The 282331-nt window shown below is 50.1% G+C and overlaps 9 protein-coding genes and 1 non-coding gene across 36 annotated transcripts; 4 read left to right on the top strand and 6 right to left on the bottom strand.

Moving 5' to 3' along the window:
• Positions 1 to 7817: 7817 nt before the first annotated feature.
• LOC122707875 (migration and invasion inhibitory protein) lies at positions 7818 to 25951 on the bottom strand. Of its 10 annotated transcripts, XR_006344943.1 has the most exons (12): positions 25651 to 25812; positions 23869 to 24052; positions 23298 to 23633; positions 22778 to 22859; positions 19433 to 19541; positions 19293 to 19345; positions 18426 to 18555; positions 18175 to 18271; positions 16965 to 17099; positions 16562 to 16668; positions 11034 to 12666; positions 9694 to 10293 (listed from the first exon to the last, which is right to left on the bottom strand). XR_006344943.1 is itself a non-coding variant. In XM_043923830.1 (11 exons), the coding sequence occupies exons 2-10, from the start codon at positions 23980 to 23982 to the stop codon at positions 16579 to 16581; spliced, it is 1146 nt and encodes a 381-aa protein (XP_043779765.1). In that variant the 5' UTR covers positions 23983 to 24052; positions 25651 to 25812; the 3' UTR covers positions 7818 to 8631; positions 16562 to 16578. The 10 variants fall into 10 exon arrangements, 9 of the variants coding, with proteins under 9 accessions (XP_043779765.1, XP_043779760.1, XP_043779761.1 ...); XM_043923830.1 differs by lacking the exons at positions 9694 to 10293; positions 11034 to 12666 and adding an exon at positions 7818 to 8631; XM_043923825.1 differs by lacking the exon at positions 11034 to 12666.
• Positions 25952 to 38918: 12967 nt separating this feature from the next.
• Positions 38919 to 66268, bottom strand: MFN2 (mitofusin 2). Of its 9 annotated transcripts, none has more exons than XM_043923343.1 (21): positions 66042 to 66267; positions 65321 to 65361; positions 64636 to 64774; positions 64159 to 64243; positions 59743 to 59921; positions 55994 to 56129; positions 52995 to 53157; positions 52233 to 52357; positions 51190 to 51298; positions 50970 to 51077; positions 49489 to 49642; positions 49252 to 49319; positions 48988 to 49109; positions 47418 to 47544; positions 46901 to 47005; positions 46539 to 46641; positions 45895 to 46115; positions 45140 to 45295; positions 43501 to 43697; positions 42318 to 42452; positions 38919 to 41080 (listed from the first exon to the last, which is right to left on the bottom strand). In XM_043923343.1, exons 5-21 carry the CDS (start codon positions 59915 to 59917, stop codon positions 41011 to 41013), a joined length of 2274 nt encoding a protein of 757 aa, XP_043779278.1. In that variant the 5' UTR covers positions 59918 to 59921; positions 64159 to 64243; positions 64636 to 64774; positions 65321 to 65361; positions 66042 to 66267; the 3' UTR covers positions 38919 to 41010. The 9 variants fall into 9 exon arrangements, with proteins under 9 accessions (XP_043779278.1, XP_043779279.1, XP_043779280.1 ...); XM_043923344.1 differs by lacking the exon at positions 65321 to 65361 and adding an exon at positions 65612 to 65680; XM_043923345.1 differs by lacking the exon at positions 65321 to 65361 and having other exon boundaries at positions 64159 to 64226; positions 66042 to 66268.
• Positions 66269 to 73465: 7197 nt separating this feature from the next.
• On the bottom strand, positions 73466 to 104130 carry PLOD1 (procollagen-lysine,2-oxoglutarate 5-dioxygenase 1). Its single transcript, XM_043923439.1, has 19 exons — positions 103740 to 104130; positions 95118 to 95209; positions 94827 to 94957; positions 93645 to 93808; positions 92411 to 92523; positions 90630 to 90693; positions 89584 to 89681; positions 88181 to 88282; positions 87490 to 87621; positions 85452 to 85573; positions 83471 to 83575; positions 82524 to 82649; positions 82083 to 82224; positions 81054 to 81167; positions 79275 to 79340; positions 78536 to 78640; positions 76944 to 77090; positions 75967 to 76092; positions 73466 to 74352 (listed from the first exon to the last, which is right to left on the bottom strand). The coding sequence occupies exons 1-19, from the start codon at positions 103813 to 103815 to the stop codon at positions 74197 to 74199; spliced, it is 2181 nt and encodes a 726-aa protein (XP_043779374.1). The 5' UTR covers positions 103816 to 104130; the 3' UTR covers positions 73466 to 74196.
• Positions 104131 to 109187: 5057 nt separating this feature from the next.
• On the top strand, positions 109188 to 114733 carry KIAA2013 (KIAA2013 ortholog). Of its 2 annotated transcripts, XM_043923894.1 has the most exons (4): positions 109188 to 109502; positions 110101 to 110629; positions 112307 to 113160; positions 114482 to 114733. In XM_043923894.1, the coding sequence occupies exons 1-4, from the start codon at positions 109203 to 109205 to the stop codon at positions 114497 to 114499; spliced, it is 1701 nt and encodes a 566-aa protein (XP_043779829.1). In that variant the 5' UTR covers positions 109188 to 109202; the 3' UTR covers positions 114500 to 114733. The 2 variants fall into 2 exon arrangements, with proteins under 2 accessions (XP_043779829.1, XP_043779828.1); XM_043923893.1 differs by having other exon boundaries at positions 109403 to 110629.
• Positions 114734 to 128478: 13745 nt separating this feature from the next.
• Positions 128479 to 128594, bottom strand: LOC122708425. Its single transcript, XR_006345197.1, has one exon. It is a non-coding gene; the product is annotated as a U5 spliceosomal RNA (small nuclear RNA).
• Positions 128595 to 174276: 45682 nt separating this feature from the next.
• On the top strand, positions 174277 to 175778 carry NPPB (natriuretic peptide B). Its single transcript, XM_043924482.1, has 3 exons — positions 174277 to 174532; positions 174806 to 175052; positions 175587 to 175778. Exons 1-3 carry the CDS (start codon positions 174407 to 174409, stop codon positions 175601 to 175603), a joined length of 390 nt encoding a protein of 129 aa, XP_043780417.1. The 5' UTR covers positions 174277 to 174406; the 3' UTR covers positions 175604 to 175778.
• Positions 175779 to 188540: 12762 nt separating this feature from the next.
• Positions 188541 to 190041, top strand: NPPA (natriuretic peptide A). Its single transcript, XM_043923998.1, has 3 exons — positions 188541 to 188801; positions 188899 to 189225; positions 189745 to 190041. Exons 1-3 carry the CDS (start codon positions 188682 to 188684, stop codon positions 189754 to 189756), a joined length of 459 nt encoding a protein of 152 aa, XP_043779933.1. The 5' UTR covers positions 188541 to 188681; the 3' UTR covers positions 189757 to 190041.
• A 2698-nt stretch (positions 190042 to 192739) lies between these two features.
• CLCN6 (chloride voltage-gated channel 6) lies at positions 192740 to 226311 on the bottom strand. Of its 4 annotated transcripts, none has more exons than XM_043922868.1 (23): positions 226082 to 226311; positions 224955 to 225014; positions 219168 to 219233; positions 218416 to 218481; positions 215772 to 215838; positions 213737 to 213843; positions 213089 to 213215; positions 211961 to 212028; positions 210617 to 210675; positions 209643 to 209775; positions 208488 to 208601; positions 208114 to 208238; positions 207403 to 207529; positions 204684 to 204810; positions 204255 to 204408; positions 203752 to 203911; positions 203556 to 203662; positions 202389 to 202575; positions 201288 to 201445; positions 201015 to 201171; positions 199329 to 199436; positions 199061 to 199186; positions 192740 to 195943 (listed from the first exon to the last, which is right to left on the bottom strand). In XM_043922868.1, exons 1-23 carry the CDS (start codon positions 226166 to 226168, stop codon positions 195863 to 195865), a joined length of 2571 nt encoding a protein of 856 aa, XP_043778803.1. In that variant the 5' UTR covers positions 226169 to 226311; the 3' UTR covers positions 192740 to 195862. The 4 variants fall into 4 exon arrangements, 3 of the variants coding, with proteins under 3 accessions (XP_043778803.1, XP_043778802.1, XP_043778804.1); XM_043922867.1 differs by having other exon boundaries at positions 208072 to 208238; XM_043922869.1 differs by lacking the exons at positions 209643 to 209775; positions 210617 to 210675 and having other exon boundaries at positions 208072 to 208238.
• Positions 226312 to 226428: 117 nt separating this feature from the next.
• On the top strand, positions 226429 to 241533 carry MTHFR (methylenetetrahydrofolate reductase). 6 transcript variants are annotated; one of them, XM_043922873.1, is made up of 13 exons: positions 226429 to 226553; positions 226900 to 227060; positions 229099 to 229344; positions 230761 to 230999; positions 231812 to 231922; positions 235137 to 235330; positions 236326 to 236576; positions 236850 to 236984; positions 237144 to 237324; positions 237581 to 237763; positions 238869 to 238970; positions 239764 to 239883; positions 240533 to 241533. In XM_043922873.1, exons 3-13 carry the CDS (start codon positions 229112 to 229114, stop codon positions 240749 to 240751), a joined length of 1968 nt encoding a protein of 655 aa, XP_043778808.1. In that variant the 5' UTR covers positions 226429 to 226553; positions 226900 to 227060; positions 229099 to 229111; the 3' UTR covers positions 240752 to 241533. The 6 variants fall into 6 exon arrangements, with proteins under 6 accessions (XP_043778808.1, XP_043778809.1, XP_043778810.1 ...); XM_043922874.1 differs by having other exon boundaries at positions 229102 to 229344; XM_043922875.1 differs by lacking the exons at positions 226429 to 226553; positions 226900 to 227060 and adding an exon at positions 227108 to 228817 and having other exon boundaries at positions 240854 to 241533.
• Positions 241534 to 241949: 416 nt separating this feature from the next.
• Positions 241950 to 265263, bottom strand: C14H1orf167 (chromosome 14 C1orf167 homolog). Its single transcript, XM_043922896.1, has 20 exons — positions 265194 to 265263; positions 262930 to 264167; positions 262681 to 262724; positions 262030 to 262237; positions 260820 to 260930; positions 257425 to 257575; positions 253962 to 254150; positions 253299 to 253485; positions 251446 to 251623; positions 251207 to 251361; positions 250339 to 250547; positions 249336 to 249480; positions 247625 to 248012; positions 246821 to 247091; positions 243925 to 244018; positions 243601 to 243707; positions 243040 to 243144; positions 242580 to 242690; positions 242184 to 242290; positions 241950 to 242126 (listed from the first exon to the last, which is right to left on the bottom strand). The coding sequence occupies exons 1-20, from the start codon at positions 265261 to 265263 to the stop codon at positions 241950 to 241952; spliced, it is 4245 nt and encodes a 1414-aa protein (XP_043778831.1).
• Positions 265264 to 282331: the final 17068 nt, after the last annotated feature.

Here is a 282331-nt window from a genome sequence, read left to right on the forward strand (position 1 = left end):
TGCGTGGGTAGTACACCTCTAGGCTAGGTGCTGGGGATATAGCAGCGAACACAGTCAAAACGTCCTGCCTTTGAAGAGTTTCCATTCTAGTGAGGGGAAGGCAGACAACACATAAAATAAATGAGTAAAGCACATGGGATTTTTGAAGGGGAGACGTGCTATAGAGAAAAGTAAGGGGAAAGGACAAAAAGCGGGTATGCTGGGGTGGAGAAGTACACATTTAAATCAAGTGATCAAGAAAGGCCTCACGGAGAAATTGACTTTGAGCAAAGGCATGAAGATTGAGAGGGAGGGAGCCAGGCAGATGGGGTGGGGGTAGGGGGTGGTTGGCACAGAGCAGCCAGTGCAAAGGCCCTGAGGTAAGGGTGAGGTAGCCCCAGCGGCTGGTGGGGTGTGGTCAGAGGCACAATACAGGGTTTTCAGGGCCTGTGGTCACTGTAAGGACTTTGGTTTGCACCCTTACTCAGATGGGGGCTACTCAAGAACTTTGAGCAGAGGAGAAGTATGACTTTGACTTGGGTTCTTCTGGGGTCTCTCTCTGGCTGCCATTGTTGGAAATAGGGTCAGGGGGTGGGTGGAGGAACGGAAGCAGGAAGACCAGGGAAGAGGCCAACCACAGCCTTCAGGGGAGAGGTGGTAGAGACTTAGACCAGGAGGGAGCAGTAGTGGAGCTGAAAGGGGGCCAGTCTCGGAAGGGAGAATGGACAGGATTTGCCAACGGAGGCACTGAAGACAATGTAAGGGAACCTGGGAAACCGGAAGGATGGAATTGCCTTTTGCTGAGATGGGAGAATGGGAAAATTAATTAGTCACCTACTGGTGACTCTTAGGCGGGAAGGCGAGTGCTGCAAGAGCACAAGGCGAGGGCCACGTAACCAGCCTGTGACATGGTGGGCATGGTGGTCAGAGAGGGCTTCCTGGGGGAGGTGACATTTAAGCTATGACCTGAAGGAAGAACGAATAGGCTGGGGTGGACTGGCAGAGAGTGGTGCTGCTGGGAAGGCCTCGATGAGGGCAGTCAGGGGGAACTTTCAGCAGCCCCAAGGGGCCCGAGTGTTGCCAAGGGTGAGGAGAGCGAGCTCCAGACGAGGCCAGAGGTGGGCAGGACTGGCCAGGCTGCTTACTCAGCACCCAGAAGACAGGAGGCTTGGCCTTCGAGCCGCCCAATCAGACCGAGAAATGGAAATGGGTAATAAATAGCCACAGATGAGTCATCTCAAGCCCCAATTCTGAACCCGCTTTGCAGCTCTCCCCAGCCTGCATCCTTCCCGGGAGGGGCCCCTGATTTCAGAATGACCAGGTCAGGCAGATCTGAGCCCCTAGGGCCCCCTTTGCCGGGAGCTCACCCCTGCAAAACCCCAGGTGGTGAGGCAGCTCTTCTTGCAAGAACTGGGTCCCCATCACCATCCTTGGGACTCAGATCAAAATGGAGAGCTGTGTGCACACAGAAAACCCTTCTCAGACCACCAGTGCTTCACATTAAAAAAAAAAAAAAAAAAGGAAAGAAAGAAAATCCTTGTACAAATAAAATGCAATTGGAAGTACTCAGATGTTTGTTTGTTTTGTTTTGTTTTTATGTATTTGGAAAAGTCGGACAAGGCCGAGTTCCCATCCCACCTCTGTCACAGCCACAGCTGAGCGGCCTGGAACAAGTTGGTTAACCTCCTGAGGCCTCTGTTTCACCCACTTCATAGGGCTGTGCAAAGATTAAAGGAGATGATAAATCTTAGCACAGAGCTGGGCACACAGGAAGCTCTTGAATACTCATCGCCCAACTACTACAAAGACAGGGATCTCTTCTAAATATGTGGCCACCTAGTCAGGCCCCAACCACATGAACTGATGGGGCCATTGTTCTCCCCAAAGAACCCCCAGTTCCCTGGGCCTCAATACTGGAGCACTGGCCGTGGCATCTCAAGACCTCGGCTGGAAGACACCATCTCTATGCAAATGTCCTTAAGAAGATTGTCCAGGTCAGAAGCCGACATGAAATGTGCAGAAACGCCAGGGGGAACTATTAATATCTCCCAACAATAATACTGACTACCATCTACTGAGTAATCACTATATGCATGTCAGAGCTCACCAGACTGGCCCTTGGATTCGCTCCCTATTGCTGCTGCAACAAAATAGCACAGACTGAGTGACTTAAACAACAGGAATTTATTCCTTACAGTTCTGGAAGACCCAGATCAAAGTGTCGGCAACTTTGGCTGCTCCTGAGGCCTCTCTCCTTGGCTTGCAGTAGGCCACCTTCTCATCATGTCCTCATATGACCTTTTCTGTATGTGTGCACATCCCTGGAGTCCATTCCTCTTTTTTATTTTTGCCATGCTATAAGGCTGAATGGCATCACTGACTCAATGGACATGAGTTTGAGCAAACTGGGAGATGGTGAAGGACAGGGAAGCCTGGCGTGCTGCAGTTCATGGGGTCACAAAGAGTTGGACACAACTGAGCAACTGAACAACAACAAAGGCTTGCAGGACCTTAGTGCCCCGACCAGGGACTGAACCTGAGTCTCAGCAGTAAAAGCCTGAATCCTAACCAGTAGGCCACCAGGGAACTGCCCATTTCCTCTTCTTTTCAGGACATCAGTCCTACTGAATATGGGCCCCACCCTATGACCTCACTTAACCTTAATTTACCTCTGTAAAAGGCCTGTCTCCAAATAGACTAACACTGGGCGTTAGGACTTCAATATATGGATTGGAGGGGAGCACAACTCAGTCATGTTCACCTGCATGAGCTCATTTATTCTCTCTTGTATCCACAAGGTAGGCATTATAATAGCAAATTTATAGATAGGAAATTGAGTTGAGGACTTCGCTCATGGTACAGGGGATAGGAACTCTACCTGCCAATGCAGGGGACACAGGTTTGAGCCCTAGTCCAAGAAGATTCCTGGACTAGGAGTGGATGCCATATGGATGCCGCAGAGCAACTATAGCCTGTGTGCCATGACTACTGAAGCCCACATGCCAGGAGTCTGTGCTCTGCAACAAAAGAAGCCACCACAATGAGAAGCGCACACATCACAACAGAGAATAACGCCCGCTCACCACAACTAGGGAAAACCCAAGCACAGCAGTGAAGACCCATCATGGCCAAAAATAAATAGTTTTAAAAAAAGAGAGAAATTTATTTTTAAAAAAGAAAGAAACTGAGTTGAGAAGTGAGTGTCCAACAACATATCAGGAAAACACGATTTCCTGTTGGTGGAGTGCATAACACTACTCTGTGCTCCTCCCTCTCTCCCCCCAAATTCAGATAACTCTGAAGAAAGAGTCAGGGAATTTGGGGTCTGAAAACCTCAAAGCAGGAAGAGGCTGACTTCTCCCAGGGACTGTTCTAGACTTCCTGTACTTGCCAGGTCCGAGGCAGTGGGGGAATGAGTGCGTGGCCCAGAGTCCCTCTGCCAGCATCGGCAAAGGAGACTGGAATGCAAGAAGTGTGGGAGGCCAGCTCAGGGACCCCCAAGCGCGATGGCTGGGAGGCGGGCAGCACACCTGCGGCAGGCAGGTGTCAGCACCCCCAGGAGAGCTCTACGATCAGCTGGTGACCCCAGCCACATCAGCGACAACCTCGGAACTCTTTCCCCGAGAACTTCTCATAGAAACTCACAGCTGAGGAGGTGGGTTGACGGCCCTGAGCTCTTGGGGTCCATCTGCACCCCAGGAATCCCATGAAATCACCTCTCTCTTCCCCAGCCGGCCCCACCATTACCACCCACCACTCCCCCAATGGCTGGACAACGGTGGGGTCGTGACAGGGCCGTCCAGGGCCTGACCCCAGAGTGGACACATCGGAGAGGCCCAAAGCCTCTGAGGAGTTATGGGGCGTGAGCCACAGGCGCTGGGCTGTCAAAACCACAAGAGAGACTGAAAAAAACTCCTTCCCAGTCAGAGTGAAAAGTGAGACTGAGAGAAACTGAGTGAGAAGATCTCTGCAAACGAAAAGCCAAAGTCGGCTTCCATGAAAGGAACTCGGCGCAGTGGGTTGTTAAATGACTAAGTGCTGGGGCCACAGTGACATGGATGGGGCCTCCTGCAGCACGTGTGTGTGTGTGTGTGTGTGTGTGTGTTTGAGGGTGTGTGAGGGTGTGTGCGTGAGGCTGTGCGCCCACAAGGTTACACGTGTGCATAAGCACAGAGAACAAATTAGTGATTACCAGTGGGGGGTGGGACGCTATATGGGGGAGTTTAAGATAGGCTTTTGTTGTTCAGTCGCTCAGTCACGTCCAACTCTTTGCGACCCCACGGACTGCAGCACGCCAGGCTTCCCTGTCCATCACCAACTCCCGGAAATTGCTCAAACTCATGTCCATCGAGTTGCTGATGCCATCCAACCATCTCATCCTTTGTCTCCCTCTTCTCCTCCTGCCTTCAATCTTTCCCAGCATGAGGGTCTTTTTCAATGAGTCGGCTCTTCCCATCAGGTGGCCAGAATATTGGAGCTTCAGCTTCAGCATCACAGGGATATGTTATTGTACAGCACAAGGAATAGAGCCAATAGTGCAAAGTAAGTACAAATGGAAAGTAAAATTGTATAAGAATGAAAAATTTTAATTAAAAAAAAAGACAAGAGGTAACAAGTGTGGGGAGGATGTGGAGTGGAGTAAAGGAAACCCATGTGCATTATTGGTGGGAGTGTGAATTGGTGCAGCCACTACGGAAACCAGTATGAAGCCTCCTCAAAAAAAATAAAAATAGTAATATCATACGATCAAAAAAAAGATGATGTGTATTTACATGGATGTGTGAGGTGTGTGGACACAGAGTGGGGGCAGGCGTGAGAGTGTGTGCTCAAGGCTGGGTGAGTAAAGGCGTGTGAGGGGCGTGCAGTCAGCAGAGCATTAGGGACCCTCTCCAACTGCACAGAGGCCCCAGCAGAGACGCCCCCATCACCCAGGGAAGAAAGTGAAGCTCAGGGCAAGGAGGTCACCTGCCCATGTTCCCTGGCCTGGGGACCACACTCAGAACCCAAGCTCAGACACCGCTCCCTACTGAGCTGCCTCTCAAGGAAACCTAGAGTCCATCCCAAAGCCAGCCCCCTGAAGGCAAGACACACAGGGTGTTTGTCCCTGTGGGAGGCGTGGTACCGGTTAGATGCATGGACTCTGGAGTTCATGATGGTCTGAGTTCAAATCTCGACTGGGTCATGTGCTAGCTGTGTGGCCTTAGGAATGTCACTTATCCTCTCTGTTCCTCAACTCTCCACCCATAAATGGGAATAATAACCTTACCTCATAAGGTGGTAAGAACTCAAAGGGTTAAGAGATGCAGAGCTCTTAGAATAGCACCTGGCACATAGCAAATGCTACAGAAATCTTCCTTTTAATATCATGGCAATCATTTCAGTTCAGTTGCTCAGTCATGTTCAACTCTTTGCTACCCCATGGACTGCAGGCCTCCCTGTCCATCACCAACTCCCAAAGCTTGCTCAAACTCATGTCCATCAAGTCAATGATGCCATCCAACTATCTCATCCTCTGTCTCCCTCTTCTCCTTCTGCCCTCGATCTTTCCCAGCATCAGGGTCTTTTCCAATGAGTCAGTTCTTCGCATCAGGTGGCAAAAGTATTGGAGCTTCAGCTTCAGCATCAGTCTTTCCAATGAATATTCAGGACTGATTTCCTTTAGGATTTACTGGTTTGATCTCCTTGCAGTCCAAGGGACTCTCAAGAGTCTTCTCCAACACCACAATTCAAAAGCATCAGTTCTTCAGTGCTCAGCTTTCTTTATGGTCCAACTCTCACATCCATACATTACTACTGGAAAAACCATAGCTTTGACCAGATAGACCTTTGTTGGCAAAGTGATGTCTCTGCTTTTTAATATGCTGTCTAGGTTGGTCAAAGCTTTTCTTCCAAGGAGCAAGCGTCTTTTAATTTCATGGCTACAGTCACCATCTACAGTGATTTTGGAGCCTAAGAAAATAAAGTCTGCCACTGTTTCCATTGTTTCCCCATCTATTTGCCATGAAGTGATGGGACCAGATGCCATAATCTTCATTTTTTGAATGTTGAGTTTTAAGCCAACTTTTTCACTCTCCTCTTTCACTTTCATCAAGAGGCTCTTTAGTTCTTCACTTTCTGCCATAAGGGTGGTGTCATCTGCATATCTGAGGTTACTGATATTTCTCCTGACAATCTTGATTCCAGCTTTTATCATAGCAATGAGCTCCTGCATTTAATAAGCTCCACAGACAGGTGACTCTCAGGATTATAAAATCTGCAGATGTATCAGGGGCTGGAATAACTGGAAACTAAGAGTGGGCCAGGCTGGGTCTCAGTTTGGTGGTGACTGAGGCAGAGGTAGGTGGGGAGCCTTGTCTCCAGGGCTCTCTGCTTACTCACTCCCCAAGTGCCCATCTTTCCTCCTCTCCACCACACATCACCCAAGAGAGGCCCTTTTGTCTGGAAAGGTGACCCAAATTTCCAGGCAGAACAATGAGGTCAGGGTTGCAAAGAGTGGGACATGACTGAGCGACTGAACACAGACTTCCCTGGTGGTACAGTGGATAAGAATCCATCTGCCAATGTAGAGGACACAGGTTTGATCCCTGGTTCAAGAAGATTCCATATGTGTTGGGCCAACTAAGCCCGTGTGCCATGACTACTGAGCCTAAGCTCTAGAGCCCAGGAGCCACAACTACTGAAGCCCTCTGGCCCTAGAGCCTGTGCTCAGCAACAAGAGCAGCCACCGCAGTAAGTCAGCACACCGCAAGGAAGAGTAGCCCCCACTCTCTGCAGCTAGAGAAAACCCATGCAGCCATGAAGACCCAGCACAGCCAAAAATAAATAAATAAAATTTATTTTAAAAAAATGAAGCCCAAGCCAGAACAGCTCTGGGATGCAGGGCTCACAGGTGGGGGCTGGACAGGTTCCCCCAGCTCCTTTCCACCTCCCCAAGCCCGGCAAGGAGTTTCCTGGCACAAAGGGTATCTTAGTCTCCTTGGACCGTCATGACAAAGGCTTACAAACTGCGCAGCCTAAACAACAGAAACATACTGTCTCACAGTCCAGGGGGCTGGAAGTCTGAGGTGTGTCAGCCAGGCTGGGTCCTTATCAGGCCTTTCTCCTGGGCTTGCAGATGGAATACCCCTGCCCTTCAACAGGCCCCCCGCCCAGCAAGGCGAGAAGATCCAATGAGCCCAGCAGGGCCTCACTGAGAGGCACAGGAAGGTTCAGGCCGACAAGCTGGCTCCCTGAAAGCTGGTTTCCAGGGGTGATGAAGGTCAAGGAGAGCCCACAGCCAGGCAGGGAGGCCATGGACAAGTCAAGTTTGCGCAATAATCCCTGAAGGAGGAGGCAGATGGAGGCTTGTGTAAACCCCACACCCACAGCCACTATCTTCCAGGCTGTGTCCCATACCATCCCACGCCCCCAGACTTTGAACCCAAGGATTCCTGGAAGCCTTAATGGTTTCTAGGCCTGTGAGTCTTCTGCAGAAGCATTCTCACCCACCACCCACCCAACCCTCCCAGACCTGCAGGCCCACAGGAGTCCATGCCAGCAGGGACACTCGGGCAGAGATCATCATCAGTCATTCACTGGAGGAAGTCCCTAGAATTTCCCCTCTCACCCTCTCTCAATTCTGTGTTTCAGGCCAGGTGAAGCAGACTGCCCCAAAAACAGGACTCCTATTTTGCAATATACAATGAGCCCTTGTTTTCATATAATACTCTCATATTTATGAAGCACTTACTAAGTGCCAGTTACTGTGCTGAGCATTTCATTACCCCACTGTCTCATTTACTCCTCTACACACCCCTGTATGTAGGTAGCATTACAACCATATATATATTTTTAAATTTTATTTATTTATTTTTGGCTGTGCTGGGACTTTGTTGCTGCGAGGGCATCTCTCCAGTTGCAGCAAGTAGGGGCTGCTCTTTGCGGCGGTGCATGGGCTTCCCATTGCAGTGGCATCTCTTGTTGCGGAACACAGGCTCTAGGGCGCCCAGGCCTGTTATTGCTGCTTATGGGCTCTAGAGCACAGGTTCAGTGGTTGCGGCGCAAGGGCTTAGTGGCTCTGAGGCATGTGGGATCTTCCTGGACCAGGAATCGAATCCGTGTCTCCTGCATCAGCCGGCAAATTCTTTACCACTGAGCCACCAGGGAAATCCTCCAACTTCCATTGTACGGACGAGGCTCAGAGAGGCTCACTGGCTTGCCCGGAACTGCAGGCCTCGGCTTAAGGTCCAGTCCTCTGTCCATGCAGCTGGCACTGACCCCACACAGACCTAGGAGGGTGCGCCTCCGCGCTGCAGGTAGACTTTGGCGAGAGGAGCCAGGGAAGTTTATCCAAGTTTGTTGGGAGTGGGAAGGATGGGCAGCTGGGTCTTCCTCTGGGCTGGGGTCTTCTGATCCTTCTGGTGCAGGAAGGATCCCCCTGCCCTGCACCAGATCTGGGACCTGGAAAATTCTCAAAGCTCTCTGCTTCCCCTTCCCTCCTGCTGAGATGTCACGGCTTCCAGAACAGTCTTGTCAGCTTGAGTGCTGGGTCCTTCCAGCGTTCTACCACACAGTAGGGCCTGGGGATCTCTTGAGTTTCAGGGGCTGTGTGAGGGGGTGTTTCTAGGGAGGGAGGGAGAAGCCTCATGGCCTCTGGCCACAGACAATGAGGACCTGAGGGAGAACACACTTGTGGTAAGGGCTCAGCCTGGTGCCACGACAGGGGGATGTCCCCAAAGACCACCTAAGCCACTGGCAGGCACCTATATTCATCACTGGGACCAACCTCATGCCACCCCCACCAGCCACAACATGATCCCTCGGGGCCTGGGCTTCCCCTCTTGACTTCCTGCACAGTCACAGCCCACCAACGTCACACCCTGGGGCGTCAGCCACGGGCAGGGCGCTGGTCGCCACAGCCCCACAGCTGATTTAAGCCCTCCGCCTCCCTGTGGGCAAAACCCTCAACCTGGAGAGCTGACCACCGGCACATTCGCTGCACGTGCTCTGAGCCCAGAAGGAAGAAGCAGAGGGAAGAGCCAGTCTTTCAATCAACCAACTTGATACTTTATTCCTGATTCCTTCTAACCTCCCAGGGGAAGGGGTGAGCCTGACTGAGTGAATTCAGAGAGGGCAGGCCCCTGTTCCCGTTAGAATGATGTTGGTCTCGTGACAGGGTGGGGTGGGGGACAGGAAGAGCTGATGACAATCATGAATCTTATCACCCTCTTCTCAGGCCAGCCCATGGGCAGCCCTCCGCCTGTCTAATCTCCTGTCCCTCTCTCTCCCTGGGACTATCACCCTGTATGCATGCTGAAATGAGCCAGAGGTGAGGTGAAGTGCCCAAAGGCACACGCTCATTGTTCTGTCACTCAGTCATGTCTGACTCTTGGTGACACCACGGGCTGCAGCACGCCAGGCTTCCCTGTCCATCACCAACTCCCAGAGCTTGCTCAAATCCATGTCCGTTGAGTCGGTGATGCCATCCAATCATCTCATCCTCTGTCATCCCCTTCTCCTGCCTTCAATCTTTCCCAGCATCAGGGTCTATTCCAATGAGTCAGTTCTTCACATCAGGTGGCAAAAGTATTGGAGTTTCAGCTTCAGCATCAGTCCTTCCAATGAATATTCAGGACTGATTTCCTTTAGGATTTACTGGTTTGATCTCCTTGCAGTCCAAGGGACTCTCAAGAGCCTTCTCCAACACCACAGTTCAAAAGCATCAATTCTTTGGCATTCAGCTTTCTTTATGGTCCAACTCTCACATCTGCACATGACTACTGGAAAAACCATGGCATTGACTAGATGGACCTTTGTTGGCAAAGTGATGTCTTTGCTTTGTAATATGCTGTCTAGGTTTTTCACACACAGTTAGGAAGCAGGATTTTCTATCCTTCAGCTTTACTGAATTTGTTCATAGTTCAAACAGCCTTTTTGTGGAGGCTTAAGGCTTTTCCATATATATTCTATAAATCTGCAAATAGACACAGTTTTACTTTTTCCTTTCCAACTCAGATGTCCCAAATGGGAGATGGAGGGGCTGTCTGAACCCCAGTCTCTTTGAAGTCACGCTCTGTGCCCCTCTCCAAGTCAGTCTTTCAATGCAGCTCCCCGGTTGGACCAGGTCTGACCCACAAGACTGGGGCAAGCCAAGTAGGAACTTTGGTTGCAATAAAATGTACATCCTCAGAATGTCAGGATGCTATGCTCAAAAGGCACCTGGAGAAATGATCCTGGAAAATCCTGTGCTTTATGTTTCTTGGGCCATGAACGGTCCACCTCCACAAGGCTGGAGAAGCAGAACTGGTCTCTCACCCCATCAAGGAGAACCACCTCCTACAAGGCAACCAGGAGATGTTTCTGTTCTTTGGGAAGTTGGAAGGCTCCCTTGGGGAGCCAGCTGGGGCTCATTTGTTTCCACATACTCCCTAATCTTCTCACCAAGGGCCTGGGACCCATAGCTGCTGGTGGTTGAGGAATATGTCACAGCTGTTCCCAGTCATTCCCTACCTCTCATCCAGGAGGTCAGAAACTCTACAGGGCTGGGTGGGGGTGGTACTAAGCAAGACCTCTGACAGTCTGCCTGAGACACAGGACAACATGGCGTACAGAAAACCAGGAGCAGTTATAGAAGCAACCGAGCAGCCCTGGAGCCACATTCCTGGGACACTCTCCACGTTCCTGTGCTGCATGGCCTCCGTCTTCCTAAGACCTGGGGACTCATCCACTCATCCATCAAACACCTGTTTACTGCGTGCCCGTCACATGCCACATACCAAGCTCGGGGGGAGCTGAAATCAAGGCAGGCCCTGCTCCTGCCCTCGAGGAACTTTACAGTTGAGCGTAACGGGACAGGATGGGGATGCAGAGGTGGGACCTGACTCAGGTGCCTCGGCCAATCCCGTGGGGTCAGGGGAGGGCTCTGAGGAGCAGACCTGGAAGTTGAGGCCCGAGGAGGAGTTTGGGGGATAGAGAGAGCTCTGAGCAGAGGGAACAGAACAGGGTGGATGAAGGCCCAGGAGAAGCCAACAGGTTTAAGAGCCAGAAAAAAAGCTTCAGCAGGGCTGGAGCCTCACCTGGGAGGGATGTGAGACAGAGAAGGGGGAAGCAGAGGTCAGATCTTGCTCCAGCATTCTTCCTGGCACTTCCTCCATGTGTGGGCTCACTGCAGTCCCAGCACAGGGAGGGGGGCTCCACGGGAAGTGACCCTGTTGTCTGCTTCACCACTGTGTCCTCAGAGCCTGGCACAGCGCCTAGCACAGGAGCTCGATGTATGTGTGGTGAATGAATTAATGAGAGAACGAATGAACCAATGGCCAGTGAGAGTCTGTGTCTCTGCTGTGACACAGCCAGACTCCCCTGTTCCTATTTCTAAATGACTGACGTCAATTTTGGAAGATACAAGGGATCTTCAGACTTCCCAACCTGGAGATCCAGCGAAGGGACTGGGACTCGCCAGGGAGTGTGACTTTGAAATCCTATGTGGGGCCTAGAACCTTCACAACAGCATCATCAACTCAATGGACGTTAGTCTGAGCAAACTCCAAGAGACAGTGAAGGACAGGGAAGCCTGGAGTGCTGCAGTCCATGGAGTCACAAAGAGTTGGACATGACTGAGCAACTAAACAACAAAAAAGATGATCTTGCTTTTTTCCTTTGGGATTTATGCCAACAAACAATGACACTATTATTAAGCATGTAAGGTGTCCAACCACAAGAGTCCTTTGGTTTGGAGAAATGAAAGCATCCTTCCCATTGCCTTTAGGGACTTTCCATGTGGTTCAGTGGTAAAGAATCTGCCTGCCAATCCAGGACACCTGGGTTTGATTCCTGGGTCAGGAAGATCCCCTGGAGAAGGAAATGGAAACCCACTCCAGCATCCCTGCCTGGGAAATCCCATGGACAGAGGATCCTGGCAGCTACAGTCCATGGGATCACAAAGAATCAGACACAACTGAGTACACAACTCTTCTCCTCTCCCGTCACCTTCATGATGTAAATGGGAGACCAGGCTAGAGGGAAAAGCCAGATCCTGAAATACAGTTTAGCCACTAGCTTTGAGAAAACAGGAGGAAAAAAAAAAGTTCCAACTAAGAGGAAAATACCACCTCTGCTTAAATTCTAGCAGGGGAGAGGGAGACACTGAAGCAATGAACTTCATGGGTAGCAATTTAATAACATATAAAGGGGACTTCCTTGGCAGTCCAAGGGTTAGGACTCCATGCTTCCATGGCAGGGGGCATGACTTCGATCCCCAGTTGGGGAACTAAAATCCTGAATGCTGTACATCACAGCATGGCCAAAAAAAATTTAAAAAAGGAAAACACACAAGGGCTGGGATGGAGGAGTACAGGAAAGTGCAGTGTGTGATGGGGTGGATGCATCTGGGGGTCCAGGGGTTCAGGGAAGGCCCTCGTGAAAGAAGAGACTCTCCAGCTGAGATGCACACCTGGAAGGGGTAGAGGAAGGGGGACAAGAAGGGATCTGGACATCCCCTAGGGAGGGAGGGACAGCCTGGAAGAATCAGGAATGGCTTGCCTGTTCCTGGGAGGACAGAAGTGACTGTGCTGGGGTGCAGGTGAGTGAGGCAGAGCTGGAGACGTGATGCTCTGTGCAGGGCCTCTCTCCCTGTGATCTTCATCCTTGGGGTCCCTCAGGTTTGAAAAAGCCTGTTCCCCAGCCTGCTCATTCAGAGTTGATCTGGAGCGGCTGTGTGGGCAAGACAGAAGCCAGAAACCTTCTAAATGTTCAAAGGAACGGTCCTTCCAGAGAAACAACTGGCCCTGATGACTTAACAGCCTAGCACTGCAGTCTGGACTTTTATGGGAGAGAAATATTTCTATCTCATTCAAGCTGTTGCTCTTCTGGGTTGGCTAAACTTAGACGGTGATCTCAGCTGTCTATGTTGTCATTTTGTTTGACAGAAGGTTTCCAGATTCTCTTCTCCCTCCGGCCAAAGTATTTCTAACAAAACCGCTGACTCCCACAGGCTCTCTATTCTTTTTAAATATGATTTATTTTGATTACTGAATTTTCTGGCCCTTTCTTACTTTTGCACCAGATGAGTACCTTACTTGCCTCACTCTAATGTCTAACTCTGGGTTTCACCAGGTGGCATATATGTCTAAGCGCGTGCTTAATTTTTTTTTAAATTATGATTTGCTTATTTATTTGGCTGCATTGGGTCTTAGTTGTGGCAAACAGGATCTTTATTGCATCATGCAGAATCTTTTCATTGCACCCTTCGGGCTCAGCAGTTGCAGTTGCTGGGCTTGGTTAGCCCTCGGCATGTGGGATCTTAGTTCCCCGACCAAAGCGGATTCTCCCCCACCATGGAAATCCCACAGGCTTTCTTGAATTAAAATCACATGTGGGAAAACAAGAACAACAACAAAAAAACCAATCCAACTCAAAACTGGGCAAAGGACTTAAATAGGCATTTCTCCAAATAAGATAGACAAATGGCCTCTAAGCTCACCATCACTAACCATCATCAGGGAAATGCAATCAAAACTACAATAAACAAGATACGTCACACCCACTGGGATGGCTATTATATAAAAAAAAAAAGGCAGAAAATAACTGTTAGTGAGGATGTGGAGATATTGGAACCCTTATGCACTGCCAGTGGGAATGGAAAATGGTGTAGTGGCTCCTCTGAAAACAGTATAGCAGGTCCTCAAAAGATTAAACACAGAATGATCCTACGATCCAGCAATTCCTCTTCTAGGTTTATACCCTAAAGAATTGAAAGCAGGGATTCAGAGAGACATTTGTACACTCATGTTCATAACAGCATTATATATAATAACAAAAGGTGGAAGTGACTCAAAGGTACATCAGTAGATGGATGGATAAACAAGATGTGGTCCATCCATACAACGAAATACTTTGCAGTCTTAAAAAAGGCAGGAAATTCTGACGCTTTACAACATAAACCTCAAGGACATTATGCTACATCAAAGAAGCCAAAAAAGGAACAAAAAGACAAATACTGCATGATTTCACTTGGATGAGGTAACCTAGTCAATTCATAGAGATGCAAAAGAATAATGGCTGCCAGAAGCTGGCAGGCGGGGATGGAGAATGAGTGTTTAATTGGAGCTCTGCTCAGATGATAGAGAATCTGCCTGCAGTGCAGGAGACCTGGGTTCATTCCCTGGGTCAGGAAAATCCCCTGGAGAAGGGAATGGCACCCCACTCCAGTATTCTTGCCTGGAGAATTCCATGTACAGAGGAGCCTGGCGGGCTACAGTCCATGGGGTCGCAAAGAGTCAGACACAACTGAGCGATTAACACTTTTACTTTTCCTTTCTGGTTTTGCAAAAAGAAAAAAATTCTGGGGATGGTTGGTGCTGAAAGCTGCAAAAAGTGTAAATGGACGTTAGGGCCACTGAATTGCACATATAAATGTGGTAAACTTTGTGTTTTGGGTTTTTTTGGCTGCAGTAGATTTTTGTTGCTGCAGGCAGCTTTCCCTAGTTGTGGCAAGCGGGGGCTGCTCTTTGTTGCGGTGCTCAGGCTCCTCCTTGCAGTGGCTTCTCTTGTTGCAGGGCGTGGGCCCTATGGTGGGCCAGCTTCAGTAGTTGCAGTTCCCAGGCTCTAGAGTATAGGCTCAGTAGTTGTGGTACATGGCTTTAGTTGCTCCAAGGCATGTTGAATCTTCCAGGAGCAGGGATTGAACAATGACCCTGGTATTAACAGGCAGATTCTTATCCACTAAACCACCAGAGGGGCTTCCCAGGTGGCACTAGTGGTAAAGAACCTGTCTGCCAATGCAACAGACATAAGAGATGCGGGTTTGACCCCCAGGTCGGGAAGATCCCCTGGAGGAGGGCATGGCAACCCATTCCAGTATTCTTGCCTGGAGAATTCCCATGGACAGAGGAGCCTGGCGGGCTACAGTCCGTGGGGTCGCAAAGTCAGACACAACTGAAGCGACTTAGCACACACACACACGGACCACCAGGGAAGTTCCTGTTATGTTACGTTTTATACAACTGAAAATAAATTTTTAAAAAATTGATTTAAAAAAATTACATGTGGAAGAGACTTCATTTCTTCAGGTACTGGAATCAAGTGGCAAACCATGACCTGCTGCTCAAAGTGCCCACAGACACATATGCATGATCACAGAGGCATTTGGACTTGAAAGTCTATGGAAGGGATATGCGCTGGCCAGGTAGCCCTGTGCCCACCACTCCCAGGCACCTTACCTGCCTGTCTATGGAAGCACTGGAGGTTGGAACTCCAGACGGAGTGAGGGAAGACTCAAGCGAGAGTTTGTATTGCCTGTTATTGTTGCCAATGGCTTGGAAGGTCTGTGTGTCCGTCTTGCAGCGATAGAGCTGGTGAAGTCATGACGTAGAGGACAGTAACACTCACCCAGTATACCATGCGCCCCTTCATGTCCCGACTCCACGTGACTAGTTCTGTCCAATGTACCACAAGCAGAAGTGACCTGTGTCATTTCTGGGCTGAAGCCACCAGTGGAGCCACCACTGGTCTGGGTCCCCAAAAGGCAATGTCAAAACAGAGGCCCCACTGTGACCCATGACAAACAGGTAGTGTGAGCAAGTCAGCAAGAAATAAGTATGTCAGACCACTGTAATCTGGGAATTAATTTGTTGCTGTGGCATAACCTCACTTACCCTAATACATGTGCTGTGACTGACGGGGAAAGGTTTTCTCAGCTTCACAAGCTCCAGGTGGGAGCCACAGACCACAGCCCTAGTTCCACCCCTCAAAGCTAGAAACCTCAGAAAAAGCACATGCCTTCCCTGGGCCTAGGTTCCCCAGCTACTCCATTTTTATCCTACAAATTAGAAAATTCCTATTATTCAACATATGGGGGAAAGACAGGTGCTGCTTACTAATTCAGGAGGGCAGAGGTGAGCTGCTTGCCTCTGACTTGAACCCTCCTGGCCTTTTGTTTCCCCAGGGATCCCTGCTGGGGTTCTGAATCATCCCTGGTTTCTAGGATTGGGCTTGAGATGGAAACAAGGAGCCACTGGACCCAGGAACTTTAAGAGTATCCCTTTATCACTGGACCCCGGTGTCAGGGGTCAAGAGGGGTCAAGTGGGGGTTATTCACTCCCCACTGTCACAGCTTCAGCCTCATCTACAGGGGCTGGCCTGAGACCCCAAGCCCCTTGCTGAGGGGGCCTTTTAATGCTGACCTTGACCCCAGCCTGCTTTGGGGACCCTCACCCCCCAAAAGAGCCACACTCAGTGCTGGATCCACCCCACCCAGAGCACGCTGTCAAGAGGTGTCCTTCCCCAAATGAGGAGGGCCAGGCTGAGGCCAGGGCATCTCCAAGGCTCTGAGGGCATCGGCAGGACAGACCCGGCACATGTGGGAATCTGGGGCTGCAGGGAGCACTGAGCTTTACTTACAAATGTGTCACAGAATCCCCTCACCCCAACCCCAGGGTCCCCTTCTGTGTCCCCAGGAAGGAGACAGGCCGGGGCCCACCCACTGGCCCAGCCTAGGAAGGAAGGTGGGACCTGAGTCCAACTCCAGCGAAGACTGGGCAAGGCTCCCCTCTCGTGGGCACCCCTGCCAGAGGGGAGAAGCTGAAATGATGGCAGGAGCACCGCTCACCTCCAACTGGCCAGTCCTCAGGGCTTCGGCCGGGGTGAGCGGGGCCGGGGCATGGAGGAGGGTTCTGACCAGATCAGGGTGGGGAGTGGGACCCGCGTTGGCACAGCCTAGGGAATGAAGAGAAAGATGTCAGAGGGGGCCTCTTTGGAATGGGTCCCCCCCACATCCAGCCTCATCCCCTTCTGGATCTCAGAGTTGGGGTCAGCTTCGAGGGCACGGCCGGGTAGCCAGCGGGGAGCAATGGAGACTGGAGAGGTGCCGGTGGTCAGGGCCAGGGAGATGGGAGCCCACAGAGAGAGGCTTCCAGGTTCTGACTCCCCCAACCCCAATCCCTCCCTCAGAGACTCTGCAGTCCCCACTCTGCTCCAAGGTGTCTGCCCCTCCCAGGGCACCCTGGACGTACCAGGTAAGGAGAGCCGGTGGCTGATAGCTTCTGATGGTGGGCCTCAGGGGAGACACTGGACCAGAGGTCCAGGCTCTTGGGGGCTGAGCTTTCCTCTGACTTCGGAGGGATAATGTCCCAGCCCAGCAGGCAGTGCTGTGGAGAGCAAGGGGCTAAGGCGCCTGGCTGGGGGCACGGCTCCCCACTAACCAGACAAACCCAGGGAGGAGCTGCACCTCTCCTCCGGGACTGGCAGTCTCCTCTAGGACAGGGCTGTGTCCCCCATGAAGGTGAAGGGACCCCCCCAAACAATCACAGTGTCCCCCACAACTGAGGCTCCCCCAGGGCAGAGGTCTGTATCCACCACTGTTCCCCCAGGCCTCCCTTTCCTAATCCTGTGGACCCAGACCACAGATGGGCGGAGGGAAGGCCATGGATGCTGATGGACCTGGCACATCCTGTGTGCCAGGCTCTGTTCCAGGCCCGACAAGTACTGACGCACTGACCTGGCCCCCGCCCACCCCATAAGCCTGAGGACAGTACACTGGACCCATTTTACAGATGAGCAAACTGACTTTCCTCAGTACTCCTTCTCCTCGCTTCCACCCCAGCATCCCCGGCCTCAACTGGGAATGAGTGGGGTCCCCACTGACCCCTGTCCTACCCAGGAGACCCAAAGGCTGGCTCTATGGGGGAGGCATCATGGAAGTATAAGACCCCAAGTTCCACCTGGCTGATCACAGACAAGGCACTTCCCCTCTGCCTCAGTCTCCTCATCTGTAAACTGGAATAACAGCAGGACCTGCACTCTCTGGAGAAGGAAATGGCAACCCACTCCAGTATTCTTGCCTGGAGAATCCCATGGACAGAGGAGCCTGGCAGGCTACAGCCCATGGGGTCGCAAGTATCGGACTACACCACCACCACTGCATTCTCTGTTGCGTGACCCACAAGGTAACCCCCCTGAGGCTGTGCACACAGCACACAAGGGCATGAGCAATCAGACCCATCTGCGCTATCAGCTCATGGCAGGCGGGGGGTGGGGGGCCTGGCCTCCCCCAGGAAACAGGCACAGCACAGGCGATGCGAGCGGCCTGGTCTGAACTCCAGACTAGGGTCCTTGAGCCCAGCCTCGCTGTGTGGCTCTAGGACAGTCCCTGGCCCTCTCTGGGCCTCAGGACACATCCGAAGACCTGGGCCAGACAGGGGGCAGCCCCAGTCCCATCCTCACCCGGGGCAGCGCCAGCGTGTCGGAGGCGTCGAAGCTCTTCCGCCGGTGGATGCGGTGTTGGTGTGGGGGATCCAGGACGGACAGTGGGAGGCTCACCCTGGGGGCGGTGACAGTGCGGGCACTCCTGCAGGTCTCTCCAGGCTGCAATGGCCCAACCTGCACCCCCTCGAGACCGCGGGCCCCAGGCTCTGCTCCCCTCTGCCGCTGCCCCTGTGACTCCCATGGGTGTCCTGCCCACTCGGGCCACTCACCTGACCTGCACTGGCTCCGCCAGGGTCCCTGCACCCCGCTGGTCCCGTGGCTTCCTGCACAGGCGGCAGGGGGTGCCAGGATCCGCAGGTACCAGAAACAGGCGCCGGTTGACACGGTAACAGTACACGCCTGTGAGACCCGAGAGGAGCAGAAGTCCCTCCTCAGCTGGGGAACCTAGACCCCCTGGACTCCAACAGGCCCACCAACCCCTGCACAGCCCCAGTGGCCACATCCACAGGCCCGCCCACGTGTACACGAAGCGTGCACACATACACGTGCTCACACAGAACCACGCCGAGCACCGCTTTCTACTCAAGCATGACACACATGTGCACACGTGCTGGCATCTTCATACATTCAAATGTCATCTGTGCAAACACAGAGCACTGCTTCATATAGTCACATTTGTGGACATATACGGTGTGTTTATACTTGTAATCACACACACACAGTGCACACACATGTATGTCCACATGAACACGCCTCATACACACAGGTACATACATGGATACAAACACTGTACGCTGCACGTACAAACCCACAATATAGACTCAGATGCTCACGTAACTGAGCCGGAACCCCCCCACCTCAGATGACCCACATGCAGAGAGGAGAGGAAGGGGGTGGGGGGCATGTGGGAAACAAGGCAGCTGGGGAGGCTGGCAGTGAGTGCACAGGGCTGGCCCCACTCCCCATGAGGCCAGGCCTCAGCTCAGCCCCACCTCCTCAGCTCAGCCCACCCCCAGGGGAGGGCTCACCATCCCGTCGGGACACCAGGCTCCCTCCCTGAGTCCTCAACACTCAGCTGCCTCCCCAGGCCCCCAGGACTTGGCTGGGCTCTGGGGTAACCAAGTGTTTACACTCACATTCGTGGTCCCCCTCCACAGCATCACCTTCCTGCAGGCCTAGGAACCGGGGTCTGTGAGGGCGAGAGGGTGAGCAGGACAGGGCGAGAGGGCAAGCCGGCCTGAGCCTCCCTGCCCACCGTGTGCCTGCCCCTGCTCACTCAGGGTCACTGCAAATACACTCCTCCTTGTTGGCTTCCCGGAACTTCTGCAGCTTCGAGAAGAAGGCCTCAGGCTTGCTGGTGACAGGAAAGGTGTTGTCCAGGGACCCTGGGGGGACAACGCACAAAGAAGCTGCTGTGAGGCCAAGACTCAGGGGGTGCTCAGCACTGGCACCCCAGGCCACTGAGTCACGTACAGATCTGGAGGGGTCCCTCAACTCACGTGACACATGCATACCCAATCGTCTGTGCAAAAAGTATCTATAGAGCGCCTGCTACAAGCCAGACACTGTCTCACGTGCTGGGGAAAGAACAGCAACCTAGACAAAGCCCCCGCCCTTTTGAGGCTTACATTCTAATGTGGCCACAAACCAGTTGCTAAAGAAACCTGGGATACAATGGGGAAAGGTGACACCTATCAGGAAGTGAGAGAGAGAGTCAGGAAACTGAGCTTGGAGGGCAGAGGGGACAGAGGGAGCTTCCCTGAGGACGTGACACCTGAGTAGAGACCTGATGAGGGAGGGAAGGAGCCATAGGGACATCCCAGGCAGACAGAAGAGCAAATGCAAAGGCCCTGGGGCAGGTGTGTGCTGGTACACTGGAGTTACACTCAGAAGGTGAAATGGGCAGAGCGGTGAGAGTGGAGGAGATGTGACTGGGAAACCGCTGATGGGTTTGGGGACAAGGAGTGATACGATCACATTAGCCATGTACTTTTAGAGTATTCCTCTTCTTGCTGCAGCAAGGTGAGAAGAAGCAGGCATAGCAGTTAGGGGACTACTGCAGGCATCCTGGTGGAGACAAGACGGTGAATTCTAGAAATATGTTGAAGGCAGGGCTACGAGGATGTATGTATTGGAAAGGAGAGGAAAAATCAAGGCTGATCTCCAGATTATGGCCATTAGCACCATGAACAGAGCTGCCGCCAATAGACATAGGAAAAACTGCGGGAGGGTGGACCAAAAGCTGTGGAAGTCAGGACCTTGATTTTGGACCTGAGATTTGTTTAGGACACCTAGTGAACCAGGCAGAGAAGAAGGTCAGATACACAAGTCTGGAATTCAGAGGAGCAGCATGGGTTAAGTGGGTGAGAAGAGGGCGAGGAGAGTCTTAACACTGATGGGGCCTAGGGAGTTTGGAGGTTGGAACAAGAAAGCAGATCTGGCAGAGGAAACTGGATGTAGCTGCCAGGGAAGTGGGGAAGAGCCAGGGGGGTGCCCAGGTTTGGAAGCCAAGGGAAGAAAGAGCTTCGGGGAGGGAAGAGGGAGTGGCCACTGTGTCTATGCTACTCAGGGGCCAAAAAGTGTGTGGACTGAGAACTCAGCTGGCAGCTGGTAACGCAGTGGTCACAGCTAACCTGGGGTGGTGTCAGGGACTAAAGCCTGATCTTAAGAAAAAGTCAGGGAGAGAAACTGGAGATGGAGAATCAAGATGGCCTTTAGAGTTTCATGATAAAGAAAAGCAAAGAACACGGGTGTTAACTAGAAACAGGAGGGGAAGTCACAGTCTTAATCAGTTCTCATTAATACTCCCAGCTTTACCCCAACCGGATGTGAGACTTTGCTAAGCTTTTCAGTCTCTTGGCCCTCAGCCTTCTCATCTGTCAATGGGGACAGTAACACTACCCACCTGATCAGATGATTGTGAAGAGTCAAGAAGTTAATGGTAGGAAAGCTCTTGGGACAGGGCCCAGCACAGGACAAGCGCTCCGTGAAATCAGTTCTCATTAATACTTCCCTGTGTTCATACGCGGACAGAGCAGAATCATGGTGGAGGGAGGACAGGAGAGAATTACAGGAAGCAAGAGCTTTGGGAATCAAGAAGGAATGGGGCCAAGCACACAAATGCACAGACAGGCTGCAGACAGGAGCTCAGAAAGGAGGAGAGAGGTGCACACGGACACAGGGCAGGGACGGGGCAGGCGCCTCCGCTTTCCCAGAGACAAGAAGCAAGGCGGTGAGCTGGCAGACAGGGACTATGTCCCCACCTCCACAGGGGCCCAGCAGCCACACAGAGCCCCTGCCTTGGCAGGAACTCAGCCTCTCCGTGCGTCAGTTTCCTCCTTCATGAAAGTGAGGATCCAACAGTCCAAGCTCTGAAGACTGTCCACTCACTCCTTCAACCAGTGTTGGCTGAGGACCTACGGTGTGCCGGGCCCTATTCTAGGTTCACGGAACACAGCAACGAAAAGACAGCCAGGCCCTTGCTCCAACGGAGCTCATGAGCCAGACAAGAAACAAGCAAACAAGATGATTTCTGAGAAGGAATGAATGAAGAACACAACAGTAGCTGATGCCACAGGCAAGGATGCAGAGGCAGTGGTCCTACGACCTTGTGCTCGTGCAAGGCGCCTGCCATTTGAACTGAGTGCTCAGTGATGAAAAGGAACCAGCAGGTGTGAATCTGGGGAAGTGCATTCAAAGCAAAGGGAAGAGGGACTTGCATAGCAGTCCAGTGGTTAAGGCTCCATGCTTCCAATGCAGGGGGCATGGGTTCAATCCCTGGTTGGGGAACTAAGATCCCGTGTGCTGCACAACACCGCCAAAGCAAAGCAAACAGCAAGTGCAAAGGCAGGTGGCCATGAGCACACAGCTGGTTCAAGGATCAGCAAGGAGGCCAGCGAGGCTGGAGTGAAGAGTCAGAAGATAGATGGTTAGAGGTTATGTCACCGGGCCAGATCATACCTCAGAAGTCTAGATAAGGATTTTGGATTTTACTCTAAGTGCTAGCTTCCTAGGTGGTGCTAGTGGTAAAGAATCCACCTGCCCAATGCAGGAGACGTAAGAGACCTGGATTTGATCACTGGGTTGGGAAGATCCCCTGGAGGAGGGCATGGCAACCCATTCCAGTATTCTTGCCTGGTGAATCCCATGCACAGAGGAGCCTGGCGGGCTACATGGGGTCGCAAAGAGTGAGAGACAACTGAAGTGACTTAGCGTACACACTAAGTGCCAAGTATTCTGAATGACGTGATCCGATTCCCAGGTTTCAAAATTCATTCTGGCTGTTGAGTCAAAAATGGATGACAATGGGGTTGGAAAGAGGCCAGAGGCCATTCATCCAGGAGGCAACTGAGGTTGCTGGGGGAGTCAGGGAAAACGTAAAGAGATGATATACATACAGTTTCCCAGGGCCTGGCACACAATAAATGCCAAAAAAAATAAGGCAGCTCTCATTCATTCAACAAACACTCGGCGAACACCATCTCTGTGCTTTTCACTGTGCCAAGGGCCGAGGCAGAAGACGTGGTACTGAAGATTCTCCCACCTGGTGGGGGCTCAGGCAGGTGCACAAGCAAGCTAGGGCCCCCCACCCCCAATCTCCAGGCCCTAGGGAGGGCCACACCTGCAATCCAGTCATAGCCCAGGTAGGGTCTCAGGCGCCAGCTCTTCTCAGGCACTGGAGACTCCTTCTTGGTCACTCTTGGCTGAGGAGGGAGGCAAAGAGGGGCAAGGTTGTGCTAGCAGGCCCAGCCCAAAGGAGGCCCCACCTTGACGGGAGGAAAGGGGCTATGTCTTAACTTACACCCTGACGTAGGCCCCAGGGCTCAGCTGAGGACTTGGGGGCTGGAGGACAAGAGTTCGACCTCCCACTCCCCCCACCACGTGTGACTGTGAACAAGTCTGTCCTCTGAACCTAGGTCTTCCCATCTGCACAATGGGGCTGGTCACCTTCTTCCCAAAGTGCTCTCTGAAAAACTAACGGCCACAACTTATCAAGCACTCAGGCCAAGCAGGACATGACTCATAGCACCTCCCAAGAGCCTCTCACCCTGGAAGGGAGGTTGCCTGTGAGTGCATCTGTCAGAGGGGAAATTGAGGTTCGAGGAAGCCCCATCAATGGCTGCCCCACTCTCCCACATTACCTTAGACAACTTGCCCTGTTGAGCCAAGATGGACCTTAGGGCCTGGGCCTCCTGGGTTCCTGGACTGTCCAGCTCTGCTGAAAGCTCTGAGTCACTTGAGTCTGAGATGGCCAGTAAGGGAGCTGAATGGGGCCTCGGAGGGCCTGGGGACTCCTGATGTAGACATTTGGCAGGTGGGAGAGTGTTCATCCCAGAGCTGGCCTCGCCAGGCCAGTACCTATCACAGGGGTCACCAGGGTGGGCATCTTGTGGGCAGGAGGCTCTCGAGGAAACTGAGGACATCTCTTGGGATGATGGCATCTCTGAGTCATGGCTGCTGCTTGAGCCCAGGCTTGACTGGAACAGAGAGGCTGGGTCAGCAGCCATCCACCCAGCTGGCCTGCGTTAGGCATGAAGGCCAGCTCCTCATCCTTGCTCAGCCTCTGCCATACCTTCCCATGCTGGGCCTCACTCAGTTTTCTCATCATCAGTAAAATGGGCGCACTGCATAAGAGGACCTGGAAGGCCTTGATTCTGGCCTGAGGGTTAGGCAGCCCCTCTCTCACCCCAGGGACTTGGCCAAGGTGCTTACCTCTGAGGCTGCCTTGGCCACGGACCGCCGCACGGCATCCTGCCCGACCCACAGTTGCCTCAGGAGCTCCAGGTTGAGCTGCCGCAGCTGAACTAGGTCCCTGATCTCCACCATCCTGGGCTTTCCACAACAGATGTCACCAACTCCTGGACCACAGACTGCCCTCAGGGCTGGGTTCTCCTACCTGAAGCCAAGACAGAGAGCATGACAGCAATGAGGAGGCTGCCCTTCAGAGCCAGAGAGTCAAATCCCCACTCTGATATTCCCTAACTGGGAAACCTCGGGCAAGTTAATTAACCTCTCTGTGCCTCAGTTTCCTCATCTGCCAAACAGATGATAATGGCATCAACCTCATAAAACTGTTGTAAGGACTAAAGGAGGTAATGCATATTATATCTGGTGGTCCAGTGGTTAAGACTCCACACTTCCAATGCAAGGGGGCACGGATGGGTTCGATCCCTGATCAGAGAACTAAGATGCCACACTCAGACCCGCCAAAATATTTTTTAATTAGAAAAAAACCTTAGTATAATACCTGGCACACACAATGAGCACTCAATAAATGCTTATTATTGTTAAACTAGCCAGAGCATGTTTCCTGACATGTCGAAAGAGATTAATCTCTCCCCTTTAACAACCTCAACTATGAAATTATAACTAGTTTAATTTGTAGAAATCAACCCTGAATATTCATTGGAAGGACTGATGCTGAAGCTCCAATACTTTGGCCACCTGATGCGAAGAGCCGACTCACTGGAAAAGACCCTGATGCTTGGAAAGACTGAAGGCAGGAGAAGGATGAGATGGTTGGATGGCATTACCAACTCTATGGACATGAGTTTGAGCAAACTTTGGGAGATTGTGAAGGACTGGAAAACCTGGCGTGCTACAGTCCATGGGGTCACAAAGAGTTGGACATGAATGAGCGACTGAACAACACCTTAATTTGTAGTGGACAATTAGGACAATGTTTTACAAATGTAAAACATTATAACTTTCAAATTCAACACAAATCAAATTTCTGAAGGGACTCGTCCTTCTCTCCTGCCCTCCCTTCTTCTCTGTTTTTTTAAACAACTGAAGAAGTTCAGAGAAATTAAAATACTAGCCCCAAGTCACACTGCTTGTAGTGGCAGAGCCAGGATTTGAACCCAAATGTGGCTCCAGGGTCCATTATGACAACCTTTCCCCAAACAGTGTGGAGGGGGGCCTAGGAAGCCACCTCCTCATTCTCCAGCCTTTGGCCCCCCAGGGATCTGGGCTCAAGGACACACTGATGCCTCTGGAAGAGATTTCTGCCCTTAGGGGAAGAGGCTTCATCTTCTCTCTTGAGCTCCAAGCCCAGATTCCTCCAACTAGAAATTCAGTCTCCTCCAGTACACATGATCCTTTTCTAACACTGGGTCCAGTCAGATACCCTGCTCTCAGAAACCCTGCCCTGACCCCAGTCCTTCCACCCACACTCCTCACCTGTGGACCACACATATCCGGGCCCCCTCCTCAAGGCCCGGCTGCAAGGGCTAAAGCAGAGAGACCCGCCCCCTCACATACACCCACGCAGGGAAGGGAGGACAGTGGAGTTGCGAGTACAGCGGTGGGAGGTGCAAACAAGTGGGGAAGACAGCCTGATCCCGGTTCCCGCCCCCATCTGACTGAACGACTTTGGGCCTCCGTTCTCGCATATCGTTAAGGAGAGAAAACCTCTGACGGCGCTGACGGCGCTCTGGAAAGCCAAAGCTGCGCCAAGGCGACGGGAAGGCAACGTTCAAAAGAGAAACACACTGGGGCAGCGGCAGTGCAGCGGAACGCAGGGGCGGGACGTCCCCCCCGGCAATGGGAGACTCGGCCTCCCTCTTCTTTCCCATCGCGGGACCCGGACGCTCCGTGGAACTGCACGTGGAACAATCGGTCGAACCACTCCTCTCCAACCCCGGGGCCCGCCACTTCCGCACTCACCGATGGGAAGTAGGGGAATCAAGCGGCCTGCCGCATCCAGCGTTGCCCAGAGTTCCGCCAGGCCCACCCAACGCGTCACCAACTGGGGGCGGAACCTGATTCGGGCGCCCTGATTGGCCAGGCGTGGGGCGGAGCCGGGACGCTCCTGGGAGCGTTACTTCGCAGCAGAAGCGGCAGTTTCAACATTGGGGCGGGATTCAACGCTGATTGGTCAATTCCGAGACCAGGTACTAGGGTTCGAAATGGGGCGGGCCCCTAGAGGACGGGCTTCGATTGGTCCGGACAAGGCCTCGGTCTCTTTCTCGTTTGGTTGCGTCAGTTTTAGCTTCTCGACCCGGGAGGGTAAGTGGCGGCCAGTGACTCATGCTTTCATACTTTCTTTCATGTACTTATCTTGCCTGTTTTGTGCCGATAGACACTATACTAATAAGTACTTCAGTTCAGTTGCTCAGTCGTGTCCGACTCTTTGCGGCCCCGTGGACTGCAGCGCCTCAGGCTTCCATGTCCATCACCAACTCCCGGAGCTTGCTGAAACTCGTGTCCATCGAGTCAGTGATGCCATCCAACCAACTCATCCTCTGTCATCCCCTTCTCCTCCTGCCTTCAATCTTTCCCAGCATCAGGGTCTTTCCAGTGAGTCAGTTCTTCGCATCAGGTGGCCAAAGTATTGGAGTTTCAGCTTCAGCATCAGTCCTTCCAATGAATTTCAGGGTTGCTTTTCTTTAGGATTGACTGGTTTGATCTCCTCGCAGTCAAGGGACTCTCGAGAGTTTTCTCCAACACTACAGTTCAAAAGCATTAATTCTTCAGTGCTCAGCCTTCTTTATGGTCCAACTCTCACATCCATACATGACTATTGTTGGGAAAACCGTAGCTTTGACTAGATGGACCTTTGTCAGCATAGTAATGTCTCTACTTTTTAATATGCTGTCTAGGTTGGTCATAGCTTTTCTTCCAAAGAGCAAGCATCTTTTAATTTCATGGCTGCAGTCACCATCTGCAGTGATTTTGGAGCCCAAGAAAATAAAGTCTCTCACTGTTTCCATTGTTTCCCCATCTATGTGCCATGAAGTGATGGGACTGGATGCCATGATCTTAGCTTTCTGAATGTTGAGTTTTAAGCCAGCTTTTTCACTCTCCTCTTTCACTTTCATCAAGAGACTCTTTAGTCCCTCTTTGCTTTTGGCCATAAGGGTGGTATCATCTGCATATCTGAGGTTATTGATATTTCTCCCTGCAATCTTGATTCCAGCTTGTGTTTCATTCAGTTCAGCATTTTTCATGATGTACTCTGCATATAAGTTAAATAAGCAGGGTGACAATACATACCCTTTACGTACTCCTTTCCCAATTTTGAACCAGTCTGTTGTTCCATGTCCAGTTCTAACTGTTGCTTCTTGACCTGCATACAGATTTCTCAGGAGGCAGGTAATGTGGTCTGGTATTCCCATCTCTTGAAGAATTTTCCAGTTTGTTGTGATCCACACAGTCAAAGGTGTTAGAGTAGTCAATGAAGCAGAAGTAGATGTTCTTCTGGAATTCTGTTGCTTTTTCTACAATAAAACGGATGTTGGCAATTTGATCTCTGGTTCCTCTGTCTTTTCTAAATCTAGCTTGGGCATCTGGAAGTTCTCAGGTCACATACTGTTGAAGCCGCCCTTGGAGAATTTTGAGCATTACTTTGCTAGCATGTGAGATGATTGTAATTTGAATATTGTAATATTTGAACATTCTATTGAAAAATTTGAACATTCTTTGGCATTGCTGTTCTTTGGGATTGGAATGAAAACTGACCTTCTCCAGTCCTGTGGTCACTGCTGAGTTATCCAAATTTGCTGGCATATTGAGTGTGGCACTTTCACAGCGTCATCTTTTAAGATTTGAAATAGCTCATCTGGAAGCAGGAAAGAATTATGAGAAGTCTCTGCCTGGAGGAGAGGGAGGTAGCCCGTGGGTAAGATATGAACACAGATAGCTATGATCCAGTCTGTGAAATATGGGCAAGTTTATATGGCATGCCTACTTTATGACAGGTATTTTCCATATACCAATGCATGCCGACCTCTAAATGTGCTTTAAGATGAGTATTATTGTCCTATTTTAGAGGCAAAAAGAAAAAAAAAAGCGAGGCCATGAGAGATGAAGTAACTTGCCCAGAACTTTTAAAAGCAATCAGTATGCTATATTTGAAATGGATAACCAATAAGGACCTACTATATAGCAGAGGACCCTGGCCTGCTATGGTTCATTGGGTCACAAAGAGTCAGACACAACTGAGCAACTACCACTTTCACCTCACTTCATATAGCACCGGAACTCTGCTCAATGCTATGTGGCAGCCTGGATGAGATGAGTTTGGGGGAGCATGGATACACATATATGTATGGCTGAGTCCCTTTGCTGTTCACATAAAACCATTAAAACATTGTTAATCAGCTATATTCTAATACAAAATAAAAAGTTTTTTAAAAAAGCAATCAGTGTAATTCCCCAATTAACAGAGGAAAGGAAAGAAAAGAAGAAGAGCCATCTCATTAGATTCAGAAAAATCCACCAAGTGCTGTCCCTTTTTCTTAGTAGTTGGAAGTGGAGTGCCACAATATTTTAACTTAAAGCAGTATTCCAGCATTTGGCAAAATCTAACATTCATGTCTGATTTTAAAAAAAAAATCTTCCAAATAATCCAATTTAAAAATGGGCAGAGGATCTGAATAGACATTTTCCCAAAGACATACAGATGGCCAACCGGTACATGGGAGGATGCTCAATATCAATAATCATCAGGAAAATGCAAATCAAAAGCACAGTGAGTTATTGTCTCACATGTGTTAGAATGGCTATTATCAACAAGACAAGAAATAACAAGTGTTTGCAAGGATGTGGAGAAAAGGGAACCCTTATGCACTGTTGGTGGAAAATCGATGCAACCACTGTGGAAAATAGTATGGAGGCTCCTCAAAAGATTAAAAATAGGAACTTCCCTGGCATTCCAGTGGTTAGAACTCTACCCTTCAAATGGAGGGGCCACAGGTTCTATCTCTGGTCAGGGAACTAGAATCCCACATGCTGCATGGCATGTGGCCAAAAAAATTTTTTTTAATTAAAAAAAATAAAACTACCAATTTTTCAGCCATTCCACTTCTGGGTATTCATCTGAGGAAAACAAGAACACTGATTTATGCACCTCCATATTCACTGAAGCATTCTTTACAGTAGCCAAGATGTGGAAACAGTCTAAGTGCCCAGTAGTGGATGAATGGATGCAGAAAGTGTGTTATATATGCTAGTAAATGCAAATCATGTGCCTGACATACATTCAGGCCAAACATTACCAAAACATTGGAGTTTAGAGTTATCACTACTTCAATTCAATATTACACTAGAGTCCTAGCCAGTCCAATAAGAAAAATAGAAGACATTTAGAATGGGAAGGAAGAAGAAAAACTGTCTTTGTTCACAGACAGCATGATAATAGAAAATCTCATGGTGTCTACAAAAAAGCCTACTAGAATTCTTAGTTTTGCAAAGTGTCAAGATACAAGATGAATATACACAAATCAGTTCTATTTCTATAAGAAATCAGAAATAAAAAATTTTTAATATCATTTAAAATATCATCTATAAAAATAAAATATTTAAGGATAAATATGACCCAAAAAGTACACATACACTTTAGAAATTATAAAACAGTGTTGAGAAAAACTAAAGACTAAACAATTAGAGAAACTGTGTTCATGGCTTGAAAGATTCAAGCAATCCCAATCAAAATCCCAATAAATTTCTTTGTTGAAATTGATAATTTCTAAAGTTTATGCAGATATGCGAAGGACCAACATATCCAGAGAAGAAAGACTTGCACTACCTTACACTTACACTACCTGCTTCAAGACTTATGGTAAAAGTACAGAAAACAAGAAAGAGCAGTATTGGCCATCAAAGTAGACAAATAGATCAATGGAACAGAATAGAAAGTCAACAAATTGTCCCACACATAAATGATGAATTAATTTTTGATAATGATGCAAAGGCAATTCAGCGGAGAAATTATAGTCGTTACAGCAAATGGTACAAGAACAATTGGATACCCAGATGCCAAAGACAGACATACCACAAAACAAAACAAATTTCTGAAAACCCTCTCTTTGTACCATATTTGTACCATAAGTAAAAATTAACAACTCAAATGAATTATAGATCTATTTGTAAAACCTGTAATACTTCTAGAAGAAACCCTCAGAGAAAATCTTTGTGCTCAACATCACTCATTATCAGAGAAATGCAAATCAAAACCACAATGAGGTACCATTACACGCCAGTCAGGATGGCTGCTATCCAAAAGTCTACAAGCAATAAATGCTGGAGAGGGTGTGGAGAAAAGGGAACCCTCTTACACTGTTGGTGGGAATGCAAACTAGTACAGCCGCTATGGAGAACAGTGTGGAGATTTCTTAAAAAACTGGAATTAGAACTGCCATATGAGCCAGCAATCCCACTTCTGGGCATACACACTGAGGAAACCAGATCTGAAAGAGACACGTGCACCCCAATGTTCATCGCAGCACTGTTTATAATAGCCAGGACATGGAAGCAACCTAGATGCCCATCAGCAGATGAATGGATAAGGAAGCTGTGGTACATATACACCATGGAATATTACTCAGCCATTAAAAAGAATTCATTTGAATCATTTCTAATGAGATGGATGAAACTGGAGCCCATTATACAGAGTGAAGTAAGCCAGAAAGATAAAGACCAATACAGTATACTAACACATATATATGGAATTTAGAAAGATGGTAACGATAACCCTATATGCAAAACAGAAAAAGAGACACAGATGTACAGAACAGACTTTTGGACTCTGTGGGAGAAGGTGAGGGTGGGATGTTTCGAGAGAACAGCATCAAAACATGTATATTATCTAGGGTGAAACAGATCACCAGCCCAGGCTGGATGCATGAGACAAGTGCTTGGGCCTGGTGCACTGGGAAGACCCAGAGGAATCGGGTAGAGAGGGAGATGGGAGGGGGGATTGGGATGGGGAATACATGTAAATCCATGGCTGATTCATGTCAATGTATGACAAAAACCACTACAATATTGTAAAGTAATTAGCCTCCAACTAATAAAAATAAATGAAAAAAATTAGAAAAAGAAAATCATTGTGATACTGGATTAAGCAGAAATTTCTTAGATATGACACCAAAAGTATAACCCCTAAAAGAAAGAATGGATCAATTGGACTTTGTCAAAATTAATAACTTCTATACTTTGAAAGACATTGTTAAGAAGATGGAAATGCAAGCCATAAGACTGGAGAAAATGTTTGCAGATCACATGTCTAATAAAGATTTGTATCCACATTATATAAAGAATTTTCAGGATTTCTCTGGTGGTCCAGTGGTTAAGAATCCACCTTGGAATGCAGGAGAGTTGCTGGGAAGGAGAGTTAGATCCCTGGTTGGGCAAATAAGATCCCACATGCTGTGGGGCAATTAAGCCTGCACAACACAATTGCTGAACCTGTACACGGCAACAAGAGTGTCTGTGTGCCACCACGAAAGAGCCAGCACGTTGCAACTAAGACCTGATACAGCCAAATAAATAAATAAATAAATATTTTTAAAACTCTTACAACTCATATAAGAAAACAACCCAATTTACCATACTGTGTTACTTTTGTACAGTGATGCAGCTATATATGTATATTTTTTCAGATTCTTTTCCATTATCTATTAATATAAGATACTGAATACAGTTCCCTGTGCTATACAATAAATCCTTGTTGTTTATCTACTTTATGTATAGTCATGTGTATCTGTTAATCCCAGACTCCTAACTTATCCCTCCCCGACCCCAACATTTCCCTTTGGGTAACTGTAAGTTTGTTTTCTGTCTGTGAGTCTGTTTCTGTCTTATGTATAAATTCATTTGTATTATTTTTCATTTTAAAATATTTATTAACTTTTTAATTTATTTGGCTGCACTGGGTCTTAGTGTAGCATGTGGGATCTAGTTTCCCGACCAGGGATCAAACCAAGGCCCCCTGCGTTGGTAGCATGGAGTCTTAGCCACTGGACCACCAGGGAAGTCCGTTTGTATTGTTTTTTAGATTGCACATATAAATGATATCACTTCATTTAGTATGATATTCTTTAGGTCCATCCATATTGCTGCAAATGGCAATATCTCATTCCTTTTATGTCTGAGTAGTATTGCTCTATATATAGGAGCCTGGTGGACTACAGTCCATGGGGTTGCAAAGAGTCAGACACAGCTGAGCAACTCACTTTTTCGTATATGTATGAAATGGACTTCTTTGTCCATTCATCTGTTGTTGGATTCTTAGTTTGCTTCCATTTCAGGGCCAAAAATCAACCCAATTTTTAAAATGAGTAAAAGAACGGAAGACATTTCACCAAAGAAGAAATGTATACAGATGGTAACTAAGCACATGAAATATTCTCCACATCACAGAACTCTGCTACTGAGTCTAGTCAGAGAGGCCACACAGCATCCTTACCCACCATGAATACCTGTAGCACCAGCTTTCATCCCAGTCTGGGTTTCTAGAGTCTTCTATTGTTCTAGGCTCCATGCACCAGACAAATGTATTGGGTTGGCCCAAAAGTTCATTCAAGTTTTCCTGTTATATCTTATGGAAAAACTCAAACAAACTTTTTGACCAACCCAATAAAATAAAACCACAATGAGACATCACTGCATAACTCTTTCTGTGTCTAAAATGATGGCATGTGAAATCAAAGACTCTTTATGCCAGTGTTGGCAAAGATGGGGAATAGACCCTACAGGCTCTGCTAGTGGGAATGTAAAATGGTACAACCACTTTAGAAAACAGTTTGGCAGTACAGTATCATAAAAAATTAAATATAAATTGATTGTAAGACCCAGCAATTCCAGTGCTAAGTATCTATCCAAGAGAAATGAAAACATATGTCCATGCAAAGCCTTGTGTAAGAATGTTCCTGGCAGCATTATTCATCATAGTCACAAAAAAAAGGGGAAATAATCCAAATGTCCATCAGCTCACAAATGGACAAACTAAATGTGGAATCCATACAATGGAAGTGCTTCTCCAGTCGCTCAGCGATAAAGAACCCACCTGCCAATGCAGGAGACACTGATTCAATGCCTGGGTCTCGATGGTCCCCTGGAGGAGGGCATGGCAACCCACTCCAGTAATCTCACCTGGAGAATCCCATGGACAGAGGAGCCTGGTAGGCTACAGTCAGTGGGGTCGCAAAGAGTCAGACACAACTGAGCATGCACATGTGCTATGCTGCAACAAAGATCAACGATCTCACACGCTGCAATTAAGAGCTGGCACAGCTGAATAAATAAATTAAAAAATATTTTTTTAATGGAAGATGTGTCAATGATGGCCAGTATGTGGGGGCACAAAGGATTAAATCTTTGTGTCTCACATTTCAGGTCCGTCAGAGAATGTCCACTGCTGGTGAGATGGTCCACAACCAGCCAGAAGGGACTAGGTGGCTGGTAAATGTCAGCCAGCCTCTCTGCTCAGCCTCCCCAATGAGGATACAGAAGCCCAGGGACAGAGCAGGCAACATGAAAGTGTGAATTCACCTGGACTCCTTTTCCTAAAGGCTGGGTCCTGCTGCTGCTGGACACCTGGTCTGAAGGACCAAAGCTGAGCCTTTGATACTGCATCTCCAAGAGACCAGCCAGCCACTGATCTGGTGGTAGATCAAGTACATCAGAACCCTTTGACTCTGAAGGAAGTGATCTGTACTTACTGAAATTGATGCTGTTCCAGATATGGGCTTGCTTGACCTGCATTTGGGGCCATCACCAGCACCACCATCTGAGGGCTTCAGGCTGCCTGGTACAGTGACATGGTCCCCCACACCACCTTGTCTCACCAAGGGACCCATTTCTTGGCAAAACAGGTGGGACAATGGGCATCTGACAAAAGGATCCACTGGTCTTACCGGGTACCTCTACACCCAAGTGGCATGAGATATCAGTCAAGGACCATACCCTGCAGCTCTGTTCTCCAGGAAGTTGACAGATGCTGCTGTGTCTCCCGAAGCTAGATCACATGGGGACAGGAAGCAAACTTACTACTGGTCATAGTGACTCCCTGGTAAAATGTGTGTTTCCTATCCCTACAAACATTGACAGGTTGAGGGTCCCAGTGCCCAGGGCTGGGGAACTTCCACCAGGGGATACAGTTGAGTACCTGGGGTTCCAATGAACTCGAAGACATAACCATCACCTGGTCTTCAGGCCTCCCTGCTGGTGGACCAGCAGGCAAAGAGAGTTTCTATACTGGCAGGGGTGATAGATTTCGATCACCATGAGGAGTCAGAGGGTTTCCCAGGTGGCGCTAATGGTAAAGAGCCTGCCTGCCTATGCAGGAGACATAAAAGGCACAGGTTCGATCCCTGGGTTGGGATTCCCTGGAGGAGGGCATGGCAACCCACTCCAGTATTCTTGCCTGGAGAATCCTGTAGACAGAGGAGCCTAGCGGGCTACAGTCCATGGGGTCACAGAGAGACATAACTGAAGCCACGCAGCATGGCACGGGATGAGGAGCCAGGACTGCATGTACCAAATGAGGCAGAGGGTTTGTTTAGAATCTCCTTGGGTGTCTCTTGGTGTCTGCACATTTACTGATGACAGTAAGTTGCAATTGTGGCATTCACAGCCCTCTCAGGGCAAGACAGTCAAAGGTTCAGACCCCTTGGGGATGAAGGTCTGGATGACCCCACCAGGAAACAACCAGACCAGCTGCAGCTTTGGCCAAGGTAAAGGATGATAGAATGGGGGCAGATGAGGGACTGGCTGTATCACCTTGAAGCGGCTCTGTCCAGTAGGACTTAAACCACCCCTCTCAGGGAAGGGTAGGATGGCAAGAGCAGATCTGAGTGGTTGGAGGGGTGACCCATTCAGACCTCTTTGGCCTTGCCTGTCTTTTATTCTGACTCTGCCTGGGCTGAGTGATCCGGAGCAAACACAAATTGCCAGACCATACTCCCTGCCTGAGCCCTGCCGCTCTCAACTTCACCACTCCCGTGGGCCCAGCTTGGTGCCCAGGTGATTTCATATGCAACCCAGAAATGCACAGTCTCCCATGGGGCAAATCTTCAACCAACTGGAAGAGGGCGATGGCAGATATATTCTGCCCCTTCCTCCCCACCAAGAAATGGTGCTGAGACTCATTACATGGTTCCTCAGGGTCACATTTGGCGGTGGCCAAGGGCTTCCCTGGTGGCTCAGATTGTAAAGAATCTGCCTGCAGTGCAGGAGTCCAGGTTACGATCCATGGGAAGATATCCTGGAGAAGGGAATGGTTACCCACTCCAGTGTTCTTGCCTGAAGAATTCCATGAACAGAGGAGCCTGGTGGGCTACAGTCCATGGGATCGCAAAGAGTTGGACACAACTGAGTGCTTCACACACACACACACACACACACACACACACACACACACACACCCCACCACGCACACTTCTGCTGGCTTTCCCTCCTTCCAACTCTCCTCCAACCCGAATCTCTCTGGGGTCATTCTGTACATTAGGATGAGGGTACACAGGTCCTCTGCATTAGGCTCTGCATCCTGGGGACCCCAGCCAAGGCACCATCACACGCTGACTCCCCAGTGTGCACCTCCGGGCCAGACTTGCCTTGAACTCTAAGTTCACATATGCAACTATGGAAGAGGGACCCAAAGTTCAACAAAATGAAACTCCTGATCTTCTCCCCCAAGCCTGCTCCACTGAAGCTTCCCCATCCTACCACATGCCTAGGACAAAACTTGAGTCAGCCATGACTCATCCAGCACATCTCATCGTTTCTGTCTTCAAAAGGTCTCCAGAACTTCCCTTGGGCTGCCGTGGTTAGTAGTCTGCCTGCCAGCTCAGGGAACACAGATCTGATCCCTGGTCAGGGAAGATTCCACATGCAGTGGGACAACTAAGTCTGTGCGCCCCAATTACTGAGCCTGTGCTCTAGAGTCCAGGAGCCGCAACTGAAGTCCCTGCACCTAGAACTTGGGCTCTGCAGCAAGAGAAGCCACCGCAACGAGAAACCCTCGCACTGCAACGGAGAATAGCTCCTGCTCGTCACAAGGAGGGAAAGCCTGCAAGGGTGAAGACCCAGCACAGCCAAAAAGAAAGAAAGAAAGAAAAAAAAACATTTTAAAAAAGATCTCCAGAAATGACCACTTTTCACAGCCTCCATCACAATGGTCAGGTCCAAGACAGTGTCCTCTTTTCCCTGGAACACTGCACTTTCCTCCTGACCAGTCCCTCTGCTTCCATCCTCACTTTCTGCCGTCTACTCTCCCCACAGCTGCCCAGAACCTTGGCTTGGAACACTCCATGGCATCTTCCTTGCTCACAGGTAAGCCAAGGTCTTCACAATGGCTGGCAAGACCCCAAGCTCCCCTGTCCTTTTCCCAACTTAACTCCGACTACTCTCCACATTCCTCACTCTGCTCCAGTCACAAAACTAGTCTCTTTTTGTTCCTTGAAGATACTGGGCATACTTGCACCCCAGGGCCTTTACACATGTGACTCCATCTGCCTGGAATACCCTGTCCCAGGTAACCCCAGGGCTTCATTCCCCACCGAATTCATTCAGGTCTTTCTTCAAATATCATCTTCTCAGAGAGGCCTACCCCAGCCACACTCTGTTACACCCTCCCTGACCTTCCCTGCCCCATTTCCCCTGTAACTCTTATCTTCTGATACACTATGTCTTTTACACAAGTTTCGCCTGCTGTCTGTCTTCCCCTACTGGCATATGAACTCCACCAAGGCAGGGCTATTTTATCCACCTTATTCACTTGGAGAAGGAAATGGCAATCCACTCCAGTATTCTTGCCTGGGAAATCAATGGACAGAGCAGCCTGGTGGTCTACAGTCCATGGGGAAGCAAAAGAGTCAGACCGATTTAGCAAGTAAACAACAAAATTCACCGCTGTTATCTCCAGTGCCCAGAACCACGCTCAGCACACAGCAGGCACTCAAATATTTTGCTGAATAAACTTCATTTGTACAAAGGGGAAAATCGGTCAATAGGTTTTTGAGAGGATTGGATGCTATGCATAAACATGTCTGACATGCCAGGCCCTCCATAAAAGTTGGCTGTTCCTATCTCAAGCTTGAGTCTGACTCAGAGACAGGAAACCCTGTCCTGGAGGTCAGAGTGAACTTGGCTGACATCTGTGAGTAGGGTTCAGTGCTTGGAACAGAGAGGTACATTCCTGGCTACATATGCTGTGATTAAACGGGGACATTGTTACTGAAGGGCCAAAAATCTCAGGCTTTTGATTCCCCAGAACTCTTCGTGGGCAGATGAGGTAGTCTGAGAAACCACAGGAATAAGTCTGGCCTTTGGGAATAAAGAACTGGGAGGTGCTGACTGAGGCGAAGTGGGTGAACACCTTTTTTTCAAACTACCGGTCTTGACCCAAGAGTGGCTGGTAAGCAATTTAGTGGGTTAGCACTTCTCCGTGAGAAAATACCTGTGTATTGCAAAACAAAAAAAACAAAAAAAACGGGGGGGTGGGTAACGACTGACTTTAAGTTTTTTGGTTTCACTTGCACATGTGTGTACTCAGTTGCTATGAATTTCTAATAGTGCGTCAGGGTAAAACAATGTTTAAAAGCCATTAGGCTTTGAGGAATCAGGACTTGGGCTCCAACCCAGTCCCTATCACCCTCCAGCTGCTGAGGCCTGAGCTAGTTCCTACCTCTCTGAGCCTCAGTTTCCACACTGGAGTTGAAAACGCTCATCGCTAAATACACAACACACGTGAAAGCCCCTAGCGGTCATGCCTACCTATAGGAAGTTTTCAGTAGCGTGTTAGTTCTGTCCACCAGTGCTGAGGGTTGATAAATGTGTGAGACTGTGTTATCAGGACAGGATTTGCTAATTCAGCAAGTATTTACTGAGTTCCGATTCTGTGCCAGGTACTGGTCCAGATGCTGGGCACTTATCAATAAACACAATAGATAAAAATCTCATAGTTTGCTTATGTTTTTAGGGCTTCTGTTCTAGCAGGTGCAGACACAAACAGTATTACTCAGATAATGACTGGGGGGAGGGGTACTCAGAAGTGCCAGAGGAGAGCCCGGGGGACAGGGCTTAACTGAGGAGGGGGGTGGGGGTCTGGATGAAGGTCAGCCCTGGTGAAGGCCTTATGGAGGAATGTGCACGGCAGTTTCAAGGAAGAGCAAGCACCAGTGTGGCCGGGGCAGAGCGAGCAGAGGAGGGAGGGGGCAGTCAGAGCACGGGTCCTGAAAGGCCACTGCAAGGACTTGGGCCTCGATTCTGGGTGGGACAGGGTGCCAGAGCTGTATTTTGAGCAAGGAAGAAACATGAGCTAAGTTCTATTTCCAGCCTCCATCAAGGTCAACCGGCCTGCTGCTTTGAAGCAAGTGTGAGAAGGCAAGGGAAGTGAGAGGCAGTAACGTGGCCCAGAGCCATGATGGAGCAGACCAGAGAGTCAGGGGCGAGGTTTATTTTTAAGACAGAAACTGACAGGTTGGAGGCAGTGACCAGTGAATCCGGGGTCATGCCCCACGTTGGTGACCTGGGAATCTGGAAGGACGAGGATGCCATCCACTGCCATGTGGAGGCCTCTGACGTGGACGAGCTGCGCAGGCAGTGTGAAGCAAAGCCCAGGGGACAGGTGTGCAAGGTCAGCAAAACTGACTAGTCATGCCCAAGCCACTGCTGAGAGCCCTTCCAAAAAAAAGAAAGAAAAAAAAAGAAAGAAAAGGTCACAACCAAATTCTCAGAAGGCAAACTAGGGTGGACCAGTCTGAGTCATTACTTTTTAAGTGAAAAATGAATGGTTTAGAGTTATGGTGAAATCTGTAGAGAAATCACTCTAGATTTCCTGGTTCTTAAAGATCAGTTACGCCTTTTGTTCTTCTGAGAGCATCAGATTCCTTCCAAGAGTCAGGAGGAACCCACAGGCAGGTTACAGTGGGAACTTCCCCTAAGTAAAGTTAAGGTCATTTCAAAAGACAGCCTGTAGACTTTCTCATGTCAGAGAGAGTTTGCATAAGAATAAACTGAGGAGACACACAAACACAAAGGGTTTCCAACTAGGTTTTATTTTAGCGTCCAATATTATCAGCACTGATACAGGAGTAATTCAGGCAAATTTATCACCTTAAATACATCAGAGAAAAAACTCACTGTGTCAAGCACGTCTCGCACTCCAGTAAATGAACATAAAGACAGAGAACAAAGTTAGCAGCATTAAATTAAAGTGCTTTTTGCCACAATTCTTTCAGAGTCTTGCCCTCAGTGGTATAAACTCAATTTTACTTGTTGTATAAGCTCAAAATCCCAGGGGATACATTCAAAAAAAAATTCATGTTTAGTTATTTTAAATAATTTCCCCCCACAAAGCACAAAATTCATTGGAATTGTGCAACACTGATTTCTCCGGACATACTGTGAGGTGACCACCACCCGGGTCTGGCAAAAAGCTGGGCCATCCTCCGCTGTACAACAACCTTGGCTAAGTCCATCACTTTGTTCCACACACCAGAGTAGACTGAGGGTTTGAAGGACCAGTGGGCACCTGGAGAGCACGCCAACTGCATGCTACCCACCAGCAAGCAGAGGCCACTGAGCCGTTTCCCCGAAGTCAGAGGGCGGGTGGACTCAGAAGGGCAGGACAGGCCCCACCTCTCTGCCTAAGCCCGCCTCTTTCTGGGAGAGCAGTGCTGCTGGCTTCTAGGAAGCTCTCTGACCTGCCCGGCAGAGGCTGCCACCTGAAGGCTGCCTGCCCCAGACGGCTAACACCACGGAGACAGGAACCTGCCCCCACTGTAACCAGCAACAATCCCCACACTCAATACAGAAAACACTTCTCAAGTGTTTTCTTGAGAAGGCAACGTGAGGCCCCATATGTCATCTGGAGGCTCCGGGATCAGGAGGGTGGGAGGCTGGGTGCTGGGTTTTCTGCACTGTCTCCTGGCCGTGTGCAGCACGGCTGGCACAAGAGACTTCGTCCAGAGGTCTGGTGGCCAAGGGCGGCTTGGGCCAAGGAGGGGTGAGGGGTGGGAACAAGTTTCTTGTGGAACCTCAAGCTGGTAGGGTGGACTCTCGGACCCCACGAGCCCCTCCCAGAGTGAGGTCAAACAGAAGGCCCTATTTTGTGCCAACTACTGATCCTTCAGCCGTCCTGGATGGGGTCCACTCCCCTCAGCCTGCCACCAAGGTCCCTGTCTTCCGCCATCTTTCCTTCTACTACATCCTTTAACAATCTGGACCAAACCATCTTTCACCAATAAGAAGCCAGACTACAAGGCTAAGGACCGAAAGCAGAACAAGGGACACAACGAGAAGGGAGGCAAGTCTCGCCCCATCGTGGCACTGGCCGCCCGAGCCAGCACAGACAGGACACAGGCTCCACACACCACCTCCGTCCTGGCCACGCACTCCAGCTGCCTCTGCGGTATCTTCCTGCCCCTCATGGCAGAAAGCCTGCCTCCGCCTAAAACCCAAGCCACACTCAGCCCACTGCCAATGCAGAAAGGCTGGTCTGGAAGGCTCTGCAAACAGACTGAAGCATGAACGCCAAAGAACCACACTGACACAAAAGCCACAAGCCTCCTGGGACTCTTGGAATCAGTTTGCATTGGGAAGAAAATGCAGCCTCCCCACAAAGGCGGCCTTTCTCTGCAGGGGAGCTGGGGTGCGTGGTGGGCAGGTGTGCGGGAGCTGGGGTGCGTGGGGGGCAAGTGTGCGGGGGTTGGTGTTAAGCGTTGGCCAGAGGAGGGGGCGGTGTCTGCCTGATACCCTTAAAGGCCCAACCAGGCCTTCTGCAACACTGGCTGATCCCAAGAGCTCATCAAGCAATCAATCAGCAGCTTCTCAATCAAGAGAGCATGACAAAGCAAAGATAAGACTGAACTCCCCAGGACCGTGCTGTCCAGACTCATTAAAAAAAAAGTTTCCTTTAGGGGCACAAGTTGGAAGGTCTTCCTGCAACAGCAGGCAAAGGAGGGGAAAATAACTAGTGCTTTGGGGCTCAACATGGCGGGAGACAGTGGGTGCTTTTGTTCTCACGGTGGCGGCAGTGGACAGGAGCTGCACGCGGGTCTGGTGGTGGGAGGCCCCACGTGCTGGCAGCACTGTCCTCCCCACGGGGGCTCCGGCTCCGGGTGCCCACTATCTGCTGGGCTGCAGGTACTGGTGTGTGAACATGTTGAGTTCGCTGTCCAACCAACCGGCTTTATTCCTGCAGAGAAAAGGTTACCTTGTAGCGGCAAGAGCTGACAACTAGCCGTGGCGTCACCTGCCAAGCGTTGTTCTACTGGACACCTGACTTGTACAGACTCTTTTATTCCTCTAGTAACCTCCGCTTCACAGATGAGGAAAATGAGGCCCAGAGAGGTTAAATAACTTCCCACGGTCACACGACTCATTGGTGGTGGAAATAAACTCAGGCTTTTCTGACCCTTAAGCCCCATGCTGGCTTCACGCTGGGCCCACCGGCAAGGCCCCGATCTGTTGGGAACACCATGTTCTGCCTGTCAGCAAGGGGCTGGGCTGCTGATATGCAGTCCTTGTTGGGTTTACCCTGTCCCTGCAGGTGACGCACAGCAGAGGCGCCCACCCCCGAGACCCACGCCTCGTGAGATTTCCCCTGGGGATGAGCGGTGTATCTCTAGAAAATAGGTGTCCCTGGGCAGTGGGCGGGAGTGCACGTCTGCACTGCAGGGAGGGGAAGGCCCGCGGACGCCCTTGGATGCAGCCCCCCTCCGTGCTGACGTCAGGGCAGGGCAGGAAGCCCCGAGTCCCCATGTGCTGATGTTATCTGGGCCTGAGCAGCCAAGGACTCTCCAGAGCACTTGTGCACGCAGCTCTGTGGCTGTGTCACGAAATCTCACTGCATTTTACAGATAAAAGCAATGAGACTTGGGGAAGCTCAGAGATTTGCCTGAATGTGAGGGCCGGGACCAGAAGCCAGCACTCCTGACTCCGGGGACCCATCCTCTCTCCAGCAACCTGCTGCCCGAAGCTCTGACTTTTGATGGAGACTCTGTGCAGACCGGGGTTCTGAGCCAGGCTCGGCCAGCCACCCGCTACCTGGCCGGCTCCCCCGTGGGCATGGGTGTCAGTGGGCCATCATCCCTGGGCTCACAGAGAAACGGTGGAAGTGAGGGGTGGGTCTAGCCCAGTGTTCCTGCTGACAACAGAGGCCAAACAATGTTGAGGAGGCTCAGAGGGTGCTGGTGCCCAGCAGGCTGGATCCTTCTACTCCCGGCTTAACCACCTACTGTGGGATCCCAGATAAGTTACTCAACACCTCTCCAGGCCTCAGTTTTCCTTTTTATAAAGTGAAGGTGATGACAGGCCCCTGCAGGGATGTTGAAGATTGGGACAGCACATGTCAGGTGGCCGAGACACCGCAGTTAAGGACCTGCCTGTGAGCTGTAACCTCACAGGACGGGTTTCCCCTGCTGCCACCTCACCTGAGCAGTTTGGCTTTGCTCTGAAGTGAATCAAGAACCTCGATTTTCTTGTTCATGGCGGCGATTTCCTGCTCCAGGTTCTCCCGGGTGACGTCAACTTGCTGGCACAAATGAGCAAAAGTCCCGGACAGTTCCCTGAAGGGGGAGAGAGTCAGGATCAACCAGGCTGTGTCAAGGGTAAACCAGACTCAGGGCAGGGCAGCTGCTAGCCTGCCGGTCACCTGCACTGGCCACCACCTGTCCTGGTTTGGCAGCATCTGCCCCACCTCCTGCTGAGACCGTGGACATCACGACCACCACAAATACCAGCATCACCATCGTGTGAGAACCAGGAGCACAGGGCAGGACACCCTGACCTGGACACAAGAGACCAGGACTCAGATCCCAGTTCTGCTGCTGATCAGTCGAGCACAAGAGACAGGGTCGTGTGTGTCCAGCTGCTCAGTCGTCTCCGACTCTGCAACCCCACGGACTGTAGCCCGCCAGGCTCCTTTGTCCATGGGATTTCTCAGGCAAGAATACTGGAGTGGGTTGCCATGCCCTCCTCCAGGGGATCTTCCCAACCCAGGGATCTAACCCACATCTCTTGCATCTCCTGCATTGGCAGATGGGTTCTTTATCACTAGTGACATCTGGGAAGCCTGTAGGAGACACATGATTCCTCTTAAATCTCAATTTCCTCATTTTGAAAAAGAAAGTGTCAATAAGAACAACTACTTCAAAGTGTTTGAGGGGAAAATGAAGTATTAGGTGCAAAATGCCTAGCAGAGGGCCTGCCACGTAGCAATAAAAGGCAGGCAGCCAGCACCTTAGTCACCACCACCTAGATCAAGCAACCAATCCCACCTGCCCAAAGATATGCCATGAAGACTGGGCTGTGGCTTAGAACATCAAAGCTACGCCCACAACGCAAGTCCTTCAAGGTAACCTGCCAAAGATGCTACAAGTAACGCCCTTCGTGTTGCTGTCTTCCTTCCTGGGGGACCAGAGGCCTACTTAGTCCCAGCCCTGGACACCCTGGAGGTGTCCCCAGAGACTCCTCCCCACTCTCAACTCTCCATGTTGTCACTACATAGCTGACGGCCAGAGTCGGACAGCGCTCGGGTCCCACTGGTCTCCAGGTCAGTGTAGGAGGGCACCGCGGGAGCTGGCGCCGGCCCCTCGGGCTGACGGGGACACTCACTGCTGGACCTGGTGGCTGCAGTTGGAGCCGGTGTAGCTGATGATGAGCTGCAGCTTCTCGCTGGCGTACTCCACAAACTGGCGCTTGAAGGCCCTCTCCTTGGCCTTGGTGGTCCAGGTCAGACGCTCATAGACGTAGAGGAGGCCATAGAGGCCAAGGGAGAGGGCGATGAGTCGCCAGCCCACGGCCTTCCACACCTGCAGAGGCACAGCGGTCAGCGGGCGCAGCCCTCTGCCATCCCACCACCCAGCTTCTTAGCCTGTTGCTGCCAGGACTTTCCCAGGAGCATCAAAAGGCCTTTATGCCTCTACTCAGAACACTCCTCTCAACATCTTCTTGGGCCCCACCGAGACCAGAAGGGCAGGGATTCTCTCTAGCTGGAAAATGAGTGAAACAAGAGTGTGGCCCACACAACAAGACTTGTGCAAAGGCAGTGGGGCCACTGCTATGGTTGTGAGCACAAGAGGCACAGATCCAGGCACAAAGACATCTTAAACATAAATGCTGGAGTCCTCAGAAGGGACATTCCGTTCTGGTGACACAGATGACAAGTGGAATTCTGAGTACTGGTCCTCAGCAGATGGCTTCTTTTGATCTGCTTTGTAACACTTTGGCACAAGGCAGCACAGTTAGAGTCAAAGAGCAGTGGACCTGGAGCCAGAAACAGAGGCTCCAGCGCTGCCTGCCATCCTGGCTGTGTGACCCACAGCAAGTCTATTTATACCCGTTTCCTCTCAAAATAGGAATGATGGCTTCCACCCAATTCCCAGGGTGGTTTGGGTAAAATGAGACCCTGATTGTAAAAGGGTTACATAACTGTCAAGTGTCAGCTTCTAAGCTAATGACCCTCTGCCAGGTTACCATCTACCAAAAAAAGAACCAGAGTAGGTACTGTCTACAGGCTGGGAGCAGGGTGCCTCAGCTCCAGCCTGCCCTGGCTTTCCAAGCTGAGAAGTCAACTCCTGGCAGCTTTGTCAGTTACATTCTGCCACCACTCTACAACTCAAATGACCATCGCAGAGAGCAGGTGCCTACATCATCAAGAAAATTCAAAGCACAAGTCACTCTGGCTGCAGCGTGTCTTGGGTCAAAACGTGGGGAGTACCCCATCAAGAAGGCAGCCTGTGACCTCAGGCCTTGGGGTAGAAGAGAAGCGTCATAAAACCACAGCTGGCAAAATGAGGGTTCACAGCCCAGTCCGGCCTCTTTCTGGCTCAAGCCCTTGCAAGTTCTGCTGTTTCCTCACTTACAAAGGAGAAATTCCTGGTCACGCCCACCTCTCTAGAACCCAGGTTTGTCAATTTCTTAGGTTACTTCCCTACCCACAGGACTGGCCCTACAGGGGGAAGAACATGGCCTTGGAGTCAGATGGGGCCAGAGCTCAAATCCAAGCTGTTTATCCTTGGCAAGCCAACTGCAGATTTTTTTCTGTAAAATGGGAACCTCAATGTCACCTTATGTTGAATGAGACTTCCGTCCAGAAATGTACATTTCAGGGCTAAGGCTGCATGGCTCCTGAGACCATAGTGAAAGGTCATCGTGGATGTAAAGTGCCGGGCTGACACAGGGACCCCCGCCAGATTGCCCCTCGGTCCCACCCACCTGCCCCCACCCTTCCTGTGCTGGGCTTGTCACTGACCACTCCTCCAACAACGAGAATGCCCATGGAGGTCCTGGACGTCAGGGAGGCCAGGCCAGTGACCATGGAAACCATGAGCTCCTCTTGGGTGAGGGAGCCCTGGGGCAGTGGGGGCATGCTGGGGTTGGCCGGGGTCAGGGGCATGGGCCGCTGCACCTGTGGAGAGAAACAGGGGGGCTAAGAAGAAGGCAGCAAATCTCCCATTCCATGAAACCCTCGGGAACCCTCAGGGCCAAGAGTCCAGAACAGGGACACGGGGCGTGACTTCACCTTCCAAAATGGAAAATGAGCTCCATGTGTAGCAGACAAGGATTTCAGCTTCCTAACAGACCTGCCAGCCCAAAGGTAAACACCATGGATACCATAGATCATGAGCTGCAGCCACCCTGGAAGGCCTCAGCTTAGGTCCCCAAGCCTGAGACGTGGCCCAAGAGCAGCCCAGGTGATACCTCCAGAGGTACAGAGATGGGGGTTAACATTTAAACATGAAAACGGTGGTATCTGGACAGATAGGTCATCTAGACTTAATAATTACATACTTATAAGCTTAATTAAAAAAAAATACAGCTTGCTTTTGTAATTCCACAAATATTAGTGCCTATGATAAAACTAGGTTGATTTGTGGCAGAAACCTGACTGTGGTGGTGGCCCACACGCCATAGCCATGACCTCCGGGAGCCCCATTCAGAATGGCTTGGATACCCAGGGCGCAGACTAGCCTCCCTCAATGCCCAAGGGTGAGGGACTCCACTTGCCTGGTCGCTATAGCCCATCAAGGCCCGGCGGCTGTTCTTGGGGCCCAGGAACCGGTTCACCAGCATGGTCCACCCGAGGGAAAAGTGAAATTCAATGTCCTCCTGAAAGTCGGCGCACAGCTTGTCACAGTTGAGGTCGTAGCTGAGGGAGAAACACTGCCGAGGGACCAGCATGTCCATCTGACTCCGCACAGACACAGGAAGGAGGGGTTTCAAGCCGTCTGTCAGGAACAGAAGTGGGGAGAAAGCAGAGCGGCTCAGCCTTGTGCCTCGCCAGTGCTGAGCCTCACCGCACCTGCCGCTGGCGAGGATGCTGGCAGTGCGACCCAGAAACCAGGCCCGGATGAGCCGGCCTGTGGGTGGGGTATGCAGACTCAGACTCCGTACCCACTGATATGTGGATTTAAGGAGCAGACCAAGCTCTCAGCCTCTGCTAGTCCCACTGGTAACACAAGACGCCCCCTCCCCTGCTCACCCCTAGTCTATGCGTGGAATGAACTCACAACACATGCCCAGAACCTCAAGGTATGGAGCTGACTCATCACAAAAGAGGACAGACAAGGAAAAGTCATTAGTTCTGCAGGCTGGCCTGAAACTGATCTCGGGCACCCAGAGCCCTGGTCCTGAGCCCCGGCGGCACTGACCCATCATCTCCTGCTGCATGGTTTGCAGGGAGTTGGTGATGGCCGTGGAGCAGCGGTCTGACATGTTTCGGCCCAGTCCTTCCTCTATGTGACGGTGCAGTTCCTGAAGCCAGAAGAGACAGAAAAGGAAGCAGCGCCTTACACCAGTGGTTCCCTCCAGGGAGCCCAGGGCCAGGCATTCAGAGGCTGGTCAGCCCAGGCCCAGCAGGTGACAGTGGCAAGCAGGTGGAATGAAGCCTGAGGCTCAAGTCCCTGGCTGAGGGGCCCTGACTCAGACCAGCAGGGGCTGAATCCCTGTCTCGTGGTGACTCCATCCACAGCCAACGGGAAACAAGGGGAGCCCCTGCCACTTAATGACTCACATTCTTGTAAACCTTGAGGACCACGGGGGAAGGGTGGAAGTCCATCTGGTACTCGTCCACCAACACAGAGAGGCGCCGGATCTCCTCAGCCATCGCGGTCGACACCTGCAGCAAAGGAAGTGTGCTGGTGAGTGGCCCGAGGGGACGTGGCTCCACTCCACAGCACCAGGAGCGCCTAACAGGCTCCAGGAGACTGGGTCTGCCTCCCTGCAAATCTGCAGTGTCCACAGATGGCCTGCAGAATTAAAGCTTTTGAATTCAGAGGTATTAGAGATTGGCTGACCAAAACTCATCTAAGCTGTGGAGGAGGCGGCCCAGAGGAGGAAGACTTGCCCGGGGTCACACGATGGAACAGCAAACCCCGGGAGGCACCACGTTCTTGAATCAGGACTATGGCTTCCTCCTGGAAGGCTGAGGAGCCCCCGAGGAAAAGGATGTCTGTGTTTTCACTTTTCGAGTGCCTGGCCTCTACTTGGAGCCCAAATCTCCCCAGTGTCCTTCCTCCTCCACTTCTCACCTGCCTCTCGACTTCCTCTGTAATCTGCTTAATTCTCAGCTTGTAGTCTTGCGCCAAGAGCTCCAGCTGCTTGTCAATAAACCTCAGCCGCTCCTGCCGCTCTTCACGCGTTTCCAGGCAGTAGACCCTGAGAGAAAGAGCTCTGGTTACCCGACTAAGCTGAGGAGGTGGTGCCGGGAAGTCTGTGGGCCCCAGCTGTGATCCTGGCATTCTGTGCACACCCCTGGAGGCCTGCTCTTCCCCTTCCCAGGCAGGAGGGAGAGACAGTGCCAACAACTCGCTCTTAAGTTTTCCAAATTCGGAGGATGTGGTGGTGACAGATAGGGGAGGGTGCTTTTTCAGGAACTTTAGAACAAGTTCTGCCATTCATATAGAGAAAACTCCACTAGTAAACAAGGAAAAGAGAAAAAGGGGTACAACACTACCCAAAAGCCTGGCTCAAATCACCAAGTCTGAAGTACACATCAGGGTCGGGGAATGGGAGTTCCAGCATATACTGCTGGTGGGACCACAGGCAGGGCCAGATGTTTCAGAAAGCCACGGGTAAAGCTGGGTAAAGTTGAAACGCATACATCCCAAGACGGAACACTCCACCTCCAGGAATTAATGCTAGTCTCTAGCAGATGCACACCAGGGGACACAAAAACTGGTGTCCACAGCAGCAGGGTCTACAGTAGTAAAATAATGAAATCTAAGGATCAATCTACGGGAAACTGAGAACTGCTCTACCTCAACGAAAAGTCCTAACCTCCAACTATAGGCATCAACAAGGACAGAGGATAAAAACAATGCTGAGTGGAAAGCGAAGCCAAGTATTGCATGTTCCCGTACCTGTACATTTGAAACACACACACAGCAACACTGTGCATTCTTCAGGATTTACATAAAAAGTACTTTTTATTGAATGACAGGACTACCCACCAAATTCATGATGGCAGTTACCTCTGAGGAGCAGGCAGAGGGACACTGGGGCAGGGACTGAAGAATCAAAGGGAATTCAATAGTTTTTTTCTGTGTTTTTATTTGTTTTATTCTGACAATAAAACAAATATTGTCAATTGTGGGCAGTGGAAACAAGATATATTATTCTCTGTACTTTCTCATATATTTTAATCTCTCAAAAAAGAGCATCTATTAATTCTCTTTTTAAGGTTTTTTTGGCCATGCTGCACAGCATGTGGGATCTGAATTCCCCGCCAAGGGATCGAACCTGCGTCTCCTGCAGTGGAAGCTCGGAGTCCTAACCAGTGGACCACCAGGGCAGTCCCCAAAAAAGGTATTCTGAAGAAGTGCTTTCTGCTTCCAGCCCTGAGAATGGCTGCAGTGCTTGGCGCAGCACTGGACCAAGGCTGCCAGCTCAGACTTTTGGGGAAGCTCACTGCACAGACCAGGTGGGACAGACAGACGCCCCACAACCTCCTCACTGGCTGCTCCTCGTGGCTCAAACATGGTCTGGTGGAAACCCTGAGACCCTGCTCTGCCAGCTGAGTGCTGGCCCTGGGCCCGGGCTCAGATGGGGGTGAGGGGTCACGGCCACGCTCCCTCTACCAGTCTGCTCCCGCGCTCTTACCGCTGCTCCTGCGCTGCGATGTGCAGAGAGTCCATGATGAGGCGGACGGCCTCCGCGATCTGCTTGGCCCGGACCGTGTGCTGCTCAAACTTGGTCTTCACGGCCGACTGGGAGATGCACTCCTGGAACAGACAAGAGGTGCCAAGGGAGGCAGGGGCCACCAGCCAAGAGCCAGGCTCTGGCATTCAACTGCCAGGGATGTGGCTGGGGAGTGCCAGGGAGGCACAGAATCTCTAGACAACAGGATCAAAGGCTCATGCTCACCTCAAATCTCCTCTCAAAATTCTGAAACTCAAACATCCTCACTTGAAAGCCTTCTGCAAGAGCGCCCCCTAGGAGAAGTGCACCACGTTAGTCCAGAAATAACTCAGGCAGCCAAGAGCTTCTCACCCAGGGCTCCTCTCACTACCTCATTCTCACAACTATTTCTACCAGCTGACTTAGCACAAGACCCAATGTCTCAAGCATCAGGGAAAAGCAAGAAGCTGGTTCTATTGTCACCTCCTTCCGGCATGCCCTGGGCCTTCTGGATCCTGGCGTTGAGCACCTCCTTGGCGGACACGAAGAAGATGCGGTCTCCAGCCTGGCCCCGATCCACCACGCCCAGCTCGTCCACCAGGAAGCTGGTGCAGCGCTCCATGTGCTGCCGCCGCACCTGGAGCCCAAGCAGACAGGTACTGTATGACCAGGTGGGGTGCGAGGGGGCCCTCCTGAGGGAGCCCATGGCCCCCGGTGGCCTCTTTTCTAAGAGCACAGGTAATCTAGTCACATGGCTCAGGATTCAGAAGGTATCAACACACACGCAGCGATCATGTCCCACCATCTGTCCTCCAGCCACCAGGCTCCCCAGGTCCCAAGTCACAGGGCTCCTCGGGGTGCAGCCTGTCCAAGACACCTGAGGTATCAACAAGCAGAAACATTCACACATGCCCCAAACTGCCTTGTTAAAAGCCCACAAAAGTCTCCCTTTGGTGCCCCAGAAGGAAAGGAAGCTGGGGGTCAAGAAACCCACACCTGTGGGGGGGCATACAGGAAGGCTCAAGAGGGAGTTGATATATGTATGATTATGGCTGACTCTGTTGTTGTAGAGCAGAAACCAACACAACACTGTAAAACAATTTTCCCCCAATTAGAAATACATTAAAAAAACAGAAACCCACACGTGGACTCTGTACTGACAAGCTGAGTCCTCCCTGGCCTTGCTTAATGAATGAGTGGGTGCCACCTAAAAATCCCTCCTCGCTCTGAAGCCCTAGGGCTCCACTGCTGGAACTTCAAAGTGACAACAGCCTCCGGTGGACACCTGCCACATGCCAGGCCTTTTCTCAAGGTGAACAGATATCATTCTCTCCACAACTCCATCTATTACACTCAACCCACAGGTTAGGATTTACCTGGGTTAGTTAGGGTAGGTTAGGGAGTTTATCAGTCACACTGCACCGCATCTGCTGACTACACACTTGATCATTGCCCCATAGCACCTGTGACTCCTTTTTCTTTCATGTTACCCATAAAAAGTAAAGCATTCTGAGCTGTCAGTAAGAACCAATTATCCTTTGCTCTTCTTTTAAGCTTTCCTGGATGTCTTTCAAAGCTACGCCTCTGACTCACTCTTCAAGAACTAAGGAGAGCACTGGTCCCAAGCAAGGGCTCGGCTAATGTGGTATGGAGGCCTCTCAGCACGAAGGAAAGCCTTCTGAAGATTAGAGGGGAAGGGGATACACGTATACATACAGCTGATCCACTCTGTTATACAGCAGAAACTAACACAACATTGTAAAGCAGTTACACTCCAAAAAAAAAGAGGAGAGGGGTCCGGGAAAGTGAATGGGAGAAGTGAAGCGGTCCCATAGTGACCCAAAGACCTCATGGGACAACTTTGGTGATGAAATTCATTCAGGGACGCGGCTGGGGAGAGCATGCAGTCTGAGTAGACACATGGGGTGGCAGTCCCCAAGCTGCCGAATAAAAGAGGCGCCCACCTCCTCCATGTACTCAGGCTCCGAGGCAGACGCGTCCCAACGGTTGTTCAGGATGAAGATGTTTGGGCGGGACAGGCGCTCGCTCACCTTGTGGAAGAATTGCTTTTCCTGGATGAGGGGAAAGACCTCAGTGAAGGAGGGGCTGTGCCAGCCAAGGCCCTGCTGGCCCATCCACTCGGCTGGATCTTGGGAGCGTGGGGAAATGCAGAGGATGGGTTACCGTCTGCATCAGAGTGGACTCCGAGTTGGCCACCAGCACAAACACATCGGCGTCCAGGCAAAACTTGTCAATCCAGCTGTCCAGCTCTGTGGTGACATCGATGCCAGGGCTGGAGGTGACAGGGGTAAACCATCATCAGACCCGGGGCCCTATTCTTCCTGCTCTGAACAGACCTGAGGCAGCAGGCAAAGGAAGAGAAAGCTACAGGGGGGAGGGCAATCACCCTTATTGGAGGGATTCTTACTTTTCATCTCATATCCTTCCAGACTGTCTGAAAATGTATTTTTTGTCATATGCATCTATCACTCATATAAAAACCTAAAGATTTGAGTTTTATTTTGTGCATGCATGTTTGCACGCTAAGTCGCTTCAGTCGTGTCTGACTCTTTGCGACCCCATGGACTAACTGTAACCTGCCAGGCTCCTCTGTCCACAGGATTCTCTAGGCAAGAATACTGGAGTGGGTTGCCATGCCCTTTTCCAGGGGATCTTCCCAACCTAGGGATCAAACCTGCATCTCCTACACTGGCAGGCAGGTTCTTTACCCGTGGGAAGCCCCTGCATTTTACTTTGTGGATATACAATTAAGGTGAAATGCTACATTTCTGTGAGTCCAGCAAGCACCCTCATACCAAATTTCTTGGTATAGTTATAGCCTGTTCACAAAGCAGGAGCAAAATGTTGCCTTGAGAAAAATAAAACACAACAGGGACCTCATAAAGAACAAGCCCCACCCCCTCCTCCAATAAACATACTAACATTGGCTTGAGGCTGAGAACCTTCCCCACTTTCGAGCATCCTTCCTATCCCTCTTTACAGACCATCACTGGGAGATCTTCGGGTCGATGCCTGCCAAGATGATACAATAACCAGACCCTGAAGGAAATCCACAAGGCTGGAACATGTGGTTAAGCCGGTTTAAAAAGTAATATACTTCAGCAGAGCAACAACATGACCTTGGGGACACTGGCCTGGAGGACCCAGAAATGGAAACCTGGGGCCCTCCCCGTCTGCACCTCTGGGGGAGGCACCTGCCCTCTCACCTGTCCATCAGCACCAGGTCATCCTTGAGTAGCGGGCACTTGGAGTTGGGCCACATCACACTCACCAGGCTGCCCGCATGCAGCTGTTCGTCCTGGTGAAGGGCGTGCGCCAGCTGGTTCACTGTCTGATGAGGGTGGAGGCAGAGGATAATCAGGGTCAAGGAAGAGCCTCTGGGCTGGAGACCAGTGCAGCCTAGCCCCAGGACAGTGGCCTGGACCGCAGGCCAATCTACTACCCCTCTTTCATTTCATGCATACAAAGTCAAGAGTTGGGAGCTGCTAGCAAGAACCAACTATCCTTCACTCCTCCGTTAAGTTTCTTTCTTGGATGTCGTTCTGCAATAATTAATTCTTTATGAACCAAAATGAGCATCTGGTCCCAACCCAAAGTGCAGCTGGCTCTCAGAAAAATGAAAGCACGTGAACCCTGAGCTAAAACATGGGAATCACGGAGCTAATGCAGGGATGGCTCTCTGGCAACACCCCCAAGAACAAGGCAAACACACTGCATTGCAAAGAGAAAAGGCCTGCCCAGCAATTCACAAGGTCTGTGAATTCCAGGCTCCAGAACCTCCCTCAAGCTCTCACACGCCCTAAACAGCCAGGCTAGGACAGGGCTCCCCAAACTCCACTACAGGGACACTGCCCCCTCCTTAGAGGTGCTGTGGGTCCTGGCATAACAGACCCACTGGTTGGTCTCGGCCCAGACTTGACCCACCAGTGTGACTCGGGCCAAAAGCCAGGCCGGCAGGGCCCTCTCACCTTGACGCTCCTCTTCTCCTCTGAGCCCTCCGTGAGGAGGAAGGCCTCGTGGCCATCTGTGCCCTCCACCCGCAGGAAGCAGTTGGTGGTGTGGCCAATTCCAGAGGGCAGCACTTTGTCCCAGAGCATGGCATTGATCACGGTGCTCTTCCCGTTGCTCGTCCTACAAGGAAACCCAGTAAAGCTACTGCCATCTGCATCTCAGGTTGTCACTAAGAAGGGACAGTCTGGAGGTCCAAAGCCTTGTCCTCTATAGTGACATCAGCGCCCACACAGGCAGAGTGGGTGCTCTGTGCTTATGAAAATGGATGGACAATGCTGGTGGCCTGTGCGTGTGACATGCCCCAGTTCATCATGGCAAACCAACTACACGGGGCTCCTGTGGTGTGATGCCAGCATGCAGACACTACATGCCCTTGAGTGAGCCCCCACCAACATGAGGCTCTCAGCATCATGCACGAGACCACTTGTCTGACTCGGAAGACTAACCACTCCTCCTCTTCTACCAGAAGCCACTGACTCACCCCAGGGTGTCTTCTGTCTAAGTGACCTCAGCTGAATGACCCCAAAGTTTTTCTACAGAAGGCCAATTTTGCTGCTTTTCTCGCACCAGGTTCCTCTCGAACATGAAGCCCCACCCGTCACTCCCAGCTTGTAAGGGCCTGCTACAGGGTAGATTATGGTAGCATTCTGCCTGCCACATGCTTTTCTACCTTCTTTTTCTTTAAGACAGCTCCACTCCGCAAACTCATCAGCTCCAGCTCACCAAAGCCAGGGCCACAGTTCTGAGGCGAGGATGAAAAGACAGCCCAGAAGGCTGAAGGACACCGAAAGGTGATGAGGGGCAGAGGGGCAGAGCGCCGACGCCTCAGGCCGCCGCTGTGTGCAGAGCACCCCACCTCCCCGAGGCCTTCTTCCCCTGTGCTGTGCTTCGTTGCTCCCTCGAACCCATACTGATTGGGCTTTAACTTTTTAAAGGTGCTGTGGTTTAAGAAGAAATATATTTGGTCTTTGTCCCCAGTTCCTGGCAATTCCTTGGAATTTCCTGAGTGATAGGAGAGTCCCTAGTTACTCATAAGGAGCCCCTGCTGAGCACACTTGTTTACACTCATGAGGTGACTAAGGTGGCCCCCCACACAGCCTCAGGATGGGCTGATCACCAGAAAGACCAAGTAGTAAGAGGGTTGGAACTTTCAGCCCCGCCCACCTACCTCCGGGAAAAGGAAGGAGAGGGGCTGTAGATTAAGTCCCATCAATCTCTTGAACAGTGAGATCTGATGAGCTTCAGGGTGGAAGGCGGTGTGCCCTAGTTGACGGGGACAGAGCTCCCATGCTCAGGACCCTCCCAGACCTCGCCCTGGGCACCTCTTCATCTGTATCCCTCACAATATCCTTTGTAACAAGCCAGTAAATCTAAGTGAATGCTGCTCAAGCAGATTAAACTCGAGGAGAAGGTTGTGGGAACCTCTGATTTATAGCCAGTTGATCAGAAGCACAGGTTCGAACGGCATCTGAAGTGGGGCTATCTGTGCACCAAGTTCTTAACCTGCAGCGTCTGCTGCCTCCTGGTAGAATGTCAGAACCAAGTTCACTGTGCAGGACACCAGTCAGTGCCCACTCAGAACTGGAGAATTCCCTGGCACTGTAGCAGACATTCCAGAGGTGCCTACTTGACCTCAAAGCATAACAAAGAGATCTGAAGGCTAAAAGTATAAAACGTTTTTTTTCTTTTTAATATAAAACGTTTAGAAGAAAACATAGGGGGGAAAGCCTCATGACACTGGAATTGGCAGTTTCTTAGATACAATGTCAAAAGTATAAACAAAGAAAAGTATAAATAAATTGGACTATATCAAAATAAAAAACTGCATCACAGGACACAGACAACAGAGTGGAAAGGTAACCGACAAAATGGGGGAAAACATTTACAAATCATATATCTGATAAGGAAATTCAGGACTCCTACAACTCGAAAAACACACACAAAAAATCATAAAACAACCACAAAAACTCCCAAACAACCCAATTTAAAAGTAGGCAAAGGACCTGAACAGACATTTCTCCAAGGAAGATATACAAGTGGCCAACAAACACATGAAAAGATGCTCAATATCACTAAGCATTAGGGATTACAAATCAAAACTGTAAAAGCTACTAACTCACACCCATTAGGATGGCTACTGTCAAAAAAAAAAAAACCAGTAAATAAGTATTGGAAGGATGCAGAAAAACTGGGACCCTTGTGCACTGCTGGTGGGAATTAAAATGTTACAGTTACTATGGAAAACCATATGGTGGGCAGCTTCTCAAAAACTTAAAAATGGAATGATCCAGCAACTTCACTTCTGGGTATATATCCAAAAGAAGTGAAAGCAGGGTCTCAAACAGATATTTGTTCATAGCAGCATTGCTCACAGTAATCAGAAAGGGAAAGCAACAAGTGTCCATAGGGGATGAATGGATAAACAAGATATGGAATATACATGCAATGAAATATTGTTCAGCCTTTAAAAGGAAGGGAATTCTGACAAATGCTATGACATGGATGATTCTGGAGGATATTATACTGACTGAAATAAGCCAGTTACAAAAAGACGCGGTTTCACTTATATGAGGTTCCCAGAGTCAAAAAATTCATAGAGACAGAAAGTAGAGGGGTGGTTACCAGCGAGTGGGGGAGAAGGGACCAGGAGATATTATTTAACAGGTAAATTTCCATTTTCCAGGGAAGAAGTTCTAGAGACTGGTGGTGGTGACAGCTGTGTAACAATGTGAATGTATTTAACAAAGCGAAACTGTACACTTAAGAAAGGTTACAATGGGAAATTTTGTTATGTCTATTTTACCACTGCTAAATTTAAAAAAATAAACGGGAGAGTGCCAAATTCTGGGGTGTGCTGCCTGCTTCCCCGCCTTGGGGTGGTCGGATCCAGCACAAAGAGCATGCCTCCCTCCCTCCCAGCTGGGAAGAAAGAGGGCATGAGGACTTCGAGACTCACCGGCCAAAAAAAGCCACCTTCATGTGCCGCCGGGCCAGCACCTCGCTGATGCCCCTCACTTTGGACAGATAACCTTTGACGTCCACAACCTGTTCTTCTGTCGTAACCGGGTCCAGTTCTGCATTCCTGTAGGTTTCTGCAGGTGTAGATTGAAAACAGTTCAGCCCACCATCAGAGTTTCAGAGTCCCAGTCTGGATGGCGGAACCCACCCCCGCGGCACTCTGTTCCCCGGCTGGAGGTCCAGACTCCTGTGGGCCCCAGTGCAATAAAGAACTTGGCTTAGGAGCAAGACTGCTGGGTTCCAGTGCAAGCGTTGGTTCTTACCTCTTCCTGGCTTTGTGACCTCAGACAAATGAACCTTCCTGTGTCTTAATTTCTTTAGCCTTAAAACAGAAATAACAACAGCACCTACTTCATGTGGCTGGAGAAAGGATTAACTGAATTAAAACACAGAAGTGCCAAGAATGGGGCAGGTATCTGATGAAGACGCAAATGCTGACTGCCATCATTTACTTATATGTTTTGTACTTAACGTACACTCACCAAGTTCTCACTATCTGCCAGGCACTGTTCTGGTCAAACATGGCCTCATTTAATCAGCGTCATGTACCCATCAGAGCTAGTAGACGGCGGGGTCAGGGCTGAGTCCAGGTCACTGTGCACTTTCCCGAGGCCCTGCCCGACCTGGCCCCACTCACTGCTCCAGCTGGGTCTTGGGCACCTCCGCCTTGCATCCTGCCTCACCACATTCCCATACTCACCACCGCTCCAGGCTTTGCTCGGGGCTTCCTCACCCTACCCCTCCGAAGAACTAACATACCACCTCGGGGTGCTCTGGCCTATTCTCACTTAGCCTGCCCTGATCCCACCAACCTGAGTCAGGTCCTCCTGGTTTGTGTCCCCGAGGCACCCTGGACTTCTTGCATCTTAGCCCTTGTCTCAGCATAGGGTAACTGCCCCACTCACCTGTGTGCATCACCTACCACGTGAGGGCCCAGCTGTCTGACCCCCGCACCCCGCACTCAGCAGGCACATGGTGTTTGCTAAGTGAATGGATCCTGGGATCACTGCACTGCTTTTCCCCAGGGCCCTTGCCACGCGGCTGGATAACATGTTATGACAGATGGGAGCAATTGAGAAAGACCCTGCCCCCTTCCATCCAGCACTTGCACCAGGAAGGTCCTGAGCTGGCTGGACTGCAGATGGGTGTCTGCCCCTCAGCACACCCTGGCTGCAATGGACTGAATGTTTACGTGCCCCGTGTGATGACAGTGTGATGGTACAGCTGACCCTTGAACAACATGGGGCTTGGGGGTGCCAATCCTCCAAATAAAAATCAGCATGTAATTTAGTCAGCTTCTGTATGCACAGCCCTTCTATATCCAGTCTGCATCCACGGATTCAACCATGGTCTGTGTACTACTGCAGTACTTACTATGGGAAGAAAACCATGTATAAGTGGATCTGTGCAGTTGAAACTCATGTTATTTGAGGGTCAACTGTACATAGAGATAGAGCCTCATGCCTAGGGTTAGTGTCCTTATAAAGGAAAACCTGAGAAGTAGCCAGCCCCTTCTGCTATGTGATTACATGAGCTGCTACAAAGAAAAGATCGCAGTCTAGGAAGCCAGCCCTCACCAGACACCAAATCTGCTGCTGCCTTGGTCTTGGGCTTTCCAGCCTCCCAAAACTGTGAGAAATAAATATGTGTTGTTTACAAGCCACCTAGTCTATGGCATTTCTGTTACAGCTGCCCAAACAGACTAAGGCACTTGTGAACCACTGGGCTGACAGGTCCCAGCCCTGAGAACGGTCCCAGAGCATGACAGGTGCATTTCAGAGCCGCCCAGTGAGTTTCCCCTACAGCTGGTGCCAACAAGGCCTCCCCACGTCCACCGGTCACCCCTTCTCAGACCATCGACATTCTTCCCTTAAGTGGGCACAAGGGTGTGGCTTTTGGAATGTGCCCCAGAGGAAGCTGGCTCTCCAGCCTGTGACTGGAGAAAGAAAATTTAAAAGAAAAAGCCATCAGCTGACAAGCTCTTGCTACTGCCCTTTAGGGAACAGTCCCAGGCAGTAGCCTTCCCCTCCCCCGGCCGGGACAATCCCAAATACATCTCAGGATCACCCCAATGCTTTTTCCTCCCTGGAGGCCCACCAGTATGAGAGGCCTCCTGTTTTCACAAAAAGAGAAATCAAAACACCCACTCCTGATGCCATCGCACAAACATCTTCATTATGAACCACGTGTTCCTCCACAGAACCATGGGAGTGAGTCAGAGCATCACAGAGGGTTAGTCTTGGCTCCAGAGGGGAGAGCAGCCTGGTCTGTCCCATCTCTGCATGCCAGAACTACTGCTAAACAAACAGATACTAGACTGGAATCATTTCAACTACCAATCCTACACCCCTGAAATTCAGATCTTTAAACTGAACAAATTCTCTGTGAACACCTTTCCTGCATTAAGCACCATGCTGAGGGCAGGGCATGAAGAGTCCATCCTTAGTCTGTTCAGGTTGCTCTTACAAAACACCGCGACTGGGAGGCTTAGACACAACAGAGTGTGTTGCTCGCAGTGCTGGCGGCTGGAAGTCTTGGATCAGGGTGCCAGCCTGGTGAAGCGAGGGCCCTCTTCCAGGTGGGAGACTTCTAGTCATATCCTCATGTGGCAGAAGAGGCGAGGGAGCTTTATGGGGTCTCTCTGATAAGAGCACTAATCTCACTCACGAGGGGCTCCACCCTCATGACGTAACCCCTCCCCAAGGCCCCGCCTCCTAACACCATCACACTGGGCCTGAGGATTCCAACACGTGAGCACAGAGGGACAAACGTTCAGACCCCAGTACTGGGACTACTTCCTTTCTTTAGAGGGAGCCTAAAGGAGCAGCCTGACACGTCACCAACTAGAAGCCAAGCTCCTCCAGGGGAAGGCACCAAGTAGAGAGAAGCATGATCCTGAGGCGTTCCCGCTGAATTTCTAGGGTTCTGCAGACCAGAATTAGGAAACCCCTGGTCTCCCCTAAGCTCCTCTTTCACAAATGAGGAAAGCAAGACCAGTAAGATTCAGCTACTGACTGTTCACTGATAACCCCAGGGCCTGGAGCCAAGGTGTGCCTTCTAGACAGGGAGTCTCAGAAGACAGTGGCTGGAGTTTGTGTTCAGACTGAGTGGGGCCCTGGGAACCGGTCCTTCTCTGCTGACAGAGTGAGGATTAAGGTTGGACTTAAATTAGTAACTAGAGGAAAAGGTGCCAGTGACGCAAGTTTCCTATTCAAAGTCCTGTTATCTAAAAATATCAGAGAGAGAACACCCTGGTCAGGAACAACCAACACCCAGACACAGGGTGGGGGACTGACGGCAGCCAGGCTGGGCCAAGCAAAACACCTGGGCTTTGGAGTTAAGCCCAAGTACAGTCCCGGGTACAGTCCACTGTGTCACTCACAGGGAATCAACGACTCTCAGAACCTCAGTCTGCTTGTCCCTCAGGTGAGGACACGATTCACCCACCCCTTATGATTAAGTGGAGCAGAATCTATAGAATTTTCAAGGATAGGTCCCGGGTTTCCCTGGCCCATCTCCCTGGAGCCCAGTTCCATGTGATTCCAGGAGCAGAGTACCACTGAAGGTGACAACCCACCTGGGTGTGAGCTCGTCAAGGGCAGGGCTGTACCTCCCTGCCCCCAGTTCTGCCCCCTAAATACTGAGGCTGACAGGAGCGGGCGTGGCCGAGCAGGGTGCCCGTCTCACCTTCCAGGAAGGTGGCGCTCTCCTGGATGTAGGCCCCCAGCTGCTCGAAAATGCCATTGATCTTCTTCTTGGCGGTGACAAAGTGCTTGAGCGGGGAAGCATTCACTTCAGCCATGTGTCTCTTATCCTTCTTGACTGTGACGATGGAGTTGCATCGAGAGAAGAGCAGGGACATTGCGCTGCGAGAGAGAAGAGACGTGAGCGAACCCAGGGACCTTTTGCTGGGGTGCAGAAGAGTGTGAGCGGCAGGGGCACCGGGCTTGGCTCGCAGGCCCATCCAGAACATGGGCCCTCCAGGACCAGATTGCGGACAGGGAGATCAGAGCCAGCATCTCAAAACTAGGAAGGGACTGCCTAGCTCCCTCTTCCTATCACACAGTGTGGGCACCCAGGGCCCTGAGCTTGGGTCAGTTCTGGTTGTCCCCTGGTGGGTGAACAAGGACAGGCCTGCCTCACCCACCTCAGAGAAAGATGGGGGAAGCACAAGGTAACATACAGAGATGTCCTCCTCTCAGTCTTAGGCAGAAAAGAATGACAGAAATCACACTTATTTCCTATACATCAGAGCCTAGAGAAAAGGCTCTGAACACTCAGAGCAGTGAAAGCAAAGTGATGCTCAAGGTCAGGCACTTCCACCACCCTCCTTGGCCACTCTGCTGCCCAGCACTGACGGCCCTGAATCGTATCAGGTTTTGTTTCTTTGTTTTTATTTTTATCTTTGGTTGCCAGTGGGGAGGATGGCAAGGAGGGCTGATCCTCAAATAAACGCGGTCTACTTCTACAATTTATACTTATAAATGTTTACTGTTGTCTTTTCATTATAAATGTGTCTACTGTAGAAAATGTGGGAACTAAAGGGAAAAAAATCCATAACCTCACAGCTCTACAACAGGCACTATTAACAGTTGCTTATCACCCCAATCTGTTTCTGTGTGGTAGCTCTTTTGCTCTTACTCAATCCTCAATCACATGCACATCTTTGTGGCCTGTTTTTTGTTTTTTCACATGGCAATAACAAGTTAGGGGCCATGAGGCTTAACTCCAGAGTCCTAGAGGTCTTTACTCAAAGTCAAAAAAGGCAGACAGACTAGAGAAGCTGGTCCCCAGATGAGGCTGGCAGTCCCTGAACCGAAGTTCCTCAGAGTCCCCACCACGCACAGAGCCATTTCTTCAGCAGAGCCCTCAAAACCCTGGCAAGTCCCAGGAAAAAGGCCTTTCCAAGGATAAGGGGCGGTGTGCACAGCTGTGTACGGTTGGATCTGCCCTCCTCAACACTCAGCACTTCCCTGTTGGCCCCTCACTCCCCTGCCACCCTAATCACAGCGCCACCCGCTCTCCACCCAACCTGGCGCGCGCCCTATCTGGGAGATGACAGGGTACTGCCCAGGAGTGAATCTACAGAGAAACTGCCAAAGCAAGCTGAACCAGCTTCTGAGAAGCAGAAAAAAAAATAAACATTCCTAATAACTGAAAACTGGCCCTTAGGAACTAAGCGTCCCAAAGAGTGAGGAGAAAGAGAGACCCATGGGGAAATGGGAACCCACATGTTTTATCTAAACCTACAAGTTATTTTTTGATATTGAAGATTTTTGGAGAGATGAGAGAGAGAAGTGACTGTGTGTCCATTTCTGCCTTCCTCCTCAGGAATATACCACAGCTGTGAGATTTTCTTAGCATGGTGCCTACTATCAAGGGAGTGAGTAAGAAAGACAGGGACTTCCCTGGTGGTCCAGTGATTAAGAATCTGTCTTGCAATGCAGGGGACGCAGGTTCAATTCTGGTTGGGGCACTTCGATCCCACGTGCTACAGAGCAACTCAGCCCACTAGACAGTCCCAGTGCTGCAACGAAGGATCCTGCATGACACACCCAAGATCCCAGTGCTGCAACTAAGACCTGACGCAGCCAAATAAACAAATAACTGTCAAAAAAAAAAAAAAGGAAGAAAGACAGCACATGGGGCTTCTCTGGTGGCTCAGCAGTAAAGAATCCACCTGCCAATGCAGGAGACAGGGTTCTATCCCTGGTTCTGGAAGATCCAACATGCTGAGGAGCAACTAAGCCTGTGCTCCGCAACTACTGAGCCAGAGCCTGGGAGCTGCAACAGCTGAAGCCCTCGAGCCCTAGAGCCTGTGCTCTGCGACAAGAGAAGCCACAGTAATGAGAAGCCCAAGCGCCACAACTAGAGAGTAGTCCCTGCTCGCTGCAACTAGAGAAAAGCCGTCACACAGCAAAGAAAACCCAGCACAGCCAAAAATAAATAAATAAATAGAATCAAGAAATAAAAGAAAGACAGCAACGCTCTGAGAAGGGGAAGAAAATACCACTGGCTCCTCCAAAGCAGAAAAGGAGAGTACACTGATATCAGGCTTCCCGTGGCCCAGCAGGAAAGACTCTTGGAGACATAGGGGATACACGTAAGCAGAAGAGGAAAGTCACCGGAAGGAGAACAGGGTCTCACAAGGTAGCTGGCGCTGCAGATGAGATTCTGGAATCAGAGAGAGCCGGGTTCAAATCGTGATTGTGCTGTTTCTGGGCCGTTTAAACCTCAGAGCCTTGGAGTTGTCATGTGTACAAACAAGATATCACACAGAGTCCATGAGAAGATTAAAGATGACACGGCACAAGCTCAAAGGTAGTTTTACATACTATAAAACAACAACAGTAATAAACTCTACCAGCAAGATCACAGGACTCTCCCTGGAACAGGCAGCCTTCGGGGGCGAGCAGGGGCAATTCCACCACCAGCACGCCCACAGCCACCCCACAGCTGCCACAGGGATCGAGGCACAGGTCTGCTCAGGGGTGAGGCTCAGCAGTGCCCCGCCCCAGAAGTGACTTGCTTGCAGGCAGCAAGTTCCCAGATATCAGCAGGACTTTTAGGAGCAGGCGCTTTCAAGTTCTGCTCGTTCTTTGCAAGCCCAAACGATACGACACCAGAGGTGTTAAGTGCTTAGTAAGTGCAAGATTCAACAGCATGCACGTGAGTTAAAGCCGAGTGCTCTAAGGTCACCTGGTCTGCTCGGATGGCACCCTGTCCAGGGGCTGCCCTGCTTTCACGTTCCCCAGCCTGTAGGTACACGCCTGAACCTCCCAGGTGCACCCTACCACCAACCCCTCCAAACTAATTTCTCTGCCCTTATTCATGCCTGAGTTGAGAGTCTATGTTTGTGTTACACGTGCTGCTTTCAGCCTGGAATCCTCTGCCCTTATTCACCCATTTGGCCTACACCTCCTGTCCTTCTAGACCCAACTCTAGTGTGACCTCCTCCATGAAGCCTTCCTTGACATCTGCATGGAGCCCACGCAACCTTACCAGACTTTCAGGATTTTTTAAATCACACTTTCTCACCATCTAATTTGTGAGCTTCTAGAAAGCCAGCCTAATACAGAGCAGTGACCTATTTCCATTTCTACTTTCCTCCTCCACAACTGAGAGACATGGCTTCAGTTAGTGAGTGCCCCTAAAGGGAATTACCTTCCTACCCTTCTAAACCTGGAATGCATGTATTTACTTTTCTCTTAAAAAGCAGCCTTTGGCCAAGCATCTGTTTCTTAGTATTTGGAGTTCAATGAGTCAAGAGAGTTGATCAAATCTGTCAGATTCCAGGATGTAATCCTTCCGAAGAGTGAGCTGGGCATACATATGTGCACAAACGTACCACAGTTGCAAATACACACACACTCCAAGACTGAGTACCACTATCTTGGGGTTCCACCAGCTGGCTTCCTAGGCTTTCAGAGTGGGGGGAAGCAGCTGGTTCCTGATCCTCCTCTGGAAAGCCCCGATAGCCCCTACTTCATCACAGGGCTCATAGCAGACATGTGGAGCCGGTCCCCCAGGCACAGCTGGGCCAGAGTCAAGCTCCAGTATCAGCTATCCACCAAGTGGCACGCATCAAGCTGTTGTGACCGCCTCAAAGCGCTTCCCGAGGTCATGGTTTCAGAGAATTAACACTAGCATTTTCCAAAGTGCGGTCCACAGAACTCTAATGCAGCCCATGTTCCATATACACAGGGCTCCATAGCAGAATCAATTTGTAAGACACTACATTCTACAGTCCCACACACACACTGTAGCACATGAGCACAACAAAGACTTTAGGAAGGAAGGCCTGTTGTAACAACTCTCACTTAACTGCATTTCACAATGCTGCATTTCACAAACTTCTCTGAAGAAAATAGTCTCCTTCTCCAGTGACAAAAAAGTGCTGGGGGCATAGTAGTAATAGATACTAAACTAAAACCAATTCTAAAATGCTCCTAGCACTCGCAGGTACTGAAAAGCTCAGCCTCAACCTAGGCTATTAGTGGAGGAGGGTTAGGTGCCATGGGTGCAGCGATAGCAGCCACAAAATTCACTCCAAGGTGTGTTTGGATCCCAAGCACAGTCCCTGAGTCCACACCACCTCCTTACCCAGTTTCATGCGCAGCGACTCCTAGCAGAGAAAATAAAATGGATCCACAGATCGTCTGCTAGTACAACTGGAACAGAGGAAAAGCTGAGAAATTGAAACAAAAGAGTATACACAGTAAAGAGGCAGAGGAGACTCTTAGAAGAACTGTGATAAGGAGCCAGTGACCCAACTTCCGGCGGGCAGAGAAGGGGACAGAGGAGCCAGCACAGCAGAGAACAAATGAGGGAGATAGAGACTCGTTCTTCAGGCAGCCCAGAGACCCCAGTCATTTTCTTAACTGTCAACCTTTAAATGGGCTTTCTCGGCAACCAGTAAAATCATGTGAAAGGAGACAGTTTTTTCCAACACAGGTTGGAAAAATCCAGCTCTGTTCAAGAGACCCCTGTCCAAAAGACTCGGCACTAGATGGCCAGCAGAGTACACCCCTTTCCACCCCACACAATTCCAGGGTGCCAGATGTCTCGGCCACCACTTACTTTTCCGATGGTGAGAGACTTTCATAGGGTAGGCATCATGAACACGGGCTGGGTCAAAAAGAGGAAAAGAATTTGAGTTCTCCTCCCTCCTGTCTCAGGTTGAAGACAGCTACTGATTGACTCCGCCAATTCTGAGTTACTAGAAAAGCAAAGGGAGAGGTCAACAGGCAGGGGTAAAAAAATGGTGCCAAACAAGTCTAATCAGGTTTAAAAAGCCAAACAAACTCATGCCCGAGGGAAGTTAACTCACTGAGGTACTGGGGTGGTAGGTGAGGAAGTGCCCTGGGGAAAAACAACCCGTGGGTGCAGGGCCAAGCCTGGGTGTGCACAAACATGTGTTCAGCCACGTGCTGGTGACAAGCAGGGACTCTGGTAAAAGCACATCCAGAGGGACCACAGGAGAGGGCAGAAGCAGTTCAAAGACTAGGTTTGAGGGCTGTGGCACTGAGGATTAGAGACGGGAAGGTGAAGTTGAGACAGAGAAGTGGACCTTACTGAAGGCCTCGATCTGTCAGATGCTGCAAAATGTCTTACTTAACTCTCAATTCCACAGTGCAAAGACAGGCTTGGAATATTTAAAGATTTATGGACTGCCAGCTAAGAGGCCAAGCTCGGAACTGAGATACGGCCTCCCTCCCATTGACTGCAAGCCTCACTTGTTTTCAGTTATGTGGAGGGGCCTCACCTGACTCTTGGGGATGGCAAGGGTGACAGTCAGAGCCCTTTCTGGGAGGAGAGAAAGAGAACAGATAGAGAAATTAAAGAAATAGGGCAACCAAGGCTCACAACAGATGGAAATGGGAATGGGCAGTTTTGGCTTCAAGCGTCCAAGCAGCTAATTATGTACATTTTCTGTCTGCCTTGTGTGTGTGTGTGTGCACGCATGTGTGAGCACATATGTGTGCGTGCATGCTAGGCGCTAGAATTAGCGATGGATAAAAAACATCCGTTGAGAGCCCTTGCCCTCGGAGCTTACCGTCCATCCACAAGCCAAACAAGTAAAGCGACAACTGTGCCAGGGCAGTAAGTGTCCAAATTGGGGCGCCTACGATGATGAATACGGGCACCTATCATGTGCTGAATAAGTGCTGGCAAATATAGAGAAGTGGACAAGAAATGGGGAAAGGCAAGAACAGAATCTGGCGGGGAAGGGTGAGAAAGCGGGAAGGCGGGGGAGTGACAAGACGCCTCAGGAGACCCCACCCCCAAGTCCCGAACCCCGAGTCCCGCCCCCTCCTCCAAGGGCCGCGGAGGGCCCGGCTGCAAGGCGAGAGCGTGGGGACGCCCGCCGGCCCCAATCCTGAGCCTTCGGGAACCCGGCGTCCCACCGGCCCACGCTCGGGTACCCAGGACTCGCCTTGTTGGGCCGGGTCGGGCCCCACCACCCGACACACTCGCCCTCTCACCTTCACCTTCCTAGCTTCCCAGCGGCCATCATACCCCCGACGTCACCAACGAGCGCCACTCCCGGCAGAGGCGAAAGGAGGAGGGAGGACGCGCGCGTCACCAGCCGTCGCAGGTTCGCCGTTCTGGTCCCAGTGAGTCGGTGGACTCCGAGCTCAGCGGGTTCCACCCTACTAACCCTTATGGGTCAGGGGTCAGCTGGCTCAGCTCCAGGAGAGGCGCCTTGGCGCCCTTATTCACCGCCAGGGCGTCCCAAACCGATGACGTACTGTCAGGACTCCCGCTGCATCACGGGGGTCGTAGTTCCGCCAGGCGCCGGTCCGGGCTGGGGTGGGTGGGGCCACGAACTGTCAAGGGAAAAAGAAACCAAGGGCGTAGATTAGAGGTTCCCGCTCTTCTCTTTCGTTTGTTGCCCTAGAGCCCGACCCCAACAGGCAGAGCCTGTCTGCTCTGCAGTCCACGCTTGCGTTTGGTAATTGTAGAGAAGAGCTCTCAAGAGAAATTCAGGAAGCACGCCTGAGCCTGCCGCCCTTCAACTGACTTTGAGGAAGTAAGAATAGCAACAGTCCCTGAGCAGGGTACCCAGGGTATATCGTTCTAAGCTTCACAGCAGCCCCAGCTGGCTCAGAGGGGAGATTACTGCAGCTCACATATGGCAGCTCACTAGGCCTCATTATGTGCCAGGCATTGGGGGCACAGCAGTAAACCGGCTCCTGGTGGCCTCAGCGACGGCAGAGAAGGCTCTAAGGCTGTCTTCTCCAGTATGGTAGCCCCTAGCCATGTGCCACAAGCAAGCTCCTGAAATGTGGCCGGTGCAGACTGAGATATGTAAGACTCGGTAGGAAAAGGAATGTCAACGATCTCATATTTTTATGTTGTGTGTAATGATATAGTATTTTTGGATAAGTTGGGTTAAATGAAATATACTACTGAAATGAAGTTCACCTGTTCCCTTCTACTGTTTAAAATGGGGCTACTAAAAATCTAAAATCACACAACTGGCTCGCTGTGATATTGTGGTTTATAATAGTAACTATTTATTTGGTCTTCATTCACTGTTCCTGCCACAGAGCTCCTAAATACCTGATAATTACCTATATATGAGCCACAGGGGCATCATTTGTTATATTTAGTTTTGTCCTGTTTTTCTGAAATACCTTCAGAGCTATTCAGATAAAAGTGAAATGACTGTCTTTTATGAATCATACCTTTCAGACACAACTGAATTTATGTTAATGAGACAACTTTTGGAATGCTCCTAAGGATGGGGGCTGGTTGCCAAGGAAACCCAATCACTTGATTAGAGGGTTGGAACTTTCAGCCCTACCACCCTCCTCCACCTCCTGAGAGAGGAGTTGGAGATTGACTTGATCACTAATGGTCAATGATTTAATCAACTGTGTCTATATTCCCAGTAAAAGAAAAATTCTTGTCTTGTCACAGAAAGAATTCAGAGACAGGGAGGTTAAGAAAGGAAAGCAAGAATTTATTTAAGCAAAAGTACGCTCTCAAGAAGGAAATGGCAACCCGCTCCAGTATTCTTGCCTGGACAATCTCATGGACAGAGGAACCTGGTGGGCTACAGTCTATGGGGTTGTAAAGAGTAGGACGTGACTGAGCGACTGTCGCTCATCAAAGGGAGAGCAGACACAGGCAAGTAGCTGCCCTGAGTTTTCTTAGCAAGCTGGTTATGTGGTACATACAAATGAAAGGGTGGAATAGTCATTTGGAACTGCAGGCTTGGGGGTCATATTCCCTGATTTTCATCCCAGCTTCTCCTGGAGGGGAGGAGGGATTTTTGTCCTTATTTAGCCTTGATTGAAAGTGTTGTGGCATCAGTGTGTAATGGGTACTTCTTGTCTGCAAGGCTGATTTTATTGTAAGAATATAATGAGCAAAAGGTTTAGACACCAGAGATTCCCGCCTTTTCTCAGCTTTGTCTGCCTCCAGTACACTTATCACCCCAAAATGTGTGGTTTCCTATCAGTCTGGAGGTTCCTACTTTTCTTTGTCTGACCATTACAGATGTGTGGTTTTCTGCCATCCAGCCCGTGCTTCCTCTGCTATCTAGCTACCTGCATGCTTTAATACTTACATAATGAGGTCTTCATAAAAACCCTGAACTACAGTCCAGAGAGCTTCCAGGTTGGTGAACACGTGGAGGTGCTGGGAGGCAGGTGCGCCGAGAAAGAGCATGGAAACTCATCATTCCTGCCCACATACCTTGTCCTATGTATCTTTCATCCAGCTGTCCTTTTTATTAAAAATTTTTATTCATTTATTTATTGAATTTTTGCTGTGCTGGGTCTTCATTGCTGCACAGGCTTTTTCTCTAGTTGCAGCCAGTGGGAGCTACTCTCCAGTTGCAGCGTACAGCCTTCTCATTGTGGTGGCTGCTCTTGTGGCAGAGCACAGACTCCAGGCACAAAGACGTCAGTACTTGCAGCTCTTGGGTCCTGGTGAATGGCCTCAGTAGTTGTGGCACACAGGCTTAGTTGCTCCGCAGCATGTGGAATCTTCCTGGACTAGGGACCGAACCTGTGTCCCATGCACTGGCAGGCAGATTCTTATCCACTGTGACACCAGGAAAGTCCTGTGCTGTGCTGTGCTCCGTCATTTTAGTCGTATCCAACTCGTTGCAACCCCATGGACGCTGGGCTCCTCTGTCCATGGGATTCTCCAGGCAACTTGAGTGGATTGCTATGTCCTTACCCAGGGGATCTTCCAGACCCAGAGATCAAACCTGCATCTCTTGTGTCTCCTGCATTGCAGGCAGATTTTTTTTACCCACTGAGCCATCTGGGAAACCCATGGAAAGTCCTAGCTGTTTTTAAGTGATATCCTTTTATAATAAACCAGTAATCTAGTAGCTAAACTATTTTCCTGAATTCTGTGAGCCAATGTAGTAAATTTAGTCAAACTTGAGAGGGGAGGGATCATGGGAATCTCTGGTTTACAAATGGTTAGTAGTCAGAAGCACAGGTGACAACCTGGACTTGCTATTGGCATTTGAAGTGGGGACAGTCTGGTGGGACTGAGCCCTTAATCTATGGGATCTGATGCTTTGTTGTTGTTCAGTCATTCAGTCGTGTCTGACTCTTTGCGACCCCATGAACTGCAGCATACCAGGCTTCCCTGTCCTTCACCATCTCCTGGAACTTGCTTAAACTCATGTCCATTGAGTCAGTGATGCCATCCAACCATCTTGTTCTCTGTTGTCCTCTTCTCCTTCTGCCTTCAATCTTTCCCAGCATCACAGTCTTTTCTAATGAGTCAGCTCTTTGCATCAGGTGGCCAAAGATTGGAGCTTCAGCCTCAGCATCAGTCCTTCCAGTGAATATTCAGGGTTGATTTCCTTTAGGATTGACTGGTTTGATCTCTTTACAACCCAAGGGACTCTCAAGAGTCTTCTCCAAGACCACAGTTCAAAAGCATCAGTTCTTCAGTGCTCAGTCTTCTTTATGAATAGTGTCAAAATTGAGTTAAATTTGTAGGACACCCTTTCTGTGTCTACTCAGAATTGGAGGATTGCTAGGTGTGGGAAAAACTCAGACACATTTGGTGACCAAAAGTGTCTTAAGTGGAGTGTTGTGTGGAGTTTAAGGAAAAACACTCAGATTTATGGTTCATATTATACAGTTGTTCCTCGGTATCAGCAGGGGATTGGTTCCAGGATCTCCCTAGGTACCACAATCCTCGGATGCTCAAGTCCTTTATATAAAATGGCATAGAACAGCTCCCTCCATGTGCAAATATGTATTTGAGTATGGAAAGCCAACATTGTCTCTACTGGACTGCACTGCTCTAGGGTATAATCTTGCCACAGATACCTCAATAGACAAATTGTTTGCCTCTGGACCAACGTTTTTCATACTTTTCATGGGGCTGAAATGAAAAGACACTTGCTCTTTGGAAGAAAAGCCATGACAAACCTAGACAGCATATTAAAAAGCAGAGACATCACTTTGCCAACAAAGGTCCATATAGTCAACGCTGTGATTTTTCTAGTAATCATATATGGATGTGAGAATTGGACCATTAAGAAGGCCAAGCAACAAAGAATTGATACTTCTGAACTGTGGTGCTGGAGAAGACTCTTGAGAGTCCCTTGGACAGCAAGGAGATCCAACCAGTCAATCCTAAAGGCAGTCCACCCTGAATATTCACTGGAAGGACTGATGCTGAAGCTCCAATACTTTGGCCACCTGATGCGAACAGCCAACTCATTGGAAAAGACCCTGATGCTGGGAAAGATTGAGGGCAGGAGGAGAAGGGAGTGACAGAGGATGAGATGGTTGGATGGCATCATCAACTCAATGGATATGAATTTGAGCAAACTCCAGGAGATAGTGAAGGACAGGAAAGCCTGGCGTGCTGCAGTCCATGGGGTTGCAAACAGTCAGACATGACTTAGCAATTGATTAACAACTGGACCAGCTTATCAGCTCCCAGTGAGGTCAGAAGGAGCTGTTCTGCCCTTTCTGTCGTAACTGAACTAGTAGCCTCCCCTCCTGAGAGTCATCTTTGGACTTTGGACTGTGAGGCCACACCCAGACCCTGCCTCCAAACCTGTAATCCTGCCCCTTAGAGCAGCTGATTGCTTCCTCCTCCAAACTCCCTGGCTAAGGGAACTGTCCGTTCTCCAAGGGCATGAGATAAATTCCATTTCCCTTCTTTGAGGAGGCCTGAAGATTCTCCCTCCTAAGCATATGTCCTGTCCATTCCTTCCTGTGAGCTCTGGCCGAGGTGCTGGTCACTTGCTTGAGCCACTGCAGAAGCCTTGGAATCCTTCCCCAGCCTTCTAGCATGAGCCTCCAACCAGCACCACCCCCCTTTCTCTCTGAAGCATTGCATCAAGCTCTGAGGCCTCCAATGACCAGACTCCCCCAACTTTGCTGATGGTGTGATTGTGGGGGCACACCGCAGGGGTGGGGTACAATTGCAGGACATCTCTTCAACATTATCTATTTCTATTTTGACGGACATTTCCACAGTGGACCTGAATTGCATTTGGCATCGGAAAAAGCTTAACACTTAAAAGCAACCCTACGACACACACTTGTATGGCACAGACCAGTTCAGAAAGGACACTCAAGAAACTGAATAGACATGTCACTTCTGGGGAGAACTAGAAAGCTGGGGGTCAGAGGTGGGACAGAGATTAAGATTTGCACTGTTTGAATTCACAGTGCATGAACTGCATGCATGCTCATTTACTTCATTCATGTCTGACTCTTTGCAACGCTATAAACTGTAGCCAGCCAGACTCCTCCGTCCATGGGATTCTCCAGGCAAGAACACTGGAGTGGGCTGCCATTCCCTTCTCCAGAGTGATCTTCCTGACCCAGGGATTGTACTCTGGTCTCTTAGGTCTCCTGCATTGACAGGTGGGTTCTTTACCACTAGCGCCACCTGGGAAGCCCCTTCGCCATGGGTTATTTTAAAAACAAAAGTTTATTTTTAGAGAGAAGGGATAAATTAAGGATTTGGGATTAACAGATAACACAACTATTGTTGTATACAAGGACTGACTGTAAAGCACAGGGAACTATATTCAATATCTTGTAATAATCTGTTGTTGTTCAGTCACTAAGTCATGTCTGACTCTTTTGTGATCCTACGCTCCTTTGTCCATGGGATTTCCCAGGCAGGAATACTGGAGTGGGTTGCCATTTCCTTCTCCAGAGGATCTTCCCAACCCAGGGATCAAACGTACGTCTTCTGCTTGGTAGGCAGATTCTTTACCATTGAGCCACCAGGGAAGCCCAAAAGCCTATAGTGGAAAAGTATATATAATGGAATCACTTTGCTGTATACCTGAAACATGTCAATGAATTATACTTCAACTTTTTTAATAAAAAAAAAAACATCTCCTCAGGACACATGAAAAATCCCTGAATGACTCCAACTAAATAAAGTCCAACTCTCCTTAGCCACTGAGAATGGGTTTTGCAATCTGATCCCCTCCACATCACCCATACCAGCCAACCTGCTTCTCAGTCCCGCCTATGCCTTGACAGCTCCATCTCCTGACCTGGAGAATGTCTCTACCTATTGGAAACCTCCTCCCCCTCCAAGGCCCAGCTTAAATGGCATCTGCTAGCAGGCTTCTCAGCTTCCCCATGGCTCAGTCAGTAAGGAATCTGCCTGCAATGCAGGAAATCCAGGTTCGATCCCTGGGTTGGGAAGATACCCTGGAGAAGAAAATGGCAACCCACTCCTGTATTCTTGCCTGGAGAATCCCGTGGACAGAGGAGCCTGGCAGACTACAGTCCATGGGGTCTCAAGAGTCAGACACAATGATTAAAGCACCACCAGCAGGGTTCTCAGTCTCAGCACCACTGGTATTGGGGTCAAGCCTTTGTTGGCAGCCAGGATGTCTTGTAGGATGTCTAGGACCATTCCTGGCCCTGACTCACTACTGCCAGCAGCATTCCAACCCCCTTCCCAGGTTGTGACCACCTCAAATCCCTTTAGACATTGCCAAATGGCCCTTAGGGGCAAAAATCACCTAGAAAAACTAAGCTCCCCACAGTTCTTACAGCCATTGTGACATTTATCACCCTGGGTTCACAGTGAACTGCATTTGGTTTTTTTCTGTCCCCATCCATGACTACAGGGTACCTGGGAGGTGGGGGTGGGGAGCACGGACCAGATTTCTGCTGAAATCATATTCAAATCCCCATCCTTACCACTTACTTCTGTGACTTTAGGTCAATTACTTGGCCTCTCCAAGCCTACATTTCCTCATCTATAAAAAGGCAATGCTAGCCCCCACCCCAGAAGACTGCATGCTGAGTGTCTGACATGCGTGATGGCCAGCCCACAGCAGGGATGGACAGAGGTTGGCACTTATTAATAATAAATGGGCTCCCCTGGAGGCTCAGGTGGTAAAGAATCTGCCTGCAATGCGGGAGACCCAGATTCAACCCCTGGGTCAGGAAGATCCCCTGGAGAAGGGAATGGCTACCCATTCCAGCATTCTTGCCTGGAGAATCCCATGGACAGAGGCTCCAATCCGTGGGGTCACAGTCAGACATAACCGAGCAACTAATACTTCATAACATTAATAAATGCCTTGACGTGTTATGGACGCTACAAATCTGCCCAGAGTGTGGCAGGACCACCAGAAGCTCTCTGTTCCCTGATGTTCATGTGCACAGGAAGGGTGGTCAGCAAAGGCTTCGGACCCAAACACCTGGTGTGGATCTTGAGAGATGATACCATGCACTCAAGGTAGCAGAGCCTGGCTCACATGGAGGATTTACGGAATATACAAGTGAGACAGAGACCACATGTGACTCGGTGTGAGACACAAGTCACCCAATCTGCTGACACAGCCAGCCTTCCTTGCTATTAAAACCTCTCCCTGCAGACACCCGCCCTGACACGTGTACACCCGCCTACCCCAGCATCTCCCACTCAGTGGTTTGAATGACCTTTAATAGGAACACTGTTTCTGTCTGTCCCTCTCTCTGGAGGCATCCGGGACAGGATGACGCAGTGCAGTGTGAGGATACACCACTCCCCACTCTGCCCCGCCCCCAGCAAAGGTCAAGTAGAGGATGGAGCTGCGACATCCATGCACTTCCTGTTCCCAGGAGGTTTTCCGAGTCACCATCTCCAAGGGACAGCGTTCTGCTCCCATGACAGGAGCCAGGAAGGATGGGGCTGCTGCAGTCCCAAGGTCACGTGGGGACTTGAGTCTGACCCAGGTCTCAGTGTAAACCCTGAAGCAGAAGGCCCCGAGGCTGCAGCTCTGCTGGGGAGAAGCTCTGGGGTGTGACTTCTCACCCCTAGAGTCCCTCTGGGCAGCTGGGTCAGCCCCTGTTGTGCTCAAGCACTGCCCCCGGGAAGAAGCAGAGGAAGTGGGACTGGGTTTTTCAGGAAGATGGATGAGAAAAGACCAGTTGCTACAAAGCAGTGAAAGTGAACAGTTTTTCCCGGGAAGACATCCAGAGCGCCAGGAAGGTCCCAGCCAAAGAGCTGTGCTCTGCCTCTGGCCTGCGGCCCCGTCTCTCCGAAGGTGGCTCAAAGGCAGTGAGAGGTCAAGAGCCTGGAGGCTGGATCCAGTTCCCTGGGCCCGAGGCACCGGAGGCTGCTGGGCAGTGGTTGTTGACCAAGAGGAAAAGGTCTGTGGTGGCCGGTCCCGGCCAGTTAGGGATCGACGAAGGAGACTGCGATGTAGCGGGTGCCTTTGGTGGTGGGAAGCCCCTCGTGGTAGTGCGTGAGTCGCCCGGGGTGCATCAGGGTCCAGCCCTTCCGTGGGGCTCGGATGGAGCAGTTGTAGCGCAGGAACCTACAGCCCCCGCCCTGCGAGACAGGAAGTGTCGATTCCCCAACAGGAAGTGCCAGTTCCCCAGCGGGACACCGGGCCCTCCCCCCACCCCACCCCCACCCCCACCCCCACCCCCACTCCCATTCTCCCGTCTGAGCCATCGCAGCTAAGGGGCCCCTCAGTACAGCCTGCCTGGGGATGCCCTGTGGAGCGACAGCCATGAGCTGCCTAAGGAAGACACTCAGCAAAGAACAAGGAATCAGAAGCACTGGCCTTGGAGGCAGGCAGCACTGGGCAGTGACTCTGTGACCAACGTGAACCTCAGTTTGCCCTTCTGGAAAATGGGCATTAAACTGTACAGGGTTGTGAGAATTAAATGAGATGATACAGATAAGAGCTAGCTTAGGGCTGGGTTTCTCAACCTTAGCACTATGGACATTCTGGGTCAGATAATTATTTTTTAATTGTGGCAAATACACATAACATAAACTTTACCATCATAATCATTTTCAAGTATACAATGATAATAAGTACATTTACACTGCTGTACAGTTATCACCACATGGGCCCCTTTCTTATGGGGGAGCTGTCCTGGGTACCCCTGGCCTCTACCCAAGAGATGCCAATAGTATCCTCATAGTTGTAACAACTGAAAATGTCTTTAGATATCACCAATGTGTGCTGAGAGGGCAACACTGTCCCCTGTGAAAACCCCTGATACATTGTAAACTCTCAAAAAAATGATAGGTGTTTTATGGGTATCCTTCACAGTGCCTGCCCAGGGCTGAGTTCCCAGAAGCTTTTATAAATAGTAGCTTGGGACTTCCCCTGTGGTCTAGTGGTTAAGACTTTGCTGTCCAACGCAGAGGGTGTGAGTTAGATTCCTGGTCAGGGAACTAAGATCCCACATACCTCATGGCCAAAAAAAACAAAAACATAATGCAGAAACAATATTCTAACAAATTCCACAAAGACTTTCAAAAGAAAATAGCAGCTTAAGGAGTAAATGGTGAATAAACGCTGTCTCCCTAGCTGATCACACCTAGGGAACCTTCTTTGGGGCCCTGAGGCCCCCGACTGCTCCCTCTGAACTCTCATGTCTTCCTGTTTTCCCCATCTTCCCCTCTGGTCGCAAGCCTGTGCCCCACACCTGTTTTAATCTTGTCCTGCCATTCCCAAAGCTGTCCTCTTATTTCAAGAGTGCTGAAAACCCTGAACTTTTTATTACTAATAGCTATTATTTTCCTTGATTACTTATTATGGATTCACATAAGCAATTACCTGGATGAGCTCATTTAATTCTCACAATTCTACAGGGGGAGGTCCTCTAGGTTTTCCCATCTAAGATATGAGGGAAATGCTAAGAAATGTGCCTGGTTACATGTTACACAGAGCTGGTGAGAGGGAGACAGGACCCAAGCCCAGCCAGTCTGGCTCCCAGACATCCCAAACCCTTGCTCTGTTGTGTCTAAAGCCTTCTCCCCCCAACCAAATTGTGCTCTGAGCCCACCTTTTCCAAGAAGCCTTCTCCATGCACCAGGCACCCTCTCTCTAGGGTTCTCTGGCACAGGCATACCCTGACTGGCCACCCTATGAGCTGCTTACTCCCCAGTCAGCCCTGCCCCTGGCCCAAAGTGCCCCCTGCTCACCTCATAATCCACTCCAACCCGGTTCAGGGCAATGTTGATGGTGAAGGTGGAGGCGTCGTGGTGTGGCACCAGCGAGGGCTGTTCATCGGGCTTGTAGCGGACGACAAAGGCCAGGTCGAATTGGGCCTGCACCAAGGAAGCGGGACAAGAGAACTGGAGTTAGAGAGAGGCCCCCAAATGCTGGGAAAGGCAGGAGTGCACAGAAGGGACCCCTCATCCAATCGCTGGAAAGTCGACCAAGACGGCAGATCTGCTTATGCTGTGTTCTCCAGCGTCTGGCATAGACAAGGTTCTCAATTAAAACGTGGGGTGGAAGGGAAAGAAGAGAAGGAAAAGTGAAGAAAGGGAGGACGTGGAGGGAGGGAGGGAAGAGTGGGAGAAGATGATGATGGAGAGCAGGGGCGGGGAGGAAGAGAGGAAATGAACATAACCCTCAGGACTCTTTCTGGCTGGTGATTCCTTGGGGGCAAGGCCCTGGCACACTCAGAGCAGGTGTTTGGAGAAAACCAGGGTAAACAAGGAGGAGGTGACTGAGTGAAGGAGGGCAAAAGCCAAAAGAGGCAGCCAGACACACGAGGGAGGGAGCTAAAGGAATGGGCATGCCGGCCAGCTAACGGGGCTTGTTCGGTGGACTAGCATAGGAGCCTCTGGTGCAGGATTTAAGTACACAGAGAAGGATGCAAAGGAGTCAAGCCTGGAGGCAGAGTGGTCTCCCCTTACGAACTAGATGACTCCCGAGGCCCCGCCCCCTGGAACCCACCCCGAGGCCCCGCCCACATGACCCGCCTCCCGGGACCCCGCCTCCCGAGGCCCCACCTTCCGGGGGCCTAGCCTCACCCCAGATGGGAGGAGACGCCACTCCTGGAGACCAAATATTCAGTAAACTCTCCCCCAAGCCTGGAACGCCTTCCTCTCTGGCAAGCCCCAACCACACCCACCCCACGCCCTCATCCCGGCTGCACCCCAGGCGCGCCCACCCTGGTGTAGTAGCCCGGGTAGAGTTTCTCCGTCATGGGGGCGATGTACTCCACCAGGAACTTGTGCCACTCCCGCTCAAAGTTGATCTGGTTCATGTGGATGTCAATGGTTGGCACGTTTTCGTAGCCACCCTGGATGCGGTTGTCCTGGACGTGACCAAGGAGAATGTGGTAAGCAGAATTCTAAGATCCAACCACCCCCCCCACACACACACCATGAAATCCCAGCTCCCTGGTGTAGTGAGTGATCAGTCGTGTCTGACTCTGTGCAACCCCACGGACTGTAGCCTGCCAGCCTTCTCTGTCCATGGGTGATTTTCCAGGCAAGAATACTGAAGTGGGTTGCCATGCCCTCCTCCAAGGGATCTTCCCGACCCAGGGATAGAACTCTTGACATCTCCTGCGTCTTCAGCATGGCAGGTAGATTCTTTACCCTGAGCCACCCAGGAAGCCCCACCCCTGGTGTACATGCTCTGTCTAAATCCCCTCCCTTTGACCTGTGAACCTGATGGGATAAGGTTAGATTACGGGACAAAAGTGAAGGGGTTCAGCAGATGTAATTAATGTAACTAGCCTACTGCCTTTGGGTTCATCCAAAGAGAGATCATCTCAGGTGGGCCTTCAGGGAAGGTCTGGAAGACAGAGATTTTGTGTCCTGCTGGTAGGGATAAAGCAAGCTGCCTGAAATGACACAGCTGCAAGGAAGTGAGTTCTGTCACATGAGCTTGGAAAAGAATCCCAAGCTTCAGATGGGATCCCAGTGCCTGCTGACACCAGGACTGCAGCCTTGGGAGACGCTGAGCCGGACTCCCAACCCACAGAGACTGGGAGATAATAAATGGGTATTGTTTTAAGCTGATAAGCTTTGTGGTGATTTGTTACACAGCACAGAAAACCAACACAGAGGCCACAGGTCAGTTGGGGTACTAGAGCCCCATTGCTGACCGGGTCACTGAAGCACAAGGGTTCACCAGACCCCACATGTGGGCTATTTGAGTTACTGGGTTCTGCAAATGAGCTCTGCCACCAAGTATGTCAACTGGGCAGTAACCAGAACCATGCTTAGTCCAGCTGCCAGCCCAGATGTTAGCTGGTCCCAGCAGCACATAGGCCCAGGGGTTCATGTGCCTTTAAAAATGGTTCCTGAACTTTCTAAGAGGCTTGCAGGTATGAATTCCTCCTTCAGGGAATGCACAGCCTGTCACATGCACCATGCCCCTTGCTTCTGCTGTCTGGTGATCTTGACATGGCTGTCGCTTCCAAATCCTTCCAAATCTCATTCCTCCCCCATCTCCATGCCCAACCTGGGGAAGGAAGCGAAATCATTCTAATGACAAACCAGGAACTGGAAACCTAGCAATTCAAGACGAAGGCAGCTCTAAGTCACCCAGCAGCAATGGCAACTTGAAGACCAACACTCCATCCCATTTCTCACTCCCTCTACTCCTAAGTGTCTGTAGGCACCCCTGCCAATGCCCCCATCTCCAGGAGTCCCAGAGAGGTTGGCTAGCCTGTCAAGAAAAGAGCCCTGAGGGCAGGCATGGGAAAGGGGCAGCATCCCGCCATTGCAGTCCAGGCATCTGGACCCCCACCTTGTTATCTCCCAGAGACCACTGGCCGTAGTGCTCCATCTCCTCCACCAGCTCATCACAGGCCGTCTCCGTGAAGATGGGGAACCAGTAGACGTCCGGGCAAGGCTGAGGAGGGCGGAGATTTGGTCACAGGGTCCAGAGAAGCATCACTTCGTCCTCCCACTGCCCCCATGGCCCTCTGCAGACCCCGCTGCAGGCAAGGCCCCTCATGTGGCCTATGTCCAGTCCCACATCCCAGTCTGTGAGCCCTCCGTGTCCCCACAAGTGTCTCCAGGGAGCAGGAGCTCAGCAGGCTGCTGAAGGGAGGAGGAACCAGAGCTCAGAGCTGGCCCTTCTCAGCCAAGGTCAGAGAGCTGCCGAAGCCAGGAAAGGAATATGCAAATCCAGGGAGCAGAGGCCTACAGGCTGCAGGAGAAGCAGAGAAGGAAGCATCTGTTTCTCACTCTAGGCCCACAGTCCACAGCTGAGACCACAGCTGGGGACATTTTCTTCTTTCCTGCTCTGGCCAGGGAAGAAGCCTCAGGCCCCTCCGCCCCTGAAGACTCCAGCTGCAAAGTGCCAGCAAGATGCAGAGGCACCCCACTGCGCGTTCCCTCGCCCCAAGCAGCACCAGAGCACAGGAAGGTGGCTCCTGCTCCTCCCCCAGGTCAGCTGGCCTTGTTGCTCTGCCGTCTGTCCCCCGCAGCCACTGCAGGTGTAAGCCCAGCAGCTTTGTTCACAGGGGGCGCTGGGGCCTTACCATCTCCACCATCTTCCCCGCCAAGGCCTTGGTGTAGTTCTCGTGGATGTACTTCTCCTTCCAGTCCTATGGGGAGAAGGGGAGCTGGGGTCCTCGAGCCAAGCCTGGGCCAGCTGGGACTCACACACACGGGCTGCTGCAAGAGGGAGTTCTGCCCCCCAGGCCTGGTGGGGTGTGGGGGCAGGGGTGGTGGGGGTGGGAGTGGGGGAGCTTATATGCGCCTATGCCAAAAGAGGAGAGTGAAAAAGTTGGCTTAAAGCTCAACATTCAGAAAACTAAGATCATGGCATCTGGTCTCATCACTTCATGGGAAATAGATGGGGAAACAGTGGAAACAGTGGCTGACTTTATTTTTTGGGGCTCCAAAATCACTGCAGATGGTGATTGCAGCCATGAAATTAAAAGACGCTACTCCTTGGAAGGAAAGTTGTGACCAACCTAGATAGCATATTTAAAAGCAGAGACATTACTTTGCCAACAAAGGTCCATCTAGTCAAGGCTATGGTTTTTCCAGTGGTCATGTATGGATGTGAGAGCTGGACTGTGAAGAAAGCTGAGCATCGAAAAATTGATGCTTTTGAACTGTGGTGTTGGAGAAGACTCTTGAGAGTCCCTTGGACTGCAAGGAGATCCAACCAGTCCATCCTAAAGGAGATCAGTCCTGGGTGTCCATTGGAAGGACTGATGCTGAAGCCAATACTTTGGCCACCTCATGCGAAGAGTTGACTCATTGGAAAAGACCCTGATGCTGGGAGGGATTGGGGGCAGGAGGAGAAGGGGACAACAGAGGATGAGATGGCTGGATGGCGTCACCGACTCGATGGACATGAGTTTGAATAAACTCCGGGAGTTGGTGATGGACAGGGAGGCCTGGCATGCTGCGATTCATGGGGTCGCAGAGTCGGACATGACTGAGCGACTGAACTGAACTGCCCACTGGGTCATGTGAGCTGTTTGGGCGCACAAGTGTGTCCACGGGAGTCCAGGTTTGCATGTGTGTGTACATGTGTGTGCTGTGTGTATAGGTCCACCTGCAGGTATGTGCCTGTGCCCACATCAGCCACAGGCTTGCAACATCTAGTGATGCTGTCAGAACTTCCTCCTCCTCTAATCAGCACATCACCCTCAGAGGTGAGGCAGGCTGGGATAGCACACCCATTTTAGAGCTGAGATAACTGAGGCCCCACAGATTCTGGACAAAAGATAACGGAAAGACTAAACAACCTCCACTGCCACTTCTCAAGAGCCGAGAGCAAAATCAGGGTACTGGGAGCAAAAGCAGGGTACTGAGCATGCCCCCTGCACTCAGCACCAGAGGGCAAAACACCTAAGCTACCGCTCCGGCCGGACCCCTGGACACAACCCAACTCTCGCCCTATATAAGGAACAAGCTGACCCCTCCTCAGGGAAAGTGAGCAAGGGAACCTGTTGTTAGTTCTCATTCCCTACTGCTGCAGAGGGGGCCCCAGTAAAGCCTTGCCTGGAGAAAAAAAAGATAACCGAGGCCCCAAAGGTGGATAGGCTTAACTGAGGCACCGCTGATGGACCACAAACCTCAGCCTCTAACTCCTGGTCCCTTCTCCACCAGATGGCGCTGCCTCTAGAGACACTCTCCTCTCCACACTGGAATCCTGCCTGAAAAGCCCTCTGGGGTGGAGGGAGCCAGGGGGACCCACGGGGTCACAGCCAAGGTCAGGTTCTGGGAGGGAGGTGCCTCAGGTCACAGGATCACTGAGGTCCCTTTTGTTCCCATGCCTGCCCACCCACCCAGGGCCTCACCTCGGGGTTGCTGAACACCTCCCAGAGGTCGTTGTGGAGGTGGGTGGTCTGGTAGCTGTCCAGGGAGAGCAGGTGGCCGAAGGAGTGCCGGTTGGTCAGGAACATGAACACATCCTGGGGAGAAGAGGCCGGATGGAAGAGAGCCTCTTTTCTGCACACCCCACCTCTGGGGTGGGCAAAACTGAAGCCTCCTCTACCCACTATATTTAAATTCACAACCCAGTGTGGGTCACTCCATTTTCCAAGTGCCCAAGGCCTGAGCCAATCAAGGAAGACTTCCTGGAGGACTGAACAGGAGTGAAAGAATGAACACGCAAAAGAAAAGGACGGAGTTCTGATCCTGGAGTGAGTTGTGGGCACAAGGAAAACATCATCCCACTGTCACATTTAAAAAAAAAATAACCACAAAATAGTATTGGGTGGGGCACAGGGAAAAGGTAAGGGCATCTCTTGGGCACATTACTTGGAGTAAATGTGAAAAGTTCAGTTTTCTTTAGGCTCTGTCGAAATGTACATAAAAGAGATCGTGTGGGGCTTCCCTGGTGGCTCAGTGGTAAAGAATCCACCTGCCAATGCAGGAGATGTGGGTTCAATCCCTGGTCCGGGAAAATCCCACAGGCCATGGAGCAATGAAGCCTGTGCACCACACTACTGAGCCTGTGCTCTAGAGCCCGAGAGCCACAAGCAGAGAAGCCACTGCAATGAGAAGACCAGGCACTGCTACTAGAGAGTGGCCCCTATTCATTGCATCTAGAGGAAAGCCCGCACAGCAGTGAAAACCCAGCAGAGTCATAAATAAATAAACAAAAGCTTTTAAAAAGAGAAAGACAGTGTGATAACTGGGTCTACTAAAATGACCCTACAGACCCCGGGGGGCAGCCCTCATGCCTGCTGCCCCAAGGCTCCCACCAGGGCCTGGCAGCCTGTAAGCAGTCCTGCTGGGATCTCAGAAGCCACAGGGCCCATGGGAACAAGGTAACTCATCTTCCCCATCAACAGGGCCTCTTCTGACTGCCCAACCCAGCTAACCTGCTGCCGGATGTTGGCACAGAAGGCCATGTCAGGGTCCAGCTTGCTGTGGTGGAACAGGTCTGTCTCCTGCAGCTCAGCCCGCAGGGTGCTTCCCTTGATCAGATAGATGTTTGAGATGTAGGGTACATTCCAGACACCCCTAAGGGAGAGAGGGGAAGATGGAGGAGGTCACAGGCAATGGTGTGAAGTCACAGGCTGGGGGTCAGGGGTCAGATGAGGGGGAAGTCACAGGCTGGGAGGGCAGGATGGTGCCGATTTGATTCCCCTACTCTGGGCACATGGCGTCAGGATAACTGTCAGGAAGCCCTTCTGTGTGTCTGACTGCAGTCTTCCTTGTTTCAGTTCAGCAGGAATTTGAGCACAGGGACAGGAATACTGCGGGAGGCGAGGCCAGGAGGAAGACAGAGGAGGGTGTCCCCCCATGCTGCAGGTACTCACACACGTCGTCCCTGCACGATGTCCACGTAGTCCTCCGAGCGGGCGTAGTAGCCGTCTGCACTCAGCGCCCCCCAGAAGTTCGACCACAGCCTCCCATGGCGGGTCATCAATGGGGTGATAACATTCCTGGGGAAGGGAGCATCTCAGAGGGAGTCCCTCTGCCCGAGGGGAGGTTAGGGCAGGTCCAGGTGTGGGGAGGGTGAGGGAGAGCACCTTCAACCTGCAAGGATCTCCCTGGAGTCAGGCCTGGGGTGGGGTGTGGCCCATCTGGTGCCAGCTCCCCCCACCCTTCACAGAGCAGCCAGGAAAGGCACAGAGGAGGAGGGGTGGGAGTAGGGGGTGGGATAGTTTGGAGCTTGGAGCCAGGAGGTGGAGAACATCCTAGACTAAGACAAGGTAGCCAGGACTTCCCTGGCAGTACAGTGGATAAGAAATCCACCTGCCAATTCAGGAGACAAGGTTCGATCCCTGGTCCAGGAAGACCCCATATTCTGCAGAGCAACTAAGCCCGAGCACCACAACTACTGAGCCTGTGCTCTAGAGCCCATGAGTCACAACTACTGAGGCTGCGGAGTACAACTACCGAAGCCCATGCATCCAGAGCCTGTGCTCCGCAACAAGAGAAGCTCCTGCAATGAGAAGCCTGTGCACTGCAGACAGAGTAGCCCTCACTCACCACAACTAGAGAAAGCCCACGTGCACCAGTGAAGACCCAGAGCGGTCAAAAATAAATAAATAAATTATATATATGTGTGTGTGTGTATAAAAACAGGATAGCCAGGCTGGGAAAAGCCCAGGGTCACAGATGAGGCCAATGTGGAGGAGGAGACAGGCAGGGGAGGGGCCCCCACCCCCTACCCCAAGCCCAGACTCGGGTCCAGGGCCATCGTGAGCCTCGGCTCTGAGGGCCTGCCTGCCAGCCAGCCGCGGCCAACCCACAGCCTCACTTGTTCTGCTCGATCAGCAGCCGCAGGGTTTTGGGCTCAGTCAGGGCCACGTCGGCATCCACGCTGAAGTAGTAGGTGCAGCCACGGTCCTGCCGGCACAGGTCCCTGTGGGGAAGGAACACAGGGTCATTGGGGTCAGGGTGCTGGTGCCAGCCTCCCCACCCAGGATCCCTGCACCTGCAGTCCCCACCACTGCCCACATCTGTCATCACCAGGTACCAGCCAAGGGTCTTTATGGAGTCAGGTCAGCCCTGCTGTAGGCTGGCACCAGCCGCCTTGAGGTCCCTCCCGACTCTGAGACCCAACCCCTGGACTACAAAGCTGTCAAGACAAAGCCCAGAGCCTGGTATCTGGCACCCAGTGCCCTGAAAACCTGGGCACTGGGGAAAGCAGGCCCACAGACAGGTCTCTACACTGCTCTGTGCTATGGGTAAACTGGCTCTGCCTTTCCAGAGGACAGTTTGGCAACTATACCAAAAGCTTAAAAAAATCTCACACTAAGTAAAATCAGTCAGAGAAAGACAAATATCATATGATATCACTTGTACGTGGAATCTAAAAAAAAAAATACAAACCAGCATATTTGCAAGACAGAAATAGACATAGAAAATAAACATACAGTTACTAAAGTGGAAAAGGGGGAAAGGGAGAGATAAATTAGAAGTATGGGATTAACAGATATACACTAATATACAAAAAATAAACAAGGATTTACTGTCCAGCACAGTAAATATCACCATAGCACCAAGCAGGGTAGGAACCTGTCTGTGGGCCTGCTCTCCCCACTGCCACGGTTTTCAGGGCACTGGGTGCCAGATGCCAGCAAGATAATGATATTCAATACCTTGTAATAACCTTTAATGGAAAAGAATCCTGAAACTAGCACAATATTGTAAATCAATAGTAGTTAAAATTTTCTTAAAAATCTATGTTCTTTTTGTTTACTGGTGCCAGGCTCAGCAAACTATGGAGCACAGTGCAAATCTAGCCCACTGCCTGGAGTTTTGACGGTTTTCTTTTTTTGACTGTGCTATGCGCCATGCAGGATCGTAGTTCCCTGACCAGGGATCAAACTCGTGCCCCTCTGCAGTGGAAGCATGGAGTCTTCACCACTGGACCACTAAGAGAATCCCCAAGAACTTTTTAAAAATTTACTTTATTGACATATAGTTGATTTACAATGCTAATTTCTGCTACACAGCCAAGTGATTCAGTTGTATATATACATATATATATATATATACATATACACATTTTTTTCATATTCTTTTCCATCATACTTCATCACAGGATATTGAATATAGTTCCCTGTACTACACAGTAGGACCTTGTTTTTCCATTCTCTGCATAACAGTTTGCATCTGCTAATCCAAACTCCCAGTCCATCCCTCTCCCACCCCATGGCAGTCACAAATCTGTAAGAACAGTTTCACATTTCTAAATGGCTGGGGAAAACAAAAATCAAAAGAAGTCATGTGAAAATCATATGAACTTCAAATTTCAGTGTTGATAAAGAAAATGTTATTGGAGCACAGCCACGCTCACTCATGCTCTAATAGCCGGGCTGAGAGGTCACAGCAGAGCCCTCAAAGCCAATTTACATAGATTTACTAGCTGGTCCTTTATAAGGCGTTTGCCAATCTCATATCTGCACTTTCTATCTTATACTCAACACAAATTAAACTTGTTTATTTCCATGATAAAGGAAAAAAAATCAGAGACTGTTTCTCTGTCAGCATTTATCTCCTCTGGCCCTCCAGTCCTTCCTCTGTCTCTCCTTTGCTTCCCAAACCCAAATGACAGTGCTCAGCCCTCCCCAGGAGCACTGAGGTTGGCTCAACGATCTCCCCATTTGACAGATAAGAACACCGAGGTCAAGGGAGGGGCAGGACTTGCTGGAGACCACATAGCCTTCTGAACCCCTGTCTCCCTGCCTGGGGCTCCTGACATCACGGCCCCTCCGCCACGACCCTCAACTCACGCGCCCATGTTCCTGGCGTCGGCGTTGGCCACCCGCACCTCGGGGCCCACCAGTTTCACAGACTGGTACTCGTCGCCGTGGTCTGCCAGGAACTGCTCCACTTGAGCCTTGTGGTGCTGCTCCTGGGGGCAAAGGGATGGAGGCTGCGGATGAGGCTCCACCCCCTGGGCCCACAAAGCCTTCTGCTTCCCCAGGCTGCTCCCTATCATTGCTGGCACATCCCCAGCCACTTGCTGCAACCTGCTCCCTGGAACTCTGCCATCACCAGACCTTCTGCCTGGAGTGCCCTTCTTGGCCAGCCTCTGACCGTGCATGCATGCTAAGTCACTTCTGACTCTTTGTGACCCCTGGACTGTAGCCCGCCAAGCTCCTCTACCCATGGGATTCTCCAAGCAAGAATACTGGAGTGGGCTGCCATTTCCTCCTCCAGGGGATACTCTTGAACCAAAGATCGAACCCACATTTCTTGTCTCCTGCCTTGGCAGGTGGGTTCTTTACCACTAGTGCCACCTGGGAAGCCAGCCTCTGACCATCCTCCCCTGACTAGACCAGGTCTACAGGCCTCTTAAAAGCCTCTGTCACCAGGACAGTGACCCTCACCTCACAGGCCTGACATCCAGTCACTGATGACCAGTTCTGCTGGTCCAAGGTATGGCCCAGGGTTCTGCTTTGCTATAAAACACTCCAGGTGATGCTCAAATGGCACTTGGAAAAGTTTATACCTGGAGCCCCTTGCATGGGGAAAAAGGAAGAGCAGGGTGTTTAAAAACAAACCCAGGGTTCAGAGAGAAGCCTGGATCTGCTCCAGTGAGCTGCAGGACCTTGGACAAGTCACTTCACCTGTCTCAGCTTCAGTCTCCTCCCTTGTAAAATGGGAGGGCAATCATGTCTCCCCACAGGGTCACTTCAAGGAGCTGACAAGTCAGACAAGAGCACACAGAAGGTCCTTGAAGACCATCTGGGACAGCTCTCTCTTTTTCTACACAAAGTCACAATTCACGTGTGTGAGGTTTGATGACTCCAGGGAAGCTGGGAGCTTCCCAAGGGCAGGGTCTACATCCTCCTTCTGTTTCCAGGCAGCACAGTTGAATGTCTGTGAGACAGACAAGCCAAGCTGAGTGGGGCCCACAGGTCCCTGGAGTTGGGGTGCAGACAGTCAGGGCCGAGAGGTCTCAGAAGAGGGTGACCCTAGATGGGGCAGCTGAGAAGACTCTATGGAAGACAAAGAGCCTTGACAGCAGGCAGGACTTAAGAGCATGTCTGGCTTCTCTCAGCAAAAGCTGAGATGTGGAACTTTATCCTGCCGGGATGGAGAGGCTGGCAAGGCAGGAGCTCAGAATACTTATTCCAGGCCTGGATTCACAAAGCAGCAGGCCTTCAGATCCCCCCTGACTCCTCAGAATGTATTATACTCAAGGAATAAACATAAATTTAACTATCACCAGATCAAATCAGAAAAGACTGGGACTCCCCTGGTGGTCCAGTGGTTAAGACTCAGCACTTCCACTGCATGGGACACAGGTTCGATCCCTGGTCGGGGAACTAAGATCCCACATGCCCTGCAGCTTGGCCAAAAAAAAGGCTGGGGGGCGGGGGCAGAATGAAAGACTGACTGGAGCAGGAAGGGAAATAATGATAGTGACATCAGCTAAGAGCACCTACTATGTGCTTCCTATTCATCAGGTGCTTGTCTTCATGCTTCAGAGGTCAACTTGTTTAACACTTGCAGTAATCCCATATGGCCAGCACTAATACTATCCCTATCGAATAGACCTAACAGATGAGAAAACTGAAGCCTAGAGAGGTTGAATAAGATACCCAAGGTCACACAGCTAATATAAGCAGCGTTATTGGGGTTCAAACCCAGCCAGTCTGACTCCAGAGTAAACCCAGTGATTGGGGATACAGCCTACTGCCCACTTCCATCTGGCCCAGATAACCCTGGTTCAGTCACTTCCTCAGAGGTCTCAGGGCACTTTGCAAAGGTGGACCCTTGACCCAAATCACATGGTGACCCCACCGAGTGCCTGCTACTTACATGGTTGTGAATGAAAAGCCTCAACCGTTTTCGGGGGTAGTGGAGGCGCAGGAGCCGCTGGAAGAACAGGGACAGGAATGGAGTGGGCTGCTCGATGAACACGCTGACCAGGACGGTGGGCAGGGCTTCATCCTGCAGGGAGAGAGGGAGGCACAAGGGTCCAGCCATGTCCAGCTACTGAGCGGCTGCTGAGCCCTGACGATGGCCAGAGGGACTAGAAGTCAGAGGCTTTGCAGGACTCAGCAGGAAAGGGGCCTGGGCAGGAGCTCCGAGCTGGGTGTGCAGGTGGCAGGGGAGGGGACCAGCAGGGATGCAGCAGGAGGCTGTCCCTGCAGGGGCCAGGTGCAGTATGAGCCCAGACTCTAGCCAGGATGGGTTGACCGCATGTTGTCAAGAAAAGTTGACTGGCATGGGGTCTGAGATGGACCATGAATGAGGAATAAGGTTCATGGGATGGGGAGAGGGCTACAAGGGCACCTGAAGGACCAGGCAGAAGAAACCAAAACTTAGGCTTCCTAGGAAGCTAGAGCCATGTGCAATCTGAGAAGGCTTCCAGGAGGAGATGCCTGGGTGAGGACAAGGAGGGAGGTGACCGCTTTACTGCCCACCAAAGATGACAGAGTCTGTTCCAGAACCGCCCCCCGCCCGTCTCCCACCCCAAGGACACAGCCCTGGGACCCAGCAGCCTCACCCCAATGCCCTTGAGGCTGCGCAGGCCCTCGTCACACACAGCGCACCCCGTCTCGAAGGTCCAGAAGCGTGGGATGTAGTTGCCCAAGTAGTTCAGCTGCAGCTGTCGGGAGATGAGGGATCTGAGCGAAACCAGGCCAGTCCCACTCCTGCCCCGGCCACCACCAAGCGGGGGGGCCTGCACCCCAGCCTTCCACTACCCCAAAAGGGGCAGGAATGTGGCTTTGTTGGGCGCGGGTCTTGGAGAGCATGTCCGCCCTTGGAGATGACCAAAGCTGCTCTGAGGGGGGCGGAGGGAGGACACAGACTCTGGTGCTGCTTCATCTGTGGACTGCCTGTGTGTGCTAAGTTGTTTCAGTCGTATCCGACTCTGCGACCCCATGGACTGTAACCTGCCAGGCTTCTCTGTCCATGGGACTCTCCAGGCAAGAATACTGGAGTGGCTTGCCATGCCCTCCTCCAGGGGATCTTCCCAACCCAGGGACTGAACCTGCCACGTCTCTGAAGTCTTCTGCATTGGCAGACGGGTTCTTTACCACTAGTGGCACCAGGAAAGCCCTGTGGATCTCCTCGGAGTGTGTAAAATGCAGATTCCTGGGCCCCACCCCTGCAGACATTTCAAAACCACAGCTCTTGAGTGGGTGGCACTAGTGGTAAAGAACCCACCTGCCAATGCAGGAGACACAAGAGACGCGGGTTCAATCCCTGGGTTGGGAAGATCCCCTGGAGGAGGGCATGGCAACCCACTCTGGTATTCTTTCCTGGAAAATCCCATGGACAGAGGAGTCTGGCAGGCTACAGTCTATGGGGCCACAGTGAATGGGACACAACTGAGCGACTAAGCACACATGCACTTGGGTGGCATCAGGAAATCTGCATTTAAACACACTCCCGTTCCCCTCCCGTCCACGTGATTCTGAAGGAGTGGTTGAGGACCACACTCCTAGAAACCAGTTGTGGTCCAGGGGCCTGTCCCTCAAGGGCCAGGGGACGCTGGCCTGCACCCCTCCCCCTCCTGCAGCTCTGGGAGAACAGGGAACACTCTGTCCTGTTCAGGGCTGGCGAGGCCTCACACCCTGGTGCAAACATGCAATGTTTGCTGAATGTAGGAACAAGTCTGCCCTGGGGTGGCAGAGTACAGATGACTCAAGGCAGCCCCACCTGGGCCTGGATGGGGACAGTGCCTCCTCTGTGGTCCAGCACAGATGGACAGGGCATCACTGACCATTCCGATTCGGAGAGGAGGCACCACCCTGAACTCAGATGTGAGGTCAGAGGCAGTGAGTGGGTCCCATGTAGGTGGCCCCAAACCCAAGGGGAAGCTTTGGGGTCACAGTGAGAGCACAACCCGGATTCTGGACCTCTCCCCCCGGACTCTCCCCTGGGGCTGGGGCCCCTCCCTACCTTGGTGGGCCCGTTGCCATGAATCAGGACCGGGAGGGTGTCGTAGGCCAGGTTCCTCGCTCTCACTTGGCCCATTTCAAACTTGAGCACGACCTCATCTGTGGGTCAGAAAACAGAGACCTGTCCGGCATCAGGCCCAGAGGCCAAGTTCTGGGCTCTGACCCAGACAGTCTGCACATAAGACAGCAGGTAGGACTGCTCTGTCTGACAGTTATAAAATGCAGATGGGCCTTTTCCCAGAGGCCTGAGAAGATGCTTGGCAGGGAGGCCCTTTGTGGTGAGTGATCATGTGAGGGGAGCCCCTCGGTGCAAGCCCCTGACCCACCCAAGAAGTGGTCTGGACCCAGCTTTTTACCTGAGGCTCATGAACTCCCAGAACCCACAGACCAAAGGGTGTGATGTCTCTGCACCTCACTAGGATGAGACCCAGAGCTCTCCTCAGACTCTCAAAGGGGTCCATTTACCCCATTAAATCACCAATCAATGATCTGGTCCAACTTCTCTTTTCTAAAGATGGGAAAACAGACGCCCGAGGGTATGTGTATGTGTCTTGCCTGAGGTCACCCAGCAAAATAGTGGCAAAGCAGCATCATCACCAGCCACTGACTTAGGACCAGGCCAACAGCATTTGTGGTTTCAAGGGACAAGTGATCTCTCTGCTTCCCATGTCATCCATCAACTCCCTGCCCCCAGCTCAGGAAGTCTTTACCTGGGAGGTGGGAGAGCAGGGGAAGGAGGTGAAGTAGGCTCATCTCGAAGGACCAGGGACGCAGGGCAGGGATGGGGTACCCACTGAGTGCATCACCCAGCTCCTCTCAGTCTGAGCCCTGGTGTCCAGCAGGCTCTCTGGACTAATCTCCTGGCCCGCCTTTCTTCACCCCAAAGAGACACAGCTCTGCCCCCAGAGAACATCCAGGTGGTCTCTGGGGACGTGGGGATGAGACAGGCAAAATCCCAGTACAACAGCTGAGAGGAACCTCCTTGGCTGGAATCCTCATCTCCTTATCACTCCTCTCAGGATCCCCCTCCCTGTCGGGGCTACTCACCCAAGGCTCCATCCAGATTCTGGAAGATTCGGCAACGGTGGTCCAGGGTGATATTGATCTGCTCCTGTAGGAAAGAGGGCATTGGACTGCACCAGGAACAAGCCCTGGTGGTGGACAGGGCTCCATCATCCAGTGTGGGGAGCCAGCCCTCCCCTTCCGCTACTTCCTCTCCCTCCACACACTTTGCCCTGTCACATCAGGGCAGCTGGGAGCCCTGGGAAGGCCAGTCAGTGGCCAAGCCCCTGGGATTTACTGCTCTAGCACCTTTATTCACAGAGAACCAGGGACTCTCTGACCTGGAAGGAATCTAAGGGGACAGCTGGTTCAACAACATCCATTGTGATAACAGATGCTTGTTTAGCAGCACTTGACTGTGTGCCAATCAGTATTCTAAGTATTACATGCACATTCATTTAATCCACAGAACAGTCTTGTGAGAAAGTATCATCATTGCATTTCACAGATTAAAAACAAGGCACAGAGAGGTTGGATAACTTGATCAAGGTCGCACAGCTAGTAACTGGCTAAGCTGGCATTGGAAATGGGCAGCCTGGCCCTGAGGTCCATGTTCACCACATAAAGCTACCTCTTGCAGATGCGACTATGTCTCAAGGAACCTAGGTCAAGCCAAGTGACACTCAAGCTCAGCCTTCATCCCACAGAGAGCAGCTCTACCGTTTTAGACCATAGGCTTCTACTACCAATGTCACTGGAGGCAGAGGGGAAGGAGGAAGGACTGAGCTAACAAAGATCAAGTTCATAGTTTCCACTGCACAAGTTCAACTGCTTCACTTCATTATTTCATGTATAATAAAAATCGAGGCCCAGAGAGGGAAATGACTTACCCTTTGTCATGCAACACAGCATAAATAGGGGTTGAGGGGGTGTGCAGAGCAGAATCCAGGAATACTGACCCTCACCCCAAGAGTTCCCAAGTTTTCTGCCTGCCCAGAGTTCACTGGCTGGCTTTGGGGCTACACTTGCTCAGTTCTACCACCTCCACTCCCCTCAAGGATCCCTGCCTTGACACAGGCTCAGAGGCCTGGCCTGTGGGGCCCAGGTCCAGTCAAGATCTCATCAGTCCCTTAGAACTCCCCCAAGTTGGGTGGGACAGGGGCAGCTCAGGTTGTCAGTTCCTTTCAAGACCATCCTCACCACCTGACACAAGGCTGTAAATTCCTCCTCTCCCTGGTTTGAGGGTTCAGGAGGGCAGAAACCCCAACTGTCTTGTTCATTACCTACACCTGACAGTATCTCACACACAACTCAGTAAATATCTGCTGGGGCTTCCCTGGTAGCTCAGTGGTTAAGAATCTGCCTACCAACACAGGAGACACAGGTTCGATCCCTGATCCAGGAAGATCCCACATGCTGTGGAGCAAGTAAGCCAGTGCACCACGACGACTGAGCCTGTGCTCTAGAGCCCGGGAGCTGCAACTACTGAAGCCTGAGTGCCCTAGAGCCCAAGCTCTGCAACAAGAGAAGCCACTGCAATGAGAAGCCTGAACACCGTAACTAGAGAGTAGCCCCCATTCTCTGCAACTAGAGAGAAGCCAGTGCAGCAACAAAGACCCAGGACAGCCAAAAATAAAAAAGTAAATACTATAAATAAATATTTTTAAAAATACCTGCTGAATAAATGAGTGAATCGAAGAATAGATAAGTGGGGTGTCAATGCCCAACCCAGGGGGTCAGGTCTGGGGGGCGGGGGCTGCTCCCAGTGCAGCCCAACCTGCGGGATCCAGCGTCAAGATCCCACAGCCCTACCCGTTGCCACTTACCCTCTTCTCTGGGTCCAAGAAGATCTTGGTGTAAAAGAGCTGGTCGCTGTCGCTGTCCTGGCCTTCCCACTCTGCCACCAGTTTGCTGAGGTTGGGGGCATAACCGATGAAGCCTGGGGGTGGGGGACATATAGAGACAGACACTCAGCTTCTGACCTCTGAGTCAAGGGCCTCCTCCCAGCATTCCCTCTCACCCACCTTTCACTTCTTTATTCATAAGCCCTGCCTCCTCTCAGAAGCCCTCCTGGATTGAGGGGAGGTGCTGTCTATAGGCTAGAAACAGTGTATCTGTTAATGCCACTTGGTGACAAGTTCCCACTGAGCCCAGAGAGAAAAATCACTGTTATCCATTAAGCTGCACCAGCTCAGGTCCTGGGCAGCACACAGGTGGGGAATGACTGAGTTAGACTGAAGCCCAGGGCTGGTGGGGCATAAGTTTGGAGCCCCTTTTCTACAGTTATCCAGGAAACTTGGCCCAGAGAAGGGCAGAGGCTGAGCCAAAGTCACACAGTGCAGGAAGTGTTAGAGGGAAAAGCCCACATAGCTCCTTAGCTACTGTGCAGACTGGTGGGAGGGGAAGAGAAAAAGGTGGGCAGCCAGGAAAGGGCCCCGTCCCCGAGGACACCTCTACCCCTGGTCCAGGGCCAGGCCATCTGGGCTGCGCTAACTATCTTGGCCAATAGGGAAACAGGGTTGCTGGGGCGGAACCCCCTTCATGGCTGGACAGAGGAATCCAGAATAAAATATGGGTTTTATTCTCCATGCAACAGGAAGTCACTGAGTGATGTGTGTGGACTCGCATCTGTGCTGGGTGGAGAATGGACTGAAAGGGGCGAGGCTGGAGACTGGCAGAGCAGTCAGGAGACTACTGCCCACACCAGCGGCGCCGAGAGGCAGTGGCCAGGATTGTGGACGTGAGCGGGCAGACTCCAGAGATCTCTCGGAGTGGGAGTGGTGTGACCTGCTGAAGGACTAAGGTGGGGGAGGGGAGGGAGGAATCAGGGGTGACTCCCTGTTTTCTCCTGTGCAGATCGGGGGGCTATCGAATGAGATAAAGAAGACTGCAGGGGAGCTGATTTAAAGGTTAAAAACTCAGTTCTTCCAAGGACACTCTGCATTCAGTAGCTTGCGATAGCCATGTGGGATGTCGAGCCGGGGGTCCTCCGCAAGGCAGCGGATGGACCTCTCTGGAGCCCGCCCCATCCGCCACACGCTGCGTACCCGGGCTCCTCACCTCCGGAGCCCAGGAACCTCTTCCCGTCGGACACCATCGGGTACTTGGCCTCCAGCCTGCGGTCCGGGTAGATGAGCTCCTCGGCAGAGAAGACCACCTGGCTCCTGGCCTGCCGGAACTTCTTCAGGAGCTCTCGGGGCCCCGAGGCAAACACCACGTCGTAGCTGTGGCCAGAGCCGGGAGAAGATGGAGCAGGGCGGGGAGGAGACGGGGTTGGTGGGGAGCAGGGGCTCAGGAGGGCACAGGCAGGAGGAGCCCAGGCTTCCCTGGTGGCTGAGACGGTAAAGAACCTGCCTGCGATGCAGGAGACCCAGGTTCGATCCCTGGGTCAAGAAGATCCCCTGGAGAAGGGAATGACTACCCACTCCAGCATCCTTGCCTGGAGAATCCCATGGATAGAGAAGCCTGGTGGGCTACAGGCCTCAGGGTCGCAGAGTCGGACACGACTGAGCGACTAACACTATCCTCCTCCCATGCTCGCTCTGGGCCACATCTGGCAAATAGATCAGCTCTGTTACCTTTGACCCGGCCCACCAAGTTTCCACCTCCTCCCTGGGAAGAGACATGGTCCCCATAACATGTGCCCATTTCACACTCAAAGGATAGCTCAGCGGGCTTCCCTGGTGGCTCAGTGGTAAAGAATCAACCTGCCAATGCAGGAGACACAGGTTTGATCCCTGGTCCGGGAAGATCCCACATGCCACAGAGCAACTAAGTCCACATGCCACAACTATTGAGCCTGTGCTCTAGAGCCCAGGAGCTGAAACTACTGAGCCCAAAGAGAAAACTGAGCCCCATACGCCACAACTACTGAAGCCCGAGAGCCCTAGAGCCTGTGCTCAGCAACAAGAGAAGCCACCGTAATGAGAAGCCTCGTGCAACGCAACTAGGGAGTAGCCCCTGCTCACCACAACTAGAGAAAAGCCTGCAAACAGCAATGAAGACCCAGTGCAACCAAAAACAAATAAATAAAATTATATATATTATATATACATTAAAAGAAGCATAGCTCACCATACCTGGGCAGGTCCCCCCATCCATCTTTTCACCAAGAGTGGAAATGGGTCTTTTCTGCATAGACCCCTTAGAACTGCAGGCAACCCTAACTAGAGTAATCCCTACCTCATCCCTGATGTCCCGGCAGGGCCTCATTCTAGAATATCCTACCTCTCAGCTGCCTACCTGTCTGTGAAGAGAATGACCAGGTTCTCCTTGTCGGCGTGCTTCTCCAGGGCTTTCTTCAGCAGCCGGACCTTCAGCCCTCCGCCTGCCAACGTCGCTTCCCCAGGCCAGTCCTCCCCCAGCCCCAGCGCCTGCAGAGACAGGCCCCTTAACATGGGCTTTTGCTAAAGAGAAACCTGGCCAGCTCAATTTCCAGCCCCACCTGGGCATCTGACAGACAGAGCATCTTGACTTCTATCTGTCTAGCACCTCCCCTCAGCTGTCTCTGCCCCCACCCAGGGAGCCCCTTACCTGGATCTTGTAGTTGAAGAACTGAGCTGAGCGCTTAAAGCGTCGGAACCCCTCAGTCTCCTTTGTGGCCACGGTGAGGACCAAAAGGTTATCTAGGGACACAGAAGGGAACGGAGGATGAAGAGAGGTGGTGTCAGGAGTGGGTAACTGTGCCCAAAGGGATGTGTCAAATCCCACGGGATGTATCTTCACATCAACCCATCACAGACAAGGGCTGAGGGCCCAGGGAGGAAGGGGCACGCCTAAGATCACTCAGCAGGTTAATGTCAGAGCTGCAACGTGACCTGGGTCTCCGTCTATCTGGCAACTGACCAACATGGCAGGAAGTGCCCAGAACAGAAGCGTCTGCACCTTGCATTATGGGACTGGGTCTCTCTGGATTTAAGGGCAGAGGAAAGGATTCGCTCTGAATGTTGAACACCAGGAGGACCTCTCTGGCCAATGTCAGACATCATCCTGCGAACAACCTCCACTCTCCATGCCTGCATTTAGGGGCAGACGTTGCTAATTGATCTCAACACATTTTTGTGCTGAGCCTCACTTGGCCTTGGATTCTCCCAACACTGTGAGAACCAAGAAGAGTTGGCCTGCAGTAGAAATTCACTTGAAATCCTGGCCTTTGGCCAGAGAGCGGCTATGCTATCTTTTCTCAAAAAAAAAAAAAAAAAAATTAAAAAAATTTTGTATTGGAGTATAACCAATTATCCTGGAATAGGAAATGGCACCCCATTCCAGTACTCTTGCCTGGAAAATTCCATGGGCAGAGGAGCCTGGCGAGCTACAGACCATGGGGCCGCAGAGAGTCAGGCGTGACTGAGCACATAATTGATTAACAATGTTGTGATAGTTTCAGGTGGACAGCAAAGGGACTCAGCCAGACATATTCACACATCCATTCTCCCCCAGACTCCTCTCCCATCCAGGCTGCCACAGAACACTGAACAGAGTTCCCTGTGCTATACAGTAGGTCCTTGTTGGTTATCCATTTTAAATAGAGCAGTGGGTGTATGTCCATCCCCAATTCCCTATCCATTCCTCCCATCCTTACCCCCAGCAACTATAAGTTCATTCTCTAAGTCTGTGAGTCTCTTTCTGAAGTAAGTCAGACAGAGAAGGAAAAATATTTTATGGCATTCCTTATATGTGGAATCTAAAAAAAGTGATATAAATGAACTTACTTATGCTACCTTTTTTACAAGGAACCACTCTGGGCTCTGCAGGGTGGCTTTATCTCTACAACAGAACCTGCTGGAAACTCTCCCACATGCCACCTCTGGGAGCCCTGGACAAACCGCTCCCAGACCATACTTTGAGACTGCATTCTCTGGGAAGTAAAGGCTCTGGGAGTTCCCTGGTGTACTAGTGGTTATGAGTCTGGGCTTTCACTGCTGAGGCCCAGGTTGAATCTCTGGTTGGGAAAAAAAACAAACAAAAGCTTTGTAGCTGGCTTGGATAGGTTCCTGGCTCTGCTCCTTACCAACTGTGTGACCTTGGGCAAGTCCTTGACCTTCTGAGCTGCAGTTTCCCCCTTGTAAAACAGGGGTAATAACAGTACCTGCTTCCTAGGGCTGCTAGACTAATTAAATGAGATCAAGCTCTGGTGGTTCAGGCAGTAAAGAATCCACCTGCAATACAGGAGACCTGGGTTCAATCCCTGGGTTGCAAAGATCCCCCGGAGAAGGGAATGGCTACCCACTCCAGTATTCTCGACTGGAGAATTCTTCATGGACGGAGGAGCCTGGCGGGCCACAATCCATGGGGATCCAAAGAGTCAGACATGACTGAGCGACCAACACTTTCACTTTTTTCACTTTCTGTGCTCAGTCACGAACACTTTTTTTTCACTTTCACACGCTTAGTCATGTATGACTCTTTGCGACCCCAGGGACTGTAGCCTGCCAGGCCCCTCTGTCCATAGGGATTCTCCAGGCAAGAATACTAGAGTGGGTTACCATGCCCTCCTCCAGGGAATCTTCCCAACCCAGGGATCAAACCCAGGGCTCCCACATTGCAGGCGGATTCTTTACCGTCTGAGCCACCAGGGAAGCCCATTTCACTTCCAGGCCTGGAAAATCCTTGTTGGAATGCTGGCACACACTAAGAGCTATTCGTGGTGCTGATCACTGAGAGGCAAACGCCTTGCTCTGGCATTCAGGGCCCCTGCCCACTGGCCTTTGACATCCTCATTCCCTCCACCAAGCAGGCCCTGCTCCTCATCTTGCTGGGCACCTCCCTCCTGCCAGGGTTTTCTCTCTCTGCCCTTCCTCTAACCTTCCTCCCGGTCTCACTTCTTCCCTACCTCCACCTCTATGAAGCCTTCTTGGATTTCTCTTGACCTCTCTCCTGCCCTCAGAGGCAGGACTCCATCATTTGCAGCACTCATCATTGATTCACTGGGTGAGTTTTGTTTCCCTGGGGTCCAGGACTTAGCACTTTTATGGATGAACAGACCTTCCAAGTGGCCAGGCCAGCACAGTTAAGTCAGGCCCTCCCACCCTAACCTCCCCAAGAAGTCAGGAGGAGCCTGGGCTAAAAGAACAAAGGGGTCCAGCCTGGCAGAGTCGGCTGAGCATAGAGGCAGGCTGCCGGTCCCAGAGCAGGGGGATGGCGCCAGGCAGCCGGGCCAGGATTGGCAAGAATCCACTGGAGGTGGGTCCGGAGACCTGGGGCAGAAAAGGGTGGATTCACTAGGCAGGTGTGGAGAGGGGAGGCCTCATCTGACCCTGGGGTCCAGGGAAGAGGGGCGTGGCTCACACTCGGGGGAAGGACTCCCCCCAACTCCTGCCTGGATGGTTAATTCTGCCCCCAGGAAAGGAGAGCCAAAGCCTTAGCTCTGAGGCCCTCTGGACGACAGCAGGGGCTGCTGGGGACAGGAAGAGTGTCACATTTCATGGATGGAAAAAGCCAGTGTGTGCATCTATGTGAGATTCTGGATTCTCTACTGGCAAGGGCTCCTGAAGTCAGACGGCAGGAGGCAGGGCGGGGGGAAGACTCAGACACTGTAACCTGCCCAAGGCAGCACGATGATGTGGACGCAGACATCTGGCTCTAAAGGCCCCTCTCTTAAACCTGCATGCCCTGCTCAGGCCTGGATTGTGGTCAGACATCCGCCTCCATCTAAAGAGACGGTCCAGCCAGGCCCTCCCCATATGCCCCCTTCCACCTGCCCAGCCTGTCTCTGCTCAGTTTTCCTTGCCAGGGTCTTGCAAGGGGACCTTACAAATCCTATATTCCTTAGGCAACACAATGTCCACTCTCCTGGCCACGATCGCCCAGTACAGGAGGTCCCAAACCTGCCTGCATATTAGCATCACAAAGGAGGTTGTGAAATCCACACTCCAGGGTCCCAGGACCAGCAATCTGAGATGGAGCCAGGAGGCTGGATTGGATTCTTCCTCCACTTCCCTGGTGATTTCTGATGTCAGCCACATTTAGAAACCTCTGGTCCCACCCATCTCCCCTGGTCCTCTGACTCTAGGCTCCAATGCAGGGCCTGGGAGGCTGACGTTGTTTAGTCACTCAGTCGTGTCTGACTCTCTATGACCCCATGGACTGCAGCACGCCAGGATTCTCTCTCCTTTACCATTTCCCAGAGTTTGCTCAAACTCTTGTCCATTGAATCAGTGATGCCATCCAACCATCTCATCCTCTGTCATCCCCTTCTCCTCCTGCCTTCAATCTTTCCCAGCATCAAGGTCTTTTCTACTGAGTCGCTCTTCACATCAGGTAGCCAAGTATTGGAGTTTTAGCCTCAGCATCAGTCCTTCCAATGAATATTTAGGGTTTATTTCCTTTAGGATTGACTGGATAGGACCACCCATCCCCTGGTCCTCTGACTCTAGGCTCCCATGCAGGGGCTCGGGAGGTGGTTCACAGCAAGAGAACTCAAGGCAGGCCCGTGCCCTAAGGGACCCTGGCACTAGCTCTCAACATCCCCATGAAACTGCCTTGATGAATCCAACCGGCACCCTATTCTTTTGTCCTGTCTGCAAAACTTGCTCCTTCCCCAGACCACCTCCAGGAAGCCCTCCTCAATCTCATCCCCTTATATCCATCAGTCCTCAGCTCGAGCAGTCTCAGTGTGCCCCGCAGGTGCAGTACCAGTACAAACCTGCTCCTTCTCCCTTCATCATGATGAGCCCAATGTCTCTGTTTCCTTGGTGTCCCTCCCCAGGGCTGGGACTGAGTGTGACTTGGGCCTGATGTGCAGAGGGTGGCCTTTGGAGCCCTGTCAGGAGTGACTATTAGGCACTAGCACCAGCTGAGCCTTGACTCAATGCCACGCACTGCCTGAAGCATGTCACATCTGTTATCGAATTTAACCACCAACATCTTAAGCAGGGACTTTCCTGGTGGTCCAGTGGTTAAGAATCCTCCTGCCAATGCTGGGGACACAGGTTTGATCCTGGTCTGGGAAGATCTCACATGCCGCAAGGCAACTGAACCTGCACTCCAGGGCCTGTGCTCTACGACGAGAGAAGCCACTGCAAGGAGAAGCCCACTCGCCGCAACTCACAAAAAAAGCCTACAGGCAACCGTGAAAGCCCAGCACAGCCAATTAAATAATTTTTTAAAAAACCATCCTATGTGATAGGTGACATTTCTACTCCCCTTCTACAGGCGAGGAAACTGAGGCACAGAGAGGCTGCATAACCTGCCCAAGGTCACAGAACCTTGACGTGTAAGACAGGAACGAGCTGGAATCCCACACGCCCATGCCCTTCACCTCCCTGTCCAAGATCCTGGAATGCTGGGAATCCCAGCTGCCAGCTGAATCCAGCCTTTCCAGTCGCCTTCTCTCAGGCCTCCCCAGCATGGGCACCCGGCTCCAGTCACACGGTGAGGTCTCTTCCCAAATCACCGCGCAGCCAGAGCTCTGGGCAGCCCACAGGCTGACAACGTGGAGGATTCGCCTTCCGTGAACACCAGGGACCCGCCCACCTGCTTGCTGTCTGGTCCAGCCAGCCGCCATGGGCTGAGGCCAAGGCCCGTGTGAGGCCGGCCATCCAGGGCTCTCGGTCCCCCTGACCTGCTGCTCCAAGTCCAGCAGTGGTTTCCCTGGAGAGATGATGACCCATGATCCAGGGTCAGCAGAGATAAACCAAACAGCAGAGCGGAGTGGCAAACTGCGAGAGACAGACTGCTAGGAGAGTAACTTAGCCTCTCTGCGCCTCTGTTTTCCTATCTGCAAAACGGGAGTAGTATCAGTAATATCAGGAAATTCCTTGGCAGTCGAGCAATGGTTAGAACTCTTCACTTTCACTCCTGAAGGTCCAAGTTCAATCCCTGGTCACAGAACTAAGATCTTGCAAGCTGTACAGAGCAGCCAGAAAAAGAAAAAACACCTTCTTCCAGAGACTCTTGTGAGGATTGAAGGAATTTTTGTCATATGGAACCTCCCCTAACAGAGGGAACTATGCTGGGGGAACCAGGATGGAGGGGAGCTGCCTTTCTGAGAGCAAGAATGACCGGAAAGGCTGAGTCAAGGGCTTGTGGGAGTGCAGACATCTCTCTGGGATCCTAAGAGAAGGCTGGGGATTCAGGCCAGTTCAGCTGTGCTCTGTGGTATGCCAACTCCTCGCCCCAAGCAATGCCAGCCCAGGCAAGGGGGCAGACGGTCTGTGCATCTTGGATCTCAAGGCGTGGTCAGGACACACCCGATCTGCTCCCTGGGGAGGTGGAAATGAATGAAAACTCCTCCTCCATCCTCAACGCCCACCTGGGGCTGGAACGGAAGCAGAGCCTGGAGATGGGGATTCCCAGGGCCAGAGCCAACCCTGCCTCTCCTCAGGGGTCTGGCCTCCCACTCACACCCTTAGGTCTCCTCAGACTCCCCCCTCCCAACACACACACACCAACCAGCTGGGTCTGCCTGCTTCTCCATTTCCCGCTGTTCCACAGCAGGGCTTGAAGCTCCCACCAGAGCCTAGCTGGTAATCCTGGAGCCTCAGATCTCAGCGCCTACGGGGCTGCGGCTGGTCCTCCCCTCTCCGTGGCCAGATGAAGGCCTGCAGAGAAAGGCGTGAGCCCAGGAAGAAGGGAGCGGGAAGAAAGGCAGAAAGGACCGGGCTGCCTTTGGGGACTCCCCTGCTCCCTCAGCTCTGCGCAAATTTGCTTGTTTGGATCCTGCTTTATTGAAGGCCTTTTTTGGTACCCCCCCCCATCAGTCTGCGGGCTCCCCCAGGAGGGGGCAATGTCTGTTCCCTCGGGCACAGGAGGGCACAGAGGGTTCTGTCTCCCCCACTGGATTGGGCGTCCACTGCGATGAGGAGCTCCGTGTCTCCCACCTTAGACTGGGAGCACCCGGAAAGTGAGAACCATCCATCTTTCTCTCCCTGTGTCAAATCCTTGGGTGTTCGAAGGGTGGACAAGCTCTTGAGAGAATCTCCACCCTACCGCCCAAGCCCCAGACAGCAAGTTCCTGGCCCCACTTCAGGCCTCGCTGGGCCCCCGAGGGACATCTGGCCCAGTCCCTGCGCCTGCCCCATGGAACTTTCCTCTGCAGCTGCACTATCCTGGCCACCTGGTGCTGGCCTGGGCTGGGTGGCTCCGCCCAGCCAGGGGGAGGAAGGAGCTGGCCTCGACAGGAGGCCAGTAGGCAGCTTGAGCAAGGCCTAGAGAAAAAACTTCCATCCTCCGCTGTCTTCTTAGCCAGCAGACTGAGGGGTCCCAACCAGCTGGGTCTGGGATAGCTGGAGAGACTCCTCCAAGCAGCATCTCCCGACAAGGACACCCCTCTATCCAAAGGTAGGGGTCAGCAGGAATGAGCAGAAGGTCTGAGTTGCAGTCAATGATGCCACCTCCAACCAGCTGTGACAACCTGAGACCAGGGGTCTAACCTTTCAGGGAACTCAGTCTTCCCAACTGCAAAATGGGCCCAATAATTACTTACGCTATCAAAAAGGTCTGAGTGGAGCAAGGGAAGCACAGGGCAGCCACTTGAGAGCGGCCTGATATTAGCCACATGTCTGGGGACCTGCTTATCTACCAGGTGCTTTACCTGGATTATCTCAGCAATGCCCAGGATCCTGCACACTCTGTGGAGGCTGCCTTGCACCTACTCTGCCCCCTCTCATCACCTGCTGGGGATCAGGGCACCTGCAGCCTTGTCCTCAATTTGGTCTCTCCAACTCACCCCCCTGAGTTTCATCATAGGTGGTTGGGGTTTCTCTCCTGGGATGGTCTAAAGTGGAGGGAGCCTACATCAGTAGAAGCAGAAGGAAGAGAGACTCAGGGGGAAAAAAGGCCAGCAACTAGACCCCGGCCACGGGCCCTTTGCACATACCACCAGCCCAGCCCTGTGCTTAGCACCGCCCTCATCGGATTTTTTGACAGGTCTTACTGTCCTGCTGGGTACTCCAGAAAGTAGCACTGGGCCCAAGAAAGAAAATGCCTTGATGGCCTGGGCATTGAGCTGAACTCTCACCAACAGGGCTCAACCCACGGAATCCCTGTTCAAGCTCTGGGACTGAGGTATGTTCGCTCCTGTTTTGCAGGCTAGAACACCAAGCCTCATGGAGATGAAGCAACACTGCTTCACCATGGGAGACATGTGGCCTTGGGTAGAACCTGACACAAAGGAAGTATTCAAGAAATGGTGGTTCCCACCACTTCTCCTGGCCCAAGTCTGCTAAACTACCATCTGTTCCCAGGTACCATCTGCTAAACTACCCCCACTCTGTTCCCAGGTTCTCTAGGAGGGTGGACCAAGCAGAACGGGGATGATGGAGGCTGTGGCCAGTCTGGCTCTGCTTTGCTGGGCTGGCCTGCCTTCAGTGTCCCCCTGGGGGCTCTCAGATGCTCACTGGGCAAGTGGTCCAGGTAGAGCTGGGGAGGAGCAGAGCACCCACTTGGGATGGTGGGACACCTTGAAATCCAGTCTGCCTTGGGGATGTAGGAGCACTAGACCTGGAATCCAGCAGATCTGAGACCTACCACTCCAAGGCTGGACCTCCCTGGGCAGTCACTGCACCTGTCTGGGCCCCAGTTTCCTCATGTGCAACCCAGAGAGAGTTAAGACCCACCTGACAGGGGCAGAGCAGGCCACAGAGGACACAGGCAAGTACCAACGGTTCTGGCATTTAAGCCACCCTTTCCACCCCCGACCCTACCCAGGGGCCCCTCACTCCAGGGTTGTGAGGCCTAAGTGAGAATCCAGGTTCCAAAGTCCACAAGCAGAATGACCTTGGGCAAGTGAGTCAACTCTAGAGCCTCAGTTTGCCCAGCTGGAAAATGGGAATAGTAGAAGGATGGGCTTCAGCTTGGGATCGGCTTAACTGATGTCTGATCCGTGGCCAGCGCTCCATATATGGTGGCTACTGTTCTTATTATTATGCGTGCTACTACTCTTTGACCCTTCGGGTACTGAACGGGACTTCGGCCATTCCTCCCCTCCAGCGGCATGAAAGTGGGAACCGCAACCCTAAGAGGGGAAGCGACCAAGTCACCAGCGAGTCAGGGGATCAGCAACCTGAACCCAGAAACCCTCAGAAGCCCAGGACTTCCCTACAGACCTCTCCTAACGGAGGCAGACCCTAGACCAGCCCTCCTGCCCCCATCCTCCCGCTCCAGCCCCTGTTGCCTCCCTCCCGCACCCCCCACTCCCCCGCCCGGAGCCCTCACCCTCCGGCTTGGCGTCACCCTTCGTTTCTGCTAGGAGCAGCCAGCCCAGCGGGGCCAGGAGCAGCAGGAGCCGCATGGCTGGGATCTAGGAACGTCCGGCCGGTCCAGCGGCGCTCGCAGGCTGGAAACTTCGCGATGGGGTCGGCGATCCCGCTGCCACGCACTGGGCCCGCCCCGGGGGCGGTGTCGCGCCGCGCGGCCTGGGGGCAGGGTTTCCTGCAGACTCGCCCGAATCCGCTGCTTCTCCGAGTCCAGGCAGCTCCCTGCGGCCTGTTCCCGCGGCTCCCGGGTCCTGCCGCCGCCGCCCTGATCCCTCTCTTCTCCCGGGGCTTCACTTCGACCGGGAAGAGGAGGCGAGACGGGGCGAGGCAACAGTTTCTATACCCAAGACCCTGCGCCAAGCCTTGATGGTAACGATCAATGTGAGCCTCGGTTTCCACGCTTGAAAAGTGGGGTTTACGATGGCCGCTATGCATTGGATTCTGCACGGGTTAGTGACGTTGCTACCAACGGGGCACTTAGAACAGCCCCGTGATAAGCTCTCAGTACGTCTCAGCCCTTCAGATTTCATTAGTCCTTGTTCAAAGCGAAAGTGGGCGTGAGGGTCTGAGCCTGGAGTGGGCGAGGCCGGCAGGAATGTGTTCAGAGGCATCCACACCCTTGCGGGCCCTCCTGGCTGCTGGCCATGTAGAAAGCGCATCACCGACCCACAATGAGGGCTCAGTTTACTCTGCCTGTTTGTCCCTGGGAGGTAAAGGACAACCTCGGAGCCTAGGAAGGTCTTGGCCCTGAGGTCACTGTTGAATGAATGAATGAATGAAATTGTTTAAGGTCTTTCACAGAAGTGAGTGCTTCAAGCATGTGGGACTGCTTCAGCGTGAGGAATACACCACTGATAGGATGTCATGAGGGGAAAGCAGTATATACACTTTGACTCCACTCAGCAAAAATATATCCTTACAGACACGATGCTAAAAGAAAATGGCAGTCAAATGTTTACAGTCGTAATTTCCAGCTTGTGGGAACATGTGTATGTTATTCCCAGGTAGTTTTTATTTTCTTTTTTATATTTTTCATTGTTTTTAGAATTATTTTACAATGAATATATACTATTTGTACAATCCAAACAAAGTCAGCATATTATTTATGTATGTATTTATTTGACCGCGCCAGGTCTTAGTTGCAGCACATGGGATCTTCAACGATCATCCTTGCAGCACGCACTTTAGTTTCAGCATGTACACTCTACTTGTGGCCTGTGGGATCTAGTTCCCCAACCAGGAATCGAACCTGGGCCCCTTCATTGGGAGCTCTGTCTTAGCGACTGGACTACCAGGGAATCCCACATGTTCTTTTAGAAAGTAGGTACAGTCCCTGGGAACCTGGGAGATCATCTCATTGTACAGAGATTCACTCGTGGTAAAGATGATAAAAGTGAGGCCCAGGGGACGCGGCAGCAAGCTCAAGGTCAAAAGGCAAGTGAAGGGAGGCATGTGTGCCAACCAGGGCCTCTGCCAGCCAAATGGGACCTGGGACCCAGGGCAGGGAGTTTCTGCAGCTGGGGACAGGACTTGATGCCAGGATCCACCGGATGTTTTTTAAATTCAGGAGGATGCAGGCTGAAATTCCAGCTCCTTCGAGGAGGAAATGGAAGGATAAGCAGAGGGGAAGAGAAGGAGCATGTGTTGACTGGCTCAGTTTTCAGTTCTGGCTCATGTCCCATTCCCCAGGGCCCTGCCAGTTGGGCAGTATTGCCCCTGTTTGTGAAATGAGGAAATCAGAGCTCAGAGAAGTGGAGCAACTTGCTCAAAGTCACACAGCTGATGTGGGATCACAGAAAGGGAGGCAACTTTTCTCTAACTTCCCTTTTGCTCGGGCCCAAGAAGAATCTCGACGATGGTGACGTACTCTGGACAGAAAAAATCCTAGGGCAGTGGGGTTCCCAGAGTCATTGCAAACCAGTAGCGGAAATCAATCTTGGAGGCTGGTGGCCTCCCTTTGAGAAAGGATCACCCTGGTGAAGCCTGCCCCACCTCCCCAATTTCGATATCCATTCTTCTGTCCCCCCAACCCCCTTCACGAAATTGCTGCAACTTGAACTCGGTCCAAGCTTCGTCAGAAGGGAAGGCCTGTCTCTTTAAGCAGCCAGGGGTGGCAGCCGCCCAGATGTTACTCCCGGTACGTGCTGCACGTGTTGTGCACATTTAAAGGAACCGGACTCTGCTTTTCTGGGAAGGTACAGAAAGGATAGCTGGGCTAGAGGGCGGTGGTCTGGTGCCACAAGAGGCTGTTCTCCCTTTCATCCTCTGCTTTTATCCATTTTTATCATTTCTTTTGTTGACCGGAGGAAGTGTGATAGTCTCAGTGAACAGCTACATTCTCTGTGTTACTGGCAGATTCTCAGCCTCCGCCCACTTTACAGCCATCAGTGAGTCCCACTGGTACCTACTCCTTTTAATAATAATAATAGTAATAGAATTTCAAAGCTGTTTCCTTAAATGAAAAAAGTAACATGCAAGTAATATGCTAACTCCCACTGGCTTCCACTCCCTTTAATAATAATAATAATAATAATAATAATAGAATTTCCAAGCTGTTCTCTTAAATGAAAAAAGTAATATGCAAGTGAATATCATATGCTATAATTTCTGTGAAGGAAAAAATATAGATCTCTGTCTATATATTTGTTAGTGAATAGAATTTCTGGAAAAGTATCCAAGGAACAAGAAGCAGTGGTTCCACCTACGAAGAGAAACTAACTAGCTGGAGCTCCTGGAAAGAGGAAGACTTAATGTCCATGCGTCACCCTTTTGTATATTTTGAATTTTGTATCATGTACATGTGTTTTCTGTTTCCTAGTCAAAAAAAGAAATTTAAATAATGAGTGTTATTTTTTAAGCCAGTGTGTGTGTGTGTGTGTGTGTGTGTTAGTCAGTCAGTCGTGTCTGACTCTTTGCGACCCCATGAACTTCCAGCCTCCTCTGTCCATGGGATTCTCCAGGCAAGAATACTGGAGTGGGTTGCCATGCCACTCTTGAGGGGATCTTCCCTAGTCCAGGGATCATACCCACGTCTCCTGCATCACAGGCAGATTCTTTACTGCTGAGCCACTGAGGAACATATTTTAAGCCAGGCAATATGCTAAATGTTTAACTTGTTTGTCCAGCTTAAGTCTCAGACCAATCCAGTGCTGTCTTGTGATCCCCATTTTATGAATGGAGAAACCAAGGCCCAAGGAAGTTAGTGGACTTGCTAGCAAGGGGCAAGGCCAAGATTCAAAACCCAGGTAGCCTCAAGCCAGGGTCCTCACTCTTTTTTTTTTTTAAATTTACTTTTGACTGCGCTGGGTCTTTGTTGCTGCACTCTGGCTTTCTCTAGTTGAGGCAAGAAGGGGCTACTCTTTCTTGTGGTCCATGGGCTTCTCATTGCAGTGACTTCTTTTGTTGTGGGGCATGGGCTCCAGAGCCTCAGACTTCAGTAGTTGTGACTCACTAGCTTCGTTGCTTCCAAGCATGTAGGATCTTCCTGGACCACGGATTGAACCCATGTTTCCTTCACTGGCCAGCAGATTCTTAACTACTGGACCATCAGGGAAGTCCAAGGTCCTTTCTCCTGACCTTCTGACTTTGTTGTGGCTATATTGCTGACCCTGTGATTCCTTCCCCTGGGGTGTTTGAGAGTGGTAAGAAGTTAAGAGAGAGAGGGGGCTTCCCTGGTGGCTCAGTGGTAAAGAATTCACCTACCAATACAGGAGATGGGGATTCCACCCCTGAGTGGGGAAGATTCCCTGGAGGAAATGGCAACCCACTCCAGTATTCTTGCCTGGGAAACCACATGGACAGAGGAGCCTGGCAGGCTACAGTCCATGGGGTCGCAAAGAGTCAAGTTGGATACAACTTAGTGACTAAACAACAATAATGACAACAACAAGGGAGTTAAGAGCACCAACAGTGGCCCTTCTCTTTGACATAGAAATCTACTTCCAGAAATTGCTCCCCCAGAAACAATCTCAAAAGTAGACCAAGCTATATGTCTATCACACAGATGTTTACAGTAGCAAAAACAATTTCATAGGTTTACATGTACTGTGTACTTGCACCTTGCTTGCTTTGCTTGTATTAACTTATTTATTCCTCAGAAATCTGAGAGGCAGGTTCTCTGGTCATCCCCATTTTACAGGTGGGATCAAGCCTGGTTTAGTTCTTTGCTCTCATTTCACTGTTCCTCCCAAGTACTTCTGCCTTGCTGAGTTGGTTGGATGGATCCTATCTGTCTAACTGTAGGTTATGGATTCCTGCACATTCATGAAGCTGTCCTGTGGGCTTGTGAAATCCTTGTGGGAGTTAAGAGTCTGTGTGTATGTTTTGATAATGATCTTAAAAATATAAAAAGGTGAGCATACTGAAGGATCACCTGGAGAGTCGCCTTCTCTTAGGGTGCTGGCCCTAGAACTCAGCAAACACATCTGCGTCTGCACACAGCTCACAAGAAGCCACCTCAAATGACCGTATAATTTTCAACAACTGGAAAGCACACTGTCTGACTTTGGAATGTCCTGAAACTAAAACGGAAACAATCGTCCCATTGTCTTCTCCTGTGCTCTGATTGAATTTTTTCCCCCCAGAAACAAAATTTCTCTTCTGCATTGATAATTCACAAATGAAAAGCATTTTCAAAGCATGCAGCTTTAGTGTTTTATGTTATTTAATAAGTTAAAACTCACAGCTGACATCAAGAAGATGACTTAGAGGCCTTTCCTGGTGGTCCAGTGGTTAAGAATTCCCTGGTGGCTCAGATAGTAATGCAATGCAGGAGACCAGAGTTCCATCCTCGGGTCGGGAAGATCCCCTGGAGAAGAGAATGGCAACCCACTCCAGTATTCTTGCCTGAAGAATTCCACGGACAGAGGGGCCTGGTGGGCTACAGTTCATGGACTTGCAAAGAATCGTACAGGACTGAGCCACTATCGCTTTCATTTTCTTTTCCAATGCAGGGGACATGGGTTCGATCCCTGGTCTGGGAAAATTCCACATGTCTCGGGGCAGTTAAGCCCTCTAGAGAGGCCGCATGCTGACACATGCCAAATAAATAAGTAATTAAAAGTTATTTATCTAAAAGAAAGAGAAGAAGATGACTTGGTATGGTAGAGAAATGGAGTGTCCTGGAACTGGTTTGTGTCCCATACATACTGTACATGCAGCCAGACTGGTCTGGAAAAGTGTCAACAAAATATATCCTAGGAAATCTGATTGACAGTGGTTACTTTCTTTTCTTTTTCTTTCTTTTTTTTGGGAGGGGGGTACTATTCTGCGCAGTTGTTAAGTATTTTTGCAGTGAGGATCATTTTTACAGAAAAAAGTTTTTATTTTTTAAAAATCTTAGGGCTGTTGAATCCATCAGTAGCAGATGGGGCCCGACACGTGTTAGGTTTGGCTTGCGCGGTGGCTTTTTTTTTTTCTTTCCATGAGCTGGAAGCGTCCAGTCTTCCACAGACCCCGATCGGACTCCTTCGGACTTGGCATAACCGAAGAACCGGTGGCCCATCCCCCGGCGGCGCCCGCCCGCTCCTTGCTGCGGCCCCGCCTCCTGTGGGGCCCGCTCGCTCCCCTTCCTCCACCCGCCTCTTTTCCATCTGTCGCAAAAGATTCGGCGGCGCTTGACGGCCGGTGTTGTTTGACGGCCGGAGGGAAGCGAGAAGGAGGAGGAAGCAGCTGTGGTGGCTGCCGCGGCGCCTGTGAGTGGAGCCGGGGTGGGCGCTGCGGTCCGGGCCCGGGAGTGAGGCGCGGGCGCCCGGGCCGGTGGGCTGGGCGGCGGGCCCGGCGGCCGCCCCCGCGCCGCGCCCGCGCCTGGCGGCCCGATGTGGCTGCAGCAGCGGCTTAAGGGGCTGCCGGGACTGCTGTCGAGCAGCTGGGCCCGCCGCCTACTCTGCCTGCTCGGCCTCCTGGTGCTGCTTCTCTGGTTCGCGGGCTCCGGGGCGCGGCGGGCGGCGGGCGGCCTGCAGCTGCTGCCCTGGCCCCACGGCGAGCCGGGCGCTGCCGAGCCCTCTGCCTGTCTGGAGGCGGCCACCCACGCCTGGCGCAGCCTGCGGGAGCGGGGCGAGGCTGTGCCCCTGGGCCCTGGAGTGCCATCTCTGGTGGCCAACGGCTTTCTGGCCCTGGACGTGGTCGCCAACCGGCTGTGGGTGACCCCTGGGGAGCGGGAGCCCGCCGTGGCGCCGGACTTCGTGCCCTTCGTGCAGCTGCGCCCGCTGAGCCCGCTCCCTGAAGCTGGGGAGTCAGTGTTGCTTCTGCGGGAAGGGCTGCTGCGGCGAGTACGTTGCTTGCAGCTGGGGACCTCGGGTCCCGGCCCTGTGGCCCCCGGCCCGGGCCCCGCCTCGGCCTCTGGCCTGCTCACGGGATCCGGCCGAGACTGCGTGCTGCTGCAGGAGGACTTTCTCGCTCACCGTGGCCGACCCCACGTCTATCTGCAGCGCATCCAGCTCAACAACCCCACGGAACGCGTGGCCGCGCTGCAGACTGTGGGGCCCACTGCCGGCCCGGCCCCCAGGGCCTTCACCAGCACCCTGGAGAAGGTCGGAGACCATCAGTTCCTCCTCTACTCTGGCCGGTCCCCGCCTGTTCCCACGGGGCTGGTGCACCTGGTGGTGGTGGCCGCCAAGAAGTTAGTGGACCGTCTCCAGGTGGCTCCCAAGGCGCAGCTGGACGAGACTGTGCTGTGGGTGGTACACGTTTCTGGCCCCCTTAACCCCCAGGTGCTCAAAAGCAAAGCAGCCAAGGAGCTCAAGGTGCTCCAGGACTTGGCTCGGAAGGAAATGCTGGAGCTCTTGGAGATGCCAGCAGCTGAGCTGCTCCAGGATCACCAGCGCCTCTGGGCTCAGCTCTTCAGTCCAGGTGAGGTCCGGCTTTGTCGGGCGTCCACACCTTGAAGCAGGGTGAGCACAGCCCACCCTGGGGATGCCCCTGCAAAGTCAGCAGAGCTGACACTGAAGGGGGGTCCTAGGGTGGCTCATACTTGGGCTTGCCATTGGGTCTGGGGCTGACTCTTTTGCTCCACCACTTAGTATCTGCGTGACCTTGAACCAGTCGCTGACTCTCTCTCGGCCTGTATTCAATGATAATAGTAACGCCTACCTCAGAAGACATTCAGCAGAGTCTAATGAGAGAAGTGCGTAAAGGGCAGGTGTTATTGTTATTTGTTCTTGTAGATGAAGCCTGGTTTGAGCAGAGTGGTTTGGGGGGTGGGGGGAAGGATCAGTTGGTAAAGGATAAATGAAGGGCCTGGCTGGTCCCCAGAGTCTTTCCTCAGTTCCCCACAGTTTCAGCTGGTGACAAGCTTGGGCTTCTTTTTTAAAAAAAATTACTTATTTTTTGGCTGAGCCAGGTTCTTGTTGCAGCATGCAGTTTTCTCTAGTTGTGGCTTGTGGGATCCAGAGCCCACGGGCTTAGTTGCTACGTGGCATGTGGAATCTTAGTTCCCCAACCAGGGATCAGACTCTCGTACCCTGCATTGGAAGGTGGATTCTTAACTGCCGGACCACCAGGGAAGTCCCTGGTGCACATTTTTAAGGGTCCCACTGGCTGCTGTCTCAGCATATAGACAGTAAGTGGGGGCGGGGGGCAGTAGAATTTGGAGACCAGATAGGTGGTTTTGGCAGGAGCCGAGGTGAGGGGAGGGTGGCTGGGACCAGAGCTGTGACTGTGGAGGCCACGGTGGATGACTCTGATACTTTCGGAGCTGGAGCCGCTGGGGCTTTCAGTGGACTGGCAGTGAAGAGTGAGAATGTGAGGGTGACTCCTGAGTTTGTGGGGAGGGTGCCAGCAGGTGTCTGGAGATGATTTAAGGAAGGATTGGGGGGGACTGGAAGAATTCAAACCTTCAGGTTCAAAATGCCTGTCAGACATCCAGGTAGAGACACCACATGTGCGGTTAGCTGTCTGAGGCTAGCGTTCATACAAATCTGGGAGCTCTTCTGATCAGATGTTGTTTGAGGTTATGAGCCCAGGAGACAGAAGCAGCCTATGACCGGCCAGGGCATAGGTGACCGTTCTGGAGACAGGGGACTGGCCTTTTGACTTGGCGTCATAGGCTTGGCTAAGTCTGTGTTCTTCTGGACTCTGGCAGGAGCCCCCCTGGCAGGTTTCAGGCCCTCGGGGCTCCACATGGTTATGTGAGGAAGCCAGGCAGGATAATGTTCCCCCGAACTCTAGGGAGACTAGAACTGCTGTTTTTATCAGGACAAAAACTTTGTGTCTCTGCTGCTCTTTTTGTTGTTGTTGCTCTTGTTATTTATTTGACTACACCAGGTCTTAGTTGCAGTACTCAGAATCTTTGATCTTTGTTGTAGCATGCAGGTTCTTTATTTGCAGCATACACTCTGAGTTGCAGCACGTGGGATCTAGTTCCCCGACCAGGGATCAAACCCTTGTTCCCTGCATTGGGAGCACAGAGTCTTAGCCACTGGACCACCAGGGAAGTCCCCAGCTCTGCTGCTCTTGATCTTTGTTTCATAACCTCAGCCTCCCAGCAGTGTTGATCCTCCTTAACATGCAACCTTTATGGCATGACAGGTGTGGAAATGAAGAAGATCACTGATGCCCATACTCCATCTGGCCTGACCGTGAACCTGACGCTGTACTACATGCTGTCCTGCTCCCCGGCCCCGCTGCTCAGCCCCGACCTGAGCCACAGGGAGCGGGACCAGATGGAGTCGACGCTCAACTACGAAGATCACTGCTTCAGCGGCCATGCCACCATGCACGCTGAGAACCTCTGGCCAGGCCGCCTATCCTCCGTCCAGCAGATCCTGCAGCTCTGGGACCTGTGGAGGCTGACCCTGCAGAAGCGCGGCTGCAAGGGGCTGGTGCGGGCGGGCGCCCCCGGCATCCTTCAGGGCATGGTGCTCAGCTTCGGCGGCCTGCAGTTCACCGAGAACCACCTCCAGTTCCAAGCTGACCCTGACGTGCTGCACAACAGCTACGCCCTGCACGGCATCCGCTACAAGAACGACCACATCAACCTGGCCGTGCTCGCAGACGCTGAGGGCAAGCCGTACTTGCACGTGTCTGTAGAGTCCCGAGGCCAGCTCGTCAAGATCTACGCCTGCGAAGCGGGCTGCCTGGACGAGCCTGTGGAGCTGACCTCGGCGCCCCAGGGCCACACCTTCTCGGTCATGGTGACACAGCCCATCACGCCGCTGCTCTACATCTCGACCGACCTCACGCACCTGCAAGACCTGCGGCACACGCTGCACCTCAAGGCCATCCTGGCCCACGACGAGCACATGGCCCAGCAGGACCCAGGGCTGCCCTTCCTCTTCTGGTTCAGCGTGGCCTCCCTCATCACCCTCTTCCACCTTTTCCTCTTCAAGCTCATCTACAATGAGTACTGTGGGCCTGGCGCCAAGCCCTTCTTCAGGAATAAGGTAGAAAGCCCCTGTGTCTCCAGCGCCCAGGGCCCCAGCCTTGTATTCTGTCCCAAGTCTAGGACAGAGTGAGGCTGGGGGAGTGGTGGGATATCCTTTTTTTTTTTTTTTAATTTATTTTTAATTGGAGGATAATTGCTTTACAACGTTGGGTTGGTTTCTGCCATACATCAACGTAAATCAGCCATAGGTATACATATGTCCCCTCCCTCTTGAACCTCCCTCCCGTGAAGCGTCCTTTTAAGCTAGTGTCCTCTGTCCTCATCACAGAGGGGAGCAGGTATGCTTTGAGAGGACATTTAAAAGTACCTTCTTAGAGGAGCCCATTGGAAGGGCAGCTGTGGAATCCAGACATGCGTAGATAGTCTGCTGGCCTCACAGGGACGTAGGCAGTCCTGTCACCACATCCTAAATCTCAGCAGTTAAAAATACCTGCCACAAACCCCTAGATGGACTTGAAGCCTGTACCTAAACTGCTGATGAGATCTGCACCCCCACCCCTGAGAGCCTGTTACCGAGTTCAGAGGTCAGTCCCATGCAGTGAGCCAGGACAAGATCATTTCCCTCCTGTTACCTGAAACATCTTTGCTCCCAGGAAGCCATGGTTTGGGCCATGATGACTGTGGAACTCTCATCGAAACATGTCTTGGAGTTCAGGATGGGTGTCCCTGGGGGAGGCCGCCTGCCATTCCTCTCATTAGATTGTAGTGGGGTGGAGGGTACATTTAGCTCCAGGTCTGTGCTCCCAGTGGCTTCTGGTTCAGAGAAGGAAGTAGCACTTGACCTAAAGGCGTGGGAGAAGGATCAGAGGCTGGTCTGAGCTTGTCAAGCGTGAGGAACACAGAAGTCAGATCAAAGAGAAATGTGCAGATGGCCTTCCCGGGTGGCTGTCACGGGCTGCATTGCATTTGCATGGGTCTGGCAGCCTCAGTGAAGCAGGTGGGCGGGCTGCTTCTCTCTGCTGGGTGGTGGACTTCTCTGCTGTTAATCTGGCCTAGCTCCATCCAGCCATGGTTCCCAGCTGATCAGGGGGACAGGCCAAGCTGTCTTCTCGGATCTTGCCCCGTGACCTCCCATCCCTGAAGCCAGGCCTGGCCAGAGCAGAGCCTGTGAACTTGCTGCACCTGCCTAAGGAGACGCCCAGGCCCTGAGTCCAGGATGGCTGTAGCCTATCTCTGGGTTGGGCACCATCATCCCAGCCGGCTGCGAGCCAGGATGGGATGCTAGCAGTGTGTTCCCATCACCTGCTTCCCTCAAGATTGCTGTAGCTGTCCACTGGGGTTGGCGTGTGCAGTAATGTCCTGTCTTGTTGATTGAACAGGAAGATCCCAGTGTCTGAGTGACATCAGTCCTGCTTTCAGTCGCCACTTGCACAAGATGCCCAGCACTGAAAGTCCTGCTGCTGCGAACAAGGGATCCTGTGAAAGCACCCAGCCTTTTGTGCCTTGTTGGGGGACACCAGTGACTCAGAAGTGCGTGTGGATGTTCAAGAGTTTGCATCGGGGAGGGGAGGGGAGGGGCCGATGGACTTTTTGTAAGCTTTTGATTCAATAAAATGAACCTGTATGGAAAATACTTGAAATTGAACTCACTCCTTCCACTTTCTCCCTTTCTTCTATCCCAGGAAATAGACCCTCTTTTGAAAAGACTTGTCTAGGAAAAAATGTGTTCTTTTCCTAATTTAATGTGTTCTTTTCTTGAATGAATTTTTATTAATAATTTATTGTTGAGATTTTGCCAGATGACTTTTGCACCCACTCTTCGGTAGTGAATCTTGGCGGTGATTTCCGGGAGGTTTGGAGCCCTGTAGGCTGCTTTCATGGAGAGGGTGGGTCTCCATTACCCTGGGGTTTGCACATCGTGTCCTTACCATGAGCCTGTGGAGACCGTGGTTTTGTACCTCTGGGCCTTAGGGGAGGTGTTTAACTTTCCAGTGACTGTTGATTGTTGGGTTTTGGAATACCAAAGCTTTTTTTTGTCGTTCTGTTTTTAAATAAATCTCTTTCAAACTTCCATGAGCGGTTTGTGTGTGGTTAAAACCTCTGGAGGCATCAGACCTTCCTCAGTCACCAGACTGGGGGAGAATCCGAAGCACAAGGCCCCGCTGTGGTGACAGTGTTCTTTTCCCATATCCTCTCCCCTTCAGAAGAGCCCCCTCAGATCATGTGGATGTGGCCCCTGCCACCCTCCTTGGGGTTTGCTGCATGTCCTGGCAGAGGGGGCTACTCGAGGAGTGTCACCGAGGTCCCTTCCTGCTGCGGTGCCTCACCCCCAGCCTGCCCTGAAGAGCCTGGAGTTGCCTGCCCTGGTCTTGCTGCCCGTAGGACTGCTGCTGCTGTTCACTTAGTCTTGTCCGACTCTGCAGCTCCATGGACTGTAGCCCACCAGGCCCTGTGGGATTTCCCAGGCAAGAATACTGGAGCAGATTACCATTTTCTACTCCAGCGAATCTTTCCGACCCAGGGATCAACCCAAGTCTCCTGCATTGGCAGGTGGGTTCTTTACCGCTGAGCCACCTGGGAAGCAGTCCTCCTGCCAGTTCTGGAAGCTAAGGTCTGAATCCTTTGTGGGGAGAATTGGAGCAAAGGGGCCATGCTGAGCATGGCAGTCCACCTTGGGGACCGTCACCCTGCTTCCTAGGTGTGTGTTTTGAGCAGCTTGACTCACCTGGTTTCGGTGCCAAGGTCCCAAGGGTCTGGCCCCCAGCAGGCAGCTGGGAGAGAGAAAAAAAAAAAGTGCCTCAGGGTCTTCTCTGAGTAGCCCTGGTTTTCCAGATGCTTCAGTCCTGAGTACCATCCTCTCCTGCTCTCAGGGTGCAGAGCATTGAATGCTTCCTGATTCCAGCCAGGGGACCCTTGGCTGGCAGGGGGCGAGGTAGACTGCGGTTCACAGTGTGACGTGGCCTCTAATCACTGCATTCAACTGGAAGCTACTTGGCCACAGGAGCAGTGCTTCATGGCTCCCATTCCTCCTGTTTAACTTGAGGCAAGGCATGGTGTGGGCTCCTGTACATGTAAAAATGAGCCTACGTACCTGTGCCTGGAAAATACTGACCTAGCAAGTTTAATTTCAGTAGACGAGTATCTGTGATTTATAGGTCTCATTGAAGCGAGCCTGGGCGTTAGGTATTTTACATCAACACAGCCCCGTGGGGAGGAGGTTGCTGAGGGTTAAGGTGCCAATTTAAGAGATAATGAAATGACCTCTGAATAGTTTGCTCAGGACTTCCCTGGTGATCCACTGGTTAAGAATCCACCTGCTAGGGCTTTTCTGGTGGCTCAGTGGTAAAGAATCCGCTGGCCAATGCAGGAGCCAGGGGTTTGACTCCTGGTCCAGGAAGATCTCACATGCTGTGGAGCAACTAAGCCTGTGTGCCCTAGAGCCGGTGTTCTGCAACAAGAGAAGCCACTGTGATGAGAAGCCCCCACTTGCTGCAACTAGAGAAAAGCCCACACAGCATCAAAGACCCAGAGCAGTCAAAAACAATAAAATTTAAAAAGAATCTACCTGACAATGTAGAGGACATGGGTTCGATCCCTGGTCCGGGAAGTTTCCACGTGCCACGGGGCAACTAAGCCCCTGTGCCACAACTACTGAGTCTGCACTCTAGAGCCCAAGCTCCTCATCAAAAGACCGCAATGAGAAGTCCGAACACCACAACTGGAGAGTAGGCCCCATCACCGCAACTAGGGAAAGACCCAGTACAGCAATGAAGACCTAGCCCAGCACAGCCAAAAATAAATAAAATTTTAAAAAAATAATTTGCTCAAGTCTGTGCAGCTCAAGCAGGGATGTAAGCTGGGGCTCGCTGTTGGCCCAGCCTCTCTCAGCCCCTACCCTCCATCTCTCCCTTCGAATTCCTCTGATGGCCCCTGTGGGATGGGGTGGGGTAATGCATTTTCTGCCATGAGCCTCTGCAGTGCCTCCAGTTTGGCCTCAGTTGGGAGCAGGCCATCTATAACCCTAGTGGGTCTGCCTCCCATGGTCCAGTAATGCACCAGAGAAAGTTCAGTTCAGTCACTCAGTCATGTCCGACTTTTTGTGACCCCATGGACTGCAGCATGCCAGGCTTTCCTGTCCACCAACTCCCGGAGCTTGCTCAAACTCATGTCCATCGAATCGGTGATGCCATCCAAAGAGGCTAGGTCAAGTCGCTTTTCAGGGGCAGACACCTGGTATGGAAAATGTAATCGCATATATCCAGCACTTCCTAGCAGCTAAAACTTTGGCTTGGAAATGTATTAACTCCCTGAAGACCGACAAGCTCCCTGGCATCTCATGCCCCAGCTCACATCCTCGTAGGCTACTTTTCACTCCTGCCATGGTTGCAGCCACCAGCTCTTTCCCAAGGTGGGTTCCTGGCAGCACCTGGCCTCAGCTTCTCTCTGACCTCAGGAAGCTGTTCTGCACTCAGCATGTGTGTAGCCTTGAAGCAGGCCAGGATAACACCGCTCAGGGCAGCCCTTCTCCCTTGGGAGTTGGAGCCAGTGCTCCCTCCACCATCCCCTGGGTGGACAATTGTGAGAGACTTCCTAAACTGCTTCTCAGATGGGATCAGGCCCCTGCTGCCCACAGTGGTGAAGAATTCAGGAAGACACCCTTGATTTGCTTTCGCTCCCTCCATTTTACCCTCGCCCAGTCTCCCTCTGCTGTCCCCTGGGAGCTCTTACAAATAAGCTGCCTGCACACAAGCTTTTGCTTCAGTAAGACACTAATCATGAGGTCCGTGATTAGCATCCATGATTAGCTCTGGGCAATTTTTCCAAGAGGAAGTTGAGTTCTCCTGTGAGTGCTATTATGGACTGAGTGTTGGGGATCCCCAAATTCATATGTTAAAACCTAACCCCCTACGTGATGAAGTTTGGAGGAGGGGCCTTTGGAAGGTGAGTAGGTCATGAGGGTGGAGCCCTCATGAACAGGATTAGTGCCCTTATAAGAGACCCAGAGAGCTCCCCAGTCCTCTTCCTGCTGAGTGAGGGCACAGAGAGAAGACAACTGTCTCAGCCCAGAAGAGGGCTCTCATCAGATTCCTATCATGCCGGCACCCTGGTCTCAGACTTTCAGCCCCCAGAACTGTGAGAAATAGGTTTCTGTTGTTTATGAGCCACCCAGTCTGTGGTATTCTGCCATAGAAGCCCAAGTGGACTAAGACAGGCATATTCTTCCAGTGGGGGAATGCAACTTTTCAAGGTGATAATAAGCCAAGAATACAAACATTCATAGGATCTTAGATTAAAAAAATCTTTAGAGTTAGTTTTGCTCAAGAGTCTGTAACCTGGCTTCAAGGGACCTGTGAATCCCTGGAATTGCAAAATGTATATAGGCATATATATGTGTGTGTATATATATATATATATATACATTTATATGTATATATTTTCTTTTTTTTCATGAGGAGAGTTTCTGTAACTTTCCTCAGGTCCTTAAAAGGATTCCTGACCTTAAAAAAAAAAAACCCTTAAGAACAAGATACTCTGCACTTTGGGGTCTTGTTTTCACCTCCCCACCAACCCCAAGAAGCAGTAGTGGTCTGACCTTCTGCCATCAGCTTAGGGGTCCGGTGATTGGGCTGATCACCCCACTTGCTGAGGGCACTTGCCACCTTGCAGAAAGGAGGCTTATCTCAGCAGGCAGGTGGTGGTTGAGCAAATAGCCTGACCATGAACAAGCCACCTAGTCTCACAATCCTGCTTCCTAGAGCCTCTCCTGTGGACTTTGACCAATGGAAGCTTCAAATAAAATCATTCAACTCAGTAAATGTTCATGGTGATTCTTTTAGCAGGCTTTGCATATATCTGACCCTTGGGTGTAAAAGGGGCAACGGTTACCTTTGACAAACATCTGCATGCTGGGCACTTCTCCACTAGTTCAAGGTCCACGAAGGCAGTGGCTATACCTGTTTTTCACTCTGGATGGACCAGAGACTAGCACAATGCCTGGCATAGGGTGGGTGTTTAAAGAATACTTGTTGAATTACATTTGTATGCCTTATGTCATTCAACCCTGATGTTTCAATTAAAACTTTGGGGTTGCAAGTGATAAAAACTTAATTCTAACTGGCTTAAACCAAAATAAAAGTAGTGGTTCCTTAACAGTATAGTCCAGGAGGACTTCAGGAATGGCTTGATGCAGGAATCAAATAATTTCAGTAGGATCCATCTCTTAGCTCTACTTCCTGTAGATTGGCTTCCATCCTCAGATGGGCCATGCTTGTGGAAACAAAATGGCCACAGTTATGGCCATTTGCCCTCTTAACAAGGCCAGCAGAGTCCAAGTCCCAGCATTTCTACCCAAAGTGCTGAGGTTCACCTCTGATTGGACAGCCCATGCCTGAGTCAATTACTATGACCAGGGTGCAAGGGATATGTTAACTAGGTTAGACCGTTCAGGCCACCTCAGAGCTAGGCACTGGGTCAATCTCAAACCACTACACAGAGAATAATGTATACATACATGCATGTGTGTTAAGTCACTTCAGTCGTGTCCAACTCTGCAACCCCATGGACTGTAGCCTGCCAGGCTCCTCTGTCCATGGGATTCTCCAGGCAAGAATACTGCAGTGGGTTGTTGTGCCCTCCTCCAGGGGATCTTCCTGACCCAGAGATGGAACCCTTGTCTCTTATGTCTCCTGCATTTGCAGGTGAGTTCTTGACCACTAGTGCCACCTGGGAAGACCACAGGAGAGGAATGGTTAGCTAAAGGAAATTTGGAGTTCTCTTGTCAGGAAGGAGAGGAAATAGATGCCTGGCAGCAAGGCACAGGCCTCTGGTTACCCTAGAAGGCAAATTTTATTCCCATTTTACAGATGAGGAAAGTAAGGCTCCAAGATGATAAGGCACTAGGTCACATAATTTGTGGAGTCTGGGATGTGTCCCAGGTCTGCCAGCTCCAAAACTAGAGGGGCCTACCAGTTGGCCAAGTCACAATGGGTGTATTTTGGAAATAACTGCTTGTGTATTTGCTCAGAGCTGCACCAATTTCTTCTATGCAGGGATGCTTTGTTTTCTAATCCAAAAGTCTCTCTGGGCAGGACTTTAGGTTCAACGGTACTTGCCTCAGCATTCTTGCCTGGAGAATGCCATGGACAGAATAGCCTGGCAGCCTACAGTCCATGGGGTCGCAAAGAGTCAGACACAACAGAGTGACTGAGCACGCACACACACCTCCAATCCCATTTATCTGCTGTGGGGCTCTCAATGCCTGTATTTTACCAAATCCCCTTAGCAATCTTGTTGATTGGAAAGAGGTCAGGTACAGACCCTGAGCTGGTGGAATGGACAGTCTAAAGGGGAGACAGATAAGAAAACGGACAATTATACTGTGATTGGGGCTGTGAAGTATGGGGCTGGCACATCTAACCTCCACTAGAGGCTCAGGGATGGCTTCCTGAAGCATGATGGGTGTTTGCTGTGGGATAGGATCGTCCAGGCAGTGGGCAGGGCATGGGTAAGCATACAGAAATGGGGAAGTTTAGGGAGGCAAGTGGACAGTAATACATCAGTTTGTCTGGAGTATACAATCCATGAAGGGAAGAAAGTAGTGATAAGTTTAGAGGGTTGGAGTTTATGGGTTCACCTCAGTTCAGTACAGTTGCTCAGCCTTGTCCGGCTCTTTGTGACCCCGTGGACTGCAGCACGCCAGACTTCCCTGTCCATCACCAACTCCCGGAGTTTACTCAAACTCATGTCCATCGAGCCGGTGATACCATCCAACCATCTCATCCTCTGTGATCCCCTTCTCCTCCCACCTTCAATTTTTCCCAGCATCAGGGTTTTTTCAAATGAGTCAGTTTTTCGCATCAGGTGGCCAAAGTATTGGAGTTTCAGCTTCAGCATCAGTCCTTCCAATGAATATTCAGGACTGATTCCTTTAGGATGGACTGGTTGGATCTCCTTGCAGTCTGAGGGACTCTCAAGAGTCTTTTCCAACACCACAGTGCAAAAGCATCAATTCTTAGGCGCTCAGCTTTCTTTATAGTCCAACTCTCACATCCATATATGACTACTGGAAAAACCATAGCTTTGACCAGACAGACTTTTGTTGGCAAAGTAATGTCTCTACTTTTTAATATGCTGTCTAGGTTAGTCATAACTTTTCCTCCAGGTAGCAAGCGTCTTTTAATTTCATGGCTGCAGTCACCATCTGCAGTGATTTTGGAGCCCAGAAAATAATGTCTGCCACTGTTTCTATTGTTTCCCCATCTATTTGCCATGAAGTGATGGGACTGGATGCCATTTAGTTTTCTGAATGTTGAGTTTTAAGCCAGCTTTTTCACTCTCGCCTTTCACTTTCATCAAGAGGCTCTTTAGTTCCTCTTTGCTTTCTGCCATAAGGGTGGTATCATCTACATATCTGAGGGTTTTGATTTTTCTCCTGGCAATCTTGATTCCGGCTTGTACTTCATCCAGTCCAGCATTTCTCATGATGTACTCTGCATATAAGTTAAATAAGCAGGGTGACAATATACAGCCTTGACACACTCCTTTCCCAATTTGGAACCAGTCTGTCGTTCCATGTCCAGTTCTAACTGTTGCTTCCTGACCTGCATACAGATTTCTCAGGAGGCAGGTCAGGTGGTCTGGTATGCCAATCTCTTGTAGAATTTTCCACAGTTTGTTGTGATCCACATAGTCAAAGGTTTTGGCATAGTCAATAAAGCAGAAGTAGATGTTTTTCTGGAACTCTCTTGCTTTTACAAAGATCCAGTGGATGTTGGCAATTTGATCTCTGGTTCTTCTGCCTTTTCTAAATCCAGCTTGAACAACTGGAAGTTCACAGTTCACATACTATTGAAGCCTGACTTGGAGAATTTTGAGCATTACTTCGCTAGTGTGTAAGATGAGTACAATTGTGCAGTAGTTTGTGCATTCTTTGGCATTGCACTGAAAATTGACCTTTTCCAGTGCTGTGGCCATTGTTGAGTTTTCCTAATTTGCTGGTATATTGAGTGCAGCACTTTCACAGCATCATCTTTTAGGATTTGACATAGTTCAACTGGAATTTCATCACCTCCACTAGCTTTGTTCATAGTGATGCTTCCTAAGGCCCACTTGACTTTGCATTCCAGGATGTCTGGCTCTAGGTGAGTGATCACACCATCGTGGGTATCTGGGTCTTGAAGATCTTTTTTGTATAGTTCTTCTGTGTATTCTTGCCACCTCTTCTTAATATCTTCTGCTTCTGTTAGGTCCATATAATTTCTGTCCTTTATTGTGCTCATCTTTGCATGAAATGTTCCCTTGATATCTCTATTTATTTTCTTGAAGAGATCTCTAGTCTTTCCCATTCTATTGTTTTCCTGTATTTCTTTGCACTGATCACTGAGGAAGGCTTTTTTATCTCTCATTGCTATTCTTTGGAACTCTGCATTCAAATAGGTATATCTTTCCTTTTCTTCTATGCCTTTCACTTCTCTTCTTTTCACAGCTATTTGTAAGGCCTCCTCAGACAACCATTTTGCCTTTTTGCATTTCTTTTTCTTGGGGATGATCTTGATCCCTGACAAAACGTGGTCCACTTGAGAAGGGAATGGCAAACCAACTCAGTATTCTTGCCTTGAGAACCCCATGAACAGTATGAAAAGACAAAAAGATAAGAAACTGAAAGATGAACTCCCCAGGTCGGTAGGTGCCCAATATGCTACTGGAGATCAGTGGAGAACTCCAGAAAGAATGAAGAGATAAAGTCAAAGCAAAAACAACACCCAGTTGTGGATGTGACTGGTGATGGAGTAAAGTCCGATGCTGTAAAGAGCAATATTACATAGGAAACTGGAATGTTAGGTCCATGAATCAAGGCAAATTAGAAGTGGTCAAACAGGAGGTGGCAAGAGTGAACATTGACATTTTAGGGTTCAGTGAACTAAAATGGACTGGAATGGGTGAATTTAACTCAGATGACCATTATACCTATTACTGTGGGCAAGAATTGGAGAAGGCAATGGCAACCCACTCCAGTACTCTCGCCTGGAAAATCCCATGGACAGAGGAGCCTGGTGGGCTGCAGTTCATGCAGTTGCAAAGAGTCGGACACGACTGAGCGACTTCACTTTCACGCATTGGAGAAGGAAATGGCAACCCACTCCAGTGTTCTTGCCTGGACAATCCCAGGGATGGGGGAGCCTGGTGGGCTGCCGTCTATGGAGTTACACAGAGTCGGACATGACTGAAGCGACTTAGCAGCAGTAGCAGTTAGCAGTGGGCAAGAATCCCTTAGAAGAAATGGAGTAGCCATCATAGTCAACAAAAGAGTCCAAAATGCAGTACTTGGATGCAATCTCAAAAATGACAGAGTGATCTCTGTTCATTTCCAAGGCAAACCATTCAATATCACAGTAATCCAAGTCTATGCCTTGATCAGTAATGCTGAAGAAGCTGAAGTTGAATGGTTCTATGAAGACCTACAAGACCTTTTAGAACTAACACTCAAAAAAGATGTCCTTTTCATTACAGGGGACTGGAATGCAGAAGTAGGAAGTCAAAAAATACCTGGAGTAACAGGCAAATTTGGAGTACAGAGTGAATCAGGGCAAGACTAATAGAGTTTTGCCAAGAGACCGCACTGGTCATAGCAAACACCCTCTTCCAACAACACAAGAGAAGACTCTACACATGGACATCACTAGATGGTCAACACTGAAATCAGACTGATTATATTCTTTGCAGCCAAAAGATGGAGAAGCTCTATATAGTCAGTAAAAACAAGACCAGGAGCTGACTGTGGCTCAGATCATGAACTCCTTATTGCCAAATTCAGACTTAAATTGAAGAAAGTAGGGAAAACCACTAGACTATTCAAAAGAAAGAAAGAAAGTGAAGTCACTCAGTCATGTCCGACTCTTTGTGACCCCATGGACTGCAGCCTACCAGGCTCCTCCATCCATGGAATTTTCCAGGCAAGAGTACTGGAGTAGGTTGCTATTTCCTTCTCCAGGGGATCTTCCTGACTTAGGGATCGAACCCGGGTCTCCCACATTGTAGGCAGACTCTTTACCGTCTGAGCCACCAGGGAAGCTCTAGACCATTCAGGTATGACCTAAATCGAACCCCTTATGATTATACAGTGGAAGTGAGAAATAGACTCAAGGGATTAGATCTGATAGAGTGCCTGAAGAACTATGGACAGAGATTCGTGACATTGTACAGGAGGCAGAGGAGGGAAGGTTCACCTCAGCGATCTGTAAAAAGCAAGGGGATAGATGGGCTCTGGCCCTAATCCATGGCAATGATAACTTTACAGGCAGTAATTCCTCGCATGGATAGATCACTTTCTCTCACCTGGTTACCATCATGACTTCAGCCAGTCTTCACAGCTTCCCCCAAAACCAAGGAGGACAGTTCATGACCCTGTTTTACAAAAGCAGAAACTGAGACACAGTGACAGAGACTTGCCAGAAGTCACTGACAACCTTGCAGGGTTGACACACTTGCCCAGGGGCAGGTTAATTATCACCTCTGCTAGTGTGTGAAGGAGAGTGCTGGAAATCAGAGCTCCCGGTTGCCTGCAAGCACCAGAGGAATCAACATGAGGGCTGGTGGCCAGGGCAGGGTGGGCTGGGGTGGGGCTGAGCGGGATAATGCTCCTGAGAGATGACCAAACAGACAAGAGTGAGTGGGTGAGTTGAGGAGAGAAAAGCTGTGGCTTCCCTCAAAGGAAAACTTTGAGAAAAAGCAACTAGGCAGCATTTTAGGGGATGAGCGCTGGATGTGGAAAAAGTAGGGAGTGGGCTGGGAGTTAGGGGACCTGCATTCGATCTCCGGGTCTGTCATTATCATTGTGTAACCTTCAACAAGTGAGTTAAGTGCATACACTTTAGGTTCCCACTTGTAAAATGGGTCTAATAAACTTTCCAGCTTCGGAAGACGGTTAAGAATTCCCACAAAATAAATGACTATGCGAAAGTGCTTTGATAAATTAAAAACCTTCGCCACACACAAGGGGGAATCGTTTGTATAGTGTGCCTGGAGACCAGGGAATGTAAATCAGGGCTTCTAAACGTGGGCTCCAGGGATAGCATTCAGGAGATCTGCAAAGCTGGATTGAAAAAAAATTTTTTTTCACTAAGTTCTAACTGAAATTCAACCTTACCTTTTGTGATTGATTAACTTTGGCATTTGCATCATTGTCAGTAATCACAGACACATTCATGACACGCCCAGGGGTGGCAAGCATCTTGAAATATTGTTTATGTTCATTATGGACTTTGAAATTATGGTAATCATGAGATTTGCCACTAGATTTCAGTATTTCATCTATTAATACAGAAGCACATGTGTTACCAATCACAAATTTGTTTTAAAAAATCTATTCAAAACTTTAAAATTATGAATCATGTTTAACATATACATAAGTAGACCTAATAGAATAAAGAAACTCTGTCTGCCCTGGTGGCTCAGTGGTAAAGAATCTGCCTGCAGTGCAGGAGACCCGGGTCCGATCCCTGGGTTGGGAAGATCTCCTGGAGGAGGACATGGCAACCCACTCGAGTACTCTTGCCTGGAGAATTCCATGGACAGAGGAGCCTGGCGGGCTACAGTCCATAGGTTCCCCCAGAGTTGGACACGACTGAAGCAACTAAGCAGCTGTGTGCCCATCATCAAGTCCAACAGCCATCAACCGCTTCTCTCCCACTCACATTATTACTTTTTTCATAAATAATTTTTTTTGTGGGGCACATTTTTTGTAGTCCTACAATTTTGAAGCAAACCCAAGATATAATAATTTCATTTCATCTGTAGATATTTCTGTATGTACTTCTAAGTATAAGGCGGTTACAACAAAAACTGTAGCCAGAATATGATAATCATATCCAAAATCCTCCAATAATTCCTTAAAATCATCAAAGACCCACTAAGATTAAAAAACAAAGACATCTCATAAATGTAATAAAGTTTGAATACTGTATGTTTAAACCAGGATCCCATCAAGTTCTGCACAGTGAGACAGGTTGCTTTTAACTCTCTATTAACATATAAGTTTCCCTTTCTTCTCTCTCTCTTCTTGCAATTTATTTGTTGAAGAAATCTGGTGGTTTGCCCCAAACAGCTCCTTGCAGTCAGGACTTTGCTGGTTGCATTCATCCCCCCCAGTGCTGCAGAAAAGCTCCACTGTGCTCTGCTCTTCTGTTAATTGGTAGTCAGATCTAGTCTTGATCAGATTCAACTTCAATTTTTCCTGGCAAGATTACTTAATGGGAGCAGAACGCTCTTTCACCTGGGGGCATAGAGTATCTAGTTCTCTCTTTCTCTGATCTTAGCAGCTGATTGTCTAGATCTGTCTGGGCATGGCTGACTCCAGCCATGAGCCAGGAAACAGCATCTTGAAGAGGTTCCCAAGAACCAGACGGCCATTTCTCCAAGGAGACAGCTTTTAATCGAGAATGGTGTTTGGAGAATGTAATCTGGGTGCTAGGAGCGCTCATTACAACAGGGTTTTTTGTTTGTTTGCCAAAGTTGAACACGCAAGTTAAAATCCCTGTGTTAGGTAGACACTCAGCCTTCGGAGCCCAAGAAATCACTGGCCACTAGGATTTAGTTCTGCTTGAACAGATTTGGTTGTGAGAGGAGCAGTTTGTCTAAGGGAGAGGAAAGTAAGTTACCCTCCCCAGTGGAGCAGGGCTAGACTGTGGGCAGTTGCCTTAGGCTCCCTGCACCTGGTGTCCTGGTTCTCTACAAAAGAACATCAAAAGGCCCTGGGAAGGGGTAATCCCCACAACCCTGTTCCAGCCTCAGAGAGGCTCCCTGCCCATGACCACAGGGAGGAGCCTGGAAAGCAAAGAAATGGAGCCCAAGGAATGAACTTGGGGATGGATTCTCTCCCTCCTTTACTGGGGCAGACACAGCTGGTTTTCTTCTCCAGTATTCACTCTCTAAGAATATATCACTCTAATGGCAGAAAGAGCCTCTTGATGAGATTGAAAGAGGAGAGTGAAAGAGCTGGCTTAAAACTCGACATTTAAAAAAAACTAAGGTCATCGCATCCTGTCTCATCACTTTATGGCAAATAAAAGGGGAGAAAGCAGAAGCAGGCAGATTTTCTTTCCCTGGGTTCCAAAAATCACTGCAGCCACAAAATAAAAGACACTTGCTCCTTGGAAGGAAAGTTATGACAAACCTAGACAGTGTATTAAAAAGCAGAGACATCACTTTGCAAAAAAGTCTGTATAGTCAAAGCTATGGTTTTTCCAGTAGTCATGTATGGATGTGGGAGTTGGACCATAAAGAAGGCAGATCCCCAAAGAATTGATGCTTTCAAATTGTGAAGACTCTTGAGAGTCCCTTGGATTGCAGTGGCATCGAATTAGTCAATTCTAGAGGAAATCGTCCCTGAATATTCATTGGAAGGACTGTTGCTGAAGCTCCAATATTTTGGCCACCTGATGCAAAGAGTCGACTCATTGGAAAACACCTTGATGCTGGGAAAGATTGAGGGCAGGAGGAGAACGGGGAACAGAGGAGGAGAAGATTCTACAGTACCACCAACTCAATGGACATGAATCTGAGCAAATTCCTGGGACACAGTGAAGAACAGGGAAGCCTGGCATCCTGCAGTCATGGGTGGGCGGGGGCGGGGGGGTGGTGTGTGTCAGAGTCAGACACCATTTAGCAACTGAACAACATTCCCTCTCTCTCCTGTGCGCGTGCTAAGCCGATTGGGTCGTGTTGGACTCTTTGGGACCCTATGGATTGTAGCCCACCAGGTTCATGGGATTCTCCACGCAAGACTTACTGGAGTGGGTTGCCAAGCTCTTCTTCAGCGGGTCTTCCTGACCCAGGGATCCAACACGTGTGTTTTAACTCTCTTGCATTAGCAGGCATGTTTATTACCGCCAGCGCAAACCTCACAAAACTCATGGTTGCCTAGGAGAAAGACTACATTTCCCAACATACTTTACAGCTAAGCAAGCTGGGAACAGGAAGCTCAGTTCTGGCCAATGAGACAGGTTAAAAATTTACTTCCTGCCGTGTTTGTCAAATCTATTTTAAGCAGCGTCAAAATTCTTTCTTGACGCCTAAATTTAAACAAGTAAGTTCAAAACTGGGACTTTTGGTTTTTTTTTAACTAAGCTATCATTAGAAAAAAAAACCTTCACAAGTATACATAGAAAGTCAACGAGTTATACTCAGGTTTTCAAAGTTGACTTTTTTTTTTTCAAAGTTGACTTTTAAACTCATCCCTGAGTATGATTAAACAGCGTCGCCAGCTGAGTACCGCTGCTTTGATATATTCTAGACAAACACTAAATATTACCTACTCACTAGTACTCCATAGTCTAAACTAAGCACCAACAAGTTCAGTCTACTTTTTAACACCATTATTAGCCTTGCAAAAGCAAGGCCTCAAAAAATTGGGTAAAAACTCAGAATTGTTCCTCTCCACGGAAATCTTTAGTAAAAGGCGAAAGATTTATACGATCTGAAGAGAAACCAGAGTATACCCCAACTTCGCGGCACGCATTGCTCAGGTAACTGTTACTCCTAACACAGTAATAGTGATTATTTAACTGACAGAGCCGTTCATACCTGTCTTTTCTCAGGCAATTCTATGAAAGTATTCTCACTTTTGAGAGAAAATAGTTCAAAGAAAAAAGAATACAGCCATTTTTATATTGAAAAATTGTCCTCAGTGCAGTGCATTGTGGGTATGCAAATATACTCTCAGTCGTCACGCCCCTGTTTCCGGAAATTCCTTAAATAGTTCATTCCTCTTGTGCGGGACAGAGACCACCACCAGAGGGCAGAGCGGAGGCGAGACTTAGAAGGTTAGAGACCTGAGCCCGATCCAGCTACAAAAAGACTGTTTTAGGTGTGAAGCGGGGGTGGGGTGGGGCATGCGTGCTCAGTCGTGTTCCACTCTTTATGACCCCGTGGATTGTACCCCGCCAGGCTCTTTTGTCCATAGAATATTTTCTGTTTATCATTTTTGCCAAGCAAAAGTATTTTTTAAATGGACCCAAATAATCAAATATAGAAAATCATACCTGGGGGAAAAGTGTACTTTATACAATGAAAGTAAAATTTGAAATCACATGAACAGCTAGCAATAGGCAATTAACTAAATTGTGGTAGGTCAATAAAATGCACCATTCTGAAACCACTAAAATGTTTTTCTCCAAAGAATATATATGAATATATTTACCATTTATTCGGTTAAAAAGAAAGATACAAAAGTATATTCCAGTTAGGTAGAAAAAAGTGTGTGTGTGTATATGAAAGGCTTGAGAATAAACATTAAAATGTTAATAATAAACAATTTATTCCCAGCGATAAGTAAGCTGCTTATGCTGCTGCTAAGTCGCTTCAGTCGTGTCCCACTCTGTGCGACCCCAAAGACGGCAGCCCACCAGGCTCCCCCGTCCCTAGGATTCTCCAGGCAAGAACACTGGAGTGGGTTGCCATTTCCTTCTTCAAGGCGTGAAAGTGAAGTCGCTCAGTCGTGTCCGACTCTTCACGACCCCATGGACTGCAGCCTACCAGGCTCCTCTGTCCATGGGATTTTCCAGGCAAGAGTACTGGAGTGGGTTGCCATTGCCTTCTCCGGCGGTAAGTAAGGGTTGTTTTAATTAATTTTATTTTATTTTTGGCTGTGCTGGATCTTCATTGCTGCTCACGGGCTTTCGCTAGTTGCAGCGAGTCGGGGGCTGCTCTTCATTGTAGTGCTCGGGCTTCTCACTGTAGTGTCTTCTCTTGTTGTGGAACACAAGCTCTATGCTCACGGCTTCAGTACTTGCAGCACGTGGGGGCTCAGTAGTTGCAACTCTGGGGCTCTAGAGTTTGGTCCTCCCTGGTAGCTCAGGCGGTAAAGAATCCGCCTGCAATGTGGGAGACCTGAGTTCGATCGTTGGGGTGGGAAGATCCCCTGGAGGAGGGCATGACAAACCACTCCAGTATTCTTGCCTGGAGAATCGCCATGGACAGAAGAGTCTGGCCGACTACAGTCCGTGGGGTTGCAAAGAGTCAGATGCGACTAAGCACAGCACAGCACAGGGGGCAGGCTCAGTAGTGGTAACTCAAGGGCTTAGTTGTCCCCGCAGCAAGGGAAATCTTCCCAGACCAGGGATGGAACTGTGTCCCCTGCATTGGCAGGTGGATTCTTTACCACCGGACCACCAGGGAAGTCCAAGTTATTTTCGTAATCAGGAAAAAAAAAAAACAAAACCCGGTTAAGGGTGCGAAATCTGCAGAGTTCAAGTCTCTGGCCTGACCCTTGTGCTGCTGCAGCGGGGGAGGGGAGAGGGGGCCGCTTCCTCTGCAGCTCCACCTGTGCTTGTTGGTCTGACTTTGACCCTGGGCATCCAGGGGAAGGCGGCTTCCTCCCACTTCACTGCTTCCCCACTCCCTGCCCCCCACCCCAGCTCCCACCTACTAACCCAGTTCACTTTCCATCACCCACATCGACAGAGCGGGTAGAACAAAAACCTCAAGGAATTTAAACCGTTTTGCCTTGGCTTGGGAGTACATGATGTGACCCTATAGTCGTTTAGTTTCCTCTTTACATTTGGTTTAGTCAGAGATAAGAGAATTCCTCTTCATTTCTCAGAAGATGGCTTAAGAGAGGGAGGGTCTAGTATTAGAAACTTGCTGCTGGGAGACTTCCCTAGTGGTCCAGTGGTTAAGAGTCTGGAATTAGCAGGAGACGTGGGAGACATGGGTTTGATCCCTGGTCAATGGAACTAAGATCTCACATGTCTCGGGACTCTGCAACTACTGAGCCCACGTGCCACAGCTAGAGAGAGGCCCGCGTGCTGCAATGATCCTGAGTGCCATGACCAAGACTCAATTCAGTAAAATAAGTAAATATTAGGAAAAAAAAAAAAAAGAAATTTGCTGCTGGTAACTTCCCACCCTCAGATCAAGAGAGAATGAGTCGACACTTGGATGACCAGGTGAGTGTTAATTATCCTGAGTTCTTTTAACTCTTTTAATCCTTAAACTAACCCTCCAAGTTTGGTACTATCAGTTCCATCCTCACTTTACAAATGAGCAAACAGGCACACAGTGGTGAAAGCCCACAGGTGGTAAGTAGCAGAGCTGGATGTGAATCCAGGAGACTCCCAGAGTCCATCCCCTAACCATGACACCACCCTCCCTCAATCATAACCTACAGATTCCCATTTATTGAGCCGCTCCCATGGCGCATGTCCTTTCCTTTTTTCTCACAACTTAATGGGATAAATGCTACCATCATTAGGGATTTGCAGATGAGGAAATGCCACTTGGTCAGGGCCATCACCTTGGATATAGTCCTGGATCCATGACCTTTGCTGACTCTCATGTGGGCCCCTGACTTTTCCATACATCCGTGCCCTCCCTGGAAAATACTATAAAATCATTAGCTTCTCCTTCCACTCCTGGCTCCCTGGCCTCACTGAAGTATCCAGCAGCCCATCCCTGGGCATTTCAGTGATGCTTTCCATCTCCCGCTGCCTCCTGTTTATCCCTGGAGCCAGTCAGATGTGGATTCTGACCATCTGTGTAGTTTCTCCAGTGACCTTGGTGGGGCTGTCATCTTGAAACTGAGGACTTGAAGAATAGCCTGGGCCAATGGCAGCCATGGACCAGGCCACTGGGGCCTCTGTCCTGCAGGCCTGTTCTCTGAGCCTTGCTGATCTGCTTCCTCCAAGCAGAGCAGATCTTCTGCTGCTGGGACCTCCTGGGTGATGCTGAGCCCTGGTTCTGGGCAGGTTGATGCCCAGAGGATGGAGGCCCTCTGCCAGGTGGAGTTGGGAGGGTGTGTGCTCACCATGTCTGGGGTGGGGGAAAATCAGACTTAGTCTGTGAGCAACACGTGGTTATGGCAGCAGGGACTGTCTCCCTGCACCCCCCCACCCCACCCCTGCCAATGTGCCCCTGGCTCCTGACAGCTCCGAGCCTAACTTGCCTTTCTCAGGCATCATTCCTGAGCCATTTAAGCTCCTGGAAGACCCAGAAGGAATCCCTCATAGCTCTGACTTGGCTGCTGTGGTGACCCTGATGTTCCTGCTCTAGGCCTGGCAGCTGCTTCCAAGGTGGGGAGGAACCCAGGTACCACAGTACCACCCACTTTGGCTATACTTTGGCAGTTTCTGAGCAATTTCAGGCTTCCTGGAGGGCGAAAGCCAACCCTTCCCTCCCCTGGCCCTGGTCTAGGGGCAGCCTTGCCTTCTTACTGTCAGCCTGAAGGCCAGCATGCTACTGGTGGCCAGCCTCCTCGGCCCCTTCACCCCGGATGGCCGGTGGCTATCTGTGTGGCCGAACCACTCTCACTCCATTTTGTCAGCTCCACCTTTTTAATAAAACCACAGTCCCATTTCTGCAAGACCGATCTTTGGCTTACTCACAGGAATGCATCTAGGTCAGATAAGCTCCTCACCAAGTTTAATCCTTGTCTATCTGATAGGAAACTGGAAGAATGCCTTTTACTGATGCAGATGGTTAATGGCCCTTAAGGAATAATGGTCACGAGATCCCCGGGGAGCGGGGGTGGGGAGGGAGGAATCAGCCCTGGTTCCTCCCTGTGCAGATGTGTTTCTATTTTTAGATGTTTATTTTTTATTTATTTTAGCCTTGGTTCTATTTTTAGCTTTGGCCTCTTTTAATCCCCCTGTACCCCTTTTGTTGGTGCAAAGTGTAGCTGCAAATGCCTCCAGATTATCTCCCGCCTGGGTGTGTTACCTACAATAAATGTCATAATTGCACTTTATGGAGTTGCCTGCTCTGTTTTTCAGTCTCAAAGTTCCTCTTCAGATCAGAGGATGTTATTCAACATCCCTTTTATGGTGGGTCTACTTTTTCTTCTACTTGTGTCTTCTAGATTTCCATGTTTGAGCTCATTAATTCTCTCTTCCATATGGTCTGCTCTGTTTCCAATGCTTTCTAATGCTTTCTTCATCTCCGATGCTTTCTAACGCATTCTTTATCTCATTTATTGAGCTCTTCAACTCCAATATTTCTGTTTGGTTCTTTTACAGCATTTCAATCTCTCTCTCTTTTCTTTTCTTTCTTTCCTTTTTTTTTTTTTTGGCCGCACCACACAACTTGTGGGATTTTAGTTCCCCAATCAGGGATTGAACTTCTCACCTGCAATGGAAGCGCAGTCTTAACCACTGGACTGCCAAGTGAAAGTGAAGTGAAGTCGCTCAGTCGTGTCCGACACTTTGCGACCCCATGGACTGTAGCCTACCAGGCTCCTCCGTCCATGGGATTTTCCAGGCAAGAATACTGGAGTGGGGTGCCATTTCCTTCTCCAGGGGATCTTCCCGACCCAGGGATCGAACCTGGGTCTCCCGCATTGTAGGCAGACGCTTTAAGGAACTCCCATAAAGCTTTTTTTAAAAAAATATCGCTCTAACAATTGAACAGATTAGAAATTAGAGGCCTTTCTTTTGTGTTACTGGAGAAGGAAATGGCAACCCACTCCAGTATTCTTGCCTGGAGAATCCCATGGATGGAGGAGCCTGGTAGGCTACAGTCCACGGGGTCGCAAAGTCGGACTCGACTGAGCCAGTTCACTTTCTTCCTTTCTTTTGTTTTACAGCAGGTGGCGCTATAGCACAAGTTGGTGGTGGGTTTTTTTTTTTTTTTTTTTTTTTTTGAGTTTTGTTAGCTGCTCTCCCTTGGGCTTCCCTGGTGGCTCAGCTGGTAAAAAAATCTGCCCGCAATGAGTGAGACCTGGGTTTGATCCCTGGGTTGGGAAGATCCCCTGGAGAAGGGAAAGGCTACCCACTCCAGTATTCTGGCCTGGAGAATTCCATGGACTGTGTAGTCCATGGGGTCGCAAAGAGTCGGACACAACTAAGCGACTTTGACTCACTTCACTCCCTCAGGTTATATTTGAGAGTCAGCACTTTCCATCCCCCACTGCCTCTGTATCCAGCGCCATCGTTGTCACTGCTGTGCCTCTAGGGGCTATTGGTGCCTTGCTGCTGCTGGTGTCACTGGCATCTCTGTCTGGGACACGGGATGGTGGGCATTGAGGCAGGCTCCGCTGCGTTTGAAAAGGGAAGGATGGGGGGAACCCAGGTTGTGGGTGCATATACCTTGTCATGCATATGTCTAGGGCTTCCCTGGTGGTTCAAAATCTGCCTGCAATACAAGATCTGCCTGTAATGAAGGAGACCTGGGTTCGATCCCTGGGTTGGGAAGATCCTCTGGAGAAGGAAATGGCAAACCACTGCAGTATTCTTGCCTGGAGAATTCCATGGACAAAGGAGCCTGGCCAGCTACAGTCCTTGGGGTCGCAAAGAGTCAGACACATCCCTTGTCATATAGTCGGGTTTAGGCTTTCCCACAAGGGGTGGGGGCAGGGGACCAGAGTTATGGATACCTCAACAGCTGGAGGGATGCCATGGGAGTTGCTACATAGGGCCAGGAGGTTGGAGTTGTGTACACCACCTCCCCTGCTGCTACTGGGTTCTCTGGGGCTGCAGATTCAGCTGTCACAACTGGGAGTCTGGGATGGCAGGTGCCACCTCTACCATTCCCCTAGTTCCACCTCCTCTGTGTGTTCCAGTCCACCCCTGTTAGATGTACAAATATGTTGAAATCTCAGGTGAGTTGGGCAGAGATACCTCTGTTGAGCTGTGAATGTTTTACTGGTTGTACATTGAAGGGGAGAGACAAAGAGCGCATCTCACTCCATCATGATGCTGATGCCACGTCTATCTTGGTCTTATTTTATACAAAAGAATAAATTCTACGAATCATAGCAAGTCCTTCCTATTTTTCCACCTTTGGTCAACTGGTAGTTTTGTCCATTTTTTAGCATGAGATAGAATATTTTACTGATAGAATCAATTTTTTTTTCCCAAGGGTTATTTCACTTGGCTCTTGATAGTAACCTTTGGAAAGCCCTGGAATATTGACAATGTGGTTGCCGAGAATGGCTTTTAATTATTTTAATTGATTGGTTAAAGGACTCAATGAGCATTTGCTGAACTGAAGTGGAACTTCTCTCAGCAGTGGCAGTCACAGCCTTCCTGAAGATTAGAGTACTGAAACAACAGGAGAAGGACCTCAGAAATGGTCCCAGCTCTTCAGACAAGACACGGGATGAACCTGGACCAGGAATTACAAGCCCTCATAGACTTAGAGGCAATGAATGTCACCTGGAGTAAGTGGGCCCCCTCTGAGAGTCGCACCCATAGTTTAGGTCTAGCTGATCAAGGCTATGAAGAAAGAGGGACCTATTGTTGCTATTTCTCATTTTCCCAAAGAAGCTACAAATTTAGAATTTGATTTAAAATTTCCGGCACTTAAAAAATTGAGAATTAATTCACAACTTAAAAGTAAGACCAGATACATCTGTAGTCAGCATTTAATCAGTGGGCTGCCCACAGCATCCGCAGTGGCGTAACTGACTGAATGACAATAATGACATTAGCAGCATTTCTGTGCACTTGCTCTAAGCTAGGTGCTGAGAAATACTTTATGATCCTTTAATTCCCCTGCCAACCTTATGAGGTAGATGGAGAGAGGTTGTTCAATATATTTTATGTCAGACAATATAAAATATAAAAATGATAAATCTAGCCAGGTCCAGAATCTTACAGATCTGAGGTCCAGTCTACAAGAAGCTTAGAGGATACAGGAACAAATTAAATTTGGAGGGAGAAATACCTACCACGAGGGAAAAGTTCAGACAAATTCATGATGAGGACATTCCTTAGGACAACTGATCCAGTCCTTCAAAAATCACACACACACACACAGTGTTGGGGAAAAAAGCTGTTCAAGTTACAAGGGACAAAAGAGCCCCCATAATGACAAAATTCAATATGAAGTTCCTTTTTGTATCTTGATTTGAACTAGCTAATGATAAAACGTCATTTTGGAGCTAACTGGGGACTTATCAGAAAAAAAACCAGAGCGTAGAAGACTCTTTAAAGTGTTGAAAGAAGAAAAACTGTGAACGCAAAACTCTATATTCAGCTAAGATATCCTTCAACTATGGGGGTGAAAAATAAAGACTATTTCAGACACACAAGAAAAGAGTTGAGAAAAATCTGTCTCCAGCAGAACTGCACAAGATGTACTAAAGGAAGTACTTCAGACTGAAAGGAATGGCTTGGAAACTGGGGTTCATGGAAAAATGCACCAGAAAAGGTAAACATAGGGCCAAACATTAAACTATCTTTCATTACCTTAATTTGTTTAAAAGGCAGTTGTTTAAAGCAAAACTAGTGATTTTGTTTTTGGGAGTTTGTAACATATTTAGAAGTGAAATACACACAACTGGGAGCACAAAGCAAGAGGTTAAATGGAATTATACTGTTTTAAAGTATTTACCTTTTACCTGAAGTACTAAAATGTTAATTCTAGGTACACTCTGGAAAATCAATAATGCACAATATATTCACTAGAGCAATATAAAAAGGTATAGCTAAAAAAAAAAACTAGTAAAAGAAATAAAATGGAATATAAAATTATTCAGTTAGCCTAAAAGAAGTCAAGAAAAGAGTAACAAAGAAGTAGAATAAATAGAAAACAAATAGTAAGATGCTAGCCTTAAACTCAACCATATCAGTGATCACATTAAATTTAAATGAATGAAATCTTCCAAGGAAAGGCCAAAGGTTATCCAACAGGATGAAAATGATAAGACTCAGCTTGTTGCTGCTGTAAGTAATAGATTTTAAATATAAGGACACAAATAGTTGAAACTGAAAGAATGGAAAATTATGCATTTGTAGGTATTATAAAGTTTGTATGATTGTAGTAATATGAAGCAATGTATATTTTAGGGCATGGAATGTTATCAGAGATAAGTGAGATATTTCATAATGATAAAAGTGTCAATTTATTGGGAAGGCCTAACAATCCTAAATGATTATTTAATAATAGACTTTCAAAGTGCAATGAAGCAAAAATCAACAGAACTAAAGGAAGAACACGAAAATCTTAGAGAATATGTTGTCTGACCCCAAGAGAATTAAATTTGAAGTGAAAACCAGTAAGTCATCCAGAAAAGCCCTAAATATTTGATAATTAAACAGTACCCTTCTAAATAACCCACGGTCCAAAGAAGAAATCAAAAGGGAAATTAGGAATTATTTAGCAGTCTCAATGCTAATAAAACTAACACATCAAACGTGGGATGAAGGGCTTCCCTGGTGGCTCAGTGGTAAATAATCCGCCTGTGAATGCAGGAGACACAGGTTTGATCCCTGGCCCAGGAAGATCCCACAGGCCACGGAGCAGCTAATGGGAGCCACGGCTCCCATGAGCCACAGATACAAGGCCTGTGCGCTAGAGCCTGGGGGTTGTAATATAACTACCGCAGCTTGCACACCTAGAGCCCTTGCTTTTCAACAAGAGAAGCCACTGCTATGAGAAGTTGCACACCACAACTCCAGAGGAGCCCCTGCTCACCACAACTAGAGAAAGCCTGTGCAGCAGTGAAGACCCAGTGCAGTCAATAAATAAATAATAATCAATAAAAAATAATGTAACAACTCTATGGCAGTCACCAATCAGAACTGACACCGGCTGTGCCAGCTAGGGAATAAGACCTGGGTAGGTGCTGTTACAACCTCTATATCACAGGCAGAGTATGTGGGACTCAGAGAAGTCAAGTTACTGGTCAAGATCACACTGCAGGTTGGTGAGGAGCAGGACTGGCAGTCTGGCTCCAGAGGCTGCCTCCTGACCACTCCATCATGCTTCCTCCTTCGTGGCTTGAACAGCAGAAGATGGTCAGCAGGACTGGGTCATGGGAACCTCCATCTAGACAGAGACTAGTGTGGACACTGATACCTCTGGGTATGGACCTCCTTTCTTCATTGGTCACAGCCGTGGTCAATGAGATTCCATGTCTAGTGTGTAGGTGCATGATTTGACACAAAGGACATACTTGAGAGATGTTAGCTGTGGGGAACAGCCTGGATCTCTTCCCTTCCCTCCCTGGGGCTGAGCTGCTTGCTTCTCCCAGTCTCCTGGGGCCAATCACCCCAGCCCCCCGCTCAGTGGATACCCTGTAGACACTCAGGCTGGGAGAGGAAAGATAGGGGAGGTGTATAGTGGCAGTGGCCGTAGGCTCATTAATGGTCGTGACTGTTGTGAAAATTTCAGGCTGATGAAATAGAGTTGACATGAGTCTCCAGCTGGCCTCTCCAATCATCTCTTTGGACTTAAACAGCCAGGACATTGTGCAGAAAATTGCTGAAAATTGCCTTGTTTCCATGATACAGCAATTATCTAGCCTTCCTCCTAGCCTGACCTTCAGCAGCTGACATGCCTCCATCCATCCATCTGTATTTGCAAGGTCAGGTGTATTTTGAGCGCCAGGTGCAGCTTTCTAAGTTTCTGGCAGGAGGAACCCACACCTGTTTATAGGATCAAGTAGGTCTAATCTCCTGAGAAGCAGTATGGCCCTGCTCCCTGCTGTCCATCGTACCTCCCCAACCAGTTTCCCCAGTGGCCAGGGATGGCGTGTTCTGGGGCTGCAGGGTCCACTAGAGATGCCGCTACTGTCTCTCCAGCAGGTGGCGCTGAAGGCTCTCTGTTCACCTGGGTGACACGGCTCTATTTGATCCTCACTTTGGGAAGTAGCAAAGAGTCGGATATGTCTGAGCGGCTGAACTGAACTTGCGAAGTAGCAGGCCTGCCAGATGTTGGGAACATAGGGCAGTGGCTCCGCCCAAGGCCAGCCGACTAGGGAAACTCACAAGAGATTCTAGGGACTTCCTGGTGGTCCAGTGTCTAAGACTCCATGCCCCCAGTGCAGGAGGCCCAGGTTGGATCCCTGGTCAGGAAACAAGTTCCCACATGCCACGATTAAAAGATCCCATGTGCCGCAACACAGTCAAATAAATTAATAAAATAAAATAAAATAAATATAAAGCGAGATAGATTTTAGTCCTTTTGTGGGAGTTCCTAGATAGTTCAGGAGGCCCCATCTCTCTTCTGGTCTGGAATCAGCTGCACAGTAGTCAGAACCAATCTCACCCTGTCTCCCCCGAGAGTCATGCCGGGTGCCTTGAAAGGGCAGAGACCTTGCAGTCACATAGGCCTCAGTTCAAATCCCAGCTCTGATTTTATGGGCTCTGTGAGTGTGGGCAACTTGCTTCATCTTTCTGAGCCTTAGTTTTCTCACCAGTAAAAAGTGGGGGTGTGTGCGTGCTGAGTCGCTTCAGTTGTGTCCGACTCTCTGTGATCCTGTGGACCATAGCCAGCCAGACTCCTCTGTCCATGGGATTCTCCAGGCAAGAATACCGGAGTGGGTTGCCATGCCTTCCTCCAGGGCATCTTCCCAACCCAGACATCAAACCCACGTCTCTTACATCTCCTGCATTGACAGGCAGGTTCTTAACCACTAGCACCACCTGGGAAGCCCAGAATGGAGGTAATGCTCAGGTTAGTGGCAGGATTAAATGGGTCAGGATGCAAAAGCACCAAATCCTAATTAGTGGTCAGCTTGTTCTCTCTGCATTCCCAGGCCTCGTGTTGGTGGCCCTTGAGTAGCCAGAGCCCAGCATGGGGCCTATATTTCTTGCTACTCTATGCCGTTCCCTGAGTAAGGATAGAACTGAGCTCCTGGTAAGATGGAACTGGGGGGCCAAGCAAGGAATGTCCCAGAAACTGCTTCCTCAAGCCCACTGCTGGCCACACTCATGTCTGTCCCCACTTTGGGAGTCCTGGGTGCGTCACCCTGATTTTCCAGTAACTCTTCCATACCTTTTTTTTTTGGCCATGCAGCATCCAGGATCTTAGTTCCCAGACCAGAGGTTGAACCTGTGACTCCTGTGGTGGAAACACAGAGTCTTAACCCCTGGACTTTGTAAACAAGTACCAGGGAAGTCCCATTCAATAACTCTTGCTTCTCTCACAGCAGGTTGGAGGGAAAAACTCTACTTGAAAAATATTCGCTTTCTAGAAAAAACCCTTGATGTTTTAAGGCAAACATCATAGTGGTAATATATGAAGTTAAAACATATAAAAGATGAGGGATTTCTGAAAAAACAGCAGTCCTAGGGGTGGGGGTTCAGTTTCACTCCTTTGGAAAGGCTGGGTTTGGCCCCACTGGTAAACCATGGGGCTTGGGGTTTGCTTCTGAGCAGGGGCAGCAGAATGTCCGGGGCCGGTCAGAGATCCCAGGGAGGAGGGTAGGATAGTGACAGGACCCAAGACAAACAGACTCTCATCCACTTGGGACAGACTTCTGCCCACCCGGGGAACAGCAGTGAGTGATTACACTAGGGAGGATGGGCAGAGAGCCAGGGAAACTGCTAGACAGGTGTTTTGGAAGAATATCTATGTCCTGGGTGTTCTGAGGCTGGAGTCTCCTGCATCGATGGGTTGAGTTGGTGGGATTCCAAGTAACTGCTCTGGAGTCTCCTTTAGGACATCAATAATGCCATCTGGCCTCAAAGGCAGGATTCACAGCAAGTTTTCTGCTCCTGCTGTAGAGAACAGATGAGTCCAGTGGGAGACATCTGGGACCTCAGAGTTGTGGGACCCCAAGAGGCAGGTGAGCTCCAGTGATGGAAGGACCCTTTGGAGGGTGAGGAGCCAGGGCTGGTCAGACACACGAAACGCACAAGTGGAGAGGTAGCCTCGGAAGTGAGGCAGGTCTCAGCCCGGAGCCCCTGGGATTGACACTGGAATCTGCCCATCATGGACGCCCTGTCCATCACCTGACCTTCTCGTCTGCATTCCTCTGGCCAGACGGGGAGGGTAGGGGCTGGCTTTGGAGCTGCAAAAATCTGCGTGTCACATGCCGCATCAGCACCTCGGCCACCTTATCTCCACCCTTAGCTTTTCCCGGGGTGCTGAGAGCAAGGAGCCGGGAGTTCAGGTAACTGGGTGGGGTCAGTTCTGCTGGTGTGAAAGTGCAGGCAGTGGCCCCCATTTCTATGGGCAGCCCCCCTACCTTGCCTTACTACACAGACTTCGCCCTCTGGGAATCAGAGAGACCTGAGTCGAAGTGTCTGCTTTGCCACTGCTGTGTGACCCTTGTAAAGTGCTACAGTCTCTTGGGCCTTGGTTTCCCTAATCTGTCAGATGGCACAACAGATGTTTCCAGGCTGCTCCCAGGCTTGGGATGAGAATTACACCAGACAATGTACTTTGTAAACAAGAAAAGCATAATTTCACAGCAAAGGCCGTCTCCCCAGCCTTCTCCAGGGCTGCAGACACCTTTTGTTAGAAACTCTCAGTGGTAATAATAGTAATGGCAATAATAATTTCTTATCATTACTAATGGGCTTCCCTGGTGGCTCAGATGGTCAAGAATCTGCCTGCAATGTGGGAGACCCAGGTTTGATCCCTGGGTTGGGAAGCTCCCCGGGAGAAGGGCATGGCAACCCACGCCGGTATTCTTGCCTGGAAAGTCCTGTGAACAGAGGAGCCTGACGGGCTATAGTCCATGGGGTCGGAAAGAGTGGGACATGACTGAGCGACTAACACTTTCAGGGCATCATTACAAATAAATACTAATAATATAGTAAAATAAATGTGATAATAATTTATACACTGCCATGTGTAGAATACATAGCTACTGGGAAACTGGTGTATAACACAGGGAGCTCAGCTTAGAGCTCTGTGACAACCTAGAGGGTGGGAGGGAGACTCAGGAGGGAGGGGAATATATATATGTTTACTAACACAACACTGTAAAGCAATTATCCTCCAATTTAAAATAAATAAAATATAACAATACTTTATCATATTATACTATTTATTAATAATATAACAAATATAAAACAATTTACTGGCATTATGTTGGCCCAGATTTTAAAAAATCAGATTTTTCAGAAGACTTTGAATCTACTTCTGCACCTGACAATAGAGCTTGTTATTGTTGTTGCTCAGTCACCAAGTCATGTCTGACTCTTCGTGACCCCATGGACTGCCACGTGCCAGGGTTTCCTCTCCCTTACCATCTCCCAGGGTTTGCCCAAGTTCACGTCCATTGAATCGGTGATGCCATCCAACCATCTCATCCTCTGTCACCCTCTTCTCCTCGTGTCCTCAATCTTTCCCAGCATCAGGGTCTTTTCCAATGAGTTGACTCTTTGCATCAGAATGATAGAGGTGTCCGCCCCCAAGACGGCACTCAGGCTCACTGAGCTGCCTTTCAGACAAGGTGCTCCGGGTCCCACAGTCCTCCACATCCCTGTTACACCCTCAGTACCTGGCTCAAAGGTCAGGTCCTGTCTGTCACCTGGCTTGCTACGTACGCTCCTTACATCACCCACTTACCAGTGGGTGTTAGTCCCTCTGGCCATTTCAAAGTCCGGCACGTGAGCAACGACCGCCTTCTTCCCATTGCCCCCTCTACCCTGCATGTGTGTCCACCTGCCAGGCCCTAAGCCCTGACTCTGGAGGTGGCAGCATGTAAGGAAAGTTGGTGGTTTCAGAAGGTCCACTCAGACAATAATTGCATTTCCTATTCTGACAGTCAAAGGCTGCTTGGACAAAGCCGGATGGTGTGGGGTTCGAAGGTGCTTCCCACTTCCCAAGGTCCTGACATGCTCTCCTGGGTGGGAACAGCTCGTCCTGCCTGACTCACTGCACTGCTGCTTCCCCTCGCCTCACGCTGGTCACTGCTGAGCCTGATCGGCATGCAGGCGGGAGCCCATGGAGGGAGCCGGGCCTTGGGGCCCCACTCGCAGACACCCGTGGGTGTGGGGTTTGGGCTCTGAATGCAGCAAGAGGAGGCCTGGGAAGGCCTCTCTGGCTTTTCTCCTTTCATGTGTCCACTTCCTAGCAGGACGATGGGTCCCCAGGGGCGCGTCCCCGGATGCCTGCTGAATCATGCTTCCTGGCCACCCATCACTCAGCCTGCTGGTGGCCCCTTTAGGAAGCTTTCCTGCAGATGAGCACATGGGCCTGTCAGGGAGTGGGCTGCTGGTGAAAACATCCCAGCCCAGATGCACACACCCAGAGGTTACTGGGACCACCTTGTTCGTCCGGATGCGGCCGACACATCTGTATCTCTTAGTGGAGCTGCAGCCTCCTTCTGGAAACGCCGTTATTCTCAGAATTTGGGGGTTGAATCTTCATCCACCACTAGTGGACTGTGTGACTTCATGCAGGCAAGACGACCTTCCTGGCTTGCTTAGGAAGCCTAGAAGAATCTGAATGGAGTAGTCCAGGGAGGGGCCTGGGGCTAAGGTGGGGAGAGAGGGCTGTTGTGAGGGCACAGGGAGGTGTTTGGGTGGAGATGCCATGGGAACAGTGAAGCAGGGGGCTGGAGGTCAGATCTCCTGAGTTCTAATCTCGCGTGCCCCCCAACTTGGTGGACAGTAACAGTACGCACCTCATAGGGTGGTTGAGGGGATTAAATGACATCATGCATGAGAAGCACTTGACACCATAGTAAGTGCTCAGAAAATACTACTAATAAGTGTTATGGATACAAGGATGGCACAGAACATACGGAATGACAAACAGAAGCTCCCCCTGGGTCAAGGTGTCTGCCGACCCACCGTTCCCACAGGCAGAGGCTGGGGTTCAGCAGGCTTGATTTCCAGGGGACTGGGGACCTGAGCTTGGGCCACACGGGTCTGTGACATGCCTGAGCATGGCCAATGGACAGGGAGAGGGCAGGAGTGAGCTCTGTGGGACCCCTGGCCTGGTGGGTGCTGAGCTGCCCTCCCCAGGAGAGCCCTCTGGGTCGGGTCACTGGGAACAGACCACAGAGACACGAGTCCCTCTACCGAGACCCATACAAGGCCGTGGGCCCCGCTCACCAGCCTGGATCACGGGGATGCAGGGGGTTCACCTTCTCCAAGGAAGGGGCAGGGCCGGGAGGGAAAACAGGGAGCTATTTCAGGAAGGTGTCGAAGGCCGGGACACTAAAATTAGACCCTTGGTTCCTAAAAAGACATTGGCGCCATCCAAGGCCTTGGAGAGGGGCTCTCCAGCGCGGAATGTGACCCCAGGAGGGGCTCCGCGGGCCTGGGCAGTGAGGTCAGTCCGCGGGACCAACGGCACCGCCCGACGGCCGGTGGTCACGGGCATCTCTCCCCCACCCACCCCGCCTGCAAAATTCTGGAGCTGGTTCCAGCTGCTTCCTGTCTGCACCCAGCGCACGTATGGGAAGCCGAGGGGGAATAAACCGCCCAGTCCCAGCGCCAACTGGCTGCATTCTTCCTTTTTTGACTGTCCCTTTGCCTCCAGTGCATTCTTTCTGCTTCATCCTGGGGGTGTGTGTTGGGGGGAGCGTACTGAGGGGTGCTCAGAAGTGACCATCTTGGAGCTGGGGCTCCTGGACCTGGGCTGGGAATATGAGCCAGTGTAGGGCCTGGGCCTGCAGGTCAGGGAAGCCCATACTCTGAGCTTTCTTTCCTTGTCTCCTCCCTCGGTCCTGAGGCTTCACTCCAACCCTAAGTGATGTGGCTGCTAAGAAAGCCAGAGATGGGGTCTAGTGGGCCCCAGGCTCTGAGATGGCTCCTCTCACCCCCTCCTCAGTGCCCTGGCCTGGGATCCAGGGCTTTGTCACCTGCCTTTGCTCTTGTCCCAAGCTGTTTCCTAGGGCAGGGAAGGTGGCAGATTAGATCCTATCTCCACACCTGTCTGAAGTCCTTTAACAATTGCTCATGGTTTTTGCCCTATCCCAGGGGGTGTAGCAGTAAAGAATCTGCCTGCCAATGCAGGAGACACAAGAGATGCGAGTTTGATCCCCTGGAGGAAGAATCCACTCCAATGTTCTTGCCTGGAAAATCCCATAGACAGCAGAGCCTGGCGGGCTACAGTCCTTGGGGTTGCAAAGATTCAGATTGAGCAACGGAGCACGCACACACACTTCTTGGCATACAGTCTAGAAGGCCCACAAGGTCCAGCCCTACGTACCTCTTACCCCGTACCCAACCTCACAGCCTCTTTCCCGTTCCCTAACTCCCTCAGTTCCTTCCATGAGGCCTGCCCACCTGCTCACCTCTCCTCCCTGCCCCGCTGAGCCTCAAGCATTCCATTTCAACGTTACTTCCTCAGGAAAGTCCAACACTAGCTCAAGGCTCCTTTCTCTCTGTGACCCTCTCTCCTTGCTAACGCTCATCACATCCATTGCCTGTGGTCCCCATGGGGGTGGAAGCCTGGGTAAACTGGGCTATAGTACCGCTGCTGCTGCTGCTGTGATTCCATCATCCGACGCAGAGTAGGTGCTCGAAACACCTGCAGTCAAGCTGACGTGGAACCTGAGAGGGCAGTGCCCTGGTCGCTCTTGGACAGCAGGATCCTGGAAGTTGGGGAACATCCCTCTGCAGACTGGCCGCTCGGGTAAAGGAGGATGGAGGCCACGAGGGAGGCTGAAAGGGGATGTAGGGGAGGGTGCAACTGAAGTGGGGCAGCACGCAATTTCTTCTGGGCTCACTCACAGGGGTAGCTCGTCTCCTACCGGCCAGCCCACCTGGCCTTCCTTACCCTGTCCTTGCTCTGCAGCCTGAATTTCTGGAGAATCTCTAAGACTAGAGCAAATAAGCAGATGAAACTTGAATCACTGCTCAGGGTCCTGCTGGAATTTTCAAAGCAAAACTAGGAGATAATCTTGAGGGGGATGTGCAAGTTTTACCCAAAGCCTGGGAACTCGGTCACCTCTGAACCCCCATGGTCTCCTCAGGAGTTGCTCAGATGTGAAGGCTGATGGCTCCAAGCTTAGGGGAGTTCAGATCCCGGCCTGAGGTGTCTCCTGCCCCAGGGCCTCCCATCACCTGCTTGGAAATACATGAAACACTCAGAAAGATGTGTTCAGTTGTTGACCTATGTCTAACTCAGCTTTAGCTGGTCCCCTCTCATGATTCCTTCTAAGATGTGGGTGTCCAGACTCTCCATCAGCGTCCACCATCTGGTTTAACTCCACCTAGTTCATGCTCAAAAGCATCTTGGTTTGGACTTTACATGATTATGCCATTAGGTCTATAAGTGCTAAGTCACTTCAGTCACGTCTGACTGTCTGTGACTCTATGGACTGTAGCCCACCAGGCTCCTCTGTCCATAGGGTTCTCCAGGCAAGAATACTGGAGTGGATTGCTATGCCCTCCTCCAGGTGATCGTTCCAACCCAGGATCGAACTTGTGTCTCTTACATTTCCTGCATTGGCAGGTGGGTTCTTTACCACTAGTGCCACCTGCAAAACCTAGTAATTTAATTTACTAATTGAGTAGCTTAATAATTTGGGTTTCTCAGGTGGCACTAGTGGTAAAGAACCCACCAGCCAATGCAGGTAGATGTAAGAGGCACGGATTCAATCCCTGGATTGGAAAGATCCTCTGGAGAAGGGCATAGCAACCCATTCCAGTATTCTTGCCTGCAGAATCCTATGGATAGAGGAGTCTGGCGGGCTGCAGTTCATAGGGTCGCAAAGAGACACAGCTGAGTGACTAACACACATACACATTTATTTCTGCCATACAACAAAATGAATCAGCCATAGGCATACATATGTCCCCTCCCTCCCACCCCCACCATCCTACCCCTTTAGGTCACCACAGAGTGGTGGGCTGGGCTCCTTGTGCTATACAGTAGGTTCCCACTAGTTATCTCAATTTTCTTATTTATTATAGTGAACATGTGTTACTTTTTCTCAAACAATAAAGAAAACAAAAGGCTGGTCATGTGCCACCCCTCCCCCAATCCAGCCCCTCCCCGCAACCTGTGTTTTTAGTTTTTATTTTATGGTGTAGGGATTTCTTCTTGGTTATTTTTCTTTTTTTTTCTTAATATTTATTTATTTATTGCGGCACACCCACTCTCTAGTTCCAGGCTCCAGAGTGAGTGTGTATTCTCAGTAGTTTCTGCGTGCAGGTGTAGTTGCTTTGTGGCATAGGGATCTTAGTTCCCCAACCAGGGATCAAACCTGCATCCCTTGCATGGCAAAGCAGATTCTTAACCACTGGACCACTAGGGAAGTCCCTCCTTGGTTATTTTTCTATCACTTATTTCTGGATTTTGGCTGGAAAATTTGTGAGATCTGGCCTTAGCATTTGATAACATAGCAAAGAAAAATACCACAAGAAATGAATTGGTCATTCTCTCTTTCTTGACTACAAATTCCCCGAAATCAGGGGCATTTGGGGGCTCCTTTACAACAGTGTTAGGATCCTGGTGGGTGCTGACAGATATTTACTGAGTCCCAGGGATGGAGGAGGACCCAATCTGTCTCCTGGAAGCAGGATGCCTGGGAGGATCTCTTAGAGGTGACCATCCTGAGCTGCCCTGTCCTCCTACTAGGAGGCAAACATGTTCCATCTGGCAGCAGGTTTTGGAGGAAGCAGCCCTGGGCCTGGCTAGGACACTTGCTGGGACATAGGATTCAAGAGTGATGTGCCTACATGAGGGTAGGTTATTCTGCATGGGGGGTGGGTGGGGTGCAAGGCTATCCTGTGTGATGGCAGCCCAGGCTCTCATCAGACTGCACACTCCCCTGGGTCCCACATGGGGCTGAAGAATCCCTGGAATGTGGCAGAGCTGCTGATAGCACTTGATGCTCTGCGTGTGATCAACCACGTGACTTCCTCAGGGAACCATGTGAAGGAAAGTGTGCTGGGCGGGCCCCAGCACCCCGATGGTGAATCTCCAGGGTCCTCTTGTTCCCACCTCTGAGAAGCATGATGGGGTGCTGAGAAACAGGGCAGGGGGGCCCAGAGACGATATTTAATTATCGTCAATAGCCCGACCCTCCGTCTTCCTGGGACCATAAGACAGGGTCATACCACAGTAATAATCATAATTTGTTGTTGTTGTTCAGTCACTAAGTCATGTCCAGCTGTTTGCAACTCCATGACTGTAACACTCCAGGCTCCTCTGTCCTCCACTGTCTTCTGGAGTTTGTTCAAATTCATGTCCGTTGAGTCAGTGATGCTATTTAACCATCTTATCCTCTGTCACCCCCTTCTCATTTTTCCTTCAATCTTTCCCAGCATCAGGGTCTTTTCCATTGAGTAGCCTCTTCACATCAGGTGGCCAAAGTATTGGAGCTTCAGCTTCAGCATCAGTCCTTCCAATGAATATTCAGGGAATATTGATTTCCTTTAGGATTGACTGATTTGATCTCCTTGCAGTCCAAGGGACCCTCAAGAGTCTTCTCCAGCACCACAGTTCAAAAGCATGAATTCTTTGGCATGTAGTCTTCTTTATGGTGCAACGTTCATACCCATACATGACCATTGGAAAAACCATAGCCTTGACTAGACGGACCTTTGTCAGCCAAAGTCTTGCTTTAAAGGACCTGCTGGGTGCTAGGGCACCTGGCCCAGAAGGAGTAATAGAAACGTGGTCAGAGGCTGCCTTTAGTTGGACAGTTCAGAGCTCCACCAGGGGCCCACCCCTAGCAACTGTGAGACTGTATTCATCCCCTGAGGGCTATGGTACAAAACACCACAAACTGGGTGGCTGAAGCAACAGAAATTTCTTGTCTCACAGTTTTGGAGCCAGAAGCCCAAGATCACAGTGTCAGCAGGTTGTGAGGGAGTCTCTCATGTCTCCCCTGGCTGTTGGTGGTTTCCTGGCAATCTTGGCATTCCTCGGCTTGTAGGTGCATCACCCCAATGTCTGCCTTTAGGTCTGTGTGTGTGCACATTTCTGTCCAAATTTCCCCCTTTTATGAGGAGGGCAATCTTATGGGGTCAGGACCCACCCCAAAGCCTTATTTACATCTGATCACCTCTACAGAGACTCTGGGGCTTCCCAGGTGGTGCTAGTGGTAGAGAACCCACCTGCCAATGCAGGAGACATAAGACACACAGGTCTGATCCCTGGGATGGGAAGATCCCCTGGAGGAGGAAATGGCAACCCCCTCTAGTATTCTTGCCTGGAGAATCCCATGGACAGAGGAGTCTGGCGGGCTACAGTCCATGGGGGTAGCATAGAGTCAGACACGACTGACGTGACTAGCATGCACCCACACAGACCTTACCTCCAAATCAGGTAATTCTCAAGTACTAGGGTTTGGGGCTTCAATATGGCCATAACAGTGACCTTGGGTAAATCAGGTAACAGCTCTGAGCCTCAGTTTCCTTGTCTGTTATAAGGGGTTGGTAATAACCCCTCCCTCCTGGAGTTGCTGTGTAGAAACTGGAGTGGGTAGTCATTTCCTTCTTCAGGGGATCTTCCTGACCCAAGGATCGAACCCAGGTCTCCTGCATTGCAGGTAGATTCTTTACCATCTGAGCCACCAGGGAAGCCCCTTGTAGAAACTTTAGAGGAAGTAAAATGCCTGGCCTAGTGCCCACATCATAGTGGGAGCGCAGGAAAACAGCTGCTGTTATTTCCTATGTGCTTCCTAGGATGAGCTCAGCTAAGAGGCTGCAAGGTCAGGATGTACCGGAATTTGATGACTGAGGGAAGGGCAGGACCTGGTGGGGCCAGTCTCGGGAAGATGCTGCTGTAGTCTAACTTGTCCCAAGTCATTTGGTACCTGAGGACAGGGCTCTGCCTGGCTCCCAGGCAGTGCCTGGGCTTGGCTTCTGCATTTCTGGGTGAGGCATTTGCAGACCCCACTTCCAGGCTTTGCCCTCTATGGTGTCCAGCTCAGAGTTTCTCAGTCTCGACACTGTTGGCATTTGGGGCCAGGTAATTCTTTTTTTTTTTTTGGTTGTGCTGGGTCTTCCTTGCTGCTCGGGCTTTTCTCTAGTTGCAATGAGCGGGGGCTACTCTCTAGCTGCAATGCGACGGTTTCTCATTGTGGTGGCTTCTCCTGCTGCTGAACAAAGGCTCTAGGTGTCTGGGCCTCAGTAGTTGTGGCAAGTGGGCTCAGTAGTTGCAGCTTCCAGGCTCTAGAGCACAGACTCAATAGTTGTGGCACACAGGTTTAATTGCAGCATGAGGGATCTTCCCAGATCAGGAATCAAACCCATGTCTCCTGCATCACCGGGTGGATTCTTTACCACTGAGCCCCCAGGGAAGCCTGGGGCCAGATAATTCTTTGTCACAGGGCTGTCCTGTGGTTTGCAGCATCCCTGGCCTCCACCCACTAGAAGCAGATGGCACCCCTTCCGTAGTTACGACTACCAGTACTGTCTTGTGTGTGAGTGAAAGTCACTCGGTCGTGTCCGACTCTTTTCGACCTCATGGACTATGCAGTCCGTGGAATTCTCCAGGCCAGAATACTGGAGTGGGTAGCTGTTCCCTTCTTCAGGGGATCTTCCTAACCCAGGGATCAAACCCAGGTCTCCTGCACTGCAGGCGGATTCTTTACCAGCTGAGCCACCGGGAAAACTGTGGCCCAGTCTTGCTGGGGTCGAGATCACCGCCCTGGTCTAGCTGGCTGCCTTAGGAAGGGCTGGGAGGGTGCTGAACTGCCTCAGACAGTCAGAATCCCACATGGCCCAGTCTGCAAATAGGGGCCCGAACAGTACTTGGGGCAGAAAGTGTCCATCACAGTTGGACCCCCTCCACATCCAGAGCAAATTGTCCTTCCCAATCTGCTGCTGCAAGCCTGGCTCCCTAGGGTCATCTCAAGGTGACTGTGGCCTGGCCTAGGCACGGTGGCCAGGGCTTGGCTGTAAACAGGCAACAGGAAGCCCAGAGCAGGGATGGGCCCGGGGAGGCTGAGCCAGGAGAAGGTGTGGACGCGGTGCTGACAGGCCCAACTTATCAGGACCAGGAGCCTAGGCTGCAGGCGAGTGGTTTGTGGGTCTTTATCAGCCGTTAGAGTGACAGAGTTTGCAACAATCCTGCTGGCCATGGGTGCTGACAGCCAGGAGCCTGGCCGGCGGCGGAGCACAGCTTCTGCTCAGAACCCTGGCTTCCCGCTGCAGGGCAGGAGGTGCACGCTGCCGGGACTAGAGGAGAGGATGGGGAGGAGAAGGGGGAAGAGAAAGAGATGATCAGAGAGGCTTGCTTTGTTTCCCACTTTTTTTTGCCTTCACAGACTTAAAAATGTGTGTACAATTTCAAAGCTGATGGCTTTTTACTGAAACAAGTTGAATTATTTTAAAATGGGTGGGGTGTAATTGGGACCCATTAGAGAGAGATGGGAGGAAGTGAATGAGGGAAGAGGTGGGGGCGATGCACTAGGAACGAAATCTGAACTCCTTTTCCCACCCCTGAGCTGCCCTGCAGAGCCAGGGTCTGCTCACTTTCTCCTCCCATAAGTGAGATGCTTCCCATGGTCACAGGGCCCCGGGATGTGCTCAGTCAAGGTTAACTAGTTCACAGGGCTCTCAAGGCTCCTGGTGTGTGTCTGACCACAGGAGGTAAGCGGGGAACAGAGGCAGGAAGCTGGCTGTGTGACCTGGACGCTAGCTTCACCTCTCTGGGCCTCGGTTTTTTCTCTGTTTAAACAAGAGTGTTGAAAATGGATGATTTTTAAAAGTTCACTTCATTCTTGTTTGTTTTTAAGGCCGACAGCAGCTGAGCCGTCTTAGCAACATGGGATAAGCTAGGGGCATTTCTCTCTGTTCATGTGGGCTCAGGGCTTTTCCAAGTGGGCTTGAGACAGGCTGGGACCTGGGACCCTTTGCTGCAGTGGTTGCACCTGGACAAACGTCTCCTGGAGCAAAAAAATACAAACGAACTGTAAGGGACTAAAAATAACTGTGTGCAGGAGCAGTTGGGGGCAAATTATGGACAACAAGATACAAAATGAACAAAAAAATTCCAACTGCCACTTCTGAAGAACTGAGAGCAAAAATAGGGTGTTGGGAGCAAAAGCAGGGTGCTGTGCATGCCCCCTGCACACACCACCAAAGAGGTGTGCAGACCACCTAAGCTACCCCTCCAGCCCCACCCTTAGACACATCCCTGTCGTTGTTCAGTTAAGTTGTGTCCAGCTTTTTGTGACTCCGTGGACCACAGTATGCCAGGCTCCTGTGTCTTCCACTCTCTCCTGGAGTTTGCTCACATTCATGTCCACTGAGTCAGTGATGCTATCTAACCATCTCATCCTCTCCCCCTCCCTTCTCCTTTTGCCTTCTATCTTTCCCAGCATCAGGGCCTTTTCCAGTGAGTTGGCTTTTCACATCAGGTGGCCAAAGTATTGGAGCTTCAGCTTCAGCATCAGTCCTGCCAATGAATATTCAGGGTGGATTTCCTTTAGGATTGACTGGTTTGATCTCCTTGCAGTCGAAGGGATTCTCGAAAATCTTCTCCAGCACCACAATTCAAAAGTATCAATTCTTTGGCGCTCAGCCTTCTTTATGGTCCAACTCTCACATTAGAACATGACCACTGGGAAAAATCAGAGCTTTGACTATAGCAACCTTTGTGGGTTAAGTGATGTCTATGCTTTTTAATATGCTGTTTCTGTTTGTCCTAAAGAATCTCCTGCAATGAAGAAGACCTGGGTTCAATCTCTGGATTGGGAAGATCTCCTGGAGAAGGAAATGGCTACCCACTCCAGTATTCTTGCCTGGAGAATCCCATGCACAGAGGAGCCTGGTGGGCTATAGCCCATGGGATTGCAAAGAGTTGGACACAACTGAGGGACTAACACCATCACTTTCATATTTTAGTTTTGTCATAGCTTTCCTTCTAAAGAGCAAGTGTCTTTTAATTCAATGGCCATGGTCACCATCCGCAGTGATTTTAGAGTCCAAAAAAATAAAATCTCACTGCTTCCACTTTCTCCTCTTCAATTTGCCATGAAGTGATGGGACCGGATGCCATGATCTTAGTTTTCTGAATGTTGAGTTTCAAGCCAGCTTTTTTCACTCTCCTCTTTCACCCTGGTTAAGAAGCCCTTTAAACATACCCCTACCTTATCCTATATAAGGAACCAGCTCTCCTCACTTTGGGGACTGAGCAAGGGAACCTGTTACCTGCTTTTGTTTCCCCCTGCTGCAGCAAGAACCAATAAAGCTTTGCCTGCATTTCTTGTCTGGCTTCTTATCAATTTCTATTGATTGGGGAAGGTCGAGCCTTGACTGGTATCAGGCTAGTTTGGGCTTCCTGACAGCATGGCAGTCTCAGAGCTGTTAGACTCCTCACACAGGAGCCCAGTGAAACTTAAACTCACCCAGACGGGTGTGGGTCCTACCCCACTCTCACACACAAGCAGACACCTCTGAAGAACCGAGATTTAGTTCAAATGCTGGTGGTGGGGTGAAGAGGTGGAGACTGTGTGGTTCTAGAAGAAAAGATTATGAGCCTCACCTCCGAGATTGAAACAGACCGGTGGACCCTGAGAGCAGGCGTCATCTGTTGTTTGCCATGAACAAAGAGTATTTTAAATGGTCTTTAATAGGTGTGGGAGTCTCTCCAAAAACTACCTCGCCCCATGTAAAAACAATGATCTTAGTAAATTGATTGCCGAGAAGGGACATTATAGTTGTTGGTTGGTTTTATTCCGAGTGCTCCGTCCTGGGGACATTTCTGCAACTCTCTTCCCCTCCCCAGAGTTTCTTCTGGGGCCCAAGTGCCTGACTTGCCAGCACCTAGCCGAGCTCTGAGAGGAGGGGGCAAGGGAGGGCACACCACCTGCTCTCTCCACCAGTTGCACCCCGCATAGATCTGTACCTCCACCGGGATGTCTCTCCAGACTACTCTAGGGGGGTGGGCAGTGGGAGATGAGCTCATCAGCCCCCAAGAAATTAATCTGTGGGGTGAGGAAAGCCCTGGGTGTTGGGGTCACAGAATTAAGAGACAGGTAGATTGAAGTTGAATCCTGGTTGTGTCATTTCACTGTGACTTGAGACTATATTACTTAACCTGCATGTGTCCTATGTTTGGTGAGGAGGGGAGCTCTGTATTCCTTGTTGTCTGTTAGGTCTCAGAGGTTAGACAGTGCTTTGCATATAGTAGACACCCAATATGTAGTTGTTGGAGGGGTGAATGAATGCCATACTTTCCTCATCTATAAAATAGAACAATACCTACCTGTATCTACCTGTTATCTACTGCCACATAACAAATGAACCCTAACAGAGGATCCTGGTTAGCTACAGTCCATAGGGTCACAAAGAAGTCAGACATGGTTGAAGCAACTAAGCATGCATGCAATGACTTGAAAAATAAACATTTATAATCCCACAGGTTCTGTGGATCAGGAATCTGGGTGGTTCTGGCCCATCTCTCGTGTGGTCACTGCCAGGATGTCAACAGGGGCTGCAATGTCTGAAGGCTTAACTGGAGCTGGAAGATCAGTTCCTGCTCCCCAGAATAGGTACAACTGATTTTTTATTAATTAATTTTTATTGGAGTATAGTGATTTACAATGTTATGTTAGTTTCTGCTGTACAACAAGTGAATCAGTTATACATCTACATATATCCACTCTTTTTTAGATTCTTTTCCCATATGGATCATTACGAGTATTGAGTAGAGTTCCCTGGGCTCTACAGTAGGTTCTTATTAGTTATCTATTTTATATGTGTGTGTACATGCATGCTAAGTCATTTCAGTTGTGTCTGACTTTTTGCGACCATATGGACTATAGCCCACCAGGTTCCTCAAGTCATGGGATTCACCAGGCAAGAATACTGGAGTGGGTTGCCATTCCCTTCTCCAGGAGATCTTCCCAACTCAGAGATTGAACCTTCATCTCTTACGTCCTCTGCATTGGCAGACAGGGTCTTTACCACTAGCACCACCTGAGAATCCCTGTTTTACATATAGTAGTATGTATGTGTCAGTCTCAGACTCCCAATTTATCTTCCCTTGTGGCTCAGCTGATAAAGAATCCACCTGCAATGTGGGAGACTTGGGTTTGGCTATACTCCAGTATAGTCCATGGGGTCACAAAGAGTAGGATATGACTGAGCAACTTTCACTTCACTTCAGTCCCCCTGCTAACCATAAGTCTGTTTTCTACATCTGTGTGAATTTATTTCTGTTTTGTAAATAGCTTCGTTTGTACCCTTTTAAAAAAGACTCCATATTTATCATATGTTTGTCTTTCTCTGCACAACTGGTTTCTTGGTGGAAAGTATATACAGTAACTATATAAAGTAGTTATATATAGTAATCATAATAATAATGGGCACAATTGCTAATTTGTATCGAGTACTTAACTTTGTGCCAGACCCTGTGATAAGCACCCTACATATTTCATTTAATCGTTCCACTGCCTCACAAGTCAGGTACTATTATCAATAGGCAAAGAGAGGCTGCAGTAGCTTTCCCTCGAATACAGCTAGCATCTGGTTATCAACTGCTGCATGACAAATCACCCTGAAACTTGGGGGCTTAAAAAATGTTTTCTTTTCTCTTAGAATTTCTGTGGGTCAGGAATATGAGGAGGGCTAGTTCAAGGTCTTTTGTCCCAGAAGTCAGATGGTGGTGGAGCAGGTATAGGTGGGGGACATCCTTCTTCATGTGGCCTCAGGACAGGTGGGTTAGCTTGGGCTTCCTTACAGCATGGCAGTCTTGAGGCTGTTGGACTCCTTACACGGCAGCTCAGGACTTTGGTACAAGTGTTCTGCTGGGCAAGCAAAACAGAAGCTCCTCCACCTTTTATGACACAGCCAGAGAAGTCACAGGGCTTTACTTCTGCCTTATTCACAAGCCTGTCCAGATTCAAGAGGAGGGAACATGGACCACCTTTTCAGTGGGAGGAGAGTCAAGTTCCACTGTAGGAAGAGCAGGGAGGGTGGGAGATCCTGCAGCCTTCTTTGACAGTTCAATCTGCCACACTAGTGAGAGTTGGTTCTGAAATCTGAATGCCAACAGGTTGACTCCTGGACCCCAAACTCTACATTTCTGTACTGTATTACCCCATAAAAGCTAAGTCCCCCAGAGACCTAAAGCATAAACAAAAGGATACAGAAGCTCAGATCAAAGATCCTTTGCAAATTTTAGATGTCCCTGTCCTTTTTTGACACTGCTGAAATAAAGCACCACAAACTAGGTGGCTTAAAACAAGAGAGATTCATGCTATCACAGTTCTAAAAGCTGAAAGTCAGAGATCAAGGTGTTGGTAGGGCCATGCTCTCTTCAAAGTCTCAAGGTAAGGACCCTTCCTTGCATCTTCTAGTTTCTGGTGGTTTCAGGAATTCCTTGGTATTCCTTGGCTTGTAGACATGTGGCTCTAATCTCTGACTCTGATTTTACATGGCTTTCTCCTTACATGTCTGTATCTTCATGTCTCTGCTTCATTTATTTATGTATTTATTTTTGGCTGCATTGGGTCTTAGTTATGGCAGGCAGGATCTTCGTTGTGGTGCATAGACTTCTCTCTAAGGGCTCCAGAGTGCATGGGCTCGGTAGCTCCTGCGCATGTAGGTCCCGAAGCATGAAGAATCTTAGTTCCCTGACCAGGGATTGAATCCAAGTCCCCTGCACTGAAAGGCAGATTCTTAAGTACTAGACCACCAGGGAAGTCCCTGTCTCCTTAAGAGGACACCAGTCATGTTGGATTTAAGGCCCTTCCTGTTCCAGTAAGATCTTATCTTAGCTAATGACATTGGCGAAGATCCTATTTCCAAATAAGGTTGCATTCTGAGGTTCTGGGTGGTGTGAGTTTTAGGGAACACAGCTCAGCCCAGTACAAGGCCCCTTTCTGATTTTCCAGTCACACCTAGTTACTTTCCGGTCACTCTCATCACTCCACACAGCCTTTCAGATGGGGGAGCACAGCTCCAGGTCCAGGCCATCAGGGAGGATGTGGCTAGCCCTTGTGGGGGTGGCTGCCTCCCTTGGGGAGTAGTGTCAGAGGAAAGAGCCAACCAGGGTGACATCAGAGCGCTGCCAGTGCCTCCCCCACTTCCCGTGGTGGGGCTCTCACGGGGCCTGCTTCCCGCACACCCGGGCCTGCTCCTGTGTCTGACCCTGCCCAGCACAGGGTGTCCTCTTCCGGAACGGCTCTATTAATATCCCTCATGTGGACGTTCTGGGCCGGCCATTCATGAGCCCGTCCTCACGTGTGTCCCGCACTCCACCATTCATGAGTGTCACGCTCCAGGCAGGGCTGGCTCTGCCCCTCTCCTCTGCCCTCTCTCTGTTCCCTGCTCTGTTTGCAGAGAACCTGCAGGATCTAAGCCACTGTGTGCTTCTTCCTGACTGTGAGCTAGAGGCTCTGCATTCACATCATGCGTTGTACTCCAAATGAATGACGTTGGTCTAAGACACGTCCCAGGGGCTGCCCTGTGAAAGGCGCCCCCTGCAAGTGTGTGAGCAGCAGTGGGCAGCCACTCTTGGTGAGGTCTGTTCTTTCATAGGCGTCCACGAGGATCCTTCATCCCCTTCTCCTGAGCCTTGTGGCGATGATGTGAACTGCTGCCATCCCTGGAGGGTGGGCCACTGGTTGGCATTGAGACCCATGAACAGACTTGTAGCCTCTAATTCAGTGAATCTCATTCTTTGGGACTTGTTATTTTATATATTTAATGTTTTTGGCCACACCACACAGCATGTGGGATCTTCATTCACCTACCAGGGATCGTACCCATGCCCCCTGCAGTGAAAGAGCAGAGTCTTAACCACTGGACCATCAGGGAAGTCCCCTTGGGAGTTTATCTTGAGTAAAATATCTAAGACCATGGCTCTCAGTCCGGTGCATTTTTGCAATGTCTAGAGATACTTTTGGTCACAATTTGGGTAAGGGGCTAGAGACCCAGAATGCTGTCAACTACCCTGCAACACACAGGACAGCCCCCTGACCCCTACGGAAGATTGTCTGACCCCAAATTGTCTATAGGGCTGAGGCTGAGGCAAACTGATCTAAAAGGACAAAAAGTTTACATAGTTAAAGATTTTTATAGTAGCATTAATTAAACTAATAAGAAAAATCTAGGCACTATCAAATTAGAACATTTAAATATATTAAGAATATTAAATTAAAAAAAGAATATTAAATTCAGCGAGCTATAAAAAGCCATTTAAAAGGATAAATATGACAGCTCTTTAGCAACATGTGCTTAGTCGCTCAGTTGTGTCCGACTCTTTGAGACCCTATGGACTGTTGTCCATCAGGCTCCTCTGTCCATGGAATTCTCCAGGCAAGAATACTGGGGTGGGTGGCCATTGCCTTCTCCGGGATCTTCCTGACCCAGGGATTGAACCTAGGTTTCCCTCATTGCAGGTGGATTCTTTACCATCTGAGCCACTAGGGAAGCCCTGGAGGCTTTAGTAACAGAGAGAAGCACATTAAAATTATATATGAAATGAATATTATACTTAATTATATATATGAATTCCTCAAATGACTGAACATAGTTTTACTATATGGCTCACCAATTTCACTCTTAGGTATATAACTGAGAGAAATGAAAACGTATGTCCACATAAAAACTAGTACATGGAGGTTCATGGCAATATTATTCATAATCACCTAAAGGTGGAAGTAACCCAATCATCTGTGGATGACTGAATAAACAAAATGTGATATGTCCATGGGATGGAATGCTATTTGACTATGAAAAGGAATGAAATACTGATACATAAAGCTACAGCATGGATAAATCTTGAAAATATTATGCTAGGTGAAAGAAGCCTAACACAAAATGCCATATGGTTTATGATTACATTTTTATGAACTATACAATATAGGTAAATATAAAGGTAGAAAGATTAGTGGTTGCCTAGGGCTAGAGGTGATGATGGGGGTAGTGTAGGGGGGTAATGGCATGATAAGGTGATGAAAATGTTCTAAGATGTCTATGATGATGGTTGTGTATATCTGCAATATACTAAAAGCTATTGAACGATACACTCCTTAAAATTTAATTAGATTTTAAAAATTGTTTTAATCACCTTCAGTTCACCACCAGCTGCAGATTTCTGTAGCATGAATGATAGACTGTCAATGGATGAATTGTATGGTATGTGAATTATATCTCAATAAAGTTGTTTTAAAAATACTGACAGGGACTTCTCTGGTGGTACAGTGGCTAAGACTCTGCACTCCTAGTGAAGGGGGCCTGGGTTTGATCCCTAATCAGGAAACTAGATCCCACAAACCACAACTAAGAGTTGGCTTGCCACAACAAAGATTGAAGATCCTGCATGCAACAAATAAGACCAGGAGCACCCAAAAGAAATAATTAAAAAGAAAAAGAGAGAGCGAGAAGGAGATCTGAGACTCAGAGAGGAGAAGGTGATGTGAAGACAGAGGCAGGGATGGGAGGGATGCTGCCACACACTAATGATGAACATCTGGAACCACCAGAAGCTGCAAGAGGCCAGAAACAATCCTCCCCTAGAAACTACAGAAGGAGTGAGACCCAGCCAGCACCTTGATTTTGGACTTCTGGTTTCCAAGAATGATGAGAGAACCAGTTTCTGTTGTTTCAAGCTAAGGAATTTGTGGTACTTTGCTTTGGAGTACTGGGAAACTCATCTGCAGTGAATATGAAGGAAATCTCCCTTTTATCACCTTCAGGTCATCCTCAGAACTAGAGACTGGGTTTCATTCACAGTGAAAGTCTGACATTGAGGTACGGCCAAGGGCCAGCTGAAGACAGGAACCATGTTGATTATTTTAACAGAGACAATTTAACATAAGTTACTTGTTTGCTCTTATTTTTTATTTTTATTTGCTTTTATTTTTTTACTAACTTTTTTTCTATGTGTAAACCTTTAAAAAATTGTTTATTATTTATTTATTTTTGGCCGTGTGTCATTTGGGATCTTAGTTCCCCAGTGAAGTGAGTGAAGTGAAGTCACTCAGTCGTGTCTGATTCTTTGTGACCCCATGGACTGTATGTAGCCTACCACGCACTTCCATCCATGGGATTCTCCAGGCAAGAATACTGGAGTGGGTTGCCATTTCCTTCTCCAGGAGATCTTCCCGACCCAGGGATTGAACCCAGGTCTCCTGCATTGGAAGCAGACGCTTTACCGTCTGAGCCACCAGGGAAGTCCTACCAGGGATCAAACCCATTGGCCCCTGTAGCAGAAGTGTGGAGTCTTAACCACTGGACTTCCAGGTAAGCCCCTAAAATTGTTAATTAGCCATGAAAACCTGAAAAATCATGAGAACTCTAGGTGTCAAGGAGGGAGACACTGAATGAAGAAGCTGTGCCCCCCAGAATTGGTTAAAACTAGGCATCAAGGAGGGAGATACCAAAAGAAGAAACTATGCCCCCCCTGGAATTGGTTAAAACTTTGAAGCTTGGGGAAGGGGCCCCATGGGGCTGAGTCCCAGAACTCTGAGGAGGATGGAGAAAAAGTGGAAGAGTGTTTATGGCCAGCTCTTCAGACCAGACACAGACATACTGAGTATTGTTAGGTCACAAGTCAGATCATATCCATCTTTGGCCTTAAACTCCAATGGCCCCATCTTACTTGGAGTAAAGTTAGCCCAAGCCCTAACTGGAAGACTCTGCTCTGTTCAGCACTCACCATCTCTCTGAGCTCACTTCCCCTCTCTCTCTCCTCACTCACTCTCTCTCATCCACTCCCTAATGCTGACCTCTTTGCCATTCTTGTGTGTTGCAACACACTGTAGAGTTGCCTGGCTGCCTCTTCCCCTAAAACCATTGAGGCCACCTCCTCACCTCTTTCAAATCTTTGCTCCATTATCACCTCCCTGGTGAGTTCTTCCTGAGCTTCCTGCCAACAACTCAACAACCCCTAACACAGCCCTTCCTCTTCTCTGCTTTATTTTCCTCCTTAAAATGATCACTTTCTAATACATTAAATGGGGCTTCCCAGGTGGTGATAGCAGTAAAGATTCTACCTGCCAATGCAGGAGACATGGGTTTGACCCCTGGGTCAGGAAGATCTCCCAGAGGAGGAAATGGCAACTCACTCCAGTGTTCTTGCTGGGAGACTCCCACGGACAGGGCTATATACTCCATGGGGTCACAAAGAGTTGGATATTACTGAGCAACTGAGCACACACACAGTATGCTATATATTTTAGTTATTTCATTTTATGGGTCTATCTCCTTCTATTGGAACATAAGTTTCCCAAATGTAAGGCTTTGTCTGTTTTGTTCACTGCTGTACCCTGAACACCTTGACGAGAGTAAGCATTCCATGAATGTTTGTTGAATGAATGAGTTAGAACCTTGCCCAGTTCAAATGTAGGTGCTATAAAAAGAGAGCACATGGCTCCTCGTGTCTGAATGGCCTGGCCTGCCCTCCCCACCCCTGGCAGGAAGCGGGCTGCTGAGGTTGTTCTGTTCTGGACAGAACTGGAGACTGGCTAGTCACTCCTGACCTGCGGCCATCTAGAGCCTCCAAGCCCCCTCCGGCCCCATCCAATCAGGAAGAGGGTGTGGTTTCCTGGGGGACACTGGCCAGAGCCTGCCAGGCCAGGGAGGAGAGCTCGGTACAATGCACGTGTGTTACCTGTCACCCTCCCACCTTCAGATCCTAGAAACCTAGGGGGAGATGGTGGCTGAGAGCAGGTGACAGGCCAGAGGGCTGCCTTAAGATTAGTCCCTGGCAGCAGGGCCTTGTGACTGTCCTGCCTTCTTCCGTCTCATTTTCAGGCCTGGGGTGCCTTCCTCTCCCTCACACAGAGGGCTCATCTCAACCAGACAGAACTTGGACAAACCATGGAACTTGTCTAAAGAGCAGACACAGCAGTCGTAACCAGGAGGAATAAACACTCAAGGTCAAAAACATTATGCGATGGTGATGACAATGATGATAAAAAGGTATTGGTGAGGATGGAAGCAGAAAGCAGCAGACTTAGAATAATTCAAGGAGGTTTAATAAAGGGGGCTGTACATGAAAGAGTAGACATGGAATATTAAGTCCTGTACATAAGCACTGTTTATAACAGCCAAGACATGGAAGCAACCTAAATGTCCAATCAACAGAGAAATGGATAAAGAAGTGGCACAAACACACAATGGATTACTACTCGGCCATTAAAAGGAATGAAATTATGCCATTTGCAGCAAAATGTATGGACTTAAGACACTGTCATGCTGAGTGAAGTACGTCAGACAGTGAAGGAGGAACATCATCCCTTATATGTGGAATCTAAACAGAAATGATACAAAGGAACTTATTTACAAAACAGAAACAGACTCACAGACTTAGAGGGTGAACTTATGGTTGCTGGGGAGAAAGGTCGGGGGAAGGGATAGTTAAGGAGTTTGGGATGGACACGTACATACTGCTGTATTTAAAGTGAATAACCAACAAGGTCCTACTGTATAGCACAGGGAACTCTGCTCAATGTTAAATAGAAACCTGGATGGGAAGGGAGTTTGGAGAAGAATGGACACATGTACTTGTCTGGCTGAGTCCCTTTGCTGTCCACCTGAAATGATCACAACATTGTTAATTGGCAATACTCCAATATAAAATACAAAGATTTTTTAAAAAAATAAACAAATTCCCGGAAAACTGAGAAATTGACCTAAGGCTATCAACTACAAGATATACACTGATAAAAATTATTAGAAAATATGATCAGGTCATCCAGGCTAAAAGAATATACCAAATTATTTTATGAGGATAATAAATTAGGCTGTGATCAGACATCCCAAGAGCAACATACAAAGCAAGGCAACAACAGATAGAGCAACATTTTCAAGGACGACAGAGGATGAGATGGCTGGATGGCATCACTGACTCGATGGGCATGAGTCTGAGTAGACTCCGGGGGTTTGTGATGGACAGGAAGGCCTGGCGTGCTGCGATTCATGGGGTAGCAAAGAGTCAGATATGACTAAGTGACTGAACTGAACTGAACTGAAGGAAATAAGTGTGTTAGTGTTAGCTGCTCAGTCGTGCCCGACTCTTTGAGACCGCATGGACTATAGCCTGCCAGGTTCCTCTGTCCATAAAATTCTCCAGGCAAGAATACTGGAGTGGGTTGCCATTCCCTCCTCCAGGGGGTCTTCCTGACCAAGGGATTGAATCCAGGTCTCCTGCATTGTAGGCGGACGCTTTACCGTCTGAGCTACCAGGGAAGTGCCAAGGAAATAGTGTGAAGAAAAACTTTCTATCTAGTTAAACTGTCCTTCAAGTATCAAAAGTTGAAGATCTCAAAGAATATAGTTCACAGGCATCCTTTCAGAGAAGTCTTCTGGCTGTAGGGTGGCACAGTGGAATTCATTTGTTACCTCCAATGATTAGCTGTTTCACACCCAGAGTGTAAGCTAGAAGGGCATGCCCATGGGTCTGCCCATTCTTGGAAATACTGCTTTAAATTCACCAACACCAGCAGCAATAGTCAGGACAGCAGTCAGCCTGGAATGTGCTTGTAATCGTGTTTTTGATGAACTCTGTCCTGGGGGCTTCCTTGGTGGCTCAGTGGTAAAGAATATGCCTGCAGATGCAGGCACTGCAGGAGATGCAGTTCTGATCCCTGGGTTAGGAAAATCCCCTGCAGAAGGGAATGGCAACCCACTCCAGTCTTCTTGCCTGGGAAATCTGGTGGACAGAGGAGGCTGGAGAGCTTAGTCCATGGGGTTGCAAAAGAGTCGGACATGACTTAGTGACTAAACAACAACAAAACTAGATGATGAGCTTGATCCAACCAAGAGACAATTGGGAAAACCTAGGTTAAAAAGTTGATGGTGAGCATTTAATATATTTATTTGCAGGGCAAAAACTACAACAATATTGGGGGTATGATTGGAAGAATAGTACCTATCAACAGAGAGAAAGTTTAAATGTCAAAAGATACTACTTCGTACATTCCAATGCACATTAATGTGAAAACTTAGATGAAATAGATAAATTATTAAGGAATGTGGTTTTCCAAAATCAGTTGTGACTGAGGTAAAATGAACTTATAATAAACCTATTTCCATAGAAGAGGCAGAAAACTACTCCTGCAAAAAAACCAAAACACCAAAAACAAACAAACAAACAAAAAGCAACAACAGAAAAACCCCAGTCCCATATGAATTCATGGGGGAAATCCTACCTCAGCTTTAGAGTCAAGATAACCCCACTGTTGCATTGTTTCAGAATACAGAAAATTAAGGGCAACTTCACATGTTTTTACTGATACAATTCACATCCCATCTTTTAACCACACATTGAGAATATTCACAAGGATTTGCAGCTGTCATGACTAGTTCCAGAACATTTTCATCACCCTGGAAAGAAACCCTGTACCCACTAGCAGCTAGTCCCTGTTGCCCCTCTCCTTCCAGTCTCTGGCAACCACTAATCTCCTCCCTGTCTCCATGGATTTGCCTATTCTGAACATTTCATAGAAACAGAATCACATAATATATGGTCTTTTGTTTCTGCTTCTTTTATTTAGTGTGACTATTTTCAAGGTTCATTTATATTGTAGCAAGAATCATTGTTATTCTTTTATGGCTAAACAATATCCCATTGTATGGCTAGGCTACGTTTGTTTATCCATTCATCAGTTGATGGACATGTGAATTGCTTCCACTTTCTAGTTATGGTAAATAAAACTGCTAGAATATAAACATTTGTATACAAGTTTTTGTGTGGACATATTTTCATTTTTCCAGAGTGTATTGATTGGAGTAGATTTACTGGGTCACATGATAACTCTACATTAATGGTATAAAGTTTATCATATGGTATCTCTATATTAAATGGTATAGAGTTTATCACGTGGTAAACTCTGTACTAAACAGTGTAGCATTTATCACATGGTAATTCTATATTAAATGGTATATAGCTGTTAGTTGAATTTAATTTCTCTGATCCTCTCCATTCCTCTAAATTAGCCTCTTTCTTAAGGGAACTTGAAATCTGGGAGATACTCTGGGGTTCATTTAGATTCTGATTCCATTTGTCTGGCTGGAATTTGGGAGGCAAGACCAAGGCTAGGGAATGACTCTGGGGGAGAGACTGTGTTAGCCCAAACACCCTCACACGCCTGCTGTTTGACTCTCTTACTTTACCTTTTGAGCCAAAAAAAAAAAAAAAAAAGGTATAGAGTTTCTCACGTGGTAACTCTGTATTAAATGGTATAGAGTTTATCATGTGGTAACTCTATATTAAACAGTATAGCATTTATCACATGATAACTCTTTATTAAACTTTTTGAGGAACCACCAAAGTGCTTTCCAAAAGAGCTGCATCATTTTCCATTCCCACTAGCCACATATGAGAGTTCTAATTTCTGCATATCCTTGTCAACCCTTACTATCTTCCTTTTTAAAAAATAATAGAGACATCTTAGTGTATAAAGTGATATCTCACTGTGGATTTGATTTGCATTTTCTTAATGGCTAATGACACTGAGCAACTTTTGATGTGTTTATTGGCCATTTGTACATCTTCTTTGGATAAATATCTATTCAAATCCTTTGTCCATTTGAAAAATGTGTTATTAGTGTTCTTCTTGCTGTATTTTAAGAGTTTTTAAAATATATTCTGGACATTTAAATATATGATCCACAATTATTTTCAAATATGGGCTGTCTTCATGTTCTTGATAGTGTCTTCGATGCACAAAATTTTAAAATTTTGATGAAGTCTAACTTATCTATTTTTTTCTTCAGTTGCCTGTGTGTTAGTTGTCCTATTTTACCTGATCTGAGAGAGACAAAACAAATGTGGCAAAATATTAAAGAATGGTTTTATCCAAGTAAGGGGTATGTGGAACTTCTCTCAGTTATTCTTGGAACTTCCTTATAGGTTGGAAATTAGTTCAAAATAAAAAGCAACTGGCCCTAGAAAGCCTTCAGTACACCGAGAGTGTGGGTGTCCCTTGGGATGATGTGTGCTTTGTATAGACTGGTCCATGGGTTCCTACAGCCTCCCTGCAGGGCAGATACTGGCCTCATGTCCATCTCATGGTTGGATCAGTTGAATCACTGCCTTCCTGTGTGACCCTGGACAAGGACTTTTGTCTTTCTGGGCCTCTGTTTTCCCATCTGTAAAATGAGGAAAGGGGCCAGTGGCTACATTTTCCAGGGCAAGGGTAGAGATGCACTCGGGAAGGAGGAGGAGGAGGAGGAAGAGAGCTGGAGGGAGGGGATGCTTAGAGATTCCTTGCAGTGGCAGCAAGCAGCAACATCTCCTGGTTCTTTGGGACTGACCTGACCTGGTGTGTGTGTGTGTGTGTGTGTGTGTGTGTGTGTGAATCATTCAGTCATGTCCATCTCTGCAACCGCATGGACTGTAGCTCTCCAGGCTGCTCTGTTGATGGGATTTTCCAGGCAAGAAAACTGGAGCGGGTAGCCATTCCCTTCTCCAGGGGATCTTCCCAACTCAGGGATTAAATCCAGGTCTCCTTCACTGCTGGTGGATTTTTTACTATCTGAGCCAACAAGAAAGCCCCTGTGACCTGACCTGGGCTGGATTTTAAAGGAAGGATGAACTTAAACTCCATTCTCTTCTTTATTCCTGTTCTTACCTAAGATGCTTTCTCTGCCCAGTGGGAGTGGAACTCTGTCCCAAGCAAGAAGGTGACGATAAACTGAACATGCAGGAAAAGCAAACTCTACCTTGATCTGATGCTGAGCAGAAAGGGCACCAAGTTCCAAGAGGAAACTAAGCTGTTTGACTCCGGGAATTTCAGAGAATGCTCACTCGCAAAAGGATCACTCAAGACCAACAGCCAAACATAAGCCACACACAGTTAGTTTGAAAAACGTTTGAAGATGTTGAGTCATAACATGAAAGATCTCTAGGGAAAGATTCCATGGTCTTTCCTGCAAGGACAGGATGGAAGTTCCAAAAACCGTTGTCTAAGATGGTACTATGGGGAAAACGCAGAGCATAGGGATTAGAGAACAGCCAACACAGCAGCCGAGGTTTCTGAAAGATTCCTTCTGCTTGGCATTCTCCTTTAATCCTCACGTGCACACGTGGGTACTCTGTCCCTTCAGTCGTGTCCGACTCATTTTGACCCCATGGACTGTAGCCCGCCAGGCTCCTCTGTTCATGGGATTCTCCAGGCAAGAATACAGGAGTGTGTTGCCACTTCCTCCTCCAGGGGGTCTTCCCGACCCAGGGATGGAACCTGTGTCTCCTGCATCTCCTGCACTGCAGGTGTATTCTTTAACCGCTGAGCCACCGTGGAAGCCCCTTAATCCTCACACAAGACCACATTGTTCCTATTTCAGGGATGGGAAAACAGTGGCACAGAGAAGTCTGTGACTTTCCTCAGGTGGCACAGCTCTTGGCACCAAGGGCGCTGGAACCTTGCCCATCCCTCTGCCCCACCTCCGAATGTTGGATGAGACTGAGGCCCCGCTTCCTGAGCTGGAAGCTCAGTGACCAGGCAGGGCTGATGGTGTGGAGGTGGGAAGGGGGCTGTTGTGTTGTGAGTCTGTGCTCTTTCTCCTGATACTGGAGGAGGGGTGGGGTGCAGAGAGCCTGCCGATTGGTCCTGTAATTAGCCCCCTGGGCTGGGGGTTGCTGCTGTTGTGCGGCAGAATCCTCTCCACCTTCTCGGCCAAGGGCTGCACTCTCTCGCCCCAGACGGCGGTCAGGTGGTCAGACCCAGGATGTCAGCGCTCTTGAGGACAGGCGGCTGGAGACCCTCACAGTGAAGGCCGGCGGTGGATATCCAAGCACAGTGAGATGGAACGGGGTGGGGATGCTAATGAAAATTGGAGACCTCCCCCTTGTCCTCATTCCCACATCCACTACCTGCGGACAGAAGAACCCAGGGAAGGGAGCAGCCCCCAAGCCCCACCTTCCTCTCCGCATGTACTGTTGCCACATTGAACAGAGAACAATACAGGACGTGCAGTTAAGTTTGAGTGTCAGACAACCCGGGACTGATATTTTAGGGTAAGGGAGCCCCAGTTTACTGGGCTGAGCTGTGCCCCTTCAGGAATCCTCCTCTTGAAAGAGTCCTGGAGGAAGGAGCTCCTGGCCTTAGCTCATTAAAAAAAGTGAAAAAAAGTTAAGTCACTCAGTCGTGTCCGACTCTTTGTGACCCCATGGACTGTAACCTACCAGGCTCCTCTGTCCATGGGATTTTCCAGGCAAGAGTACTGGAGTGGGGTGCCATTTCCTCAGCTCATTAATGCTCAGTCTAGATAGGAGGAGATGTTTGTTTAATTAACGAGTCCCAGGTCTGGGAACAGACTCGCCCACCTAGAGAGAGGGCACAAACTTGTCCAGGGTCAGCTCCTGACCCAGTGAGGTCAGCTGCTTGGGCCACGGAGCACCTCTTCAAGGGCTCCCCAGTATGGGTGTTTCTGCTGAAGCCAAAGCCAGTCCTTTAACTGGTGACCTTGAGCCTTCAAACCAGACAGGCTGGGTGATGCCAATGCCCTGCCACCAGCCTTAGAGGTCAAGAGCAGCATCCCCTAGACCAATTTAAGTTAAATTTCTATCACTTCTGTCTCAAAGATTCCTAACTGATGCAGTTCCCCAAAGAAACTGCATACCTTTTTCTTAGAAATGTATCTTGAGAACACGACATCTCAGCCCTTGGTAACAGCCCAAGGTCTAGAATCTTTGCAGACAAAATTGCTGAGCATGGTCCAATTTAATTTTCTCCTCTTGTAATGTGAGTTGATCTCTGTGGTCAGACAGAAAGCAGAACACACGGAGTGCGCTGAGTGCAGACCCCATATCCCTCCTGGATTAGCAGGGTCAGAGGACGGTTGTCATACCCATTTCCAGGCTCCTGGCTCTTTTGTCTTATTTCCTGTGGGAAGGAGGTGAGATTCCTGGACCAAGACAACCTTGGGAGGGAACCACCTCAGGAGGCAGAGAGACCCCTTTCCCATGGTGTCTCTGGCTCAGTATCACAAGATGCACAAATGTCCAGATGGTGGGTGGGGATCAACATGTACATCCTCAGTCCTGCTTCTTAAGGACCCCTCCTCAGCCTGCTGAAGGGGGAAGTCTGTCTGCCTGTTAAGACTGTAGGCAACAACTTGAAGGCAGTCTTTGGGCTTTCTAATTCCTCGATGTCTCCCCACTGTGCCAGGACAGAGCTCCTGTAGGGTGTGGATTCTGGGGTGTACCTCTCATCCTTCCTTCTGTATCCCTCCCACCTGCTGAGACAGCTCAGACTTTCCAGCCTTTTGGAAAGTTATTGAATGTGTTTTCTGCTTTCTGTCTGACCATGGGGATCAAGTTACATTACAAGAGGAGAGAGTTAAATTGGACAGTGCTCAGCATTTTAGTCTGTACAGGCTCTAGACCTTGGGCTGTTACCCAGGGCTGAGATAGCTTGTTCTCCAGATACACTTCTAAGAAAAAGATTTGCAGTTTCTTTTGGGGACTGTGTCAGTTAGGAATTTTTGAGACAGAAGTGATAGAAATCTAACTTAAATTGGTCTAGGCAAAGGAGGGATATATTTATTGGTTGAAAGTAATTTGACTTCAAGATTTGCTGAGTCCAGGGGCCCCAATGATGTCACTAGAATGTCAGCTATGGGAACAAAGAATGAATACAATCCTTTTTGGAGGTGAGGGGAGGGATAAGGTGACCCTTTCAGAATTCTTTTTTCCTTTTGAGGTTATAACAATGAGAAAGAGAGGGGAAGAAAGAAGAAATAGGGAGAAAAGGGGAGAGAGAGAGAGAGACTATTACCCTGCAACACACAGGCAACCATAGTCAGATGCTTTGAATATTGTTGTTGAAGCTGGACTTGGGATGCGTGCTCAGTTGCATCCGACTCTTTTGCTACTGCATGGACTGTAGCCAGTCAGGTTCCTCTGTCCATGGGATTCTCCAGGCAAGAATACTGGAGTGGGTTGCCTTTTCCTCCTCCAGGGGATCTTCCTGACCTAGGGATCAAACCCATGTCTCTTTTGTCTCCTGCACTGGCAGGCAGATTCTTTACCACTGCACCACCTGGGAAGCTAGACATGGAGTGGGAAGAGTTAATAGGTATTTTCTTCCAGGCTACCAAACTCAGACCTCCCTCTGTTAACCATAAGTCTAGAAGTCCACTCCAAGAGCAGAGACAATCTACACACTCTGATTGGTTTCTAAAGCACCCTCAACACACACACACACACACACGGCTGCCACAGCTGTGAAGGATCTGATAGACCCTCTGCGGGTGGTTTCTGGCTTTTGGAGAAAGTCTAAGGGTAGTAAAGGATGGAGGTTTTGCTGGGGGCTGGGAGTTGGCAAGTAGACCTAACCAAGAACTAGGTAGGGGCAGTTGACTATAATAACGTTTTTGTGTAATTCCTTCTTTCTGCACAAGGGGAAACAGAATCCCAGCGCATAGAAAGGACTTGCATAAAGCTATTTAGTGAGATAGCAGTAGGCAGAGGCTCGCCAGCTGCTGACCCCTGGGGCAGTGCTCCTTGCCCCGCCTTCCCCTGTCCTTGGGTGCCCAGTGCTCTTATGCTGCCCCATAGCTGCCCAGGGCTGGGCTAGAAGTAGGGTGTGAAGAGAAGCTGTAGGGAAGTAACTCAGCATAATACAGCCAAACCACACTCCCTGATGGGACCAGCTATCCCAAACCTTTCTTTCTTGCATCTTTTTCCTTTTGCCAAGAGCCTAGGTGCTACAGACTGAATGTTTGTATCCCTCCAAGTTCATATGTTGAAACTTAACCCTCAATGTGATGGTGTAAGGAGGTAAGGTTTGAGGAGGTGATTAAGACATGAGGGTGGAGCCCTCGTGAATGGGATCTATAAAAAAGACCCTGCTGGGACTTTCCTGGTGGCCCAGTGGTTGGGACTTTGCCTTTCAATGCAGGGGGTGTGGGTTCGATTCCTGGTTGGGATCTAGGATCCCAAATGCCTCTCTGTCAAAAACTGAAACTTAAAGCAAAAGCAATATTGTAACAAACTTATTAAAGACTTTAAAAATGGTCCATATCAAAAAATCTTTAAAAGAAACCCCATATATCTCCTTCACCCCTTCTGTCATGTGGGATTTCAATGGAGACAACTTACGGGCTCTTGCCAGACACCAAATCTGCCTGCACCTTGATTCTTGTATTTCCCAGTCTCTGAAACTAAGAGAAATAAATTTCTGTTGTTTAATCCACCCAATCTATGGTATTCCTAGTTCATACAGCAGCCTGAATGGACTAAAATGGTAGGAGAGGTAGTTGAACACTTAACTAGCTCCCCAGTTCTGCCCGGAACCCTCCTCATCTTCTCTCTCATGGCTGACCCATTCTTATTCTTCAAGCATTAGCCGAGAACCACCTTCTCCAGGAAGCTGTCTCCTCAACTGAGTGTTCCTGCGACGCTCTCAGAGTACCCAGGTCTCGTTGTTGGATCGGTCACCACCTTACCCTGGGGGCCTGTGACTGTCTGTTTCTCTGCCTACACTGTATGCTCCTCAAAGGCATAGGGATTTGAGAATCTGGATATGTATATCTTAGGGAGGCTCTTATTCAGCTTACCACATATCCATTTCATTTAATTCTTGGGTGGTAGTGCTATAACATAGCTCCATTAAATAGAAGTAGAAAAGTACATGGCACAGAGCAGGCATTCAATAAATGTTGATGGAAGTGATGTGGTGTAAGAGCTGTCCTTCCCTGCGCAGAAGTCCCTGGAGTGTGTATTCAGTCTTGTGTCTGCCCTAAAGTCTTCTCCCACAGTCCCCGCCACTGGGAGAAGATAGGGGCTTGGTCAGAGTGCTCAGCACTTTATCATTTCCCCCTGGAATGGCTCTGTCTCCTCATTGAGACAGAATTTCCTTTGAAGCAAAGATGAACTCTCATGTGTCTTCTGAATTCTTTGGCTCTTTTCACACTGCTATTGACTTCCTTTTTTTTTTTTTTTCTGCTATTGACTTTCAAAGACACTTTATTCTCCCTTTTAGTCCGTGAAAGGAGGGAGCATATGCCCATTTTCCAGAAGAGCAAAGCAAGGCTCAGGATAGATACAGAATTACTTCTTGAAAGGTATTGGTTGATGGACTCTGTCTTGCTCCCAACCCTTAATCTCATGACTTCCAGCTCTAGGGATTCTCTACACCCTCAGCAGCCCCAGCCTTAAGTCTCAGCTCTGCTCTTGGCTGTCTCTGTTGTCTCTCTCTGCCATTTAATTTTTGGATATTCTTCGTGTGGTGTGCATGTATGCGTGCACACACACACACACACACACACACACATACTGTTCCAGCTCCCAGAATCTTTCCAGGACTGACATCTTTACACAGCTCTTACCTCCCCCGCATCTTCATCTGTAAAATGCTGAACTTGCCTCTGCTTGACCTCCTTCCCCTTGTGTCAGGGACCAAACTTACACATACCTCACTGCACAGCTTTCTATAACTTTAGAAATGACCATAGGGTAATCTAATTTTTCTTTAGTAGAAACACCTAACAATCACCCTGGCTGTGAGTAAGAGCTTCAGGTCTAAAAATCAGACTGCCTAGGTTAGAATCCAGGTTTTAGCACTTGTCAATTGTGTGATCTTGAGAAAATAGATTAAGACAACCTATTGAATGGGAGAAAATATTTGCAAATGATGTGTCTGATAAGAGGTTCCTAACCAAAACAGTTCATACAAGTCAATATTTTAAAAACCTGATGAAAAAATGGTGAGAAGATCTGATTTAATGTTTTCCCAGAGAAAGCATACAGATGGCCAAGAGGCACATGAAAAGCTGCTCAACATCATTAGTCACTGGAGAAATGCAAATCAAGACCACAATAAGATATCACCTCACAACTGTCAGAATGGCTATCTTCAAAAAGACCACAAATAAAAAATGTTGGCGAGAATGTGGAGAAAAGGGAACTTTGATGCACTGTCAGTGGGAATGTAAACTGGTACAACCAGGAAAGACAAATTCTATAAGTTTTCACTTCTATGTAGAATCTAAAAAAATAAAACAAATGAATGATATAGCAAAATAGAAATAGACCCAGAGGTACAGAGAACAAACTAGTTACTCCCATTAGGGAGTGGGATGGGGGAGGTGCAAAATAGGAGTAGTGTATTAAGAGGTATACTACTAGGTATAAAATGATAAGATACAAGGATGTGATATATGGTATATGGAATATAGCTAATATTTTATAACTTTAAATGGAGTATAATCTATAAAAATATTGAATCACTATGTTATACACCTGAAACTAAGTAAATCAACTGTACCTTGATTAAAGTAAAAAATCAATTTTGCTGTAAAAAAGAAAAAAAAGTACATTAATTTTTCTGAGCTCAGTTTCCTTATCCAAAAAAGTGAAGAACAATGATAATAATTTTCTCACTCAATACCTGGCAGGTGCTATTTTTCAGGCAAGATTTGCTTAGTGGTCCCAGCTTCTGCCCCTTTCTCCACTCCTGTCATAACACATTTCCTTTCTTGAACAACCCTTCTCCCTCTTCCTGATGCTTGCCAACACAAGTTATCTGGAAGGGGCAGTGACATCAGTCATATACACTTTAGGGGGGATTTAATCTGCTGTGTCTCTTCCCAGGGCCATTTCCCCCTTGGAGCCCCTTTTGCAATCACAGGCAGGAGGTCCAGACCTGCAAATTGCAGACCAGATCTGCAAATGGGAATGAGATCCTAGATGAACAGTTGAAGGAGGCACTGCAGAAGACACTCCTTCACACCCCTAGTGTCCCACTAAATAGATAACCATCTTGCAGTCATCCTTGCTTTTTCCGTTACGTTGACTTGGTGGGGGAGAGGAGGTGTTGGCACCTGGAGGAGATGTGATAGAAGGCATTCCTGAATGACTTCATCTCTGGGCTTTGCCTCTCAAAATTCCTGTCAAATCAGCTCTACCCTTTAAGGGACGGAAGAAGGGTCAGCATTCCAGAAGTTCTTTGTCATACCCAGACTTTTAATCAGGTGACACTGGAGAATTAGCATCCTAGTGCAGGAGGTCGTGAGAGGGCGGGGAGGGGGGTCTCAGGCGTCTCTTGGCCCCTGCCCCGTGCTTGTCTTTCTGGCAAGACCGGAGTTGAGGTGAGCAAGAACTCTTGCGTTGGTGGCTCAGGGTGATCAGAACCACGGACAGCGGTCAGCGCGCCCGAGGGACCGGCGGTCTGGCGCCGGGCAGGGTTGCAGGCTTGCGCGCTTCCAGGCGGGGTGCCGAGTCCCAGGCGGGGAGGGAAGACGCGCTGCAGTGATGGGGTGTTGGCTGGGGCTGTTCTTTGTGAGTCACCTCGTGCGCTCGGCATTTGCGTCGGGTCTCTGATCGCTGGGGTTCTGTCTGCTCAACCCAGGAATGGGGGTGGGGAGGAAAGAGAAAAAAAATCTACGCTAATGCCCCCGGCGTTTTGGCAGGAAAGGAAGAAGAGAGAGACAAAGGACCTATTGGTGTCTACCCCTCCCTGCCTACGCCCCCACTCCCGCACCCCACCCCTCCAACCCCCACCCCCCAACCCCGGGCGCGCGTTCCAGCTCCCGGTCAGGCCCATTTCTATACAAGGCCTGCTCTCCCCGGCCTCCACCCCCTCGGCGCGGAGAGGTACATTCCCCCGCCCTGAGCTCAGCGGGTCGGGCCGGAATGCGGCCGATAAATCAGAGATAACCCAGAGAGGCAGGGCCGGCCCGGCTCCCAGGACCAGGGATAAAAAGGCCGCTGTTGCCCAAGGATCCTGGAGAACGCCCACCGGGCACTAGAAGGTGAGACGTGAAGCGCAACCCAGCGAAGCAGCCGCGGGCTCAACCTCTATCCGCTCCGCCAGCGACATGGACCCCCAGACGGCGCTGTCCCGGACGCTCCTGCTTATCCTCTTCCTGCACCTGTCGCTGCTAGGATGTCGTTCCCACCCGCTGGGTGGCCCCGGCCCGGCCTCGGAACCGCCTGGGTTACAGGTGAGCGCTGCCGAACTGCGTAAACCCGGTTCGCCGGGAGGGCGCGAACAGCAGCAATTAACGGGTCCCCACCCACCCCGCACCTACATCCCAAGAGCTCCCCACTCTCCCTTGGGAATTAGTGATACGTGAATCAGAAAGGGAATCAGAAAACGGCGAGATTGGGTGCGGGAAGCCGGTACCCAGCGCGGTTGGCTCGCTTTGGCGCCGTCGACGGCGGCTGGGCCCAGGTGCGGGTTTCTGAAGCTCCGGCTCCCCTACCGTGCATTGCAGGAGCTGCTGGACCGTCTACGAGACAGGGTCTCGGAGCTGCAGGCGGAGCAGCTGGGCGTGGAGCCCCTCCAGCAGGGCCAGGGCCTGGAAGAAACCTGGGATTCCCCGGCGGCAGCCCCCGCGGGGTTCCTCCGGCCCCACCACAGCATCCTCCGGGCCCTGAGGGGCCCCAAGATGATGCGCGACTCTGGCTGCTTTGGACGGAGGCTGGACCGGATCGGCTCCCTCAGCGGCCTGGGCTGCAACGGTGAGTACCTACCCCCATTCCCACTGCACATCACCATTAGAGCCACTTCTGGGTCCGATGTCTCAGGGGACCAAATTTTGAACAAAGAACATCACTCTTATTTGCTGGCAGTCCTCAGGGCCAAGGCATGCCTTTCTGGAAATATTAAATTTGGACAACATTCATTATCATGTCTGGGAGCCCCTTCTATCCACCTCCTGCCTCTGATTGAAAGGGGCAGAATCACCTTAGGATGTAATTCAGTCACTGTTCAGCAGGCCTTCCTTGGAGCAGAAAGAGTACTTAACATTTTTCCTCCTGGTTTCCCTTGAACTGTCTAAAGCTGCGGAGGCAGAGGAGAGGGTCACCAGGGGGATGGTAATCTCCAGTTTACAAGGAGAAGGGGAGGTCCAGGGAGATGGGTTACTCCAAAGCCCCAAACATGCAGATGAACTGAAGAGGGGGGTGGCACGGGTGGCACAGGGTGAGGGAAAGCTCAGATCCTGCCTGTCTCCCACCCCAAAGTCATCATCACCCTCTCTTTTTCCCCCACAGTGCTGAGGAGATACTAAGAGGAGGTCCTGGCTGCAGATATGGCTGCATCTGATTCTCCATCAATCCCTGATCCCCTTGGAAGCAACTCCTATTTATTTTTATTTATTTATTTATTTGGTTGTTTTATATAACATGGTTCTTGTCTTTGGACACAAATTTTCCATGATGAAATAAAGTCAACATTATAGCTTTTTCCTTTTGAAATTCATTTGTCTCAGTGTTTTAAAAAGTAACCAATCATTAAAAAAAAAAAAAAAATCAAAACCCTGTGTTTTCTTGCAGGTTCCAAAGGTGTTCATTTAATGGTGGGGTGGGGACATGGCTTCAAGGGCTGATGATCAGGCAGTTGGTGGGAGGGGGACTACTTTTCTTTAAGGCTTTTTTTTCATGTTCTGAAATGTCCCTAAACACCTCAGACACTTGAGACACTTTCCAGAAACTACTTTTGAAAGCCTGACAGTTTCTCCATGGGAGCTGAATGGACCCTGATGTACTCCTGCCGCATGAGGGTGTGTGGCAGGGTATTTGCCCCTTGACAATAGCCTTCCTTCTGCCTAGAATTCTGTGACTGGAGGCACTGTCCGTATATTTGTTGTTTCCAGAAGCTCTCAGAGATCGAGCGCAGTGTGTGTGTGTTTGTGTGTGTGTATTAGGGGGGCGGGGGGGGGCATGCTGGCTTATTTGCATTCCTGATGAGTGTGAGTTCTCCCTCCTGCCTCCAACCTCAGGTTCAGGCCTTCAATTTCTGATGTCATCCTGGAAAGGTGACTTCAAAACCCCGAGTTTAATAGCATTTTCATTTTCTGAGCCCACAAGCTTAGAAGTACCTGAAAGAGGCCCAGCATTTCAGAGTGCCCTTTCCTGGGGGTCCCACATTTTTACTTCCTCTCTGCCCTAGAGAGGAAAGATTTTTATTCTGAGGCAGGAAAAGAGACAAGCCCCAGAACCCTACTGTGCTGCCTTAATCAGCTGGGAGTCCTGGTAGGGGGCCCTCTGCTCTCAGGATGCCCCTCCCCCTGCATCTTGGGTTCCAGGCATCCCACGTCATGTGATGGAACTTTCTCTTGCTTTCAGACTATCCAGTTTCCTTTGCCAAGAATGCCTTTTATGGCACCAGCTCAGCAGGAGGACAGGACTCTGAGTGTCCCCATTTTATGGACGAGAAAACTGAGACCAAGAAAGGGAAGCATCTTACCTGAAAGCATACAGCTGCTAAGTTCCAGAGCTAGAATTTGAGCAGGGATCCTCGTGAATCTGGAGCCTGTACTCGTTCCCTGAGCTCCAGACCTTTAACTGCACTCTTATGACTTTCCTGCTGTCCTCATCTGATGTTTCCTTGAGTGAGGGGAAACCAGAATTGGTGGATCTTTGTAATATCTCTCATTTTAACCCAGTTTGCATCTGAGGTGATAGATATCTAATGAGATTAAAGTTTTGAAAATAAGGTTTTAGGGCCAATTTATTCTCAAAACAAAACAACTGAGAGTCATCTTTGCCTAATGTTTTGACCCTGGGTGGTAATGATTAATTAGCATAACTAACATATTTAAAGGACTTTTAAAGTCCAGGTACAGTTCCATGAACTCATATTAGCCCTCACAACAGCTATGCAGGAAGAACTCTTATCATCCTTCATTTTACAAACTGAGGCACAGAAAGGTGATATGTTTTGCTCAGGGTCTTGCAGTTGGTAAAGTGGCAGAGCCAGGATTCAAGCCCACACAGGCTGGCCCAGCCTCCATCCACCTAATCACTGAACAAGCCATCCCTTCCCAGGCCAGTGAGTTAGGCTTGCTGGTGGGATGGACAGTCCCCTCGTAATGGCATCAGTCAGTTCAACATCTGTGGCCACTGCCTATTGTCAACTTCCCTCCTCTGCTCAGGTGATGAAGACAGGTTCCTCCCAGAACACCTACTTTACAAACCCAGCCAGCACTTCAGAAGTCTTCCAGGTAAGTCCAGTTCTTCCGTAAACATGGCTCAGGTGATGGAGTCTGTGCATGATAGAGATACATCTCTGACTTGAGGCTTTCCACCCAAGCCAAGGTCCAGGAAAAAGGACTCCAAAACAAAGCAAAGAACCAAATGTAACTTCTGGAATGTGGGGAGTTGGTGGGCTGATGTGCCCAATGGAATGACATCTCAGCAAGCTCCGCCTGTGTTTGGTGTTTGTGGGCAGTGAAATGGCACTTGCATTGTCTAAGGAAGCCCTTTAAAACCAGCCCTCCCTGACCTGTGACCCTGGCCCGTTCAAACACATCCCCATGGAGCTACAGCCATGGCCTTAATCTCCCTGACTTACCTATGATCAACCTTGTCCTCCAAAGAAGCTGCCAGATTATGTATCTCCATGGATGCTTGTCACTATAACCTACCCAGAAAGACATGTTGGTGGACACAGACCCATGCTTCACAGCCCACAGCTTTGCAGCTGAAAGGAGCTTCAGTAGAGGGTGGGCCTGCTTTGCTGGGTCTCCAGTGTTGAAGCTACTGAAGTCAGGACAGTGTTGGACCTGAATTCTTCATCTCTTGTCATTGATTTTACGCTCCCCTCTCCATCCTTTTTGGGGCAGCTTTGACCTTCCTGAGAATGATTTGTGGCAAAAAAAAGAATACATCCTCCCCCATCCCTACCCCCATAGAAATAGGTCTAAGCACAAAGTCATGGACCTGGCCATTTGTCTTGTTCATTTTGCAGTTCTCAGTTGTCTATCTTTGTCTCTGTAGAATTTCTCATGATATCAGTGCATTTCCACTAAGTGGCCTGTTTCTCTCATGGGATGAAGAGCCAAGCCTCATGGAACTGTGTGGGCATTCTATAGCATTTCAGCCCTGGGACAGTGACTCCCACTTTCTTGCCCCTAGTATTGTGTCTCTGACACTGCCAAACTCAATCCCTGCCCTCACAGTGCACACCAGCCCTACTTCCATCTGGAAGCACCCCACTTTCCTGCCCAAGGACTTTCTCTGGCAGCCAGAGCCCACTTCCTGGGGGCAGGCAGGATGTTCTGGGAAATTGACATGGACCAGGAGCAGCACTCGACCCACACCTAGTAGGACCCTCGGTTCACAGGTGGCGTACATTTTTACTGGTCCCCAGATTTCTCTGTAGGGGATGGAGATTAAGCTGCAGCTGCCCACTATGATCACTAAACCCCTCTCCCTGGTCACTTCCCCAGTCTCCTGCCAATATTTACTGGGATTGTCTCCAGAATAAACTACTTTGCTTGAATACATGTCTCAGGCTCAGGAGAACCCAAACTAAGACACTCCCGAATGAGTAAACCTTCTTCCAGGGCTCCCCACCCTTGATGACTTCAGCCCTTGGAATCTTCCTTGACTCCGTTCTTTGACTGGACCACCCAGGCAGTACCATGTCCATTCCTCCTTTCCCTCACCACTCATGCCCATATTGGTACACCAGCTTCCTAACTGGCCCCCCTGCTCCAGGCTTCCCTACCTGGTTCTTCCTGCATCAGGGGGAGAGAGCAGAACCCTCATGCCTTATCCAGAGAGAGACGCCTCCTCCTTGTGAGGCCCCCAAGGAAGGCATGTACTCCAGGTATGTCCATGGGTGGTGTGCTGGAGGGGGTGTGGTGAATCAAGGTCATTGCAGAGGAAATTAAGATGAGGTCATACTGGAGTAGGGTGGGCTCCTGATTCAGTATAAGTGAGTGAGTGTTAGTCACTCAGTCGTGTCTGACTCTCTGTGACCCCATGGACTGTAGTCCACCAGTTTCCGCTGTGCATGGAATTCTCCAGGCAAGGATACTTGGGTGGGTTGCCATTCCCTTCTCCAGATCCAGGGATGGAACCTGAGTCTCCTGCATTGCAAGCAGATTCTTTATAGTCTGAGCCACCAGGGAAGCCTAATTCAGTCTGACTGGTGTCCTTACAACGATAACCCTATATGCAAAACAGAAAAAGAGACACAGATGTACAGAACAGACTTTTGGACTCTGTGAGAGAAGGCGAGGGTGGGATGTTTCAAGAGAACAGCATTGAAACTTGTATATTATCTAGGGTGAAACAGATCATCAACCCAGGTTGGATGCATGAGACAAGTGCTCGGGCCTGGTACACTGGGAAGACCCAGAGGGATCGGGTGGAGAGGGAGGTGGGAGGGGGGATCAGGATGGGGAACACATGGCTGATTCATGTCAATGTATGACAAAACCCACTACAATATTGTAAAGTAATTAGCCTCCAACTAGTAAAAATAAATGGAGGAAAAAAAAGAAAATATGTGGAACCCCCCCCCAAAAAAAAGAAAGAAAAAAACAGAGAAAACCAGAGAAGGAAGAGATGAAGATCTGAGAGATGCATCTGTAACCAAGGAATGCCAAAGGCTGCTGGCAGCTACCAGAAGCTGCAAGAGACAGGAAGGATCCTACCTTACAGGTTTTAGAGGGAACATGGCCCTGCTGACTCCTTGATTTTGGACTCTAGCCTTCAGAGTTGTGAGACAATACAGCCCTGTTGTTTTAAGATACCCAGTTTGTAGTACTTTGTTACAGCAGCCCAAAGCATCTGATGCAGTGCCCTCATCCTTTTCTTTCCTCACAGACTGTTCCAAGATGCTGGGTTCCATGAAACTCTCTGGAGATGTGCACCATGACCAAACAAGCAACAACCAACCAACACACCAACCAACCAACCAATAACCAACCAACCTACCACTAAATTGTTTTCTCAAAGCTGTGACCAACTTGGTAACATATCACTGTGTATTTGCTCTTTCTCTTTCCTTACCTGTGGTGGGCAGCCTCTGAGATGGTCTGCAGTGATGCTTATCTCCTAGTATTCATGCCCTTGGTAATCACCTCCCTCTGAGTATGAGCTGGACTTAGTGACACTTCTAATGAACAGAGGACAACAAAAATGATGGGATACCACTTCCAAGATTAGGTTACAAAAAGATGGTGGTTTACCTAATGCTTTTCTCTCTACCTAAAAGAAGTCAGCTGCATCTCTATGGAGAAGTCCATGTCATAAGAAATGACATCTCCAGGAAACAGTCAGTGAGGACCCAAGGCTTGCCAAAAGACACACGAGTGGCCTTGAAAACAGGTCCCCAGCCAAGCCTTGAAATGAGCATAGCCCTGGCCAACATCTTAACTATAGCCTGGGCAAGCTCTGAGCAAGTTGGTACACAACTAAGCAGAGCCAGATACCTGGTCCACAGAAACTGTTAGATAATAGATATGTGTTGATTAAAGTTGCTTAGGTAGGGACTTCCCTGATGGTCCACTGATTAAGAATCCACCTGCTAATGCAGGGGACACAGGTTCTGTCCCTGGTCTGGGAACTAAGATCCCACATGCTGAGGGGCAGCTAAGCCTGTGTGCCACAACTACTGAGCCCTCGCACTGCAGTTACTGAAGCCCACACACCCTGGAGCCCATACTCTGCAACAAGAGAAGCCACTGCAACGAGAAGCAAGCATACAATAACTAGAGAGTAGACCCCTCGCCCTGCGACTAGAGAGAGCCCGTGCACAGCAACAGCCATTGCGGCTGGAAAAACAAAAGGTTGCTAAGAGGCAGGTAATTTGTCACGCAGCAATAGTTGACTAATACTTCCCTTTTCCGCTCCCTCTTATTTCACTCGAAGTACAAGCCCCAAAAGCTTTAGCAAATACACTTGCCTTGGGCCTTTTCCCCTGGGCAACCTGCCCCCAAATTTCAGGTTCAGTGACCTCCAATTGGCACCAAAGAAACAGAACATCATTTTCAAAGTCTAAAGCAATCATTCCTGACTACGGACAAGTGTCCTACCAATTTCTCCTAACTGGGGCTTCTGCTTTAGGCTATTTAGGTCTGACAGAGTCATGCCAGGAATGTGATGGGTTTTTCACACCAGTTCTGCCCATGTGTAACATCGCTGGGCACTCGTGGCTCCCTGAAGCAGCCCACAGCATCTCCCTGGAGGATCATGAATCCAAACTCAGCTAGAGACTGGAGATGCCCCAATTCTGGATTCTCCCAGCCGTTTGCAACCCTCATTCCATCATGTGACTAAGACGACTTCTTTCCAGTGATAAGGAAATAAAGGCTTTTGATTTTTCAGCTAGTGGAAGAGGTGGGGGTGGGGGGTGGATCTGGTCTGTGTCTTTTGTTTTTCACTCCCACAGTCTGGCTTCTAAACACCCCATTAAATATTAACTCTTCCACACACATGCCCTGAAGTGGGTCAGGGGCAGGGAAAGGAAGAGAAACTGTACGTCAAGTCATTTTCCATTTCAGACTCAAATCAAAGGCTTTCATATCATTGGGGTAGTGATTATATTGGGGGCTATCTGTTTTCCCTGGGCTCTGTTAGTGCAGGAGGTGGTGTTCTGTACAAAGTCCTCAGGGCTTTGTAAGTATTCTTTTCTTGCCACCCACCTTCTGCAAAAACAAAACAAAACAGAACAGAGACAAAAGAAGAAACTAAAAAAATGACACTAGTACCCCCACTCCAGATTCACTCTGGAAGGGGAAAAGTTTTAATAGTAAAAGTAAACTGAAAAAAGTTCTAAATTCTTCTTCTGGAAACTTGCATGGGACTTTCACTTTTCCTTGGGCCACCGACAGACTTCAGAAGAGTCGGTGGACGCAAGAGCAGCATCAGCCCTCAGAGGCTAAGCCATGGCAGAGGCCACCCACCGTGGTGCCCTTCCGGAAGTCTTGCCTGCATCAAAGGCCTATCTCAAAGGGCATCTCCAGGAGACACGCTGTGTGATGCACACTCGAGGAGCATCAGTTCCCCCAGGGTGGCTGCTCACTGAATCCTCTTTGCTAATAATAACCCTGCTACCCGAGCAATTAAGCTGTGAGCGCATTCCAGGATACATCAGGATATGGTGGTTCTTGGCCCCCAGAGCTATACATGTGCAGAAAGTCTCCTTGAGGGTCAAAAGTCAAGAGATACCAGGCCATAATGAGTCTTGCTTCTTTCCTCCCAGATGTTGCCCTCCTCAGAATTGCACTCATTTTGGATTTGAAGTTGAGTTTGGCCAATCCAAATTAGTAAAGGGGTTTGCTTTCTCCTTTAGAATAAAACTACCCTGGATGTCTTTCATGTTCCCTGGACACGTACCGCCCTGATATCCTGTCCTCTTGCTGTGTAACAGCCTCTCCATCTGACCAGCCAAGGACTGAGCGTAGGTGGAAGAGGGTCTGGCTAGGACAGAGCTGTCATTCCATTTGCAATTCCTGAGGTTCTAGAGGGTAGATTGAAACAAGTTAGGTGTGTAAATAGGTCACGATAAGGCAAGAGATAGATGGGCTCCAGGTTAGGCATTCATAGCTATCTTCCTGTTTACATTTCATGGGGCAAAAAAATGGGGGCTTCAGGCTAGACCTGTACAACTAGCCTCCTGTTTCATTGCCTGAGACAGGACATAGGTGGGCTCCAGGTTAGGCACTATCCAGGTGGCTCAGTCGTAAAAGAATCCACCTGACAATGCAGGAGATGCAGGAGACACAGGTTTGATCCTCGGGTTGGGAAGATTCCCTGGAGTAGGAAAAGGCAACCCACTCCAATATTCTTGCCTGGAAAATTCCATGGACAGAGGAGCCTGGTGGGCTACAGGCCATGGGGTCACAAATAAGGCCCCAAAGATGCATGCAATTTGACTGCTTGGGGCTGCAGTGCAGGGTTCTCATCCCTTCAGTGTAATGTTTCCCCTCTGGACTTGATTGAGCACGCATGCACTCTCTCACTCCTGTTTACCCTCTGAAATGGAAGTAACAATAGAAACAAGGTATATAGCCAGGCTTTGTCTCTTATGCACACCTTAAGATAACAATCATGGCAAGAACAGAGAGGGGTTAGACCTTGTTTGAGTGAAGGGTCAAGAAATCACATATTCCCCCTCCTTGGGGCAAGGGAGACACTACACATGTGCAGAAAGTCTCCTTGGGGGTTAAAAGCCAGGGGATGCCAGGCCACAGTGAGTCTTGCTTCTTTCCTCCCAGATGCCTTTGTGTTGAAGTCCATTTGGTTGGGAGGGGAGGGTCCTGAGACAAAGTAGCCCGGGCGGGCGTGAGGGTGGTGCGGGGGAGGGGCGGTGCAAAACAAGATTATTGGCCAGAGGGGAGACAAAGACCCGGAAAGCCGGCCTTTAAAACGGATTTAAACTTTCCAAAGGTGTGACTCTGGAGACAGCTCTCACAGAATTCGCCCATGCGTCTTTCCGCATGCACTCTGCCTTTCCAATAAACGTTTTACTTTTCTCTTTACCTTCTACCTCCTCATCAGAATTCCTTCTTATCTCGGTAGGCAAGGACTGGGGATTTAGGCCCTAGCTGCTGGCCTCTCTGGTCTAACAGTTAGGATTCCTGGTCAGGGAACTAACGTCTGGATTCCAGCTCACTACTGCTGCTTACTGCAAGATACCGCTCGCTGCTGCGTGCATCCAAAATCTATGGGGCTTGGGTATGCTGATTTCCTGAGACAGTCCACATACTCGCAGACTTGCCAAGCATGCAAAGCTACAGCTCCAGGGCTGGGGGAAGGCAAGGAAGTGCTCAGAGGCAATCTAAAGGACTGGGACTCAGTTCAGTTCAGCTCAGTTGCTCAGTCGTGTCCGACTCTTTGCAACCCCATGAACCGCAGCACGCCAGGTCTCCCTGTCCATCACCAACTCCCAGAGATTACCCAAACTCATGTTCATTGAATCGGTGATACCATCCAACCATCTCATCCTGTTGTCCCCTTCTCCTCCTGTCCTCAATCTTTCCCAGTATCAGGGTCTTTTCAAACGAGTCAGCTCTTTGCATCAGGTGGCCAAAGTACTGGAGTTTCAGCTTCATCATCAGTCCTTCCAATTAATACCCAGGACTGATCTCCTCTAGGATGGACTGGTTGGATCTCCTTGCAGTCCAAGGGACTCTCAAGAGTCTTCTCCAACACCACAGTTCAAAAACATCAATTCTTCTGCACTCAGCTTTCTTTATAGTCCAACTATCACATCCATATATGACCACTGGAAAAACCATAGCCTTGACTAGACAGACCTTTGTTGACAAAGCAATGTCTCTGCTTTTTAATATGCTGTCTAGGTTGGTCATAACTTTCCTTCCAAGGAGTAAGTGTCTTTTAATTTCATGGCTGCGGTCACCATCTGCAGTGATTTTGGAGTCCCCTAAAATAAAGTCAGCCACTGTTTCCACCGTTTCCCCATCTACTTGCCATGAAGTGATGGGACCAGATGTCATGATCTTAGTTTTCTGAATGTTGAGCTTTAAGCCAACTTTTTCACTCTCCTCTTTCACTTTCATCAAGAGGCTATTTAGTTCTTCTTCACTTTCTGCCATAAGGGTGGTGTCATCTGCATATCTGAGGTTATTGATATTTTTCCTGGCAATCTTGATTCTAGCTTGTGCTTCCTCCAGCCCAATGTTTCTCATGATGTACTCTGCATACCAGTTAAATAAGCAGGGTGACAATTTACAGCCTTGACGTACTCCTTTTCCTATTTGGAACCAATCTGTTGTTCCATGTCCAGTTCTAACTGTTGCTTCCTGACCTGCATACAGGTGTCTCAACAGGCAGGTAAGGTGGTCTGGCATTCCCATCTCCTTCAGAATTTTCCACACTTTATTGTGATCTACACAGTCAAAGGCTTTGGCATAGTCAATAAAGCAGAAATAGATGTTTTTCTGGAACTCTCTTGCTTTTTTGATGATCCAGCAGATGTTGGCACTGTGATTTCTGGTTTCTCTGCTTTTTCTAAAGCCAGCTTGAACATCTGGAAGTTCACAGTTCACATATTGCTGAAGCCTGGCTTGGAAAATTTTGAGCATTACTTTACTAGCGTGTGAGGTGAGTGCAATTGTGCGGTAGTTTGAGCATTCTTTGGCATTGCCTTTCTTTGGGATTGGAATGAAAACTGACCTTTTCCAGTCCTGTGGCCACTGCTGAGTTTTCCAAATATGCTGACATATTGAGTGCAGCACTTTCACAGCATCATCTTTCAGGATTTGAAATAGCTCAACTGGAATTCCATCACATCCACTAGCTTTGTTTGTAGTGATGTTTCCTAAGTCCCACTTGACTTCACATTCCAGGATGTCTGGCCCTAGGTGAGTGTGAGTGATCACACCATCGTGATTATCTGGGTCGTGAAGATCTTTTTTGTACAGTTCGTCTGTATATTCTTGCCCCCTCTTCTTAATATCTTCTACTTCTGTGAAGTCCATACCATTTCTGTTCTATATTGAGCCCATCTTTGCATGAAATGTTCCCTTAGTATCTCTAATTTTCTTGAAGAGATCTCTAGTCTTTCCCGTTCTATTGTTTTCCTCTATTTCTTTGCATTGATGGTTGAGGAAGACTTTCTTATCTCTCCTTGCTATTCTGTGGAACTCTGCATTCAAATAGGTATATCTTTCCTTTTCTCCTTTGCTTTTCGCTTCTCTTCTTTTCACAGCTATTTGTAAGGCCTCCTCAGACAGCCATTTTGCTTTTTTGCATTTCTTTTTCTTGGGGATGATCTTGATTCCTGTCTCATGTACAATGTCGTGAACCTCCATCCATAGTTCATCAGGCTCTCTGTCTATCAGATCTAGTCCCTTAAATCTATTTCTCACTTCTACTGTATAGTCAAAAGGGATTTGACTAGGGCAGTGTTTAATCAGGAACTGAGACTAAAGGGATTGTTAAGGAAACTTCATGCTAAGAAGCAGCAGTATCTGAGAAGGGGGTTGAGATTACAGGCTTTGGCGTCAGATCTGGGGTTCATGTCCTGATCCTGCTGAGTGACACTGGGCAAGTGACAGATGCTCTCAGGCTCAGTTCAGTCCCTCTGTGAATGGAGACAATACCTACCTCCTGGGGCTGGTGATGAAAAGGGAAAAATCCACATGAAGCTCTCAGCACCATGTCTTGCACATTCCAACCAACCAATAAAGATAACCATTATGAGTATCATGCAGTTATATGGCAGTTCACACTTCAGATCAGTTCAGTCGCTCAATCATGTCTGGCTCTTTGCAACCCCATGGACTGCAGCACACTAGACTTCCCTGTCCATCACCAACTCCTGGAGCTTGCTCAAACTCATGTCCTTTGAGTCCTTTGATGCTATCCAACCATCTCATCCTCTGTTGTCCCCTTCTCCTCCTGCCTCAATCTTTTGCAGCATCAGGGTCTTTTCTAGTGAGTCAGTTCACACTTCAAATTGCATTTATATAGTAACAGCTCTTTTAGGGCTCACAGATAAGGAAAACAAAGACACAAAGATACATGCAATTTGACTGCTTGGGGCCACAATGCAGGGTTCTCATCCCTTCAGTGTAGTGTTTCCCCTCTGGATACATTGCATTGAAGAGTATATAGTATTGGGTCTGGCACTTAGTAAATGGAGGCCAGTGCTGTACATTTTCTCCAGTGGTCATGTATGGATGTGAGAGTTGGACCAGAAAGAAGGCTGAGCACCAAAGAATTGATGCTTTTTTTCCCCCATTTATTTTTATTAGTTGGAGGCTAATTACTTTACAATATTGTAGTGGTTTTTGCCATACATTGACATGAATCATCCATGGATTTACATGTGTTCCCCATCCTGAACCTCCCTCCCACCTCCCTCCCCAGAATTGATGCTTTTGAACTGTGGTGCTGGAGAAGACTCTTCAGAGTCCCTTGGACTGCAGAGATCAAACCAGTGAATTCTAAAGGAAGTCAACCTTGAATATTCATTGGAAGGACTGATGCTGAAGTTGAAGCTCTAATACTTCGATCACCTGATGGGAAGAGCTGACTCATTGGAAAAGGCCCTGATGCTGGGAAAGACTGAGGGCAAAAGGAGAAGGGGGCAGCAGCTGAAGAGCTGGGTGAGATAGCATCACTGGCTCAATGGACAAGAATTTGAGCAAACTCCAGGAGATGGTGGAAAACAGGAAAACCTGGCATGCTGTAGTCCATGGGGTCACAGAGTTGGACACAACTTAGCAACTGAACAACTGAACAACAACAACAACAACAAAAGGAGGCCATTCATTGCAGATAGAGAGACTCACTGCCTGGTGTTTCTCTTTGGGGGGCCAGGAAAACAGAGACCTTGATGGCTCATTGCTTGCTGGGCCTTAGAGAAGGACATGAAAGGCCTTAAGGGAAACTGCATAGGTCACAACTGCCTCCATCAGCCAACCTCACCTTGGGAGTGTTCCCAGGAAGGTGCGAGGCGTTACAAGCTTCACAGAGTTTCTAGAAGCAGCAAGCTTCCTTAAATGTAAATACCAGCAGCATTCTAGTGTCAAGATCCCCCCACACCTTGGAAGGAGCCACGCAGTGAAGGAGGCGGGCTTTACAGAGGAATGATCATGTTCCTAAAACTTGTCTTATGTTTCTTCTGGGGAGTGGAGTTCTTGGGACATTGGTCCCATTTGGTTCTGGCTGACTTAGGACTCTAGAAAACAACTTTCTCTTCACCTGGACACTGAGAGGGATAGTTAGGGGTAGGGGCAGCCCTGCGGAGGGAGAGGTCTGCCTTCGCCACTGCCGATGAGTCAGATGTGAGGCCAGCTCCAGCATCTGGACTAATTTGTCCTGAGCCGAGCGGCCGGCTGCCTGCCACATCCTCCCCTCCCGCCCTTATTTGGAGCCCTGACAGCTGAGCGGCAAAGCAACGGGGAGCTGGGCGCCCGCCAACCGTCACCCTCTGCTTCCCCGCATGAGTCCCGTTGCCGAGGAGAAAGAAACCCGAGGCATCGCTGTGAGATAACCAAGGACTCTTTTTTGCTCTTCTCACACCTTTGAAGTGGGAACCTCTTGAGGCAAATCAACAAGAATGTGGCTCCTGCAGCTGAGGGTCCCAGGGGTTGTCGGGGCTGCTCAAGGCAGAGGGGCTGTGACGAGCAGGCTGGACTGATAACTTTAAAAGGGCATCTTCTGCTGCTTCCTCACTCAGCTGCTTTATCACTGCAAGTGACAGAATGCGGAGGGTTCCGTCCCTCTCCCGGACGAGCTCCCGGGGCGCCAGGGGGCTATAAAAAGAGGAAGTGCAGGGCAGCTGGGAGAGAGAGGCGGACAAAGGCCAAGAGTGGAAGGCCAGAGAGAACAGAGAGGAGGCAGCAGCACCAGACCGACCATTCCTTGACCGACGCCAGCATGGGCTCCTCCGCCATCACTGCGAGCTTCCTCCTCTTCCTGGCGTTTCAGCTCCCAGGGCAAACAGGAGCGAATCCCGTGTATGGCTCTGTGTCCAATGCAGACCTGATGGATTTCAAGGTAGGGCCAGGAAAGCGGCACGGTCTGGGGTGAGGGGGGTTGTGACATTGTGCCAGGCAATGAGACCTCTCCCTTTCCCTCTTTTCCTTTTGTAAAGAATTTGCTGGACCATTTGGAGGACAAGATGCCTTTAGAAGATGAGGCTGTGCCCTCCCAAGTACTAAGTGAGCAGAACGAAGAAGCTGGGGCCCCTCTCAGCCCCCTTTCAGAGATGCCTCCCTGGATGGGGGAGGTCAACCCAGCCCAGAGAGATGGGGGCGCCCTCGGGCGGAGCCCCTGGGAATCCTCCGATAGATCTGCCCTCCTGAAGAGCAAGCTGAGAGCACTGCTCACTGCCCCTCGGAGCCTGCGGAGGTCCAGCTGCTTCGGGGGCAGGATGGACAGGATTGGAGCCCAGAGTGGACTGGGATGCAACAGCTTCCGGGTAAGAGGACCCGAGGATGGAAATGGGATGGGGAGGAAGGAAATTGTGGTTATGTTGAAGTTCAAACCTTGTGAAAGAACACCGCCAGGGGATGCCTTCAGCAGGAAAGGGACAGCATAGAAGCAACCCCTTTGAAATTTCTGCCCCAACTTGGCGGGGAGGGGGATGTGCTCTGAGACAATGATACCAACCTCAGCTACAGTTTGCTGAGAAAATGCTAAAAGAAAAATACTTTACTGTCACGAGCACTGGGGACTTAAATCGTTCATGGGGCCAAGTCACCTGTGCTCTGCTGCTTGGTAGTTTGTGTCCTTTGCAGAATCATCAGATCCCAAAGGATTGAAATTTAGCAGGACTGACTTTACTAGCTCCTAATGGGCAATTTGTTTACCAGTTTATAGATGTCAGAGGGTCGTCAGGCTGGAGTGGAGGCTGGTGGGAAGGGAGCAAAGTCTGATGAAGCTGACTTTTCTAGTGGAGTCAGGTCACCAAACCAAACATGTCTCTGCTCTCTTGTAGTATCGAAGATAATGGCCAGGGAGGAAAAGGCAGGCCAGGCCCCAGGCAGTCTTCAAGAGAATCCCCTGGGGTCTCTCACTCAACTTTGTCGCATCTGGTTGCCATCAAGTTGAGTTGTGACAAGCGTTCTATTCAAGCATCAGCTTCCTGTCAACATTTCTCACATTTTATGCTAAATGTAGATAAAGTGATTAACTGTGGCTTCTCCACCTCTCCCACCCATGTGTTAAATTTTTATCACCTGTTACCAACATCAGTTTGAAGACGAATAAACTTCAGCACCATGGACAGAAGCAGTAGGCTTGGGTTGGTGTGATTTCTTTCATTTCCGGAAGGGAGTTCAGCCTGATATTCCTTGTCATTTTACGTTTTGTTGGAGAGAAGAATGCTCAGTTCCTTTTTTATTCTTTTTTTTTTTAAAGGAATTAACTAGTTTGGGGGAGCAGTTTTAGGTTCACAGCAAAATTAACAGAAAGCAGAGACTCCGTACATACCCCTGCCCACCCCACGTTCACATCCTCTTCCATGACCAACATCCCCACCAGAGTGTGACACTTGTTACCTTTGATGAACCTACACTGACTCATCATAATCACCCAACATCCGTAGTTCACATTGTGTTCATCCTTGGTGGTGTGTGGATTTGGACAACTTTGGCTTCCTGTCATTTCTCCCTCCAAATGTGTGTGTTTAGTGGGTAGAGGCTCAAACTGCAGCTCTCTACTTGCTCTCACTCACACTGCAGCCTCACCACTGATTCTGAAAAAGCCCTAGGAGACCAAAAGGGCCTTTATCTTTACTCAGACTTGCTCATATTCAGAGCACGTAGGTATTGAAAAGAGAACTTACAAACATTTGGGCTTTTTTCCTGGTTACATCTAAGGTAGCTTGTCCTCAGTATGACACTTTTGTACACCTAGTATTATTTGGTTATGGTTATTCTTTTTTTAGAGGGGCATATATGAAATCAGGACCCTAACTCTTCTCTGACACCTTTTGAGAGTTAGTGTGGCAGCTGAGTGAATTGCACTTTCGTTCTTCTTCAGCATTTCTTTGAAGAATAGGCAGAATATTTGGGCTTAAAAGCTGAGCAAAATGAAGAAAGGAATGTTTGCTGTGCTGACATACTTCAACTTCATGCATCTTTTGGGCACCAAATTTAAAAATTAGCCACTGGCTTTCCCAAATTCATGTTCAAGGTGTTTGGACTTGCATGTTTTACTGAGCTGGGAGTCGCTGAAGAGGTAGTTTCTTTGTATCTGCTTCTGAAATGGGTGTTGCCCTGGTTTACCTGCACCGGGGAGCAGGGCTCCAAGCCATCTCCCCACCCATTACCCCTGACACCACATTCCCGTATCAGATTTTATGACATTCCTCCAACACTCCTACACCTTCACTTCCCCATGCCTTTATTCATGCTGTTCCATGTAGATACCCTTTATCCAGAGCTCCCCACATCTCCCAAACATTTTACTCCTTTCTCAAGCTCATTAAGAATGCTACTTCTTCCCTGAAGCCTTCCAGGGTACCACATGCCCAGGACAGATCAAGCTCTTCACTGGCAGCATTTTATAACTATTACCAGTCACCACAACATGGCTGGGTATGCAACTGGGTCTGTGTCCCTGATCTGCAAGCTCCTGGAGGTAAACGCTCCTTCAGCAGGCCCTGCAGCACGTGGCACAGCGGGCACTCTACATATAGTTGGTCAGATTGTACAGAAACTGAGAAAAGAGGAAGTAAAGCAGTAATATGCTCCGTGTAGAGTGAGGGGGAGGCCAGGAGAGAATTGATGGTTAGTCAGGGATGTAGGGAAAGAACTCTAAGGTAACTGCTTCTGAAAAAGATGTTCCTTGTGTGGATTTTGAATGCAGAGGGTGGAAAACTAACAACAGAGGACTAACAAGGACCAGGAGGGTGGAGAGAGGAAGAAGCGTCTGGCTCCTGAGGTCTGGCACTGGGGGAACAGGGGCTGCTGGCAGGGGAGGAGGGGGAGCTGGGCTCACTGCCAAAGTGTCACAGTGACACAGCAGGTTCTCACGGATGGGACTGACTGAACGCGCCAAGTACATCAGACGCCCCTGGAACTTAGAGGACACTGGGGAATGGGTGGAAGGGGTGATGAGTTGCGGGAGGGACAGGTTGAAGCAGGGATGGGTGAAGGGGTGCTGGGTGAGGGAGGATGCATGGAGGGGCCTGAGTAGACTGAGGCTGTTTCTGCCACTGTGTTTAGTCGCTCAGTCCTGGCCGACTCTGAGACCCCATGGATTGTAGCCTGCCAGACTCCTCTGTTCATGGGATTCTCTAGGCAAGAATACTGGAGTGGGCTTCCATGCCATCTTCCAGGGGATCGTCCCAACCCAGGGATCGAACCCAGGTCTCCTGCACCGCAGGTGGATTCTTTACCATCTGAGCCACCAGGGAAGTCCCCTGCCACTGGGGGAAAGCAACTCGAAGCAGATCACCCAGAGACCAAGAAATCACATTTCAGGCAAAACAAAATGTGACCCAAAATCCCTGGGAGGTGGCAGCGATGGAGGCTGGCACCAAGGTCTGAAAGTCCTTAGGCCTAGCACCGGGTCCATTTCTTCTGGTTGGACACTGGGGGAATCTGCCCGCAGGGCCGTATCCTAAATGAAACACTGGCAGGAACTGAATGGATTCTCTAGCAGCTGCTGTGTGAGGGAGTGCCTGTGAGGACAGGCGATTTTATAGGTGGAAAGGACCTGTGAACAAGCCCACCAGTGTTGATCTGAAGCGGGGACAGAGCAGGGTGACTGCTGTGGTTTTTGCTGAGACCCACAGGGCTAAGTGGTTCTTACGTTAAGGTGCCAAGTGGCTCCCTGAGGATGAACAGTCCTGCTGGGAGAGCTACAGGAGACCTGAGGCTATACACCCCTCTCCAGCTTTGCATTGTGTACGTGTTAGAGAGGGGGAATGAAATGAAAACAAGTCCTCACCACGCTGAAGAAAGAGCACTGTGGAGACAAAAGGATGATGGAGACGGATGGAGATGTTTTATTGACAGGTTACCGTTACGATGAGAACCTCCAAGTTCCAAGAGTTCAAATGAAAACAGAACTTTACAAATTAAAAGAAAATACAATTTTATATACACCATAGAATTAGCTAACATTACTGTATAATCAAACAGTGCAAACGGAAAGAAGGAAGCTGCTACCGATGAGATGACCAAGGTCCACCAGCTGTGGTGTAACACTGAACATCAATACTGTGGGGCCGCCAGGGTGCTGCTGGCCTTCCTGTAGGCCTTTTCATCCCCGAGGGCCTTGTCAGTGCATGACTTTGCATCAGAAATGTCATATGGTCAGCTGGGTCAAGCAAGCAAGTGTCCATTCCAGCCAGGAACCGTTAATGAAACGTAGCTGTTTTTATTGTTCAGTCGCTGAGTCGTGTCTTGACTCTTTATGCCGCCATGGACTGCAGCACACCAGGCTCCCCTGTCCTTCACGATCTCCCAGAGTTTGCTCAGATGCATGTCCATTGAATTGGTGATGCCATCCGACCATCTCATCCTCTGTGGTCATGAGCAGTTATTTCCCAGAGAAGAAAGATCCCTCAGTTGGGTGGGGCTTGCTCCCTCCCGTCACCTCGGCGGGGGAAACATGAAACCACCTCTAGCCAATCCCAGGCTTGGCCCCTGAGAATCTATTAAGGGGCCACATCCCTGGGAGGTGACCGTACTGGAAACAGGCAAGATGTTAAAATGAGGGTTTCTAACTAACAGAAATCAAAGGAATGAGGCTGACAGTTAACTGTGTTACAAGTGGAGCTGTGCCAGTCTTTGGGCTTGTCTGGAAAGGGCAGACGCCAGAAGAGGACAGAAAACGATGTGCCATTCCAGGGGCTGGGTTTGGGTCTGATGCATCTGTTCAGGGGGAGGGAGGTGTCTGCATTCTGCCGTCTATCTCTGGGCTGCACGGATGGGAACAAAATATCAGGTGACTTAAACACAACATAGTGTGCGGGAGGGATAAATTTCAACAACACTCACCCACGGCGGCCTCTGGGCCAGCAGTGTGACCCCGCCCCCTGAAGGTGGGAGGACCTCAGTCCTGCCGATTTCAGGAAGGGGAGAGCGGCAGCAAGAGGGGAGCGGGTTCCAGTTCCGGATGCTGCCTGAGAACAGTGGCAGCTGGCTGAACACCATCACACTTAGGAGGGCTTGCTCTTTTGGTCCTGGTGAGTTCCTCAATTATTTACTAGAACGTTCATCTGTGTTTCATAAGTCAAGTGCACCCAAGGGAGTAAAAAAATGTATGTCAAAGTCATGTTGATCAAAGAGATGAGAAAATGGGAAGAACAGAGGGGCCCTAGTCACCGGGGATGAAGTGGAAACAACCCCTGGGTGCAGGTGTTGTTCCCTAGAGTGCGTGGAGCACAAGACCAGAACTGGCAAAGCAGGGCGGGTACTCGTCCCCAGGCTGAACTCATCTTGGCAACAAAGCTGGGAGGCTCAGGGGAGAGAAGAGCCTCGCTGGGGCCTGGCACTGATGCCCTCTGGCAACTTCCATGATTAAAAAAAATGGGAACAACTAACTAAATGCAAACAAATGCCATCTTGAGTCTTTAAGCACATCTGCTGTGGGGCTGTCTAATGGGATGGGAGGGAGGGAGGCTCCAGAGAGGGGACTGTATGTATATGTATATAATTATGACTGATTTGAGCTGTTGTACGGCAGGGACCAACACAACATTATAAAGCAATTATCTTCCAATTAAAAAAAAAGATGCTGCTGAATGTAGAGAGAACAAAGAGGAAAGTAAATGCAAATGCCTGACACCCAGATGCTCACTCTGGGTGCCTGTTCAGAGATGATCAAACAGCCAGGAGGGAAACTGAGTCACAGAAAGAGAGAGGGAGGCTTCCTATGTCTGACGCTAAAACCTTGGGGCGTGAGCTGGCAGGAAGCACCTCCCTCTACCCACTGCTAACCCCTCCTGAGGTTGCCGCTGCTGAGCCCCTCGGGAGGGTGGGGACGGCCAGCAGCAGGCGGATGTGAGATGCTTATGAAGGGAAGACACCCGCTTCCTCGAATGAACACGTGCTGTGCGGTCACACTCGCTTTCTCAGCCACATCACGGACCTGTCTGCATTCCTGGTTCAGGATTCACTCCCTCCCATCTTATGAATAACGGCACTGTTCCCCAGGGTCAAGTGAAGCAGTTTTATCTAAGGGAGCCCTGCTTTTAGGGGTGATGCAAGGTCCTCTGGGCTGTGGCTGCTTCACCACAAAAAAGGCAGGTAGAACTTGAGGGATGTTTAGTAATTTGACGGAGAGGAGAAGGACCGGGGTGAAAACGTGGCACAAGGAGACCATTGGGTAATCGGGAAATTAGAGAGAAAGCCGAAATGCTTGAAGCTGGGACAGGTGGAAATCTGACCCTGTCGTCAGCTTTATCATAAAGTTCAGAGACCACGAGCAAGATTTGAACACTTTGTGCTTCTGGAGCTGGTGGTTCCAGGGAGGTTCACACCACAGGGGCCCCACCTTACACCCAGAAGAACTTCCCTTAAAATGAACTAGTGAAGGTGTCAACTTGAGTCCCAATGAGGTGTGTGGGGGGGTGCTCTCTGAAACGTGGGTGGTTTTCTCAGGGCCCAATTCCTCATTCGCTGAACTCTGCAACTGGCATATCTCCCCCCACCCCAGTGTTTGCCTTGGTCAAAGCCCCTCCCATGATGCTTTAAGGCAACAGCTGGGTTCCCTAGGAAAGTGGCAAAGAGGAGGCTGGTCACCTGCTCTGAGGGTCACCCTTCAGCAGGAGAGGCCTGACTCCCCTCTGGTCCTGGTGCTAGCGGGGAGGGGGGCTGGGGCCTGGGTCGGCACTGGATGGAGGAACGCAGGGAGCAGAAAACGGGAAGATACTTGCTGAGCAGTCAGACAAGTCCAGGCTCTGATGGTCCCATACCACCCCCAGATCTCTGACGGCAAAGTGTTTGATGACTGTAGGCTTTCCAAGCGAGTGGGTGACTGGGGATCTTCCGTGCCCGGGAACAGTCCAGCCAGCCGTGGTGGCGGAGCCCGAGCTGCTGCCCCCCAAGGCGGCTTCCGCGAGGACAGCCGCCATGCGGCGATGAGGCGGAGCCCGGTCGTCAGAGGGTCTGGTAGTGCTGCCGCAGCCGGGCCTGAAGAAACTCATGCGTCAGGTTGTGTCGTGTGATGACCCCCACGATCTAGGACCAGGAAGAAAAGACCCAAGTCACCTGCAGAGTGAAACCCACTAGGACGAGAACTGACTGACAGGAGTGAACAGAGCTTGCCCAGCCTGTCTCAGGCAGCAGGGCCAGAATCAGGTCCCGGAAGGACCAGGGCAGACTTGACAACACGATCAGGACGCTTGTTCTAAAGGGCACCTCATTTCTAGATGGAAACGAGATATAGAGAAAGCTCAGGATCGCAAGCTGCAGGCCAATGGGACAAATTCAGCCGCAGAAATTTGAGCTTGGGCCAGCTGGAATCTGGACACGAATGTCTTCTTAAGAAGAGCTCACGGTCTGTAGCTTCACAGCCACCACACCCAGCCGGCATCACCATTCAGAACTACCTGAGGCACTGTGATATTGGATTTATAGTAAGAAAAATATATTTGGTCATCACTCTAGTTTCTGGCACAAAGCTCTTAAAAGTCTCAGCACTTCCTAAGTGGTGAATAATAAGGGTGTCTTGTTATTCGTAACAAGCCCCTTTCAACCACACCTGAGTTTACGCTAATGATGTCACTTCTGGGAAGCCTTTAAGGATGGAGGTTGGTTTTCCAGGGAACCAAGTGTATGACTAGAGGATTGGAGCTGTCAGCCCTACCTCCCCGGTGGGGCGGGGGTAGGGGGCGGTGGGAAATGTTGAATCCATTGCCAATGGCCAAAGATGTAATCAACCACACCTGTATCATGAAGCCTCTATTAAACCTGAACCACAGGGTTTGGAGAGAGCTCAGGCTGGTGAACCTGTGAGGTGATAGCAGGGTGCCCAGCCTCCCATCCCCCATCCCCTGCCGTGTGTACCTCTTCCGTCTGCCCATTCCAGGTTATGGACTACAATCTGTTATAAAAGAATATGAAGCAGGGGGTGGGGGGGTGGGGGGGCTTTCCTGGTGGCTCCGTGGTAAAGAATCTGCCTGCCAGTGCAGGAGACATGGGCTCAATCCTTGGTATGGGAAGATCCCACATGCCACGGATCAGCTAAGCCCGTGAATCACAAGCACTGAACACGTGCTCTAGAGCCCAGAAGCCGCAACCACTGAATCCCACCTGCCTAGAGCCCGTATCCTGCACAAGAGAAGCCACTGTAATGAGAAGCCCACACCCCACAACTAGAGAGTAGCCCCCCGCTCACCACAAACAGAAAAGCCTGTGCAGCAACAAAGACCCAGCACAGCCAATAAATAAACAAATAATGAATGAATGGATGAATGAATGAGTAAATAAATGACTGAATGAATAAGGAAATTAATGAAAGAATATGAGTAACTGTTTCTCTGAATTCTGTGAGCAGGGGGTCATGGGAACCTCCTCTTTATAGCCAGTCAGTTAGGAGCACAGGTGACAACCTAGACTTTTGACTGAGAACTGAGGTGGGGGAGGGGGGTAGGGTGAACAGTCTTATGGGGCTGAGCTCTTAACCTGAGGGGCATGACGCCATCCCCAGGCAGACAGTGTCAGGACTGAACTGAGCTGAGGACACCCAGCTGGTGTCCAGAGAACTGCTTTGTGTAGGGAACTCACCCTCCTCCCCAATCCAGCGACAGAAGCTCAGCAGAGAAGGAGAGTCCAGAAAACCAGGGGGTTCCCACGGTCACTGCAGTGACTCACATCTCACTGGGGTGGGCGCCCCAGAACTGTCAGTGCAGCTGTGTTCCAAGGAACATGATTCCACCTCCAGCCACTAAACACATGTAAGTAAGTGCATGCGTGCTATCGGGGTTCTGCTGGGTGACCCTCACTTTGGAGAGGTGTCATTTCCTGCAAGGCACCTAGGGGGCACTGACAGAAAGGCTCAGAAAGGTGACCATTACGGTGACTGTGAAAAAAAAAATCTGCTTGTAAGGCTGGAGACAGGGCAGGAGACCTGCGTCAGGAAGATCCCTTGGAGAAGGAAATGGCAACCCACTCCAGTATTCTTGCCTGGGAAATCCCATGGACAGAGGAGCCTGGCAGGCTACAGTCCATGGGGTCACAAAGAGTCGAACACGGCTGAGTGAATAACACACTCATGTTTTCACTTTCACAGTGAAATTTAACTAAACATCCCACCACAGAGAACTGAGTGAGTGACCAGGCAGCCATGCAACAGAATGCTCTTGAGCCATTAAAATGTCCTAAATAAATACTTTTTGCGATGGAGAGTCATTTCCCATAGATTCATTGAAAAATTAAGATATTAAACAGTACAGGCAGTGGTAACATTTTCACTGAAACCTGAATAAAGTCTCTCATTCCTAGATGCAGAGGAAAAAACAAGAGATACTTTAAAAGGTTAACATGGCTGCCTCTACAGAGATAAGGGCTTGCCATCTCTTTTTTTTGTTTGTTTATCTATAGGCTCACACCTTTCTACAATCAAATACCAATGTTGCTGTAGTAAGAAAAAAAATGGAGTTCTAAGAAGAAAAAAATGGAAAAATCTGTAATAACTATGTAGTTTACCTTTTAATACTTTCTTGAGTAGTTTACCTGAAATTTTCTCATTTAGTGTTACAAATTCCCGTAACAGGTAGGGAACTAACCCCCTTCCCGTAAGGCGGCAACATGAAATCCAACGAGAAGAGGAAGATTTTAGGATACAGAGAGGTTTGTTGTTTAGTTGCTAAGCTGTGTCCGACTCTTTTGTGAGTCCACAGACTGTAGCCTGCCAGGCTCCTCTGTCCATGGAATTCTCCGGGCAAGAATACTGGAGTGGGTTGCCATTTCCTCCTCCAGGGGATCCGCCCGACTCAGGGATTGAACTCGAGCTGCCTGCATTGGCAGACGGATCCTTTACCACTGAGCCCCCAGGGAAGCTCCAGGCCTAAGCTTTCCTGTCCCACAGAAAAGAAGACCAGTGCGACACTGGCTCCACCTGCCAGCCACACAGGAGACGGCATGTAGGAAACACCCAGGAGGCAAAAGGGGAAGGTTTCCAAAGCTGCTTTTCTCCCACCCACCCCTCTGCACCTCACTGCTGCTGGGGGAGCGCGGAGCAGGTTGAGTTTGAGTTGAGTTTGAGAACCCCCTGTGGGGTTCTGCTGCTCCTCCTACAGCACTGAGCTTACAGGCTCCTCTCCAGAAGACATAGCCTCCCAGGTTCTGACTCACCTCGCCCACTGCGTTCACCACTGGCAGATGTCGCAGGCCCATCGTCCTGAACAGGTTGAACACTTGGGAGACGTGGGTGTTGGGTGAAACAGTGAAGGGTGCGGGGTTCATGTATGGGGTGACGTCCTGCAGAGGAGAGAACACGGTGACCTGCGGCCAGTCCTGCCCACCCAGGATGTGACGGTGGCTGCACAGAGGAGGAGGGGGCCACGCAGGATGGGCTCTCAGCCTCCTCACCCAGCCCCAGCCCCAGGGAAGCCCTGCTCACCACAATCATGCGCGGGTTCAGCAGGGTCAGGTCCAGGTCGTGGATGTCGGGGTACCTCGGGTAATCCTCGGCCATCTCAGCGTAGGAGAGGCGTGGCTGGTTGGCGCTCTGCAATCCCAACCCAGACACTGTCCTTGCATCGGCTGTGGTCACTGGCGGGGCCATGTTTAGGGGACCCTCCCTCAATGTCTGAGAGCCAGGCAGGCAGCACAGGGCCATGACAGGAGCTCTGGATTGAGACCTCCTGCTCCAAAGCCATTTCTCGGCCAGTTCCCTAGCTGTGTCCCCTGGGCTGGCCTCCTAACTTCTCTGAATGTCCCTTTCATCTGTAGAACAGATGTGAACTATTCTAGAGTTTCAATAAGAAAAGTGCTAATAGTAATTGTAGCTGGGGTGACTTGGGTCCCCTAAAAGATTTGTCTGCATTCTAATGCCTAGAACCTGTGAATATGGCCTTGGAAACAAGGCCTTTGCGGATGTAGTCAAGGTAAGATGAGGTCACATGGAGGAGGGTGGGCCCCAAACCCAGGGATTGGTGTCCTACTAAAAGAGGAGAGAACACAGACAGAAGGCCAGATGACAAGGAGGCAGACACGAGTGATGTGCCTCCAGCCAGGGCAGGCCGAGGGCACCCACCACAAATGAGGGCTGCAAGAATCCTCTCCTGGAGCCTTCAGAGGAAGCACAGCCCGGCCGACTGGGCATTCTGTCCCAGGGCCTTGAAAACTGAGCAAGGACACACTGCTGTTGTTGGAAGCGTCTGAAGCAGGTTGAGATTTTGCCCAGTTTGTGGCGACTGGAAACGGCAGCCCCAGGAAAGTCAGCCCAGAAAAGTCACAAGGGAACTTTGCCACTATTCCTGCATCCTGAGTCTCCTGGATTGTCCCTCAGCTCTCAAGGCCGCTGACCATCAGAGGGCACCGGGGCCACCACCATCAGCTCTCAGGCCGGTCACTACTCCTCCCCAACCCTCCTCCCCTTCACTCTCCTCGGCCCACAGTCTTTGCTGTCCACTGCTGACCCCCAAGGCTTCCCCAGGCCAGCACTCGTGGTTTCTGTCTGCAGGCAAGGCCCTGTGTAGTCTGGCCTGCTTCATTCCTCCAACTCTCGTCCTTTGGGCCATTCCAGTGGGGTTGGGCCTCCCATAGGCCATATCCCCAAGCCCGAGCCACTCCACCCATGGCCCTTCCTGTCCTGCCCATGTGAGCTGCTCTTCTGCGGGCTAGTCAGACCACAGGTGACCTCAGGCTGGCTGCCCACGGGCAAGACCCAGAGGAAAATTAATTTGGGAACTAGGTCTCTGGGTGAGTTTTTCAGTCTTCTTTTTTCAGGCTCCATCTGAAGGGGGTGAAGTGTGTCGCAGGTCACTATACGGACCACTCTGAACACACAAAAATCAAAGAGAAAAAAAGACTACCGGGGAATGAACGAGAACAAAGGTATTTCTTTGGATATCACAGTAACAAAGTGCATATACGGCAGAAATTAAAGTGCAGAGATTACATTAAAAGCCTCTGGCCAGAAGGACACTTAGCAACAGGTGCAGAGACTAAGGGGCGAGGCCCTGGAGGGACTCTGAGCCCTGCTCGGCGCCAGGGCAGTGGGAGTTGCACACACTGCGGGGACTCTGTTCCGAGTGCCCTTGTGCTTTCCAGAGGCCCGGTGTGGGCAAGAAGGCAGACTCACCGACTGGCTTTCAGAGTAACAGACTCCTCGGACGAGCAGGGTGACGAGCTGTGAGCGCAGGATCAGGCCGTGGAAGGTCAGCGGCCGGAAGCGTTCCTCCATGGTCCAGTCTTCGCTCGGGGACTGGTCAGGGTATAGGTTGGGGTAGGGGGTGTATCTGTTATACAAAAACCAGACGCTGCCTAGGACACCCTCAGCAGGACCGTGTCCCGTCCATGGCCCCGAGCCCCGCCCACACTCCCAGGGACGGCCCCGGGTGAGGGGCCCCCTCACCTCCGCTCCAGCATCTGCTGCAGGAGGTCCTCCTTCTCGCCCGGCTCCTCGGAGGTCACGTGCTCGTCGCACATGTTGCGCAGCTCGCTGGACGGGTAGGACTTCATGGACTGGCTTCGCCGGCGCTGCTCGCCGGCGCGGGTGAGGATGCTAGACTTCTGAGGATGGGAAGGGGCAGTGATGACAGACGACTGCTGGAGGGCAGGCCAGTGTCCACCCAGGGAAGGAGGTGAGTAACCCTGAGGGTCAAAAGGCACAGGCCCACGCCAGAACAGCAAGAAACCTGCATGGTGGCTCAGAGACTTGTGACTCAAGGGGCCTCTCGGAGCCCAAGGTTCCTGCTGGCCCCATGCCCCTACTCCTCTGATGTGGGGACAGCAAGGCAGTGCTCCCACGTTGTATCTCTGCAGGCCTGTCAACTGATGTGGCCCCAGCCTCCAAAGCTAAGGGTGGGCACGCGGCCCAAGTGATGCAGCGGGACTCTCCTTTGATGCCAATGCCTCCTGGTACCCACAGAGGAGCCACCAGGCACCTGCTCACCCAGGGTACACTGCGCTTGGTTCCTCAGCTTCCCTGTCCGTCCTGAAGCTTCCTACAGACATCTTTCTTCCTTAAGTAGGTCAGAGTCCACTGATAGCTATTCAGAACCCTCTCTGGGACAACCTGCACTGAACGCTAACCACTGGTGATTAAAACCGGGCTTCCCTGGTGGCTCAGACGGTAAAGAATCTGCCTGCAGTGCGGGAGAGCCGGGTTCGATCCCTCTGTCAGGAAGATCCCCTGGAGAAAGGAATGGCTACCTACTCCAGCATTCTTGCCTGGAAAATCCCATGGACTTAGGACCCTGGTGGGCTGATTAAAACCACCACTTATCCGCATGCTTGCTGGAGTGAGAATGAACACACATGCTAATGGCCTAACGAAGTCCTTACTCACTGTCCAGTCCTTACTCACTGTCACGCACAATGACAAGGATGCTGACTCTCACAAGAGTCAACCACGGCCAGCCCGTCTACAGGGTGCGACAAGCATGGGGTCAGTGTGAGCGTCAGGGAACCACTTTTCCACGGTCCACCCCTCCTCTGGGGTCACTTTCTTTACCTTGAACTTGATGTTGTTACTGATGAGCTGATTGCCCTTCATGAACTCCCTCTCGTTGCCCCGGTTCTCCGTGACCACCGGGAAGGCGTGGTGGACAGTGGTGCGGAGGATGCTGACCAGGGACTGGATGCGGGTGTGCGGGTAGACGTAGGTCAGGTTGGGCTCCATGATGTCACTGGCTCGCAGTCTGGGGGAGGGAGGGAAGTGCTCCAGCCTCACGACGGAGCCCGTGGCACCGGGAGCAGCCGTGACATGGCCGTGCCTCCTCTCCGTACTGCCTGGACCACCAGGGTCCCTCTTCTGAACCACCTCCAGCCAATCTTTGAACACACGTGTTCCTTGGTACTCCTATCCTTTTTACGCGCTGTATGCTATATGATGCTTCATATGCCTGGAATATGCTCTTCCCTGCCTTCTCAGCTGAGTGGGCCAAGACCCTCATCTCAATACGAACGCCCCCTCACCATGAACCTGATCCGCTTGCCCAGGGTTTCAGCCATCCCTCCTCAGCACCCCATGGACCACTGAACTGCTAATGACACGGGAATTAAAATGAAAGTCTTTGGGTGTCCCTTTAGACCAGGGATGCCAACTCTCACCCACAGGTCCAATCTGGTCGCACTTGCTCATTTACATGTTGTCCACGGGTGCTTCTGCACTAAAATGGTAGAGCTGGACAGTTGTGATAGAGACTGCATGGCCTGCAATGTTGGAAATATTGACTGGCTGGTCCTTTCTGGAAGTTGGCTGACTCCTATGGGACAGACTTTAAGCACCTCACATGATTCCAGACATGAGAGGCCTGATGGATAAGCTGGTGTTTATGCCCAGAGGAGTCACCGCTGATAAGACAACTCTTCATTGGGCACACGGGAGGCAGCTTGCTCTCACTCACAAGGATCGGATGCTTAAACATTCAATCATAACACTTCCTGTCTCACTAGAATGCCACAGCAGCCGAATAGTCCATGAAGTGGCCCTGCCCGCCCCAGCCTCCAGCCCATGGGGCCACTCCACTCTCCTGAAAATACCTGGGGACAGACGTGCTTGCTACTGTTACTTACCTTCTAACCCAAGAATCTGTACTACCATCCCCTAATACAAAGGTTCCTGGGCCCTAGACTTCATAAATTCTGGAACTAGGACACAAAAAAATCCAGGCCTTACTTGTCCATTTCCACCTCTGTCTCCCATTCTAGCAGCGGCACGCCTCGCAGGCCCACGTGGATGTCATAAATGCCTTTATTGAAAAAGTCCCCTGTCCATTTGGCCACCTGAAATACAAAGGAAAGGCTTGAAAACAGGCTGCTGTGGGGGGAACTGGGCCCTGAATCTGAACGAGGCCTAGAAGCGGCATGCTCACCATCAGGGTGATCATAATGGGAAGGCCGTAAGTGATCTCGTTGGTAGACTCAATCAGGATGACCGTGAGACTGATGGTCATGCGGACAACCCCACCCAAGAAAGCCGCAGCACCAATCAGGGCAAAGGTCCCCGAGTAGATATGGCCCAATCCAATGTAGCTGGTGAAGAAAGAGACCAAGAACATGGCTCAGAATCATACAGTGCGTGGCGGGGTGAAGGTAGTTTAGTTGCTAGGATGTGTCAGACTATCGCGATCCTACAGACTACGGCCCGCCAGGCGTCTCTGTCCATGGGATTTCCCAGGCGAGAATACTGGAGTGGGTTGCCATTTCCTTCTCCAGGGGCTCTTCCCAACCCAGGGATCAAACCCAGGTCTCCTGCATTTCAGGTGGATTCTTTACTGCTGAGCCTCCAGGGAAGCCTGTGGGGTTGGGTGGGAAGCTATGATTCCCACACATGTGATTATATGCAAACACACACACACACGCATGCACAGAGTACCTTTTGAGGACATTGGCAACTAAACGTCCAAAAGCAGCTCCACACAGCAGAGAAGGCACGAAAAGGCCACTCGGAACAGAGATGCCGTAAGTCCAACATGCAAGTGAGAAATACAGGATGAAGAACAAGGCCAAAGTGACGGGGCTAAACGTACCTGCGAAGCAAGAGCAGACTGACCTGAGTCCCACTGAGATGCTTACCAAGGCCTTCCAGACTACCCGGCTCCCACCAGGTCCTACTGCTTCCTGTCCAGTTCACCTCCAGTGCTGCAAGCAGAAACCCTATCTTTTTGTCTGGGGTGATGTCACCAATGAAAAGCCCCATTCTTGCTCAAAATTAGGGGTAAGCCCAGCTGTGTCTGAGGGTAAACAGAAGGGGCAGGTGAACAATCATTTGTTCCTGCCCCAAAGCCCAGCCCCGGAGACTCACTATCCTGGTGGAAAAGCTGAAGGATGGCAGACTCCTGGGGATTGAAGAAGAGGGTGGCCATGTCATTGTAGGTCTCGTTGGGACAAAAAAAGGTCTTGATACTTGAATTCACATCTTCTGATGTGACCTGAGAAGCAAGAATCAAAAAGTCAAACGCAGGTCCCTGACCAGGGCACTTGATATTTCAAGTAGGACGTCTCCAGCGAGGTTGCAGCAAACCTGGCATGCAAGCTTTACTAATAATAAAACAGGTGGCAAAAATAGATTGAGATCCAAGAGCAGCCAACTGTGATACTGTATTCCTCACATTTTGAGAAAGAATCAGGATGAGGACCCTTATTCATGCACATATGCAACAAAAATATAACTACAATCATGAATCACTGTGGGTCTGGCTCAGTGCTGCTACTTTCAGGGGCATTGGGGGAGGTCTGGCCCTCGGGGCCCACGGACCATGGAGGAAGAGGTAGAGGCCTGACAAGAGGCCCAGAGTGGTCAGGTGTCTGTAGAGGAGAGTCCAGGGCACTGCCTGACCTAAGACCAACTTTGTTCCAAATGGAAAAAGCCTCTGCCCTGAGTTTGCTGCAGAAGAAACCTGTGTATATGAGGCCTAATGCAGATACCTTGCTCCTGGTTGCCCATCCCTCACCTGGCTGAACAAAACCCAAATTGGGAAAAGACGGGATTTCTTCACATCCCAGCCCTCTTACCCCCTTCATCATCTTGTGTGAGCAGATGAGAGCCTGGCACTGCTATCTCATCAGAGGTGTTTGTCTTCTGGTTGCTGGTGTTCAGTAGCACAGAGGGTGAACCTCATACCTGTCCCTGGGCAAACAGCTAATGGGTGTTACTGCAAAGCTAACTGAGGAGATGGATTGTTCCTGATTCCATTCCATCAGTGACACTGTAAAGATGCCCTTACGTGGACACTGTAACGATAGCAGGCCATGGGTTAGTATAATCCTACGAGGTGGGCCTGGCTGGGCAACACAGCCAGATGAAGGCTGCTGCAGGCAACAGGGGAGCGCCCCCTATGGGCAGAACCTGGCAGGGAGGAGCGGGCAACCAGGATGTGTGTGCACAGCTGTTGAGGGTGGACAAGCTGAGGAAACAGTTTAATAATCAACAACGCAATGTATCCCCAACTCAGGTCTGGAGGAACCCAGTGCTGAAGGCGCTCTGAAAGGAACCTGTGGTCAAGTGCATAGAGGAGCATCACTGCACTTGCTGGAAATCAGAGTATCTGTGACGAGCAGGGAACAGGCTCCATGATCAGATAGACCTGACTCGCACCCTGTCGCCCTCTTGTGACCTCGGGAAAGGTACTCCATTTCGTGAAGCTTCCATTTCCTCATCTATAACATGGGAATAACACCTATCTCAGGCTATCTATTACTAGCTGAGTAGTCTTGGGCAAGACCTCAGTTTTCTCATCTGTCAAGTGGGGACAATACTAGCCAGAGTGGCCGTGGTAAAAACTAAGTGAGGTCACATACATACAGTGCTTAGTGGAACACCTGGCACACAAAAAACACGCCGAACATTCCTAACACTTACTGGAACTTTAAAGGCCCTGAGAAGTCCTTTGTTCAAGAAACCTACTTAGCCCTGGTTATCTCATCTGACCATAGAATCTGTTTCTGTTTGTTTGCTCTTGAATCATGTGTATAAATGCTCCTTAGAACACACTTTGGAAAGTACTGGCCTGGTAAGGAGGTGGCCTTGGGGAATAACCAGTAACAGGGATCAACAGATTTTTCCTGTGAAGAGCCAGAGAGTAAATATTTCAGGCTTTGCAAGCCACATACAGTCTCTAGTGCACGTTCTTCTGGCTTTCTTTTCCCAACTCTTAGAACTGTAAAAACCACTTTTAGCTCCGGGGCTACACAGTAACAAGCAGTTGCCAGGGGCTAGATGTGGTCCATGGACCACAATTTGCTGACCTCTGATTGAGTACACTGTAGCCATTCAGTGTTCCTAGGGATACTGAAGATGCAGCCGTTCAAGACAAAAGCCCAAAGGGGCTTGGATGGACTCAAGTAGCTCCCCAGGGGCCATTAAGATATGTACTGAGAGAACCTTCAGCCTCCATCCTAGGGTCCATTCTCAGACCCAACACACACTGTAAGCTAAGTTCCAATGCCTGCCTCACTGACCTGCTCTTTTGGGGGAAAGCTTATAGAAAATATCACTCACTCCTAAGAAAGGAAAGAGAAAAATGCAAAGAGGAAGTGTGCCGAGAAATGACCTAAACCCATTCAAACAGGAAGATGCACAAAGAGCCAGGACCACTGTGCACCCTGAGGGAGGTGTTCCTTTCTCCTTTCTTAAGTGTGCCTCTCCCCCTCCCCGATGGGTGGGCTGCTGGGCACCTTCCAGGGTGGGGGTTAGAAGAGTGGACTGCTCAGAGGAGAAGCAGTCAGTGTCCTTAGCATCTGTTTCCGATCAGTCTTGTTCAACAGAGTGGGGGTTGGGGGATAGAGAGGAGTCCTCTCTATGATGACTAGGACTATTGACAAAAGTGAAAAAGAGCCAGTTTGGTGAACGTCCTCTCTTAGGTAAAATGACAGCTACAAACTCCAGCCCCACCCCCATCCCCCACCCGGCAATCTGACTCAGGTGTGGAACAGTAAACCAACACATCTACTGGCTCTAAACAGAGGCACGTCATACATTCTTTGTGGACGCAGGACAAGGGCAGCAGGTGCACAGGGGTTACCTGGAGTGGGATGGAGTCATTCCCAACTTGAGCCGCAGAAGTCACCTGGCGGCATTCTCCCAACACCATGGAGGCCACAAACACCACCACCGTGGTCACCAGGGACACCAAGAGGCTCTCCAAGACTCTAGGAGGCAAAACACGGCTGTTAGCATGGATAAAAAGCTACCTGGTCTTGGGAACTTGAAACTGCCTACTCCCAACCCTCCCTGCCCCCAGAGCACGTACAGCTGCCCCTGGGCAGTCAGCACATGTGCAGAATGTATCAGCGGCTTGCTGTGTTCCAGCAATCTCTATGTACAAATCTGTACAGGTGGCTAGTGGCGAGGCTGCTGCGGCCACATCATCTCTCTCTGAGAAATGAAAGGCCTCCCACTTTAAGTCCCAGGGTGAGAGTCTCATGACAGCGTGCCCCTCGACGGGGCCAATACTGACTCTGCCATGTGTCCCTGTGGCCAAGTCCAGAGAGGCCAGGAGCCAGACTGGCTCTGATATAAGTTAAGCTCAGCCACAGTCTCTTGGTCTATCTGATAAACACATTTATGTTCTCAGTCTTAGACGTGACCTGGAAGCTGGCGTGGGAAGTGGGGTCTATTCCTCAGGAGAGATGGCCCGGTCCACACGGGGCCGGGGAGCTGCAGCAGGCGGGGGAGGCAACTGTGAGGGTACCTGACGAGCTTAGGTTTCGGGTGCACGTTTCGCATACGGTACTTTGCAAGCCTCTTGTTCAGACAGTTGAACGTGGCTCCTAGGAGGCCCCCAATGACCCCCATCGCGATGAAGAAACCCAAGTCCATAGCTGTCCAGAGGTGACATTTTTTATCAGAGTCAGAGCACTGAGAGAAAGGGCAGGGGAGGGAGAGAGAAAAACCAGAGTGCCCGTGAGAACAGGAAGGGGCAGGAGCGGAGAAGACAGAGACGAGAGCCGAAGCAGTGCTGGAATCCTGCCCACACTGAGCACATGCATGCAGGAGACTATGGGGCCCAGGAGCACCTACCTCTCTGCCAGCTTCTCTCTGATACTTTACTTAACAGCAATTGTCACGGGTCAAGAAAGAAATTCCGAGGTCAAGGATAAAACATACCTTAAACTCGCCGAAGTTCAGCAGCCCAGGGAGCTGGAAGGAACCCCAACTTCCAAACTGAATTCCAGAACGAAAGAAGTTGAGGGTGAAGGTGGCAGACATGGAGCAGAAGAGCTGGGAAACAGGTGACAAAAACAAGAACAGCTGATAGCTACAAGTTCTACTTCCTCCCGGACGCATCCCTGTAAACCTACTGCTCCACACAGAGATCTCCAACTCCAGGTCTGGACATGGGGCTCTGGTGACCATGGCCCAAAGTTCACCTCAAGTGTGAAAAGCTGGAAATTGGGATATTAGAAGTTTCCATTCAGCCTTTTGTGGACTATTTATTTAAAGTCTATGGTGCACCAGATCCTATGCTAAAAGAGGAACAGTAAACACCAGAGGAAGAATGCACTCCCCAAGCGAGCAGATGGGAGCTCAGTCAGGACCACAGCTGGTCTCACCTTTCCAGTCAGATAGTTCGTCATGAGAGGGTAAAGTCTCACTGGGGACGAAAAGGATGTTAATATGGGAAGTAGAGAACAGTCCACGGGAGTTAATATGGGAAGTAGAGAACAGTCATAGGAGGATACAGGCATCTAGAGCAAAGGAAGTCAGTTCTCCTGGCCTCATCAAAACTACAGGTTAACCTGAAACTATCCATTAAATCGAGCCTTTCACCACTGTGATACGTCCTTATTCACTTTGGTAACTCCCCTTGTCTCAAAGTCTTCTTTAACACTGATAAACTTTTTGTTGTTGAGTTGCTTAGTTGTGTGACTCTTCTGAGACCCCATTGGCTACAGCCCATCAGGCTCCCTGTCTATGGGATTTCCCAGGCAAAGAACACTGGAGTGGGTTGCCATTTCCTACTCCAGTGGGTCTTCCCAACCCAGGGATTGAATCCAAGTCTCCTGCACTGGCAGGTGGATTCTTGGAACCACCTACAGCAGCCTTATTTTATTATGTTAGCCTTATGTTAGTGTAGACATGGTATACCTTTTCTGTTCCTTTTATTTTCAGACATTTATGACTGTACATAAAGTATGTCTGTGGTAAACAGTGAAAGAGGAGAAAAAAAAAAAAACTACTAGTAACTGTATCGAGTAAGAGTTGTCCAGATGAAACCTGGGGTGGGGGTGGGTGGTTAAGCTCGGGGAAGGTCCTCCTTACCACTCTCCATGTGAGCCCTTGGTTCCAGAAGGACGAACCCTCCTCCAGACTGAACAGGGTGCCCCCAATGGGGGCCCCAAAAGCCGCAGCAACTCCGGCGGCTGCCCCTGCTGATACAAAGTCCCGCTTGTCTCTGAGGGGTGGAGAGAGAGATGGTTTATCTGAGAAACAGTCCTCAGACTGCCAACGGCAGTTTTCTCACTTCCTTATGCACCAACATTCTATTATCTCGAGACCCAAGAACAGTCACGGCTCCGGTTTCTGCCGAAGCGACTCAGCAGTGAACACAGTTCACTAACCAGCCAGATGCTCTCCCCCATTGGAACTCCGCTAGGCAGGGGGCTCCCTGACATTAGTCAACTCTAAGCATGAACTCTCAGAAGGCAGGTCGAAGATTTCCGGTGTCACCACTGAGCCACCAGCTCCCTAGACCTTCCTTCCAGAAAGCCCAATACCAGAGAAAATGGCCAAGTGTGGCTGCATGCAGAAGGACAGGTGACAGTGCCCGGCAGGAAGGTAAGAAGGTGGACCCCAACCCGGGTGTGGGCCCCTGACTGCAAGGGCCTTGCCAGGCGTGCAGGTCTGTAACACCTGCAAATCACACAGGGTGCAGAGACCTTCCAAGCCTAAAGCAGTGGACCAAGTAAATAAACTACGATCTTGATAATATGCCGATGGACTTTCTCGGTTGTACTTTTGATCTTGGACCATGTTCTTTGTTGCTGGAGATGCTTCTAGGCCCTGGGTTATGGCAAAACAGAAGCTGTGATGCCTGCTTGCCCACTGTGCTCCTAATTTTCAGAAAAATAATTCAAAGTCCACCTCCTTCCTGATGGTCAGGTTGTGCATGCAGCCCACCCAAGCTGGGGAGACTGTGAGCCCAGTTAGAGCAAGTACAGGGTCTCAGTGGCAATAAATGAACAGCTTGTTTTTTTTTAAAAAACAAAACACCTCAATTTCTAACCTTTCCATACCTGTCACTTCGAAAATAGGGGAAGTTAAACTGGATCTTTCGTAAGGAGATGCTCTGAAACTAGAACAGGAGAAAACAGAGTCAGGGAGGGGCCTGAGGCTGCAGGAAGCCACAGCACTGGGAGTCCCTGCAGCCTGACCGCTCCTGGGCAGGAGCCGCAAGGAGGAGAGTCCAGGACAGCAGCTGCTAAAAGAGGTGACTTTGGGGAGGAACTTCTTTCCTGCCCCCGAAGTCCTAGGCTCTTCAGAAACTGCATTATGTACCGTCAGCAAGTCTGAAAGGAAAAGGGGAAACAGCTGGGCGAAGGGTGGAGAGGAACTGAAGGCTGCTTCAGAAGACAACGTGAGCTCTGCTCGGGGCAGTCACCAAGGAAGGGCCAAGTGACTGCCTGACAATATCTCAGACCACCGCCCCGTCCTGGCCTGGCCTCCTTCTACCTCTCAGCTTACTTCCTAGAGGCCGGTGCATGGAGATGAGATGAGGCAGTAACAAGAGAGATCAAAAGATGGGCTCTGGATGACGGGGACTTCTCTCCTTCTCCTGGACAACACAACGACCACAGCAACTCCCTCCCCTTGGAATGTGAGACATAAACTGTCTACAAGTGACAGTTCACAAGGAACTGAGACCTTCCTCTGTGGACCAGCCTGTGAGAAGGGGAGTCTGGGAGCCCTGAGTGAGCCCCTTGGCCTCCCTGAGCCTCAGCTCCTCATCTAGGAATGATGATGATGAGGACAACAAAACCCGAGGGGGCTTTTTTCTGGTTGGGCCACATGGATTGTGGGATCTTAGTTCCCTGACTGGGGATGGAACCCGGGCCTGTGGCAGTGGAAGCTCAGAGTCCTAACCACTGGACTCACCAGGAAGTCCCTGAAGTGGCTTTAAAGAAGAGAGGAGTTGGGACAGGACAGTCTGGCCCAGATGGCACCTGATGAACAGCAGCTGTTATTCCCTTGCTGCATCCAAGGGTATCAACATTGGCCTGTGCCTGAAACCATCACAGCCAAGGCTTCCAGCCTCTCTTGGGACACTCCACAAGCCACCCTGTGTGCAGACCCTTGGCAAGGCTGTGGGAGCACTGGGTGACTTTCGTTTGAACTTTCTCTCTGTCCCATTTCTGCTCCTAGGACCCCACAGGGCCCCAGTACAACCTCCAGGTACCAGCTACCTGCTCTCCTGGGAGACAGACCTCATAGTTTCTCATCAACCCAAACTGATAATAGATCCCAAGGCCACATTAGGGTGCTCTTGATGGATTTTTTTCCAACTTTAACCACGGACACGCCCCTGCCCAGGAGGCCCACTCTGAAGGCCAATCCGCCCCCCACAGCCCATCAACCCTTACCTGTGGGAGGCCAGCCCCCACCACTGCGCCACTGTGGATCATGGGGCCTTCTTTCCCCACAAAGAGCCCTGGGAACAGGTGGAAAAAGGCGAGACAATCTATCAGCACAGAACAATCTTTGTTACACAGACCTTTCTCTTGACAACCACAAAACAGAGATGATCACATGACTTGCTAACAGTAAGAATGAATCAAATCCCTATCAAATAAGAGAAAGTAACCTTGAAATTCTAAATTGGGGGTCAGCAAATCGTAGCCTGTGGGCCGAGACAGGCTTACTGCTTATTTTTATACAGCCCAAGAGCTCAGAATGGTTTTTTACATTCTCGAATGAATACATTTTAAGTGGTTATGTAAGTTTAAGCACCTACATAATAGCTCCTTTTTACCACTTGGCCCACAAAGCCTAAAATATTTACCATCTGGCACAAAAATCTTGCTGACTTTGCTAAAAGCCAACTCCACAAACCAACTAGACAGTCGCTCTACTCTGAAACTCAATGGTGTGCTGGTCAGACAGCTCTGAATGGTAACTCATTAACAGCGTTTACATTTAAAAACTAACTCATCAACAAAAAGTGCAGAGATCTGTTTGAGGGCAGAACCTTCAAGGCCATATTTGCTTAATGTACACCCATAATGATTCTTGTCACCTTCACCCCTGGAAGGCTTGAAGGATACAGGTCAGGAAGACCCTTTTGTGACTTCCCTGGTGGTCTGGTGGCTAAGACTCCAAGCTCCCAATGCAGGGGGCCTGGGCTTGATCCCTGGTCAAGGGAGTAGATCCCACATGCTACAACTAAAAAGATCCTGTGTGCTGCAAATAAGAGGGCTTCTGAGGTGGTGTAGTAAAGAAATGGAGCCTGCTAACACAGGAAATGTAGGAGATGTGGGTTTTATCTCTGGGTTGGGAAGATCCCTTGGAAGAGGAAATGGCAACCCACTCCAATATCCCTGCTTGGAGAATCCCAGGGACAGAGGAGCCTGGCAGGCTACAGTCCACGGGGTCACAAAGAGTTGGACACGACTGAGGATACTCACACACCACAAATAAGACCTGACATAGCCAAATAAATAAAGAAATATTTTTTAAAAAGAAAAAAAGGAGGAAAAAAAGACCCTCCTTACCTCCAGCCACACTGAACAGCACTCCAAAGACTTTGCAGAGCAGGGTCCGGAGACGCACGATTCCAGGCACTTTCACGCCATTCAGATAGCATTTGATCTCAGGAATCCCAGAACCAGCTGCCACTGGCTGAGGGGGAAGAGCAGGCATACTCAGAAACTTAGAACCCACTGGGCTCACCCTGGACAGCACCACACTAGGTAGGCCTGATGCATTTCTGACAAGTGCCTGGTGATTTAACATCTCCTGCAAGGGGAGGCTTTTCAACAATCAACGCTACCCTTCATTTCCTTCACACCTCATTTGTCTAAGCTGGGTATTGGTCACTTTTAAAGTTCTTTAAGGTTTAAAGCATTTGTTATTCTAAGGTGTTTTTACAGTTCCCCAGGTGTTTCTTCTAACGTGCTGCCAGGTTGAGAAGCAACCTCCTAGTCTAGAGTGTTCCCCTTTAATCTCTCCAGAGGCTGAAACCACTTTCAGAAAACCTCTCTAAGTGAAAGAGAGATCCCTTTTTCTACAGGAATCTATACTCTTAAGACTAAATCAGTGTTTTGATATTTCGGAAATGGAGATGGAGAAAAATGGAGTCCCCAACAACCTTGTGAGCAAGAAGGCAAGACCCCCACTGCCTCACCCCCATCACACCTCACCTCAATTAGGACAAGAAGGCTTGCAAAGAAGACAAAGGTCAAGTTGAAACCCAAGAGCTCCAGGAGGGACAGCGCGAGACAGCCTTTCTGGCTGCACTCCTCCACCGCTGCAGACATGGGGTTAAGAAAAACGAGCCTGCCAGCTGGAGTGATCCTACCACCACTAGATATGAAGCAGTTTCTCTTCCTCTGAAGCATGGGGGTTGCTTACTGCACATTTTCCTGTTTTCCACATATAAACTTCACAAAAACACAACTGTCAGAGATGTCTTCTACATGGTGTTTTCAGTCATTAAATCATGTCCGACTCTTTCAAGACCCCATGGATGGTAGCCTGCTGGGCTTCTCTGTCCATGGGATTTCCCAGGCAAGAATACTGGAGTGGGTTGCCATTTCCTTCTCCAGGGGATGTTCTTGACCCAGGGATAGAAATTGTGACTCCTGCATGGGTAGGTATTAGGCCGCCAGGGAAACCTTTGTCTCCTACACTAGGAACCATTTTAAAATTGTGAAATACTTCAAACATTACAAGATGTACAAACATCTGTACCCTCAGAGCCTTAACAAATCTCAGTGTTAAGCCACATCTGCTCCAGGTGCTTCTTGAAAATTAAAACACTAGATACCGTTCAAAACAACAAAACCCCTTGTGTTTCCCTCCCTCTCTCCTGGAAGAACCCTCTAACTTGAACCCTTGCACATCCTCCCCAGAACATGTCCATTTGCATCCACACTGTTGTGTTTCTGAAATTAAAACAGGGGCATTGCGCTTGATGCACCTTCTACCCTTGCCTTCTCTCCCTCAACACTTTTTGAGAATTAGCCATGTTGATCTGAAAGCTCTGGTTCATTTAACTTCTGTGAGAAATTACACCATCCGAATTACAACTGTCCCACTCTCCCATTTGGTGTGATATCAGAGTTTTGCAATCACATCTCTGAGCATATCCGAGGGCCACACCTAGAACACAAACACAGGAGTCAACGAAGCGTACCTTCCTATGTACTTAATTTTCACTTCCCTGCTGGTGGTGAGGTAAGCGCTTTTCCACAGGTAATTTTCCTCTTCTGAGAACTGTCTGCTCACATCCTTTGCATTGTTTTTCTACTGAGCTGCTTCCGCTTTTTTCTTACTGAGTTGCAGTTCTCCCTCTATTATGGATACTAATTATTTGTCTCTTAAATGCACAGGGAGTAACTTCTCCTAGGCTGTAAACTTGTTTTTCAATTTGTTTACGGGGTTTTATTGTCTGAGTCTTTTTTTTTCTTTTTGGTGCGTGTTTACTTTGATGTCATCAAGTTTATTGATCTTCATGCCTTCTGGAGTTCTTAGAAATTACTCCCTGGTCTTGACATTACACAGTCTCTTCAAGTTTTGTTTTGCCTATTTACATCTTTAATCCATCTGGAATTAATATATAGTACAAAGTAAGAATCTAATTTGTGTTTTTCCAGATGGATAACCAATCTCCCAGCATCTTTTATTAACAAACCCACCCTTTCTCACTGATTTATAGTATTAACTCTGTCACTCACTGCATTGCTCTATGTGTGTGGGCCAGTTTCTGCTTCTCTATTACTTTCCACTGGTCTAACTGGGTGTTCTTGTACCAATATGACACTGGGTTAATCACTATCTTAAATTATCTAAGTCTTGACATCTAGGATGGCCAGTCCCATCCACTGTTCAAAGCTGTCTCAGATACTTTGGGCTCTTTATGATTCCACACAAATTTAGGAAGATAATTTTCAAGTTCCATGAACAATTCTAGTGGAACTTTCCTTGGAACCACAATCAGTTCACAGACTGATGAGAAAAAAACAGGCATCTGGGCTTCGTGTCTTGTTACCATGACTATGAACATCTTTCTATTCAACTCTTCTTCTGTGTCCTTTGATAATAATGAAAAACTTTAAACCCAAGTGGCCAAAAAGTAGCTCTTCAAAGATCACGTCTGTAAACTCATTTCTATATGGGAAAGCAGGGTGAGCAACCACAGATGTTGGGGAACACCGTGACCCCTGTAAAGGATACACGCCTGCACCACTCCGAACTTGAGCTGCGTGAAGAGCCGAGCAAAGAAGTCCACGAAGAGGCCCACCTGGGAGGAGCACAGAGCTGTCACCTGGGTCTCCACAGTCACAGGCACCCCCCTGGAAACACAGCCCCCACCCCCACTGCTGGTTCTCGTTGGTCACACGCACCCATGCTACCGACAGGCCATGTGTGACCAGGCCTTTCCTTAGTCAGGGAGTGCCCCACCTGAGTCTGGTCCCATGGCCCTTCTGAGGACAAAAGAAGGGGTGTAGCTAAGTTGTCAGAAGGAGAGTTACAACACAGACGAATAAGAATAAAAAAAGAACCTGAGACCAAGGAAGACTGCCAGTGCTTAGAGAAAAACAGTACAGAGGCGTGTGAGGGCCTGCTCTGTTCTTCCCAAAGGCAGGGTCAAAAGGAGAAATCCAAATGCATTTTCAGTGATCCTTAGCTGGGTAAGTGTAGAAAGGCTTAGGGTATCAGCATATTACTTTGAAAGCCAGTACCTACTCAGGAGTAGTATATGGCTCTTGCACGTCTGTTATTGTTCATTTGCTAAGTTATGTCCCAGTCTTTGCAACCATCTTGACTGCAGCACACCAGGCTCCTGTCCTCCACTATCTCTCAGAGTTTGCTCAAGTTCTTGTCCATTGATGATGCCATCCAACCATCTCATCCTCTGTCACTCTCTTCTCCTGCCCTCAATCTTTCCCAGCATCAGGATTTTTTCCAAGTCAGAAAAAAAAAAGAGTTGGCTCTTTGCATCAGGTGGCCAGAGTATATTCAGGACTGATTTCCTTTAAGATTGACTGGTTTGATCTCCTTGAATCTCCACAATTCAAAAGCATCGATTTTTTGGCACTCTGTTATTACCATTTAATAAATTATGACTTTGATTTATAACCATTGAATAGCCAATGGTTAGCCTGGTGAATAAGAGAAAACCACTCCTGTTCCACTAGTTCACTCTCTGAAGTGCATACTCAGGACTTAACAGAGAACTGGGAAGACTTCTGACCATGTGAATTTAGGATCAAAGGCTTTGTGCCTTTAACTCTGGTCTTCCCACAAACCAGTGCCCAGGGGTTTTTTAAATATTGAAACATTGAACTGCACAGATCAAAGGAGAAGACAGCCAGTAGCAAGAGGAGATGGCTGCTACATTATTAAGGCAGGTCTGCTTTCTGAGAACAGGAGGGTATTCTGTAGAGTTGCTAAAGTTTGACATAACAGTAGCAGAGAGACTAACACCTATATTGCTAGTAACTATGCTTATTACAGGGTAATCTGCAACCAGGAAACTATATAGCAAAATAAAACAATTAAATCAGCCCATGGTGCCCCCACAATAGCATCCATCAGAATATTATCAAAGAGGCCTCCTGAATGCTATTAATCTTAACTAGTAAGATGTTCCTTGATCTCTGAATTTACCACAGTAAAAATCTGAAATTAAAACCTGTGGTCAGTTCTTGTGGCTACATTACGTTTACATATGTATTTACACTTAATGGGTATGTTATGTAGAATTAAGTTTGAAACCTGTGGTTAATTCTAGAGAAAGGTGATTAATAGACTACTGCTTAAGAATACATTTACATTGTTATGGGCTAATGTTTGTAGTCTCCCCTGCCCACTCCCAAATTCATATGTTGAAATGCTAACCCCCTCTCATTAGGAGGTTGGGGGGGGGGGCCCTCTGTGGTCATGAATAGGATCAGTGTCCTTATAAAAGAGACCCCAGAGAGCTCCCTTGCCTCTTCTGCCACCTGAAGACACAGCAAATAGACGGCCATGTGTGAATGATGAATTGGGCGCTCACCAGACACCAGATCTGTTGGCCTGGACGTTCCAGACCCCAGAACTATTAAAAGTAAATGCCTGTTGTTTAAGCCTCTCAGTCCGTGATACTTTTGCTGTAGCAGTCTGGATGGATGAAGACAATCCCCTTTTCTAACACTGTACTGACAGAAAATCAGATTTGACATTTATCATTTGGATTGTCTGCTAACTCTTCTAGCTTCTCTGCTCCGGGTTGAAGCATGGTGAGTCAGTAGATACGGTTCCAGACTTCTGCTATGACAATCTTTGGCAATGTTTCATGATTTCTTCTCGTCTGGGATTCATCTGTGAACGTGCTGACCCAGAACCCTGTGCACTCAGGCATATTCCTCTACCCACAATGGCCAGCTCTACCTTCTAGGTAAAATGAGCAGTGTTCAGGGAAGAGGGACAGCGTAATGAGTTCATGGAGATCCGTGATGTCCTGTTTACTGGCACGCTGTGCTCAAGCAAAGAGCATAATAGTCACACTTTTGTTCTCATCATGTTGCTTTCTCCCTGCAGAGTGACCTTAGCATCCACTAAGCACTCTCCCCACTCTGTCATCTACCTAATGGGACCACATAACAAAGGACAGGTCTTGAGCAAGACTTCAAGTGCTTTAAAGGGCATCAGCGTTGCATGGCTCACTTTCATTTCATAAAGTGAAAAGTATAAAAAAGTATCAGGATTATACTTAAAAAAGAAAGAAACAAAAAAAGGCAGTCTCTGTTATAAGGACAAATGACTTATCTGCCAGACTGGTGCGTGCCCTCTGCCCTCCGCCGCCCCTTGGCCCATGATCTCCCCGCCTGCTCACCAGGCCGGTGCAGACTCCAATGGCAAACACCATCATCCACTTGACTGCCTCATACCTGCGACCTTTCTGTTCACAGAGGAAAAGAATGACTCAGGATTATGATGGCAGCAAGGAGGGACTACATCTCAGCCAACCAGTTTCAGACTAAATTCCACATGGACAGCAAGCACAGACATGATGTCTAGTGTGGCAGGTAAGCTTTACAATGCAAGAATGAAGAACGTGAAGGGCCAGGCCAGGTGCACTGACAGTGGACATGCTGGCTGGCAGGTTGAAGGACTAAGGAATTAATAGACTTAATTTGGTTAATAGATGGTATTAATAGATATCCCATGAAAAGGGTTAAGAGTCCAAAGGTTAAGGAAAATTACTAAAATATTTAGAACAGAAAGAGAGGCTGTCCAAAAGAGACACAGATGTATAAAACAGTCTTTTGGACTCTGTGGGAGAAGGCGAGGGTGGGATGATTTGAGAGAATAGCATTGAAACGTGTGTATTATCATATGTGAAACAGTTCGCCAGTCCAGGTTCGATGCATGAGACAGGGCACTCAGGGGTGGCATGGGGAGGGAGGTGGGGGGATTCAGGATGGGGAACACATGTACACCCATGGCTGATTCACGTCAATGTATGGCAAAAACCACTACAATATTGTAAAGTAATTAGTCTCCAATTAAAATAATTTAAAAAGAAAAAGAAAAAGAGGCTGTCATAAAACCTACTTGGTCCCAAAAGATCAATAAGGAACTCACCTTATTATCCATAGTCTCCAAAACTTCCAGATAAGGGTCATTGATACAGCGATCGTAATCCAAACTCTGAAAGAAGGATGTGTGAGTAAAGAAAAAGTCATAAGCAGATAGGAAGAATTACCATAACCTGGAAAGGATAAACCTTCCGGTTCCCACCACTCAAAGCACTGATGGCCAGAGCAGCACCCAGGAGGGGCTCGATAGAAACAGACTCTTAGACCCCCTCAGATCCTTCTTAATCAAAATCACTTACATGGACTTTTCAGCAGCACCCCTGTAGGTGCATACTTTATGCGTTAGGAAGTTTTAAACTAAATATTTTTAAGTGCCCTGTTTCTGCCAAACACTAAAAGACCTCGCACCCTCACTGGTGTTATCCAACTTACTCCATTGACGAACAGATGCTTCCATTAACCAGAACCAAATTAATTTAGCAAGTCTAATTTTAAGTATCTTCTGCAGTTAGCATCTGTGAAAAAGAGGTGAGTCACGAGACAAACGTGGAGACTGTTTTAAAAAACAACTTTCGGTTTATGTTAGGAAGAGGCACAGATCCAGCCTGACTCCTACAACAGTTCCTTAAACTTCACAGAACACAGCAGTTCTGCAAACGATCTGCAGGTGTGCCAGGGATACTTCTGAGGAATAATTCAAAGGAAGTGATTTTATTTCCACATCGTGCACAAGCAGCAGCAGTCTGGCACCAAAGGAAAACAGTCTGCTGCGTGCTCTCTCCCCATAACCTGTTGCTACCTACACATCAGCTAGTGAACAAACTTGGACACTGGCCTGGTAGCCACACTCCCACACAGGAGTTCAGAGTCAGCCGCTAAACAAATGCAGGTGTGACATGTGACAGTTCATTCCATCTCTGTGACTACCCAAAGTCCAAATTCCTTTTCTAAAAGGGTCCTGGAGTAGCAGCAGGTGACTGATCAAATCAACTTTTATCCACCCAACATGGAAGACTATGTAGTCATAGGGCTTCCCAGGTGGTACTAGTGGTAAAGAACCTGCCTGCCAATGCAGGGGACGTAAGAGACTCAGGTTGGGAAGATCCCCTGTAGGAGGGCAAGGCAACCCACTCCAGTGTTCTTGCCTGGAGAATCCCATGGACAGAGGAGCCTGGCGGGCTACAGTCCATAGGGTTGCACAGAGTTGGACACGACTGAAGTGACTTAGCATGCACACATTCATGTAGCCATAAAAAGAATTTGGACAGGTCTTCAAGGACAGATGTGGCCAATGTGCAAAGATTAAGTAAAAAAGGCAAGATGCAAAATAAATAAATAAAGGCAGATGCAGATTAAAATGTATAATAGCATCCTATTTTGATTAAATGAAGATTTGTATGTCAGCATACAATAGAAAACATTTGGGAAAACCGTTCACAATGGTTAACTCTGAGGTGGTATTTCAGGAGGCACTCACATCTGGATGTTACCTAAAATTCTCCTGGCAAATATGGTGTACTTTTTTTGATATTAGAAACAAAATTGTCTGCCTGATTATAAAACAAAAAAAACAATCAGGAAGAAAAAAAACAACCAGTAAACAATATTTCCACTGGGAAACTAGACCCATCAGTGAATGATTAAACATATATGTATTTATTGATAATACATATACACATATATAGTTTACATACACACACACATACACGCACACATACAGTAGACCCTTGAACAACATGTGTGTTAGGGGAAGTAACTTTCCACACAGGTAAAAATCCACATTTTGCTATTTCTCCCTCAAAAATGAAGAATTTGATAAATGGCTCAACCAAGGACAAGAAGCTGAAATAATGTGGACAGAATCAGGACTCAACCCTAGTTCTTTGGATTCCACACATTGTGATCTCTAACGGAACACAAATTTTTCCCCACACTTAGTTAAAGATCTGTAAAATGAAAATATAGGCACTATCTTTATTGGGGGAAAAAAAAAACTTGCATGTGAGTGGACCTGCGCACCTGAACTCACGTTCAAGGGTTAACTATTACGTCCACACACATATACATGTGTGTATGTATATACACACACACGTTTTAATCAATTAGGTGACATCACATTCTAGAAACAAATGGGAAAAAATTAACATGCTGAAAAATATGATATCCTTCATGCTCAATATGTATAAAAACCACTAGCAATTATTTGCTTGATGGTTCTAATAACGCTAAGGCTCCATAGACATTGAAAAGGTTTGCAGACGTCCACAACAGGCAAAGGTATAGCCACAGAAAGTAGATTAGTGCTTGCCTACGGTCAGAGTGAGAAGAGTGGGCAGTGACTGCTAATAGGTGCATGTTTTCTCTCTGGGTGATGAAAATATTCTGAAATTGATTCGATGATAGTTGTGCAACTCTGTGAATATACTAAAAACCACTGCATGAAAAAAGTAGATAAAAACCACTGCATGTACACTTTCAATGGGTAAACTGTATAGAATGTGAATTATAGCTCAATAAGGCTATTAAAAGGGACATTTAGAAAGAACTGTAATACAAGAACACCAAACTTTTTTTTAAGTTTTGAAAATCTGACACTTGGTAAACATGTACCCAAGAACTATATGATCTGTTATTAAAACCAGATAATTACTTCTCCTTTGCCATGACTAACTTCCTTTTATTTCTGCTGTATATGTTACTCTTTGGTTTAGGAAACTAACAACTTCTTTAAAATAAAATTCTTTAAAAATAAAACTTGTATAGGTAGGCCTCAGGGCTGATGTCCATGGTTATGAGCAAAAATGGCACCCAGCTACAGGGCGCAGATGGGGACTGAGGTATAGCCCAAATTCACTCAGGAAGGCATCTTAGGGCTCACACAAAAAGCACCTTCGGTGGGCCTTTAGCAGGGGTGTTGGCGTTGAAATGGCTCAGAGAGGGGAGGCCTGTTATTCTAAGTCCTCAGCTCTGAGGGGGTGCCTTTCTCTACCTCAAAAGGGCACTATAGGTTCTGTGACATGCAGAAAAACAATACTCCTTGGTAATGATCTCATCCCACAAACAGGGAGTTGATATTATTCAAACCATCTATAATGAGAATGGATGTCAAAACGGGGATTCTAACATCTTGTAAGATCCCCACTTATTAAAGAAAGAGTCAAGTACGTACAGTGAACTCTCACTAAGGCAGGAACAACACTGTGTTAGTCAGTTGGTTGTGTCAGACTCTTTGCGACCCCACGGACAGTAGCCTGCCAGGCTCCTCTATCCATGGAATTCTCTAGGCCAAGAATACCAGGGTGGGTAGCCATTCCCTTCTCCAGGGGATCTTCCCAACCCAGGGATTGAACCCAGGTCTCCCTCACTGCAGGCGGATTCTTTACCAGCTGAGCTACCAGGGAAGCCTACTAAGACAGGAAGGAGCACATTTTAGAGAGATCTTCAGAAGAAGGGTTTTCTAGTTGATCCCTCATAAATAAAACCTGAGCTGACTTTTCTGAGCCAATGCCTAACTAAACTTGCTTTTACAGCAAACGCTCTCAAGAAGATGGTTAATTGAGAAATATTAATGACTCACACAAAAGAACATTAACCCATAAAATTTACACAAATATGCGCATAAGGTGAGAGGAAATGCATTACTGATGTGAGTGCAATTTAGCAAAAAGAGTGAAGGGAACAGAAGATCAATGGACCAGACACGCAGTGTTGAGATCCCAGGAGGAGGATAAAGGCTGAGACAGTGTCAGTTTTAACCATCAGAATGATATCACCAGGTTGAAGGAGGGACGGCAAGGTGACAGCACAATATGGATCGTCATACTAATTCTTGCAAATCTTTCTACTGTGTACAAGCAAACACTTATTTAAGAGTTATGGGACTTCCCTGATGGTCCAGGGACTAAGACTCCATGCTTCCAAAGCAGGGGGCCCAGGTTCCATCCCTGGTCAGGGAACTGGATCCCTCATGCTGCAATTAAGAGTGTGCATGCCTTGACAGAGATCCAAGGTCCTGCTTGCTGCAACTAAGACCTGATGCAGCCAAATAAATAAAATAAATTAATTATTTTTAAAAAGAAATATGAGACAATATATCATTGGATATTGTGCTTTTTGATTGATTAAAAGCATTCACATCCGAGTAGCACATTATACCACTGCGGTACAGTTGGCAAATTTTAGACTCTTAAAATTATTTTGTTGAGTCAATTGCAAGGGGAAAAAAAAGATGAAACAATAACAAAACAAAGATGAAGGTGGAATCTACTTCATCTCAAACCTATCTGACTTAAAAGATGTATCAAACAAGTACAACATTAGGACCTTATTTGGAACCCAATTCAAAAAAACTATGAAAAAGTACTTATGACATTTATAAGACAACTGGAAAATCCAAACACTGGTTGTTTGATATCAAGGAATTATTGTGAATTTCTTAGGTGTGAAAATGGCACTGGCTTATGGTAGGAGAAAAAGTGTCCTTATCCACTAAAGACTTGAACTTAATTATTTATGGGTGAAATGATATGATGTACAGACTTTCCTTCAAGATAATATGGGAAGGGGGAAGTGCATGGGTGCACACATGAAACATGGTTAGGCATGACTGAACGATGCTGTCTGATGAGTACAGAGGGTTTCAGTGTACTATTCTGCCCATTTTGTCTACATTTATGATTTGCAGCTTCTCATGGAACTAAAAAAGTCCCATGAGAAACTACAAATCATAATAGATACACTAAATTCTACAGCAAGAGTAGATAAAATATTAGAAAGAAAATTAGTCTGGGTATGTTACTGTTCTAGAATATTGAATTTTTTAAGTATGTGGTATTTTTTTTTTTAAAGTCATTAAGTACAGACAGCGATTAATCTCATTTTGGGAATTAGTTCTAAGAAAGCAATTAAAGATAAACAAGAAAGGATGGTCACCACCATGCAATTCATAACATAGAAAAGTCAGATAAAAAATATTATCTTATTTCATAAATAATGAAATACTATTTCCCCATTTAAAAATGTATTATAGAAAAATATCTATTGATACAAAAATTTATTATCAACTGGGAGGGAAAACCATGTTAAAATAGTGTATTTAGTAGAATTTCACTTTGTTATTTAAAAGAAGGCACAGAAAAGGACGTTTAGTAAAATGAATAGTCATCTTTCCATGAACAGGATTGTAGATTTTTCCCTAGCTTCCTTTTGCAAATCATATGAAAATCCTCTATCACAACCATGGCTTGTTTTTGCCATTTCAAAAGTCACAGAAATGTCACTATAAGCTGACTAAATAATAAAAGGTACTCTAGCAGCACTGGCCTTACTGCTCCCCACCACACAAAACACACACACACACACACTCGCTCTCTCTCTAAGTCCTGAGCATGAAGTCAGAAACTATAACCAAGAACTGACAATTCCAAGAGAAGCTGCTTGGGCAGCAAACAATCATCTGAAAACTCAGTTCTCTTAGAAGAAAAGCAAGGCTTCCTGGCTCACACCTGTTTACAAGCAAATGCTGTCAGTGGCTTTGACTCTGGGTCTCTGCAAGTTACAAAAGCAAACAATCTAATGGCAAACACATGCTCTAACCAGGTTAAAGTGCAATAGATCTATGAAAGCCTGGAGACACACTCAGACCCTGCTTTGAGGCTAAGGTGAGAAAAGGGCTTCTCAAACAGCCCCTTCTGACAAAGAAGTTATCTCTTACCCACTCACTCCCAGGGAGAGAAGGTCATAGACATCTCTGGTTGAAATCCTAATGCTTCAGTCTGAAGTGAGCTGGTCACTCACTCCTTCTGTTACCCAAGACAGCATCTAAGAATCTTACCTCATAGTCTTTTCTTGGAAGGATCTCATCCTCCTCCTCCTGTGTTTCTCCAAGGATGGTCTAGAAAAACAAATCCAGACAAGGGAGACCCTTTCAATGGTTTTAAAAGTGGAAATAGGTGAGGGTGGAATGTTTCGAAAGAACAGCATGTATAATATCTATGGTGAAACAGATCACCAGCCCAGGTGGGATGCATGAGACAAGTGCTCGGGCCTGATGCACTGGGAAGACCCAGAGAAATCGGGTGGAGAGGGAGGTGGGAGGGGGGATCGGGATGGGGAATACGTGTAAATCTATAGGTGATTCATATCAATGTATGACAAAACCCACTGAAATGTTGTGAAGTAATTAGCCTCCAACTAATTAAAAAAAAAAAAAAGTGGAAAGAGGCAGAAGTATTTACTGAAACCAGCTACTAATTTCTAAATCCTCTGTATCCATTATCATCAAATAGGAACACCTAAAACAAAGAAACAAACAAAAAAAACCATTTTGGGATGGGGGTGATGTGGCGAGGGTATATACAGTCATCAGCTGAACTCTTCATTCCTACCATACATTCTTCAAATCACCACTCATCTTCAGGACACTTCAAAGATGTCACCTGCCAGCTTAAGGGGGAAAGACTTCAGGTTCCTTCTGACAACACGTGGAGTCTTACATCAGGAGAGACTTGTCAACTCTGAGGACACAACTCAAGTTTTCCCAGGGTGCTTTGCAGAGGGAAGCTGGATTATCAGTGACCCAGAAAGGGTGAAGGATACAGTGACAAAGCGCTGGAAAAACTAAGCCAGCGGCATGATATGTAAAGTCCAGTGACGGGGCTCATTCTGAAATGCTCGTTTCATTCAAAACTCCTTTTAAGTGGAAACTAAAAAATTAATGTGTATGAGATTGACTGGAGCTGGCCTATATCTTCCCTCAGATTCCAGGGAGGTCTTATGAGAAAAGACCCCAGACTTGGGCATGTGAGGCCCGGCAGATGCTTCAAGAGACCGGGCTGCGGAGCCCAGGCCCCACCCGCGGCCACCTGCGGGCCTAGCTCGACCCGGCCCCACCCCCGGCAACGCCTCTCGCAGTCCCTTAGCAACCGCCCCCTCCCCAGCCCGACTCCACCCGCTCCTTACCAGCTCCTCCGGCGTGCGGGTCTCACGGTCACCGCAGCAGCAGCACCACCTGCAGCAGCAGCACAGGGACCCCCTGCATCCCGCCATCTTCCTCCTTTACTGCCACTCTGGACCCCTCTGCCAACCCCCCTCCCACCCAGGATCCGAGCCTCACGTGACTGGTCCCGGGAGTGTCACGTGGCCCTCTCGAGCTTGAGGATGGAGACGGGGAGTGGCTGCAGACGGGTGGGGCGAGGGCTCGCGTCACATGACGGCGGAGGGCCGGCTTCCAACGAGACTTCTGGGCGCGGCCATGTTGGGGGCGGGGCTTCCGAGCGTCCGCGAGGGCGGTTTCCGTCCTCTGCTCCCGCCTCCCTTAGCAACCTGACATCCGCGCCTCGCCTCCTCCCGAGCCCCGCCCCCTCCGCCGGACACTCACTAGCCGCCACACAGCTGCGGAGGCCGCGAGCTCTGAGTCATCCGTGACCGGAGGGTGAGTGACGGCGAGGCGTACGTCGCCTGCGGGCGAGACCCGGGCCTTGGGGGCCACCCACCCAGGGGCGGGCTCTTGCGGGGGGTGGGGGGCGGGGAGCGGTGGAGGCTGGCCAGCCCTTTCTGCGCGCGCGTCCTCGGTGAGACTAAAGTAGCCCCCACTGACTGCCCTGCGACCCCCCCCAACCCTGGAGCAGAGACTCAGTTTCGGCCCCAAGCCTGGACGGAGGGACTTCAGGGCTGAGGCGGCTCTGAGGTGGGGTGGTGACCCAGTGCCCTGGGACCGGACTTGGGTCTTGGTTTCCGCCCCTGCACGTGACCCAGTGACCCGGTGATTCTGTTCGCAGCGCGCCAGAGCGGCTGAACATCTTGAGAAGAGCCGAGGGCCTCTGGCACTGCTTTCCCCGACGCCACTGCATCGGGCTGCACACAAGTGCCCACCTGGACCCCTCTAAGAGTGACGGGCTCCAGTATTTGCCCACTGTTCCAGGTGCCTGGCACCGATTAAGTAAGTGCTCATCAAATGGCAGAGGGGCTTCCCAGGTGGCTGAGAGGTAAAGGATCCGCCTGCCAGTGCAGGAGAGGCAGGAGACACCAGTGCCACCCCTGGGTCCCGAAGATCCTCTAGGAAAGAAAAGGACAACTCAATCCTGTATTCTTATTTGGGAAATCCCATGGACAGGGGAGCCTGGCAGGCTACATGGAGTCACAAAAAGTCGTAAACACTGAGTGACTGAGCACACACATCCATTGGTGGAGGGTTGTTTTGAGAACGGTGTGACAGTGCCTGGCCTGTTGGTGCCCAGTGAGTGCCGGTTGTTATTACCGGATGCCAGGCATTGGGATACCATAGGCAGAATACTTGGCCCTGGTCTCAGGGAACTGGGAAGAAGAGAGATAAACATGTGAATCCCCAGCTTCAACAGGGTCCTTTGGGGTCCTAGCTTAAAATGGATTAAGTGGTAGCACGTGAAAAAATGCTGAAACAAGTTTAGTGCCTGGTCAGAGCTAGGACGTCTTCATGAACAGACGAAGGAGCAGTTAGTTTGTAGGCAGTTCAGCCTCTTCTCCTGCTCCTGTTTTGCTCCAACAGATGATTAACAATGCACTCCCTTCTTTTCAGAGGAGAGGCCATACTTGGCTGATCTTGACACACTCCCCTTTCTTACACTTCGTGTTCATCCCTTACGGAGAAACTGGAGCTTTAGGTCAGAATCAAAATGGGCATCCCTCAGGATGGAAAGCACAGTCTGGAGTCAACTCCTTGACCCTGGATGTACCAAGGAGACTTGTGTATGTTTTAGGGTAGAGAAGCATTGGATTTCATCAGTTTCTCATGAGTGTAGGACCCCAAACTAGTTAAGAACATGGGCTTGGCAGTAGGCATTCCCTGAAACACATGATCTTGGCCTGGTTGTTCCTCTAATGTTTCGCGTTGCCACACACTGGATACTCTTGCGGTGCATGAGTAGTGTGTCCCATGTTCCCCACCAAACTGCCCCGTGGCCCTGTGCCCTCTGTCAGCCTGGCCTGCCTGTGATTGCCATGGTTCACGGCTTCAGCTGTGGTGGCTGTGCAGTTTCTTGAACTGACCTCACTGATGTGTGTAAGGACAACAGCTTGAAAGACATGCACAGGCTGGACAGTCTTTGTTCCAAGTTGGACATAAATCCATGGCCTTACAGAACTTGGATCTGGCTACTTTTGGAACCCAGCCAATGTCAACTTCTAACCCATGACATGGTCTTGTTGGAGAATCACAAACTTAGAAATCTGGCAGATTCGTCAAGCCCCAAGCCCTTCCATCTTGCGTGCACACAAACTGTTCCCAGTCCCAGGAGATGTTTCCAGGGCCGAACTGTTCCTTCTTTGGCGAGTGATCCAGTCGCCCTGAACATCTGTTGACCTCATCTCCACCTAAACGCTGCGGTTAGCAGCCCCACGTCCCCCTCCTCCTATCCATCTTCAACCACTTTAGTGCCTCAGCCCTCCCTCTCGCCTGGAAGCCTTGCGCCCGCCCCCTCGCGCTGGCCCCAGCTACAGCTTTAAGCTCTTCCTTTGTCATGGCTCCGCCCACTCAGGCACACCCGCTGGGGAAGGTTCTTCGTTTCTCAGGAACTCTGAGGTCCGGGGTCTGAGTTTACCCCGGGCGGAGATGGACCGTCCAAAACCCAACGTCTTCCCAGCGGGGCACTGCTGCCCCTCCCTGGGAATGCGAGCCTCGGAGGCTGGCAGCAGAAGGTTCTCAGTGCCACCCTCCATCAGGTAGCGGTCACAGAGGACCCAGGGGCTGAAGAGCATGTGCCGGGTGGGGGCTGACGTCCCTGGAGTCAGGCAGCAGCGGAGGGCCAAGCTTGGAGCGAGGCAGCACAGACAGCCCTTACTGCGGAGTCGCTGGGTGGGGGCTTTGTCACCCAGACCCTCACCGGCCGCCTTCCTGCGTGAAAACGCAGCATCCCTCACCTGACCCTGCCACGCTGGGGCTCGGCCGCCTGCCCCGCCGTCTCACGCCCCATGCCCTCGCCCTCGCCCCCGCCCCCGTGCAGCAGGAACTCTGCCATGGTGAACGAACCCAGAGGGAACGGAGGCCCAGGCCCCCGCCTGGAGGGCAGCAGCAGCGGCAGCGAGAGCTCCAAGGACAGTTCAAGGTGCTCCACGCCGGGGTTGGACCCCGAGCGATGCGAGAGACTCCGGGAGAAGATGAAGCGGAGGATGGACTCTGGTGACAAGTGGTTCTCCCTAGAGTTCTTCCCTCCCCGAACTGCCCAGGGCGCTGTCAATCTCATCTCCAGGTGAGTTGGTGTAAGATAAGGAGTACAGACTGGGGAGTGGAGGCAGGGTGAATAGGTGAACTGTCTGACCTGCGGCTGGGCTGCACTTTGACCCAGCGGAGAAAAGGTAGCTCCAAGGGCTGGAATGAAGCCAAGCCAGGAGAGATGCTTTGGTATGCCACTAGCCACTTCCTGGTCTGTAAAACTCTCTCCAGGCACGTGTAATTTTTATTCACAGTCTTCCGTTAGTTAAGAATGTTCATTCTCCCAGACAGCATTCTTTGATGGAGTTTGTGGCTAGATCATGAGTAGAGTTTAGAAAGTTAAAAAACAGCGGCTTGGAGAACATTTTTAGCAAGTTTGGCATTTGGGATTATGCCCTTGAAATCGAGAAATGCCAACTGGATTGCATTAGCGCTTTATGAATCGCAGTTCTTTTTTTAAAGTTTATGCTTTGTATTGCTTGCACTTATGTGTCATTCCCAAGGTTGTGAAATTTGAAGACACAAAAATGTGCAAATGCGCCACAGCTTATAATGGGCTTCCTTGGTGGTTCAGATGGTAGAGAATCTGCCTCCAATGCAGGAGATCTGGGTTCGATCCTGGGGTCAGGAAGATCCTCTGGAGAAGGGAATGGCTACCCACTCCAGTATTCTTGCCTGGAGAATTCCATGAACAGAGGAGCCTGGCGGGCTACAGTTCATGGGGTCAAAAAGAGTTGGACACAACTGAGCGACTAACACTTTCTCTTTTTCACAACTTTTATAACACAGCATCCATGTGGCTCTTGATACCAGTCCTGGTAATGTGGACGTGCTCTGCAGGACTCTTGGCTGCTGCCAGGACCGGGCAGTGTTGGGGGCTGGGGAGTGGTGGAGGCGGGCAGCATGGAAGAAACTTGTGTCTGCTGACCCTCTTTTCCCTTAGAATAAGGCCCTGCTTGCCACTCTGAGGAGTGCCCTGAACCCTTATCCATCAAAATGTCTTAATTCACCTGAGATGGTAAATATGCGAGCACTTTGAAAAGTCCAAAGTGCTGCTCTCACAGAAAATGGCTTTATTGTTGTTATCTTTGCAATAAGAGTAATCATAATAGCATTGATTATGCATAATAGCATAATAGCATTGATTGCTTGTTCACTGCGTACCCGGCACTGTTCTTGAGTCGTGGGGCCATCTGTCATGATATCCTCAGAGTGTTATTAAGAAGTAGGCACTGTCCCCTGCCACATTGTAGAAATGAGAAAACTGAGGCACAGAGAGTTTAAGTAATTCTCCCAAGATCGCACAGTTGGTGAGTAGCAGAGCCAGGATGTGAATGCAGGTCAGTCTGATGCCAACCTGCAGGTGAGGCTTCTCTAAGTCCAAGACCCCATGGGAAGGTGGTGACGGGTGGTGCACCCCGAGGAGCCCTTCCTCAGAAAAAATTCCCTACAGGTTTGACCGGATGGGAGCGGGTGGCCCCCTCTTTGTAGACGTGACCTGGCACCCAGCCGGGGATCCTGGCTCCGACAAGGAGACCTCATCCATGGTGATTGCCAGCACCGCCGTGAACTACTGTGGCCTTGAGACCATCCTGCACATGACCTGCTGTCATCAGAGCCGGGAGGAGATCACAGGCCACCTGCACAAAGCCAAGCAGCTGGGCCTGAAGAACATCCTGGCGCTGAGGGGAGGTGTGGAGCCAGCAGCCTGCTCTCTGGGGTCTTGCTTTCTGGAGGACCTCTTCTGTCCCTGCAGTGGTCCTTTTCTTTTCTCTGGGTCCCATCCCTGCCAGGAGCATCAGTAGGTGGTATGGGTCAAGAGGACCATGGGCGACACACGGAGCCACTTTTTGATCTCTTGACCTCTCAGTAGGAATTCAGTCAGGACCGCAGCCGGTGCCTGATAACCCTCTGTTGTGATGTATACCACTGAATCGATCCCTTCCTGCTCCCGGCTTTTGACCCAGTCACAGAGTTCAGCTCTGACCTGGGTCCCAGGAGTGAGAGTAGCTGGTTATGCCTCTGGCCGGGCTGTCATTGGGGGACACAAGTGTGGGAAGCAGCAGTCTGCTGGGCGGGCCCTTGTGGCCTCTTGCTCCCTATCCCCAAAGACCACGTTTCACCTGAGATGAGTAGAAGCTTCTCCCAGGAGGCAAGGGTTCCCAGGGAGTGGAAGAGTGAGCAGTGGGCTTGGGTGAGGTGCCTGGACACACCCATGTGTGAGCAGGTGGGGGCGATTTCGGATGCTCCGGGCTGAATGCCGAGCGGCAGCTGTTTTCTGCCAGCTGCTGCCCACATCTGTGCCTGGTGACTGCTGGCTTGGCTGCTGCTGTCGCTCCCACTGTTTACCAAGTGCTACAATGGAAAGCTCAGACACCAACTTAAGTAATAGGAAGGCTCTGCCTTCGAGATTCTGTTGGCCCTGGGTGTGGGCGTGGGGAGAAGGAACAGAGAAATTCCTGAAAGTGGGGTGAGACCCAGCACTGTGACCTCCAACCCTGCAGACCCCATAGGTGACCAGTGGGAAGAGGAGGAAGGAGGCTTCAACTATGCTACGGACTTGGTGAAGCACATCCGAAACGAGTTTGGTGACTACTTTGACGTCTGTGTGGCAGGTGAGGGGCTGGGGTGTCTCAGTGGGTGGGGCCTGAGAGAGGAAGGAAGGAGAGGCATAGATGAGGACCTCAAAAGGTTCAGTGCACCACGGGGGCCTGCCTGCACCGTTGGGAGAGGCCTGTGCTGTGATGGAATGGAGTGATGGAGGTGCAGAGGTGAGTTGGACAGACCACATCTTCTGCCTTTTCCTCCTCCTCTCATACACCATGCTCCTGGGAGTGTCACCATCCCTTAATTTTTTTTTTCTAGTTTTATTTTTTGAAAACATTTATTTATTTTTGGCTGTGCTGGTTCTTCATTGCTACACGAGGGCTTTCTCTAGCTGCGGTGAGTGGTGCCTACTCTCTAGTTGCGGTGCTCAGGCTTCACACTGCAGTGGCTTCTCTCGTTGGGGAGCGTGGGCTCTAGCGCATGAGGGCTCAGTAGCTGCAGCACACAGGCTTCGTTGCCCTACAGCATGTGGGATCTTCCCAGACCAGGGATTGAACCTGTGTCCCCTGCATTGGCAGGCAGATTCTTAACCACTGGACCACCAGGGAAGTCCTCTGTCCATTTTTAAAATGTAACATTGCTCAGATGTTTTGATGCAGAGCAGCTTTTCTTTTCATTTTGAATTTGGAAGTACTATACAACTGAATACAATGGAATGAAAAGTACCAATGCTGAACTTGTGATTCTCTGTTCGTGTAGCATAAACCAGTGTCGTATGGCCGGGGCTCCTCTGTTCTTAGACCTGTGCCCACCGTTGGGACCCCCTTCCTCTCCCCTTCCTCTTCAACTCCTGGTGGCCAAAATCTAACCACCCAGACTTCCAAGGAAGATATGTATGTGTTCTTGACGTGATGAAAAAAGGATGTTACATTTGCATATGAAAGGGAAAAGGGTCACATTATTTTTAACTGTATTAGGGAGGTGTGAACAGTTTCAAAGTGAGGTTTTAGTTACTGAAGGTGAACGCGAATCAGAACCCATGATTTCCCCCCACCCCATATCCCTTCATACTGTAAAGTTTTGTTCCTCTGCCTTTTCTTGCTATTAGCCTGTTCCCCAGCTCTATTCCTCTTCAAACACAAGAGATATATTTATTAAGATTCCGAGGGCAGGGAATCTCAGAATAAGGTCAGGAAATGGCATCAGACCTCACTAAGCCCTGGAATCCACAGCCCTCCCTCATTCTCCCTGGGGCCACAGAGCCCCATCTCTGCCTTCCACTGCTCCATGCTTCATCCAATAGATCTAATATGTACACTTTCCTTGTCTCTGATATGTATGGTACACACGTGACCCACTGCTTGCTCCTGAGTGTAGCCAAGATGGACCTACAGGCCTCAGTGATAAATCCAGATCTCAGGAGAGAGAACTCTAGTTTCAACTCTAGTTTCTTTAGCTACAGCTGGGAGGTGAGGTTAACCTGCTAGAAAGAGAGGGCGTGGCCTTCCCTCTTGCCTGCACTGCTGGGGGCTGGGCCTTAAGCTTCTCGAATAGGGGCTTAAGTATGATGAGGCAGTGTGTGCCAGACACACCGGAAGTCCAGGGATTCATTTGATGCATCATCTTGGCGTGATGATTTTTTCAAATATTTTGGAGAAAATTATATCACTCTTACTAAAACGAACCCAGCTATGTTATGCAGTAGAACATGGGAGTGACCTGGATTTTAAAAAGTAAGCCATGTGACTTCAAGGAAATTACTTCTTGTGGGGGCTTTGGGCTGTGTCCTCAGGCCCCCAGTGTACAGGTCCACTGTTCTCAGTGTTCAGAATAGGTGTTGAGGTAGATGAGAGTGGGAGGCCCTGATGAGGAAGTGGGAATTCAAGTGTCCTTGCTCACGGGGCCACAAGACAGTCGGTTGATTGGGGAATGTGCCCACGTGCAATGAGCATTGGATGGTCACAAGTTAAAACCAGCAGAGCTGTGAGCGTACCATTGCCGAGCAGTTTGGTGCCTTGCTCGTGGTGAAGTGGATGAAAAAGCAGACGGGTGCGTTAGAAAGCACCCGGCTGGCCACCGTAGAATAAGAATGTAGCAAAACCTGAACATCGGCAACTGCTGGATCTGTTGGGTGCTGTTGAGGTTTTCTAGAGTTTCGGCTGTTAAAACCTCTGTTTCTGAAATTCCTGCTGGAAAAATAGCCTTGTTATTGAAAGTGTAACAGTCTGGTGTTTAATCCTCCCACCCCCTTGTCCCTGAAACAGTAGTTCTTCTATCCATTTTTGATGACTCGGGCTTTCTTAAGAATGAAACTGCCTTGTCACAGCAAAGCAGCCAGGCTGTCCAACAGCATGGGTTCAGGTCTTTCACTTCCTGCCTTAGGGTCCTGCCCTGGCCTCAGGCTGAGGAAGCCAGTGCTCTGCTTGTAGTTCATTAGGTCCTCCGGTCTTTCAGTGCAGGCAGAGCCACTAGTGAGTTTAGTCCTTTAGGGAAATGGGGTGGGGTGGGGTGAGGTGTACCATTCCTGGAGCTAGAGGTGCCTTGGGGAGGTCTGGCCCCGCCTCCCAGACATCCCTACCATCCCAGCATGTGGACATCCATGCCCCACCCCATGTTTTCACACTCTGGGAGTTTGTTCTTTTGTGGGGCTGCTCTTTCCACTGTCAGGCGGAACCATCAGAAGCAGCACAGAATATGGCGAATAAGGAACTAAGGTCACTCTGTTTTCTTGGTGACAGACCTATGGGCATTTAGGAATAATTACCATGTTCTCTCCATTCTTTTCTTCAAGCAGAACCTCTACACTCTCTTCACTTCTTCCTTGTGTAACGTGGTTCTGGCTGTACTGTCTGGCACCACTGAGTGATTTTGATGTGAAATTAAAAGCACTGTTTTCATCCAGTACCTAGAGTCAAGCCCATCCTCCCAAGCTGCCCAGCCAGTGTGAATGTAGCATTTTCTCTTTTCTGTGGCCACCAAGTCCAGGTCAACTTGGCCTGACTAATTGCACGGACCATGAAGCAGGACAGTGTGGGGATTTGAGGGCAGTCCACCCCCACTCTTGTGGGGGGGGGGGTGCTGACTGTAAGCCAGCTCTCCCCGAGGGTCACCTTCGGGGCGAGGGGCCCATCTAAGCAGTGCGGCCATCACCACTTCAGCCTGTCCGTGCTGAGAGGCTAGAAGGTATAGGTCCGGAGCTGTCCATTGCCGGCTCTCTGGTTTCTTCATCACTCACCTTGAGCGGGTGGAGCCAGCCTCTTTCTACGGTATCCCTGTTGGCAGGTTACCCCAAAGGCCACCCTGAAGCAGAGAGCTTTGAGGCTGATCTGAAGCACCTGAAGGAGAAGGTGGCTGCGGGAGCCGACTTCATCATCACCCAGTTGTTCTTTGAGGCTGACACGTTCTTCCACTTTGTGAAGGCTTGCTCCGAAATAGGCATTACCTGCCCCATCCTCCCTGGCATCTTCCCTATTCAGGTGAGGGTCCCAGGAGTGCTAATGGACTCCCACCACCGCCCCTGCTCATGCTAGCACTTCCGCCTTAGCCAGGGCCCTGGGGTGAAGTGCCAAGTTCAGGCTCAAGTTCTTTCTGATTCTCATTAGATTTTCATTAGACAGATGCTCAGTCTTTGCAAAGTGCTGTCTTGCCAGCTACTTCAGACCCCTGATGTCTTCTCAAATAGCAGTAGTACCTGTTGGAGGGGCTTGTTGATAAGTGTCACTGAAAGGGGTTATTACTTTCATTATAAATTTTGGTTAATGGTTTCCAAACTTCACTGTCACCAGAATCATTTAATGAGCTTTTTCAAAGGTTAGATTTCCAGACCCCGTACCTTGAAGTTCTGGTTCAGTAGATCTGAGGTGGGGCCTGGGAATCTGTCCATTATTTCTTTTTTTTTTTTGTCCATTATTTCTTAAATGTGGTGGACGATTCTGGTGATGGGTGAGGCTTGGGAACCACTGGCTTAGATGACCACCGTGCTATCAATAGATACATCTAGGGGCCAAAGGGCTGCCTCAGGCCTGTGGCTGAGATGCTATAAAGTATGAAAGTGTTAGTCGGTCAGTCATGTCTGCCTCTTTGTGACCCCATGAACTGTAGCCCATCCAGCTCCTCTGTCCATGGCATTCTCCAGGCAAGAATACTGGAGTGGGTTGCCATTCCCTTCTCCAGGGGATCTTCCCAACCCCGGGATCGAATCTGGGTCTCCCTCATCGCAGGCAGATTCTTTACCATCTGAGCCACCAGGGAAGCCCAAGGGATGTTGTAGACAGCTGCCCTAATCTGCAGAGTAGAAAAAGCTGGAGTAGGCAAGGGTGCTTGCACTGCATGGCCTGACTGTCCTGCATGGCCTGACTGTCCTGTGTCACCCTGTGCACTACAGGGGCCAGGAGACCCGGTGGGGGGATGAGTGTGTGGGGTGAGAGACGGGCTGGGAGATGGCACCTGCAGCCCCCCATGTCTTGGGCAGGGCTACCACTCCCTCCGGCAGCTGGTGAAGCTATCCAAACTGGAGGTGCCACAGCAGATCAAGGACGTGATCGAGCCCATCAAAGACAACGACGCTGCCATCCGCAACTACGGCATCGAGCAGGCCGTGAGCCTGTGCCAGGAGCTGCTGGCCAGCGGCTTGGTGCCAGGCCTCCACTTCTACACCCTCAACCGCGAGGTGGCCACCATCGAGGTGCTGAAGCGCCTGGGGCTTTGGATCGAGGACCCCAGGTGAGGCCAGAGGCCCCGAATTCAGGCCTGGGAGCCCCAGAGGAGAGTCGGGTGGGTCAGGAAGTCAGAAGTCACAGAATGTGCGCACCCTAGCTGTGCCAGCCGCCACGGGGCACAGAGGGTTGTGCAGTGTCTAGTGTCAGAGCTCCAGTCTCAGCCAGAACTACCTGTCCAGCTTGATGTTTGAGTTCAATGGAAGAACGTGGGCTCAGTGCTGCCTCCCTCCCTCCCTCTGTCCAGTCCTTGACTCTTTCTGTCTACGTTCTCACACAGGCGTCCCCTGCCCTGGGCCCTCAGCGCCCACCCCAAGCGCCGGGAGGAGGATGTCCGGCCCATCTTCTGGGCCTCGAGACCAAAGAGTTACATTTACCGCACGCAGGAGTGGGACGAGTTCCCCAACGGCCGCTGGTGAGTGGGTTTATCCGGATGAGGAGAGAGACTGAGTGTGGAGGAGCCCTTCGGACAGAATTCACAGGAATGCACCAACCCCGGGGCAGGTGGAGGCCATTGTCTGCCTGGAGCCCAAGGTCAGGAGTGCGACTTGACTTAGGGCTCCTCTTCCGCCAGGGGCAACTCCTCCTCTCCTGCCTTTGGGGAGCTGAAGGACTACTACCTCTTCTACCTAAAGAGCAAGTCCCCAAAGGAAGAGCTGCTGAAAATGTGGGGGGCGGAGCTGACCAGTGAGGAAAGCGTCTTCCAAGTCTTTGCCCACTACCTCTCCGGAGAGCCCAACCAGAACGGCTACAAAGTGAGTGTGGCTGGGGTGGGATCCCCGGGTACTGCCCCTCATCCTGTGGGCCAGACGCCCTACCCTGAGCCTTGTCGCCGTGTCTGGATGTGGCACCTCAGCCAAGGGAGGAGGTGAGTCAGGGGGTCCCCATGCGGGGTGCCTGGAAGGGGCTTGCAGAGGCAGAGACAGGCTAGGTCTCTGATGGGGCCTGTAACAGGGAGGGACCGAGGGTGCCAGGTCGGGTTGTTGCCCCAGCCGGGCTCACCCTCCTCAGGTGACTTGCCTGCCCTGGAATGACGAGCCCCTGGCGGCCGAGACCAGCCTGATGAAGGAGGAGCTGCTGAGAGTGAACCGGCGGGGCATCCTCACCATCAACTCCCAGCCCAACATCAACGGGAAGCCGTCCTCTGACCCCATCGTGGGCTGGGGCCCCAGTGGGGGCTATGTCTTCCAGAAGGTGTGGCAGGGACCTGCAGGGCTACCCACCCTTTGACCTGCATGCAGGGGTTCTCCAGGGCTGAGGACACAGCAGCCTTCCTCTCGGAGACTGTTTATTCTGAACAGCAGTGAATCAAAGTGGGCGGGAACTCAGACTCAGAGTCGGACAAACCTGGGTAGAATGGTCACTTGGCTGCTCTGAGCCTCAGCTTTCTCTTCTATAAAATGGGGATACGTCAAGTGTTCTGGGAATGAAACACAACAAAGCACGTAAAGTGCTTAGCACATGGGAAACGTCTCCTAACTGGGAGCTGTTATTACTGTTCCTTGTGGATCCCTCTCTCCAGGGGCTGCTAGAGTCAAAATTACATTCTAAACTAAAGCCTGAAGGCTCAGGGGGTAGAAAGACTTGCGTTTGAATACCAGCTCTGCTGTGTATAGTCAGTCTAGACAAGCTCCTTAGCTTTCCTGAACTTAAGTTTCCTCATCTGTAAAATGGAGCTAACAGCCCCCACCTTGCAGTTTTATGAGTATTATAGCAAGTGAATTTAAATAAACCCAGCTTCAGAATTTCCTGGCGTCCAGTGACTAAGACTCCACACTTCCAATGCAGGTGGGTGGGTTAGATCCCTCAGTCAGGGACCTAAGATCCCACATGCCGTATGGTGTGGCCAAAGTTTAAATAAATAAATAAATAAACCCAGCTAATTCCTGATGGCCAGGTGGTGCTGGAGAAGCCCTCCACCCAGCAGACAGGGGATAGGAGACAGGCCTCTCTTGCCAAACTGGGCCCCCTGTACAGCTTCTGAAATGGTTTCTCCGTGGACGCTTTCTCCACTGGATGGAAGGGTGCCAGATGGCCCTCAGATCCGTCAAAGACCAAGAAACTGCACGTGCCTGCTCCCCTCCCTGTCATTCATGTATTTGCTAACTCCAGCTAGTGGCCACTGTTCATCCCGACACCTTAAGTGTCCTGCCACACGTGTCCTCATGGGTGCCTCCCCGGCACGGTCAGCAGGACAAGCGTCCAGTGTTTCAGAGCACAGGGCTCGCTCAGCAGCACCCATGGAAGGTGTCCAGTGAGGCCTGCAGGTTATGTGACAGTGCCTGTCTCCTTCCCGCAGGCCTACTTAGAGTTCTTCACTTCCCGAGAGACGGTGGAGGCGCTTCTGCAGGTGCTGAAGAAGTATGAGCTCCGGGTGAATTACCACATCGTGGATGTGAAGGTAGGCCAGCCTTGGGTCAAAGGGCGCCCGGTAGGGCCAGAGCACCACATTTACTCTGCCATTCAGCAATCACGGAGCGCCCAACTGGGCCAGGCATTATGCCAAGTGGATTAGAAGACAGAGCCAGGCCTCACCCTCCTAGAGCTCCCAGCCTAACAAGGAGGCCATCAGGGGATAATTATGAATGGGTGCAGGCGGCTGCACTTTGTAACAGTGAACTTCAGCAGAGGAAGCTGGAGATGTGGGAGGGATGTCTAACTTGAGAGGTCAGAGGAGGCGATGGGAGGGATCCTGTGTATCCTGAATCTTTAAGAACGAGGAGCAGAGGGCAATCCCGAGAAAGGGCCGAGGGTATGCAAAGGCCTCACTGCTGAATGGGGTCAGAGGTAGGCCCAGGTCCTCAGGGGGCTCAATTGTCCTGCTTGGCATTTGAGGTTTCCTTTATAGGCAAGAGGTAGCCTTGGCCCTGTGTTTGATTGGGGGCAGATCCCAGTGGACAGCTATGTGGATAACAGGGTTGGGCAGACAAGAGTCCCCAGGCCTGGTGGTGTAAGTAGCAGAGAGGCCTGGCCAGGTGAGACATGAGAGGAAGTGAGCAGAACCACTGAAAGAGGAGCTGATTGGCACCTCGGACGGAGGACAGAAGAGGCCAGGATGACTTTTGACTTTCAGGCTTGTGGCTAGTCACAGAGCTGCAGAGCTGGGGGGTGGAGAGGGGAATGGGGGTGCGTGCTCCAAGTGAGAGGACTGCAGCTGTCTGCACCCCAAGTCTGCTCCTACCCACCCCCCCCAGGGTGAAAACATCACCAACGCCCCTGAGCTGCAGCCCAACGCGGTCACCTGGGGCATCTTCCCTGGCCGAGAGATCATCCAGCCCACAGTGGTGGACCCAGTCAGCTTCATGTTCTGGAAGGTAAGGGGGCGGGAGCAGGCCTGTCCTGCCCTCCTCCAGAGCCTTGGGCGGGCGGTGTCGCCAGGTCCTGGGTAGGTGGCTGGAGGCTGCACCCCCGGGGCTGGCAGCACCCTGACTCTGACTCACGGTGTTTATCTCTGACCCAGGGAGGGGGGTGGCACTGGCAATGGGCTATGCTGAGTTCCTGGGAAACGTCCTATTGGGGAGCAGCAGAGGCCCTTGGGGTGCTGAGCATGGAGCCCCCACGTAGGGGCAGCTCTGTTAACTTGGCTGTTGTGTCTGTGTGTATCTCTGTCTGTATGTGGGACTGTGCATACCTGTGCCTGCGTCTCCGTGTGTGTTTCTGTATGTGCGATTGTGTGCACCTGTGCTTTCCTGTATGTTCGCCTGCGTCTGTGTGTGTGTCTGTGTATGTCTGTCTCTGTGTGCGAATATGCATACCTGTGCCTCTGTGTGTGTGTGCCTGCGTCTCTGTGTCTGTCTCTGTGTGCGTACCTGTGCCTCTGTGCGTGTGTGCCTGCGTCTCTGTGTGTGTCTGTGTGTGTCCATCTCTGTGTGAGACTGCGTGCCTGTGCCTCTGTGCATGTGTGCCTGCATGTCCATGGGTGTCTGTGTGTGCGCCTGTGTGCGCGCATGTGCACACGTGCAGGATGAGGCCTTCGCGCTGTGGATTGAGCAGTGGGGCAAGCTGTATGAGGAGGAGTCCCCCTCCCGCATGATCATCCAGTACATCCATGACAACTACTTCCTGGTCAACTTGGTGGACAACGAGTTTCCGCTGGACAACTGCCTGTGGCAGGTGGTGGAAGACACGTTTGAGCTTCTGAGCAGGCCCCCCCAAGATGAGAGGGAGACAGAGGCGCCATGACCCTGCACCCTGACCACCTTGGCTTGAGGCCACTGTGTCCCGCCTTCCTCTTCTCCGTCCTGGCTCTCTGGGAGACCCCTATTCTTTTTTGTTTCTCCCCAGCCTTGGCCTCCACCCTCTGATACAATGATGGCAGCTAGACTGGTGTGAGGCTCCGAGGCTCTGGCTGGACTTGAGTCTGCCCCACACAGGAACCTGGTGTTCCTGCTCAGCTGAGAGTCTGTGCTCTGATGGGGAGCAGCCCCTTCCACAAGGACCCCATGGGCAGAACGCCGTCCACCCCAAGAAGGGCTGTTGCTAACGGAGCCCCTTGGAGCCAGCCTGGGACTGTCAGTGACCTTGCTCCTGGGGCGCCAGGAGAACAGGCAAAGTGAACATTGCAACAGGTCCTGTGGGACTGCAGAGGAGACATGGCAAGGTCATAGCGCCTCACCGTTCCACCTCCAAGGCATTGGCAGCCAGGTGCCACCCATTTGGGAACGAAGAGGCGGCCACTGCCCCGCCTGCCAACTGCCCCATCAGGCAGCGGCCCCTGGACGACCTTGGACTGAAACCTAATAGTTTTGGCCTCGTTTTAGCAGAGAGCTCAACTGGGTTTCTCCCCTTTCTACGGTGCTGCTGTTTGAAAGACTTACCCCATGACTCGAGAAACTGCCTCTGAAGGCTTAATGGTGTCTGAACCCTTGTACCCTTGGCCTTCCCATTTCTCCCCTGGCCCTGAAGGGTGAAAGGATACCCTGCCTGTTACCATCAAGGGTGAAGATGAGGTTGGCTGAGCCCGACTGACTTCTTCCTGGCTTATTTTTCAGGCAGAAGCCCCTCCTCCTGCCAGCTGCTTCCTCCCCTCAGAGCACGCTGTCCAGGAAGCTGTCTGCCTGGCGCTGCTCCCCGCTGTCCAGGGGAGCTTGTGACACAAGCACACAGGCTGGTCCCTGTCCCAGTCCCTCTTGTGAGTCTTCACCAGCTCAGGGGCAGGAGAGAGGGGCAATGTCCACAGAGCAGCCTGATGGCAGAGGAAATGGATCACAGGGGCTGGCTGGTGGGGGCGGGCACCCTTTAGGAGTTACAGAGAAGCAGCTGGAGTTAAGGAGGGCGTTTTATTGTCCTTCAGAGCTCTTGGCCTGGGCGCTCTGTGGCCTGAGCCTGCGCTCCACAGATGGGTGGAGCTCCGATTTGTTTTCCTTTCCATGAGAACATGTCACAGCTGCAGCTGGGCCCCCTTCTCCGCCCCAGGTCCACCCAGTGCTGGGGCTCTGGCAGCTTCCGGCCTGCTTCCAGGCCTCCTGAGGCCTGCCTTGCTCCAGGGCCTCATGCTGCTGCTGGCTCTGGCCCTCAGGCCCCTGGCTGCCAGACACTGGTGCCACTTGTTAAAGGCCTGGAATCAGGGAGGGAGGAACTCTTTGGCTCCCTTCCAGGTCTGTGTGGTCAGTACTGGGCCCAGATCCTTCTGTCCCTGAAGGAAGAGGGGGCCCTTCCCTCTGCCCCAGGCCAAAAGCCCCAGCTCAGGATACATGTGATTTGTGACCAGGAAGCTGGGCTCTGAGTGCATGTCAGGAAGGGGTGACGCTCAGCAACCCACAGCCATCACGGGCTGGTGTGAACTACAGCTGTGTCACGGGCCAAGCCTAGTCTCCAACCAGTGACTGTAGGACTGGGCGGAGCCCTTAATTCACCAGCTGAATTAAGGAATCCAGGTTGTTTTCTCTGAATTGACCCCTCCCTGAAACGGAGTCTCTGGGGACAGCCGCCAGGGAGGGTGCAGCTCGGGAGTGTGCAGGTGTGGCCCTGTTGGGAAGGGCCTGCTGGGGATGGGGTAGCCTGCCGGTACCTGGGAAAGGACCCGGCCGTCCTCCTGTCGCTGTAACCGCTGAGCCACCTGCAACCGCAGGACGCGCCCCCGCCACAGTCGCCAGGCCCATCTCAGGTGCCACTGCCTGAGCTGTGGGGACAGTCACGAGGAGGCCCCGAGCTGGGCCCACCGCTGTCCCTGGCAGCCCCCAGCCCCTCCGCTGCCTCTCCCCACCTGCAGCCCTGAGGGAAGAGGGGGCCCTCCCCTTCGCCCCAGGTCAAAAGCCCCGGTTGGGGGGTGGGGGGTGGGGACGGTGGGTGTGACAAGGAGATGGCATCTGAGATGTGCTAACAGTGCAGGTCCCTGGGCCTGTTCCCAAGGTTTCAGGCTTGGTAGGTTCAAAGACCAAACTTGGAGAGACAGCGTGTCCAGGGGTTAGGGCTGGGAAAGGGACGGGGTGGGCGATCAGCGTGAGGTTGGGAAGGGGCCCCCCACTCACGAGTGTCCATGCCAGCCTCTCTGCCCCCTGAGCATCTACCCAGCGCTGCCACATGGCTGCCCGGAGCCTGGCCTGCTGGGAGTTCTGCAGCTGGCGCAGCCGGGCCTCAAGTCGCCAGCACTGCAGGTATTTCCTCCTGAGGGGAGAGGCCCTGGTAGGTCCTGATGGCCGTTACGACTTCTTCATGGTCAGGATAAAGGGCAGAGCCCCAGGCCTGGGCCTGCGCCCCTGGGATCCTGTGGGACGAGCACTGGCCGGGGCGGTGGGGGGGCCCAGGTCTAGCCATGGGTCAGGCAAACCCCTTGGCCCAGCCCCCATCCTCATCTTTCCCTCTCTACGCACACCCTTTGCTCCTACCCCAGATGCCTTTTCTTGCCCTCGAGGTCTCTGATCTCAGAGCTGCAGTCCCCTCCTGGCCCTGCAGGGCACTGGCCTGGGGCCCAGCAGGCACACCTGGGCCCCTGCAGCTGGAGCTGGGAGGTGGGACAGAGAGGAGGCTGGCTGTCACTTGGAAAGGGGAGTTGGAAGAGTTTAACACATCACGCAGGGAAGCAAACTTACTCGTCCTGATGCTTCTGGAGGTTGAACTGTAAGAGAAGGGTGCGCAGGAAATGGTGTTGAGCGAATGAAGCCAGTGTCCCTGCTTCCACCACAGCTGCCCAAGTCTCCTGTGGCCCAAAGAGGAGGAACGGGTTAGGGCGGGAGAAATTGTAATTGTTTTCCCAACATTGGGAAATGTTCCAGAAGAGGAGATGTGTGGGGAAAACAGTAAATACGTAAGACAGGTTCGCAGAGGGCTTGATGCTGATTTCCAGGCCTGTGAGGGCTGGTAACTGACCGCTGCACTTCAGACCTTGTTTATCCCCAGAGAGAGGGTTTCCTTACTCTGAGCCCAGGACACTTCTCCCCGCATCCGTCCACTGGGGCTGCGGTGCTGGGTTGGGCTGGGCCCCATGGCCCATGGCCTGCAGCTGCGGGTCTGAAGGAACAAAGAGAAAAACCTGAACCCAAGTGACCTGGCAGGATTCCTTTTCTGTCCTGCCCCAACCAATCAGGGGACTTCCTGTTTGTGTGCACACAAGAGGGACACTTCATGTTACCTCAGGTTCTCCTGTGAGGCTTCTGGAGGAGACAGAAAAGGGCCAGGGTAATGTGGCCGTTGGTACATGCCCCTGCCTCTTCCCCCATCCTCCCGTGTGGCTGGAGACTGGAAAGGGAGTGGGCTGATAATGGCTACCACTCAGAGCCTACCTGTGTCAGGTACAGCCTGTGAGGTGGGCATTTCTCTCCCTACTTAGTGTCATAAAAGTTACTTCTTTGAGGCCGCACCTCTCCAGAGTGGTCTGACTTCAGAGCTGGAGCCCCCAGCGACTGCTGTATACAAGTGGGGGCGGGGGCTCTCTAAGGGAGCCTGTGCCACCATGAGATGGCATAAAACTTGTCCCCATTAAGTGAGGGCTGCCTGGGCATGGGTGTGCATGTGGTAGAAAGAGGGGGGCCTGGAATTCACCCTGGTTATCACTGACCATTCCTGGCATTTACTGTATTTTGTTTTTACAAGCCTCAGTTGCTCCATCAGTAAATGGGATCCCTGCCTGCCTTTGCTGGCCGGAATGGAAGTGTTTATAAACATTCTGAAAATAAACCATAGCCCCGCATAGGTGAAAATGCAGATTCTGCAAGTAACCAAAGCTCAGTTCAGTTCAGTCGCTCAGTCTTGTCCGACTCTTTGTGACCCCATGAACCTCAGCACGCCAGGCCCCCCTGTCCATCACCAACTCCCGGAGTTTACTCAAACTCATGCCCATCAAGTTGGTGATGCCATCCAGCCATCTCATCCTCTGTCGTCCCCTTCTCCTGCCCCCAATCCCTTCCAGCATCAGGGTCTTTTCCAGTGAGTCAGCTCTTTGCATCAGGTGGCCAAAGTACTGGAGTTTCAGCTTCAGTATCAGTCCTTCCAATGAATACCTAGGACTGATCTCCTTCAGGATGGACTGGTTGGATCTCCTTGCAGTCCAAGGGAGTCTCAAGAGTCTTCTCCAACACCACAGTTCAAAAGCATCAATTCTTCGGTGCTCAGCTTTCTTCACAGTCCAACTCACATCCATACATGACCACTGGAAAAACCATAGCCTTGACCAGACGGACCTTTGTTGGCAAAGTAATGTCTCTGCTTTTTAACATGCTATCTAGGTTGGTCATAACTTTCCTTCCAAGGAGTAAGCGTCTTTTAATTTCATGGCTGCAGTCACCATTTGCAGTGATTTTGGAGCCCCCAAAAATGAAGTCTGACACTGTTTCCACTGTCTCCCCATCTATTTCCCATGAAGTGATGGGACCAGATGCCATGATCTTAGTTTTCTGAATGTTAAGCTTTAAGCCAACTTTTTCACTCTCCTCCTTCACTTTCATCAAGAGGCTTTTTAGTTCCTCTTCACTTTCTGCCATAAGGGTGGTGTCATCTGCATATCTGAGGTTATTGATGTTTCTCCTGGCAATCTTGATTCCAGCTTATGCTTCTTCCAGCCCAGCGTTTCTCATGATGTACTCTGCATACAAGTTAAATAAGCAGGGTGACAATATACAGCCTTGACATACTCCTTTTCCTATTTGGAACCAGTCTGTTGTTCCATGTCCAGTTCTAACTGTTGCTTCCTGACCTGCATATAGGTTTCTCAAGAGGCAGGTCAGGTGGTCTGGTACTCCCATCTCTTTCAGAATTTTCCACAGTTTATTGTGATCCTCACAGTGGAAGGCTTTGGGGTAGTCAATAAAGCAGAAATAGATGTTTTTCTGGAACTGTTGCTTTTTTGATGATCCAGCGGGTATTGGCAATTTGATCTCTGGTTCCTCGGCCTTTTCTAAAACCAGCTTGAACATCTGGAAGTTCATGGTTCATGTATTGCTGAAGCCTGGCTTGGAGAATTTTGAGCATTACTTTACTAGTGTGTGAGATGAGTGCAATTGTGCGATAGTTTGAGCATTCTTTGGGATTGCCTTTCCTGGGATTGGAATGAAAATTGACCTTTTCCAGTCCTTTGGCCACTGCTGAGTTTTCCACATTTGCTGGCATATTGAGTGCAGCACTTTCATAGCATCATCTTTCAGGATTTGAAATAGCTCAACTGGAATTCCATCACATCCACTAGCTTTGTTCGTAGTGATGCTTTCTAAGGCCCACTTGACTTCACATTCCAGGATGTCTGGAGCTAGTCCCTTTCAATTCCATTTAAAATAAACAACTTGAATCTTTTTTCTTAGAACCTTCCTAGAGGTTATGACATGCTTCCTGGCATCCTAAAACAGGATTCTTGATGCTGCCAGTTATCTAGAGGAACACTGTGTGTCTGCGATGATGTCTCCCTAGACTACTGTGCAGCGTCACTCCTTGTGCCTGAAGTGACACACGCATTGTGGCTTCTCCCCTCCTGGTAGGCCACCCAGCTCTTTGTCACCATTTCTGCAGAATCCAACCACCTGTCTTGATCCTAGGCTGCACCTTGACTTGGAGTTTAGGTGTCTGCTCCTTAACAGTTGCCGCCCAGGGTGTGTGTCTGTAGCAGACTGCACTGGCCCGGCACTCAGCAGGTGCTCAGTAAATGTTTGCTGACTGCCAGACCAGAGGGAGGCTGAGAACCCAGAGGGGTGGTGTCCACAAGGCCAGTGGGATCCTGGAGAAGCATCCAGCCACCCTTGCTGCTTGAGCTGAATCAAGCTGATTCTGAGGCCACTGGCCCGCGGGTCATTTGGGACCTCCCACCCCACCTGGGCCCGGCCTCACCTGCCTCTTCAGGGCTGGGGGGTTCATCAGCACTAGGAGACGCCCTCTGGTGGCCAGCCCAGGCCAGCGCTGGAGGTTGGCCCTCCGCCTGGCCGGGTGGGCTGTGCTGGCCTCCTGGGCCTGTGGTTCTAGCCACACTCTGAGCAGCGCTGTCCGCCACTGGGCCCAGTGGGTTCGCAGGAAGCGCCTGGGCCCAGCCTGCTGGAAGTGGGTGATGGCAGTTCGCTGGACGTGGCCCTGAGTCGCTGACTGGGTCCAGGTCTCTAGGACCCTGGGGGGAGGGAGGAGCCCACACTGAAGTCGGGAATCTCCAGCAGGTCCAGGCAAAGCCCCATGCTCGTGCTCCCCTCCCTCATCCCTCTTCTGTTGAAATCAGGTTCCGGTGGGCTCGGGGAGTGGCAGAATATGACACATGGGGACAGAGAGAAAGCAGGCCTGCCAACTGCTCCTTCATTCCCATCCCCCCAGAAGCACTGCTTTATATTTTCAGCACCTGGTGTGCGTCTGGCCCAAGCTGAGCTGAGAGCTTGCCCACGGAAACCCTGGGGCCACGCACAAGGCAGGCCTGCTATCTTCCTCTGACTTTCAAAGTCAGATTTGCCCAAGGAGGGGGTGGCGTGGCTGGAGAATACAGAGCTGGCGTTTGACCCCAGGACTAGCTGCAATGACCAGGATGTTCTCTCCCATCACCCCCAGCCCCCTGACCCGCCACTAGCCACCAAATACTCTGTACCCTGACTCTAAACAAGTTCAAGGTCCAAGCTGGCCTCACACAGTACAGGACTGACCTCAGGCTGAGGGCACCCACCTGGCACTCAGAGTCGGGACAGCATGGTCTCGAAGGACTCGGTGCTGGCAGGACTCACGTGCCCACAGCATCCAGCAAAGGGCCTGGGCCTTGGAGCTCTCTCCTGCCTGCCGATGGGCCTTGCAACACAGGTCCGGGGCCACTCGTCTTGCAACGAAGGCCTGCTGGGCCCAGGTCCTCCTCAGCTGCCTGTCTGCCTGGCAGCCCTGCTCTTGGCTTCTCCAGCAAGAGGCCCGGGCCACACGCAGCTCCCGAGGCTGGGCTGTGGCCACTTGGGCCTCACTGGCAAATGTGGTCCCGGGTATCCGTCTCCTCAGGCCATCTTGGAAGGCTGGACGCTTGGCCCAGGAGGCTTTCACGACTCCACACCAGGCCTGGAAGTGGCTGCAGAACAGGGGCAGAGGAGGGGCCTAGGTGGCTTCCCAGTCAGAAGTCTCATTTATTCAAAGTTCAGTTCAATTGATCAGTTGTGTTCAACTCTTTGCAACCCCATGGACTGCAGCACGCCAGTCCAGGTATTCAAAGCTACACCCAAAAATCGTCCACAAACCATCACAGGTTATACAAGTTTTGTATACACAGCCTCGGTGCCTTAAGAACATCTGGACCAGACTTCCCTGGAGGTCCAGTGGTTAAGACTGTGCCTTCCACCCACTGCAGGGGGCTTGGGTTCGATCCCTAGTTAGGGAACTAAGATCCCACATGCGATGCTGTGCAGCATGGCCAAAACAAAAAAATCTCTTAAAAAAAAGTGTGGGCTGATGTGTGACAGGTGAAAGCCCTGGCTTTCATTTAGGGGCCTTGGCAGGCACACACCCTGGCTGCTGAGGGCAGGCTGCCTGGGATGGTGTGGGAGCCTGGTGGTGTGGGTCCAGGTCCCCTGCATCAGGGGAACAGCCACACCCCGTCTGCCCTCACACGGCAACTCTAGGGCTGGAGGTCAGTGAGGGGACTGTAGTCAGAGGGGCCAAGAGAACATCAGCTACTCTGCAGTAAATGGTTCACTGCCCCTGTGGGGGCACTGAGAACGCCTGTGAGTTTGTATAGAACCAACCCTGGGAGAAAATGTGATCTGCCCCCTTCTGCTTTTAAACTCGCATCCAGGTAATTCCCTGGTGGTCCAGTGGTTAGAACTCCATGCTTTCATTGTCGAGGGCCCAGGGTTCAATCCCTCGTTAGGGAACTAAGATCCCACAGGCTGTGGGGTGTGGCCAAAGATAATAATTAAAAAAAAACCCACATGCATCTATGATCTGTATACGTGTGTCACTAGACCATCTCTATTTCAGATTTCACTCTCTTCTTTGACTGTCTATGGAATTCTGTGCTGTGATTCATTAAACAAGACATGGAATTGGAACACACGTTCCGGTGGCTGTTTGAGGAGTAGGTTCCCGCATCTTAGCTGTGAGCTTTGAAACCAAAGGGCTGATCCAGCCAGGAGGTACAGACCCAGGGCTTGTCAGGGCATTGGGAGGGGTTAGGGGCTTACCATCCCTCACCTCCTGAGCAACATGGAGAATGGAAGCTTGGTGGCTCTGACTCCAGGCTGGGGTCTCCCTTCAGGCCCCCGTTGCCTGGATGCCAGGTCTCCACCCTGGCCTGTCTCGAGTTGCAGAGGCCACCCAGCCTCCCATCCCTGGGCACTCTCCCTGCTGCTTCTGGGGTGGGGATGCCCCTCATGCTCCCACCCCCAGGCCCACCCACCTCTGCAATAGGAGCTGCTCTGGACTGGCTGCCACGGGTCTCCGGCGAGCTGCCGCCTGCTGCCAGCCCCAGAATACGGCCCTCCGCAGGCCCTGGAGGCGGGCCTGCACCCACCGCTGGCACTTCTCCTGCAGGAACACCTGTCCTATGGCCAGAGAGATGCTGAGGTGCCTCTGAGTGCTCATTCCAGCCTCAGCCTGGGCCCTGGGGAACCATGGGCCCCTGCTCCGCCAGCCTCTACCCTCTACCCAAGTGGGAACGGCTAACTGGGTTAAAATTCTCCCATTACAGGTGCTCTACTGGTGACTAAGCCAACCAACTCATAGAGTTCCTTTTTAATTTCTTGATGATGTTTAGGAATCAGGAGAGTTCACACAAAAATATAGATTTCCAGCTTTTCTGTAAAAACAAAGGTCTGGCAACACTGGGTCAATATCCCTGGGCAACAACTGGGTCAGGGGAGCCGCTGTCCCCAGTGGACAGGATACAAACTTTCTGAACAGCCAAGTCCCCACCTGCCAGCCCACTGATATGACACTGGAGGAATAAGAAGCCTCTAAAATGGCCCCACTGACCCCTGCCTTCTGTGCTGAGCTCTGAGGACCCCCTGACTCCTAAAGGCCAGGTGAGGCTGCTGAGGGTGAAGATGGTGATGATGATGATAACACCCACAAGGAGCTGGGTTCTGAGCCAAGCACTTCATGTGGATTGTCTCATAGAATCCCACCACCACCCTAGCAGGTGGGTACCATTGTTGTCTCCATTTTATGGATGAATAAGCTGAGACTACGGTTAAATAGCTTGTTTAAAGTCCATACAATCAGGCAATGGAAGCATACAGCATCCACACACACACACACCACACCCCGCCCCCCTACCCCGGTCCCAACCTGTCACCCAGTCCATCACTGGAGTCTGTGCTAGAGGACCTGAATCCTGGAGGTCCCTGCCGGACCTTGACCCCTCCCTCACCCCTGGTGCCCCATCCCAGTCCCCGACTCACTCTGCCAGTAGCAGTGCCAGTGGCCCAGGGCACGTTGCTGCAGTCTCCGGCCCCGTTCCCGGGCCCGCCACTCCACCTCCCGCCGCTGTACCAGCCGCTGCCGCCACAGGCCCAGGGCGGCCCTGCCCCTCTGATTCCAGGCCCAGCGGGCAGCCAGCCCTCTCCGGGCCCCTTGGGCTGTTGCCCAGTGGCTCCAGCCAAGGAGGATGCTGGGAAGGGGAGCGTCCACCCTCAGGTGGTCACTGCCAGCCTGGCCCTGCCCTCCCCTCCCCTCAGCAGCAAGGAGGGGCTTGGGTGACCCTTCCTCCTGTCTCCATCATGGAGGAGGAGGGGTTTCTGGGGGCTGGAGGGCTTCAACGCTACCCCGAGGGTCATACTGACTGGTGGTCAGGATACAATGGGACCCCAGACCCCCAATGCCAACTGCTGTGATGAACAGTGCTGTGAACTGAGTGTTCACTAATGCCACGCACTGTGCTTGCTAGGGGATGTGCGTGCCCCTACCTCACTGAATCCCACCAGTGTGAGCCCTAGTATGAGCCCCATACAAATGGGGAGATAGAGGCACAGAGAGGTTAAGCAACTTGCCCGACATCACACAGCCGGTGTGGGGCAAAGCTGAGATGACCACAGCCATGAAACTTCTGGGAGAAATGAATACCCTGCCTCACATGGTCCCCACCCTCACCCCCACGGTTTGCAGCAGGGCAGGGTAGGAGGGCAGTACCAGAGCCTGGGGAGTGAGGTGGGGCTCTCTGGGATGCAGACCCCAAGGGGATGCAGATGGAAAGGCAAGGATTTCTGGGAAACAGTAAATCCACAGAGGGGGTGGCCAGCACAGCTCCCCTGTCCTGGGAGGGGTCCCTACCGCCTCTGAAGCTTGCTCTGGTGCCACCTCGCTGCGTCCCGGGACTGCTGGGCCCGCGCCCGCCAGAGCAGAAGGCATTGCCCCTGCTGTCGCCGACCCACTGCGCACAGAAAGCTCAACCGGAGCATCTCCAGGAGGGCGGGGGCCCTGGAAGCCTGGGGAAGGAGGTGTGGGGTCCTGGGTGCCCTGGTCTCCCACCGTCTCCTCCCCCATCTTCCTCCCCACCCTCTGCCCCTCACCTTGTCCCAGGAGCTTCTCCGGTGTGTACTGTGGCCTGGAGGGGCCTCCCCTCCCAGGGCACCGCCCAGCGGATCTGGGGCTGAGGCGATCCTGGCGCTGCCCGCATCTCGTGCTTTCAGGCGCCAGCCCCTCAGGATGTGCCGCAGTGCCCGCCGCTGCATGCCCTCGAAGAAGGAGCTACAGGAGGGGGCAGGGGAGTGCCGGGGTCGCACCTCACCCGTGGCTGGGGGTGCTGGAAGGGCACAGAGCTGGGCACCACCAGACTGGCTGCATACTGGGACCACCCGGGGCTCTAAGAGATACCGATGTCCACTGGGGTCCACTGGGGCCCCACCCCTGAAGATTCTGCTTTAATGGTCTGGGTGCTGCCTGGGCTTCCCAAAGTCCCAGGGTGACCTTCATGAGCAGCTGAGGCCTAGAGCACAGCTCTACCTGCCATGATCACCTGCTTGATTCTCACCACACTCCCCAGGTGGGGAGTGGGGGGGCATGCAGTTGATGGGGGGTGGAGCCGGGCCCAGGCCCACAGACCCAAGACTCAAGAGCCCACACCAGTATTTCTGCCTCCACTTGGTTACAAAGGTAGGGAAACGGAGGCGTGCAGAAAGGTCATTTCCTCAAACTTCAAACAGTGGCAGACCTGGGATCCTAGCACTGGTCTCAGGCTACAGGGCACCCCAGACATGTTGCAGGGAGATATGGACTGTGCCCTGGTACCCAAATGCCAGAGGGTAGCCTGGCAGAGGGAGGTTTGCATTCTGAAGAATCATGGTGAATTGAGTTTCCCTGGAGTTCCAGCATTAAAAGAGACTGAGGGTCCAAGTGGACCAAGAGGGTGTGGGACTGATGGATGCCAGGTGTATAGCTTTTAAGGACACAATTCTTAACCTTGCAGCTGCTAGTTTTCATTCCTCCTGACATCCCATTAGTGAAGCTGACCCCTCCTGACCTCCACCAGCCCCCTCACCCACAACCATCAGCCTGGGCCCTGAATCACAGCATCCTGTCTTGTATAAAAGCATCATTAAGAAGGTCTCACTATAGGGCCTTTCTTGCTAAAGATTCACAGTGTAATTTAGAGCACGGTGCTCGGCCCCTCTGAGCCTCAGTCTCTCTAGCTGTGTAATAGGGCGATTGTGTTGTTTATTGGTCGCTCAGTCGTGTCCAACTCTTTTTGACCCCATGGACTGTAGCCCACCAGGTTCCTCTGTCCATGGGATTCTCCAGGCAAGAGTACTGCAGTGAGTTGCCATTTTCTACTTTAGGGGATCTTCCCAACCCAGGGATCAAATCTGCATCTCCTGCATTGGCAGGCAGATTCTTAACCACTGAGCCACCAGGGAAGCCCCAGTAAGGCAACTGGGGGCAGGGAAAAGTGGCTCGCTTCTATTCATTTAGAGTATCTACCCTGTGCACACAGGCGGTCCAGGTACCTGCAAAATACTGGGAGGCATTGGTGAGGAGACAGACATGGTTTCCCACTTAACCAGGAGATGGGTGAGAGGTGGGTTCAGGTTCTGAGGAGGGAGTTGAGCATTAAACCAACCTCCCGTCAGGTTCCGGCCATCCTGGTAGGATTCCATGTCTGTGCCCCTGGCGCGCCGTGCCCACCCTCCCCACCCCCCGCCACCAGCTCTCTGCTCAGTCACTGTCTCAGCGTCCCTGGGCCACCTCCCACAGCCCCACACCCGCTGGGCACCGTGGGGTGCCAGGCCCCAGGCTGAGACCACAGGGAGGAGCAGGATGCCCCCTGTTCCTTATGGAATGCTCCATCCTGTGCTGAGCACTGCTCACACGCCCACCCTAGGTTCCCCCAGACCCTACCCCAGGTCACAAGCTTGTGGTCACCTACTCCGCCTGCTGGTGCTGGGACAGCCGCTTCCTCCAGAGCAGCAGCGCCCGCTGGAGGGCCAGCTTCCGGCAGGCTTCCTGCAAGGAGCCCCAGCCTTGCTCCTGGGGCAGCACCCGCGCCGTGGCCATCAGCCTCAGCCCATGCACTGTGGCCCCTTCAGGGACTGAGCTGAAGAGGGCCATGTTCCCTGAGAAGTAGACAAGAGATGAATCAGTGACCTCTCTGCTCAAAGCCATTGGTGGTCACTGCCTCAGCCCCTTAGGACCTCTCTCCTCACGGGCACTGCCTCCTCCCACCACCTCCAAACCCTCCCCCATCAGGACACCTCAAAGATCCTATTTGGTCTCAGGTGCAGGGGCTGTGCGTCCCCCTTAGATTCGGGGCTTCCCAGGAGTAGGGGCTACATACTCCTTCCAGGTGGAGGATGGAACGGGTCTCTTGCCTAGAGGAGCTCATGACAGTGGCCAGGATGGGGCCCACCAAGGCCTGCTGCTCTAGGGATCCTCCCAGGTCTGCCAGGCTGCACCCTTGAGAAAGCTCCCAGTCTCATCTCCTCCCATCCTGAGAATCCATAAGTCAACCAGGTCAACTGCAGAAGGAGCTGAAGTGGCGCTGTTTGCTGGGTGGGGGGAGGGGAAGCCCTTTGGCCAGCCGCTCACTCACCTGCCTTCCGCCAACAAAGAGACAGCTGGGCCACCTTCGCTCCGTCTGACGCCCGGAGCTGCTTCATCTGCACCCACTGCTGCAAGCACGTCCTCAGGGTCCCTGCCTGGCGGTTGGCCACGTGGGCCCGGTACCGGGTCCCTCTTTGCACGAAACGCTGCCAGGCCCCAAAGCACCTGGACAGCCAAGAGAAAGTGCTGGTGTTCGTTGTAATGACAGCAGCTATGGCTACCTGCCATGTGCCAGACACACCACTGAGGCCACTCACCTCACTGAGTCTCAGGTTTCTCATCTGTAAAATGGGGCTGCTGTAAGGACAGTGCGGCATGCCATTTACTCAGGCCAAACCAGCATCACTTCTGGGTGCCTGGCAGTTCTTTGCTGCCTCCTACCTGGCCTCCCGCATCCACTGTTGCCCCCACCCCTCTGGTCAGTGCCTACACCATAACCAGAGTAAGATTTTTCTTTCTTTTTTAAAAAATTGTATTTTTATTTTTGGCCATTCCTCAAGGCTTGTGGGATCTTAGTTCCCCGACCAGGGATCAAACCCGTGCCTCCTGCAGTGAACGTGTGCAGCCCTAACCACTGGACCCCCAGGCAAGTCCCTAGAGAAATATTTTTCAAGTGTTAGTCACTCTATTGTGTCTGACTCTTTGTGACCCTGATAAACTATAGCCCACCAGGCTCCTCTGTCCATGGGATTTCCCAGGCAAGAATACTGGAGTGGGTAGCCATTCCCTTCTCCAGAAGATCTTCCCGACCCAGGGATGGAACCTGGGTCTTCGGCATTGCAGGCATCTTACTCTCCTGCTAAAATCCTCCAGCAGTAGTCTCCTTGCTCTGATGAAAATTTCAACTGCTTCCCACTGCCCTGCTCCCCACAAGGCCCTCTCTGATGATCTGCCCCCCAAACACCACTGCACCCCTTTCCAACTTCATCTCAGACCACCCTGGCCTCCAACCCTGTACTAACAGGGTTCCAACTCGACTGTCCTTCTTTGAATTTTCCATGTTCTCCTGTCAGAGGCCTTAGAACATGCTATTCTCTCTGTCCGGCGCTCTAGTCTGCTCTCCCGCTACCAGTCAACCATGCATCCCTCCCATCTCTGCTGAACTCCGGTCAAGGTCAGCTCCCTTTGTTAGACGCTCTCACAGAGAAATTCCCTAGTGGTCCAGTGGTTAAGAATCCACTTGCCAACGCCGGGGACACGGGTTCAATCCCTGGTCTGGGAAGATCCCACATGCCATAGGGCAACTAAGCCCCTGCACCACCACTACTGAGTCCGTGACCTCTAGACTCAGTGTTTGGCAACAGGAGAAGCCACTGGAGTGAGAAACCTGCACACCGCAACTGGAGAGTAGCCCCCGCTCACGGCAACTAGAGAAAGCCCTCGCAGCAACGAAGACTCATGCAGCCAAAAAAAAGTTGTCACAGAAAACTATCAGGGGATGCAATCAGCAAAATGCAGACAGTGCGAAACTATCAGACAAGCAACCTGGTTTCTTCAGCAGATAATTGCGAGGAAGAAACAACAAAAAACTCAGAGGGAATGCCATAGACTAAAAAGACTTGGACGATTCCTCAACCAATGACAGCACATGGGCCTTATTTAGATCCTGATTCAAACAAATGATAACAACATATAGTAGAAGTGGAAATTTGAATGGCGACCAACTATTTCTTGGTGCTAAGGAATTATTCATATTTTAGGTGTGATCATGGTGCGGTGGTGCACATGTGTTCAGTCCTGTCTGACCCCATGGGCTGTAGCCTACCAGGCTCCTCTGTCCATGGGATTCTCCAGGCAAGAGTACTGGAGTGAGTTGCCATTTCCTCCTCCAGGGGATCTTCCCAACCCAGGGATTGAACCGGTGTCTCTTGTGTCTCCAGCATTGGCAGGAGGCTTCTTCATCATTAGTATGACCTGGGAAGCCCATGGTATGGTGATTCTGTTGTTTAAAAGACTCTGTTTTAGAAATGCTGTGGAAATATTTACATATGAAATGATAGGATGCCTGGGGTTTTTGTGGGGGAAGTAGCTAGGGTACAGATGAAACAAGTTTTCTCAGGAGGTGATTTTCTTGATGGATACATTGAAGTTTATTCTGTTTTCCCTACTTTTGCGTAAGATAAAAATGTCCCATAATAAAATAGTTAACAGGGAAAAAAATCTTCATGTAGATCTGTGTTCCATCCCTTCACAACACTTAACTTGGGTGGTATTCACGCACACACACACCCTTTGTGATTGTTAATTTCCTTCCTATCTGTCCCTGTACTGAGTCATAGGTTCCATGGGCTTTAAGTTCTGCTTATAATTGAATCCCTGGCTTCCCAGGTGGCTCAGTGGTAAAGAATCCATGGTACATATACACAATGGAATAGTACTCAGCTATAAAAAGGGATGCATTTGAGTCAGTTCTAATGAGGTGGATGAATCTGGAGCCTATTATACAGAGTGAAGTATGTCAGAAAGAGAAAGCCAAATGCTGTATATTAATGCATATATATGGAATTTAGAAAGACAGTACTGATGATCCTACATGCAGGGCAGCAAAGGAGACACAGATGTAAAGAACAGACTTTAAAAAAAAAAAAAAGAACAGACTTTTGGACTCAGTGGGAGGTGGTGAGGCTGGAATGATTCGAGAGAATAGCATTGAAACTTGTACATTGCCATATGTAAAACAGGTGACCAGTGCAAGTTCGATGCATGAGGCAGGGTACCCAAAGCCAGTGCTCTGGGACAACCTGGAGAGATGGGGTGAGGAGGGAGGTGGGAGGGGGGGTTAGAATGAGGGGAACACATGTATACTTGTGGCCGATTCATACTGATGTATGGCAAAAACCATCACAGTATTGGAAAGTAATTATCCTCCAATTAAAAAAAAAAGAATCCACCTGCTATTGCAGGAGACACAGGAGATGTGGTTTGATCCCTGAGTCAGGAAGATCCCCTGGAGGAGGAAACAGCAACCCACTCCAATATTCTTGCCTGGAAAATCCCATGGACAGAGGAGCCTGATGAACTGTAGTTCATGGGGTCACAAAGAGTAAGACAGGATTTATTTAGCAACTGCGCACGCATACATAACTAAATCCCAGCCCCTGGGTGGTGTCTGGCAGGTCTTAGTGTCTCACTAAATGGTGGATGTATTCATTTCTTATTTTCATTGTTCTCTCAACACTAAGAGTCAAGAATTGACTTAAGAGGCTTCCCTGGTGGTCCAGTGGTTAAGACTCCACACTCCGTGCAGGGGCCTGGGTTTAATCCCTGATCAGGTAACTAGATCCCACATGCTGCAACTAAAGATCCTGCTTGCCGCAACTAAGACCCAGTGAAGCCAAATAAATAAATATTTTTTAAAAAATCGACTTAAAGGGCATTTCCCAGCTGCATCCCACCCTTTGCCTCAGGGAAGGTGGTCCCCATTCTCTCTTCCCCCTAACTGCAGAGACAGGCTCTCCGATGCTGAGGGTCCAGTAGGGCCACCCAGGCTGCACCTGCAGCAGGAGAGCGCCAGGTGTGGGGGGGCCTCGCTATCCTCTGAGTCCTCAGCGTGGCCTGCGAGGCCTCTCCCTGGACCCCCTTCTCCTGCCTGGCCCATCCCTTCTGATGACACCACAGGAGGAAGGAGGAGGGACGAGAGAGTGAGTGGAGGGGAGCAGCAGGGCCAGGAGGGACCACCGAGCCCTGGGATGCTGGGCTGAGTGGCCTCGGACCAGTCAGTCACTCCCCGTCTCTGGGCCTCAGTTTCCCCATGAGTGAGTCCTGTCTAAGGACTTCCCCATTCTAATATACAAGCTTCTGTCTGGCCTGTATCCACCTTCCACGGCACACAAATGCAGGATGTGCCCTTCTCATACTGTGTGTCCTTGAGCTGGTCAGCACAGTCCCCTGTGCCTCAGTTCCCCATCAGTAAAATGGGCACAATGCCTTGCCAAGGTCACCATGAGACTTAAATGAGATCTTGTCTGGGAAGTTGCCAGGGTAAATACTCAGTAAACACTCACTCACTCACTCACTGAGGGCCCCTGACCCCCCGCCCTGCCCAGTGTGGGGGCCGGGGCCTACCCTGCTGGCTCCGTCTGCCCAGTGTAGGGACTCGGGCCCTGCCCTGCCTGGATCCATCTCCCCACTTCCCCAGAACCCCGTGTCTCACCAGCCAGCTGGTGCAAAGCCTGCAGGATCAGGACTCCCCTATCTCCTCCATCTGGCCTCGGCCCAGAGCACAACGGGATCGGCTGGGCTCCCGCCTCCTCTCTCAGACTCCCTGGACTGAGAATGAAGTTGCCCAGAGAGAAACTGATGCCCTCCCTGGCCTAGGGAGGGCATCCAGTCGCAACCCATCCACCCCAGTCCTGAAGGACCATTTGCCAGGCAGGAGCAAAGGTGCGCTGAGCCACCCCCCTGTTCTATTCCAGACAGTACATTCTGTTCCTGATTATGCGAGTAATTTGTGGGGAGGGTTCTGCTCTTTCTGTATTCTGTTTAATACTGCTTGGGTTTTTTACAACCAACATGCATTAAAATAAATATTACTTAAATCTTTTAAACACAACTGTTTAAAAATAAGAATGGGACTTCCCTGATGGTTAAGAATGCGCCTGCCCACAGGGCACATGAGTTTAATTCCTGGTCTGGGAAGCTCCCACGGGCCAGGGGGCAACTAAGCCTGTGCACCACGACTACTAAGCCTGTGCTCTAGAGCCCAAGAGCCGCAACTACTAAAGCCCATGAGCCTAGAGTCTGCGCTCCACAACAAGAGAAGTCACCACAATCAGAGGCCTGAGCACCACACAAAGTGTAGCCCCCACTCACTGCAACTAGAGGCAGCCAGCAAGCAGCAACAAAGACCCAGCAGAGCCAAAAATAAGTAAATAAAATTTTAAAAATTAAAAAATGAAAATAAGAACAAAAACAATACATTATTGGAATGGAAAACTGAGGAACTGAAAATAACCATCTTTAACCTCACTGCTCCAGAAATGACCATTATTTCCATTTTAGCATTTTTGGAGGGACAGGGGGAAATAAGATTTATTTACTTATATTTATTTTTAACAGTGGTAAAATACACATAAAATCTACCATCTTAACCATTTTAAATAAATATTTTAAACACAATTGTTTTAAATATTTTAAACACAATAACCATTTTAAGTGAACAGTTCAGTGGTGTTAAGTAATTCACATTGTTATGCAACATTTTAATATTTTTCCTTCTGGTCTTTTTTCTATACACTATTTTTCATTCATAGAAAACAATATCTTGGGTACTGAAGTGAAGTGAAAGTCACTCAGTTGTGTCTGACTCTTTGCAACCCCATGGACTATACAGTCCATGGAATTCTCCAGGCCAGAATACTGGAGTGGGCAGCCTTTCCCTTCTCCAGGGGATCTTCCCAACCCAGCGATCAAACCCAGGTCTCCCATATTGCAGGTGGATTCTTTACCAGCTGAGCCACAAGGATAGCCCAAAAATACTGGAGTGGGTAGCCTATCCCTTCTCCAGCAGATCTTCCCAACCCAGGAATCAAGCCAGTCTCCTGCATTGCAGGTGGATTCTTTACCAACTGAGCCATCAGGGAAGCCCATCTTGAGAACTATTTTTTCTTTTGGCCACACAGTTTGTGGAATCCTATTTCCCCAACCAGGGACTGAACCCACGCCCTTAGCGGTGAAAGCACAGAGTCCTGCAGCAAATTCTCACTGGCTGGCTATTTTACATATAGTGATGCTTATGTTTCAGTTTGCTATATGATGCAGGGAGCTCAAACCCAGTACTCTGTGACAGCCTAGAGGGGTGGGGTGGGGAGGGAGACTCAAGAGGGAGGAGACATATGTATACCTATGGCTGATTCATGTTGACATAGGGAAGAAACCGACACAATATTGTAAAGCAATTATCCTCCAATTAAAAATAAATTTTAAAATTTTTTTTAAAAAGTGCAGAATCCTAACCACTGGACTGCCAGGGAATTCCTTCTTAGGTACTATTTTGATGGAGGGGGAGCTGTGCTGGGGCTTCATTGCTGCATGGGCTCTTTTCTAGTTCTGGCAAGTGGGGACTACTCTCTAGTTGCATTTGAGCGGGCTTCTCATTGCAGTGGCTTCTCTTGTTGTGGAGCACGGGCTCTAGAGCATACAGGCTTCAATGTTGTGGCATATGGGCTCAGTACTTGCGATTCCCCGGGCTCTAGAGAGGAGGCTCAGTACCTGCGGCACACAGGCTTAGTCGCTCCACAGCAGGTGGGATCTTCCCAGACCAGGGATCGAACCCGTGTCTCCTGCATTGCAGGTGGATTCTTCACCACTGAGCCACCAGGGAAGCCCATTAGGTACTGTTTTTTACCCTCTTTTCTTTTTCCCCCAACATTAAAAATACCCATATGCAAATACCCATAAAGCTACTTCTAGGAAAGAGGATAAGATACATAAGGAGGGAGATGAAACTTTTGAAGTAATTGAAATACTTGCAACTATCTTGAATGTTTTTTCAAATCAAGCATGCATTCCTATTATGATTATTATAATAGGAAAGAACACCAATAAAGATATGGAAACAAAAAATAAAAAAAGAGTGGGGAGGAATTTTTAAAGTCTTGATAAACATCATATTGAACAGTTGCCAAATGTTTATCACATGGTTAAATGACAATTTTCTCACTTGATGTTGGATAGGTAGGCTGTTTTGAAGTTTTCATAGGTATAAATAACGCCACGATGGACATCCTTTTGCATAAATCCTTGTCCACATTTGAGGGGAAGTGGGAAGGCCACAAGCACTGTCCAGGTCACACTGACCAACCTGGGGTGTCCCAGACTACCTGCTTCTCCAGGCACCGTCCACCACCGGCTTCCTTCCTGAGGGGCCTTGGTCCTGGTCTCCCCCGGAGGACAGGGGTCTTGGCCCAGTGTGGACGTGAGGCTGCCCTTGTTTGTGCTGCTGAATCAAGTGTCTCCACTAGGTCAAGAGAGAAGGGGAAGAAGGATGTTGGCTGATGCCTCAAATGTGCCCTGAGCGGGAAGGGCAGAGACAAAGTCAAACACTGTGGTCTTAACCAATTAGATGCCCCAGCCTCTTTGGGAATGAATGGATGGATGGATGGATGGATGGATGGAGAAATGGAGCCCAAGAGGCAGGGTTTTCCTTGGGAGACAAAACCTGGAGCTAGGCCCTCCCAAAGCACTTTTCCTAAGGAGGGACGAACACAGAAACGCCCTCCCAGTCCTGGCTAGCAAACCTCTAGTAAAATGTTGCTTAATCGCTAAGTTGTGTCCGACTCTTTGGACAGCATGGACTGTAGCCCACCAGGCTCCTCTATCCATGGGATTTCCCAGGCAAAAATACTGGAGTGGGTTGCCATTTCCTTCTCCAAGGGATCTTCCTGACCCAGGGATAGAAACTGCATCTCCTGCATTGGCAGGCAGATTCTTTACTGCTGAGCCACCAGGGAAGCCCCTAGTTTAAAAAAAGTAAAAAAAAAAAAAGCAACCACTTAAATAGCAGAGGGCTTGCTATGTGCTAGGCAGGATTCTGAGTTCCTTATATTTATTAATTTAACCTCACAAAGGGGCTTCCCTGGTAGCTCAGCTGGTGAAGAATCCACCTGCAATGTAGGAGGCCTGGGTTCCATCCCTGGGTTGAGAAGATCTACTGGAGGAGGGCATGGCAACCCACTCCAGTATTCTTGCCTGGAGAATTCCCACGGACAGAGTGATTGCAAAGAGTCGGACATGACTGAGCGAATAAGCACAGCACAACCTCACAACAACCTTGAGAGGTATGTACTATTGTGAGTGCATTTCAGAGCTAAAGAGACTAAGGCGCAGAGAGGTCAAGTAACTTCCCCCAAGGTCACACAACGAGAAAATGTGGGGGAAAGGAAAGTGGTGGAAATAGGATTTAAACTTGAGCAGAGTTCAGTCATGTGCCTGGGCTGATGCCTGCCCCCTCTACTGCTAATCACTCAGGGGGAACAACCTGTGCTCTAAGAGAGCCTCCTCCCCAGACACACAGGTGTTTCATCACCTCTCCATGCCCCAATCTGGAGGTTCCTAACCTTCTGGAAGGTCCGGGCCAGCAGGGCCTGTGTGTGTCGCCCCCACGCCGCCTCCAGCTGGGCCTCCCGGAGCCACAGTGCCCACCGCAGTGCCCGCAGACCCCTGCGTAACAGCTGCCGCCGGCCCAGGGCCACAGCCGCCGCCACTGCCCGCTGCCGCTGTGCCCAGCGCCACCATGCTCTGAAACATCTGGACAGCCACTGCCAGCTGGGGACAGACAGGGCTGACCAGGGGTGGGCCTGGCCCCCAGCCCCAGGGAGCAGCTGGGGGCTCAGCACCACCCACATTGCCTTTCCAGCACGAAGGGTGATGCTCCACCCTGAGGCAAGAGGGCTGGCTGGACACTGGGAGGACTTTCCTCTACCGAGGGCTAGCCTTGGAAATCCCATAAAAAAAAGGGCTCCTGGAGGCAGGGGAATGCCCTGTTTGACTGCCAAGAGTGCAGGGCAGCTTAACAAGTTTCAGATCCCAGGAAGCAGCAGCCCCCACCTTCCTGTCCTTAGGGGCCTGGGAGGTTCCCTCCCCCTTAAGTTCTGCAAGGATCTGCCAGCCCGGCCTTATCGCCATCAGGCCCGAATCTGCAGGCAAGTGGGAGAGGAGCTGTTCCCAGAGTGTGGCCTTGGTCCCCACGCCACAGCACATAACCTCACCGGCCTAACTCAGGCTCCAGGTTCACCGTGTTTCTGGCTTTGCTCTTGGAAAATAAAAGAACACAACATGCTCTCAGGCTGAGAAGCAAGCAGGACTAGATACCCCCTTCTAAGCCTGCCTGCCCAAGGCCTCCCTTTTGAGGGAGGGTGACGTCGGGTAGTGACAGCCAGCTTGGAGTGAGAATTCCTGGGAGGGAGGGCAGCCCCCAACCCAGAGTCCCCAAACTCCCAGACCCCTCTGGCCCCTACCTGCAGGGCATTCCTGGAAGCTGGCCTTTCTTTCTCCCTGCTGATCCGCTCCCTTGGGGTCCCATCCCCTCCTTCCCGCCCAGGGAGGATGCCCTGGGCTGAACTGGACGAGGCTGAAGAGCAGAGTCTGGCCTCCCTGCTGTCCACACCTGGAGGGCGCAGGGGGTCTCCCCTCTGCCCCCAGCCGTGTGTAGTCCCCGGGGAGCTCTGCTCTCCTTGCCTTAGGGGGCAGGCAGAAAGGACCACCTGCTCAGGGTCAAGGGCATCCCCAGGCAGCATCACCAGAGTGGTCCCCAGGGATGCATGCTTGCTGCTTGCTTGCGAGTCTGAGAGACCCTCCTGGGGCCCCGGTGTCTCTGGGAAACTGGTAGTTTCCCTGAGGCCTCGGGAGTGTCTCCTCCTCTCATCCCAGGAATCGAGAACAGGCTGGCTGAGCTGGGGGCGGACAGGGAGTGTCTGGCCAGCTCTGGTCCAGGACTCCTGCCGCACAGGGCCTGGGAATTCCCGGGATGCCTGGCACCTGAGTCGCACTGCCTGGCACTCCAGGCGTTGAACGCAGACCAGCAGCTGGTGAATGGCAGCTTGGGATGGGGCCCGAGGTGGGCTCTGGGCAGGGACAGCCAGGTCTTTCAGGGTCAGGGGTTCCCCCACGAGCCTGGAGGCCCAGCCCCCCAGGCCACCCCGGGATCTGGGGTCTGACCATGTGGGCCCTTTGAGTGGGGCCAGCCCTGTAGCAAGCCCGATGTCTGGGCAAGAGGTATCTGTGGCCAGCAGCCAGGACTGCCTCAGACTGGAGGATGGGCGAGCCAGTGGCCCTTGGGGTAGGGGGCTTCCCTGGGGCATCAGGTGGGGCCGGAAGCTCTCCTGAGGCTCTGACCAGAGCTGGGGGCTGGTGAGACGTCCACACTCAGCCGTGTGGGTCTCCCTAGCACACAAGTTACTTTGCTGGATCGCAAAGTCTTGGACTCTCCCTTGGGGTCTCCCAACCAAGGGCTGCAGGTTGTCCTGCTGCCGGAAGCTTGAGTTGGTCAGCTGGCCGGTCATGTCCCTCAGGACGAGGCCCATGCTGGGGCTGGGGCTGGCCAGGTTGCTCTGGACTCGGCAAGGCTCCTGGCGCAGCGCTGTCCCCGGGCACGGTGTGGCAGCAGGCCCTCCCCTCTCAGCCGGGCCCACAGGCACCCACCGGCCACGTCTACCGGCCAGGCCGACACCCAGGCTCTTCCGGAGTCTCCGTGGCTCTAAAGAAAGGACAGACAGTTATGCGCTGGGGGAGGACTCTGTCGTCAGTGCTCAGGAGGGACGGGGGAGGGAGCCCAGAGTCCAGAGGTCTGTGTCAGCTATTGTCCCGGGTGGACCGATGGATGCACCTCAAGCGCAGCGACCTGGCGTCAGTGCAGGGACTCAGAGTGGGGAGGGGCAGTGGCTCGGAGGAGGGCAGCAGGAAGCAGGGAGAGAGGGGGAGGCTGCTGAGGGGGGTCCCAGGTGAGAGGTGATGGGGCTGGGATGGGGGCAGTAGGAGGGTAGAGAGGAGGCAGATCAGATCTGCTGAGAAGGTAAAGGTGTAAAAGAGGGTGAAGCATCAAGGACGACTCCCTGGTGTCCAGCTTGAGCAGAGGTGCTGGGTGAGAGGGTGGCTCACAGCTGGAGTGAAAGCAAGACCCAACACATTACAGTTAAAAGGGAGTTGCTCTGGGGACCAAAGGCGTGGGGCTTAGAGCCCTCCACTCCCCAGCCACCACCGCCCCCAGCCTCCCCAGCCTGCCTCCCTTCTACCGGCCTCTTGGGTGCTGGTGAGATGCCTGGGAGGGCCTGGCAGGTAGAGTGGGCCATGAAAGTTTGCAGACAGGAACTAAAGTTCAGAGAGGTTAAGAGCCTTGCCCTATGGTCACACAGCTAAGAACACAGAGAAACTGGCGTGTTAATTGGAATCTGAACTGGTTCTTGGGTTGCTCCCACGCTTGGCTGCACAGCTCTGTGGCCTTCTGGAAGCCCCAGGCACCTGAGCAGAGGTGTTCCCCAGCCCACCACTGCAGAGATCGAGCTCTGGGGCTCCTGTTTCCTCCTTCCTCACCTCACGTCCTGACTTCCTGATCCTCCCTTGGGCCCCGGACTGGAAGACTTTGTCCTGGTCCAGTTGGCCTCAAACAGCAATCTCAGGAATCAACAAGGCCCTGGGCTGGGCTGTCTGCGAAAGGGGCTCTGGGCTGCTACCCCAGGGGACCCTGCTCCTGCCACCTCTGACCCAGACCCACTGAACCTCTTGCCTGGCCTCAGGGAGGTTGCTGGCCTGGGGGGCACATTCTCCTTGTGGCTGGCATCAGGTCTCAGCTCCATGTGCTCCAGGGCAAAGCCGGGGGGCGGGGGCAGTGATCTTGTTCCACACCACAGCTGGCGGTCCTATTTGATTACAGGGGCTCTGAGGGGTGAGGACAGGGTGCCCAGCTCCTTCCCAGCCATGCCCATCCCTGGTCCCCAGCCCCACCCTTCACCAGCATCCCTGGCTGCCCTGAGGTCCAGCCTGACTGTCCTGTTCAGGGCCCCTTCGGGTCTCCTCTCCCCAGCCCCTACCATCCCTTTCCCTTGTCATTTTCTCATGTCTTCTAGCACCCACTCCTTCTAACACTGATGACAGGTTCCTATGGACTGCGCTTCCCCAGCAGCCCTCTCAGGTAGGGGCTCTTTCTTTCAGACCTCCAGGCAGGATGAGGTGCCCTTCTTTGATTCCTGTGGCCACTTTCCAACCATTCGCCCTCTCTCTTCTCTAGAATGCTCTGGCTCTAAGCTCCAGGCGAGCCGGCAAGGAAGTCTTGATTATTTATTTCTTGAATATGGCAGCTTCGGCTCACTGTCACTTTGTCCAACACACACTTAAGTTCTGGGTGGTTTTATCCTCCATGTGGATGATCCCTCTAACTCCTGGTCTGCGAGTCCTTGACCTTCTTGCCTCCCACCATCTTGTCCTTCACCCAACCTCAGCCTCTGATGGCCAGGGTCCCCCCAGACTTTGTCATCCTCAATAACTGCACCCCTCCCTAATTTCTGTTTCAGAGACCACACCCATCTTTCCAGCTCCCTCCTGTGGACCTTGCGTGAGACCTGGTCCTCTGTTCTCATCACCCTTCATCCTTTGATCCTTGATGTCTCTCTCCCACCTCCTGTAGCTTAACCATCCAGTGTTCTAACCATCCCTTATGCACACTCCCAGTTCCTCCTCTCTGCCACTCACTCAGAAAAATGACAACAGAGGTTAAAGTGACTGAAGGAAACCTTACAACTGCACTGGTGGCCTTGCTCAGAAAGTACCACCTTCAGTCTCAAGCGGGGCCCCCAAGGCTGCTGGAGAATCAAACTCTAGTCCCCTCCTCCTAGCCCTCCCAGATGCTAACTCACGCTTTCTCTGACGTCCTCAGGCCTCTGCCACCTCTTCTCCACTCACCCCCTACAGCAGAACTTGCTCCTATTTTACCCATCAAATAGGGACATCAGAAGAGAAATGCTGGCACTTCCTAGCAGTCCAGAGGCTAAGGAGCCATGCTCCCAATGCAGGGGGCCTGGGTTCAGTCCCTGGTCAGGGAACTAGATCCCACCTGAAGGTCCTGATGCTGGGAAAGATTGAAGGCAAAGGAGAATGAGAGGTTGGATTGAGCGAGGATGAGCAGAGGATGAGATGGTTGGATGGCATCACCGACTCAATGGACATGAATTTTGAGTCAACTCCAGGGGACAGTGGAGGACGGAGGAACCTGGCTGATGCAATCCATGGGGTCACACAGCGACAGGCATGACTTAGTGGCTGAACAACAACAAAAGTTGCAACTAAAGATCCCGCGTGCTGCAAGACACAGTGCAGCCAACTAATAAATAAACAAAAATAAATATATATATCAAAAAAGAGAGATGCTGTTAAGTGTCCCCACTTGCCCCCTTTGTATCCATAGTCTCTCCCAGCCCCTCCGCCATCCTGTGTGGTCCCCCCACCTGCCTGACCCTCCTCTGTGCTCCATCCTGTCTGCCCTGCCCAAAGCCAGCACACGGGGCCACCACCGGCCTCTGAGGTCCCATTCTGTGACTCAGAAAGAGCACCTTCGATCTCCATAGCCTCACAGCTGATTCAGCCCCCCACCCCACCAGGACACAGAGCTAGCGGGGGCAGGATGCAGGCTATGCTGTGTCAGGGCCTTGTCCCCACTCCCTAAGTCACTTCCCCCATCATCAACACTTCCCCTTTCTTGACTGATTCATTCCCATCAGCACTTAAACGGTGGTTATTTTTTTCCATCTTTAAAAACAAAAACACCAAACAACAGCAACATTCTCCTTTTGAGCCTCCAGGAAGGACCCAGGCCATGTCTCCCCTTCTCATCACCCCCAAATCCCCGTTCCTTCCCCACCTTCACCTCTGCTGACCTCACTGCACTTGGGCTCCCCTCACCCCAAAGCTCCTTTCCTCTAGGTGACCTCTGAGGTGCTACACCCCTGGCCAGTTCTCAGCCCCCAGCTTGCAGGATCTTAGCTCCCTGTTGTTCAGTCGCTAAGTCATGTCCAACTCTTTGCCCCATGGACTGCAACATGCCAGGCTTCCCTGTCCATCACCAGCTCCCAGAGCTTGCTCAAACTCATGTCTATCAAGTCAGTGATGCCATCCAACCATCTCATCCTCTGTCGTCCCCTTCTCCTCCTGTCTTCAATCTTTCCCAGCATCAGGGTCTTTTCCAATGAGTCAGTTCTTCGCATCAGGTGGCCAAAGTGTTGGAGTTTCAGCTTCAGCATCAGTCCTTCCAATGAATATTCAGGACTGATTTCCTTTAGGATGGACTGGTTGGATCTCCTTGCTGTCCAAGGGACTCTCAGAGTCTTTTCCACCATTGCAGTTCGAAGGCATCAATTCTTCAGTGCTCTGCCTTTTTTATTGCCCAACTCTCATATCCTTACATGACTACTGAAAAAACCATTGCTTTAACTATATGGACCTTTGTTGACAAAGTAATGCCTCTGCTTTTTAATAGGCTGTCTAGGTTTGTCATAGCTTTCCTTCCAAGGAGCATCAAACCCAGTGAAAGTGTGGAGTTCTAACCACCAGACCGCCAGGGAATTCCCAGCCCTCTGTTTTCTGGAGGCAGGACACTGATTATTCGGTCTCCTCAGAGTCCCTGTCTCCCTGATTCCAGGTTGCCCCCTCTCAGTTTCCCTCCCTCCCTCCTGCCTGTTTTCCAGTCTCTTCTGCTGGTTCCTCCTCCTCTCCATGTTCAATCCCAGCCCACACCCCCACTTCCCTGATGCTCACACCCCAGGTGACCTCAGCCTCGGACATTTCTCACCCAGACTCCCATCCCGCTCTTCTTCCCGAAGGATGGCTCCATCAGGACATCCTGACTCCTCACCTCACATGCAATCCATCAGCTAACCCCATCTGTCCTACCTTCCAAAGACACCCAGAATCTGCCGCTGCTCCTCGCCTCCATTCTCACCTCCCTGGGTTGAGTCACCCTCCCTTCTTGCCTCCTAACTGGTCTCCCCTCTTCTGCCCTTGTCCCCACACCCAGAGCCTCCTTCCCATGGAGGGCAGAGTGACCTGTGAACACTGAGATCCAAGTCTGCCCTGATTCAACTCAAAGACTGCCAAAGTTTCCCCAACCCACTCAGTCCTCAACCAAGGCTTCGAAGCCCTACCGTAGGGACCTTGTTTATTATGTGCAAAGTGACGATGGAACACAGTCCCGCTCTCTGGTTATGTTTGTCTGTGGCTGCATACGTTTACTCTCTGACCCCTGCCCTACGCTATATCTGCTCCCTACGCTTAGCTTACCCCACCTCCCCCCACCCCCACACCCTCCCCTTGTTCTCTCTGCTCTGAACACATCAGCTTCCTCCATGTTCTTCCAAAATGCTATGCATGTTCCCACCTCAAGGCCTTTGCACTTGCTGTCCCTTCTGCTTGGAACTCTCTCTCCTTCCCACCCTCCCTCATTCTTTCAAATCCTGCTCAGACTTCACAGGGAGCCCTTCCCTGACCACTCCCCCGCCCCTTTCCACAGTACCCTCCCTACTCCCTCTTTTCACCCTGCCTGATTTTTCCATGACTTTTCCCGGCCTAACAGACTGAAGAAATTGCTCTTCTCCCTTCAGTGGACTGAAGCCACCGTCTCTTCTGCTGTATTCACAGCACATAGAATAAACAGTATCTGGCACGTAGCAGGGACCTGTACATTGTGTTAAAAGGAGTGACCGGCTGGTACTCAGCATCATGCAGCCTTTAGGATGCGTCCTGTCATTTAATCTGCTCTGCAGCCCTAAGAAGTAGTTCCTTTTTATAGACATGAGTTTAAAGCCTGCCCAGCCCAAAGGTTAAAGTATAAAGTATATCAGCAGCTACAGAAGGGCTATGCCGGGGGTCCAACCCCCACAGTGCATGCTCCTAACCAGGACCACCTCGACCCTTACCTCTTTTCAAAGGAGAGTTGAGACAGCTCAATCCACAATATCCTTTCCTACCTCCAACTCCCCTGGTCCCATGCCTGGACTCACCTGCCCATCTACCTTCTCCTCACACCCCACCCTGTCGGCCCCCCACTCCGCAGGCACTCCATCCTTGGCCGGTTAAGGTGATCTCTTCTCTTCTCTTCCCACCAGAATTGTTTTCCTGCCTTCCTGGACCTTTCCTCCCGCGCGTCTGTCTTCCTCTGGTCCACCTTTACCTTCCGTCCGCCTTCACCTTCCGTCCACCTTCACTGGAGGGGGTCTCAGGCCGGCCGGCTAACGACCCAGGTAAGTGGGTTGTGTGTTGGGAGACGTCAGAGAGCGCGCCTGCCCAGCGTTCAGCTGCTGCCTGTGGAGGGTGCACGCGGCGCCTGCGTGGGAGTCCTGAGCCCGACGACTGGTGTCTGCGCCTGCGCGGGCTCGACGGCGCTGGAAGGGACGGTCCTCCGCGCTAGGGTACTGGCAAAGTAGGTGGCCTCGTGCAAACTTGTTGCACAAAGCTTTGTGAAGTGAAGTCGCTCAGTCGTGTCCGACCCTTTGCGACCCCATGGACTGTAGCCTACCATGCTCCTCCGGCCGTGGGCTTTTCCAGGCAAGAGTACTGGAGTGGGTTGCCATTTCCTTCTCCAGAGGATCTTCCCAACCCAGGGATCGAACCCGGGTCTCCCTCATTGTAGGCAGACACTTTACCATCTGGGCCACCAGGCATAAAGCCTGGGGTTCCTTCAAAACTGGCTGGAATCCACCCTACCGACTCCCCTCCAAGGTGTGTCGGGGCAAGTTCGGCGCAATTTTACTTTTTTCCAGGCATTTTCTCCCTGCCAAGCCTCTTTGCCTATGTGCTGTCCCCCACCCAGCCCTGCCCTGCTCTTTCCCATTTTCTCCTTTCTAAACACGGAGAGCATGGAGCGTGGAGTCAGAGGACTTGTGATCAATATTGATTCCGCTGCTGTCTGACCTTAGGCAGAAGTGTCTAACTTTTCTAAACCGCAGGCTCCTCATCTGTGAAACAGGAGTGATGAGACTTACTCGACTCTCTCACGATTTTGATGTGAGAGTTAGCTGTTTAGCAAGGTGAGGCCAAAGAGCCTTTAAATTAAAGCAATTCTTGAAGGAGGGTGTGGTTATTACTTAAAGTCCTCTTTTATCTCTAGTAATACTTTTTGCCTTAAAGTCAAATCAATCTGGTAATTATATTTATCAGCGCTATTATTTGCCTGGTTTAACTTTTTCATCCATTTACTTTCAGCCTTCCTGTGTCTGTATATTTTAGGCATGGTTCTTAAAACACAATGTGGCTGGAATTTTTTTAAAAGTCGTTTACAAATGTATGACTCTATATTAACCATCTTATTTGGTGCTTGCTAATGGTCACATTTCATGGTTTTGTAATTTATTTTTAAAATTTTGTTTATTTACTTGGCTGTGCTGGGTCTTGGTTGCGGCACATGGGATCTTTGATCTTTCTTGAGGTATGCAGAATCTTTGGCTGCGACATGCGAACTCTTAGTTGCAGCATGTGGCCTCTAGTTCCCTGACCAGGATTCAAACCTGGGCCCCCTGCATTGGGAGCAAGGAATCAGCCACTGGACCACCAGGGACTCTCCATTTCTTGCCTTTTTCTTCATATTTTCCCCCACCACTGTTTTAGAAATTACACATTTTTTCTTCTTCAGTGCTTCTCCAAAACATTTAAATATGTGTATTTATTTAACAAAGTCTAAAGTTAATCCAGTATTTACCTTCCCTTCAGACCCCAAATGGACTTGGTAACTCTGTGCCTAGTCCGCTCCTCCTGACATATAGTATTATTGTCTTGAACACTAAACCACATGTTTACTATTAATATTTCCTTCATGGGTGTCAGATCTACCTTATGGAAAAATTTCCTTCTTCCACAAAAAGGTTCTTTAGACGCCTCTGTAAGGAATGTCTCTTGGTGATCATCTCCACTGGCGTTCCTCTGAATATGTATTTCATTCTGACAGATACCTCACTAGACATCAACTGACAGTATAATTTTATGAAAGAAAAAATGTTGCTGCCATATCAGTAAACAGGATGCTGCAGTTTTCAAGCTACCACATAAGAGTGGCCCCTGAGGTATCCCCTGAGGACACTCAGAATGAGAAAGCACAGGAGACTGGCCCCAGGTAACTGAGATGCATATCAAAGGAATGACGTCAAGGAGCCCAGACTTTTGCATCTTTGCATACCTAGAAAATTGCTACATGCATCTACCTGAAACATCTGGTTTTCTTTAATTAACCTTTTGATGTTCTGATTAGCTGGTCTTTGTTGCAAAAACTCCTATATACCTTGGTTTCCCCCTTACTTACCTCTTTGGAGCTGTTTTCCAGAGCTTTCTGAGAGGCTGTGTCCCTGGCTCAAGTCCAGTTTTGTCCACCAAATAAAACATAATTTTCCACCTTTAGGCTGTGCATTTTTTTCAGTTGACCATTGTCATTCCTTTTTAGGACAATATCTTTTCTATCTAACTGCTTTTGGGATCTTAATGTTTGTCCTTGATGTTCTGCTGTTTTCATTCATCCATTCATTCCATATTTTTTTTTTTTTTTAACTGGCCTCACTGGGTCTTTGTTGCTGTGCACAGGCTTTCTCTAGTTGCAGTGAGCAGGGCTGCTCTCTTGTTGGAGAGCATGGACTCTAGGGCACCAGCTTAGTAGTTATGATACATGGGCTTAGTTGCCCTGGCAGCATGTGGGATGTTCCCAGACCAGGGATCAAACCGGTGTCCTTGCATTGCAAGATAGATTCTTAACCACTGGACCACCAGGGAAGCCCCCATTCCATAACTTTTATAAAGGACTTACTGGGAGCCAGCACTGTTCTTGGTGCTGAAGATACATCCGTGAGTGAACGAAGTTCCATTATGTTGATAAACGTGGATTTCCTCTTACTAATTCTGTTTGGAGATTGTTTGGCTCTCTGGATCTTGGGTTTGGTGTCTTTCCATTTTGGAAAACTCCCCACTGTTGTTTCTTTGGATGTTACTCCTCTCTCGTACTGTCTCCCTCAGAAGCTCTGACGATATTTTTATTGGACCTTCTGACTCTATCTTTTGTTTAACTTCTGTTTTCTGCAGTGTCCTTCATCTCTAATCTTCAAGGCTACTGATTCTTTTCTCTGGTGAATCTCTTCTATGAATTAACCTATCCATTGAATTTTTAACTTCAGTCACTTTGTTTTTCATAGGTAGAAGTTATATTTCTTTCCAATTTTTTATTTGGCCATGGCATGCAGCATGTCATTCAAGATCTTAGTTCCCCAGCAATGGAACACATGCCCCCTGAATTGGGAGCCCAGAGTCTTAAACACTGGACCATCAGTGAAAGTGTTAGTTGCTCAGTCGTGTCCGAGCAACTCCATGCAGACTTCATGGACTGTAGCCTGCCAGGCTCCTCTGTCCATGGAATTCTCTAGGCAAGAATACTGGAGTGGGTTGCCATTCCCTTCTCCAGGGGATCTTCCTGACCTAGGGATGGAACCCAGGTCTCCCTCACTGCAGGTAGATTCTTTATCATCTAAGCCACCAGAGAAGCCCCTGGACCACCAGAGAAATCCCCTGTTTCTTTCCTTTTAAATTCTATCTGGCATCCCATTTTGTACAGTCACAATCTGGCTCTAAAATCAAGAAGTTTCCATGTGCTCTTGTCTGAGTCTCCTCTTCCTGGGCTGTGTCCCCAGTTGTGGAACAAGGAGGATCCAGGGGACCAGCTTTCATATTGTGCTCAGAGGCCCTACCTTAGTGTGGCACTGATGATGAGAGCCTGGGATGTGCTCTGTCAGACTATCTCTATTCCATATACTAGATAAGATTTCTTTTGAACAAAGCATTTGAAATAAAAGAGACTTTTCAAACTGCTGGGTTAGGGGAGCTCTAAGCTCTCTTCAAGTTCAAATCTATGATTCTGAGTTTAGATCTCTGATATGTTTTAGTCACCCAGAACCAGACATTCCAGAGTGCAAAATCAAGTGGGCCTTAAGAAGCACTGCTGTTAATAAAGCTAGTGGATTTGATGAAAATTCCAGCAGAACTATTCAAATCCCTAAAGGAGGATGCCATCAAGGTTTTGCATTCACTATGTCAGCAAATCTGGAAGACCCAGCAGTGGCCGAAGGACTGGAAAAGGTCAGTCCTCATCCTAATTCCCAAAAAGGGCAGTATCAAAGAATGTACTAACCATTCAGCAATTGCACTCATCTCCCATGCTAGTAAGGTCATGCTTAAAATCTTGCACGCTAAGCTTCAGCTTTTTGCAAACCAAGAACTTCCAAATGTCCAAGCTGGTTTAGAAAAGGAAGAGGAACTACAGGTCAAATTGCTAACATTCACTGGATTATAGAGAAAGCAAGGGAATTTCAGAAAAACATCTATCTCTGTTTCATTAACTACACTAAAGCCTTTGACTGTGTGGACCATGACAAACTGTGGAAAGCTCTTAGAGAGATGGGAATACCAGACCATCTTACCTGTCTCCTGAGAAACCTGTATGCAGGTCAAGAAGCAACAGTTAGAACCCTGTATGGAACAACTGATTGGTTCAAGATCGAGAAAGGAATACAAGAGGGTTGTCTGCTGTCATCCTGTTTGTTTAACCTATACGCTGAGCACATCATGAGAAATACCAGGCTGGATGAGTAATCAGGAATCAAGATAGTGCATCTTCTTGGGCTCCAAAGTCACTGCGGATGATGACTGCAGCCATGAAATCAGGAGATGATTGCTTCTTGGCAGGAAAGCGATGACAAACCTAGGCAGTGTGTTGAAAAGCAGAGACATTACTCTGCCGGACAAAGGTCCATACAGTCAAGGCTATGGTCTTCCCAGTGGTCAATACAGTTGTGACAGCTGAGCCATAAAGAAGGCAGAATGCCCAAGAATTGATGTCTTTGAACTGTGGTGCTGGAGAAGACTCCTGAAAGTCCCTTCAACAGCAGGGAGATCAAACCGGTCATCTGAAGGGAGAGCAACCCTGAATATTCACTGGAAGGACTGATGCTGAAGCTGAAGCTCCAGTATTTTGGTCATCTGATGCACCCAGATGACTCACTGGAAGAGTCCCTGTTACTGGAAAAGATTGAGGGCAGAAGGAGAAGAGGGCATCAGAGGATAAGATGGCCAGACAGCATCAGCGATGAAATGAACATGGACTTAGGCAAACTCCATGAGATGGTGAGGGACAAGGAGGGGTGTGCTGCAGTCCATGGGTTGCAAAGACACCACTCGGTGACTGAACAACAATAATGTTTTATAAAACCTGTTGACCTCTGTTTCCTGACAGTTTTTTCAATTTTTTGAAAATTTGTAGAATGCACTCAATAAATGTTTATGGAATTAATAATAAATGGGTAGATAAATGAGTGGTCAGACTGGTGATGGGGTCCAGGACATGCTATCCCCAAATATGGCACCTTGGCAGATCGAATATTTTAAGCTTTGTTGTTGTTCAGTCACTAAGTCTGCAACCCCATGGACTGCAGCACTCTCTGTTCCTGTCTTCTGGAGTTTGTTCAGATTCATGTCCATTGAGTCAATGATGCTATCAAACTATCTCATCTTCTGTTGCCCCCTTCTCCTTTTGCCTTCAATCTTTTCCAGCATCAGGTCTTTTCCAGTAGTCAGCTTTTCCCATCAGGAGGCCAAACTATTGGAGCTTCAGCATCAGTCCTTCCAGTAAATATTCAGGGTTGATTTCCTTTAGGATTGACTGGTTTGACCTCCTTGCTGTCCAAGAGACCCTCAAGAGACTTCTCCAGCACCACAATTCGAAAGCATCAATTCTTTGATGCTCAGCCATCTTTATGGTCCAACTCTCACATCTCTACATGACTTACTGGAAAAACCATAGCTTTGACTAAACAGACCTTTGTCAACAAAGTGATGTCTCTGCTTCTCAATACGCTGTCTAGGTTTGTAGTAGTTTTCCTTCCAAGGAGCAAGCGTCTTTTAATTTCAAGGGGATTTTAAGCTACAGGAGTTTTTGAGAAAACAGCAGAAGCAGGAAGGTCACTCTGACCTTTCCCCAACCCTCCTGCTCTTCTTCCCTGAAACAGGTCATGAGACACCCACATGCAAGGTACCCTTGCTGTTCCAGGAGAAAAGAGGACGTTTATCACCAGAGACAGGGGATTCTGATCAAGAAATCTGTATGAACAAACCCTTATCTGTTAAACCCTTATCAGCTGTTAAACCTTTATCTTTCTAGTTACTTCTTTACTATTTACAACCCCAGGTTCCCAAACCTTTGTCTTGTTAATGCTTCACAGATTTCTTGTTTCTCTTGTCTAAAAGCTTCCTACTCCAGCCACTTCTTTGGGTCTCCATTCTCTTGCATACATAAAAGTTCGAAAAAGCTTATATGCTTTTCTCCTGTTAATCTCTGTCATTTTAGGAAATTCCCTGGTGGTCCAGTGGTTAGGACTCTGAGCTTTCTTTGCCAAGAGTGTGGGTTCAATTCCTGGTTGGGGAACTAAGATCCTGCAAGCCAAAAAAAAATTACTAATCTCTGTCAGTTTAATTTCAGACCTATCCAGAGGCCCGGGGAGGATTGAGAAAAAGTTTCGTTCCTAAATTGGTCATCCCTCCCTCTGAAAAATTAATGCACATTTATCTAACTGAGATGTCCCATTTATCTAACTGAGGCTCAGTGAAGCCTAGGGACCATCCAGTCTCTTACAGCCCCAGTCACAGGCAGCAGTTGGGATTAAAACGAAGACTCACTGGCTCCAGAGCTGGTTTGGAGACTCCGAGGATAGGCCTGTTAGGTAGTTAGAATAGGGAAAAGGAGTCCAAAATGGCGGTGGCTAAAAGACAAGGAAGGGAAAAGCCCGCGAAAATAGAACAGAGGAAGGTCAAAGGAAGGTCCAAGGGCCAGAGTGAGAACTTCAGGTAGAACAGCATTCCTGGCCAAGCCCAATTTGCATAGGGCAGGCCCAGGGGGAAGAAAAAAAAAAACATATAAAAAGAGGAGCCAAAGGGCTCTCTCTCTCTCTCCCATGCTTGCGTACCCTCTTTCTCTCTCTACTCCCCACCTCCCCACCACCCCGCATGCTGGCACGCTCCTCCACTCTTGAAGAAGGAATTCAGAGGGCCAGGACTCCATCTCAGGCCTATCTGTGCTGATCATGCTCGGCTGCCTCTCCAGTGGACTCTGAACTCTCTGCTTAGTGCCTGTGGGAACGATAATGGAAGGATAAGACCCCCTCCGGACAGGGGAATCTTGAAGATCACATCCAGGTTACTCATTGCCTAAGAGGAAACAGACCGTAATCACCCCTGTCTCCGGACAGGTCATAAACATTTTCCGTATCTATCAGGATGTAACCACAGGCTTATCGATTATTAACTGGTTGGAACGTGACCACAAGCTTATTGATTATTAACTGTTTGGAATGTAACTGCGGGCTTATTGATTATTGACTGTTTGAACACATAACACATGAATGATGGGGTTACTGTAGTTGTATTTACCCTACCTTTGTTTATGTAAGTCTCAAGGGAATTGGGGTGGTGGGTTTGGACATGTACACATGGGGTATAAAAGATTTTCACAAATGCTGGTCGGGGTCCTTGGCTAAGAGGAGACTCTGCCTTGGACCCACCGGTGTAATAAACTGTACTCCACTATCTGCACTGTCCTTCTGAGTGAGTTTGTTTCCCAGAAAGCATGGCTATAACACTCTCTTCTCTTTTTCGAGGATGGATTCTCCTACTATCTTCTAAATAAAATAGAGCTGTAACACTGATTTGTCTAAGAGCTATAACATGGTCTGTCCAAGACCCAACAGCTGTGACATGACGAGGGCTTTAATGTCCGTCACTCCAAATCTTTGTTGTGACAAGACAAAGAACCGAGGAGCATACACTCGCCTGACAGGCCTGATGCAAAGGAAGGATAGTGTTTCCTGCTCTGGTCCAGTTTTGACAATAGGAAAAGACACCGGCCCTCTCAGGGCATTTTCTCTGGTTCCTAAATCTGGAAGATTCAGTTTAGTGAAGACAAAAAATAGAGGATTTGTAGACAAGATAGGTGGCTTGAGTTCTCACCAGCAGGGAACCAAAGGCAAGAGGAATTTGCTCCCTGTGGCTGACAGTTTCTAGAATGTCAGACAACACTATAGACAAAAAGAGCGACTCTCGGGCTTCTCTGGTGGTCTAGTGGTTAAGAATCTGCCTGCCAATGCAGGGCACATGGGCTTGGTCTCTGGTTCAGGAAGATCCCACATACTGTGGGGCATCTAAGCCCATGTGCCACAACTGAGCCTGCGCCCTAGAGTCGGTGCTCAGCCACAAGAGAAGCCACCGCAATGAGAAGTTTGCACACCGCAATGAAGAGTAGCACCGGTTCCCTGCAACTAGATAAAGCCCATGCGCAGCAACAAAGACCCAGTGCAGTCAAAAATAAATAAGTTAAAAATATATAGTCTCTTTCCAAATCCCTATAGAAGCTGGTTTTTTAAAAATAAGTGGGAATTCTCTGGGCGGGGAGGGCATGGGATCCAGTGGTTAAGACTCAGCACTTTCACTGTTCTCCTAGTTGGGGAACTAAATCCCACAAGCTGCAAGATGCTCAAAAAAAAAAAAAAAAAGGAGTAGAAAGACCACAGTAGTGAGAATGTTTGGCTTGAAAGCCCCATTACCTCAAGCATGACCCACTGGAGACTGGGCTCTGGCCTTGTTGATGCCGAAAACTCAGCCTCTGGGCACCAGGGCCTACTCGAATCTCGGAGAGAGGTTTGGGTAAAATAGAAGAGAACAACTTTATTGCCTTGCAGGCAAAGGGGGATACAGCAGACTTCTGCCCCATAAAACTATGTGTCCCCCTTTGACTGGCAAAGCAATAAATCTATTCTTTTCTACTTCACCCAAAACTCTGTCTCCAAGATTCAGTTCGGCCCTGGTGCACAGGGGCCAAGTTTTGGGCATCATTGCCCTGAAGCTGCCCTCCTTGCCTCCTCCTGGTGAGTGGTAGCTCCAGCTGATTGAGCCGCAAACCTTGCCATGTTGATCTCCTCTTTTCTCTTTTTCTCCTATATCCAGTCCATGAGTGAAATCTGCTGCACTGCCTTCAGAACAGACCCCAGAGCTTCCAGGTTTGGAGAGGTAATCTCTGCAGTGTGGCCTTTCCACCCTGCTTGGCCTGGGACACTTCCTCACCAAGAGATGAGAGAGCCCACGCAGCCTTGCCGAGCTCATCACCTGGCACGGGAATATCTTACCCTCTTTCAGGCCAGTGTGTGCTCTTTTGTTCCATTTAAACATGCCTGTCACATGGCACCCAGCCAACCCCACTGTCCTCTTCCAAGAGGGGATAAGGTGCTTCCACTGTGCAATGAGATGGCCCAGCAAGCAAACTGCCCATCAGCTGCTGGGAGACGCCTGCTGGTCCCAGGGGACCAACACCACTTGTTGTTCACTCACTCAGTCGTGTCCGACTCTTTGTGATCTTATGGACCACAGCATGTCAGCTTCTCTGTCCTCCACTATCTCCTGAAGTTTACTCAAATTCACGTCCATTGAGTTGGTGATGCCATCCAACCATCTTGTCCTCTGTTATCCCCTTCTTCTCCTGCCTTCAGCCTTTCCCAGCATCAGGGTCTTTTCCAATGAGTCATCTCTTCACATCAGGTGACCAAAGTATTGGAACTTCAGCTTCAGCATCAATCCTTTCAATGAGTGTTCAGAACTGATTTCTTTTAGGATTGACTGATTTCTTTTAGGATTGACTTGGACTTAAGTGACTCTCAAGAGTCTTCTCCAGCACTGCAGTTCGAAAGCATCAGTTCTTTGGTGCTCAGTCTTCTTCATGGTCCAACTTTCACATTCATACATGACTACTGGAAAAACCATAGCTTTGACTATACAGACCTTATTGGCAAAGTGATGACCACTACTGATGCTGATCATGCAGTTTCTTCTCGGCATGAGCCCTGCACTGTCCATCAGTGCCTGAGTGCCTGATGTTTTCCTTGGTGCCTCCAATACCAAGTTGCCGTGGGCATGAAACCATTCACCTCAGATTGGGACTTGAACCCAGCCAAACCCCACAGTCTTCCAACTAAGATCACACACTTGGTTTCAGGACTTAATGAAGCTCAGGTTCTTTGTCTCTCGGCACAGAAGGAATTCAGCAAGAGACAAAATGATAGGCAAGAAGCAGATTTATTAACATAGGATACTTGTAAGAGATGCAGGTGGGCAGGTGAGGGAGCTCTGCCCCAGGATTAAGTAGACTACAATTTTATTGTCAAAGGAAAAGGGGAGGGGAAAAGACTACCTTCTTCCAGAAGATGTGAGGCTTACATCATGAGCTTCTCCTTTCTATCAGTCAAGAGAGTGTCTGACCTGAAGTCAAACTAGGGATTGTTCTTTTTGTTCAGTTGTTAAGTTGTGTCTGACTCTTTTTGACCCCATTGATTGCAGCAGGCCAAACTTCCCTGGCCTTCACTATTTCCCGGAGTTTGTTCAAATTCACATCCATTGAGTCTCTGATGCTCTCTAACCATCTCATCCTCTGTCATCCCCTTCTCCTCCTGCCTTCAATCTTTCCCAGTATCAGAGTCTTTTCCAATGAGTCAGGTCTTCGCATCAGGTGGCCAAAGTATTGGAGCTTCAGCATCAGTCCTTATGAATTTTCAGGGTTTATTTCCTTCAGGATTGACTGGTTTGATCTCCTTGCTGTCCAAGGGACTCTCAAGAGTCTTCTCAACCACAGTTCGAAAGCATCAATTCTTAGGCACTCAGCCTTCTTTATGGTCCAACTCTCACATCTGTACATGACTACTGGAAAAATCATAGCTTTGACTATACAGACCTTTGGTAGCAGAGTGATGTCTCTGCTTTTTAATAAGCTGTCTAGGTTTGTCATAGCTTTTCTTCCAAAAGCAAGCATCTTTTAATTTCATGGCTGCAGTGATTTTGGAGCCCAAGAAAATAAAATCTGCCACTGTTTCCATTTTTTCCCCATCTATTGGCCATGAAGTGATGAGACTGGATGTCATGATCTTGTTTTTGAATGTTCAGTTTTAAACCAGCTTTTTCACTCTCCTCTTTCATCTTCATTAAGACTCTTTAGTTCCTCTTCACTTTCTGCCATTAGAGTAGTATCATCTGCATATCTGAGGTTGTTGATATTTCTCCTGGTAGTCTTCATTCCAGCTTGTGCTTCATTCAGCCAGGCATTTTGCATATAAGTGAAATAAGCGGAGTGACAGTATAGAAACTTGATGTACTCCTTTCCCAATTTCAAACCAGTCCATTGTTCCATGTCTGGTTCTAGCTGTTGCTTCTTGACCTGCATACAGGTTTTGCAGGAGGCAGGTGGCTTGATATTCCCATCTCTTGAAGAATTTTCCACAGTTTATTGTGATCCAGTCAAAGGCTTCAGTGTAATCAACAAAGCAGAAGTTTTTCTGAAATTCTCTTGCTTTTTCTGTGATCCAACAGATGTTGGCAATTTGATCTCTGCCTCCTCTGCCTTTTCTAAATCCATTTTGAACATCTGGAAATTCTCAGTTCACATACTGTTGAAGGCTAGCTTGAAGGATTTTGAGCACTTGCTAGCATGTGAAATGAGTGCAATTGTGTGGTAGTTTGAATATTCTTTAGCATTGCCCTTGTTTGGGATTGGAATGAAAACTGACCTTTTGTAGTCCTGTGGCCATTGCTGAGTTTTCCACATTTGCTGGCATATTGAGTGCAGCACTTTCACAGCATCATCTTTCAGGATTTGAAATAGCTCAGCTGGAATTCCATCACCTCCAATAGCTTTGTTTGTAGTGATGCTTCATAAGGCCCACTTGACTTCATACTCCAGGATGTCTGGCTCTAGGCGATTGACCACACCATAATAGTTATCCAGGTCATTAAGACTTTTTTTTTTTTGTACTCTTCTTCTGTGTATTCTTGCCATCTCTTCTTAATCTCTTAGGATTATTATATGAAAAGAAGAGTGGTGACATTTTTCTTTCACCTAATGGCCTTGGGGCTTCCCAGGTGATGCTAGTGGTAAAGAACCTGCCTGCAGGACTAAAGCAACTTACCACACACACACACACACACACACACACACACACACAATGGCCTGGGGCATATCTCGTGCCTTTATTTATGACTTTATAGTTAGCAAGGCTGTAATTTCACTACCTTCCAATAGCTTTCTTGAGTGATCATTAACTTACAGTGGTCTCCCAACATTTCCTAGGTTTTCCTATCTATAGTACGCTACTAGAACTTCTACAGCTACCTGTTGTTGTGTATGCTGTCATGTCCAACTGTTTTGTGACCCCATGGACTGTAACTCACCAGGCTCCTCTGTCCATGAGATTTCCCAGGCAAGAATACTGGAGTGGGTTGCCATTTCCCTTTCTAAGGGATCTTTCTGGCCTATTCCTAACCTGTTCTATCCCTATCAGGCAGAAGTACCTGAAGAACTCCCCTGGATTGATATAGCTGGTGCCTGGTGCTCTGCTTGGCCTGACCACTTGTCACCACCCCCACCTCTCTGTCCAACACTATCCTTCTAGAACCATAAATCAGACCATGTCCAACTCTGCCCAAAGCCCTCCAGCAGCTCCCATCTCATTCAAAGTTCTTGAAATGACCTTCTGACTGCGTCATCTGGCCCCTGCTGCCTCCCTGACCTCATTCCTTCTTCCTGTTCTCATCTGCTCCTGATATGTTCAAGGAGCACATACACTGCCAGCCTCCCACGTGCCAGGAACTGGTATAAACAAGAGAACTGGAGACCTCCCTGGTGGTAGAGTGGGTAGGAATCCACCTGCCAATGGAGGAGACACAGGTTTGACCCCTGGTCCTAGAAGATTCCACATGCCGCAACTAAGCCCATGCACCACAAGTACCAAAGCCCATGTCCCTACAGCCTGTGCTCTGCAGTTAGAG

Source organism: Cervus elaphus, chromosome 14 (assembly GCF_910594005.1).
Source record: "Cervus elaphus chromosome 14, mCerEla1.1, whole genome shotgun sequence".
NCBI lineage: Eukaryota > Metazoa > Chordata > Mammalia > Artiodactyla > Cervidae > Cervus > Cervus elaphus.

Excerpts from the sequence above, each read along its gene's own strand:
- C14H1orf167 (XM_043922896.1), bottom strand. The coding sequence starts at position 265,263 with ATGGAGCTGAGACCTGATGCCAGCCACAAGGAGAATGTGCCCCCCAGG. Across the intron at positions 262,238-262,680 it reads CTGGAGCCTGAGTTAGGCCG|CTGGCAGTGGCTGTCCAGAT; the intron begins GTGAGGTTATGT and ends GTCTGTCCCCAG. Across the intron at positions 243,708-243,924 it reads AGAAGTGTCCTGGGCTCAGA|GAGACTTGGGCAGCTGTGGT; the intron begins GTAAGGAAACCC and ends TTTGGGCCACAG.
- NPPB (XM_043924482.1), top strand. The coding sequence starts at position 174,407 with ATGGACCCCCAGACGGCGCTGTCCCGGACGCTCCTGCTTATCCTCTTC. Across the intron at positions 174,533-174,805 it reads CGGAACCGCCTGGGTTACAG|GAGCTGCTGGACCGTCTACG; the intron begins GTGAGCGCTGCC and ends CGTGCATTGCAG.
- LOC122707875 (XM_043923830.1), bottom strand. The coding sequence starts at position 23,982 with ATGGTGGAGATCAGGGACCTAGTTCAGCTGCGGCAGCTCAACCTGGAG. Across the intron at positions 23,634-23,868 it reads TGGCCAAGGCAGCCTCAGAG|TCAAGCCTGGGCTCAAGCAG; the intron begins GTAAGCACCTTG and ends TCTCTGTTCCAG. Across the intron at positions 18,272-18,425 it reads GCGGAGCCAGTGCAGGTCAG|GGTGAGCCTCCCACTGTCCG; the intron begins GTGAGTGGCCCG and ends CACCGCCCCCAG.
- CLCN6 (XM_043922867.1), bottom strand. The coding sequence starts at position 226,168 with ATGGCGGGATGCAGGGGGTCCCTGTGCTGCTGCTGCAGGTGGTGCTGC. Across the intron at positions 213,216-213,736 it reads GCCTTCTTGTCCTAATTGAG|CCAGTGGCAGCTGGTTCTGG; the intron begins GTGAGGTGTGAT and ends CTTCCCCCTCAG. Across the intron at positions 203,663-203,751 it reads CCATTATGATCACCCTGATG|GTGGCCAAATGGACAGGGGA; the intron begins GTGAGCATGCCG and ends TTTGTATTTCAG.
- KIAA2013 (XM_043923893.1), top strand. The coding sequence starts at position 109,597 with ATGTGGCTGCAGCAGCGGCTTAAGGGGCTGCCGGGACTGCTGTCGAGC. Across the intron at positions 110,630-112,306 it reads GGCTCAGCTCTTCAGTCCAG|GTGTGGAAATGAAGAAGATC; the intron begins GTGAGGTCCGGC and ends ATGGCATGACAG.
- MTHFR (XM_043922871.1), top strand. The coding sequence starts at position 228,708 with ATGGACCGTCCAAAACCCAACGTCTTCCCAGCGGGGCACTGCTGCCCC. Across the intron at positions 237,325-237,580 it reads CCAACCAGAACGGCTACAAA|GTGACTTGCCTGCCCTGGAA; the intron begins GTGAGTGTGGCT and ends CACCCTCCTCAG. Across the intron at positions 239,884-240,532 it reads TCAGCTTCATGTTCTGGAAG|GATGAGGCCTTCGCGCTGTG; the intron begins GTAAGGGGGCGG and ends GCACACGTGCAG.
- PLOD1 (XM_043923439.1), bottom strand. The coding sequence starts at position 103,815 with ATGCGGCTCCTGCTGCTCCTGGCCCCGCTGGGCTGGCTGCTCCTAGCA. Across the intron at positions 92,524-93,644 it reads GAGGTTCCTGGGCTCCGGAG|GCTTCATCGGTTATGCCCCC; the intron begins GTGAGGAGCCCG and ends CCCCACCCCCAG. Across the intron at positions 90,694-92,410 it reads TCTTGGACCCAGAGAAGAGG|GAGCAGATCAATATCACCCT; the intron begins GTAAGTGGCAAC and ends TCTTTCCTACAG.
- MFN2 (XM_043923348.1), bottom strand. The coding sequence starts at position 59,917 with ATGTCCCTGCTCTTCTCTCGATGCAACTCCATCGTCACAGTCAAGAAG. Across the intron at positions 46,116-46,538 it reads CATGCAGCAGGAGATGATGG|ACGGCTTGAAACCCCTCCTT; the intron begins GTCAGTGCCGCC and ends TGTTCCTGACAG. Across the intron at positions 45,296-45,894 it reads TGATGGGCTATAGCGACCAG|GTGCAGCGGCCCATGCCCCT; the intron begins GCAAGTGGAGTC and ends TTCTCTCCACAG.
- NPPA (XM_043923998.1), top strand. The coding sequence starts at position 188,682 with ATGGGCTCCTCCGCCATCACTGCGAGCTTCCTCCTCTTCCTGGCGTTT. Across the intron at positions 188,802-188,898 it reads CAGACCTGATGGATTTCAAG|AATTTGCTGGACCATTTGGA; the intron begins GTAGGGCCAGGA and ends CCTTTTGTAAAG.